Here is a 220,715-nt window from a genome sequence, read left to right as displayed (position 1 = left end):
CACAGTGCTTCAGTGCCCAGAGTGGGGGAGCCCACTCGCATGCTCACTGCAGGGAGGGTTTGGGGAGAGCCTCCACCATCTGAGCGTGGATCTGGGCACAGAGACACCAGGAAAGCCCTGGCAGAGCCTTGCCTCGGCCATGCCTGGCCCTCCCGGCAAGGCAGGCGGCACAGCACCACACGGCATCCCTCGTCCCCCTTTCCCGGCTGCCTGCCATGCTGAAGGTTCTACTCAGAAACAACCAGCATCGCTGCAACGAAAACCAGCTTCTGTCTCTATAGCAACAGCGAGGGATGGTGGGTATGGCGGTGGGGCTGCCTGGCTGGTGTCCCGTGTCCCCTACCTGTCCCTGTCACCCAACAAGCAGGACAGGCTGTGCCTGGGTCACCTATTACCTCCTGGGGGGAGGCAGGAGACCCCTAGCCTGGCCACCCTGGAGATGCAGCTGCGTGGGTGGGGGGGCGCGTGGGGAGCAGTGACAGAACAACCTGGCTCTTTCACTGACAAGGTACAATCTGCGGGGACTGTCATCAGCTTTCAGTCCGAGAAACGCTAACTTGGGCTGTGCTGGGGAGCTGGGAGGCGGCATGGGGAGGGATTTGGCATCCTGTGCTGCACTCACAGACAGCCAGGGCCAGATCCTAATTTGGCTCAGAGGCAAGGAGGGCACAGCAGCACGAGGGAAAAGGCAACCTCCTTGGGCTTTGGGTTTTAGATCTGCGCAGGTGCCATCTGCCTCCCAGCCCTCGGTTGCTGCTCACGAGGAGGAGCATGGATGCAGCATGCCTGTCCCTAAAGCCCTGCAGCCAGAGGAGGGTTTTCTCCCCACTTGGAGGGTGTCAGAGGGACGGGAGCGGGTCTCAGCCCTGGCAGTGCTGCCAGACCGTGGGCTCCTGTGTCATGTGCTGGAGGCATCACCTGGTTGTGCTCTCCACTGGCCTCAGGTTTAGTGGTGGCTGTAACACCAGTGGGTCTTGCAGGTGTGTGTTACTTGTAAGCCAGCGGCTGAGGCCAATAATTTTTGTGCCTCATTCTCCACTCTCCTGGAGCTTGTGCTGATGTTCACACAGAGGTTTGGCCTCGGGTGTCCTGCGTGAGCTGGAGCAGGATGCCAGTGCTGCTCACCACGGCCATGTGGCTGCAGGGAGGCAAAAGGCCAAATGATTTGAGATCCTTCAGGACTGCACAGGAATGTGAGTGTTTTCCCTGAGCCTCCAGACTCCCAAATTGAGCTGTGCAAGGCTCAGCATGAGGCTCGGGGAGGAGTGGTCCTTCCCAAGCCAGGACACCTCTCCATCTTCTGCCTTTCAGTTTATTCTGATTGATGAATTAAGAAAATGCCCCAGTGGAGGCAAGTACAGCCCATGGGTTCGGGGGCTGCTGCCATCAGCACTGCCTGTGTCCATGCAGCCAGGAGAATCCCAGTCTGCAGTGGCAGATATTTCATTTGTGATTCTGCTGTGTATAGTGAAAGGCCCCTCCTCCCCTCACCCTAATGCTGATTATGCTCAGCAGCAAAAAGAGATTTTAATTTATTTAAAAAAAAAAAAAAAAAGGGTGCCAGGGCAAGTACCAAATCTGGATTATATCTTTGAGCATATGTGGGAATCACAGCTGGGGTGTTTAGTTCCTGCCTTCCCAACCTAAGCTTGTGTTTTATTTGAACAAGCTGTTTTGTGCGTTTGTGGCTGGAGCTGTGCTGAAATGAAGGTGGGACAAATTCCTCTGCGCATCGGGGTTGTGTTGCCCTCCCTGCCAATGGGGCTTCTGGGGGGGTCCTCTCTGCTGTCCCCCAGGAAGGGGTGACTCAGGCCCCATGTTCCCCCCAAGATGAGGCAGGAGGGAAGCATGGGTGCTGGCTGGCACCCAGAGAGCAGGTCGGTGAATTTGAGGACTTGGGGGGAATTAGGAAGGTTGTTACACAAGGTGTCCCTCTGTGTGTGGCTCTAGTTCACACCGTGCGGGGTTTTATTGGGCAAATGCACCCTTTTATTCACTCAGGGGTGTTTGTGATGGGGGTGAAGGGTCCCAGGGGCTTAATTGGCTCCCAGCAGCTCGGTGCAGCAGGCACAACCCCAGCACTGCTCCCTGCAGCACCAAGCCATGCAGGATGGCCCCAGCAGCCAAAAACTCCTTTCTGGGGCTCAAAGGTTTCTCCTTAGTTAGGGAGAATCATCTGCATGATTTCCAGTTAAGTTGTTCTATTAAAGCAATAAGTAACCGTGTCATTCCCAGGTTAAAAGTTCAATATATTGGGCAAAGCCTAACGAAATGGGAAGGTTCCTCCCTCTCACACGTGTGTACTGCGGAGGGTGCTGTCAGAGCAGGTGATGCTGCAGATGGAAGATGCGTGAATCCAGCCAATACCTCCTACATCTGTTTGGCCACCTGAAATAGTGCTGTGGCCTGTTCCTGCCTCGGCACGGCGGGCTGTAGGCTGGGGCATGGACACGCTGGCTGCAGGGTGGGAGAAGATGACCAAAGAGATGTTTTTCTCCAGTGTTGCCCCAAGAGTCCCTGGCTGATGTGCCTATGTCTGAATATAGTGCCTGAATTAAGGTGGTGCTGTGGGCTCTGTCCCCCTGGCAGGCAGGGATGGGGTTGCTTCATTCCCTGCCTCGCCGGGACTCAGAGGCAGCAAAGATCTCTGCGTTCATTCCCCAGGATGCAAGAGTCAAAGCGGATTAAGGGTCCGTCCCTTGGCTGATCACATTTATTTCATTATTTGAGTGAAATCCCTTGTAAATACTGCCTCCCCCCTCTCTTCTTTTTATAAAAATAGAAGGCTGGGAAGAATTGGAGATTTAGGAAAAGTTAATCGCAGGAGTCGCTTGAAAACCATTAACCTCTCGCAGCCCAAGCAAGGTGGAGCAGCGCCTGAGCTCCGCTGCAGTGGGGAGATGTGAATGATCCGGGTGGGGGGGGAGAGCAGGGGTTCCCCTGGCTCCCCCAAAACAGAGTTTCCTGTGGAAAATCTGTGGTTCTTAGCAGAGGAGGCCTCTCTGGCTGGGCAGTATTACAGCCACTTTGTTCACAGCTTGGACGTGATGAACTGCTAATTGCGGTGTTGGAACAAATTGGCTCAAGCACCCAGGGGACTCCGGGGCGCTCGGTGAGTGGGGTCACGTCTTGCAGCCAGGAAGCCCTACAGCAAATTCTGCTGGCCCCACGTCGCAGGCTCAGGGCTGTTGGAAATGCCACTGCTCTTCACTTTACTGTGTGGTTCCTCTGAGTCTGTTTAGAGGGTGGGGATGGAGCTGGGGGCCTGGGCATTGCGCAGGAATCTCTCCCGATTTTTCTAACGTATTTCAGACAGGTGGAGCTGGTTTTCACTCCCCAGAAACTTTTGTGTCTTTGCAGAGTCCCCATCCTTTGCCCACGGGACCCTCTCTGACTTTCTCACTTCTCCCAGGACCAGCAGCTTTGTTCAAGACCATCAGTGCTGGAAAGTCAAACCTGCAGAGATTAATTAAAATAAGAGCAATGGGAAGAGAAGCTGAGAGCTACAATGATGGATGTTCACGAAACACTTGCCCAGAGACCAAAGTGCTCTGGGCGTTTGGTGATGTTTGCTTCCAGCCAAGAAGCTGTGCAATAGTTAAACACACTTGATGCAGTGGTGATTAAGGAATCAGCCTCTGACATCTGGGTGCAGGTCCACTGTGAGGAGCTGTGATGTTCCCAGTGCTGATGCCCACTGGGATTTGCATCTTGGAGCTGCCAGCACTGGTTTGTCATGATTTGCTTCCCCTGGCTGCGAGGGGGTTTTTATTTGCTTTAAATCCTAAACCTAAAGTTCTGTATTAATAGCATGGTAATGCATAGCTTCTGTGTCCAGCACAAGCCAGGGTTATATAAAACACAGATTAATGGGAATCAGCAAAATCGAGGAGCATGTGGAGGGATGTGGTGAGGATGTCTTGGGAGGGGAGGCAGGAGGGAGCTGGAAGCTCCAGAGTGGAGAGAAGGTGGCTGAGCGGATTCAGCGCGCTTCCTGGCAGGATTTGCTCCTGTTATTGTTCTGCAGTCCCCAATTCAGGACATTTCCTGAGCCAGTGTTGCTGTGATGTGGGGTCTTTTGTGCCTGGGTGATCACAAGAAGTCAGAAAGGGGGTCTGTGAATTTGCCTGCAAATAGCAGCTTGCTTTTTTTTTTTTTTTTTTTTTTAGATGACATACATTATTTCTGCACCTGCAAACAAGCAAACAAACCACAGGCCGGAAGATAAAATAACAAGCAGCCATCCAAAGGAAAGGCACATTTTTCACTAGGTTGTAAATGAAACCCCACTCAGAATGGCTTGTTTCCCTTCTCTCATCCCAAAAAGCAAGGTGATCCTTTCGTTAGGAAAGGCTGGGGATTGTCAGAAAGTCCTTCCCACTCTTGCTTCTCGGTGATCGGTGGGAGATCAGTGCTGGTTTCCAGGGACCCCAGGCACAACCCAGAACAGTAGTGCCCCAGTTTTGTGCTGAGACTCTTGCAGACTCCTCAGCCCAGAATCATTTAAAATGTGCTGAACGGGCAGCAGGGACACTAAACCAAACTCCTCCTTTTGCAGCTTCCTGAAGCAGGGGCAGGGCAGGAGGGACGAGAGAGAGAGGGAAAGCAACAGGTTTTTGGGCACCTGCCTCGAGTCATGACCTTCCCTGGGAGAGCACGACCATCTCGGCAGCAATCCCCTCCACCATACGGGAAGATGCCTCCCACCCCGGGGGGAAGGCACAGCTGGACTCCAACCATCAATCATATCCCGCCGGGAAGGGCTTGTACGGGCTGTGGGATTCCTGGTGGGGTTACTTTTTTTCAAAGCCTCCTGCAATAACAGCAACTGTTGCTCCGCTTCCTTTCTAGATAACCTTTTTCCTGCTGCCCAACATGCTTATCTGCTGCAGACAGACTGGCAAGATGAACCGGAAAGCTGATACCTTATCTCTCCCTCTCAAGGAGCTTATTTAAGTTCTGGAATGTGTTGCGATGGTAAATGATTTTTAAAATCCAAGTGAGGTACAAGGACAGGTCCCACTGGGAGGGAGCACCTAGTCAAAAAGAAGACTCACGGGACTACAGCCTTTCCAGATGTATCATCTAAAATGTAAAGTGTTCATTTAAAACCAAAAGGCATTGGCTGGGTTTTCTGCTCATCTGTGGGTTAATGCTGCAGGCTGCTCCCAGCTCCACGAGGTTCACTGTGTCCCTTCGATACAACTTTATCTGTGTCTCAGTTTACTCACTGCAGGAAATATAGTGCTGTGGGTCAGCCTTGCAAGGTGTGCAGTGAGGGTTAACAGTCAGCATGTGATATCGTATGGCATGTATTCCTTGCTCACCCTTTAATCTGGACTCAGTGCAGGAAGCAGTAAGATGCTAACACATCCATAAAGGTAAATAGGATTTGAGAGTTATCGGGCTAATTGAAATGAACAGGGCTCGGCTGCTCAGACAGCCTGATATAACAAAATGAGACCTCTCCAGGGACACAGAAGCCGAGCAGAGCTTCAGCACTTCACTTATTTGAGCCACTGCAAGTGGCAGCTACAGCAATAGCAACTGCAGACACCAGGGTTTGAGCTCTGTGACAGCAGAGGGGCCAGGGAAAACCGGCGTGGCCAGGGTGATGTCCGTAACAGCTGCTGAGGAGGGGTGAGACAGGCTTATTTTGGTCCTGTCCTGGATGGAAAAATAGACAGCAGTGCCAAGTGCCAGCCTGGAGCACACTGCCAGCAAAAGCAGGGTTGCTGTCCTTCCCCATAGGCAACTGCATCCCGGAGCACTTGAGGGGTACGATGGGGGAAAGGGGGGCAGTGCCAGGCAAAACCACAGTGGAGCAACCCCATGCCAGTGGGTTGTGTGGCCCTAAAGAGCTCTAGGTGTGAGTGTCCGGATCCCAGCGCACAGACCAGCAAGTGATGGGTGCTCATGTGTGTGAGGGGTCCCTGCACCTCCCCTGACCTGACAGCACCACTGAGGGCCAGGCTCAGATTTGGGGATGGCTCTTGCTGCCCCAGCCGCTCTTGCACGGTAGTTGCTAGAGAAACTGTACGTTGGCAATGCATGCTGCTACCACAGGCTGCTGCATCTGAAAGTTAATCTGTTCCACATCACCGACTACTCTTCCACAGTTATGCATAAGGAATCGTCATCCCAGAGCAGACCTCAGCCTGTCTGTGTGATGATGCTGAGCGCTTCAACAGAAACACAAGTGACCCTGTGGCAGCCAGGATGGGACGAGGCGCTTTCTGGGAGGTCTAATCCAGTCCCACACTAGCTAGAGTTGACCTCTCCCCTGAAGTTTTTCATCCCTTGCAAAACTCTTGCAATTAGACACTGTGAAGTGTGTGTTTGCAAGACCCTCCAAATTCTCTTTGCATTTACTAGGTCTTGGCTCTATCCCTTTGGGTAGCAGCAGGACACCAGCCCCTGTCACAGCCTTTTTGGGGGTTGCAGAGAAGACCCTGCAGGGAAGCAGAACTGGCAGCAAAGTCCATGGTGCTCATTTTTCTCCCCACGATGTGATTTGGTTATGTTGATGCGGAACGGGGCTGGCAGAGCTGCTGCATCCTGACATAGCTGATCAAGGCTGTGTGTCTCTGCCCCAGCCCTCTTCGCTTAACTCCTTTAGGGCAGCTCTTGTATTTTGGGGATGTTGCAGCTCCAGTGCTTGCCCTGCATCCCTGCTGGGAGCGGTGACAATCGGAATGGGGCCAGGCTGCCCTGCGAGGCCTGAAGGCACCCAGCTTCGGCTGCAGCCCCAACCTAGCTTAGCAGTTGTCCCTGTCAATGTAAAAAGTAGGAACGGGGGGATCCATCTGAGCCGTTCGGTGTCTGTGTCTTGTGATCCTGAAACCCAAGAGCCCCCCCTGACTCAGCAGGTTATTAATAACCCCCTGGCTGTGCTCCCGCCGCAGCGCCTGCCAGCCCTGGCATCGCCTGTCCTCCGCGGTGAGGCGAGATGCACACCCCGGGCAAGGTCAGGGGCTCCTTCCCACACCCCATCACCACTCACAGGGCTGGGCAGAAGTGGTGTGAGGCTTGTGGAGGGATCTGGAGGGACTCCAATGCCCCCACACCTGCCAGCACAGGGGAGTGCTGAAATTAGCCTCATCGCACCCTTGTTCCAGGTCTTCTCTTTTCCTGTACCTAAAATCAGCCCTAGTCCAGGCTGTGGGGCAGGTGAGCTGGCCTTCCTGAACTGAGTACTGGTTCCTGTCCCTTCCCTGGGCTGGGACACAGCGGGTGTCCCCAGGCTGCTGCAGACCCCAGTGACTCTTAGCCCCCACGTCCCTTTGGACAGGATGGGGTCTGTCAGCCACCAGGTTTCCATCTGTCACTGCTGAATCTCTTCTTTGGTCACAGCCTTTCCCTTTGCCCATGCTCCTCTTCCCAGGATTGCGAGGGCAAAGCAGAGGAGACGTGGGACCCTCAGACACCCTCTGGGTACATGTGGGGACCTGGAGGGGAGAGAATGGCACATTCAGCAAAATTGAGGCTGAATCTGAGTTTGGACTGTTCCAGGGAGAGCACACAGGCTACAGGCAGCCTTCTGGGGGTCCCTGAGCACTGGGGGTCCCTGCCAGCCCTGGGGCACACAGACTGGAGCTGCCCAGGCCTCCTCCTGCCCCTGGTGGGCTCTAGCACACCCACATCCCCACCACATTGTACAAACAACCCCAGCCCCAGGGGGCTCAGCAAAGCTGCAAGGTGATTTGGTGTGAAGATGAGCCAGGCTGTGTTTACCAGGGCTGGTGCTCATTAGCCAGGTTCATTAGCACTCCCTGGGTGGGTTTTAAATAGGAAAGCAGGGGAGCTGCCTTTCAGGTTTGGGGCAGCCCTGGCTGCACCTGGACCACTGAGTCCTTTTGCTTTTTTCCCCCCTCCTGTTCTACACCTTTTCTTCTTGCAGACCCCCACATGCCGCAGCTATCCCTGCTGGGAACCCACTCTGCAACACCCCACTGACAGAGGCTTTGCTCTCACCATAGTAAATCCCTTTGTGCTGGGAGTAGTGCTCCAAACTCCTCTGACCACCCTATCTTCCCCCAGGAAGGCTGTGTCCCCTGCATCCGTGCAGCTCCTGGGCAGAGCTGGGGCTCTGCTGAGCCCTGGTGAAGCTCCCAGAGCCCTGACAGCTCCATCCATGGTTTATTCCCCTCCTGGTCTCCTCCCTCTCCCTTATCTTTGGCCCTTTTCTCTTGCTCTCCTGCTGAGCCCACCATGCAGACTTGTCCCTGCCCTTGGTGGGGATCAGAGCTGGGGAAAGGGACGGCACCAACTTCCCCACCTGTACCGTGGGCTGCCCCAGCACCTTGGCTCTGCCTCATGTCCCGGGACAGGGCACTTGGGCTCCCATCGTTGACGTGGCTGTTCCCATCCCACCGTGCCCCACTGTGAGACCATGTAGATAGCAAAGGGAAATTTCACCAGTGTGGTCCCTCCCCTTCTCTCCCTGTTGCTCTTTCATCCCCTTCTCCTTCCCCGTTTCCCTCCCAGGGCTCTCCCCTTCTTTTACCATCCCTTCCACCTTTCTCGCCCCCATTTCCCAGCACATCCTCTCCCCCCATGCCCCCCCCCCCCCCCCCCCCCCATCTTGGCCCTGCAGCAGGTGAAGCGTTTCAGCCCACAGCACCAGGCAAAACCCCACTCTCACGCGGTGAAGCATCTACTCGACGCCTTGGCCTCTTCTTTGAGCACCAGTGGGTAAGCTGAACTGGTTTCCCCCCTAACACAGACCTTTTGCTCCCGGGGAGAGACGCAGGGGATGGGGCTGGCTGCCGCCCGTTCCCAGGCTGGATTTGTCGCTCCCTCTAGTGGGGACGCGGGGGGATGTCGCCGGTCCCGGGTGGGCGGCCCGGAGCAGCCCCCGGTAGCCGTGGGGCCGCTGCCCCTTGGCGAGCTGTGCCCCGGGCCGCGTTACACCCTGTGCCCGTGTTACTCCCGTGGGGAGCTGTGCCCTGTGCGTTTTGCCCCCACGCCAAGTGAAAGCCCCACGGGAAGTTACACGCCACGCCTTATCGCTGTTCCCACTGGACACCCCAGCACGGCATCGGGAGTGACGGACCTTCGGTGGCCGGATCTTTGTGGGCTGAGGCTGTGTTTTCCTGAGCAGAGATAGTTAGCATGCACTGAAATATTTAGGAATTGTGTTAATAATTAAAGAAGAGACTGAACTCAAAAGGGACTTTATGTGATCTCATGAGACAGAACGGACAAATCTAGTAATGAGAAAAAACACTAAAGCGTAGCATTATTTCATAAATTCTCCAAGAAAAAGGGAAGGCTGCAACTCTGGAGATGTTCCAAACAAAGGCCTTTGCTTAGCGGCTCTGGAAGTGAATCCTGCAGCCCCTCTTCATCACAAATTAGCATTTCTGAATCTACACGTGTGCAGGATTCACACGCTGGCTGGACTGTGATCATCCCATCGCAGATCAAAGCCACGCTTGTCAGGGACAGCAAGAGTCTGCTTGCTTACAGCAGGGGTTGCAGTTCTACCAAAATCACTTATTCTCATCAGCTTCATCGCATTCGGCAGCAGCTGATAGTTCCCTTTGGTGGGGTGAAGCAAGATATTTTTGAACTGTGAAACAACAGCTGTCTTGCAACACATGGAGCGGAGGAATCAGATGGTTGTGATTGAATGCTGGAACCATGAACCCAAACGTGCCTGTGCACTTACATTCTTGCCACATCTGTGGTCATTACAAGGGCTTCAAGGTAGGAAATAAAATTATGTGTTACTTTAAATCTGGAGTGTATATTAGGCATTGCAAAATCAATTACTTTTACAGTACCTTAAAACTCCTTCAATAAATCTGGGGAAAGGATGAATTCACCTATCCTTGTTTTCAGTTTTGGGGAGGTTTCCCCTTTGTCAGTGCAGGTCTTGTGGCTATCTCCCATCTCAAATATTTGGCTGAATTTGCCCCCAAAGTAAGCTGCAGTTTTCATGACTGGATGTATTAGAGTGAATGACATGGCATTTTTAAAAGAGCGTGGGGTTTGTTGCTAAAATATCCAGATCAGCTCTGAGGAGGTTTGTCTTTGGTGTTGTTTGGGATGTTTGTTGATCTTCAGATTTAGAGTGAAATAAGACTGATTATAGGCAGATCACTGGATTACACAAATACATGAATTGTCATAAATGCCAGACAGGTTGGTCTAACACAGGCATGTGTTGCCTTTCTCAGAAATACTCCTGGTGTTTTGAGATATGCCTTCTAGGACCCTATGTCAAATAACTGGATTCCCTTATTTTTCTTTATTCTTTTTCTAACCTCTTTGAAAAAGTGGGCTTTGACAGAGCAAACAAAGGTGCTAACTACAAAAGCAGATGTTCCTAGGAGTGTTTTTCTGTGTGTCTGGGAGCAAGTGTTGCACTGAAAAAACAGGTCTTCACCTGGCAAAACTTTAGCACTTGCACCTCCATCTCCCTGTTTTATTCTCTTTTCTGAGTGTGCTGAAAACTCAGCATGTCATCAACAATCTCTGGAGTCTCCTGAAGAACATAAACTGTCACGTTGTGAGAAAAAGGCACGGTGCTTCTTGCATTTTTCTTGAACCTCTTGCCATTTAGGCAACCAAGTCTGTGTGAGGGCTTACAAGTGGGTGTAGCAAGAAAGAATTTGGGCTTTGAAAGCTGCCCAAAGAACAGCCTTGTTAGCTTCTGAGCAACACAGCCAAAGGAAAAAATCACCATGCCAGGATGAGCAGAAGCAGTAGTTTTGTCTTGCAGTTACACACAAGGAAAAACTGAAGTCATGGCTGATGCAGTGCCTCCAAAATACTTGCAGAATCAGGCAACTGGTATTTGGTTCTCGTTGCAAGCAAAACTCAGTGCTAAAGCCAGCTGAAAGCAATTCACTTCTCATTGGAAGAATAGTTTCTTCCTTTTAATCAACTCTGTTTTAAATGATTTCCTTTTTTAGTGCCTTAAATAGTCATTTTGGTTTGTCCTTCAGGCAGCCAGCATTTGCTCATGAAGAATGGTGTGGGTCTGCAGACTTTAAAAGGACAAACAATAGTCTGGCAAACTGAAATGTTTCAATGGTATCTTGGTTTTATACAGAGCCTACAACTCCCACGGGCCACACAGGAGTAAAGAAAAGGAACAGCCTCTACCTGATCCAGCAGCTACAAGGAGCAATAACTAACTACTTGAATCTGGTCTCCTCTGGGAAAGTAGGGGGGGTGGGGAGAAGGGGGAAAAATAGCAAATAAGACCACAGCTGGGGGCATTCAGCCTCCTCTGCAGCAGGAAGGAATTGGAGTTGGTGGCTTTGTCTTGCCTTGATGGTGACATTTGGTGGAGAGTGAGAATGGGATCATGTTAACTAAAGCATGTTTTTTCACACCCACCTGTAAAGTAAATCTTTGTACCTACAATGGCTCAGCAATCTCAAAGCCAGAGATGGATTCGATACCCTCTGAACTGGCCAGCTATTCAACAAGTGCTGGGGGAAAAACTAAGAGACTCTACAAACTGACTCTGAAAGCAGAGCTATCATAATTACATTGCAAGACACCAGATACTTAAAGTAGATGCACAGAGGGGACCATGACATGAGTTAGTGTGAGTTGGAGTGAGTGCAGTATTGCAGTCTTTGTTTTCCCTGCTCACATATAACCCAGTTTAGAGTAAAGGCCAAGATTCCTGGGCTTTCATACTCTTTTCCCATTCCCAGTATTTCATACTCTATTTCAGCTTAGTGAGAGGCTCCAGCTTCCTCCCTCATCAGAACACCTCGTTATTCTTCTTAAAAACAAGTTTATGAAAACATCTCTATTAAGTCTTAAATAAGAGGCAAAAAAAAAAAAATAAACCTTTTATATTTGAGACCCAACATCCCTTTGTTCTGAGGTCTATCTTTCAAAGCATTTCCTTATATTTGGATAACAGAGTATCACACATGGGATTACAGAGAACTGCCAGAGCTACTCATCTCCTCTCTCCCACGTCTCATGTATGACAGCTCAACTCTACTGGTGTTCTTGCTGACTGGGTTTTCGGTCCTAAGGCCCTGTTCACTTAGTTGCAGGCTTGAATTTCCCTGTAGCTGTCTCAGATGAGCTAATGAAGTCAGCGCAGGCACGAGACATTCTTGACCTAGACACAACTGTATTTGAAATGGATTTTCATGCTTCAGGGCATAAACCAGCTCTTGTTTCATGGGATTCGAACGCACATTCTCCCGTGGACAGGTTACTCCACAGCTGTCCACCACGTGTTTCTTCTGCAGCAGCGGCTGCCTGAGATAGATGGACACGACAAACTAGAAGGACCGTGACCTGACCTCGTAAGGTACGTGCATACTTTGTGTGTGCTGAATGGCTTCTGGACAGGGAACATAGCACGATAACTTTGCTTTTTCCAAAGGGATTGTGGAGTTTTGTGAATGACTGTGAAGGCAGTAAGGCCCTGTCTGTGCTGCAGGCTGCCATTTACAGCTCAGCGAAGTGATACCAAACTGGCACAGGAGCATTTAGCCTTCAGTTTGCTCTGCTGTAAATCACCTTTCATGATGCAAGCCATGGTGAGGGATTTACAGATTCAGAGCAAATTTTTGTAGAAGCTGAAGAATATAATAGTTACTCTATTGTTTTTAGGAAGCCTTAGACCACAAGACATTTCTGTAGATGCAAATTCTATACTAGGGCTGCAAGCAATGGTTATTTTCTATTTGACAGGATTCTGCATTAGTGGAAGGATGAAACACACAGCAGGGTTTCTGGTCTCACTTGTAATTAATCCTGGGAAGAAGCAGCAGGACTTTTCCTGCTGCAAGAGAATTTGACTCTCTTGTCCAGGGGATAATTTACTAAGCTCTCTGGAACAGGTCAAAAATCAGAGTGGGTGAGCAGTCCTTCCAGAATGGATCCTGCATAGAGTGCTGTGCATTGAAATTAATCCAAGTGAAACCTGTTCATCAGTCTCTTCCCAAATCTCTTCTTGTTGTTGACACTCCTCCCTCATAGTCTGTTGTGAGTCTAACCCCACCAGCTCTCATCTTACAGCAGTTGTTTTGGTTTATACACAGGCAGGTGAAGGATGGCGCAGGTCTTTTGAAGAGCAGCACAGGAATTTATCACCTTATGCCAAGGTCTGATGGTGTTCCCATGGACCAGGAGGTAAGGAGCCACGCTCTTCCCTTTGGTGGTAGGGACAGACTATGTCCTTTCATTATTCGAATCATGCCCAACTTTGAAGAGTGAGGGGAAAAGAAGCCCAGCCTCAGTGAAGTCCTGAGCCATGAGACCTGCAAAGCTCTGGAGAGTTGGCCTCAGCATACTGCTGGGCATAGGTGGAAAAGCCATGAGTGTGTGAGGGTTGCAGTGTACACAGCTGGTAATGAATGTAGAATTGTCTTTCATTTGTTTACTTTGGCCTTTTGATCTCCACAACAGGCTGCATTAGTTTTTTCTTTAATTGGTGCATCTATTCCCTTGGCTTTGGATTGTTGCCTTGGAGATGCACAAGAGACCTTTGGAGAACTGCTTATTACAGAGCAGGTGTGCATAACGCTGACCTGGACAAGCCTGCATGAATCACCTGCTGATGGTGTGGGTTGGAGGTGGCTGCATGAGTCACGGAAAGTGAGGGGATCCCACACTGCCCAATCTCCTGAAGGGCAACATTAATGCCTATGGGCGCTTGTCAGTATTGTGCATCAACAGCACACAGTACAAAATGGTTCACTCCTTTTCCTCGTCAGCTGACATGGGCTGTGAAACAGCATGGTGCTGCAGAGTAGGGTGACTGAATTGTGAAAAGCAGCAGCCCAAATCAGAGCCGCTCTTTGGAAATCTGGCTGACCTGTCGCTTCCCTCATGGAGGAGAGTGAGGTTTGTAAGGGCAGGAAGCGAGCTAGAAGAGCTATTTGTATTCGTGCGTGTATGCACATGTGTACTTGTCTGACCGACGGAGAAAGAGAAACCAAACGCACCAGATTGATGCCCTGGCTGCCTGGTGCGAGTGGGAGTTTGCTAGCATCAGGAAGGAGGGTGGGCTCTTCCCTGCGAGCGGCTGTAAGGAGAGAAGTGGAGGGCATTGGCCTGCTGTCCTTAGACAGGCAAAAACACGCTGCAGGAAAGATGAGACGAGACACCAAAGGGGCAGGAGTAGAGTGTAATACTTTCATATCCAGAAAAGGAGGGGATCTGACAACCAGATAATTGTTTTCAGCAGCTCTGGTGCATCTCTTGGTAGCTCAGTGCCTGGCAACTTCAATAGCAGTACAGATCAACTGTAGGAACATCACATATGGTCCAGAAAGCTGTTCATGCATTTCTTCCCTCTGTGTTACACTTGATGACTGTTTGAGATCAGACACATCTCTCATGAGCAGTGATCCAGGTGCCAGGCCTTACGCTGCTCCTGTAACCTGGGGCTGTTCCTCCCAAGGCACTGCCTGTACCACAGAAATGTGCTGCAAAATCCCTCTAAAGCCACCTTCCCTTCATGGGCAAGGACATGCAGTGGGATAGTACATGACTGGTGATCCATGAATAAACTAAAGAGTGCATTTGCAAGAGGCCAGCAATTGCCCAGGTGCTTGTCGCACATATATATTTTGCATATACACACACTCACATACATATATATATATATATATACACACGTCTGTGTGCAGAATTTTTGCAAACTGCTGAACAGTCCCTAAGAAATAAATGCATGCACACCTGCAGTCTGGCCTTTCATCACAAAATACAAAATGTCACTCCAATGGGCACCCATGTGAGTTTGTTACAGGGAAGGAGAATTAAAGGGAGACTGCTCTGTACTTGTGTGCAAGGAGCCCACATCTCCAAAGCTATAAAAGATCCCCTGGGCAAAGAAACTGCACTTCATAGCCACTTCTACCACAATCTCCTTAGAGCCAATTTCTTGCTAGGAACGCTGCTTGCATCTTTTTGACCTGAAGCTCTTTTGGCCCGAGGAGGGACCGTGTTTGCCTTGTGAGGCTGCTTGTATTTCACAGCTGGGTAGAGTTTTTTGGGATAGAAGTGTCTGCCTTGCCCTACTGCATTCATTCCCGTCATTATTAATGAGAGAAAAAATTAAAAGGTGTTTCTGAACTGAAGTCCTTCCAAGCTGCAGTTCTTCTGAGTTGCCTTTGAACCCGCCACCCATGAAACCAGTGATGAGCACCAAGGTGACTTCACTGATTATTTTACAGCCCTGCTCCGACCGGACAGAAATCCCTTTGGCCCTGCCATTGACACACTGCCCTGACCGGGGTCACCACAGCAAGGAGGTGAAAACTTGAGGGAAAAGGCTCCGGTACTCGCAGCAAGGAGGTGAAAACTTGAGGGAAAAGGCTCCGGTACTCGCAGCAAGGAGGTGAAAACTTGAGGGAAAAGGCTCCGGTACTCGCAGCAAGGAGGTGAAAACTTGAGGGAAAAGGCTCCGGTACTCGCAGCATGGAGGTGAAAACTTGAGGAAAAAGGCTCCGGTACTCGCAGCAAGGAGGTGAAAACTTGAGGGAAAAGGCTCCAGTACTCGCAGCAAGGAGGTGAAAACTTGAGGGAAAAGGCTCCGGTACTCGCAGCAAGGAGGTGAAAACTTGAGGGAAAAGGCTCCGGTGCCCCCTTGGAGGTGGCCTCCCCAGCACAGGTGGTTTGAGCTGGGGTGGCTGTAGACGGGTATGAACTCTGCAGCCATGAGCTCGGGGTCTCCTTCAACCCCAGCACGAGCTGACAGGTGTCGGGGTGCGTCTGGGAGCTTTGCTACCTCCCCCTCTCCCCCTCCAAAATACTGCCTTTGTGAGGGGCCGGGCACCCCGCCATGCCCAGCTCCCTCAGCCCACCCTGGTTGCTCTGAGGGAAGATGTCCTTCGGGGCCGGCTGGGCACCTGCTTCAGGCGTGTGGGGTGAAGAGAGACAGGAGGCAGCCGCTATGGCCGCCCCCCCCCCCGCCTCTTTTCCCCTCAGCATCCCGCCCTCCATCTTGGGCCGCCCCTGCGGCGCCGGCGGGGTCCTGCAGGCGGCGCTGTGCGGAGGGCGGTGGCGGCGCGCGGGATTGACAGGCCTGAGGCCGGGGGAGGAGGAGGAGGAGGAGGGGGGGGGGGGGGGGGCGGAGGAGGGGGAGGAGGAGGAGGGAGCGGCAGCGAGAGCCCGTATCGCCCCGCAGCCCGCCGCCGCCGCGCCATCCGCCGCCATCCGCCGCGCCCCGCGCCCATCGCCCCTCCGCACCCGGCTCCCCAGGCACTCCCGGCTCCCCGCCACCACCACAGGTGGGTATCGGGGGCCGGCGGCGGCGGCGGCCGTGGATATTTGGGGCGGTGAGTGGGGCCGGGGGAGGAGGGGGGGGGGGTGTGTTTGGTGGAGGTGGGGGGGGGGGGGGTGCGGGGAAGGAGGAAGGGGAGGGAAAGGGAAGGTGGGACGAGGCAGCCCTAAAATGGAGCCGGAGCCAGCGGGCTGCGGCACCCCGCGGCCCTCCTGGCTCGGCCCGGCGGCGGCGCAGCCCGTCCCGGGGGCCCGGCGGTGGGACTGTGGGGGCGACACCCCCCACCCCCCCCTCATTTCGGGGTGCTGCAGCCGCCTGTTTATTGCGCGACACCCCCCCCCCCCCCCCCCCCCATACACACACCCCCCCGCGGGGCCTGGCCGCGCCGGCTCCATTCCCGTTGAGGGCCGCGGTGAGGCCCGGGGGGGGCTGCCTGGGCTCTGGGCCCGTTGTCCGGGCTCCTGCCCCGGGGCCGGGGGTGCCCTGAGAACGGGTGACACACACACACCCCCCCCCCCCCCCCCCGTCGCCCAGCCCCACGGAGGGGTGCAGCAGGGGCTGGGGGGCTCGGGAAAGCGGGGTTTGGAGGGAGGAGGTGGGCTCCCCCGCCGCAAAGGCAGGTTGTTTTTCTTCATCGTCTGGAGTGTGGCACAAAGATATTTTTGTCGCGTCGTGTGTGTGTGTGTGTGTCTCAGCAAAACAAGGCGGGGGGGGGGGGGTTGCATCCAGAAGGCTCGGTCGGTTTGTTATTGTGCAGGAGCCTACAAAAGGGTTGCTGGGGCCGAAAGCTGAAATGCGGCTTGGGGCGGGGGGTGTGCGGGGCAGCTGCTGAGCGTGGGGGATCAAGGATGGAGTTTGTGCGCTGTGGTGCTGGGCGAGCTTGTTAGGTAGGTTTGAAAAGATGGTTTGTTGTTTTTTGGTTTTTTGTTTTTTTTTTTTTTTTTTGTTTAAGAAGGAGTTTTTCATCTCTGTGGGAGCAGATGTGCTGCAGGTTGGGGAGACGCTACTGCGGGTCCCGGGACACATGTGCTGTGCATCTTCACCGGCGGGGGGGGGGGTTTAGTTTAGTAGTGTTGATTGTGAACTAGGAGGGGTTTTTTTCATTACGAACAACCCCTTGATCCCCAGAGTCAAAGCTGGCAAAAGGGGTTTGAATGAGCTGAGAGTTGTGGGTTTTGTTGGGAAAGTTGTTTTGTTTCTATCTTCTGAACATGCAAAGGGTGAGGTACTCTTGAGTATCAACTCATCAAATATTTGTGTCTTGATGTTACTGATGTTTGGGGTGATAACATATAATAAACGTAAATGTTTAGGACTTAAGTAATTTTGTTTCTTTCTAGGAACAGGTATTAAGTGTAAGCACATTGCAATGTCTACACCATCTGCTGTAGCCTGCTTAGGGGGAAGGCATCACGCCCCTTCCAGGACTGAGTCAAGGTTTACAGTGGAAGTTTTGTTTGTGTTAAGCCTTGTCTTGCAGATGTACATGGGGCCTCCACTGGAATGGGCACTTTCATGATGTATAAACAGCTGGTCCCTGCCTTGGAGAGCCCAAGTTTGGAGAATTGGCTCCTGTCGAGTGTATTTCCCAGATACCAACTGGCAAGGGTGTTACTTTTGGACCTGCTTTTTCCACATTGAGTTGGCACCGGGCTGGTTAAACCCCAGTGTCCTAAAAGTTAGTGCTTTTAAGTTAGTGGCCAGGGACTGGGGAGTAAAGTCACCTGGAGGAGGTAGGGAGGAGGGAGGCTGAGACCATGTTCTGCAAGTGGAATTTAAAGAGAGGATGGTAAGTGATGGTTTCAGGATGATTTCTGTCTGTAAAGTTGAAATAGCTACCTTCAATTTTCCCTCCAAACGGAGTATTATAGATGGGCCTGGGTTTTATCAGGAGCACATCTGGGACCCCTGAGATCTTTGTGGATTCATCATGGGTAATGCTGCTTCTTTCAGGACTGTGGCCTAAGAGGTTCTTCCTAGTTATCAGCATCTATATTGAGGGTGTGATAAGCGATACCTCTCCCATATGACCTCTTTGAAATGGTCTATTTTTCTTTCTACAGTTAAAAAGTTCAGATTAAAAATCGTACTCGGACAAATCACAAATACTGTTCGAGACTGCTGGTTGGTTTGTTTTTTAAATTACATGTTTCTTTGAGCCACTATGCATATGTCTGCTGTTAGATGTATCTTGGTTTTGTGCTCAATTTGGTATGTACATTGACTATAAGTTGATTCCTTTTTTATTAATTAATTTGTTGGTCTGGTCTGCTTTTCTGCATGGCTTGAGTAGACTATATATCACACATTTTAGAGTGATTTCAGCAGTCTTCCCTGGTAAGAAAATACATTTCTACATGACTTGGGCAGATACCTTTCCTTTCCTTTTTTCTTTTTTTTTTAAAAGACGAAAAAAAAAAAAAGTAGTAAACCATGAGTTTTATATAAGTTTCCAGAGTTGTTATTATATAGTGCATTGGTGTCTTGTTTTATTTTTTTTTAAATTCAGAGAATTTTTATTTGGTCTTACAGTGCATTTTTTTATGAACTGTGGGCTTTTTTTTTTTTTCCTTTTTCTGTGTGTGCATGAGAGCTTAAAAGTGAAACTCAGCCAACTGGCTGAAGCTGGAATAGTAAGTAAATAGTCCATACAAATGCTGGAAAGGAGATGCAGGGTTTAAAAGTATTTTAGTTTTAATAAATATGAGTAATGATCCTAAAGAATTTTTATTAAAATGATTTAACTTCATAGTGACATTTCAATAAAGCCTTTTATTAAAGCTTTGTGTAAAACTGAACTTCAAAGGCTAATTTACTTGAGCAGCCTCCTTATAAAAGGAGGGATGGCATTAAGAGTCTGTATTTGTCTTAATGCCTGACACAGTGTGCTGTGGTATCTGAGTGATGGTATAAAGACAAACAGCCCTCAGCCCTTATGTGTGTGGCACTGGTGCTTTTGCATATCACCCAATTCCCGTATTCCTGGACCACATCCTCCTCGTCCTTCAGGGTATCGCATCCGAGATGTGACTGGCAAAAATCAGGACCGTGGTTTAGGCATGTCTGGTGGTGCCTCCAGTTTGCCCAAGCTGTACAGCACAGAGCCGGCTAGATTATCCATTACAGAATTACCTGCTGACTTAAGATTCAAAAGCGTTGGTGGCTTAAGGCCTTCATTGTACTTACCTGAGTAATTTAAAGTATTTAAGGGCGAGCCAGGCTAACTTTAAGTGCTGCTACATCAAAAATAATAGTAAGCCATTTTATTTTTTCTTTTATGATGATAGTCTATACAAAGAAATTTTGCTGTAGTGGCATTTCCACTTGTGTATTTTCATGTCGTAGGTATAGAAGCAATATGAACAGGAGAAACATTGAATACAGGATGGTAACTTTAGGGGAGAGAGGGAAGGAGAGGGTTCATTCCAAGGGCTGGACATCTCTGGTCATCCCTGCTCCTCTTTACTAGATTCCTCTTATTTTGCAACTTGGCCATGAATGTGTATCAGATCTTGCTCTTCAGCTGATCATGCCTTGTAAGTGAATTTTGTTTTTCCTGTGGCACTGACTCATTTTCCTTATAGGTCGATAATCTCACAGCTCCTTATCACTAGTTTGTCATTTGGAACTGAAGAAGTACAACTCTGAGTCTGTCTGGTATCACACAATGAGGTGAAAGCACAGTGAACAGGTAAACGATGGGGAGGTGCAGCTCTCAAGAAATTTAAGTGACTTTCATAACAAAGTTACGACAGTGTGCTCTTGGAGAGCACCTTCTGAAGGGAGTTATGCAGATACGTGCAAAGCCTGTCTGGTTTGGTTAAAGAGTTGTTCTTTGCCACAGGAGGAAAGGATGGGGCTAACACAGGAGATTGTGTTATAATGTTAAGCCTGACTGAAATGTGGTTTGGGCTCATTTCTAGTTAGTAACTTGTACTAGTATTCAGGATGTTCTCTGTATGCATGTGCTTCCTGCACAGAAGTAACTGAGAAGCTGGAGCTTATGAGCTGTTTATTTCAGAGCAAAGCTGTTCAGATGTGTATAGCTGTAAACCCTGATCTTTTGTTTGTTTGTTTTTGGTCTGGGAGCATTGAAACCATAATTGAAGTGGACTGGAGGCTGATCTAGTAGCTCTGCATTGTGCTGTATTTACCTGTGGCATTGGTTGGTTGTGAAGCTGCTTGACTTGCAGTGCTGTGGGGTGTGTGAGGACGGAAGGTGGTTTTGAGGTGTTAAAAGCGTATGTGCAGTTCTGCAGGGGGTCATTGTACTTGCAGGCAAAATTCAGTGTCAGTATTTTGGTTCTGAACACAAATTTTCAGGAAAGTGCTGGTAAACTGGAAGGGGCAAGAGAGCTCACTGTTACATCTTTAAGAGACTATGGGTGTTAACTTGTGCAGGACTGGTGAAAACAATCATACCTTGAGTGAAGGGGAAGAGGTTATGACCAGATTTGAAACATGCAAAAGTGAAAGAGGAGGTGAAGGTGAGCCAGGCTTAAGTGCAAATAAATACAGGAAAAATACCAGGGAGAAAGTTGGACTTAAAAGAAAAGATCGGGAGGGACTCTTTATCAGGGAGTGTAGTGATAGGACGAGGGTAACAGTTTTAAGCTGGAAGAGGGTAGATTTAGATGAGATGTAGGAAAGAAAATCTTTACTGTGAGGGTGGTGAGGCGCTGGCCCCGGGTGCCCAGAGAAGCTGTGGCTGCCCCCTCCCTGGAAGGGTTCAAGGCCAGGTTGGACGGGGCTGGGAGCACCCTTGGCGGGGGGGTTGGATCTGGATAATCTTTAAGGTCCTTTCCAACCCAAACCATTCTGTGATTCTATGATACGATTCTGTGACTTGCTAACAGCACCCTAGGATCTGGCCAGGAGGACTACTCTGTTGGGCTGTGGTACTTCTAATTGAAGCCCTGTGGATATTTGCTGTTGGGAGCATCCTCAGCAGCCTTTGACTTTCGGGTGAGTAGCACTTAAGAGGAGTAAACTATGTAGTATTTGCAGAGTTATCATCCTGATGGAAAAGATTTGGTGGAGAAATCCTTCCTGGATAGCCATTGAGACATTCTGAGCAGGAATTGTAGTGATGGTGCTGCAAGGAGTGAATAGAGACAGGTTTGAAGAACTTGCATTGGGACTTTGCCTCCCCCAGGCACTTATTGTGTGGGAATATAGTAATTTTTTTTGGAAGAGTTTTGCTGTGGGGTAGGTTCTTCAGCTGTTCCTACCTGTGTGTGGGCTGGGAGCCCATACAAAAGCCTTGAGTGCTCTTGTTTGGAGTTTGGAGTGGGCTGTGAAGCAGGCAGGGGAGTAGAGACATGCTCAAGAAACACTTCTTCATGGTTGGAATAGTGTGAAGGATGGTTTTATCTTTTTCTGAAATAACCAAAGCACCTAGCAATTGAAACATCACAAACTGTCATTTAGGGAGCAGATTCACGAGATCTGAGTGTTATTACGGTGTTAGCGTTCTGCATCTGAGCAAAATGTTGCCTTTAGAGATGCCTCTGATCCTGTTGCAGTGAAAGCAGTATATGGGGTGGCTCATTTAGGAGGTGTTCACAGCGTTCCCCATCCCAGCATGCAGACCTGTTCCTCCAGAACTCCTCTGGAGCAGAATTTCATGGTGCTGCTGGCCCCACAGCGTTACAAAGGCATTGTGTTTCAGTGGGTGGTTTCCAGCCCCAGAAAGTGGGAGATGAAGAGACTGTTTCTAACTTTGCCACTCAGCATAGCTGCAGAGTTCTGTGGTGTCATTTTCCGATCTGGAAAAGAGAAGTGATGATGCTTACACACCTTGTCAGTTATGCACTGCAAATATCTATGTAAATTAGAGCATCTGTGAAATGTTTTCACTTCCTGTCTGACTTGGCTTAGTTCAGATGTCCTGTGCATAGGCTGAGTTGCACAGCTCTCCGGAAAAGCTAGTTACCTAAAGATACCTAAAGCTCCTGTCTCAGAGTACTGGATCACACTGCATGTAACATGGTTTCTTACCACTTCGTACCTGTGTTCTTTTCCTGTCTGATTCCTGTTATATCCTTGGCATTCATTTGTAGTGCAAATGGCTCCTATGAATGGGCTTTCTGTAAGAAGAACTGCTGTGCAATGCTGCATTGCCCTAGTAGTGTTGTTAAAATTGGGAAACCTGGAGGATTACTTCCTTGGAAGCTTCAGCATCTGCAGTGTTTTCGGAACTGCAGACTTGTCTGAACTGCTTGTAATCTTATTAATGGTTTGAACCTGCTACATCAGCCTTGATGGCTGTGGAAATCAGAGAAATCTGATAGAGAAAGATCTATTCAGCTCTTGCCAGGGCAGCTTTGTACCCTGCAGTGTGTGTGTTGGTGCTGGCCTGCCTGGCTGTAAAGGTGCCTGCCAGAGGAGCTCCCATCAGTGCCTTGGGGAGGAACAGGACTGGAGGGATCTGCTCAGCAGGGGTGTACAGGAGCCTTTCCCTTGTGTGTTCGGTGAGGGATTGGCATTTACTGCCTGCTGATGAGTATAATTGGGTTTTGTCTCAAGTCTTCATAAAGATAACCTTTTGTGCATAACCTGAATGGGAGCTGAGGCCCTGAAGTCAGCAGATAGCCTGAGAATGTGGAGAGGTGTTACCAAAGCCCAGATCTGGTAGTGAGGCTCATCTGCACAAGGTAAACACCCACCTCCCTGTTCCAGTGTGATCCTTCCTGAGACTGCAGAGAAAACAGAGCTGCTTGCTCATCAGCTGATGGCATTTTTGTGGAGAGAGCTGTATCTGTTCCTGAAAAAAGAACTGTTAACCCTAAAGACTGCCAGCTTTGCTCTGATTTCACCTTGTAGAGCTGGGACATCTTTGATTTCCTTTGTGCTTGTTCGCTATAAAACCTGTGTTCACTGCTGAGAGATGGAATAAGTTGCTGAGTTTGGGGCCAGGTGAAGGATTTGTGAAATGTTTGTGACTTCATTGGAAGGATTTCTCTGGTCACTCCTCAGAATGCATCTGTTCTCTGGCAGCAGTTGATAGTGGTCCTTTCACTTGTCCTTGCTCTGGCTGTGTAGGGCTCTCTGAGATGAACTACGTCTCAGGATTTGGAGGCTTACATTTGGGTTTTGGAGCTGGCAGCGTGGGTGTTTTGCATATGCTATTCTTGCTGCATCTCACCTGGATTATATGAGTATCATTGCTGTGATGGTTTTTAAAAGTCTGTGGGGCAGAAGTGTCTGGACTAAGGGAATTTCACAACCTTAAAATGCAGTGGTGTTCAGTTTAGTGATAGAAGAGTCTTTGCCTTGAGCTGTCAGTCGTATGACCTGGTGCAATGGCCTGAGAACAGTTTGTGCTTGTGTGGGTGCCTCCAGCCCTTGTGGGCTCCACTGGAGCAGTGGGCAGGATTTGGTCCACTTTCTCTGCCAATGGACAGTCTCTTCCACTGGAAGAGGTTGTTCTAGGCATGACAGGTGCTGCTGCAATGCATTTCTTCCTTGTTTGACTCTTTAAAAGTTGCTATTTTGTGGTCAAGAGCTGCATTTTAACTGAGGGTCTTGACAGTGCAGGTTTGGGTGGCTGGGGCAGAAACCTGAGCTCTGGGACTTCTAACACTGCCTACGGTGTTATTTGAGCAAACTGCTTCTCCACCTTGGTTATCCAGCCTGTAAAATAGGACTGATAGTATTCCCATCTGTTACTCACCAGGAGATCCCTACCAGTTACTCGCAGTCTATTATTGTTGCTCAGATGCCTAAATGCCCAGTTTACCTTATAGTTCAGCTGAATGTTGCCAGGAGCTTTCTGAACAGTTTTTGCCAACAGAGCATTATACTAGGGATTTCTTTTGTGTTTGGATTTAAACTGCTTGCTTGTGATGAGTCTCCTTGCCTTCGCATTGAGGGAACAGGATGTTGTATCTGTGTATTCTCCCTGGACATTCAGATCTCAGAGGAACCTGAGCAGGACAGAGTGGAAGGCAGGATCACTTCGGAGGCTGTAGGTAGTGTGCTTCAGCTCTGGGCCTTGGTTGTGGAGGAACTAGAGCATAAGTACAGCTCTAAGGGTAAAGATTTGCATTTGAATATGAGCCTTCCTTTGTGCAGGCAGCTCGTGGAAGATCACTAGTTCACTTCCCTTTCCTCTTGTACTAAAGCTGTTGGGATCTGGATTTGCTGAGGCCACAGGTGGTTCTTGCTGAACTGACCTGCTCTGTCCTCTCTGGGCCTTGCCTTTGAAATGTGAAACAGCAGAGAAATATGCTTCTTATTTCTATGGTGTCTTGCTGCAGAAGTGCCAAAGGAGGTCACAGCTTCTGAGCCTAGCGAGGTTTATGGATAGATGCATTGGAGGCAATTCATGCTGGGTCTTGTCTCATTTAACATCTTTATGGCCTGGATGGTAGGACAGGTATGATTTTGGTAGTTGGTGCTTCCAGATTGCTCCATGTGAGATACCTTGCTGCCTCTCTGAAGCAATCAGTTCTTGATCTGAGGGGTGCAGAAGCCCTGCCATGCTTCCCCTTGGGTCAGAGATGCAGTTATTCCTTCCTGACAAGCTGGCACTGATGGGTCAGTTTGTTCTTTATGGCATGGTGGGGCAGATGAGCAGAAAGCTGTCTCTGTCTCTCTGGAGGGCTGTGGTAGACAGACATTCATTTCAAGGAAAGAATTAATTTCACATGTTGGGTTTTCTGCTGCCTGAAAAGGAGGGCAAGTTTTGTGAGCACAGGATCTCACAAGTACTTCCTGTGAGCTGTGGACCAGCTTTCTGACTGGATTTCTTTTTTGCACTGTGCAGTAGTCTTGCATCTTCAGGATGAAGTATTTCTTGTCTTTCTCTGCATCCTCAGTTACTGGAGGTCAGGGCTTCTTTCCAGGGTGTGGCATTGTCTGTCCAGCCCTTACAGAAAGGACCACATAACTTGTTAATGTTTTTGTGTAAATACAATCAAGCTCTTCTCCAGACTCTGGTCTGCTTTACATATTTTACAGTAAGTTACAAATGCACCTTTTCTGGCTGCCTTTGCCTGCTTGCCTTCCCAGCACTGGGAAAGCTGTTTAGCAGAGCAGTAGGGCTTCTGCATTTTACAGGCCAAATTTGAGAATACAAAGATCTGTCTTGGCTACAACTGTGCAGTGTTTCAGTAGCAGTAGTTGTTATTCCCCAACCTGTTGATACATTTATAAGAGGGGACAGCAGGTGAACTTGGTGAAGACAGAGCTGAGAAAATGAGGTCAGGTCATTTTACAGGACGTGCCCTTTCTCGTCTGCCCCATTGTCATGTTTTATCTCTGCCTGTAGAGCTCCATGGCACAGAGTTAATGATAGATACGGTATCCAAACGACTCTGCCTCTCTTCTTCATGGGCTTGCTTCATGCCTCAAATCCAGGGTGGCTTGGTTTAGAGGACTGATGATGGGGCTGGCCAGCAGGCAAGTCTTCTGGCAGACAGTCTCCAACAGCATTACTTGGCTAACAGCATACTTCTGCAATAAATCATAGGAAAGGTGATCCTGGTCTCCCATTCCCTGTTTTTACAAGGAGATAAAGTTCATGGAAGATGCAGAGAGAAGCTGGAATTGAGCCGAATTAAAAGAACTGGTACTGCCAAGTACACCTATTCAGCTAAGCAATGAGGGTCCTTGTGAATCAGGAGCTTGGCTGTGGGGTGTCAATCTTTTTGCACTGCAGACTGCTGACTTGCTTCTCCTCATCTGGTGTGATTTGGTGCCACATTCAGGATCTTGGCAGGCCTTTCTCCAGGTGTTCCAACATATCTTGGCAGCTCCCTCTGGAAGCAATGCAATAGAACGACAGCAAGAGGTTTCTTGTGGCCTAGACTCTTGCTATAGCCTCTGCCTACTGCACAGCTCTTCTGCATTATCTTAGTGACTTTGTACTCAGATGCTGATATCCTCCTGTTGCTCCCCTCCTTACTAAGCGGTCTCTGGTCCCTTCCCTGCTAGACTCATGATCCCTGCCTGGCCCAAACAGGGCTTCTGCAGGACCTCAGTGTGCCTGGCACCAAGCCCTGGGGGCAGCTGGTCATGCTGTTTGACCAGAGCTCTTCAAAGGGCAGCCAGAGGTGTCTTTCATCACTGAGGCAGGTGGCGATTGTTTCACAAATAGGTGATTCTTGGTGGGACATGTTTCAGAAGTAGTTGTGGTATCTCCTTGCTGACAGATAAATGTTTAGCTGTAAGAAGTACCAGCAAAATTGACCATGTGTATTTAAAGAGTGAACATTGCTAATCTTCTGTAAAACTATACTATGTTTTTTAAAAGGTTTCATTGCTAGTAACATTAGAAACCACAATAGATTTGAGTTTAACATCAACTCTAAGCACTTCTCTTTTCTAAAAGTACAGTTTAGCTTTTGCAGCCTGTGAGTTTCTGAACAATTTGTATACAATTTCAGGTCAAAAATCTTCCTACTTCTGGAGAAAAGTCTTTTCACTATTAATCTCCATCCTGTTGCTTTGTTTTGAGTTCATGACTGCTGCTGTGAAGTGAGCAAGGAGTGAGGGTCTGCAGTGGTCTCGGGTCCTTTGCCCAAGTGATTGTGCTCAGTGTAGAGCTCAGTGGTGTGAGAGTAGCTGAAGTGATTCCTTTTTGTGTGTGTGTGAGTTACCTTTCATAAATCTGTTTGCCCTGCTCAATTAAAGCTGGCTAACTTCCAGGTATTCAAGCTCCATTGAAGTCTTGTGAATACAACACCAGTAGCCCAGCCTCCTTCATACATAGATTTACAAAGAACTTCGCAGACAATCCCGTTTGTCAGGAGTCTCTCTCTTTCGCTGTGTTTTCAGCTTGAGGGTTTCCAGTTCTTACCAGTGCCAGTAACTCAAGGTTTTCACATCGCTCTTTTTGCAGGATGGGATCCCTATGACTGGTAGGTCCCTGCTGTAGCTCTAAGACTTGCATACTCTGGCACTTAATGTCACTGTTGCTCTCTGGATTAGAACATACCCTTTTAAAAGGCAGTTAGATGGGGTCAATACCCAAACATCAAATTCAGGGCAACATGATGTGGATGTGAAGACTCCTGGAGAGCAGAGCCCTCTGCCCAGGAAAGGATTCTGGTCCAGTTATTTGTATCCTGGGGTCTCTAATGTAGCTGGTTGTACTGCAGTATTTTCTGATTCCTGTGAGACCCTCGGTACTTTGTGCTCTGGTGCTGCCCCTGGATATTGCAGAAGACATTGCTAGTCCTGAGAATGGGAAGATCTAAGCTCCATGATAAAACTGAGAGTGAACTTTCCCCCAAAGACATCTATTAACCCAGAGAGAAACCTTGCAGAAATGCTGGTGATTGATTTTTTTTTGTTTGTTTGTTTGTTTTTCTTTTTTTGTTTGGTTTTTTTTTTTTTTTTTTTTTTAATTGTCCATAACAGGGGATAATGCTTTCTTCAGGGTCAGCAATCTGACACGATTACCCAGAGCACAGGTCAGAGGCTTTGCTGAGGCTGTCAGTTGTCAGCATTGGCATGTGCCTTCTGCTTCTAGCTCACCTAATAATAAGCATGCAGACTGGCAATTCAATTCTTCATGAACTTGGTTTTTATCAGAAATGGCTTTCCTGTGCAAGACTGGAAGGCCTTGACGATCCCTGCCTGGATTCTCTGCTTGACTGTGTGATGGGAAAGTAGTCCAGAGTCTTGACAGCCTTGGAAGGCTCTGTGGCCTCTCTGAAGTGCTGTGGGTGACCTGGGTGGCCAGTGATCCCCTTGGGCAGGAACAGCCATGGACTGGCTCTGCTCTGCAGCTGGCTGCTGTCAGGAGGGACAGGTCTGATCTGGGCCCAGTGCTGCTGCAGCCTCTTTGCACAGTGGCTGTGTGGATATTGCCTCACCTCTCCACAGACCTGTTTCCCCCTTTGGAGCGCAAACGTAACACACAAACAAAGCTGTGTTTCACGTTTTCAGCTTCAAAGCGTTGAAGGAATTCAAAATAAATTTCACTTATCCAGACAGCAGTTGTGGCTGTCCCAGAAAATTTGACAAGGGGCTTTATCCTGGTATGTCCCCAGCTCCTCTGCTGTAACGTGGTTGTTTATCTCTCCTGCATCCTTTTAGTGATATAAGATGTAGTCAAGAGGCAGCTGAAACCCAGCGACATAACTGGTTGTCAGGGTTTCTCTTTGGCAGTGTTACCCTGCATGTTGTTTGTATGCTGACTTTCAGGAACTTGGGGATTTTCTGTTAACCAGCTAACTCCTGAACCTGTTGTGGTAGTTATTTTCTTTCTTTTTTTTTTTTTTTTTTTTTTTTCATAATGCCTAGTAATTTTGTGTGGATTGAATTTTCTAAACCTCAAAGTGGATTTTATTGCTTGGGATTGTGTGAGGCTGGTACAGGATTGACGTGATCTGGATAGACCCTGAGCCAGGCTCCCTCTGCCAGCCCCGTGATACCTGTAAAAGCAGGTGGCTGTGCTCTTGCCAGCGCAGCTGAGGGCTGGCGTGCAGCACCCTCTGCCATTCACTCTGGTCTAGGGCTCCCCACAACTCTGCCAGTTCAAACAGGTCATTGTTTTCAGTCCAGCTTCTACTTCCCTGCCAAGTCTCTGCTAATCAGTGTTTTTTCTCCCTTTCTCTTGTATGTCTGTCCTACTAATAAAATACAGTGGAAATGGGCAAGTGAGGGAGGAGCTATTGTTTTCTTTGGCACACAGTGACCATCTGAGCAAAGATTGAACCAGATAGGAGCTGAAGATCTATTTAGCTACTCTGCAGAAAAAGGTGCCTCAAGAATGCCAGCCATCTCTGTTGCCTCCACAAGCCTTCGTGCTGCAGCCCCATGTGGTGGTCCAGCAAAGGTGGCTGTGAGGGGCTTCTGGTGGAGCCTGTTGTTCTTCCTGAGTGTCCTGTGGATGCTGTTACTGAAGTGACAGAAAACGCTTTTCTTTCTCTATCTCCGACCACGCTGCTTGCTGCCTAGCACACAGACTCCGCGTCTTCTTGCTCCTGCCAGGCCTGATTTAAATCCTGCAATGCAAGAATGAACGCTGCGTGATGCCAGGTTTATTGGTCAGAAACTTACTCCCTGGCAGCAGCCTTTAGATGGGCTTTACTTGGCTAGTTGCAGATTGCAGCACATTCTCAAACTGGCTGTATCCAACACGTTTGTGGGCTGTGCTTTATTTTGTACATAATACATGATGGACTAACCTTTTTACCTGGAAATCATGTTTGATAAGGCATTGCTGATGGAAGGTGTAGGCTCTGGCCAGGTACAGTTTCAGGAAGAGTGATATCTGACTGTGTTTGAAACATGTGTTGAGCTGGATGATTTCCAGAAAGGGTGAAGGGTGGGAAGGTCCGGTTGATATATATATAATTTTGTACTCAAACACAGAGTTGCAACCCTAAGATGGGACCTAGCAGATGGTATAATAAAACTACCAGCAGTTTTAGGCTTGAAGTGGAGGCTTTGCAATAAGAAATCTGGAAATCTAAATTACATGTGCAAAGGTTAGATTAAGCTCTTAGATTTGAGAAAATTTAGAACAGAAAATTATGCTTGAAAAATTGAAAGTAAGTAAAGTTTCTTTTCTGACATAAAAGTTGACCTACAGTGTGTTGTTCCCCATGTTTCAGCTTTGTCCTGGGCTCCAAGAGCCAAAAAGTGAAAGTAAAGAGACTGTCTGCATGAAGGGTGTTAATCACAGCATGTTGTGCCAGCAAAGATCAGAATAAAAAATTGACAAACCACATCCATTGTGAAAAGTATATTTATAGCTAAAAGTAGTGTTGAAAGCACCAGCAACAGAGAAACATAATCTTTCTTTATAAAATGTTTTCAGGATTCGTAGTAGAACTGCTGAACCCACAAGTTAAGGATTCTGAACCTGTTTCATTTGAGCATTTTTTTGGACTCCTTAACTCTCTCTCATGGCCAGCAGATGGGAAAAGGGAATTTGAAGAGTAACTGCCTTCAGGTGATGCTTTCAGAGCATTAATTGCTGACACAAGTCATTAACTGTGGCCAGTGTGGAACCATAAGCCTAAAACATTACTAACCTGGCTACCAGTGCTTCAGTGGGAAAACCGAGTGATAAATTTCACTGTGGTATAAGATGCAGTGCTCTTCTATCAGTTATGTTTAGGAATCCTTGTGCATAGCTGCTTATTGTTAGACTTATTCTTTTAAAGCAAGGACTGTGTTGACCACTGTCTCTTGTATTCTCATACTTGAAAGAAGCTCACCTCTTTCAGCACTGGAGTGGCAGAAAAAAAGATGATGCTGCAAGAAGTGTGTTCCTGCAGTTCTTTTCATTCAGTTTATATTCATAAATCCCACTTAAATCCCATAAGCTTCTTGTCTAAATAGGAGGAGGTTAAAACCTTGTAACTTAGTGTGTCTGTTCACTGAACATGCACTTTTATCAGTTGTGCATGTTTTACTTTTTACTTGTCTGTGGCTAAATAATCTGATGGCATTTTCCTGGTTCTCTTTCATTAAAAGGCAGATCGGGAGCGGCGCAGAGAAATTTCCTTACTAGATGACATTTCATCGCAATGTCCGATCGTTTGGGGCAAATAACCAAGGGAAAGGATGGGAAAAGCAAGTACTCGACTCTCAGCCTGTTTGATAAGTATAAAGGAAAGTCAATAGAAGCTATCAGAACTACAGGTAAGAAATGCCTTCAGAAGCTCCTTTTGGTATCTTCCAAGAGTTGTTGCGGAACTAATTCAAGTTGTTGACCCTGTGGGTAGGATGTCCAGTGGGAAGCAGCTGGGTGGCAGAGCTGTTTGTGCTGCTGTCTAAGGCTATACCAAGACAGGGCAGCTAAGCTGACTGAAGTGCCTTAAGTTGGTCAGACCTTGTGTGAAGTGAGAGCTGAGGACTGAAGGCCTCTGGGGAAGAACCTGAGTTAGTTTTGCAGTGAAGATGTGGCCAAAAGTAGATGATGGGGTCAAAAAAAAAAATGAGAGCATTGCGTGGGCTGGCTCTGGATTTGGTGTGGATGTAGAAAATTCAAAGAAAATAAAATACCATCTTAATAAATGTGATCTGGTGGGTAGAGCTGGGAAATTTAGAACACAGGACTCCTGACTTAGATTACCAGTCTGTCTGTGAAGAGGTGGGCTTGGATGGCCATTTCCTCAAGCTGTGAAAGGGTGATGCTGCTGCTTCTTGGTGAAATGAAAGAGGAGTATCTGCACAGGTAGCTAAAAGACTCTGTGGACATTTTCTCTTAGGGAAGATTATTTCTCGCTCCCTCCCAACTGTTGTAGGAGGCTGCCTGTTAGCCAGCTGCTACAACAGACGGCTGCTTCACCGTGGGCCTGTGGGATGTGACCTGTATATTGACATAGCAGCAGTGGTGCTGTTTGTCGCACAGTTCTGTTGGGACTGCACCCATCCACAGTATGCTAATTATGGTTACTTATCTAGCAGGATATAGCCCTTTATGACCTGCCATTGTTCCTTTCTTACCAGTTATTCCTAGACATGGCTTACAGAGTCTTGGGAAAGTTGCTGCTGCCCGGCGCATGCCACCTCCTGCAAACTTGCCTAGCTTGAAGTCTGAGAACAAAGGAAACGACCCCAACATCATTATAGTACCCAAGGACGGTACAGGATGGGCAAACAAGCAGGATCAGTCAGACCAAAAGAGGTAGGTAGAACTATTCTTTGCTGAAATTTTGTCAGGCAAGCAGCAGCAGTTTTGCACTGCTGTGCTGTGTGTTGGGCCTTACAGTGATCAGTTCTCTCTTGTCCATGCCAGTGTAGAGCCAATGTTACCTTTGTCTTTTAGCAGCTGCTATGTTGCCAGAGTTGGTTGTCTGTCTCCCTGCCTGCCTTCCCCTTTGATCTCACCTCTGCTGTCTTTTTTTCAGTTCCAGTGCGACGGCTGCACAGCTGCAGGAGTCGCTGCCGCAGCAGGGTTTGCAGAAATCTGTCTCCAATTTACAGAAGCCGACACAGTCAATCAGTCAGGAGGTAGGTGCAAGTGGTCTCTGGTTGCTGCCCTGCTTCCCCTGCCCCCCAGACAGCTTGAGGGTTTTCTTTAATTGTCTGTATTGCCTTGCACAAGTAAGAATCAGCAGACTGCAATTTACAGAACAGCTCCTGTGTAATCAATTTGTGTAGTATTGACTCTCCTGACTCCAAGTTACTGTACCCCAGGAATGCTGTGCTGCAATTAGACTGTAATTCTGTGCACGTTACTTCTGTACTTCACATGTGTGCAGAAAGTCTAACTTCAATCTAGAAAAAAAATGGCTGGAATATGGGATGGCTGGTTAGCACTTCTAAATTATTTTCCTTCGGGTCTAATTCAAGTGTCCCTCGGTGACAACAGATCCAGCTCTTGCTCCCAGCCTGATGAGACTTGATAAGAAGAGATCTGGTCATGTGGGAGAAGTAGCCAGTGTCAGGACCTGAAAAAAGCTACTGGCAAGTAAGAAAGCTTCCCCAGAGAGTGCAGGGACCTGGCCCCTCTGTGCTGCAGATTTCACACTTTCAGTTTAAAAAAAATATCCCAGCCTTTGATGTTCAAGGAAATCAGGACAGGAGTTATGTTTTGAAGAGAAGTGGTTAATGCATGAGAAAGTAGGGTAACCTTCAAGCTGAGTTGTAGCATGGAACAAATGTAGAAGATTAAGAAGGACCATTTGGGAAGATGTAATAGAACAAAGGGAAAGCTTGGTTAGAGAGCGGAAAGCAAGAGGAATGTTTTGAGGAAATAGTTGATAAAGATTAGCGGAAGAGAGGTGAGAGGCAGGGCAGAGAAGAGGATTTTTGCTGTAGCATCATAGAACACTGGAGTGGGGAGTAGCTAACATTAGCCCCAAAAAGAAGCTGGGTCGACCTGTGGTATCCAGTGACATCTGGGTGAGCTAGAGGTCTGAACTGTAGCAGGTGCCAGTCAGGAAATGAGAAACAGTCATGAGACTTCACTGATCTGTGGGTATTGTTTTTTTTTTTTTTGTTGTTGTTGGTTTGTTTGTTTTCAGAGTACAAATTCAGTGCCAGGTGGACCAAAGTCATGGGCACAGCTGAATGGAAAGCCAGCAGGACAAGAAGGTGGTGAGTATGATAAACAGGAATGGAGCTGGCTGTGTGCCTGCTCCTCCCACACAGGCATGAGATGGGGTGGACTCCGTTTCTTCCTGCCCTCCTGTCTAGACTGGTGCAGAAGGGGGCATAGCTGTCTTGGTTACAGTGCAGTGAGGCTGTATGAGTCTTGTTTTCAGTCTGTGTAGTGTGTTGTCTGGGTTGATGCAACTGCATCTGTTCGGGTCTGCCAGTGCAAGATATAGCTTGAACAGAATGTGTCCCATTGCCATCTTGAATCAGAATGGTTTATGCACTTGGAGGAAGTGGGAAGTTCTGGAAGGTGAAGGTTTTGAAGGAGAAAGGAAACATTTGCCCCCTCATAAGCATCTTCTGTCAGCCCAGAGCATAATAAAGGTGCAGAGAACGGAGTGGAAGAGGGGAGGGGTTGGTTTAGAAGAAAAGAAGAAAGGAGAGAGCACATCAGGGTCTGAGAATGTAGGCATCTCCATGACTAGGAGCATGGGGAGCTTCACCTAATTAGGTGGTCAAAAGTGAGACTGTAATGATAATATTCAGGGAGGCTGTACATGGCATCCTTGGTCCAAGGATATTATGGTGTCAGTGTGTGCTTACACCTTGGCTGAGGCTTTTCTATTAAGTCTCCCTGAGTAACTGTGCTGCTAATGGCTTCTGCTTGACTGAGGATCCTGAAGCAGTGTTAACATAGATTGGGAGTTCAGCTGCCCTCAGATGCTGAGGTGGCTTTCAGCTGCACAGAGTACTGCCATTAAAACTGCAGTGAGAATAACAGCTCAGTTCCACTGTTTTAATGTGAACAGACCTGGAACCATTTAGTTGTCGACTGAAATTGCAGAGATTTGAAAGAATTGAGGCAGCTGCAGATTGTAGAAATGGAGGGGACAAGCTTATCCTAAATGAAATGAATCCCTTAATGAGAGGTTGTTTCTCAGAGCCTGAATGTTAAAGCAGAGACTTGTGCCTGCCTGAGGTTGGTGGCCAGTGCAAAGACCGTGTCTTGTTTGGTTAATTGGTACTTTTTTGAAGCTGTTGCTATGTGGACCTCCTGTACAGTTATTTTGAGATCTGATCACCTAACTGTGTTCTTAAAGGTTTTTTTGAAAGCTCATTCTAGGTCCCACTTATCAATATAGAGTTCTCAACCCCAAAAAAGAGTTACATATGTGGCTAAGAGCAGCTTAATTAGAAGGCAGTTGAATCACAGAAGCATCAGAAATCTGGCTGAAAGTACTTCTTAGGCCATCCCATCCTTGCACCTTTTCTCCAGTGGCGTTGAACAATTGCTTTTCCTTCTAAGCTAATACAGCAGTTTCTAATGTTACTGACAAAAAGGAAAGTCTTATGCTTTTTGCTTTCTTTTAGATATTACTGCTGTAAAATCTTTTTTGGAGGGCATATCCTGAAGAAACGTGGTCTAGTAAATTAATTATGAACTGCTCCATGCCTGTGTCTTCTGTATAAGGGGCATTTGGTGCATCTTCATTTTTTCTCCAAACCTTTATCAGTGTGATGGTGCCTATGGTTAGAGTCCAAATTGTTAGTTACCTGCACATTGTCCTGGTTTCAACTGGGATAAAGTTATTCTTCTTAGTAGCTGCAATACTGCTGTGTTGGATTCAGTATGGGATTTGCTATGAGAAGGATGCTGATAATACACTGATGTTTTCAGCTGTTGCTGAGAGATCCAGGACTTTCCAACTCCCCACGTCCTGCCTCTGTGCAGGTGCACAAGAAGCTGGGAGGGGGCAGAGCCAGAGCACCGGACCCCAATTGGCCAGTGAAATATTCCATATCATGTAACATCATGCTCAGTATATGAAGGAGGGTCAGCCAGGAAGGGGAGAGGGTTTTCTCTCACTTCCAGGATTATGGTTTTGGGATCTTGGTTGGGTTTGTTTTTTTTGTTGTTTTTTTTTTTTTTTAATATTGTTTTTTTTTCGGGATTGCTAGCCAGGAACAGTCTGGGTATCAGTCGGTGGGTGGTGAGCAATTGCATTGCACATTACCTGTTTGTACTTTCCATGGTTTTATTCTATTTCAATTATTAAACTGTTTTTCTCTTAACCTATGAGTCTCCTTTTACCCCTCCAATTCTCTCCCCTATCCCCCGGGCTGGGGAGTGAGAGTGAGTGGCTCTGTGGTGTTTGGCTGCCAGCTGGGTTTAAACCATGACACACATTAACAGTCATTATACTGTACAGGCTTACTTGGGGGGGTGGAAATTTCCTCTGAAAGATACTTACATGTTGTCAATATTCTCATTGCCATTTTAGTTTAGTAGAATAATGCTGTAGAAATCAGAACTCTTGGCATATCTTGGATAATTTGTGGTGTATTTGAGAAATGTTGTTCTTGTGTATTCTCATCTGTCCAAAATACTTGAAGATGTTACATGCAGCAGTTGCAGTACCTTCCCTGAAAATCTTCAGATAGGAGATCTTGTACAGTGTGCAAGTTCCAGAAAGTGAAAATGACTTAGATGCCAATCCTTCCTGACCCTTTAGGGCAAGGAAGGATAAAGATAGATGAGACTCTTCTGTGAGGCCTTCAGTACTCATTGCTGATACTGTTTTTAAAAAGAGCATTAGCCAAGTAACACGAAGAAGCAGTTCTCAAAAAAGCCATTTTTTTTTTAATGTTAGTAATGCAATAATGCTGACAATTTCCTTCTATTCAGTGTTATCTTGCCAACATGTTTATGTGAATTGCTGTGTTTTGTTTCCCAGTCACTGGCAGATCTTTAGAATGGACAGAAAGCTGTCATTTTAGTGTGGCTGATGACTCGGCAAGACAATCTGCCAATGACAAGAAATGAACCTGGCTTGATGTGTCCAGTGATATGCATCTTAAAAATGCTGTAGCAGGGAGGAGAGTGGGGTATAGCATGTAGCACTCAGTACTTATCTTTTGTCTTTCACTGAGTATATTGCCAGAAATCTTTACAATAGACTTCACCAGTAGAGTGAAATCTGAGCAGAAAGAGTCTGAATAGAAATGTCAAATACTTCATAATAGGATATCATCTATAAATGATCTTGCAGAATTTGTATCTCTGCCTCAGTCTGAGTTTTGTACTTTACAAAAATAATTGGAAGCTGAGAAAGTTCACTCTGACTTCACTGAACGTGAGAATTTAAATGAAGATCCCAAGTTAAAAATGTGGGAGTACTGAGTGAGGACATGTGTTGTTGTGTTGATGAGAGTGTCTGAGAGTGTGTTAGATGTGAGCTGAGGTGCTGGTACAATAGTAATTTGGGTTTAAATTTGCTGGAGGCCCAGATTCTCAGGAAACTTATTTCCAGGCTGATCTAGTAAGGGAATTGAAAGAGTGGAAATATCTTCTCTGAGTCCCACACTTATTTGTCTGACAGGTTCAAGGGCCTCAAGCCGACTGTTATCCTTCTCTCCCGAGGAATTTCCGACGCTGAAAGCAGCTGGCGAGCAGGACAAGGTTGGCAAAGAAAAGGGCGCCTTAGATCCGTCGTATGGGCCAGGACCAAGCCTCCGCCCCCAGAGTAAGTGAATGATTGTGTCTTTCTGCCTTAGCCCAGCTCATAATCTGAAAAACTGTTTTGGGCATGAGGATGCCAGTTCACAGTAGCATCAGATATTCCATCCTTACGTTTCCTTTTATCCTTTCATGAACTCACACATATGAAGCAGCTTAGCAAATGACCACAGATTTGTGTGTAGTGCTGATGTTCACTGACTGAGTTCTGTGGTCTAGACAGCCAAGTATGTATCTATTACGTCGTTCAATAAAAATTGCAGTGTGATGTTGCAAAGCAGCCCCTTTCCCCCGGGGCTAGGGGAGTCACAAGTGAAATGAGAGTGTGGTGTAACGTGGCTTCTCTCTGAGTGTTTGTGCATGATCTAATTGGCCTTAATTCTGCCACAGGGTAAGGACTGTGGAGATGGGGAACACAGCTGGTTGGAATTTAGGCTTATTGACAAATAAAGACACCACTGGTGCTGCAATTACTTAATAATGGCTGATGCTGCTAGTCTCTTAGGAAAATAAACACATTTGGAAATTTTCCTTGGACCCTGATGTTCTTCTACTTGCTTAGTGCAATTAGGGCTTGACCAGAGTATTTGAGTTTTGAGACTTCCTGGCAGAGTGACTGTCAGCATTTACAAATGCTAACATAATTATTACCTCCTTCCCAGATGTCACCAGTTGGAGGGAGGGCGGTGGGAGGAACATAACCTCTGCCACATCTCTGGCCGCCTCCCCTGCTGAGCTGGGCAGCAAGACCTCTAGCACCGGAGACGGAGCCCCCTCCTCAGTGAGTGCCAGCGATCCGAAGGAGCCGTCTCTCCGCCCAGCTCAGCCTGTCCGCAAAGGGGCTTCGCAGTTCATGGGAAATGTCTACCAACCACCTACATACCATGACATGCTACCTGCTTTTGTAAGTGGCCCTTTCCCCACAGCTGTGTAATGTCTTTGCTTCTTATGTGTGTGATTTTTAATTTCCCCTGTTGAGTGTTTACCGTTTCGTGCTAGAATAGTGTAGCACAGCCTTGCTCAGCCCAAGGAGTTTCTGCTTTCCTTGTAGAGCTGGAGAGAGTAGTAACCATTAGCACGTGGCCTGTGAGGCAGCCAGATGTGAAATGTTTGTTTTCTCTTTGTGTGGATGCAGCTACCATGATCATGTTGTAACCTAATCTGGGTAAACCTTCCTGTGGGAAGGAGAAAAAACAGACTATTCTGCTTTGCGTTGTTCCAGATGTGTCCACAACAGCCATCTGAGACCCCTGCATCGCTGGACCGAGGGTCTTTCCCCCTTCCTCAGCTTCGCCTTGAGCCCCGGGTACCTTTCAGACAATACCAGATGAATGACCAGGATGGGTAAGGCTGCCATGACTGTCCCACTTGAGAGGCAGGTTCAGGGTGTGACATGAACATTAAACTATGCAAGAATTGGGGCCAAGGATCCAGCTGTGTGGGTGAAGCTGCAGGCAGCCATGGAGGAAACCTGATTTTTACCCAGAGAAGCAGTGTTTTGCTGCAGATACAGCAGCATCAGAAATGGTGCAAGACTGTAAGCACTGTGTCTGAAGAGCAGGTGGATGTGAGAAGTAGTTGTGTGTGTTCCTGGACTAGAAGTGTTGCAGCTCTGATCTGTAAGCCCTAGGAAGTAGGTACCAGGTAGACAAGAGAAATAAATTTTGTTGGACAGGGAGAGAAACTTGGAGCCATTGTATTTAACTGCATGGTAGAAAAAAACTGATTCACTGTTCCAAACTCATCTCTGCATTCTTTTCTTTACTGTTTGCTGTTTCTAACCATTTCTTTGCATTTCCCTGTAGAAAAGAGAACAGGCTCAGCCTGTCTCGCCCAACACGTCCAGTTCGGCAGCAAGTAGAGCGAGCACCTCGGCCGACCATTATCAATGCAGAGAACCTAAAGGGGCTGGATGAACTAGACACTGATGCGGATGATGGATGGGCAGGTAAAGTGCTTCTGTTCTCAAGCTTCAGGCAAGAACTTAGGAGGTGAAGCAAAGTATTTATTCCTTCCTGATGCATGAAATAGCCAGGAAATTCTGGTGATTCTGTTTCACTGCCATAGAAGGAAGGAGGAGAAGCAAAGAGTGATCTGGGTAGTTGTGAAATTGCTGTTGGTGTACATGATGACACAATGGATCCTTCTGATCCCTCCATCACACTGTACTCAAGGAACCGGATCTGAAGACTCCTAAAATCTGACAACACCAAACAGCAGGAGGATAGCAGCATGGCTGCTGGGAAGAAGTATTAGTCCTACCTTTTCAGTCATGGTGTTCAGTATCCAACTGCCCGGTCTCACGTGGTGGCTGTCTCCTCATTTGCAGCCCCCATTCCCAGACTGCTTGCTTCTCCTCTTCTGAAACCAGACCAGCTGTTCAGCAGTGTGGGTCCACACTACTTGCATCATTTCCAGTACCTGTGGTGGACATTTGACTTTCCAAGTAGTTTATGCCAAGCCTATGCATTCTCTGGTTTAGTGCCAGAGAGGGTATAAGCTTTATCAGGTAAAGGGATCTCTTTCTTTCCTCTCGTATATCCTTTTTCCAATCCTGCTTTTGTAGGCATTCATGATGAAGTGGATTACTCTGAGAAACTAAAGTTTAGTGAAGATGAGGAAGAGGAAGAAACTCTTAAAGATGGACGACAGAAGTGGTAAGAAGTGGCTGTATTCACACCTACAGTTGTTTCAGTAAAAGTAAACAATACCATGATCTCTTTAAAACCTGTTCTAAATATTAAGGCTTGATCCCACTGATTCATACTGTGACTTTGTCGATTCCACTAGTCATTCTTTGAGTGGGCTTCAAGGATGGCTGTAGGTCTTAAAGCTGAATGCCAGGATGCCAGGCTTTTTTCCTCCTCCCCTTTCTGTGTCTCATCTTTATCCTGCCGCCCGATATTGTTGTTAATCCTTATGCACCTTAAAAGTGCATTGCTTGTTCTGTGTGTGGTTCTAGCTTTTTGATCTTTCCTTTCTGTTACAGTTAGTTGCCTTTGCCACTAGGTAAGACTGCAAGTGCTTTTTGAGGCAAGTAGCAAATATAATAGCAAGGCTGTTTATATGACAGGAACAGCTGGGATCCCAGAAGGCAGAGACAGTTGTCCCTGAGCTCTGCAGACAGTGCAGATGTCAAACACACCTTGGAGGAAGGAAAGAATTGGAGCGACTCAGTTGGCTTGTCCCGGTCAGTCCGGAAAGTGCAGGATTCACAGCAGCCTCCAAGGAAGTTGAATGGCTGGAGCTCTGCATCTGAATACCAGGTAGTTTGAACTCATGTGAGTGTGCTTGTGGTGCTGGATGTGATGCATCACTGTCCATAAGAGGCCAGTTTGACATTTTATTGAAAGCAGAATGCTGATGAATTTCTCAATTCTTTGTTTATATCCAGCTGGAGAGAAACCCATCTGCATAGCATTCCCACTAGAGAAAAGAAATTGAAGCTGGTCCAGGGCAGTGGGGTTGTCAGACAGTGAGAAAGTGGAGATACTGAACCAGATAGCAATAACTCCCAACCGAAAGGGCGGTTTGTGTGCATGAATATAGAGGGAATGGAGTCAGCAGGGGATTTTCTCAGCATGGGATGCAAAGCTCAAGATAGGAGTTGTTTGGGTCATGCTTATTGAGGTATGTTTTCCTTTGGCAGAAGCCCACACTGGGAAGTATTCTCAGACAGCAGTCCCTTGAGGATAAAGAAGAAAAAGTGCCACTGAGACAGAAGTTTGTGCACTCTGAGATCTCTGAGGCTGTCGAGAGAGCCAGGAGGCGACGGGAGGAGGAGGAGCGACGAGCCAGGGAGGAGCGTCTGGCAGCCTGCGCTGCAAAATTGAAGCAACTTGATCAGAAATGCAAACTGGCTCAGAAGAGTGGGGAGACCCAGAAACACACAGAGAATGAAGACCTGCGAGCCCCAAGCACAGAGAAAAATGCTGTGCAAGAGAATGGTCATGCTTTCCGTAGAGGTACAGAAACATTGCTTGGCTTGGCTTGTAAAAACTGCTTTTTTGCTATTGTGCCAATTTCTTACCTGAAGTGTGGGGGAGTGTCTGGGAGGTATTGTTCAGAAGGTACTTCAGTTGCACTTGAGATATCAGCTGCCTCGTGTTCTGCAGAGTATTTTGGATTGGTGATGAAGCTTCATTTTACAAAAAACAAACAAACAAACATCCTGTTAAAACACAGACTTCTTTGGTTGCATTTATCTGTGCTCAGTCAGCCATGCTGTCAGACCTTGTTGGAACGGGCCTCTTGATCTTGTCATGATTGGATGATGATATTAAAGTGCTCATGAGCCACAGATCAGAAAACCAGTTATCACTAAGTGCTGGCAGGTTTAAGTAGTAACAGGGGAAATCAGCTTTCCCCCCCCCCCGCCCCCCAGTGCTTAAGCAGAAGGCTGATGGCAGAGGAGGATCTTAGAATTTATCATGAAAACCAGATGGACAAAGCCCTTGAGCTGTCAAGGCAAATCAAGGAGATTGTATGTGAGGTGCTGTGTATGATCATAATAAAGTTCAACCACATAACGTAGTCAGGACATACCCACACCTGTGTGTGTTGTGTGGTGGTACATGCACAAGCCCTGTCATGAGCAGAGCTCATCAAGGCTAATTTTCTTCTCTGCAGCAACCCCTGAGTTTCACACACAGGATGTCTCTGTTGGCTATCTGGAAGAGGAGACTCCTGCCCCAGCAGCAGCAGCAGCCCGAAGCAGCAGTGAGGAGGAGCTCAGAGAAGCTCCCTCCCCAGCACAGGAATTCAGCAAATACCAGAAGTCTCTTCCCCCACGATTCCAGAGGCAGCAGCAGCAACAGCAGCAGGTAATAGGTGTGACACTCCCACCCCTCTTCCCTTGGACCCCCACCAAACCATTGCGTTTGCTTGGTTCTCAGCACAGTCACACAACCAACTAACCAACCGTCTTTGGGCTGAGAGGTGTTAAATGGGAATTTTACTCTGGCTTTTTTCAGTACTTTTGATCACAGATGTATCCTGTCTCACAGGGGTAGAAGGGCTCTGTATAGATTACATGAATTTTATGTGCACCCTGTGGTGCTGGAGCTGTTGTGGCTAGGGCTTTCTGTGGCTAAGGAGAGGCATGGGCAGGCCAGGTTTGTCACTTGCCTGGGAGAAAAGTAGACACTGCTTGTCAGAAATGTTGGCTTGTCTTGCACGGTTGTCTGGGTGTCTCCTGACAATGTGAAATCTTAGGACTGTGTAGTTTGTAGCAGAGCTCTGGTTTGCAAACGTGTGTATGCAGGAGAAGCTGGGGCTGTTCCCATCTCCAGAGTCAAGAGAGCAGAAGTGGCTACCTTGGTGCTTGCTGTAAGCCTGATCCAGGGAAGTCTCTTAATGCCTTTGGCTGGCACTGAACCTGGGGAACATCTGTTTTTATTCCCTGGCACAAGATGAGAGCTGCTCTTCTTCAGCACTGCGGTAGTGATAGGGAGCTGAATATACAGGCCAAGGGAAAGGAAAACCTTTGGGGATCGGCTGCTTCCATTTCACTTTGCACTTGCTGTGCCCTTACCCTGTTAGGTATGGGCAGCCATTTGCTTGCCAAGGGCAAACTGCTGTAGGTTAGCAGGTGGTTGGACTCTGCTTCTGGGCTGAACATGAGGGTTGTGAAGTGGCACACCTCTCATTCCACTCCCTGCCTTTGCAGAGAGGTGGTTCTCTGTATCTGCTCTCATCAACTACCTACCCAACTTTTTTTTCTGTGAGGCTCTTTCAAATCAGTATTTTCTTTGCACCATAAATATGTTTGATCTTAATTGTTTCATTTTTGTCTTTTTTTGAAAAATCTCTACTGGGGCTCTGAGAGACCAGCCTGAATTGCTTTGTATGTCTTGCATCTTGCCTGGCCTTACAGTGCTGTATGTGCTATACATGCTGTTCAGCTCTTCTTCCAGATGCAGTGAGCCTCCTTAGGGTAGCGGAGTCAAAGTAAGGGACAGAATATCCAGGCTTGAGATGATGCAGAGTTAATTGCCATTCTTCATAGAATAACCACTTGAAATGTGGTATCATCAAAGCTGCTGCAAGCCTTAGTGAAGAACTCACATTTGACTTTTGCTTAGAACCTCGGTAATTGCTCTTTCATGGATGTTCTCTGTGCTTGTTACTGGGCAGTTGACATTTTCACGATTCAGATGTATAGCAGCAAACACTGCTAATGTTACTCTTTAAAAGAGATGCTCTTAAACTAAAAATAATTGGATGTCTTTGCTGTCATGCTAATAATACCAGAGGTCATTGCTACTGGAAGAACATGAAATTTTCATTTTATTTTCTCTTATCCTCTGTGTCATTAGTATGTATGAGGCAGTTTGTATTTTGGTTGGCTTGTATTGCTGTTTTGGTAGCAATGGTTCCATGAAAAGAACAAAATATAGAAGTAACATTGGTATCACTAATGAAATATTTTCTCTTAACATACTGAAGCACTAAATAGCTCAGATATAATCTTTACATTTATCTGCATTTCTTTCTTGCTGTAACGGTGTGTCAGGTTCAGATTTAAGGGTGTCTCTCTTGCTCTGCAACAGGAGATTGGCTTTTGTTATAAACAGTTACAGTATCTGACACTGTAAGCCTAGTAAGAAAAGCTGGTAGAAAGTTTGACAAGTAAATAGACATATTTCATGTTAATTGGAGCTATTTACCTTTTGAAAACTTTCTTTGGTACACAAAGCTCCCTTCAAATACAGATTCTTCTTGAACCTTTAGCAAAAGTTAAATGTTAAATCAGATTAACATCATGACAGTCCTCAGGTAAAGGAAGGTGGACTGGCCACGTGGGAGATGGGAACAACCTGAAGGTGTCAGCCCATCTCTGGAGGATGCACAGGAAATACTGTAAAATATTAATAGCTCTCTTAATTGAGTTTAGGATGTTCTTATCTAATCTGTTCAGCTAACATGAGTAGAACTAATATATATGCGCATTAAATAACTTATAATTGCATTTCCTCCAAAGAGCAACATCTTCTAACGTATTTGGTTCCAATTAGGAAATTGTGTTTGACAGGAAGCTGCCCTGTATCTCATATAAATGTTTAGAAAATGCAAACTCTGGTCTTGAAGCCGATCCCCTTGCATTTGGCCACGTAGCATGGCCCACAGTTATATTCTGGCTGCACTTGACAGTGACATTCTGGCTGTTTTGATCATTTGGAGAGTAACAGCTACTGACACATTCCCAGTTGGTAGTGAGTTGCTCTTACCTGCTCGGCCCTCCCATCTGATCTGCTTTTGAGGCTCTAACACATGAAACGTGTTTTTCTTCGGCTGGCCAGTTGGCAAGTGTGATTCCTGGCACCACGACCGTTTGTGTCAAATGGCCCATCCTTCTTCCCTGCAGGAGCAGCTGTACAAGATGCAGCACTGGCAGCAGCAGCAGGTCTATCCTCCCCCATCCCATTCCCATCCCCAACGGACATTCTACCCACCACACCCCCAGATGCTTGGCTTTGATCCTCGCTGGATGATGATGCCCTCTTATATGGACCCTCGCATGGCCCAGAGTCGCACCCCTGTGGATTTCTACCCTTCATCCCTTCACCCTTCAGGTACAGTGTTTTCAGTGTTACCCTTTGTCATAGCTGTTGAGCTGGTCCACATCTGGAAAGTTGCTGTATTTCACCCATCTTACCTCTGTCCAGACTTTGCATCCTGACTGGCTGGGATTGACCTTGTCTAGGGATGGGAAAGAGTCAGTTGAAATGAGAGCTGGTGAGGGAACAGAGGCGGTTGGGAGAGGGGACACCTGCTTGTCCATCCCCTGCAGTGCAGTGGGAGATCTTCCCTAACAGCTTTCGAGCCTTAGTGGGTGTAAAAGTAGATCTTGCCCCTTGGAGGAGGAGGATTGGTTTGGGAGTTACTGTAATCATGTGAAATCTTAATAGACTCCCTTCAATAAGTGTGATGGAGAAATCCTGTAGTTCCTGAGCTGTGTGTTCCTAGCACTTTCCTACCTTGTTATTGATCTTCAGAGGTGTGAATCTAAACATCTGGATGTATAAATCATTCCCTTGAGTTTGTGGTTTGTTTTCACACACCTGCTTGCTTCCAGACCAGTGATGATATGTAGTGTTGTGTGCAGGCTGGGCTCTGAAAGCTGGATCACTTTTTGTATCACTCCAGGTGCACTTCCCAGCTGTGTGTTTCCCAAGCACAGACTCCCCTCTACCAGAAATATTTCCATGGCTGCAGTCACCTGCTGCCCTGGAAGGAAGGAAGGGGTTAAGATAGCTATGGACTGTTAATTCTTTTCTGCTACGAGATCCTAGTGTTAATGGTATGCACTCTGTCATGACCAGGAATTATGAAGCCCATGATTCAGCAGGACTCCATCGGTGGGAGCAGCTGCCGGTCTGAAGATCAGAACTGTCAGGCGGGGCAAGTGGAAAGGAAAACTGCGCCCTTGGACCCTGTGCCAGTGTGGGGCCAGGAGAGCTACACATCTCTGCAGAGCAAAGGGTACTCCCTGTCACATCAAAAACAGTCTGACAACATGACCCTGGAGGGGCTGCATGCCAGGTGAGTGCAGACCACCCCTGTCCTCATGTGTGCTGTGATGGGAGGTACTGACATAAGGTGTTGTCCTGGTTTCAGCTGAGATAGAGTTAATTTTTCTTCTTAGTAGCTGCAGTAGTGCTGTGGTTTAGATTCAGTCTGGGATTTGGTATGAGAAAAATGCAGATAGCAGCAACTGAAAACATGAGTGTATTAAGAGATCAAGGACTTTCCAAGTCCCCATGTCCTGTCTGTGTGTAGGTGCACAAGAAGCTGAGAGGGAGCAGAGCCAGAGCACCAGACCCCAATTGGCCAGTGAAATAGTCCATGTCATGTAACGTCATGCTCACTATATGAAGGAGGGTCAGCCAGGAAGGAGAGGGTTCTCTCTTGTGTCTGGGATTGCAGTTGCGGGAGCACAGTCATACTGTGTATCACCCATTTGTATTTGCTATTATTGTTTTATTCTTTTTCAATTATTAAACTATTTTTCTCTCAACCTATGAGTCTCTCTTTACCCCTCCAATTCTCTCCCCCATCCCTCAGGCTGGGGGGGGGAGGGTGAGCGAGTGGCTGTGTGGTGTTTGGATGCTGGCTGGGTTCGAATCACAGCAGTCCTCATCTACTAAAAAGCAGGTGTAGAGTTGACCCAAAGGATATCCCGGAACAGGTCAGGGTACTGATCTGGTATCACCCTTACACTGTTGAGTGTTTATGTCATGGAGGAGCTTAGACTGAGCTATTCGGAGTTTTTCTGTCTGATGCCAGTCGAGGCTGACCAGCTTAGAGCCTGTTCAGTAGGAGGGAGGTACTTGACACCTACATGGGTGGGTACAGAAAACAATGAGTCAAAAATTCTGATACTTTCTAGTTTGTCTCCTAATTCTTTGGGACTTTCTGAAAGCAATTCCTTCAGATCCCCACATGTGTTGGAGGCTGAATCTCCCTTTTATTTCTTAAGTTTGCTACCCATCATAAGAGCTGCTTTCTTTGTCATCCATTTGACAAACTAGGTGCTAGAGCCTGGGGCCACAGCAAACCTGGCCAGCATTCGTGTGGTTATAGGCTCATTGCCTCATAATTTAGAACAAACACCAATTTACTTACTTGTTTCCACCTCTTGTGCGCAGCCTGGGCCTTTGGAGATGTGCTATGCTTTGCATTAGCTGACCTTATTTTGTTTGTTTCCTTCTCAGGAATGACAGTTACTCTGCTTCTCCTGGAAGGCCAGAGAGTCTGAGCACCCAACGAGATCTCTTTGAGGAGAGAAGGGAGGAGTACTTGAATGCTTTTGACAAGAAGGCCCAAGCAGACTTTGACAGCTGCCTGTCATCTCAGAGGATAGGCCAAGATCTCTTGTTTCAGCATCAGGAGACTGTGCAGGAGACCTGTTCTGCTGGCAACCGCCATGCAAACTTGAGGTGTTCGCCCCTGGAGCCTGATTTTATCCAAGCAGAGAAGAAGCCTGAGTATAATGGCTGGGATATCAGCCACCATCAGAAACCTGGAGAGACTGCAGCAGAAGCTGCTGAAGAAGTGCCCAGGGATGAGCAGGCATTCAGTGCTGATCCATGGAAGAAAGATGGAGCTAATACCAAACAGCCCACTGAAGAGACGACAGAGTGGGCTCCTGAGAACCGGAACACCAGTGGCCAGCACCAGGAGCAAATGGGGAGGACGCGACGATCAGGCCCGATTAAAAAACCAGTCCTGAAAGCTCTCAAGGTGGAAGAGAAGGAGAAGGAAATGGAGAAGGTTAAACTGGAGGGAGAGGACACCTCACGTCCACTGAAGGAGAAGGTGGCTGTTCAGAAAGTAGAAAATGAGTCCGATGATTCTGCAGCCTTACTGAACTCCACACGTTACCTGTTGGATGACAAAGGTTCTTCCCAAGCCAGCCTTGCCCGAGAAGCTGAGAAATCCCAAGAGGAGGAAGAAGAAGAAGAGGAGGAAGAGAAGCCAGAAAGAACCTGGGAGAGCAAACTATCCAGAGAGTCCGGTGATCTCCCTCCCACAAAAAGAAACAACTGGATCTTCATTGATGAGGAACAAGCCTTTGGTGGGAGAGGTCAAGGGCGTGGGCGAGGGAGAGGTTTCAGAGAGTTCACTTTCAGAGGCCGAGGTACTGTTGTGGGCAGCCGGGGCGTCTATAACAACCAGCGGAGCAGCCGAGGGCGAGGACTTCGGGAGTTCAGCCAGCCAGAGGACTTCCCCAGAGGCAAGCCAAGGCGCCGGATTGCAAGCGAGACGCACAGTGAAGGGTCAGAATACGAGGAGCTCCCCAAGCGTCGTCGGCAGAGGGGCTTGGAAAACAGCAATGAAGGCTCTGTGCTGGACAGGGAGGACAGTGATTTGAAAAAGGGAGACTTCAAAGAGTCTTGGAGGTCCAACAAAATCTATTCAGATGATCACAGTAGTTTGGATCCTAAGATGAGAGCTCCGAGAGCTTTTGGGAGATCACTGCCGCCAAGACTGAGTAACTCTGGCTATGGGCGAAGGGGTTTCATGGGTAAGGAGCCTACCCAGTGGCAAGGCAGGAGTGGGGGAGCTGGGTGGCAGGAGTACAGCCACACCTCTCCATCGGACAGTTTTGGGAGCAGGCAGCAGTCTGACAGGGACTACATTCAGGATTCTTATAAACATGTGGATTCCTTCTCCAGCCGAGTTTTTGATGAGAGTCATCTGGATGACAAAAGGCACTTTTTCCAGGAGGATTACTCAGCGGATCAGGAGAACATTGAGAACAGGCCATTCAGGAGGCGGCGTCCCCCCCGCCAAGACAAGCCCCCTCGATTCAGGCGCCTCAGGCAAGAGAGGGAGTCAGTCGGCCAGTGGAACGCTGAGGAGGGAGGCCCCAACCTGCTGCCCAGCCAGTGGCCTGGAAGACCCAAGCTGAGCACTGCAGAGAAGAGCAGCATCTCGGGCAGACGGTCTCCTGAGCTGTCTTACCAGAACTCATCGGACCATGCCAACGAGGAGTGGGAGACAGCATCTGAAAGCAGTGACTTCAGTGAGCGGCGGGAGAGGCGAGATGGAGTTTCAGAGAGCGAAGGCCAGCTGGAGGGTGGCCTCGGGAGTGGGAGCTTGGGAGAGAAGAGGGAGCTAGCAAAGAGGAGCTTCTCAAGCCAAAGGCCTCTTGTTGACAGGCAGAGCCGCAAGGCCGAGCCAGCAGGGTTTGTGGAGCAGTCTGTCAGGACTGGTGTAGGAACATCTTCCAGATACGAGAGCCAGCAGAATGGGACACTAATAAAAAGCAAAAGGTAAAGTTGCATTCTCATGTACAGGTATCTGTCATCTGGTTTGTGGATATTGGAGAGGTGGACAAGGGCTGGACTGTGGGTGCGAAGCTGTTGGCTGTGTGTCTTTTCATCTAGTGCAGGTGACTTCCAGCATGGTTTATCCAACCTTACGACAACCAAGGGTTTCATCATTGTCTGTTTTATAACTGGTTGATACCTTTGCTTCTATGCTGGGAATCTAGGTTTGTGGAAGCTGCTGAGACACTGTGGGCATGACATTTGCTGTTCTTCTTTACCTTAGTTTCAGGCCAAGAGAGCCCACCAGTCTGGACTGCCTCCTGCTAGAGGCATGAAGGATAATGAAGGAAGTCCTAATCCTTAACTCCAAACCTATTGTGTCCTTCCTCTCCTATCATGGGTCCCCAGTGGAGTGTAGCAGAGCACAGAAGAGATGGTTGGGTTTTCCTGGGATAAGTTGCTGTGAGCTGTGCAGGTTGAGCACCTGGATTCCCAGTAGTGTGGTTCTGGCACAGTGTGTGACATTGCCAGTCTTAGCTTTGCCTGAGTAAATATTTTCTTAGACCTTAGTGGATACTGGTGATGAATGACAAACAGTGCTGTGTGTTCCTAGCCTGGTGGGAGGAGTTCCTCCTGAGGATATTTTAAGACAATTCCAACGGTAGGGATTAAGTATTTCTCTGCTAGTGTCTTGTGAAACATCTGATGATTGACAGGATGCTGGGTTAGGTGGACCTTGGTCCTGGGCCAGTTTGACAGCTCTCCTGTTACTCTTTTCCTTTAACAGCCACAGGAGAAAAAAAGTTACGTACAGTTGCATTGTATTGGGTTTAAAGCACCGATAAACAGGCAACTTCTTAATTTTTTTGTCCTCTTGTGACCCATCTCCCTTGACTTCTGGATATAGTAACTAGTTTATATCTCTCTCTATATATATATAGTAGTTTATATAGAAATAAGAGAGAGAAGAGCTGATGTTTGGAAAGATGCATGCAGGTAGAAAGGGAAAGTAAGGGAAGGGAGAAACTTTTTTTCCTTGTCTTCTCCTTTAAGCATGCTTCTTTTGTGAGTTGAATGCTTAGGAATGACGTGTGATGATGGTCAGATGGGCAAAAACATTCTGGGAGAAACAAAATGGGAATTATTTTTTTTCCTCAGTGTCATCAGAGTCTCCCCATCTCCCTTCCCCTCACCTGATGCTTGCCAAGAAATGTGTGTTAATGGCAGAGAGGAGCAGGGGAGCTACTAGTGCAGTGTCATAGGCAGGTAGGAGACACTGTACAGAAGCACAGAGCCCTTCTCATAGTGACAAGCTAGGGTATTAGCTTTGTTGTGTGGGGGCCGTGTATTGGTTGACTTATAAGTACAGATACTGTTTTATTTCCATCCCACTTGCCCAGTAACATCCTTGTAATGGGGCTCTCTGCTTGGAATTTAACGTCTGCTTCAGTTGAGCAAAGGCTGGGGAAGAATGAAGTGTGATTAGAAAACTGGTAAACAAAATATAGCCCCTGTGTTTTCCTGCTACTTTTACTCATCTTCTAGTGACAAATCTGATTCACTTCCCTTCTTCCGTTGTAGGTCTCCAGAAGAAGGAGCGGGCCTTGGCAACACCAGTGGTGGGAGCAGCCACTCCATTTACAGCTTGGATAGGGCCTCCCACGCAAACTCAGAGAGTGCTGAGGGGCCAGGTAAAAAGCCAGAGAAGGAGTCCAAATCCACTGCACAAAGAGCAAGTGAGAAGGGAGAGGCCTTGTCACAGTTTGAACTAAGTTATGGAAGTGAGTGTCTTAATTCATTTGTTTCTTTAAAGGGATAACACATTGTGGCTGACTTCAAGCCAAACTGATTCAATCCAGTGTAATTTTAAATATTGGGTCAGATTTTTTTTCCATTTATTTACACAAACACAAAATTTCTAGTGTATCTGAATAGGGAAAACATGGAAGACAGATGGTTTTAAATTTTAAACCCAAACTTTCAGCCAGATCTGACAGTCTCTCAAATGCTTCTTCTATATAAAGTCTGGTTTTAGGGAGGTTAGTTCCATATCTCCATCTAAGATGTTAAATTTCAAGCCCAAAATGCCTTATGTAGTGCAAAGGAAGTTGAAAGAGCATCCAGAGTGGGGAATTCGCATCTGAGTTGATGGCAGGGAGGCAAGAAATTAGGATCTCTGAAACCATTGGCATTAGGCCATGATTTGCCTTTTTGCTGTTGACAGAACTGAGGGTTTATATCCAGAGGTAATGGGTGGGTTTGCAAAAGTACTTCTGCTGGCTTTGTCCTTTCTAATATTAGGAAAGGTGTGAGGTTTGTTTCAACTGAGTTACCACATGGATCACATTTCCAAAGCTCTCCCAACTGGTGAGTGCTCACCTTGAGGCAGAGGAGAGCAAAACCCTGTAGGGTAGTGACTGGTAGATGTCAACAGGTTACCATGGCTTAGTTCTCAAAGCTTAGCTGCAGTGCTGCTGGCTGAACTTGTTTGCTTGTAGTATGAATCTTACTTGGTATGCACTCTAAATTATTACAATTATTAAGCTTTAAATGCATACACACATGCACTGTTTTTACCCTTGTATATGCTTTGTTCAGGTACCATCATTGATAATCGGGTGTCGAACACAGCAGAAGAGAATGAAGTAGGTTCTATGGCAGGTGAAGGCTTCATTGAGGTTCTTACTAAAAAGCAGCGTCGTTTGCTGGAAGAGGAGCGAAGGAAGAAGGAACAGGCTGCTCAGGTGAGGAATAAGAGGCAAAAAAAGCTTAACCTGATACACCGTTTGGACCACAGGCAGAGGAACAGGGCCCCAAAAAGTGTTTGGATGAGCAGAACAACATGCAGTTGGCCGAGGTAGTACAGATCCTGTATTAAGCCCCAGAAACATATTTTGGCTCTGATGGGTGAGGGCTATTGATCTGAAAAGGATGGTTAGATTTCTGACTGTTCTTGTTTTTTAGCAGAATTGTTTATTGTGAGTTAAGGAGGGTTTTCTAAAGTGATTCTCATCCAAAGCAACTTGGCTTACTAAGCCAGTTGCTGGCTGTATTTGGTGGGATATTGGGCAGCAGTGTGCAGTGGAGGATCTCTACTCTTGCTGTGTCAACAGTGTGCTGTTGCTAGAGCAGGATGTGGTAGCTTCCTCACAGGAGGTGTTGTGTTTGTGACTGGGCATTGGACCAGAAAGAAACTAACACACTGGAAGAAGATTTGACAATTTTGTGTTCATAATAGGGTAAAGGAGTTGATTTACAAGAAGAGGCTTAAGACTACAGTGTGGATAGCTTAGTTACATAATGTTCAGGTGGGAGGCATTTGTCTACATGTACTGGAAGATTGCAGATTCTAGGGGGATAAGAGGATATTTTGATGTGAGAGGAGACTTAGTGAAATCTGGAGGACTAAATGCAAATGAAAAGCATTGATGGGAAATGCTTCCTGACATGGATGGCTTGTGGTAGGTTCAGAGAGTCTTGCAAGCAAAGTTACAAAAGCCTAGTTGCTTGACATCTTTAAAATTAAGCTGACAACAACATGTGAATGTGCAGTGGGAAAGGTCTTGCAGTTGCAGAGATGTGCTTCTCTTTCTATTCAGATCTTGGCTCTGTGAAAGGGCCATCTCTGTATTGTGGAATTATTAATTGATCTTGCTTTAGTGGAGTTTAAGTGAGGAATTAAGCGTAGCATGTCTGTTGTAGTTTTAATTTTGCTTTTCTTTGTATCCTATCCCCCCACCTCCCCAAAAGAAAAAAATCTCATGCTGCTGAAGGCAGCTTTTTTCACTGCCTTGTTAGGCTGGGGGAACCTCCCAGTAGCCACAGGATCCATTTGGGGGGAAAAAAAAAAAAAAAAAAGCGAGGATATAGTCAGAACTACTTCATATGGTTCTGTTACATGAGTCGGGATTTTCACATTGCAGCATTTAGAATTCCAGGCTTTGAACTTGCCAGAAGCAGACTGTGTTAGCTTTAGTGCAGTGAGAGGTCTATGGCCTGTGCCTTTTCTCTCCCAGGCACCAGCTAAGGCCCGCGTCCTTCAGTCTCGCATTCCTCCTCGATTTGCCAAGAAGCAAAACAGCTTGTGCTTGGAGCAAAGTGATGTAACAGTTTCTGGAAACAGCCTGGGCACAGAGATCTGGGAGAGCAACAGCCCAGGTAAGTTTGGGTCTGTCTGTTCACACAACTGGGAAATCCTTTGGTGTGTGCAGAAAGGACAGGGTGTCCATGCTTAAGAGGAGACAGCCTTCTCTTGTCTGGTGCTGGAAGTGGGAGGGCAGCTAGCAGACATCTGGAGTAACATCTGTCCAAAGCTGTACTGTTCAACCATCCTCCTCCCATGTCAGTCTCCTCATATATTTCTTGGATCTTCTTGTAACACTAAGATCCTGCATAGCATTTTCTAGCCTGTTGGGCTAGATCTACTTCAGCCATTTTTTGACTTTCCCTTCCTCTTGTTTTGTCATCCTCTAGCCCTGAATAGCTAGTGCCTCCCTTGTTTCTGTCTTTGCTCTTCCCCCTGTTGTTTTCATGTTCCCTCAGAAATCTATTCCCTATTCTCTACCCTCGCTCTCCATACACTGTCTTCTCTGTGCTCTGTCATCTCAGCTGAATGGACAGCACTGGCTTTCTGAGGTGGTGAAAATATCCTATCTTAGGTCTAGAAATGGAAAGTTAATGGTGTAATACGCATGCTGTACAAGGTGTGCTCACATTTGTGTTTCGAGCAGCTGAACCCTGCCCTCCATTCTCTTCCAGCTCTTTCTGTTCAGTCTCCTGGCAGTGATTCCTGGAGCAAGCCTGTAAATACCTTTAATGGTACTGAATCTAGCACCACTGAGGTAAGTGGCACCTAATGTGCCATTCAGGTATTGTGTATAAAATATTAACGTAGGTGGCTTATGCTTCTCATTGCTCCATCTGTGCTTAGCGACTCTCAGCTCTGCTTGTGCACTTTTAAACTGTCTCTTTGCAGCTCTAATTTGAGCTTGATGCTGCTCAAATCTTGACCTAGAGGGCCAAGTGCTGCTTGGTGTTACGTGTGGGTATAAATCTGGAGTAACTGTCTGGTAGAGCTATACCAGGGTTATGCTCCTAACTGGACACAGTGTGGTCAAGGATGGTGGAACCCCATAGGTCATGTTTGTGTGCCTCACCTGTGAGCAGTGTGTAGCTGTAGCCTTAATGCAGGGAGAGCAGAGGAGGTTCCTGGAGACCAGAGTTCAAATCTGGTTTGGGTCACAAGTGAAATGAGTTTGGCAATCTCAGCCTAGTTGCTATGTGGGACACTTTCCTTATTCTAAAGCCATGGTCCGGTTGGTGCATTGGTTAACCTGTCTCAGGGTTGTGTAGAGCTGAATTAGCAGCCAAGGAATGCTGCAGGTCAGACCCAACTCCTTTGCAGTTAACCAAGAAAGTGATTTGAAAAGGGGACATGGTCTTGCTGTTTTCTGGGTTTATTTTTTTTTTTCCCTCCTTTGTGGAGCTGGGTCAGAGTCTGGGGCTTTTAACACATTTCGTGCTTTGCATAGCAGGGTTTTAAAGGCAGCCAGGGGGATAGTGGCATTGACTTGAGCGCGGAGTCTCGGGAATCCTCCGCTACCTCCTCTCAGCGCAGTTCTCCATATGGCACCCTCAAACCAGAGGAGATGAATGGGGCTGGCCTGGTGGACCCAAAGCCTGACTGCCAGAAGGAGCAAGTGCAGAAGCAATCTGATAAAAAGGTAATCTGGATTTGCAGCCAAGCCAGAGCACATAGTGAGAGACGTTGTGAAGTGGTTGTGTTGTTCTTGATAGCATTTTTAAGGCTTGAGATTGGGTTATTCAGTCTTTGTGTCTCAGCCTCTCTGCTTTCCTGTTAAGGATTCAGATCAAGGCTCAGGACAGAACAAGGAACACAAGCCTGGACCAATCGGCAACGAACGCTCCCTGAAAAACAGAAAGGGTTCGGAGGGAACGGAACGGCTGGAAGGGAATATTCCCCCTGTTAATGGGGTGGAAATTCACGTGGATTCTGTACTTCCTGTGCCACCCATTGAATTTGGAGTAAATCCTAAAGTGAGGATTGAATTTAATTTTATCTTCTTGGTGATTTGAGCTTGTTGAGATATGAAAGGTGGTTTGAGGCAGAAGGATAATTTAGAGAAAGCTTCCAGCTGTAGATTTGCCTTAGATTTCATTACTGACACAAACCAGGTACTCAAGATGTCTTGGCAAACATGTAATATCCTCTTGGAAATACTGTCCCAAGGACGAGCTGGGGTGGTAACAGAGGTGAGGGACAAAATTATTGCCATCTAAGCCTTTGAGTGCTTCTGGGGGTTGCCTGCTGCTGAGTGCTGAGAAGTGTTTTTGTTCTCTTCCAGCAGGGCTTACTGGAGGACAATCTTTAGCTTCTAGTGTCATGATTCAGGCTAAAGTCATTAACCATGAGAAGCAGATGGGTGGCCCTTGGACCTGGATTTGAATTGTGTGTGTTTTGCTATTTCAGGACTCTGATTTCAGCTTGCCACCTGGTTCTGCCTCTGGCACCGCAGCTAACCCTGTCACCAAATTGCAGGATGCTTTGGCCAGTAATGTAAGTTGTGTTTTTCGTTTTATTTGGTTTTGGTTTTTTGTTTGTTTTTTTTTGAGTTTTGGCATTGATGCATTGGAGATACTCCTTAGTTAAACCTCAGATGCTTCCATAGAGAGCAAGCATGTTTCTTTGCAGTTGACTTCACACTTAATGCTTAAGCAGCACACGTAACTAAAATCCATAATGGAAATATGTGCCTTCAAGGTACTTTGATAAAATGAGCATTGCTAGCAACTCCATTATCATTGTGCCTGTGTAAGGCAAGAGGTATTGCAGATCTTTGAGATCAGCGGTCCCCTCCCCTGAGACACAAGAGTGCTGGCAATGGGCGTGATGCAGAGTGGTGCTCTTAGGCCCAGCCTGCCAGCTTCCTCAGGTCTCATCTACCACAGCAGGGCAGAGAACTGTTACTTGTTAGTCAGGCCCTCTTGGAGGTTTCCCAGCTTATTCCAGCCATCTGGGTATTTCATTATTATATGTGGAAGAGCGAGCACACTGAAAGCCCAGCTTGCAGCTTAGCTGCGGACAGCAATGTGAGAAACTCCTTTGAAATGTCTTCAAGTTTGTAGGCTGTTTGATTTTGGAGGTTTGTCTTAAAGGGTGTTTCTTTTCAGAAGCGCTCTTTCAGAAACAGGTTTTGTCTGAAATTTAGGTAGATTCCAAATACAGAACAGGAGGGGGAACTCTACTGCAAATTGAAGTTACTGGATCAAATTGATGTTTAAGTGGAAGCTGGTGTAACTTGACATAGAGGGTGTCACTGCACGTAATTTATTCCAACAGCAGAATGGATCATGGTTGAATGTGGTACTTAACTCCTGCAGTACCACTGAGGATTGAATCCTTTGAGGTGTAGTCACTAGAGCTGCCAGCTGAGGCTCTGTCAGCCTTGGTAGCTCATGACATTCTCCTAAGAGTTCATAAAGTATTCACCATTGACAAATCTCCCCTCAGGCAGGGTTAACGCAGTCCATTCCCATTCTGCGAAGAGATCATCACCTCCAGCGGTGCATTGGTCTGAACCCAATGTCCTTCCCCACTGCAGACCTTACTCTTAAGGTAAGCAAGCTGGCATGTGTGTTTGTCCTAGGTGTGGATACCATGTCTCAAATGGAGAGAATAGTGAGGATGGAGAGAGCTTTCCCAGAGCACTTTGTTAGGCATTACTTTAAAGTTGTGCATATACGCTATTCAGCATGGGCGGTAGGGCGCGTGTTTCAGCAGTCACGGAGGCTGAAGTCCTCGCCAATTGTAGAACAAGTGCAACAGAGCTTTTCTGCTATTTCAGTAGCTGAGTAAGATAGCTGGTCAGGGTCCCTAGGTGCCTGATGATTTAAAGAAGAAAAGACAAACATACAAACAACAACAGAAAAGCCCCAAATAAACCAAAACAAAAACCACCACCCCAAACCCAAAAAGCTCAGCAGATACCGAGGAGGATCAATGGTTTGTGAAGGATGCTTGTCCATTGGAAAATGGTGTGAAACCCCTTGACCTGAGACCTGTCAGCTTTCCACTATGACTAGACTAGACTGAATTTGAACTAATAGGTCACAGATGAGCAACACTAGGCTTCAGTATTGTCCACCCCATTTGAACTGTCTGTAGTTATTGTCCTTCATTTCCGTAGATGGAGTCTGCTCGTAAAGCTTGGGAAAACTCTCCTAGTTTACCAGAACAGAACTCCCCGGGAGGCGCAGGTTCAGGCATCCAGCCTCCTTCCAGTGTTGGAGCTTCCAACGGTGTCAGCTACAGCTCTTTTGGTGGAGTTTCTATGCCTCCTATGCCTGTGGCGTCCGTAGCACCTTCTGCATCTATTCCAGGTACCTGCAAACTGCAGCAGTATTTGCATTGTCTGGTTGGTATCTAGGAATCATTCTCTGATTCTAGTAGATAAGAGCATGGTGAGAAGAGTTTCCATGTAAAGTAACTGGCTATCTGGTATTTAACAGATTCTTAAAAATAATTTGGTAAAGATAGAAAGAGGGACTGTTTCCTTACTTTGAAGAATGCTACTTGGATGTGACTGGTATAAACTTAGCACAAGGCTGACTTTCTCTGTGTAGCGGCAAATCTGTGTTGTCTCAATAGCTCCTGCTTAGCCTTCGCTGTGTGCTCTATAGAATAGAAGGGAAGAAACCTATGGCTGAGAGACTTCCAACAGTTCCAGTATCAATATCAACCATTCTTCTGCTCATTTTGCTATTTAAGTCACAGGTTCTGAGCACCTTCTGATCTTTATACATAATAACAACAACTTGCTTACAGTTTGCAGAACTCTGGGAGGTGGGAAGGTGTTGCTGTCCTTGAGTTAGAGGAAAAGCTTAAGCTCAGTCATGTTAGATAGTGTGTATAATTAGAGAGAGCATCAGGAAAAAGGAAATGTACTTGGGTTCTCCGACTCCTGGGTTCCAAAGGACCTGTCATGCATGCACTTTCCTTCTCATTCTTCATTTCAAGAATGGAGTGGAATATGCTGGGCAGAAGCCATAGCAAGTGGACCACTGTAGTGACTTACTGGCTTCCACTTGGAAAACAGATTGTTCCAAGTCAGGTGATTTCCTTCCCCACCCACCCTAATTTAGTTTGTAAGTCTCATGATTCAGATCTGCACAGACTCAGGGGAGTGGCACAGCACTTTCTAATTAGTGCCACCCTTGGGGTGAATATGGCTTTTAGATCTCTTGTGTGAAGGTCTTGAACACTACGTTTGCCCTTTCTGTCCCTTCTAGCTGCAAAGGTGAGATGATTGCAGAGCAGGTTTCTGTCATTTAGGAGCAGTTTGGAGTGCAGTTAACCAGTTCCTGAACTGTTAGTGTCTCTGGCTTTTTTATGGAGGTGGGAACCATGGGTTTACATTTAGCCTCTTGCAGAAAGGTATGATTAATTCTCAGCAAGCCTGCTACTGTCAGTAGGGTGCTGGCTTTGATATGTGGACTTATGAGCTTTACAGGCTCTTCTGAATGGGTACTTTGTGTTAACTTGCTGAGCTGGTTGGTGAGAGGTAGAAAATAGTCTTGACCTGCAGATGTCTATGGTGTACTGTGCCTGTATCTCCACTGTACCTTGAATTTACAGCCTGCCTTCTCTGATATTAGGTAACCATATTCCACCGCTGTATCTGGATGGCCATGTGTTTGCAAGTCAGCCCCGCCTGGTCCCTCAGACGATACCTCAGCAGCAAAGCTACCAACAGGTAAGGGAGAAATACAACTAGATAGAGGTTTCTCAAGGAGTCTTCAGGGTGGCATTTAAGAAGCAAGGAGTCATTTATTTGTCTCATAGCCTAAAGAAGCTTAAATATGGCTCCCTTTAGGTTCCTTGATTGCTGCTTCCCAGTGGGTGTCACAGGTTAGTGAAGTTGAAGGGCGGGAATTGAGGAATCTTTCCCCTTTGTATCAGTGCCTTTAGACGGGGCTTAACTGAAGCAGATGCTGAGGCATCTGTGTGAGGTAAAGTGGCTTTCAGTAAATTCCACAGCCAGTTAATGAGCAATTTCACTAGCCGTAGTAAACAGGGTGTTGACATGGTTGGGGAGAGCCCCTTCAAGGTAAGAGTGCATGCAAGTGAGAACTGGGATCATCAGTGCCTGTTCTGTGTGTGTAACACATTGGTTACCTCACGTGTCCATCAAATGCTTCTTGCAGGCATCAGTCTTCCCTCTTGGGTGCCTGTGCAGTATCTTCCCCTGACAGTGTGCTGCTGTTTTGTGGAATGATACAAGGGCTGGGTGAAGGCACAGTGTAGGTAATGGTCATGGCAGATTGACTCATGGAGGAAACTGATGGATTTTTGTCTGGGAGAGTTTCTGGCTCCTCTTGTACCTCTCAGTCATCTTAATTTCTTCTGCAGGCTGCTGCTGCTCAACAGATTCCCATTTCCCTCCACACATCCTTACAGGCTCAAGCTCAGCTTGGGCTGAGAGGTGGTCTGCCTGTTTCCCAGTCCCAGGAGATGTACAGCTCCATACAGCCCTTCAGGTAACTGCTTCCCATTTTTCATTTCTTTGTGGCTTGATCTAGTGTTTTCTTGATAGCTATGTACGTTGATCAGATACTCCACAGTCATCTTCTCTTACCTCTCTGTTGAAGTGCTATTTCCTTTCCCTAGTAATACTGTTGGGGTGGAGACCAGGGATATTGAGGCACATAAGGCTCTCTGTAGCATGTTTCTTTGTAGGACAATGGCAAAGACCATCCTTGCAAAGTTATTGAGTTGTACTGCCTGCCCTCTCAAAGGGGGAGGCAAATCTTGGGAAAGATGCAGAAAGAGGAGGTTTGTGGGCTGGCAAGCATACTTAATAGTAAGAAACCCAGAACTTAGAGCTTACTGTATTTGGTTTACTACTAGAGCGAAGACAAAGAGACAGTTTGATCAGAGCTGAGTACCTGGATAGCAAAATCAAGTAACTGTTTTTGTTAGATACAAACTGACAAGAACAGCATAAACGCTTGCAGTTTGTTGGAGAAGAAATTGTGAGATTCAAATTAGAAAATGGAAGGCAAATGTAACAGAATTGAAGGACTGAGACATCCACTTCGAAGTTGAGCTGGCTGTGGGAATCATTCCCTGTAGCCCCTTTCCTGCATGGGATGAGAGTAAATGATCAGAATAGTCCTTCAAGGCTTCAAAAACCTAGACACTGAGGTTTTAAAAAAAGCTTTTTTTGCTACAGCTGTTTGAATCTTTAACTTCTGATTCTTTTCTGCTTTGCAAAACTGCTGCAGACTTCTGGTAACCTGAATCCTCCCTTACTACTAATCCGGAGTTTATTATGCAGGATATTGAAATGTAAACTTTGGATAGGACACAGTGTCATTCTGTTGAATATTCCTGCAATGCAAGGACATGGTTGTAAGGGCTTACAAGTGGAAGTAAAAAAAACCCTGTAACTAAAATGCAAACTGGCATCACACCTTATTTCTAAGCTGTCAGTTCAGTGAAGTCTGAGAACTGCTTGCCGATGGCAGGCCAGATACGGTTTGGCAGTGGGGGTGTGTGTGTGTGTATAGTCTCCAAAGATTTTTCTGTGTAATGACTTGAGCATATTTCTCTTCTCCAGGTCTCAGGTGTATATGCACCCCAGTCTGTCTCAGCCCAGCACCATGGTCCTGACAGGAGGCACTGCTCTGAAGCCTCCATATTCCGCGTTCCCAGGCATGCAGCCCTTGGAGGTGGTGAAAACCCAGTCTGGGTCCCCCTATCAGCCCATGAATGGAAGCCAGACACTGGTCTATGAAGGCCAGATAAACCAGGCGGCTGGTATGGGAGCCTCCCAGATGATGGACTCTCAGCTTACGCAGGTTAGGAGCAGGGCTTGTAAGCCACTCCCTTCTACAGGCTTTTTCATAACCACTTGTTTCTGAGACTAGGTTGAAACTAGTATTTGTGCTGAGTCATGTGTTTATGTGTAGTAAGCTTTTTGTAAAGAGGCAGAAGATTTCCCTGAGAGACTCTGTTCTGTGAACCACTGTTTCAAACATGCAGTGCACCATATTTAATGAGATTCTTGCTAATTACTTGTCTGCCCCTGCTGAGGTGTCATGTTGTAACTTGGAAGTTCTCACCCTCAATATAGATGTTTCACGTAGATCAAACCTTGCAGTGCTTCATGCATAGGAGGCCATGATGCAATAATTGCCCTAAAAGTACCTTTTCTGAGAGCCAGATCTCAATCGTCTCCAGATTTAACTCAGCTTCCAGGATAATTAGGACCTTTTATTAAAAGCTCATCTATTTTCTCAATTCATTTATTATCCGGGTCTCATACACAACTTCTGCTGGTCTGTTTGGCAACATCTTAACAAGAATTTCATCCTGTGAAAATGTTTTTGTAAAGTGTGGTTCAGATATAGTTACTGAATCCAATTGTGAGCACAGCTGTATCTGTGGACACGTGTTCTGGTTCTCCGGAGAAGTTTGATACTGTCATTAAACTCATCTTTTATTTTGTGCAACATGCTAAGATTCATTTTTTGTTTAAAGAAGTACTTTTGTTGTGACTGACATAAAGAGTTAATCCTGAAAGTGACTTAGCTGAGGAAAATACAGAGAATACTGGCCAACTAAATACTTGAATAAATGCTTCATCCATCATAAACTAGTAACTTGGTCTCTTTTGCCAGCCTTAGATTTTTAAATTATTATTTATTTATTTATTACAAAGTATTGTCATAGGACCTCCCAAAGCCATCAGTTGTGAGAACCATAAGATGAATCAGAGGGAACAAGAGGTTCTTGAGTCCTGAGCTTCACTTTTAAAATATTACTCTTACTCATTACCATCATCAGTTTGAAGCTCACTGCAGAGCATGAACTGGGGTCGCCATCACTTTCTCTAGAGGTCCAGTCCTCCAAATGTTTTGGCATGCAATTGTAGCAGACTTTCTGGTTCGCTCTTCAAAGCTGCAAACAAAACACCTGACACTGAGCTATCTAACACTGCCATCATATCAAGAGAAAATACACCCATGCAGTAACCATGAGAGAGACTCAAAAGCTGGGTGAAGGTTCTAGGCAAGGAGGAAAGCTGTGTGAGTGCAGTTATGCTAAATCAATAGCATGTTAAAAGCCTGGCTAATAGGGTGTTGGCAACACTACAAGAACATGTATTTCAGTGTGGAAGTCCCTCTGTTACATTGACTAGCATTTTTCTGTGCTAGACTGCGCCGTTTGTGAGCTTCCTTTTAGCAGTGCTGTGCTTTCAGGGTAATAAGGAGACAGCGTGTCAAACACAAGACTGTACCACCATTAAGTTAACTACATGTCCTTATCACACAGCTAACAATGCCTGTGCCTGGCTCCCAGCTTCCTCTGCCCCGCTATGGCTCTGGCCAGCAGCCCCTGATTCTACCACAGTCCATCCAGCTTCCTCAGGGGCAAAACCTGCCTGTAGGAGCTCCCAGAAGAATCCTCCCTCCTGGATCCCAGCCTTCCGTTCTTGCTACCAGCAGGGAGGTAAGGATTAACTCATGTGTGCTCATCTTGGCATTCATTAACCCTTCCTGCATTGAAGTTTCACTCCTTGATCATGCTCGTTAAATGGGAAACTGGCTTGGTCAGGATCCTTAAATATCAAAGCTAAGGATTGGTGTTAAAATGAAGGAGTCCTTTTCCCCTCATCTCCAAAGCGCAGGCCAGCAGTTTTTCAGGTTTTGCTGTTGGTCATCATTCTGTTTCCAGGGAGCCACATCCTGCCTTGATCCAGTTTGGAGTCTCCAGTTTTATTACATGTTTACACAGGTTTCCCCAGAGTGCTTGAGGGGTGGTGAGCTCCAGACACAGTTGGAATACTGCCCAGATAATTCACACTGTTGTGAAGCTTGTCCATTTGAGTAGGTATATTAATGTCATGTCTGGTTTGATGGATTCGTATCATAAGTTTGTCTATTATAGGGGAGAGAGAGCATAGCAGTTAACTTCCAGGTTCTGTATTTGCTTGTGCTGCTGGCTTGTTGGTTTAATACAAGCGGATTATTTCACTTTCAAGCCTCAGTTTCTTCACCTGAAAAATGTTTTCTTTTAATGGGCACAATGGGTAGAAGGGCAAAGATTTGGCTTAAGTGTTATATGAAGTAATGAGTCATTTGTGAATGCAAAGATGATACTCTCTCACTCGTTTTCCTCTGTAGTCCTCCCAGATGGAAATGAAAGGGTTTCATTTCCCCGATGGTAAACAGAATATGTCCTCTGGAGGGTCTGTACCATCACCACATACATACAGGTAAGTAAAATGTTTACAGAATTTAGCCTCTGTAGTCAGAATGGGGAGGAAGTAGTGTTCCACATTTGCAGTGACATGCTACATACATCCTCCCTGTACAAGATTCGCTTGGGTTTTCACATGTAGAATGTGCTTACTATAGTCCAAATACTTGTATCTAAATGCATGATCATGGCTTTCATTTCCGTGTGTGGTCCAGTGTGTATCTGACTTGGCCCTTTGTGCTGGAGGGAAGTGCATAAAGTTATTTGTTTACTGAGTCTTAAAGACAAATTGGAATTGGTGTGTACTGTACTTCTATGTATTCCTTGTTATAATGTGGAAAATTTGAGGATCATTCAATAAACGTTTTGTTTTCCAGCATGGTCCTCTCAAGATGAGAGGTGCTTATGTCTAGATGTACCAAACCTTCAAGTCAACGAGCCTTTTGGGACATGCAGTTACTTTTTTTTTTTCCTCCTAACCAATCCACGTGTTGTCTTTTGGGCTGGGAAGCTCACTGATCTGCACAGCAGACTCATGTCCTGTCTACTGCTGCTTTCTGCTGTCTTTTTTCTTTCACACATGAATAAGGTTCTCATTCCATTGTAGAATTTACTCCATGAATGTTGTCGACTCTTCGATTTCCAGGCCTAGCTCTGCCAGCCCAAGCGGGAAGCCGTCTGGACCAGCAGTTAGTATGGGCTCTGTGCAAGGACACTATGTACAACAGGTAGTGTACATCAGTACTTTGACCCAACTCTGTACTGTCATGCCTGTGCCTTCGACTTAAGCTGAGTGGCAGAAAGGCCTGTGTACTGAAGCTGTATGTGGGAACTGTTATTGTGAAAGAGTGGGAGAGTGGGTAGGTGGGTGTTACACTGAGTCCAAGGGTAATGCTGTGTGATTTGAAAGTCAGGAGAAATTAGAGGATTATCTGTTTTACAGTGTCCATGTTGTGGTTGAGTTTTTATGGGTTATTTGCATTGCCAGACATGTGAGACACTTCAAGATCCTTACATGTCAGGTGTTGTAGGACAGCAAAGCCTGACAGAATAGAAGAAATACCTGATTTTGGGAGCAAATTTGGTGTCTTGCATAAAGGGTGGTCACAGTTTAGTTTTATATCTGCCTAGAGGTCTCTGTGCTAGCTAATGCTTTGTTTTTTGTATGTCAAAAGGCAAAGCAGCGGGTGGATGAAAATAAAGCCAATCTGGGAGCAGTAAAGCTGCAAGAAACAACCTCCACAAACCAGATGAAGCCAGTGCGCACAGGAGCGATCAAACCTCAGGCAGTCAAAGTGGAGGAAAGCAAGGCCTAGGAGCACCTCTGATGCCCAGCTGGTCGTGCTGCCTGAGAGGCCCTGCAGCTTAGACTGGACCCCACTGGATCTCCTGAAAATCTCACCAGATCTACTCCCTGCCCCACATTGACTGACTACAGCAACATCATCCAAGCCCCTCTCCCAACAAAGCAGTTTGAAACAGTGGATATGACATTGACCTGCTTGCTTTAAAACAAACCAACCATGTGACTTTTAAGTGGCTTGAGCCATTTATTTTTATTTTTTTTTCCCCGCCCCCCCATGCCCCATCCACAGGTAGCTGTGATTGCTCACTTGGCAAAGCCCATCCTTCTCCTTCCCTACTTCTGTCTCAGCAGAGTGGCAACTGAGGGAGAGGGCTTAGTTTGAGGTTTTTCATTTTAAAGGCAGCTGAGGTTTTTACAGAAAAGCTATATCTTTGTTTATAGCAGAACTTTTATATGTTCTCTCATTTTTCCCCCGCTTCTTTCTGCTTTCCTCTTTCCCTCCAGAAAAGAATTCCCTTCAGCTAAAATTATGTTCTGACAGAACTCTGCTTAGTTTTATATATGGTTCTGTGCTATGTTGAGAATCATGACTCTTCTAAATTGAGTTTGTTTGGGTATATATTCCCCAGATGATTTAGCCTTTCAGATTATTTGATTAAAAAAAACCCAGGACGGTTATGGCATTCATTAATTTTTCAGTATTTTTGTTTTAAGCTAGAAGCAGTGCTTGCGTTAGAAGTAAATGTGTACTAAAAGTATATGGTAGATCAGTGCATTAATCTTGAAACTTGCACCACTTTAATTGTAGCTTTGGGGTGCCTTGTGCACAACAAAATGTGGCATTTTCGTTTTAAGGAAAAAAACACCAAATTTCTGTTGCAAGCTCATCTGGATCTAGTTGTTTTGATTTTTTTGTGGGTTTGGGATTTTTTAGTGACTGCCAAACACACAACAAAATGTAAATCATAGATTTACAAAGTGTAAAATCTGTTTAGAAAAAAATCTCACCGCACATGGGTCAGAAGAGTTGGCTAGAGCCAACGGGTCTGTATGGACTACTTTTTGTAGTTGTGATGCTCTCTCTTACGCTCCCTACCTTGGCCACTCTACTTCTTCATGTCTCCCGAGACTTGTTCTATATTGTGTTCATCCCTTGGGGCTGCTCTCCTAAGCTTTGCTCTTCTCTTTTTCCCTAGTTCTTGCTTTCTGTTCCTCTAACTCATGGCCTTTTGTAAAATTTGCATAGAAACACATCGGTAAGGGAGCCCCTCTGCAAGGCAGCCATTTTAGCACACCTGGAACCTCCTTTTTTACGTTGGAAGCGCATGGTTGCAGAGGCAGTTTGGAATCGTCCTTTTACTTTCCTTCCCCAGATGAATAGCAAAGGGTTCTTTACTTTTGATGCAGTTGCATATAGTATGTATGCAGTATTGTCACCTCATACTTTCTCACCAGTATTTGATGATCCATCAAAGGAAGGTCCCAGTGGGAGGGGGTTGGGTTTTAGTTCTTTGGTTGTTTGGTTTTGGTTTATGTGTGTGCGTGCGTGTGTGTGTGCGTGTGTATGTAGATTTTTAGGATGGACTTAAAAGCTCCTGAAAGTGCTTGGAGTCCTTCAGCTGATGGTAGTCTTAAGTAAACTCAACTGCTTTCAGCTAACTTGGTTTGTGTTGTTTAGCTCTTTCAAAATGTAAAGTAGGCTGGTCACTTTGAAGTGAGGGAAAGAAAACTTCATTTCTGCAGTAGATGATAGCTTGCTAACTGGCTGTGCCATCTGCCTCTGCTAGGTGGCAGCAAGTCATTTGTTGGTGGTTCCAAAGAAGATAATTTTGAACAAAGAATGTATTTGGGAAGGGATCTGAAAGGTGTTCTTGTTTCTTTGTTTGCTTTTTTCCCCCTTTCTAGGAAAGATACTTCATAACTTTCTAGGGATGCATTTGAAGTTTTAAGCTAGGTATAAATAAGAATTTTATACAGTAGCTTTAAAGAACTTAGAAACCTAAACTAACTTAGACATAGTAATGTCCCCTCTCCACAGGTGTCCCCATTGACCATGGCAGAGAACCCAAAGAGAAAGGGATAGGATGGTACTTTAAGAAAAATAAAAGCTTTTTTTTTTTTCTTCATGTTTTATGGATTTTTAACTTCAGAGCAGAGTGTGCCAGCATCTCTCTAGCATCCTTCTTAAAGTACAGGGTTTGAGATTTAGCGACAGATATTTCCCCAGCCTTCAGACGTCTCCCAGACCTGCATCCTCATCTGCTAGTCCTGCTCCCAACATTTTCCAAAGATTGCTCCACCAGTGAGTCATCCCACCTCCCTTTCTATTTTCTTCCTTGGAATATCATGAACAACAGAATTGTCTGTTTTTTCCTTCCTTATTATCCTTCTGCCCAGCTGGCCCTAGCTAATATCAGCCCAGAATCTTAACTGTAATGTCTAAAGAGACTTATCTGAGCCCCCCTCTTCTCATCTCTTTCCTACCCTAGACACACTACTTAAGCTTTACAAAGACACTAACCTCTTTCCTCCCACCTGTATGACTTCAAAAATGGTCAAATGTGTTGGAGAAACTGGGTTATTGCTAGATACAAGCTATTGCAGTCCCTCTGGTGTAAATGCCATCAGAACTACAATACTTCCTGTTGAAAAAGGTCACCCTTCTTTCTCTTTTAACCCCTCCATTCCTTCCCCCAACAGAATAAAACACTAGAATTTATTTATACGTATTTGATGTTGTAGGTCTAGGTGAAAAAGTAATTGTTTCACTGCTCTATTTATATATTATGTCTGAATTATTCTGTGCAGGAAAGGCCAAGAAATGCATGTGAGCTTCATTCCATTCCTCACCTTTGTGTGACTGTCAGCTGCAGTAAGCAAGACTCTCTTTCACTTAATGGAGTTTTGTGTGACGGAAAGCAGTTTTAGAGCCCAAATTTCTATGGTGCAATATCCTTCTCTGGCATATATTTTTGTTTGTTTGTTTAAAGCTAGTACAAGGTTAGTGAAGTTTGTGGTGCTCTGGAATCAAAAGGAAAGCCTATGATCCTCAAGATGCAGAAATGCCAAGGGTGCTGGTATGCTGATAGAAATTCAGCTTGGGGAAGAGGAGAATGGAGATGTATGGAATGTCGATATGGTTTATACGGGGATACTCCTGCTTGCAATCTCCACTGCTGAAGGATTGGACCCTAATGATTTATTCCGTTGCAGGTTGCTTTTGCTTTGACTGGAAATCAGCTACCAAATTGCAGGCCCCTTCTGCTAGGAAAGGTGCAGTGTGCAGTGGGAGGGAGAGGTGGAATCCATATTTTCAGCAACAATGGGTAAAGCAGAAATATTCAGAGGCTGACTTTGCTGCTTTTTGTTCAGCTGAAGGTCTGAGGCATTTGTGTAATCGGTTCTCTTATACGCAATGATTCATGGCCTAGCAGCTACATTCAGTGCTGCTTTCCTCTCCAGTTTAGCCTGCTTTTAGCTCTCAATTAAAAAAGAAAAAAAAAAAATTGAAGTTAGGGAAGAAAAAAAGGAAGAGAAGGGAAAAAAAAAAAAAAGGCACTCCAGTATATTTTTAAATGACAAGTGGAAGCAGCACAGTCACTAGTGAAACAGGTATTGTTGTTGATCTTCCATAATTCGCTCCTGGCTCTGCCATGTGACAGCTGTACAGTCGTCAGTAACTCTGAATGTGTTTGCAGCCCATTGAACTCCCATACGTGTTTGTGTTCATGCAGAGGCACTCCATTTAACAGTTTCCTTGCAAGAATGCTGCAAAGCTACAAGCTGCCCTGTGGTTCCTGTGTATTTATGGATATATATTAGAAAATGAGCCTAGCATTTCTGCTATGTCTCACCTTTTGGCAGGCTACTATATTCACTTTCAAGCAAGCACCACTGCATGCCAAGATCTTGTTCTGTTGCATTTTGTTAACCTTCTGTTTTGCTTCTGGCTGGTTAAGCACAGGTTAATTCCTTGTAGCGCAGGTTATTTTTGGTGTACAGCAGCCCAGTTTCCTTGTAAGAAAGATGCATTTGTGAATAAGAATTAATTTACAACAAACAGGCATCAGGATACTTAGTTGTGGCCCAGCGACAGAAAAGGTGTATTTTGCTGAAGCAGTGGAACTGCTGCCTGAAGAGACAGCAGCAGTCCAACTACTATTTTTTGTTGTTTATTTTAATCCAAAGACCACCAGATTTTCCTAGTGGCCATAGGAAAAAACCCTTGGGTTTAATGGCTCATCCTGGCTCCTCAAGATGCCTGCAGCCACAACCTTGACCGTTCCCCGGGGAATCACAGCAGCAGCAGTGAGGCGCTCACGTTTTAGCATGTCTCGAGGCGTTGTCCTTAGCTGGAATCCTTTCTCTGGTTCTGTATAAATTGCATTTGTTGTTTCTCAAGGGGATATTGTACTCCTTTAAAGCTTCTAACCTCATGACCTGTATAGTAAATTTTTTTTGGCCTTTCCTCTCTTTGTCTTTTCATGTAGACCAGATATTTGAAAGGGCAGACGATGGATAATTGTGTAACGTGCAACCTGTTTATATTTTTTGGAAACTTTTACTTGGACCGGAACTCGAATCACGGAATCACCAGGCCAGTTGCGGCATACTCTTTATTGCCCTTTTTCCTCGTTTCAGTACCTATTGTTTCTCCTTTCAAATATGTGATTGTATTAGCTCTTTCCATATGAAAGAATTCTCCTTATTTAAATAAAAAAAAATTAAAAAAATAAAGCAGATTATGCTTTTCTCAAATTCCCCAGTCCCTTGTCTGGTTCTTTTAGTTAAAGACTTGCCTCTGTATGTTTTTGGGTTTTTTTGTTTTTTTTTTTTTTTCCTAGGATGGGGGTGGACATAGCAGCGACGGGGCTGGCAGTGCTAGGGCAGGGACGCAGCTTTTGGGGTGCTCCTGTTCCGGGGGGGGGGGGGGGGCAGGTGTCGGGCGATGGGGGAGCTTCCCCTCAGCGCCGCCATGGCGGAGCGGGCCGCGGGCGTTGCCGTAGCAACACGGCGGAGGCTCCTCCTCTTCCCCGCCCTCCTGGCGCTGCGTGCCCCTGACGTCACATCCGGCGCTGCGTGCTGGGGGATCCCGCCCCCCCCGGGGCGCGGTGGCGTGAGCGGGGGCGGGGGCTGCTGTCTCCTGAGGGGGGGGGTCCCGGTCCCGCGGCCTCCCACGTCCCCCTTCACTTCCCAAAAGGCTCAGAGCGGGGTGAGGCGAGTCCTGTTGCAGGGTTAGGGCCGCCGCAGCCCCCCCGCCGAGGCTTCGGGTGGGGTGCGAGGCCCGGAGGGGGGGGGGTGCCTGGTGGCCCCACTGCCGCCATAACCCTCGAGGAGCAAGTGGGGGGGGAGGTCTGGCGGCAAGTTAGTGGTCCTGTACCGCTCCCCAAAAACGCTCAGGGCGGGGTACGGGGCGGCTGGTGGGCGCTGCTCACCCTGTGAGCCTCAGGGGTGAGGCCTGAGTGTGGGCTCGGTGGTCCCACTGCCCCCCCACAGAGCTCAAAAAGCGGGGACAAGGCCTGGTGGGGAGGTCAGTGGTTACTGCCTCCGTGTAAGTCTTGCAGAAGGGGATGCAAAGCCTGGTATTAATGGCGGGGGAGGTGGTGCTGAGCTCCTGCCCCAGGGCTCAAGGCCTGCCTGTGCTGTGGGGAGCAGCGGGGTCCTCGTTGGGGTCCCAGGGCCTGCGAGGTGATGGTCCGTCCCGGGTCGGGCAGCTGGGGCCGCAGCGCAGTGTCCCCAGTGCCGGTGGAGAGCACGGCGGTGCAAGGGGGCTTCTGAAAAACTCCGTTCCGTGCGGTGCCTGTGTTTTGTTGGTAGTGAGAAACGAGGACGGCGGCACTGCACTCGATGGTGGTGATGCGCTTGCATCTTGCTTTGTTCTCCCCTGATCAAAACCATGCGGATGGGTTTATTCCAGTAACTTTCAGTTGTATTGAGGTGAGGAGATGGAACACTGATTCCCTGCTATTTTCTGACCTAACTTTTTAGCATTTCTGTCTACAGGAGTAAATATTTTAGTCATCCTTTTCTGCAGCGCTCTCCCCTAGGCTGCGCTAGAGCCCTACAGCACCTACACCCGTGCTCCAGTAGCTAGCTTTTTAAGACAGAGGATGTTTACGGTTTCTGCCTCCAGCCCCCCCTAAGAAATACACTCAGTTTGCAAGGAAGTAGCTCTTTTAAAGCTACCTGAGCAGCCTCGTGCCTGAGCATGTGGTTTGCCTGTCACTAGCATCGGAGTTTGAGCTGAGAGGTTTACTTAGTGCAAAGTGGAATATAAGCTTGAATTGACCGGTTGTGTTTCTGCAGAACCAGTGTAAGAATAAACAAAGTTTCTAGCTTATTAACCATGACAGAGGATCATACCTATGTAGAAGCAGGGCAGATGAAAAGTTAAGTGTGTTTAGTAACTTTGTTTCTACAGTTACTACTGTAGGTACAGCAAAACCCACATAAATACAGAAAACAAGACAACTTTGGAATACGAATTACCATGAGCTGCTAGTAGCAGACAGTAGTGGTGCATGCTTTCTGTCAGATGATCTTCACCTAGCTTTGAGCGGAAGGGTGACTGCTGCTCTTCTCTGCTTGCTCTTGGAGGTTTGGACAGACCTTTGACAGGATGTTGGGATTTCTGAAGAAGCCAGTTGTGGTTACTGCAGAGATAAACACGAACCTCGTGGCATTGACTGTAATGGGATTAATAAGCCGTCTTTGGGGGCTTTCCTATCCACGGGCTGTAGTGTGAGTAGAAGTTTATTTTCTACTTGAATGACACAGACTTTTGTTTTTTAAACATTTGTGACACAGAATGCAGGAGCAGAAGAGGAAAGCTTGCCTGATGTCAGCCTCTAAATACATTGATAGTGTTTTCCTAACAAACTCCCGAGGGGAAGGTAAAGGAGCAAAGCCACTGTGCTTCACTGTATCCTTAGCTTTCTGCCAACAAATCAGTGTTTCCTTTCTTAGTATCTCTGTAGCCTGCAGGATACTTCCAGTTAGATTTGACATATTTCTGCCTCCTGTATTTCAGTTTTGATGAAGTTTATTACGGCCAATTTGTTTCACTCTACATGAAGAGGATCTTCTTCGTGGATGACAGCGGCCCACCTTTTGGCCATATGCTGCTAGCTTTGGGAGGTAGGGCATCTCCTGAAATTGGGACGTGTCTATTGCTTGTTGCTGTGGAAGAGAGAAGTGCTGGTTAGAAATGAGTTGTCCGATCCTGTTACTGGGGAAAAGCACAAGGCAGCTGAGAGATTCTGATGCAGAGAGAATTAGAATTTCCCTTATTTAGTGTTGTTAGGGGACTATTGCCTGAGTACTGGGGAAGTGTTGGAGCCATGCATCCATTACCTCATCGTTATCCAGTCTTTTGGATGAAGAGAAACGTAAGATGAGAACTGGTAGTGGCTAGAAATAGTAGGCAACAAGCAGACTTTCAGGTCTGAATTCCTTTCTGTAGCTGAGATATGCACCACATAAAAGTGTCTGTATGGGAAGAAGAGATACACGTAACTTTGTCACTGACAATACGTTGCTCCTAATTTATATTCTTCATGCCTCTGTACTTTATCAAGCACTGCTGTGGGCAAAACAGTATGAAAGAAGACCCTTTTGAAAAAGAGGGGTTTGATGCATGGAAAAACTGTGTGTTTGGGAAATGGTTCCAGGACCAGTTTAGCACCAGTTTTTATACTTGTTTTGAGACTGGAAATTCTGAATTGTTGCTTATGTTGTAGGTTACTTAGGAGGATTTGATGGAAACTTCTTATGGAACAGGATTGGAGCTGGTAAGAGCTGATTTTAACTGTCTCATTCCTTTGAGAAAATAAGCAGTATTTCAGCAGCTGACAGATTCCTTTTGCCTGACTAGTGGAAATAAGGCTTTGTCTGACACCTTCACTTCTCCTCTTAAATAAGTCTTCTGCAGGTCTCTAACAGAAGTTTAAGGCACTATGACTCCATAGCACAGATCTTTTAAATCAGTTAGAACTGTTTAAGCAGTACAAGAGGAACAATAAATTAATAAGAGTAGGGGTTAGATTCAACAACTTGTAGTTGTAAGGAGTTCTGTATTGATCTGTCTTCTCTGCAATTAATAGTTTCCAAATTTGTGTATCACTGTTGTCTCCTATTTCAGAATATAGCATGAACGTTCCCGTCTGGTCCTTGCGACTCCTGCCAGCACTGGCTGGTGCTCTCTGTGTGCCTTTAGCATACCAGATTTTGGTAGAACTGCAGTTCTCCCACTGTGCTGCACTTGGAGCTGCTCTTCTCATTCTCTTAGGTAAGATTATTCCCCTGGGCCCCATTCTTCATACAAGGGGAGAAGGGTCCCTTTTAACCTTTTGAGTTTTTAGGGTGCATAAAAGGCTGGAGTAGCATCTCCCCACAGAATGCTATCAACACCTCAGAGACCACTTTCAGCCCTGGCCTGTATCAGCCTCTGCTGAGCCTCTCTGGTCCCCTCCACCCTTACAGCTCTGCAGCAGGCTGCCGTTCTAGGCTGAGGCTTTATACAATTTCATTTCATTATTAAGCAAAGTGGGCAGCCTCAACAGCCTCGCAGAAAACCATGTTTCTTGCATCCAAGGAGGCCTGTTCTCTCTTCCTCAGAGGTTTACAGCACGAGTTACAACATACTGGTTTTTAACAGCAGGATGACCCTGCTTACAGTCAGAGCTCATCAAATTTCTTCACCTCCAAACTGCAGCAAATCAGTCTGTGTCCTTAGCACCATGACTTAACACTGTTCTGGTGTGTATAACTCAGAGGTTTTTTACTCTGAGGATCTGCTGGCAGCTGTCTGAAGGTGAAGGAGCCTCTTGGCAGCCCTTTAGCAGTCTGTAAAAAGACCCCTCTCCTAGCTACTGACTGCTCTGATTCTGTCTCAGGGAATCCTGCACAAAGTAGCTCATTGAAGCTCCCTTTCTTGAAGATTTGTCATCATGCTCATTGCCAGCTGGGGTCACTGCCTTGACTCTCTTTGCCTTGAGAAACACCTCTCTGGATTTCCCAGCATTGATTTTCTTTGCCTTTGTAGGCAAGCACAGCACCTTTATCTGCCTCCTGCCAGACTTTAAAACTTGCCCACCTCTTTGTCCTTGGAGACAGTTATAGCCATGTACTTTGCTCCTGCTGGAAGGTTTTTGTCTCTTTAAACCCAACACCTCCCTATTACAGCCAGTAAGATTGCAAATGAATTGGCTGTCCTTAAAGGGGCAGGTCCTTCGGTTGGATAATGATGTGATTGTCTGAGGTAGCGCTTGCCTATAGATAAGTTTCTCTGATTTTCTGTCTGTCTCTTTTCCAACAGAGAACTCTTTGATCACTCAGTCAAGGTTCATGCTCCTGGAATCAATATTGATTTTTTTTATCCTACTTGCAGTTTTGTCCTACCTGAAGTTCTACAGTTTGCAAAGACACAGGTAAAGCTGGATTGTCTCCTATCCTTTTGGATATTCCTGTGGTGACTTTTTTTTTCTGTCACAGACTCCATATTTTTTTTTTCTGTAAGTCACTTCACTGTTCTGCAACTCACTTCAACTGTCTGTAAAATCCAATGCATTGACCTGTCATATGGCTGACCCAGAAGTTCTATCTTCTGAGCAGTGTTAAAGACTGTTTTAACTGGTAGCAAGGCTGCCTTTTTTATTTTACAATAAAACCAAAACCCCTCGGGAGCACACCTTTGCCCACCCAGACTTTTTATTGGAAGGTTTCCTTCTGTGCACAGAAACACTGATGATAACAGGTCACTTAACGCTCCTTTGTTACTGTTTACAGGCACTGGATTTAGAGATCTCTGTCTCTTTTCTTGTGACTTCACATGTTTTCTGATCCTTGCAGAGGATAAAGTAATCTTTTGTAAAGTAAATTTATCTTTAAACTGAGCCCAGCAAGTGATTTAATACATTTCTTTTATCTGTCGTATCAGAAGCCAGGTAGCATTCAGTTTTGCTTTTCAGGATACGGAGAAGTATATTTAACAACACTCTGTAGGTCAGGGCTGAGAGTTGGTGGCGTGGGAGGTTCAGAATGAGATGCCTCTGAGTAGAATAAGTAATAGTAGAGTCCTGCAGGGGTTTTTTTTCCAAGTTAAATTGCTTGAATTCAGAATCCTAAGAAGGTGCCCAGATATCACCATAACATCCTTTCCTTTGTCATTTTATTGAAGTTCCTTCTCTGGGAGCTGGTGGTTTTGGCTTCTGTTGACTGGAGTAGCTTGCTCTTGTGCAATTGGGTAAGTGATGACATCTTTCTTTGTTTTACCAAACTGACTTACCTGCCTACCACCTGAGGTATCAGCAGGGCTTTGGATTTTCAAGACCGATTCTTGATGCTGTTCTGGGCAGACATCTCCATTACTTTTTAATGAGTTAGATTGTTTTTATAGAGAGGATGTCAATTTACAGTGGGCAATACTAGGCATTAGAGGGTACTGTCCTGGGAAGAACAAAACTCTTTTCTCAGGGATGGCTTTATGTTATAAATTAGGATCTGCTTTTCACCCCTCCCTCCTAGTTACCTCAAGCTTCAGTAAGTCTGAATTTAGGGACTCTGTGCTTTGTGGTCTGCCACCTTGTTGTCAAGAAGGTTCTCTGTCACTGCAGTTATTTAATATGATTGGCAAACAAATGATATCTTCTGATGTCAAAGCCTTGAAGCTTATTTATGTTGTTGTACCAAACTTGTCATGGATCTAAGTCCTTGGACTTTAATGCATCATGTTCAAGAGAAAGCTTGAATGTGTATGTCTTGTGTTAGGTAATTGTGTAGTTTTTAACTGTATTCATTTTTTGTGCACTTTCTTCTCAGAGTGAAATATATGGGCCTGTTTACCTATGTGCTGCTCTTGGCCATCACAGGACTCCACTTCTGGCACATGATAGGAGACCAGAACTTGTCCAATGTAGGTAGCACAACATGCAAAATATGTGTAACTTTTCAGTACAGGAGCCAGCCCGGAGCCTTGCAAGTCCACAGATAACAATGCCGTCTGTAGCTGGTTTTTGTACTAAAATTCCTTGTCACAGTCTGCAAACCCTCATGTCATAGAACAATTTCCCAGCTTAGTTGCTGGAGAAGATGGAGTTAGATTTAAGATAATCATGTGTGTGTGACTGGATTTTCCACTCTTTTCCATGTCTTGGTGATTTGTGACTCAAAACCTATACTGTTTCACATACCTCCTGCTGGCTCCAGTTCAAATCCATGGTGGAAGTTATGCAGCTGCCCACAAAATTTTAGCTGAATGAGGGTGGTTGGAGAAACTTAAAAAAGACAAACAAAACTAGCCAAGTGCACTGGTATTTTTAATATTTTTAATATCTGGAGCATGAAACCAATGACTTCTCTGTGTTCTTCTAGGTTTCTTTGATGTGCCATTTTCTGGCTAGGGGTCTGGCTCTCATCATCATCCCAATGGCAATGTACCTGTCCTTCTTCTATGTTCACTTGACTTTGCTGTATCGCTCTGGGCCTCATGATCAGATTATGACAAGTGCTTTCCAAGCCAGCTTAGAGGTAAAGGAAATGTGGTTATAAAACTGATTTATTAGGGGAGAAGTGGGGAAAATCTGTCTTGTGTTCACTATGAGAAGAAAGGTGTGCAATCTAGTTCCTTTCATCTTGTGTATTTGTTCCTTTTATGTAATTTAATGACTTTGCTACTGCTTTAAGATGAAGCAATAATGACTGAAATCCTAATAATGAATGAAAAGCTTTTCCTTGTGAACAGGAACAATATATTCACTCTTCAGCTGAAGATTTGCCCCTTCCTACAGGAAACTCCACAGAAGTAGATACAGTACTGAACTCTTCAGTGATGATGTTGTAGACTACAGGATGACGGCATGATTTTCTGTAGAAGAGTGCTTAGTCTGTCTTTTAGAACAGCATGGCTTCAGGGATATTCCCTAAGACCCTGTAGTCTTTCGTGGATTGGTGTATTTACTGTCTGCTGAGTATGGTGCTGCAAGACTTGATTTTTGTAGATACAACCAAATGAGAAGGCATTGAGCTAAGATACTGCTATGTTAAAGTGATAGATGACTCTTAATAGAATTTAAACAGCCTCTGGGTTGTTTCTTCTTCTTTCCACTTATCCTATCATTCTACTTCTCAGGGTGGGCTGGCTCGAATCACTCAGGGTCAGCCCTTAGAGGTGGCCTACGGCTCTCAGATTACTCTGCGCAACGTGTTGGGCAAGCCCATGCAGTGTTGGCTCCATTCTCACACGAATACTTATCCCATCAGGTGAGGGATCAGGTTGGGTCTGTATTGTTAGGCTCAACGTATGCTCTGGTTCTTCACCTGCCAGTCCAAATACCGCAGTTTGGGTCCTCACAATCTCCTCATTAATCCTTCAGAGCACACTGCAGATGTACAGATTCTCTGTGCTCTGTAGGTATGGGGCCAGTGATCTGCTGCTGGTTTGTATTGCTGTGACTCTGTTGAGCACAGAAATACACTGTTACACATCTGTGGGTATTTTTAACCTTCTGCACAGGTATGAGAATGGCCGAGGTAGTTCCCATCAACAGCAGGTGACCTGCTATCCCTTCAAGGATGTGAACAACTGGTGGATTGTCAAAGATCCTGGAATGTGAGTATGCAAGAGATTTAAATGCCAGGCTGCTGTAAGCATAGCTTCTATATGCTTTCAAAACCCAACCAGGACTTGGTTTGGATTGGACATAACTATGCTCTGCTTATAGGCATAGAGGCCATGTGTGATCCTGAGCAAGTAATTTCAGCTGCAGAGTTTGTGAGGGTGGCTCTTTGCACAGTCCTTTTCAATATGGTAAAAGCATTATTGAGGACTCTGAAATTCTGTCTGAACTGCTCCTGCCAGGACGTGGGCTGTGCTATGCCCAAGGGGAACTTTAAAGACTCACGAGACCGGTGGGAACTCTTCAGGTGCTTTGCATGAAAGGAAAGTTCTGCTTTTTGAAGTGTGTACGCTATGGAATTAGAGTGCCTTGATGAGCTTTATCAAACTTGAATGAGACTCAGAAGAGCGTAGAAATCACTTTTGCAGAATGAGTATTTCTTTGTATTTTAAGTCTGGGATGAGCTGTAGAATCTGCCACATCCGGAGGGATTCCAGGTGGGTGCCTGTGCCTGAGAGGTTCGTGCTGAAGTGTTCTGCCATTGTAACTGTCAGTGGAGAGCAGGACTCTTTGTTCTTGTAGTTTTGCCAGTAAAAGCCCTTGTGTGGTATCATTTCATGCTGATCGAAAAGTTGCTTTTGTAGGTTTCTTATGTTGCTCTGGGAACTGTATAAAGAGGAGTACCAGAAGGACTGTGTGCCATTATAAGTTATATCTGTGTTGGGAAAGTTTGTCCACAGTGCAAACCTTTCTAGTAGGGACTCTACCAGAACCACAGAAACCCAGTATCTTCTTAAAATTCTTCAAACTCAAGACTCCTAAAAGCCTTGGAGGATGTGACGTCGCTCTGTAGAACAGTAAAGCACAGACAGCAGTTAGGTGAACTGTAGTGTTCCCCCTTGCCAAAGCATGCCAAAAGCAAGATGAGAGTTTGGTTTTCATGATGGAGATAGATAGCTATTGATCTCTCTTATAATTCTTCCAAAAGTGATATCAGTTATAGTAAGAATTCCTGTTAGACCTCACTGAAGCACTTACTCATTTCACAGAAGCTACCAAACAGCTGTGTGGTGGGAATAATCTGAACTTGCTCCTGACTGACCTGGATTCAGATCACTGACCTAATAGCTGGGGTGTCAGTATCCCATTACTGATCCTCTGAGTCATTCTGCCCTTAACTCACCTTTGCCTTGATGAGCTTTGTTTCCATTCTGGTACGATCTATAGATTGCTTTAATTTCTCATCTTACTGCCCTAGTGTCTGTCCCTGCCTGCAGCTTCTTGACCTCACAGTTTGGTCATGACAAGGCTGCATTATATAGAAAGAAGAATGTAACCACTTCCTCTTGGGTGTCACTCAACTAGGCAGCAGCTGGTGGTGAGTAACCCACCCCGTCCTGTCAGGCACGGGCACATCGTGCAGCTGGTCCATGGCATCACAACTCGGTACCTCAACACGTAAGTCCTTTCCTTGTCCTCTGCTCTGCTGAGCCTCCTCACTCATTCAGCTGTGTTGTCTCTCAGAATAACTGTCAAGGGGTTGAAGCACAGTGACCCTTGCATTTAGATATGCTATAAACTGCCTGTTATTCATGGATTCTTAAAATGGTGGGGCTAGGAGGGACCGCATGCAGTTATTTACATAAACCATCCCTGTGGCCCAGAGAAAGGATGCCATGTGCTTATGTATTTTTTACCGTTGACTTGGCAGAGGGTTTGATACTAATCACAAACTGTTCAGTTGCTGCTAGCTGTTTCTGGTCTTCTCTACTAGTGGCCTTTAGAGGGGCTAGTGGTGGTTTCACCCATGTTCACAATTTATGATAGTTCTGTAGCTTCCTAAATACATAGTCCCCTTGGTGAGGCTTCATCCTTGCCCTGTCACTGCCTCCGCTCCAGGCAGGTGCAGATATTTAGTGTTTTGTGTGACTGTTAACCCAAAGTGAACTCCGCTGACTTTGTTGGCATGCTCCTGCATGAAGGATGTGCTCTGAAAGTTAGGAAGATGGGTTGAAGAATCCGGTGTGCTGTGGCCAGTTGCCATGGATTCTTGCCTGTTTTGCAAAAACGGCCTCCTGACTGCTTCCCAAAGGGCGTCTGCGTGTACTTGAATATCACTTGGATTAGGAAGGGGCTTGTTCTGAGTTTAGGATTTTGCTGTGTCCCTTCCAAACTTAATTTGTTCATTATTGGAAATGCCAGTGAACAACATCTCTGTTTGTCACAATCAGTGCTTGTTCTTCAGCCCGGCATCGCAGGCATCTGTATTGGCTTCCTCTGAGCCTGTTCCTGGCAGCTCTTGGTAGCGTGGAGTGTTCTCTTTCAGAGTAAACAGTGCAATCTGTATAAATGCGTTACTTTTTGCTTTATTACTGAATCTGGTCTAAGCCACTTCAATGCCTTTAGGGGTTTGCTTTCTATATGGATTTGGGAAATGGTGTTGGAGGATCTTACTTCACTTTTCTTCTGCTAGGCATGATGTTGCTGCTCCTCTTAGCCCCCACTCCCAAGAAGTTTCCTGCTATATTGATTATAACATCTCCATGCCAGTACAGAACCTCTGGAGAGTGGTGAGTGGTCAAAGGGAAGGGAGGAGCTTGTCATGTTCCAGCAGAAACAGCTGAGACAACATGATGATCAAAAGACATCTTTCTGTTGCAGGAAATTGTAAATCGGGAGTCTGACACAGATGTGTGGAAGACAATTATGTCAGAAGTGAGATTTGTTCATGTGAACACCTCTGCAGTGCTAAAGGCAAGTGGGTTTATGTTTATTTGCCTATAGCTTTTGCTCCATGCAGGTTTTGTAATCACATAAGATGCTAATCTCTCTGCACAAATGCCTAAACCAATAAAACAACTAACTAACTAACTAAATAAAAGAGTACAATAAACTTGCTCAATATTATAAAAGAGCAGCTTGTGTTTCAGGTGGTCATACTCACACTTCATTCCTTTTCAGCATGTAGAGCTGCCCTGCTTCTCAGGAGGTTGTGGCCACTGTGCACAACTGGGGTGGTGACAGTGGCTGGAATAGTTAAGTTTGGCAGAATCACTGACTTTATGGCATTAGCATTTGTTGAGCAGTATTGCTTGATGACTCTTCACATACCTTCTAGCAGTCCCTTGCTGTCCTCTACTGCTCGGGCAGGGCCTGGGAACTGCCATCCTGAAGTCCAAATTGGCAGGACTGTAAGTTTATAGTTGTCTTTCACTTTCAGCTCAGTGGAGCATCTTTACCCGAGTGGGGGTACCGGCAGCTGGAGGTGGTTGGAGAGAAGCTGTCCAAAGGCTACCACCAGAGCATGGTGTGGAATGTGGAAGAGCACAGATACGGGAAAAGTATATCTTGGCCATGGTCTTGAAGCAGATTTCTGTGGCTGGGGGACTCTTCATGTTGATGGGAGGGTGGTATTGTGTGTATGTGGGTTCAGCAGGCTCTGGCTCTACCACGATGGCAGAATCCTTACAAATCCCCTTAGAGCAGTCTTGCAGTTGGGCTACGTATTAGAGAAAGGCTCCTGGGAGTGTGGAGTGAAGGAACTGTCGCTCGTGCTCTCTCTCCCTTTTCTAGCGTTCTACCTGTTACGTGGTTATTTCTGAGCTATGCTGTTTTCTTCCAGGCCAAGAGCAAAAAGAGAGGGAAGTGGAACTCCACTCTCCCACACAGATGGACATAAGTAAAAACCTCAGCTTCATGGCAAAGTTCACGGAACTGCAGGTGAGTGTGTTGTTACTCCCTTCATTTTTCCTTCTGCTGCAGAACAGGAACCTGAGCACTTCTGCAAACTCTGAGCCTGAGGATTCATTGTTTATTCCTTGCTGATAGTTTGGCTTCCTCACTGAAAAAAAATGTTTCTGCATTAGAGGGCATTAGAGACCTATGCTATTCAGTAACCAATAGCCAAGTGATTGTGTAAAAAAAGAAGGGGGAGTAAGGTCTGAAACTGAACGATAATGTGTTGTGTATGCAGTGAGTAGTGTTGGTGCCCCTTACTGACATTGTGGGAATTCACTAAGGAAAGTGCATTATATAAGAACAAAATAAAACCATTGTATTGATCTGTATTATTATAATATTGATCTGTACTGATCCTGTAGGAGATATGCAAAATCTTTCTCCACTTCCAGGTTCAGAATGTAACATCTTACATCTGGAACTGTTCCCCCATGCCTGCTATCCCACTCATTGTTCCAGTGCTGAAAGCCTTCTGTTTACTTTTTTTTCTAGTGGAAAATACTCACATTAAAAAATGAAGACACAGAACATAAGTACAGCTCCTCTGCTCTTGACTGGATCACAATGGACACAAATATTGCCTACTGGCTCCACCCGACCTCTGGTGTAAGTACAAGAGGTAGAAGTAAATGTGAACCTGGTGAAGAAAGCAGACTTCATTTCAGATGTTAGATCCGTGAGAGCAGGGCTGCAGTGCCAGCCAAGGAGCTGCTCCAGGATAGACTCTTCCTGTATTAAGAATCTATTTCCCTGAGGGTGGGGGGGCTATTTTTGGCATGTGATACAGCTTTGACAGTAGTTGCTTTTAATTAAATGATGTTGTCTTGCACAACTTTTTTTTTTTTTTTGTAAAGGAGAACTGCAGTTTAATAGTTTCCATTATTGATTCCATTTAGAAGATGAGTTCATCTCCAATAGCATCTTTTAAATGCCTTACATTACAAAAGACCCTTAAAGCAGCAAAGTTTATCAACTAGCTTTGTTTCAGGAAAGATCCAGTTACTAGCCAGGCACACACTAACATTTAATTTAGCAAGTATGCGTAGGTAATATTTAAACTAACCTAAAAAAGACCTGCAGCATGTTCCTGCTTCTGGCTTAGCCTATCTTCTATCCTTCAGGCCCAGATCCACCTCCTTGGGAATGTTGTCACCTGGACTTCAGCTAACGTTGCTGCTCTTGTCTACATGTGTCTGTCCCTGTGGTACTTGATACGACGAAGACGAAAGATTTACGACATTCCTGAAGGTCTGATTCCATTGTGCGTGTGTTGAGCTGGGGGGTTGTCGCTTGGTCTGCTGCACTTTGATGACCCTAAAGCCCCATTTTTGCAAATGCGTGCTTGGCTATGATAGCACTTTTTCCTGCCCACAACCCTGAAATTTTTATTAGGGACACATGAACATCTAGAGTAGCCCATGAAGAGACTAATCATGGTTCTCGCAATATGACCATCACCTCATGAGACAACAGAGTAGCCAGCGTATTCATTCGAGTCGTTCCCTGGATGTAAGAAACATCCAGGCCTTTGATTTGGATTCTACTGAGCACTTTTGTGATGATTTAAGAGGTAGATACTGGCTGTGTGGGGAGGGGTTTATTTTAGATGTGTTCATTCCGACCAAGGTACCATCTCCTCCATGTGGCCGGGTGCTTTTATGCTGACGTTTCTGGCAAGATTTTGTTGTCATGCTGTGAAGCTGCTTCATGTTGGCACTGATCAGTCTCGGTGGGTACTTCATAAAGGTGTGACAAAATGGAATCATTTCCCTCAGTTGGGCGTGGTTAAGTTAGAAGTTGTATTAGAGTGTGGGGAAAAAAAAAAAAAAAAACAACCAAACCATGATGGTAGGCAACATCTCAGAGACTTTGGGTTTCCAGGGACTGTGCTTTGAGCCATCTCCTGTCTCCTGCAGATACATGGCAGCTGTGGGTATCAGCCGGGGGGATCTGTGTGGGAGGCTGGGCTGTGAATTACCTGCCCTTCTTCCTGATGGAGAAAACACTTTTCCTGTACCACTACCTGCCAGCCCTCACATTCCAGATTCTCCTGATTCCCATCGTCTTACAGCATCTCAGCGATCATCTCTGCAGGTATTTGGTTTTAACAGATAGATAGACAAGAGAAGTGACACAGTTCTTTTCTCCAGGGTTGTCACCTTGGCAAGCTGCTGCAGGGGAAGCAGCAATTTTTCCAGCAGTGGCCATGCTTTGTCATTTGCCTTTAGAGAAGATAAGCCGTATTTAGGTCTTCCTTTGGGAGGAAGTGTTTGACCAGCCTTGATGTAACTTGACTGCTCTTTCCCCCTCTCATCCCAGATCTCTGCTGCTCAAGAGCATGTTCAGTGCATTGATCGTAGCCTGGTTCTCTTCCGTTTACTTTGTCTACTGCACATTCAGCCCTGTGACCTACGGGCAGCCCTCCCTGTCTGTTACTGAACTGAAGGACTTGCGCTGGAGGGACAGCTGGAACATCCTTATCCGAAAACACTAACAACTACAACCTTGTTACAGGCAAAGGGAAACACCTTTTATGCAAAGCCAAGAATTTATTGTTAGTATAATTGGAATCTTAACAGTCTGATCAGATAACTGATAGTAGTCCAGATCTAATTATTACACAAAAAGAAAATAAAGTAATATTGTTACAGAAAATGTCTCAACAGTAACATATCTGTTATGAGCACAGTTCCCAGTTTCTACCCCTGATACATTCACCCTTCCACTGCCCCTCGGGGTCTGAAGGTTGCTGACTTCAGTCACCAGCATCCCAGGTCTGTTACTGGGAAACACACGCTGCAAGGGTTTCTTCTTCCTTCCTGGGAGTATGATGTTGATGGTTTCTTCCTTCTTGCACTGTGTTGCACTTGGAGCTATTTTATATGGTTTCCAAACACCTCGGTCTGCAATGCCATCTTACAAGTTACTATAAGTGGACACTCTCCAACATACTGGATACTTTCCTTCATTTTCTTTGTTACTCTTAAAAACTGGGTTTTCCCAGCTCCAAAGTTTACACCTCTTCAACTATCAGTAATTGGCCCTCCAGTCTTCAGCATCATCCCATGACTATATGCCTCAATAATGCATTATTTGCCCCCACTGTCAATGCTCAGCTGTCATCCCTAGTTCATTACATTAGAGCATTAAGCTAAATTTATAAATAGTTCATTCTGCATAGGGTAATGACTTGTTCCTGTTATCTATCTATAATCATTTGGCATAACCATCATTTTTGTGAAGCTAAGCAAAAATAAAACAAATGGACATTAAAAAAATTGCTGTTAGAGCTAAACACGCTAAACCAAAGCCTCAGGCAGGCCAGCTCAGCCAAAGCCAGGAGGATCCTTCAGCCTCGTGGCGTTCCTGTGAAGCCTGTGGCCTGCTCCTAGCACTGGCAGTGTTGTATTTACTGGGCTGCAGGGTTACACCTCCCAGCTCACAGCAAGAGAAACTCTGAGCAAGGCAGAAGGGCTCATGCGGACAAGGAAACCTGTTCTAACTTGTACACATGGGTTCGGGGTAAAAACATTGCAGGTAACTAACTCAGCCCGTGCCCTGGCCTGCACCAGCAGAGGAATTCGCTGGGTAGGAGAAGGTGCAAGTGAGGGACTGGGATCACTCAGTGGGGAATTTGTAATAGCTCTGAACAGGTATTCAACAAGGGTTATAGTACCTTGCCACATCTGGTATTTGTTCTCATGTGGCTGCAGCAGCAGGATCTTGCAGTACAGCTCTAAGCTGACCAAGAACAGCAGTCCTAGACAGACCGGGGTGGTTTTTACTGTGGAGTTCCTTACTACTCTAACAAATGCTATTCAAGGCTGCTTTGAGCTCCCACCCCCAGAGGAAGGCATGATCAAACACCACAGTCATTCAAAGTAGGTTTTAGTGACTAATTTGCTCCTACTTAAATCAGCCCTGATAGCTAATGCTTCAGTGCAGTAGCTCATACTCTAAGTCTGTCACCCTGAGCTAAACAGCACCCAGCAGCAGTTAGGAAACAAACTGCTCCTCAGCATTAGAGATGTACCACTGAAGTGTGGTGATCGCTAATAGATAACAAACCTTTACCACTTTCCAGTGTTGCCAAGACTATAGGGATGACAGTAGAGACTGTATTTTTTAAAGTTTTTTTTTCTCTAACATTTCATGACAGAACTAAAGCTAACAATTCTGAGTTAAAGGGAGAAACAAATGTTGAGTATAAGAGCAGCTCCAGAAGTGTTCCTTTCTGTACCTTTGTGCTGCTGTTGTGCAAGTAGCACAAATACCTTTTATATAAAAATGGTCATTTCTGCTCACTGTTCATTTGTTTATTAGCCAAAGTAACACACCCACAACCAACACAGCCAGACCCTGGTTTTAGAAAACTAACAAATATTAAAAAGTTCCTCTTAATAGTATTTCCCCCCACCCCCATTCTTAAAATTACACTGTACGTCCAAGACTTAAGAAGGATACCACAAGGACATTTTTCAAAGGCCCGACCAGCACTTAATTTCAGAATTTTTTTTCCAGAAACTTCCATGTTGCTGCAGTATCGCTTATCTGGGGTAAACAACAGAAACTGGGAAGTCACTGTTTTTACTTCTAGCCTCGTCTGCTCTTTTTGGAAAAAACAGACATTCTTGAGTTTAAACTGCCTGAGTGCAAGGCAAACGCTCCGACCCTGTTTGAGGGTAGAAGCATGTCCAGGGAGCTGTTCGTGCCACCAGAAACAGGGTCTTGCAATTCACAGCTTTCCCCCTGGCTGATCTTACCACTCAGCTGTGGAAGTGGACGGATTCTGCCCAGCAGAATCTGCACCCAGCAGTACAGAAATGCCTTAAAAGACACTAATACTGACAAGGTCAGGTTTGTGTTTCCATGAGCAACTCAATCCAGTTGGAGCTCACACATTCAGTAACTGTGGCAAAGGAGACTATTTGGGTGCAAAAAAAAAAAAAAAAAAAAAAAAAAAAAAAATTCAATCACACAGCATAGCAGTGTTGAGGAGTAAAGGGATAAATTAGGAACCAGAACCCCACAAGTTCTTGGGCCTGTCCCTCCAATGAACTGCAAGCTCCCATTTGTCCCTGACAGTCCTGATTTCATCTCTGTCTCAGGGGAGAGGTTCCTCTACAGGTCAACCCTCCTGCCCCCACATGCTACTACTGGTTAAAAAGGAGGCTGGCCAGCAGGAGAGCAATGCCAGAACTCAAGGTGCCAACAAGGTGGAGAAGAGCAAGGACTCCACTTGCTTCTCAAAATTAACAGGGTGTGAGCTAATCTTGGATAAAGAGACTGTTTTTCCTTTTGAAGACACAGGCAAATGATCCTCCTCAGCAGGAAAATTATCATCAGGGAAATGGGGCATTTTGCTACTCACCCGGTAGCGCTTAATTTTCAGGGGAGACTTCAGCATTAGATCTCATTTTGACAATTAAAAAAAAAAAAAAAAAAAGCAAGTAGCACTGCCTTTAACCAGTTCATCAAGTAACACAATAACTCCAGACATCGTAGGGAGAAAAGGGAGGGGCTGGGGAGGGGAGGACTCCCTCTCCCCTCTGCGAGAGGTTTCACACCAGTATCCCCTCCGCTGCTAGGCTGAGTTAAAGGGCACTTCACCAACCATTCTGTTGAAGTCCTTTCCCAAAGTTGTCTTCAGTGTTGGTCTGGACCAGAGGCAAACCCTCCAGACGCCGGCGGGTCAGTGCGGACGGCTGCTGGACTCCAGGTGGGAGCGTTTGCCGGCCGCTAGCACGCTGCTGCTGCTGCTCTCCGTTTGCTCGGGGAACGGGCGCTTGTAGGTCCGACCGTGCCCGTTCACTGCCCCTCGCTGCCACTTGCAGATGTCTCCATTGAGGATGTCCTGAATGTGCTGCACTATGAGGTTTATAGCAACTGCGGAGAGGAACGGGAAATATAGGACACGTAGAAAACGTGGAGCATCCAGCCCTGCTCGACCCCAGGTTTAACAACAAGCCCTTAAATGAAGCTGTGCCTGCCCTCTGCAGCGAGGGCTGACCTCAGCAGAAACCAGCAATTCCAACACCAGCTTTAACACTGGTGTCCTGCTCTGCATCTCCCATCGCACGTCACTTTTTCCAGCCCTCCACGGGCCGAGCAGCTCCCTCCCCTGAAGCCCTCCAAAGCACAGCAACTTTCCTTAGAAGCACGCAAACAAGGCCGTGGCGTGCCGCTGGCTCTCTGCCCAGCCCCAGAGGTGATCTCCCCAGAGAAATCAGAGAACCCAACTCCACTTTACCCATGTTGTCGACTCCTCGGGGGATGATCACATCTGCGTACTTTTTCGTCTGCAAAACAGCAACAGTGGTGGAGACAGTTAATGGGAAAGGCCAGCTTTTTTCTAGGAAGAAGCTACCGTACACCAGAAAGCTGGGGACAAAGATGGAGAGGTTTCTGTGCTCCGAGGCTGCAAGTTAAAGCTCTCAGTCATGGTAACACCTAAATGAATTGAGAAGTCATGCCGGCTAACTGGATTTAAGGTCAGGGATTGTTCTTGCTGTCCCTTTGCAGTGAGTCACTGGGTAGAAGCACAGAGCAGTTGCTTTGACACCTCTGAAGAGTATGCTGCCTTCAAACGGGTCACCCGCTTCAAGGCTGAGATCTGTTTGCCAAGAGCTGGTTCTAATCAGCATTTCACAAGCCATTGCTAAATCTCTGCTGAGAGCCAAGGTACCCAATGTGTATGCGAAACTCCCTCCTGCCTCTGATGACATTTTATTGATCTTTACCACCACACAGCCCCTGTTTTCCCCCCCTTATAAGAAGGCTAGCATTTCTCATGATTACTTTTACAATCCCAGAATTGCTTTGATTGAGAGCAAGAGGTGCCTGAACTAGCCTTTTCCGTCTTATTTAATCCACATACAGGATTTTGTTCTCAAAGGGGTTTTTGCAAATTAGTTTGATTACGTGAGCACCTAAATCGGCCCTGCATTATATGGCAGAGCAAGCAGACGCTATAATGGTCTGCCCCAGGTTTCTACCAGTGTTCCCTGTTGAGAGAGGATCTGTTGGGAACAAAGCTCTTCGCTCTCCCTGCAAGACTTAAGAATAAATGCAGAGTGGGAGTGTTTCAGTCAAAGGGACCCACGCTAAAGCAGCCATGGCAGCAAGCAGTGAGAAAGTGTCTGCAGCCTTTAAGGTGCTTTTCAGCACAAGGGACCAACCCTTTAGGTTCCTTAAACAAGCAGCTCGTGATGGGGTGTGGGATCGTGAAATACAAATATCAAAAGCCACCACTGCTGCATCTACAGCGCAGCTAATCCCTAGGCAACCCTGCTCCTTCCCTCCCCACCCAGTAAAAACACAAATTAGTGAAACATTCAGTACCGGTAAGCAGAACTCCTCAAAGGCAGGTTTGACGAACGTGGTGTACTGGGTGAGGATCTGCTCAAGGTCCCTCCCACGTTTCATATCTCGCAGAACTGGGATGGGAGGAGGAAACCCATGAGCCACGTGGCCGAGGACGGGTAAGGAAGGCGAGCGGGCGGGCGCTGCCCGTGACAGCAGAACGTTACCTCTGCGGGACAGCCGGACGTCGGAATCCGTGTCGACAAAGAGCCGGAGATGGAACATGTCCCGAATGTCTTGACTGTAGAAAACCAGGATCCCCTCAAAGAGAACGACGTCAGCAGGGTAGACCACGGTCGTCTCTGCCAGCCTGCCAGGAAAAACCACCCAGAGACACGTTGTTAAACGGGTCTCACACCACAGCCAAGCAGCCTGTCCCCGAGGCCAGCTGGGGACATCCACATACACAAAACTGAACCTACCTAGAATGTGTCACGAAGTCGTAGGTTGGCACCTCAACTGTCTTCCCCTCGACAATATTTTTCAGGGTTGTATGCATCAAGTCATTATCAAAAGCATCTGCAGGAGGAAGGTTTAAAGAGGAAGAATCTCAGGTGCTGCTGTATCTAACGTTCTGCTCAGATTTTCTAGACCCGAAGGAAAATCACTCTGTCCAGCATTATACCAGGAAAAAAAAAGGAACTTATGGCTTCTTCTTTCCTATCAGCAGCAGTCCAACACTGCCCGCCCAAGCTAGAATTGCTGTACGTGGTTACAGAGATAAGGAAGAGAGAATTTGCGGTTTATAGGCAACTACAATGGAATTAAGAACCCAAACGTAAAGCTGGTAATTGTAAAATTTTACAGAACCGCTCGGTAATTGTATAATTTCTTGCAACTCTTGGTCTGTTAGTTCAGAGTAATTTAGAAAACCTCAGACATCTTTAATGCTTTTCAAGAGCATTATCCATGCTGGCTAACCTACAGCGGGCTCTCGACTTCAGCCAAGGGCAGGTCACTGTCCCCTTCGCAATCCACAGCACTCCCTCGAGCCAGGGGAGCAGCTCTTAATGTGGACAAGAAATATCAGGGAAGGATTTGGGGAACGATGTCATTTATTACGGAACCTCTCAAGAGCCAAGAATGAGGAGACAGCACCGTGCAAGCCGGGGTGCTCTCTAACTCTCCAGCATCGCTCTCTGCAAAGGTGCGCCAGAACGGCAGCTACCGCCCGCAGCAGCGCGGCTCTCCTGACGGCAACGCGCACACGAGGGAGACACGCGGCTGGTTTCGGGGGGGGAAAGCGCGTTTCTGTTACCCAGCACTTCTCACTTATCTACGAGCCCTTGCAGCGAGCCCCAGCCACTCCCCAACCGCCAACTCCAGCGCGTCAAAGACGGGGAAGGCGGCTGCAGGGCCTGAGCCGCCGCGGGCCGGCGAGCAGCCTCACCCGGGTGGTCGAAGTTGTACTGGCCCTTGAGCGCCTTGGCCTTCTGCTCGGCCGTCAGCACCTTGTAGAAGCTGTCCTGGCTGAGGATCAGGACCTTCCGCTGCCGGCGCTCCACCTCGTTCTGCCCCAGCAGCTCCATGATCTTCTCACACACTGTGGACTGAGCAGGGGAAGGGCTGAGGCAAGGAGGGAAGCAGGGAGGGAAGGAGGGAGGGAAGGGAGGGAAAGGAGTGAGGGAAGGGAAAGAAAGGAGGGAGGGAAGGGAAAGAAAGGAGGGAGGGAAGGGAAAGAAAGGAGGGAGGGAAGGGAAAGAAAGGAGGGAGGGAAGGGAAAGAAAGGAGGGAGGGAAGGGAAGGAGGGAGGGAAGGGAAGGAGGGAGGGAAGGGAAGGAGGGAGGGAAGGGAAGGAGGGAGGGAGGGAAGGGAAGGAGGGAGGGAGGGAGGGACGGAGGGAAGGGAGGGAAGGAAAGGAAGGAGGGAGGGAAGGAAAGGAAGGAGGGAGGGAAGGAAAGGAAGGAGGGAGGGAAGGAAAGGAAGGAGGGAGGGAAGGAAAGGAAGGAGGGAGGGAAGGAAAGGAAGGAGGGAGGGAAGGAAAGGAAGGAGGGAGGGAAGGAAAGGAAGGAGGGAGGGAAGGAAAGGAAGGAGGGAGGGAAGGAGGGAGGGAAGGGAAGAAGGAAAGAGGGAGGGAGCGAAGGAAGGAGAAAAGGAGGAAGGACGCCCCGTCGCGCTCCGCGGCACCGAGCCGGCCCCTTCCCCGCCGGGCAGCCGGCCCCCCCCCGGCCCCCCGCCCGAGCGCCGGCGGGGCCTCACCTTGCCGCTGGCCGTGCCGCCGCTGACGCCGATGAGGAACGGCCTCGGGTGCGGCCGCTCGGGCTCGGCGCTGCCGGCGGAGGCCATGGCGGGGCGGCGGGGCGCCGCCGCGGGGGGCGATGGGAGATGTAGTCCGCGGGGCGGGGCCGCCTGCGCTGAGCTGCGCCCGGCCTCAGCCCCCGCGGCGGCGGCCACGCGTGTGGGTGCGGGCGGCCGTGGGCAGCCGCGGGTGTGTGGGTGGGTGTGTGTGTGTGTGTGTGCGCGCATCCGCAGCTGCGTGCGAACACGCGCCTGTGCGGAAACGCGCGTGGGACGAAACAGGCGGACAGGCGGGCGCGCACACGCAGGGGTGCACGTGCACGGCGCGTACCCGCGGTGCGCGCACAGCGGGGGGGGTTGTGTATGTATGCGTGAACGCAAACAAATACACCCACCGATATCAAACAGTAATAGATACAGCTAAAATACATACATTTCTGCATACACTTTGTATATAACTAGATGGGGCCTGACTATATAGGCAGCGCTTCCTCCGTGTAAACATCATGTTTTAAAATAAGGACAAAGCATACGTTCATATCTCAAAAATAAAATACACGTTTCTCTCTCCGCGCCCCGGGCGGGTCCTGCCGCTGCGGCCGCCGTTTCCCGCCCCGGGGGGGACCCCCCCAGCCCCTCCCGCAGCCCCCACGGGCGGCCGGGCCGGGTGCGGCCCCCGTCCGCGCCGGGCCCCGCGCAAACACCCGGTCAATGATTAACCCGCCCGGGCCGCGGAGCTGAGCTGCTGCTGCGGGGCCGGGGGCCGCGGCGGGGCCGCAGAGGGGGCGGCCGGGCTGGCGGGGACCCCGCGGGCACCGACGTGAGTGGGGGGGGGCGAGGGGGTGGGGGGGTGGGGGGGGGAGAGCTCGAGGCTCCCGCGGTGGCACCGGGGTGGCGAAGGGGGTCGTGTCCCAGCCCTGAACTCGACGCTAATTACAGGGGGGCTTGGGGGGGCAACCGGGCAGCCCACGGCCTCCCTGTCCCCCGCAGGCATCTCCGTGGGATGGAGGGCGACGCACCGGGCGGGCCCGGGGGCCGCGGCCCCGCAGCCGAAGGAGCGGAGCGGGGGGGCAGCGGCGGGGCGGCCGAGGGGCTGCCCGGCCCCGGCACCCGCCGGGACGGCGGGGACGGGCCCGTGGTGGTGGCGGCGGTCACCAACGCGGCCTTCGAGGGGGACCCGCCGCCCTACTCGCCCCCGGACCCCAAGAGCGCTCACCTCCTCTACCCGCCGTTCCCGGCCGGCTTCTCCCAGCCAGTGCCCGTCGTCTACCAGCCGGGACCGGGGCCCTTCCCCCCCCCGGGCACCGCTCCTGCGCCCCTGCCCTACGCCACCGTACGTATCCCCCCGCCCTGACGCTCCGCAGTAGGGTCACCCCTTCTTTCCCCTCCCTGCTCTGGGGGGGGGGGGTGGGAGGGGGGAAGTCCCAAGCAGCGCCCCAAACGCACAACCTGGGGGTACGGGGGTGCAAGGGGAGGGGTGTGGGTGCAGCTCTAACTCCCCGCCGTGCCGCAGTACGACGGGCAGCCGAGCGCAGGGCCAGCGCCCGCGGGCCGCGGGCAGCGCCCGCCCAAGGACTACATGGTGGAGTCAGTGCTGGTGACCATCTTCTGCTGCCTGCTGACCGGCGTCATCGCCCTCGTCTACTCCCACGAGGTAAGGACGGTGTGGTCCTGATTTACACCCAACCCTCCTGGCGCCTCGAATCCCCCTCTCCTGGTGCCGCGGGTCTTGTCTGACTTCTCCTCTTCTCCTCCTGTGCCAGACCCGGGCTGCGCTCGGCCGCGGGGACATGGCCCAGGCAAATGTGGCATCCAAAAAAGCCCAGTCGCTGGTCCTCTTCAGCCTTCTCTTCGGGTTGTTCGCCTCCATCAGCTGGGTCATCTACGTCCTGGTGGCCCTGTACCTGTGACAGGGACCCCGAGCCCCAGGGACATGGTGGGTGCTGGGGGCTCCTCGCAGCTCACCACGGCCCGGGGAAGGGGGGGGACACACTCTGGCCGGAGCTGCCGCAGGAAAACGGGTGACCACAAAGTGTCACCGGGGCCGAGGGGCAGCGCCCGGCCTTCCCGGCGGGGTGAAGAGCCGCTGCGGAGCCACACGGGCCTTCGCCCGCCCGCTCTCAGCCCCGCGAAGCGCGGCGCGGGCAGGACAGACCCGCACCGAGGCGATGCCGGCGCCGGCTCTGGGCACGGAGCCGTGTCGGAGCGGTGGCACCGCGCAGGGGATGGGGCTCTGCTGCGGGATGCGGAATGCCGTGACGGCGGACGGTCACTGGGAGATGCAGAACGGGACCCTGTCGCAGCGGGAGCGTCTCGCAGGCGCGGTGGAGACAGAGCAACCGGCCAAGACTGGACGGAGAGGCCAAGGCGTGCAGCCGCTCCGGGCGCACGATAATTAATAATGTGAGGGGAGCTAAAAAGCTCGTATTTAGCTTCTACGGTAATTTTGCACACACAAACACACACACACACACACACACAGGCTGTATCACCACCTTTGTGCTGCTTCCAGATTGAAATAAAATACAGGTGTAGCCAAAGCTTCTGTTTTCTGTGCACGCCAAGGATCTCCCCCTCCCTGGGGCTTTCATCCACCACAAAAGTCAGGGTCATCGGTCGAATCGGGGGGTTCCTCCAAAAGCAGGGGGGTGTTGGGGCCCCAGCCCAAGCAGGACCCTGGGGAAGGGGAGCCCGCCCGGGGAAGCAGCTGCCGAAAGCTGCACAGCCCCCGCTGCCCCTCACGCTTGGCCGGGCTGGGGGGGGGACACGGGAACAGGGTCCAGCCCTGGCGAGGGAGCTGGGGGGGCCATGCTGGACGTGGGTCTGGGCATCCTCCTCCCGCGCTGGCTGCTGCCGATTGTTTCCAGAGGAATTTTGAACCCCGTCCAGGACTGAAATAGCGCAGGAGCGTGCTCGGCCGCCCAGGCCGCTGCAGGGGTTATTTATAGCCGCTGCACGGGCTGGGCTGCTGCCGGGCACACGCCTGCCAACGTGTGTTTGGGGGAGACAAAACCCCCCCGACACGGGGGACATCAGTGCCTGGAGGCAGGTGACGGGAGCAGCTATCCCCTCCCAAGTGTAGGGCTTGTGCTGGGGCGAGAGCACCTCGACAGAGGTAAGGAAGAAGGGAAAGATAAAAGGGAAAAGGGCAGAGGAAAACCCCAAGGGGCACATGAGAAAACACGAGGCCACACCAGCACCAGAAGTGGATTCGATTGTCACTTTAATCCACAGACTGCTGCATGCACTGTAAACAGGATCGTCAGGCGGGTTCGTTATTGGTGTTTTATTTGTCTTTAATATAAAAGTTACAGGTCTGAAATGTTTGCAGGAAGATGCCGCCATCAGGACTGGGTTAGTGGTAAATATATAATACAACCAAAGAGCTGGGGGAGAGGCCTGGGAGCCGGGCAAGAGGCTGGTGACCAGGGGCAGCGCTTCTCCACCCTCCCTGCCCCACACAGAGAGGGGAGTGAGACCCCTCCCTCCCCCCCCCCAAAAAAGAGGTGAGGGTCTCGGGGACGCTGCCTGCAAGATGCACCAACGCGCTCCTGGCTGGGCCGGGCTGCTGCTCCCCGGGGGGGGGCTGCTCCTGGAGAGAGGGGGGTGTCTCTGGTCAGTGACCCTGAAGCTGCTCGGGGCGAGGGGACCCTTCTCTAGGGTCGCTCTGCCGCCGCGAGCCTGGCACGGGGCCGGGACACGAGCCAGGAAGGGGCACAGAGCAAAGGGGAGAAGAACGTAGGAAAACTGGTGCTGCGGCCGGGCAGATCTGCCGTCCCCACGCCGCGGGCTGAGCCTCTGGCTTTTGGGGGGGGGGGGGGGGGGGGAGGAGGGCTGGTAGGGGGCAGAGAACAAGCCCCCCACTTCGGTGCTAAGAGGGCGCGTGGTTTCAAACACAAGAACCTGGCAACAGCTCCCGCTCGCCCGCGAGAGGAGGGGAGCGTCCCGGCGGGGCGGAAGACAAGGTGCACCCTCCTGTCCCTCCGTGGCATCGAGCCCCGGGCGTGAACCCCGCACCCCCACGGCCCCCGCGCGGGGGGAGCAGCGCCTGTGGCGCTACCACCACGCACGACACTCCCGAAAACAGCCCACGCCACAGCAGGCAGCGCGAGGGAGGTGCTCGGAGCCAGGCGGGGGAAGCCTGCGCCAGACACGGGGTGTATTCGCCTTTTCACAGTCTCATCATGTCAGGGATTTTTTAAAAATCTGATTTACAAAGGAAAACACAAGCACTGCTTCCTGGGTGGGGATTGCAAAGCCTCAGCCGGACACGACACACGGCTCCAAGGCCCTCAGTGCCATAAAAGTTAACTGGTTTTGAAGTGTTCTGACTCAGATGTGTGTTTCAGCACAGGAAGATCCCTGCTCTGAGGTTGCACAAACTGGTGTTGGACCCCACGCTCTCCTCCTGGGCAGGGGGGGCGTTTCTATGCTTCAGCATTTGGCCACTGCGCGAGTCCTGTGCCCGAATCTTCAGGAAAATCATGGAGCTGGGTACAGTCCTGTGAAGGGAGCAACGCCACTGTCGCTCCCTCCTGCCGCCCTTCAGGCAGAGCTGCCGGCTGAGACTTTGCAATCTGCAGAAGGAAGTGCTTGCAACTCTGATTCACCCAGAATAAACAAGAGAGACTTTAGCAAACACGGAGCTGCTGTTGAGAAATAAGTTAAGGATGCTCTGTGAAACACCCTGTCTGTATTCCTTGCGAGCTGCTGCCCTAAAACCACAGGATTTTGTTAGACACGGCTCTGTAAAAACCTGTGACCACGCGACACGGTGCCTGTAAAAGGCCTCACAAGGCTGCTAAAACCTACAACGTACACTCAAACCCACAACCCACACTGTAAACCATCGGCTGGGGACAGAGGAGGGATGTGAAATGGTCTGGCTGGGGCTGCACTGGGGAGGATGCCCCGGGTGGGACGCGGAGAGGGGACAGAGGGGCTGAATAAGGCACACCGAAGGGTCGGGGTTAACGCTGCGTGTGTGGGAGATGAGACCCCCCCCCCCCCCCCCCCGCCCTCACTCCTGCCTGGCCGGGGACCTGCTGGGGCTCCTGCCAAAGCGCCAATCACGAAACACAGCACCAAGGGTCAGCCAGATGGGGACCCCCTGAAAAAACCATTTGGCAACAGTGAGAGGAGAGAGGAGCAGGGAGGAGGGGCCGGGGCAGCTCGGCCGGGCACACGGCTCCTTCCCAGTTCCCACCTCCAAGCCCAGGAACGGGCCCGCTGGCTCCTTCGCCCGGCTCCTGCGCCCGTTCCGCAGCCAGCGCCCAGCCCTGAGCCTCTTTTCTTTCAGCACTTGGAACAACATTGTCACTGGGTGTAAATTTTATACATACTGTTTTGCACTTTTTTTTTTTTTTTTTCCCCCTAGAAACCCATCGGTATTCAGACATGCATCAAAAAAATCCCCAATGGATTCTAAATACTAATATTTACAGTCTTGTATACTACAGCATTTACTGTGCAAAAGCTAGTACCATCACTAAAAGATACAGGTTCACAGGACAAGTGAACCGCAGTACCTCGGGTAGTCGGTGTTTCCAGGGTTTGGAGGGATTACCGTTGCTTAAATAATGAGATCTGAGAGGAGGAGGGGGATAAGATGACTGGAGATGGCGGGTCCCTGCCCACATTTTCAGTGCCTCTTCCATATCTACGACCGGTGCCTTCCTCCCACGAAGAAGGCACCAGAGCTCTGGGGTAAACCGAGGACCCCTGTAAACACAAGCAGCTCTCTGAAAGCAGAGCTCCTCCGGCAGGCAGCCCGAGGCTCTCTCATCCTCATCTCCTCGGGATGAACACGTTTCGAGGCGGCATTGCAGGGGAGACTCAAACCCTTGGCTTCCACAGCTGCTGCCTACCGAACACCACTGCGGAGACAAGTCTGTGGGTGCTGAGCTCTTGCTGACCCTCCTCTGTGGATGAAAACCGAAGCCCGGGTACTCCCGGGTGCAATCAGCCAGCAAACCAGTAACACGCCTGCGTGGGACCCTCCTTCCACAAAGCTCTCTCCCCGGGTTTAAAGCTGATTCATGGCACAGAGGGACGGGAGGAGAAGGAGGGCGAGTGCAGCGAGCACCGGCTGATCTCTGCCCTTCGCGGCCGACGCGCGCGGCCGCTTCTCGCCTGCTGCGAGCGCCCGACATTCGCGCCCCCAGGGATCGCTGCCAGCTGGGAGGGAGGGTGCGTCATCCAGTAACAGGTACAAACATTGAACTCCAGTCTCATAGCTGCCCTCGGTGCGTCTGCGGAGCAATTCTCCTCGCTCGCACAACCTCTCCTCCTAGGTTTTCTCTTCTCGGTCTGTTTTCCGCCTCGTAATGTTCCGAGGTTTGATTTTGAGCGACAGTTCCCACAAGGCCTCCTCAGCCAGGTGGTCGCTGAAATCGTTGAAGAATGACACTATGTCGTCGTTTCTTTTGATGTCGTAATGTCTGGAAAACCAGAGTAGGGCGGCAGTTAAACAAGGGGCTACCCTGGGGACCTCTCCCAAATTCGAGCCACCCTGCTGCCCTGCTCGAAGGGATACCCAGCGCTGGGGGTCTGCATTACCTGAGCCCAATACTCATGACCGTGGAGTGACACCAAAAAGGGGAAAAACCATCATGCCCATCACTGAATTAGGGGGAAAAAAAAAAAAAAGACCCTATCACGCTGAAATGAGCTGTTAGATCTGCTGCCTCTGCTGCAAGACAGCATTGAAGAATGATCTAGAGAACACAGGAACCAGCAACAGCAACACCTGGAGGAAAAACTGTTGTCTGAAAGAGTAGTGACAAAACTTAACGGCACTGGATCTTGAAACTAATATAAGAAAAATGTCTTCACAATTTTTAGTTATAGCTAACCTACAGAGGGAAGGAGCTCTGTCCTTCCCAGGTCTCCTTACATCTCCATCACGATGCTCTGACTTTAGACTCCCTTCCCCTTCCACGGGGGCTGTGCCTCAGCCCCAATCCCGCCGCCATTCCCACCGTGGTGCCTGAAAGCCAGCTCTGCCCGCCCCGTTGCTGCACTTACACTTGTTGGAAGCACCTCATGCTGTCCAGGATGTTAAACTGCTGCCACCGCTTGGAAAAGTTGACTTTGTTGTCAATGTAATCAGGGTTTCCCAGATGAACAAAGGTCAGGTCCTGCAGAATCAGGCCTCTGAAAGACAGAAAGAGGCAGCAGGCCAGGGAGAAGGCAAACAAGTAGAGAGGTTAGTCACCCAGGGGCAGGACAGAAAGCCAAAAGGCAGATCTAGGCAATCTAACGGCCTCCTGCTGCTGCCGCCATCGGCACTGCAACTTTAAACTGGAGGGAAACGTGCCCCCAGCAGCAGATCTGAAGGTGTTTGGGTGGAAGGTGCCCCCCACGCACCGTCAAGGGACCTCTGAGGCGAGGCACTCATGGGCACGCCGAGGTTGCTCTTTCACCCTCCATGGGAAGGAGCACCAGGCTGGAAGAAGGCCTCAGTGGGAAGCGCCTGCCAGGGGTTAAAGCTTCCTTCTGGTTTTGTGCAAGAGGGTTTTCCTCACGCTGAGGTTTCCTTTTCGAGAGGGTTGGTCTGTGCTCCCTTCCTCCCCCTGCCTCCCCTGCTCAGCCATGCCTCTGCACAGCCCTGCTGTGGTTCCCTGCCAGCCGAGATGCCATGTGCAACCTCTTCTTACAGAACTCTTCCCATGGGAGAAAGCAAGACCAGGAGAAAAGTTTTACTGGTGTAAACCCAGAGCAAATCTGGTACCTAGATCAGAAGGCCCTTACAGAGAAGGGCAATGACTTCAACCTTTCATCTATAAATAGGGTGAAGCAGCATGTTTGACAAGGCAGACTCTTCGTTTACCAGCTCTTGCAGTTGGCAGAACTAGAGCTGTCACAGAGCAGCAAGCAGCAGCTTGAAGCTGTGGGATCCATTGTACCTCATGATAAAATCTGTCTTTCTGCGCAAGGACCCCAAAGTAAATACAGTTAAAAAGCGTCAACTGAAGAACCGGGCACTTGATCTTTCCTTTGCCACAGTCAATTCACAAAAGCCTTCTTTACAAAAAGACAGCTGCCACCCTGCCTTCCTATGCTACTGGAGAAATTGCTCCAGAGAGGGCGCGTGGGCTGATGTGGCACGCTGCCGTCTTACTCTAGACGTAGGGCAAAAGGCAAGTGCTGAGGTGAGTGGAAGCTGCTGAGAAATCCTTGAAGGAACCATTTGCACGTGCAGAAGTAATGGGCAGAGGAAAGAAACTACCAACTCACAGGTAAGGTATGCAGGGAGGCTCCACATCAGCCAGAGCTGCTCGGTAGGCGCGGAAGGAGGAGGAGCTGTCGATCAGTGTGCAGTACTCAGCCAGGCCCTGGCAGAACACAAAGCCCACAGTGACACCACTGCTGCAAACTCCTTTTCTCTGTAACCTCGCCCCAGAGAGCCAGGCAGGCCAGGGAGCCAACGCCATCGCACAAACCCCTCCAACCGATTTACTCAGCCTGACCCTGAGTGCGTATACACAGAGCCTGGCTGCCTTCAGCCTCAAACTTTCAACTTGCAGGGCGGAGGAGGCGGCGGCTGTTCTCACCCCTGGCTGTGCTGGCACTCCTGCAGCTCTCAGAACGCCCGGCCACGCCGCAGGCTTCCAGCGCCGTGGCCTGAAACCCTCTGGAGGGCAGTTATCCACCATCCCTCCACCCTGGGACCTTGCTGAGCTGTTAAACCCGCCCGGCTGTTTCACAGTTATCTTTTTCCCCTGAAGAGCCCTCACTGCTCCGCACCTCTGAGGTTTGTTTCTGCCACTCCAGCCTTCGGATGGGTGCAGAATCCAGTGCAGAAAGAATGGCCAGATAGGAATTAAAATTATTCAGCTTTCGTAAGTGCTGTGAAGAGGGAGAATATTCCAGTTACTCCAGAGATCTGAAAAGCATTCTAGCATCAAACAGCTCTACCAACCAGAAGGTCCCACTCCCCTGCTCCTTTAAGGAGCATTGTGTGTGATCCACAGCAAAACCAAAGCTGATACCTTCATAATCTTTATAAATTTAAGGAGCAGCCTCTCTCGGTCTTGGGCTTTCTCTTGTAGCATAATTATTGAACGGACCCTGGAAGAACAGACAGGAAAAAAAAGATAAACCCACTTAAGCAGATCTCAGATTTCTTCTTGTTTCACTTAAAAAAAACTGGTAACTGATAAGGATGGGCCAACAATACTAAAAAGTTCATGTTAGTATCAAGTTATCTCCATCTTAAATGGAGCACTCTAATTCATAACAAAGACAGAATAATTCCAGGGATGACCACGATAACCCTTCACAGAATGCATTTATTTGCAATGGGAATGTTTATTTTGAAGGGCTCAATGGTACTGACAAGAATTCCTGCAAGTTACAGTACCCTCCACACCACTCCCCATTTTCTTTCTCGCGTGCTTTGGGGTCTTTGATGAGTGCCCTGCATGTACTTCCTGGCCAAAAATCCGTTATCCCACTTGTAACAAGGGAACCCAACTCTGCAAGGGATATTTTGAATATCTGTAGGGCACTGGAGGTTAAGCACAACTCACTGCCACAGCTGTTCTGAGCTCCTTACCAGTACGACATGTTATTAAAGTGCTCTGTGAACTGTGTCAGGTTGGGGCTCTTCTCTTCATTTTGCTCCTTTGCCCAAAGCAAAACTTCTGGGATCTGCCAAGGAAGAAGAGGAGAGGGGTGGGAAAATACCACACATTAAAATGGGATTTCTGCCTCAAATTCCCAGTCGCAGTTTGTGGTCAGAGCCGTCTGCTGACACAGGTTCAGCTGTCTCCTACAACCCAGCCGGCACGCTGGGAGAGCTGGCAGGGAATACCAGAGATTGCAGAGAGAATGTGTTCAAATCCCTCCCACCACCCTTACTCTATCCTCATGTCTCTACCTCAATTTTGTAGAAGAGTTCAGCATCTAGGAGGGTCAGCTGCTCGGCTATTTCATGACTGTGGAAATCATGCAGGGTCCCTGGCCTGTAGGAAACAAGGATGAAGTATTAAGGCTAAGAAAATGTGACCTGTTGTTTTTCCTTTGGACTGAGAAAATTCTTGTGTCCACAAGAAAGGGATGCCCTGTCTCTCAAAGGACCAGGATATGGTTACGTGCATCTTTCCTCACCTGGCTGCCACCCCACGGGCTGCAAGAGGTTTGGTGGAATTGGCATTGCTCAGCATTTTCTTCTGATCCACTTTATCAAGGATATTTTTGCGTAACACTCTGGCAAGGCTCAGCTCCCCGTTGCAGACTAGCCGGAAGACCAGGTCCATCAGCAGCTTAAGAATTTCCTCTGTCAACTCCACTAAGCTGAGAGAAAGATGGAAAACACAGGGAAGGCATCAGAGTGATGACTCTGAGCTACAGAGTTTGTATCTGTACTGAGTCTTGTCACTCAATCCTACAAGCAGAACCGAATGACAGAAATTCCTCCTCTTCCCAGCTCTTCCTTTCCCAGAGATTCCCCTTTTACTGGTTATTTTAAAATCACTGACCCAGGTAGGACACACTGAGAACTGCTCTTCCAACAAGAGGGTTCAGCACTGTTGGTGTTTCGCTGATCAGGGCAGGGGATTTCAGCTGTCATCACAGATGGGGTTTAAAAACCACATCATCTTAACTGCCAGACTTCTGTATCGTTACTGACCCCACATCTCCCACCCCAGAATGAAGAAGGCAACTCACCAGAGCTCATCCACCACTCTCACCAGCACGAAGAAGGTGTTCTTACTGACTCGCTTCTTAAACGTGTCTGGGAAGTGGCAAAACTTCTCATACGTTGGTTGCAAATTAAGGAATCAACTTAAACGTGGTCAGACCTGCATCAGCACAATTAACAGCTGCCTTGATGAACATCAGAACAGTGTGCTGTTCTATCTTGACTGAAACCAGTGTTCAATTTCCAGGAGATAAGGGACACCGATATGGCTCTAATTAAGATGGCATTAAGCTGCCACCAGCTGCAGGTAGCAGGGGTGTGAGGAGGTACTTACACCTTGCAGAATTGATGCTGGAAGAGCAGGTGTACCCTGAAATTGTTCTCTCTAAGGTGGAATTTAATGAGCAGCACTCCTCTACTGCGATCTCCCCCACTGGTCTGTGACATCTGGTCTAAACAGATCTCAGATGTCACCTCTACCTTCCACGCCGCCCAATTTGCTGCAAGGAGAATGGTGGCAGGGGAGACAGCACAGGTTGAAAACACTTCTGCCAGGTGGACAAAGGGAAGGAGAAACAGGTTATCGGTAAGTCGAGCATTGACGAGGGCCTGCGGGAATGCCCCAGACAGTATTTTAACCGACCACTGCTGTGCAGTGGGATTTGCTGTGTCCTTGGCCGTGCTGATCCCAGCAGGAGCAAGGGGAGCAGCAGCTCTGCTGCAGATGGCAGTGATGAGCTGCGACACAGGACAGGGTGACGTCAGGCTCCCTTTGACGTCGGTGTACAGGACCAAAGCCCGCGAGGCCGTTGCACTGCCTGAACTGAGACACTGACCTGCTCAGCTGACGGTGAAGGGAGCCACGGGAACAGAGCCAAGGGGAAGACACTGCAGGCAGGGTGCTCAACAAGAAGCCTTCTCCGTACTCTGCCAGAAATGCTCACCCTGCCACCTAAGGGGCCTTTCACCTCGTTAACAATTACAAGCTCTGTTCAGAACTGGGAGGCCAAGAGGACATTATCTTCTGAGCTGCATTTCTTGTAATAAGAGAGAGAAAAGGTCTTGATGGTTTAGTCATCTCTAGTATTGAATTACACCTGCCCAAGCAGGGAATCCCCACGACCCTTCTGGAAGGTGGAAGGCAGTGTGATCCCCATTCTGCAAACGAGACGTCACAAACAAATGAGCAATTCCCCAGTGATGTACAGAAAATCTGAACTGCTCTTCTCCCCTGCCAAGGCCCTCAGAGGAGAGTATTCTCAGGCCCAGAACTCCACCCAGTCTGGACCTGCCCACCAGCATTTCCCATCTGCAGCGTGCAGAGGTGAAGGAAGTCCTGCCTGGGACACCTCCAGGACAAGCACATTGCTGACCACGCTGACTGCAGGCTTTTGACCAAACAACTTGCCACCCACTCCCCCCATGATGGCTGCTCAGTTCTGATTCCTGGTGGGGGGTGAACTGCCACTCATGCCAAAGGATATCTGTACTGCAGCTTCTTGATGAGCTCTTCAGGGGTAATAAATGTCCTGTATGTAGTCAGAAAGGCTTCACAGTACAGCACCAGATCTACAGAGAAAGACAAGAAAGCCTCAGACAACCCTGCTTTCAGAAAAAAGAAGCTTCTTGTAAGGCTGAAGCCAGTCTTACGAGAAAGGAACATGGACACATTTTGACACGAATGGACTTAATAGAAATGCTGTGCTGTTGTTTCTTACCAGCAGATGGACCCTAAAGCACAAGAGCAACAGTGAAACTGCCCTGTCCCCACTGGCCTGGCTCCCATTTGCAGCACTCAGGCTTGCTGTTTTGCTTATGTGACCACCAAAGGGGTCAGTGAAAAACAGCTGTTTGTGAGACAGGAATTTTCAATAATGGGGTCAAGGAAAACTGTGGTTTAGACCTTGGGGATACTTGAAAGAGAAGACCTGAAGGTGAGAGGTGGGTGCCTGTTCTCTGTCTTTACTGCTTAGGCAGCACAGAGCCCTGCAGAAAGCCATGGTCACTCTTTCCTCCTGATCAGGAATGTACATGTTTCGACATGATATGGTGCTGCAGACCCTCTGCCCTTGCTACATTCCAGGAAATCTGCCTCAGGACAGTGTAAATATAAGATTATTTTCAGCCAAAAGAAGAGTAAATTATACTGCAAAAACCGATGCTACCATGACCATGACCCTGCCACAACACAGACTCTGACACGATGCACGCAGACAGCTTTTGTTTATTAATCTGCAGCAGTGGGTGCTACAGGCTCCAGAATTGCAAAGGCTTTGGCCATCACCATGGGCACAAAGGAAGGAATTTGAAAAAAGCAGGAACTGCAAATGGGAAAGCACTTCAGGTCAAGACTGCAGCACACTCGCTGTCCCAGGCAAGGGTTGGTCACTGTGGACAAGGGTGGTCAAAATGGAAACTTATTAGCCCCGGTAGCTAAATGTTAGCCCAGGCAGCACGTGCAGTGGGATGGCACACTGCTCCTGCCCGGGCCTCTGCAACCACTGGCAGAGCCGTGTTAGCACAGACGGGGAGGAAAAGCTCCTGCCCTACCTGCCCAGGCGAGGCTGTACATGTAAACCTTGCTTCAGTCAGGACAGGGATCACCCCACGCCCATGTGCTGTAACATCCACCCATCATGTGTGGAGGGTGGGAAAGAGCAGGGCACGGTGCGCCAGTTGTGCCTCTCCACCTGAGGTGTTTCTCTTGGCTGGAGCCTGAGAGAGGCGCCGCTTCCTCCTGCTCTTAAATCAGAGTGTTCTGCTGCCTTTTGGTTAAAGACAATCAGACATAAGCTCTAAAGCTGGAGGCTGGGTGGTCATGTCAGGGGATGAGTCCTAGGCCCTGTCCAGCTGTAATCCTGCTCTCACAGCAAGCGCGTGTGGCTGTGAGCGCTTAACTGACCATGGATCTTATTCCTGAAGACCACAAGTCTGTCTTTATCCCTTACTCCATTTATCCCTTTTAGAAAACCCAAATGGACAAGAAGCATCATGCAACAGGGCGTGAAGTTACATTTATTCTGGGTTCCCATCTGCCCAAAAGGCAACGTGAGGTAATACAGCTGGTCTGCTCTGGCACTTGAAGCTGCCAAGAAATTCATCTTTAAAGGAAAGCCTCTTAACTATACCCCTCTGCACCGTTTGGCTGATTGATTTACAAGCCCTGAATTCTTCTCATTGTAAGCTTAATTCATTAACCCTCTCAGTCACCCAAACACTGTGTTAGCATAGCACAAATTCCTCCATGCTCCATTCAGCTCAGTGGCTTGGCAGCGCCTGCGAGGCTCAGCTCTGTGCCTATTCTGAGAAACGTGCGGCACAGAGCTCCCTCCACCCAGCCGCTCCCCCCATCTGTACTGCCGGGCGTTTAAAATCCTCCTCTATATTTTCCTAGTCTTGCGAGGTTCTCCACGGCTCTCACCTCACTGCCTGCAGCACCCTCAGAGCTCCCCGTTCAGGAACTGGAGGTCTAGCACATATCCCTTTACCAAGCAGCTGTCTTTCAACGGGAACAGTAGGGAAGTTTTTCCGATGTGATGCTTGTTCCAGAGAACAGCAGGAGTAAATCAGAGCTTCTCTATTCCAGTTTCAGCATTTTCATAAGGGGTATTTCCACCATCTCATTTAGACCAATTTTTTAAAAATATACGTATCTAGCCTTGGCACAATCAATTGCCTCCTCCTCTCTAGTATCCTCCTAACTTTGGTCCTTTCTGCCTGGCTTTGCAGCCCAATGTAAACAGGGAAACATTGATGTCAGGGGAAGTATTTTCTTGCTAGCCCAATGGTGCTGGTAAGTAATTGCAAACACCTTATGCTACAGTAAAACCCTGTCATTTAAAAATGCACATGAAAGATATTTCCCCTTTGACTATCAAACCTCTAAAATATGAATGCTGAGTGGTTCAGCGGGTTAGCGCATTTTGCCTTGCATCCCAGGAGATAAGGAGATCAATTCTGGTTAAGGCCATCAGCACAAATGTGTTTGGCAGGTTCAAAATCACTCTCTGGAAACATTGCAAAGGCTGCCTTTGCCATAGGTCTTGGAAAGGAACTGCTTTGTGTGGGTGGTTTGGGGAGATAAAGTGGGGTTTTAACAGGTCTAGAGCTAAGGGTTGCTAACCTCCCTTTTCATCCCCTGCATCTCCTTTCTTGTACAATGGATTCCCTCTCTGAACTGGTCTGAGTGGCTACCAGCATGCAAGTACACAGAGTGGGGCTAGGAAGTGAAATGGTAAGTTGAAAATAAGGGGTGTCAGCAGACCAGCACCTGGACAGCTTGCCTGACGCCCACAGATACTGCATTAGACCCAAGCCAACGTCCCTCCTCTCCTAATCTGAAGCAACAGTCACTCCAGCAACTCCTACAACACCACTGCCCTCAAGTTCAAAGGGCAAGGAGCACCACTGAAAACAGGATCCATCCCACAACAGGCTGGTCACACCTGCACTCGCAGAAGGCAGTGGCCTACCTCGGCAGGTGCGGAGACACCACCACAGCACTGGCACCGACTCCACTGGTGCGCCTCGCCTCCCAGATCTGGGCGAGGGCTCTGAGGAGTTAATACCATCCCTGCTGCTAAATGGAATGAACAGGCGCTTATCCAGCTTACCTCCATGTCACCAAAGATAAGCACAATCCCCCCCCCCCGCAACTCGGAGGATCACGCACGCAGTCCTCGCCGCCCTGCCCCAGCTGCCTGCAGCCACATCACGACGGCGCGCACCGCAGACACGCAGGGGTCAAGCAGCAAAAGGCCGCACTCCTCAGCTCTGTTTTGGTGCATCCACTGTACCTTTCCTGTCGGTCTCTGTTGCATGCACTAACAAAATGTCTCCGGATCCACCACGAACATCTGGCCCATCATCTCCCTGCAACGAGAACAGAAACACGTCAGGCATGGCCCAAGCTCCCTTCGGCCTGGTTTACCATCTCTGGGGTTCAGGCTCAGCAATAACTGGCAGAGGACACAATGTGCCTGGCACTGCTCACGGCATAAGCTGGGACATGGTCTTCAGTGCTGGGCAAAACCTGGAATTTGAATAAAGCGTTCGGTGCCCCAGATGAGGATCTGCGCCGATCCTCACTCAGGGCCTCTGGCTCCTTAAGGCCAGGCTGTGAAGCTCAGTGAAAGCTGAGCCTTCTGTCCACAGAAGAATGAACAGAAATGTCCCAGACTCCCAAACACTCCCAGAAGACCATTAACAGAGCAGTAACGCTGTGTGAACTGTCTCAAAGTGCGGGATCACGTACCACAGCGGCTGTGGGGTGAGAGGTCATGCATTTAACTTGCATGTTCCTGGAACATCAAAACCTAGCAAGCCAATTCCCTAATCTGGAACTATTTGGCTGGAGGTCACCTGAAGTGATCCAATAACCGGGAGCAGAAAACAGCCCTGCTAACTGCTTGACCCCTGCCTTACCACTCTCTAAAAACATCTTTCCACTACTTACTGCAATTCACAACTAAAAATATGCAAAACTGATCTATCACTCAACCAGCAGTTCCCACACTGCGGGAAATGGCTCGCAGTGGCAGTTCTATATTGTTTTAAATATGTAGACCATAAAGAAAAGAAAAAGAAATAAGGGCTGACACAGATCAGCTAGTCTCAGATGTTCATAAATCACTGATTTTTAATAGTTTTTAAAGGAAATATTCCTGTAAAGGAGACTGGAGTTGTGTCTGACTTCCCTTAGCAGTGTCTTTGCCATTTCAATATGCAAAACACTGGAAAAAAACATGGATTACAGCCATGGAGCAGCTATGTCTAAGATGTGAATTTTTCAGGTGACCCTCTGGCAAGACTCATGAAATACTACTTAAGGAATGAGTAATAGCTTCTCACTCTCTCCTACACATCTCGGCTGACCAAAGAACACTCATAAAGTGCCAGTAAATGATACATTTTCTCTGTTTTTCAGACTAGCCCCCTGACAGTCTGAAAGCTTCAAAAGCCTGCATATTCCCTCAAGCTGCATGTCAGAGACAGCTTGGTTCAAGAGCACAGTGAGCAAAGCTGGCTGGGAGTGCACCCAAGGCTAGAAAGACATTTCTCAAATACAGAAACAGTTACTTTGGCTGCTCTTCCACATCAGTAATGTAACATCCTCCTCGGGAAATCTGCTAAACCTGCCTTCAGACTGAAAAGCCAACACCATAAACCTGCACCTGGATTTACTGTGCTCAGGCTCTCAGGTGTTTCATTTCAGACTGTAGAGGCTGAAGAGGTGGGAAGGAGGAGACTGGGAAAAGGGCACAAGATGAGCTGGTTTTTAGAGACATTTCATGTTTTGTTAAACCCCCACTCAGCACGGATGATCCTTGCCTGTACCAGCATCTCATACTTTCACAAGAGCCTGCACACATAAAGCTGCATACTGCTTCTGCTGCAACCTATTTTTTCCTACCAAATAAAAGCTGATGCCTTGCTTGTGCACACAGAGAATCAGAATTCAATACAGCATAAACCAAAGAGTATAAAAGTAAACCCTGAATGCACCTACCTCTTGCTTCAGCGTTAACCTCGACATAATTTCACTGTGGTCAATAAGGGATAGCTCATCTACCTCTTCCTCCAACTGTGATGATTCTAAAGCATCTGGTGATTGCTGCTGTCTGTAAAAAAAAAAACAAAACAAAACAGGCAAATAGCCATCAGTGTCATTGCCCATCCAGGGGAAGAGATGCTGTGTCCACCCAAGCTCTCAGTGTACAGACCTTCATTAAACGACAGTAAGTAGACAGACAGTCTGGAGGTAAAGCTTTTGCAAACAAGCCCAAATGCCTAGCTTTAATTCCGTTGCTTTGTGCATCTCTTAAAAAAGAAAATGATGAACATTTAGGACCTGAACACTTGTCTGCCTGCATTTCTGGCAGACAGGATTTTACTATGTCCTACATAAGTACACACTTCCATGTCTCCTTAATCCACCAAATTTTTAGTGCACACAAATCTAAGCCCTTCCTCAAATGTGTATGTGCAGAGTATGCTCAGCCTCTATATATCTTAGTCAGCTCATGACCAGTTGTGCTGCTACAAGGGGAGTTGACAGGTTCTCTTTTTGCAGGAAGATAGAACAGAAAGCTCTGACCACTTTTTCAGTGTACAACTACAACTCTAATATTCCTATCCCCAAGGGCTAGTACTCTTGTGCCTGGACATATGCTCTCTCTGCCTGTATTCCTTAAAAAAAAAAAAAAAAAAGTATGCATGTTCTTTACAGCTTTCTCCAGGCACAGGCCAAAATCCTGCGCACCAGTCCATACTTTGAGTAGATAGTGAGCTTTGCAGAGAACTCTTGCATTCTCTCCTTCGCTGCAGGGATTAAAAGCCTCAAACCAACTGCAGGAAAATGGGGGAGGGAAGTTGACTGTCACACACAAAACAATGCTGTTCTCCAATTTTGCTTTAGAAATGCAATTGAAGAGCAATCTCAAGCAGCAGGGAGGCACTCACTCCACTCCTCCTGAAGCCCATCTGTTACAGCTTGCACCTCTTCATTTACATAGACAAATGATAGCTAAGAGCATTAGAAGGGATATAAAGCCTCCTGCTTCAGGGCCTCAGCCTCTAACTAGCAGGGTTAGGAAGAGATTCCCCACTGGAAGACTGTTTCCCAACAATTATACAGACTTTTTTTTTTTCACGTTTCCCTGGAAGCAGGAGGGAGCAGCCAGTGTCAATGCCAGGACTGCCAATGAGATGGACTTAGGATGGCTAACAGGGGCTGCATTAACCCCTGCAGGCTTGCTGAATTAAGTAATAACATCTTGCCAGGATCCTCCTTGTTCAGCAGGATCCCACTGCTCACCAGTTATGCAAAAAAAATAAACGGGCTCAAAGTTTAGAGGACATTGAGAAGGCTGGCAGAGAAAAGGCAGCCAGCCCCAAGGACAGTTTGGAAGAGGGCAGGGCTAACAGGACGTTGGTAAGACTCTACCCTTTGAGGCTGGGAAGCAGGAGCGCCAGGGGAGTCAGGCTCACCTTTCAGCACCATCTTTGCCTTCCTTCCCCATGGCACTGCTGTTGGAAGTGGAGTCTTTGGAGTGGCTGTCTTTGACAGAGGGAGATTCCTGCAAAGAGAAATAAGTTTTTCATTACACGGGGTCCTACATGATAGCTAGTTTTGCATTTACAGTCTACCTGCCTCTAAATGGCCCTTTACTGTAAATTCCTACAGAGCGGTTAAAGATTGATGCAAGTTCATGCCAAATGCCAGGAAAACACAGAAGTTAATTAGACAGGAAATTTGGGACCATCTCTGGAGACTAGTGTAATTAGTACTGTTTGCTTTTAACATTGTGAAATGATGCTGAAAGTTACAACACAAGTCAGCTGTTGTCTTGGGTTTTAACCCTCTCGTGACTTTTTTTTTTCCTCCAGCCCTTACTGTTGAAATACACTTGCCTTCAGCTTTAATCAAAACAGACACAGCCAGATCTAAGCTCTTCGGTTTCAGTTCCCCTCCTAGTCACAGCCCCCCAAAAGCAGCCTGTCTTAGGGGGTGGATGCACACTGCTGTTCTACCTCTCTTCTCTCCCACCAGAAGAGGTTTCTACCTCACAGTGCACAGCTGTGGAAATGAGGTTAGTGCAGAAAAGCAGAACCATCTGAACCTGTGGCCTGGAACAGCAGGCAGAGAGCTCAAAGCAAAGATACAGCATTTTAAATTAGCCATTTCTTAAGGAGACAAATAGCCATGAACAGCAAATGGGAATATTAATCTAACAGTGTTGGAGTTCAGAATTATTTAACATCCTGCAGACTGAAACTTGGAAATTCAACCTACTGAGCAGACCAGACTGAAACCACCTACACGCTATCCATTTGGCCTGGAAAACACACTGGTGAGCTCAGGTTTCTTGGTGTCTGCAGAACTTTTCCAGACTATATCTGTAAAGCCCTTTGCTTCAAAGTTGAGAACCAGCTTGCAGCTGCCTAAAAGGATGGGCCTGCATAGATCTGTCTCCTGAAGGGAAGCGATGGGAGCACTATCTCTATCTCTTGGCATATTTAACAGCAGCATGGATAAAGGTCTTGGAGACATCCTGTAGAAGATGTGCCTTCCAAGATGAGGGCAGGCGAAAAGATCGCCACAGACCTCTGCCGCTGTTTCCTATGATCCAACAGGAAGACGGCACCTCCCTGCAATGGAAAACACCCTGTCTCCTCTAGGAAATATCTAAGATATGAGGCTTGAGTAAAGGAAGAAACAGCGTGTGATTACAATGCTAAATCAATCACTCACTTTGTATCCAAAGGTGAAGGAAAAAAAATAAATTTAGAACGCAAGGCTTTGTGTATTAAAATAGGGAAGCCAAAGCAGTTACAAGAATAGACACAGCCCCAGGACAACGCTGTTCAGAGTGCATCTTTCTGGAAGGGAACCTCACGCAAGCAGCTCCAAACAGACAGCGAAGCGCAAACGAAACAGCGCGGCAGGAAAAGCCGTCCCTACCTCCTGCCAGGGCTCACCACGACCCCGAGAGCATCGCCTGCTCTCCACCTGGCCTGGGAGGCCGCCCAAGCCTGCAAGCCAAGAGTGGGCAAGCCGAGGGACTGCCAGCAAGGGAGCCGGGGCAGCAGGACGGACACGGGAGCTCCACGGTGTGCAGGAGAGGCCGGTGCCAAGCGCGTCAGCCCCGGTGTGAACTCAGCATGCACCAGGCAGCCCCTTCCCGGTGTCCGGCCCTCTCCAGGTTACTTACTCCTTCAGAGCGAGGGAGTTCCCCGTTGCTCTGGCCAGAGGAATACAGATTGACGTATTCACCCTCACCAGCCTCCTCACTGGCGTTTTCACTCTAAGGGAGACAGGATGAAAGGAAATACGTGATGGTGTCCCCTCGCCAGCACTTAATATTAGTGAGAGAACGTACCCACGGGCTGCGAGGAGAAGCGCTCTCAGCAGCTGCTGTCACCTAACTGGGAGCCCTTCCTCCAGCTCAGCGGAAAACACTGAGCACCAAGGCTGTACCTTCCCAGGGGTAATTGTTTTCTGGTTCTTGAGGACTATCCCGAAGGCCCTGAGCTGCAGCACGACAGCAGCAGGCACTGCTTTGCAAGAGCTGCCATGGACTTCATGTGAGACTGCGAAGGTACAATATGCACATGTGGGTTTCAAGGTTACGGATGCTGAGCATTCAGAGCTTGACACACAAGTGCCTGTCCTACCAGCGCTGTAGTCCTGCCACTAAATGCAGATCAGCCCTGCAGCCCAGAGGGTAACCTAAACTATGTTACAAGCACAGACTAGAGCCATCATGTCAGGCTAAACCAAATTCAGGGGCTTCTAGGCTGTAACAAGGACCCAACGCAAGGAAGATGCAACAGCAAGGTCAATTCCAAAGTGTGAAAATCTGATCACTTACTCTGCAGTCAGTGTTCCTCTTCCAAACTTTGTGAAAAGACAGCACTAGCACGCATTGTGCTGACAGCTCTAATCCCACCAACTCTAGGCTTTGCAGCAAACAAAAGAGGAACTGCCTTGAAAATGAGGTGTTTAAAAAAGTATCTGTAATGAACAAACCTGCTCACTGATCTGCAAAACTGATCTGGGACCTCAAACTAGTAGTGCCGTATCAGTGTGAGAACAGCATTAGTCTAACCTCTCCAACACACGACGCTTTGCACTAAGGTGCACTGCCACCAAGCGCACAGCTCGGGCTGCTGGTGACTGGAAAGAGCAGGAGCCTGGAGAGAGCAACAGGTACGTGCACGGGAGAGACAGACCCAGGCTGCACCCACCGCTCCTGAGGCTCTCCAGTGACTTCGGAGGCAGCAGGGCAGCAATCACCAAATCCTGCCATGGCAGCAGCTGCAGGATGTGAACCACTGTCGGGAGTCCGTGTTGAGAAACCACCAACCTCACAAAACACTCCTTTACCTTTCTCAGCTTTGTGTTACAATTGCAGGAAGCTACAGCAACTTCACTCTCCCCTTCACCAGCATTTGACATTTTATGTTTCCTACATATGTGCCAACATTTTCTCAGACCTGTTGAGGTGGTTCATTTTTTCTAGCCATCATTTTTAAATAAAATTACGTCTCTGCAATTCACACACACATTTGGAAACTGGACTAGATCACATTCAGCATGTATTAATACAAGAAACATTTTCTTTTAAAAAAACAAATAAACCCAGCCTTGCGTTAAGGTGCATTATCTCTTTGGATAGTCTCACCGAAGGCGTCTGGAGGGAATCAGTGAAAGAGGTTTCAGAAGGAAGGCAGACAGGAGCATTCCCGTTAAAGCTGCTCTCCTGAGAAGAGGAGTTTGGCACATCCACAGTGCTGGGTGACTGGCTGGCTGCAGCGGGCACCGCTAGGTCAGAGCTCTGAGATGGATGGACGGGCGGAAAAGGTGGGGTGGAGCAGGAGGAGGAGGTAGAAGAGAGGAAAGGAGGTATGGAGACTTGGTTGTGAGGCACAAAGTCCTGGGAGTAGGACCTAAACACAGATTTGTACTACAGGATGCAGAGACGTACAACACAAAAAACAAAGAAGATGGAGAAAGGAAAGAGGCAGACAAAAGAAAAAGTAATTAGATTGGCAGTAGCGTAGCAGTGACAGCACAAGGCATTTCTAACACAGGCACCTCTGTCAAAAGGCCAACCCGAACACAGGCAGCACCATTTTATCATCCACATGCCAGAGGAGGAATTGCTACCTGGGACACGTCAGCCAGTTTTTTCATGGAGAGGCATGTTCTTGCACAAACAGCAGCTCAGCTGCTCATCTCACAGATGGAAAGTGGGCACCAGGGTGTTTATCTGCAGGGATCCAGCCTTTGCCAGGCAGAGGGAAAGCCTGGCTATCTCAGTGGTGCTAATGACAGCGACCCTGAAAACACTGGAGTTGACTGAAAGGATGCGAAGGCATACAGAAACCACAACTGTGAGCATGCTGGAAATATCTAGATAGAGAAAAATACTCTGAGTGCTTATTGCTTTTCTGGGATTTTCCACAAGATCCAAACTTAAGATGCTGTTTGCTCCAGCCCTGTAATTTAACAGCTACTGTGTCAAGTCTGTTCCAGAACACGCAGCTCCCAGGGAGGAGTGGCTGGATACTGTCTTCAAAGTTACACTCAAGGATAAATGAGATTATGCTGCTACTCCTTCCCATTTGAGAAACATAAGGAGCAAAAACGGTAATTGCCCTCAGGAGTGATGAATTCCTTATCAAACCGATCCTTTAATGCAGTGCCTTGAAGAGTCAGCTGAAGAGATCATCTGCGTAAAGCTGTATTTCACTATCTTTCCTAATCATCAGATTACTGTTCAGATAATATTAAACAGGGTGCAGTGGGAATATATTGTGCCAAGAAAAACAAGAGCAACCCTCTGTCTTTTAACATCTGGTGCTAGTAAGATTTGCCATCAGGGTATGTCCAAAACAAAGCTGACATCCATCAAAAAAAAAAAAAAAAGACAATAATGCTAAACCTGGTGGAGAGGAATTTATTTTAAAACCTGTAAAGCTCAACCACTAGTGAGATCTGTGTTGTAGCCAAGTGGACTGAAGAAAGAATCACACCATCCAAAAAACCCCACACTGAAATAAAGCTGTGGCAGCTGCTCATTTGAGTGATCTGCTGCAGAAGGATGGTGTCTTACAGAGCTCTCAAGAAGCACAGACACAACTTGCTCAGATCAGGCTGAAAAGTGACACCGCTGTGATGTAAAAAGGAGAAGGGAAAACAAAGGTGTGAGTTAGAGAATTCAGGCTACATATTCTCAGGAGAGTTGATCGGGTGCTAAAAAGCAAAGCTTAGTCTGTCACCTGAGCTGCGGCAGCAGCATCCAGTTCAGCAGTGGTATTTTTGTTTCTGCCTAGGAAAGATGTGAGTTTAAAAATCTAAACTGAGAACAGCCTCGGGCCAGAAGCCTGGGCAAAAAAGCTTTTCCACTACAAAGGAAAGGAAACGTAAAGGTCAATGGCTAGGCTTTACCTTCCACCACCTTAATCCGAGTGGTTGCCCTCCGAAGTGCGTGGAGTCCGGCAGTGCTCTGGGTGTGTTCTCGGGGCCCAAAACAAATTGCAGGCCATAATGCAGAGGAGCAGAGGGAGATGCTTTGGAAAGAGAGCTTAAAAGACTACTGAAAAATAATTAAAATGCAAATCCCTACCACATGCCTGTGGCTAAAAGGAGACTGGCTCTAGGACAGGCTCCTCTCTCTTCCTGCCCATTTCTTTCCGGATGAGCAGCTCTGGCTGCAGGGACACCGTCAGCTTTTGGTGCTGCCTCAGTAACAATGACAAGTCTAATCTCTGTATTTACTTTCTGCCTGGATAAATGCTCTACATTTATTCATTTTCACTTGCATGGCACAAAACACTAAATCCCTCGTAAGACGCCAGGCTCATGACATCATCTTGGCTCAGCAGATTCATTATGCCTGCTCTGTCTCCCTGGTATTTCATGATCTCACCAGCACTAACATGCCAACTATCACCCTAAGTCCCAGGCTAGACCCCAAAAAAAGAATAGGAGCAAAGCAGGTGGAGAAAGTGTACTTCACCAACCACTGCTGCAACAGCTCAAGAAAGCACTCAACAGTCTGCTGTCCCAATAACAAGATCCTCTGCTCCAGTAAAGGAAATAATTTGCTCAAACAGAATGTATGTGCCAGCACCCCTAGAGCTGGGCTTCCTGCACCCGCATGAGACAGGCGGCATATGCTGTCCTTCACTTTGTAGTTGATGGACATCTTCCACCAAGGAGTGCCAAGGGGTTCTTGTGTCTGACCTGCCAAACCCAGAGAAAAAGCCAGGCTTTTGCAAAGCAGCAGTGGAGCTCACGCAGGGCACAAGTGAAAGACTGTCCTCAACCAAGCCACTCTGGGTCAGGCAGCATCCTGCGAAGCTCTCGCGCTGCACGATGGTGCTGGCAGGGTTAGTTCAGGCCATACGCCGGCCGGGAGGCTCAGCAGCTGAGATGCTGCCTGGTACACTGCCTGCAGGCTGAGCTAGCAGCTCAGCAAGATGAAATATTGCTTCTGGGGCAGGAAAATTTGCACAGATTCTGTCTTGCATAGTTTCAAAGACATTAATCCCGATTAAAAGGCAATTTAGAACTAAATAGAATGTAACATTGCATAAATCTTAGAAGTTTGAACGCAGATATATTACTACTGACAATCACTACATATTCATCTCTCCTCAGCCTTATCAATACACCTTTACAAAACAGTATCTTGGCATAAGATGTGTTGAAAATGCTGGTTTAAACTCCAGGTGCCCAGGAAAATACATTAATCTTCATTATGTGATCCGCGAACAATCATTTAACGACACAGACATGCTCTCAGCATGCTGTTAACAAAGGGAACAGTGCAGAGAACCCTTTGGTGCGCTGGTATTAATTAGCCAGGCTGCTCTTAACTTCCAATCTTGTTGTAAAGTTGCATCTTGTAGAAAGTGAGCCAGGGAGCCCCCTCCTTCCTCCAGAGCCTGCAAGCAGCTCTGGAATTCCAGCTATGCAGCCGTGCTGGGACAAGAGCCAAGAATGAAGCATACTTTTAAAGGGGAAAAAAAACACCCTGCGGTGGAGATGATGTCCATATGTCACCCATTCCTGCTGCTCCCCAGTCCAGCCCAGCCCAGCCCAGCCCAGCCAGCAGCTGCAGCAGAAATTGTGGCAACAGCTTCCACGGGGCTTGGGTGTTGTACATCTCTTGGAAGTCCTGTCACCTTTTAAAAGAGATACTTTTGGGGGGAGGGGACAGTCCATTCAACAGAACTGTCACAAGCAAACTAGTCATCCTCTAGTCCTCCCCCCAAGAAATCACAGGCAACAGTTTATCTTGGAAACAATTCAGTACTTGTTTTAATCTGCTTCCTAGAGGTTTCTTGCAGTCAGTGAGGCCTTGGTTATGGCTGTATTGACACAATCTCCTACACCACAGCTTTGCTTTAAGGGAAGTACTTCAAAACAATCTCTTGGAAAGCTAAAAAGCAGGATGCAACTGGATCCTTTGAGAAAGGATGCTTTCCTCTATTCAAACTCTGGCCAAGCTGCCAGGCTCCCACCACAGGATGGTCTCCCTGCATCAGTGATCCTGACCTATGATGGCAAATAGCCAACAGAAAGAGAGACATCCCTCTCCTCTCACTAGTAAAGTGGATTTTAAAAAAACCCTGACATTTGGAAAGTACTTCCACAAAGCGTGCTTTGAGCTCGGAGCAATCTTGTCTCCTGGGAACAGCCAGGAGCTAACACGCCCGGACCTGAATGTTTACCACACACCGTGACACACAGAGGTCTTCCAGAGATGGCATCTTTCAACGTTTTCAATTTGCTGCCTTTGATTTTTTGCAACGGTCAATATTTTAGAGCAGCTTTCCATCATTAGCAGCAGTGTTACAGGATGTCCCAAAGGTCAATGACATTACGACCGTTTATTTGGATTAGATGGCAGGAGATAAGCAATCTAATAGAAAACTTATTTCAAGAGTGATGCTTCTCTACGTTCACTAGGCATGGCTGACCACAAGTAACAGGAGACAGGGTGTTTATATGCAGGGAGTCACTAGTTGTGAATTACAGCAGTCTCCATCCTAAATTCAAAGTTGAATTCAATTATATGGCTGACAGAGCATCTGCAGCATCAGCAGACACAGTCTTTACCTTTTAAGCACAGTCTTCTCAGTTACCCTACGGACGTGTTCTGCCAAATTATTCTGCGATCCTGCCAGACACTCCCAGATCAGATAGAACATCAGACTTCCAAAACATGAAGCTATCAGAGGAAAGGATCAATCTTTTAGATCTCCTCTGCTAATATTATTAAGAGAGAAATGTGGGCAATGTGCCAGAACTGGATGCCCAAATTCTAACAGTACAGAACTATGTTCACAAAATACTGGGTGTTGCACAAAGCCGTTACACCCTAAGAATATAATTGCATAGACAACTATTGGAAAAGACTTCCTATCTCATGACACAATGCTGGGCTTCCAGGTACTCTTGCTAATGAGGAAGGAAATGCTCCTACAATGAATGGCTGGAAACACAAGCTGCCAAGAGAATGGCTTCAAGCACTGCCACAGGAAAGGCAGCAACTCCTCATGTTTGAATGTTTCTCAGCAAAGCCTCTGCCCTGGCTGCACAGCTGACCTCCCTGGTTTTAAGCGATGGTTCACACAGCAGATGGATGGATAGGGCTTGATGTTCCCTTGAGAAAGGGTCTCCTGGCTTCTGCACAAGAAAATATAAAAATCCAGACTTCTCCTTAAGTGGGAGGGATTCTTGTACATATTTGAAACAAAACAAATAAGGGGGCGGGGGAAAGAAAACATTTGTACCATGTATTAACCACACTACCATGTATCTCTCTTTTGAAACTATCAAGATAATTCCATCTGATTGCACCTACAGCGCCAACTCTGAATTAGCCTGTAGAGAGTAACACCGTATCTAGCAAGCAGATCTTTAAGAGGCAGAGCCTGGAAACAAAGACAAGACTCCTAAAATGTCAGTTACACAAAAAACATAGAGTGTGTGGCCTACGAGGTCAACAGGGGACTGTTCAGAGAGATCTACAGAGACCTGTAGTGCTCCAACTGCAAGAAATAGGTATAAACCACGGGAGGATGGAGTTTTCAGAAGCAGGATTCAGTGATGCCAGCATGCAGCAGCACTATTAATACCACCATCCAGCTCTGCTGTGGGCAGTGGAAATGAACACAAACGCAGAAGGAACGCTGCACAGGAAAGGCAAAACAATACCTAGACCTCAGCAGCTGGTTAAATGGATGCAAATCTTTTTTACCCTCCCTTCCTTCTGCTCCAAACTACAGAGTCAAACCCTGCTTAGGACAGAAACGAGCTCACACACTATGATCTCCCACTCCTGGTTTGACCGTGGCTCCCACCATCAGACCACCATATGAATCAAACCAGCTCAGTCTCTGCTGAGGGCCAGAGCTGCAGCGTGTGCTGCAGACTGGAAGTGAGCAACACGAACCGGGGTGAGGCGGGGAAAACATGCGATGCACATGTCTGCATTGTGCGCATCTTTAAATACTTACCCGACTTTCCTTTTCCTGAGCATACGTTAGCACACACACAAGAAAGAAAAACAGTTGCTGTGAATTTGCTGTGCGCTTGCTCAATTTGCTCAAGATCAGTGGGAACATGTGAGAACAGAAGCGCTGAACCGGAGCTTCCATAAGGAAATCACTTGTGCCTTCCACTGGAATCCAACAGCCAATTTGGTTTCTAGAAAATTACTGGAAATGTTTCTTAATTAAAAAGAAAAACCAGCAGTTTGAGGAAGGCAAGTTTGTTTCTCCATAGTGGAGGGTGCAGCCAAATTTCCCACTAACGGCATGTACATGCCTCAGAGAAACAACCGTGTCCCTTGTTTCAGCAAGGAAAAGCTTCCTAGCTGTAACTGAATGCAAGACCTTCTGCAGTCTTTGGTGGAAAATATGCTGATAGACAGCAGTAGAGCTTGTCACCGGATTGATTTCCTCTATCAGTCCTGAGTTCCCCAGCTGCCAGGAAGTAATGAAATTTCAAGATTTGATTCCTGCTGTTCGTATACCTGTCTACCCATTTCCAGTCAAACAGCACAAGGAGTTAATAATCCAAAGGACAGTACTTCTGTCTTCACCAGAAGGGAGGGAGGCAATCAGCTAGAGAAAAACTACTATCAACGGTCACCAATGATGTTTTCTTACTGCATCCCTCCTTTCTCACTGTTTAGCAACAGAAAGTACTTTCAAGAGAGATAGGAAACCCTGGAATGATTCTTGACAGTACAGTCCAGCTGTCCCACCAATGTGGGATTTAACAGCTGAGCTGTGCATGGGATGGGGAATAAGATGCTGCAGTTCTTTACAGTGTCAGCCCACACTACAAACACGACCCTTTGCTGGCACAGAGGCCAGACACGAATCAGACTCAGTACAAAACAAGCTCAACTTGCCAAACCCATGAGGTTTGATCCAGTTGCTCAAGATCTGCCTCTCTCCAGTAAAAGCTATTACTTCTGACACAATTTCCTGCACAGAAGGGAAAAGCGCGATTAGTGGGTTGACAGACCAGTGCAGTGGTGGCTTCTGGACTGCAGCAGCGTCTGCAGCGCTGATTGGAAAGAAATGAGTTCTAGAAAATAAATTCATACATTAAAAAGAGTAAAGATGCTCTGAACAACTTCACCTCTTTTTTTGCTTCAAAACACTTTCTGAAAACACTCTTTTTCAAGCCCCTTAAACAGGTAGTGAGACACTAGTCCTTCACTTGGAGCACAGATCTAATAGGCTAATATCCGAAACATGGGGTAAGCTCAGCTTTCCTGCTGTCTGCATGTGAACAGATGGGTACAGGGCCAGGTCTTCCCTCCGGGACTGACTCCTGCTGTCCACCCCAGGCCAGTCTCCAGGGAAGGAAAAAAAGCAGAGGGCACTTTCTGAAAATCAGCTACGCTTGGCAAACCTGCAATGCATTGCTCACGTTGGGTCAATGGACAGCCATTTCGTTTATCAGCTCTGACTTCCTGGTATTGATCTAAGGAGGTTTTTGCTTCCTGTACAGAATGGATAATGATTAATGTAGGAGACATATAATTCTAAGAGATTTGATAATCACCACTGATATTTGGGTACACAAGAGGCCAACTCTCCCTAGCATTAACTCTCCTCTCACCCAGGGAGGTGGGCTCTCCCTAGCATTAACTCCCTTGCTGGAGCTAGAGGAAAGCTAACGCTTGTTTTTTAACAGATTTATTGTTCACCACTGTGCTCACTTGAGTGGCCCTGCTCTGGTGAGACAGGAAAAATGAAAACATGAGAATAAGAGGAGCAGAGTGACGTGCTTAAAGTGTTACTGAAGCAGCTCGTGGCATCCCTTGCATGAAACGACACGGTCTTTCCAGTCAGTGCTCAGGAGCAGATTGCAAGAGGGGCTCTGGTCCTTCTTAGTGCCGAAATGCAGGGTGTCGCTCTGGGAATGATCCAAACCTTGACAGCTGTTTCACATCTCTGTCTTATTAGGGATAGGGAAAATGGGATAAACCATGGTTATGGTATTACATGGGTCAACTATGATGCGTGTAAGGACATGGTATTTTGCAGCTCAGAGACAGAGAAGCACTGTCATAGTGAAAATCTCATTTTTGCCTGTGAAAAAATAGACCAGCTAGAGTCATAAGCAACTATAAGATTATCATAATTTAAAGGCATTAATGGAAAAACCACCATTTTAAATTCAGCTTATTTCCTCTGCGCATTTGACAGTGCGCTGTCTAATTGTTCTCATTGTTCTTGATGCTCCAGCCATTTATTTTCCTCATACCAAATCCTTGCAAAAACAAGTAAGGATTTTTTAATGAAGTTTTAACATTTCATAAAATAATATATTCACAATAACGCAGCACAAAGCAAGATGAGAACAGGTCAGAACAATTAAGTAGGTAGTAACCATTTAATCCAGCCAGGATGCTTTTTTAAATGGAAGTGCCCACATATTTTTAGAACATTATAATATGATATTTATAGCCTCTCAATTAAAGTAAAAACAGTCAAGTGCTTTTAGCTAGTTTTGCAGTTTTGTGTTTTGCTTGCAAGGATCACTGTCAAACAAGAGAGCTGTACAACTCAGAACTTTTCCATTATTTCGTATTTTAAAACTGTTTACCACAAATTTATGCAAGCCCTAACTTTTTTGCACCTCAGCCTTTTTATCTGTGCAGCAGAACTATGACACTGCTCTCTCACACGAGCAGAAGACAAAAACTTTAATTCATTGCTTGTGAAGCATTGATACTTGTGGAACACTTGAATGCTTTCTTCTTCTTCGGACACATGGTTATCACTAATTTTTAGAGAAAGAGTAGGTGTTGAAATGGAAAGATAGCAGTGGCACAGTGGAAAGATACCATTTTCAAATATTTAATATTGAACTAATTGAACATTTCTGAATTTTCTCAAGTCTTGTCTGATAACTTCTTTTCCAGAAGAAGTCTAATTTACTAAACATCCAGGTCAGTGTTAAAAAATAGCCTATTCTCAGTTGTCATCACACAGCAATCAGAGCATAACCACAGAGTTTTACATGCAAACGAGCCCCATACTGATGAGCTGGTGGAATCCCATGGTTAGATTTAATTTCATTATATTAACACTTTGTTATTACTACTACTTAATTTAAGCAGCTGATCACAGATTTAAGCAGTGCTCTAATATGATTCTTATTTTGATTTAAATAATTCTCAGCTCCTCCTGCTGTTCTCTCTTCAGACTGCTTACAAGTTCTGTAGAAGAGAAAACCCTATTCATTTGTCAGAAAATCATACAAGCTTGCTGAGCTTGTTTGGGACCACAGAGACATGAAGGGAAGCAGATAAGCAAATATGAGATGAAAGATCTGGTACAGGTCATTTTCTAGAAAAAAAAAAAAAATTAAGGAGTCGCAGCCACTGTTCCATACATTTGACTAAATCCATGTATTTCGGGGACAGCATCTCATTATTTCTCCAAAGGCCAGATTCACACAGCAGCCTTTAATTGACTCATCCACATCGCTGACACTATGCAGCTAGACAAAAAGACTTTGCAGCTCCATCATGCAGCCTGGAGAACATGTAGGTCAAAGGAGTGTGCCCGGGCACACAGGCCAGCTCTCCTTTGCCAGTGCCTCGCCACAAATGCCAATACCAGTGTGTATTATGAAGTAATGAAAGCCACATTGCTTCATTTAGTAAGATTTACACGCAGATTTTCTCACCTGGCTGATTATTACTACATGAGTTCAAAACCCCCCTAAAGAACCTTCACCTTTACCTGCAACTGAGAGTGTAAGCACAGAATTGGCACACAAGCGTTTCACCGACACAAATATGCACATGTGTTAAAGCGCAGAGAGCAACTCACCGAATGCACAGGAAAGGAGCTGTGCCGGTTGAGAAAGGAGTTAGAGACTGACATAGTGAGGCCCTGAGTGGCACCGGTGTCCTCGGGGGTGAAGGGCACTTTAGTTTGCTGGACACAGTAGGAGACAGAAGAGAAAGAAGAGGCAGCATAGGAGGCCTGCTGAAGAAGGGGAAGAAAGCAAGAAACAGAAGACACAAAGAAAGAGAGCACAGAAAAGACTATGAATAAAGGATAAGAAATGCTAACTGTAAAACAATGCATATAATGGCTTGCTAAATAAACAGCTACTCATGCAGTTCATCAGAGCCAGACACACCAATATGCCCTTCTTAAGCTCAAGAGGCATGACAAAAATCACAGTTCAAATCTTCTTTGTTTCACAAATCCCTTAAAAATAAACTACCACCTCCCCCTTCCAGTTCCCCCATGGACAGCTGCTGCGGGGAGAGGCAAGCTGTACCTCGCCGCCCTTTCTTCCCCATGGTGTGGTGGACAGATGCCCAAAGGAGGAACTGGGTCTTGCTTCTGGCTGCTAAGCAGCCAATTCTTGCAGACTACTGCTTTTTGTGGCAACCTGCAGACTGGGAACTTAGTCTCTCCAGTGTGAGCTACGGGCCCTCACTGGCACTGCTGAGATACCAGTAACAGTGATGTTCAGCCATTTTTCAGTCCAATCCAAAATTATATATTGTTTGCACAAGAGGGAGTTAGTATACTAAGTAACAAATGCTATTAAGAAATTTCTCCTAAATTCACCTATAGTAAGGAGCTTGAGGAAGGCTAAGGTATATCTAGGCTTTCTCAGCTCTGACTTGTTGAATAACACACAGTCTTTTATAAATAAGGTCTGCAGAGCACAAGAAAGGACTTCCCAATTATTATTTGAGCAAGGAGTCTATCTAGCCAAACTTGCCCACTGCTATAGCAGCTGATGCTCATGTGATTTGCTATTTCAGAAACTCTCCTGGCAGCAGGGACAGAAGAACAAGAATCCGGTGGCTTCTTATTCAACAGTGCTTGTTGCATAAGCCATAAACAAAGGCAAGGGTGGGAGGCTGCACTTGAAGAAACCTCAGCTTCAGGGGAACTGCAAGCAACACCTTGATGGTATCAGCTTGAAAAAGTATAAGAATGCCTAGCAGGCAAACCAGTGACATCCTGGCTTCCCAGGTAATGATTAAGGGGCAGCAAAGAAATGCTTTGCTTCAGCCAACAAATTCAGAAAAGGAGCAGGATTTCCCTTCTGCACAATGGCTACAGTAAATCTGTGCTTTACACACCCTCTCTCATGACTGCGTAGACCAAGTCACCACTGGGAACTATCACTAGAGTGTAGCTTCTAGGAGGAGGAGTTGGTAGGGCAAGGGACTACAAGGTACAAGTGACAGTGCAAGGATCACACTGACAAGGGGACCACAGACTCTGGAGAACTGCCTGATCCTTCAGAGGAGTCCTGTAAACTCTTCAGTGTCCCTGCAAAGGACATGGGTGTTTAAGATCTCATCCCCACAAAGCAATAATGCATAATACTCAGTTTAGCTTAGCTGGAAATGTTACTTCATATTTTTAGGACTCCTACCTGCATCACAGGAATGTAGTTATGCAAATCCCCAAATTCAGAGTTCTCAGTAGCTTTCCCCATTTGATTAAAAAGTAACACCCTGGGCCAGTCCAACTTTAGCATAGATAACATGAAGAAATATTGTCACAGTCGCCTTCATGTTGGTAAAACCTTGACTCTGTTTCCATATTTCCTCCTGTTTTGTTAAAGCCATGGCCAATTCAAGTTAGCTACATCAGCACAAAATATGCCTTTTTTTTTTTTTTAATAGAGCAAATCAGATCATTAATATAAACAAGACCCCTAAGGTTGGAGTTAAAAACAAAAGGAGAAAAGAAAGGAAGACCCTTAAAAATAAATAGGACAAAATCCCAGCTCCCAGTTGGAAACAAAACTGCTGCTGCCATCACTGAGGCCAGAATTTCATCCCCCACGTGGAAAATGGCACTTGCTGTATAGTGAAACCCACCACCCAACACACATACACATGTGGATGTGCCTTTTTGTGCTGGCAGTCTGGGAGGGCCAGGAGAACACTGAAAACCAGGTAGAACCCTGAATCACACAAGGGGACTAATATGGAGAAAACACGCATGAGTTAAATAATGGCTATACCCGAGTTCTGTGGCTCTGGCAAAAACTGAACCATAAAAGCAGTTATTATGTTTAAACGGTTATTATTAGTGGCATCCCTGACAAAAGTTTCAAAACAGCATTGGGAACAAAAGTGCAGCAATCTCTTGAAAATTGTGTTGCCCAGTGTGTCAAAATCTTCAAAGCAGTTGTCATTACACAAGCCTGTAGTCTGGCACAGATTCAGCCATGCCATGTGGAAGACTAGTGTTTCATTTTTAGGTCATTTTAGGACTTTCAGAGTTTATGGGGAACATTCTGAATGTGAGGTTAGAAAGGAGCTCAAAGCCGATGATGCAAAATGCCTAAAAACATGTTAATAAGATGACAAGGAGCATGATGTGGTGACACCAATGAGACATCCTCCCACCACCGCAGCCTGTCAGAAACAGGAGTAGCAAGAACAGAGCTGTTCCTGGGAGGCCGGTGTGCCCTGCTGGGGAGGGCACTGCAGACATCACTCACCAGCTGCCGCTGCTTGGGTGGGAGAGCAGGAGGAGGTGCCAGATCTTGAGATGGGTCTAAGCTGATAAAGGAGTCATTGAACCCATAGACTTCCATGAGGTGCTTGTTCTTCTGCTGGTAGATGTGCTCGTTCTGAGGGGTCTGGTAGAACATGGATGGCTGTGGCTCTGAGTAGTCTTCCACAAACTGCATATACGCCATCACTGCAATGCAAAGAAAGGTCACACTCGCTGCTTCTGGTCCGCATGCTGCAGCTGCAACAAGCAGGCAGGGTGCTCATTCTCAAAATAAAATAAGAGTAAGGCCACGCCACTCTCAGTTGGGCTTTGCTGCAGGCTGGGAGCAAGGCACCTGCGCTGTGTTCACAGGTAGCTCACACACTCAGTCGCCATCCACCTTGCAGGAAAGGATCCGAATATCCCAACCTGCAAGCCAGCGCACAACAAACATGATCACAGGCCACAAACACATCTGACAACAGTTTAAGGAACCAGTGAAGTCTCCAAACAGCTACTTGAGAAGTCTGATTCACTGATGCTTAGCCCACATCCCTTCCTCATGTAACCCACAGCAATTTTGAGAATATTACTCAACAGCTAATGCACAAAGTCACAAAAAAAAAAAAAAAAACAACCAAACCAGAATAACTTCAGTTTGCTTTCTAGGAGGCACAAATCACCCTGTACAAAGATGAAACCTTGACAATTAATCTATAATAATTCTTGTGTCTATAATAAATCTCCTATCTGTAGTCAGCAAGATTTCTCGAATGAGGAGGCTTACAGCCTTCCTCCATTCTAGCAAGCTGGTAAAACTGCTATCAGAGAACACCCACCTGTGAGACTGGGTGTACCTCTCCCTCAGCTATTTATATGCTACTGCTGGTACAAGATACTTACTTTCTAAAAGTGCCACTGACCATGCCTTCCTAATCCCTTAGCTCAGATCCAACACAACACCCTTTGCTCCCATCTCTTTTTAAAGCATCTTATCATCTCCAATTCTGAAATCCAACTGATTCAAAAGCTTTTTTGAGATGTGGCTCAATGGAAATATTAAATGGTGTCAAATATCATTTAGAGGATCTTTCCATCTGTGCCATATCCTTCCAAAATCTATGAAAAAACCCACACAGGTCTGCCTATGCAGCTATGACAGAGGATTAGTTACTGCTGCAATATTTTAGTTTTGGAGGGGCAGAATGACACCCAGTGTCACAGAAGACTACTGCAAACCCCCCAAATAATTAAGGATAAGAAGTGTACTTAATAAATGTAAAATAAATGAAGAACTCTTTTCTTTATACCTGAGAACAGCAGCAACAGATGTATTTAAGTGACATAAAAAAGGACTAACCAAGGCCTTTTTGTAAATATGCTGTCATGCACAAGATACTTTGTGATCATTCCTGCAATCTTCCCAATAAACTGGCAGTTGTCAGTTTTTGTAAATCTGGTCATTAGGTGGCAATTATTCATCTTCTGCTGGCATTTCAGTTGTACAGATGAAATGAATGGATGACTTCAGTGAAAGCTATAAATACAACGACCACAATGCACATCGTGAAGCTGGTTCCCACACTAGTTGCAAGGCAAAGTCCTCTGTTCACCTGCCAGCGCAGACCTACGGGCCAGCCTATTTCAAACAGGATGCAGCCGTGCAAATGTGTTGCCAGGAAGGAGTCGCTTTGCACCTGTCTTTTGCACCTTTTTTCAGATTTCCTCTAATATTTTAAACTCCATTTAGAAGTGCAGCTAACGCAGCTTCCCCTTCTCACTGAATGATATTCCTCCTCCAAAAAATAGAAAAAGAAAAAAAAAAAAGAAAGGTCATGACAATTGGAATGCAGGAAACCTCAGCTGATGGATTTCAATCCTGACCGGTAACACCTGCTGTTCCCGTCCTGTGACCCCACACGGTCCTGCCAGTGGACAACCTGTTCGTGTCCCACAGCGCTGCCAGCTCCTGCACGGCTCTGCCAAGATTGCTGAAATTCAGACCTCAAACACCCCCAAGTTTTGCTCCTCTTTCTCCCCCAGCTGCCCTCCTGCCTTCCTAGCAAGTCTTCACAGATGCAAGTCGTCACCCTTGCTGGTTCAGACCTCTCTTTCTTGAAGGGTGTGTGACGGAGGTTTCAAACTGCACGCACATGCATGTTGGCGTGCGTTTGTGCTCACTTATCTGCTGGTGTCGGCACTCACGTTAAAGCCAGGATCAAATTTGCTCCTGCATGTGAATTTCAGCCTAAATCCTAACAGTGAAGAGAAGCACATTCTGGCAATATTCTTATTTGAAATCATGGTGAAGAAATCTTGGTGTAGAAAATACAAAACTGCTAAAATACTGTTTTCAAATATCAGCAATTCAGTTGACTAAGGTAGTCCTATTAATACCCATGCCCTGAAAATGCCTTGGTATCATAGATCAACTTCAGAGAATAAGATGTAAAGAAGGCTTATGAAAGATATTTCTCTAGCAGCAAAAGTGAACTAAGGATCAAGACTCCTCGGAGGAGTGTAGAGGTCAAGGGCTTGAGGGAAAAGACCACATTTTGAGAGCTCATCAATTGAGTAGGACGAAAGCCAAGAAGTCAGGCTTGGCAATCCTGGTATAATGCTGCAGACATTGCAAAATTCAGACCAACCTGTTATGTGGAGTTACCTACAAAAACGGTGTTTCACTTAACACCCAGGCCTGAAGACAACATTCACGATCGATAGCTGCAAGTTCCTGGGTTCAGACATCTGTATGACACTATAATTCAGGAAGTGTTGGCGAAAAGGGTATCACATCAGACACTTGTGTAAAATTAAATTACTGTAACTCAAGGTAGTAAGCCTGAATGCTGTTGAGAGCCTTAACTCAATCTGCAAGGGAATAATGAAGAGCTCTTTTATCTCAGCTCTTTATGAGGCTAATGCATCCCATTGTCATGGCAGCTCCCCTGACTTGCTTGTTACAACTAGTCCAGGGCAGGTAAGCATGTCTCTGCTTCTACTCTGTCTTCTGTGTTTTTAGGTGAAGTGAAAAACAGTTGGGATGGTGAAATATAAGCCTGGCTCAGGAGTAGAGACTGCAGAGCGCAAATTAAAATGGGCATCATTAAAATGCTGCCAATCTTGAACAGGAAAATAAAGGAGCAGGACCACTCCTGAGGTTGCTGTTTGCAAATGGTCTTCTTTCCTGCCTCTCCCTCCATCCCTTCCCCTCTCTGCTATGGTTTTTAACAAGACAGAAGTTTAAAAAGCAGATGGGAAATTACATCACCAGCTCAGATCAGGCACATCCCGCAGCGATTCTGTGCAGAGGGAGGGATGGGGGCCGCAACCTCCATGGTGAGCCACCGGGGTGGAGTGACACAGTCTCAAGGCAGCACCCCGGGACAGAAGGGAGGCGTGAGAGAGAAACCTCTCCCACCACATGCCCAGCTTATGTCACTTCTGAACCCAGACAGAAAATATTTGAAACAAAAAAAAAAAACAAAAACCCAAACAAAAACCACGTAAAATCTCAGACTGAGGCTAGGAACACCTTCCTGGTAATCAGCTTGCAGTGCCTTGGCTGTCATTTCTGAAGGAGCGAAAGCAGCCCAGGGATTTCCAGCACACACCAGTTCTGCCCACATGGTAGAAGTCACAGGTAATGCTCAGAGTGCACCAGCAGTGCCCAAGCCAGCTCACCTGCAGCTGGTGCTCTGCAGCTGGGCAGAGCAGCCGCAGGTCCTGGAGGCAGAGCTCAGCTGCAGGAGAGGAGAGAAAGCAGCAAGCGACCTCTGGGCAGGAAAACACCCTCAAGACTAGTGGGTGTTAGAGTCTGCAAGGAATTGCTAGAAGGTTATCAGCAACACAGCACATCTGCAATAGAGGCAAAGCATAGTAGCAGCCGATGCAGAGGACTCACTGTAGGTGTAGCCCAACTCCTGGCACTGTGTCAGCTGCCTGTGTTACAACTGGCCCTGCACAAGCGCAACAGACTTGTGCGCATGGGTAAGAGCCAAAATATTGGAAATTCTTAAACTATACCACACATCAACTCAGTGGAGAAGTCAAGGTCAAATAAGCCAGTGTCTGCTGTCACCTCTGGGAGGAGAGCTGTTTTTCGAAGAGCTCGCATTATCTGCTGGCTAAGCCCAGACTGCCCTCAGCATGGTTCCTGCAGTTAAATACCAGCTGCTTACAGGGCACCAGGCTGCATTTTGTTCCCACTGACAGGGAGGGAAACATGAATAAGTGCCTCACCACTAGGTTCCAAGTTGTTTGGGGGAAGGATCTTGTTATTTCTGACTCTGGCAGAAGCTGCACCATGTCTGTGTCTTATACAGCAGGAGCACAATGTTGGTGCTCAGGCAAAAGTGTGGAGTAATTTGCCCTTAGCACAGCAGCATGTACTCTTACAGCACAGTAAAATAACTAATTCATATCAGACTAAAAGGCTTCTCACTCTTCTGTCTAAATTATACACCAGTCAACTCATGGAAGTCCCTCTGAGCACCGCTCACAGCAATACACATGGTTAACTCAAGCTGGATTTGCTGTATATTACCAATAAAAAGACCATCAAAGTCTCTGCTGCAACATTTCCTGCCACCTACCAAAAGATGATCCACAACAAAGGGACTATAACCAAGTCCCATCTGTGTGAGCTCTAGATCTTTTTAATAAATTCATGCATCTCCTCCGGATCCCAGGAGTTTGCTGGGGATGTGGAAGCAGGACTGCCTCACCTATGTGATTACACAAGAATATCTACATTCATCAGCCTCCAGGCAAAAAAATCCTGGGTGCTACCATACAGCCTGAGTAATGTTTTACTGCCCTTTTAATGTTGAAAATAAAAGTAAAACTAACAACCACAGATCTGCGGTGTGATATACTGTGGAGTAAAGACAATCTAAAACAAGTTCTCAGTGTCACATGAATGCTATTAAAAACTCCACAGCAGTCAGGTATCAGTGCAGATACTACTACAAGCTTTGCAGCAAGCACGCTTTATCAAACCATCAGAGCTGACAACACATTAGGTAGCAGCTTCTACCTTTCCTAACAATGCAATCTGATCAATACTCCAAGAGCTGCTGATAGCGCCAGATGACAGATGACAATTAACTCTATTCTAACATCAAAGAAAATTCACATACAAGGCCTTGGTGTTGACGTTAGAAGCGTGCATGGGCAATAACTGAGAAGATAGCTTTTAAAATTGTTTTTGAGTAACTCCTCGACATCTCATACGATAACAGAAAACAAAGACATGGGGCTTAAAGAGAAAAGCAAACAGCCCGGGTCTCTCTTCCAACTGTCAAATTGCCTGCTACCCAAGATTCACCCAGGCATCTCCCCCTACTAAAGCTGCCTATGTGTACAGAGGTGCATTTCCCTGCATCCATCCCAGTCTGCATAGTGTAAAACCACCCAGACTCAGCCCTCGTTATTAATATGCAGAGCCCACACGGCCCTGATCCTACAGTAAGGAGGCTCTGTATCACATCCCCTCGCAGCTGGTACTGCAGGCCGGTATTTTGAACAGCTCAAGCCATAACAAAAAACCTTGGCTATGCCCTGTGCCAGCATTTATTTCCTTTCTGTTGTCTACAAACATCTCTGCTCCTTTTTAGCTGCTTTTAGTAGCTTTCAACTGCTTGTTTACCAGAGAGGGTCAAAAGTGATTTCCTGCGCGTGGGGACACTGAATGAAAAGACCACTTAAAGGTGGGTCAAGCCTTGTGCTCTGAGTAAAATCCCAGAGGGTTACAAATGTGGACCAGTCACTTAGTGATAATGGAAACGCTTTTAGCCAATGCACTTTTTTTAAAAAAGTGACTGGCTCAGTACACTACCACAGGAAAGGACAGAATACTGACCCTGACACACGACACACCGATCTCACTTCCATCTTATTCTCAGTGAAAAGACTATAAACTGCAGAAATGAGTCAGAAGGCCGACTCAGTACTTTTAAATCAGCTCTCCACTTGGGCTGCCAGCCATACAGCATAGCACTGTTGATCCAAATCTTGTATACGCTACCTCCTCATGCAACATACATCTGCAAAGCAAGCCAGTGACTAGTAAACTAACATCTGCTGGATCCCATTAAGTAGTACACAGCCTTCCTTGGCAGATCAATGTGGCTGCTTTTTTGGCAAGAGGTTTCATATGTTTTCAGCCATGAACATTAAGGAAATCAGAATAAGGTCATGAGCTTGTGTTGCAGTCGGTACTGGTGTGCCAGGAGTCTGGCTGGGGATGGTGAGCCTTCACATTTAGAGGCTGCTCATTTTAACGATGTGGGAAATTCTTAGGCATCCAAAGGAAATGAGATCCCGTAGCAAAACAGCAGTACTGGACACTAGGTTAATAGTGTTGTCTTGCACAGCTATGTGGGTGACTGTGTTCCTGTTGCCAAATAACTGCTCTGGCAATGCTCGGTTTTGGATAGAAGAGCAGTCCTTTGAGCTCTTGGAGAGCACCCAGTTCTTTTCTGCAGTGGGAAAACATACATAAAATGGGGGGCAGGAAGGAAGGAATGGACATAAAAAGGGAGGATAAACCAGGAAGATCTGCAAGGCAGAGTGCCTCAAAGACTCATACTCAGGTAAACAGAGAAGTAAAATGGTCTCATTACAGTAACAAGGATGCCACATGATGCCAGCTCCCCTGAGCCTGAATTGTTCCTGGCTCCAAGTGTCACTCCCTGCCCCCCAAAGGACTGACCTCCCCTCCCATGCCTGTGACACTGCCTGGACAATTCTGACACTTAGCTTCACATAAGCAAGGGCATTACCTTGGGGTGACCATTATCTAGTGGCCATCAGGAGCATGACAACCGCAAGGAAAGGGAACGGTAAAAGTAAACCCCAAATATAAGAACTTGCTTACTGTGTTTGTTTTTCTTCTCTGGCAGAGGTGGTGGCTTCTCTGGGTCACTGTTAGAATCTGGAGCGGCAAAGTCAGCAATGAATTCAACCGGTGCTGAAGAGTTTCCTTGCTGGAAAGGCAAAACAGCAGCAAAGGGTGTGAAGGGTACTGATGGGACTGACGCTGCACTCTGCATGTCATCCTCTGAGATGTTATCGTATTGGGAAGGGTGCCTCTCATAGGACACCCTGCAGCCTGAGTTATCTGAAGTCTGAGAGGCTGCGCTCCTCCTCTTCTTTTCTGGTAAAGCTGGAGGAGTCTCTGTTGGTTGTGCTGCTCCCGAGAGGCTGCAAAATTCCAGTGGAGGAGAGCTGCCCTGCGGGAGCTGGAAAGCATGTCCGTGGAAAGGGGAGCCAGACTCACCCAAGGACTCTGGCAACGGGCTGAGGATACCTGGCACCTGCTGAGGTATCTGGTCAGCGTTGGAGAGGTCCTGCTGCAGGAACTCATAGTCCGGATCATAGTGATCTGATTGATCTGGTTAAACAGAAGGGACAGAACAATGCATTAGCTTCTCTCTTTGACTGTTTAGCCCTTCTCAGTTGTGCCCCTCCCATTCCATCAGTTAATTAGTCAATTCATTTAATCAGAGTGGTAATTCCTTGCAGCAGGGACCATCCTGCTACACCTTCTGTAAAATCCAGCCTTAATAAAACTCTTAGCATTATTTCTTCACACTAGCAAACAAATAAAAAGCCAGTGGGTAGATCATTGCAGAGACTATTTATGTTTCATATTTATATTTTTATTTTCTTTTCTGGTGTGTAGAAACAGTATCACTTTAGTCTACCAGGACTGTCATTTCTGCAACAAGGCTGAAATCAACAAAACATTCCACTTCAGAGCTGAACTGAGTTTGAACACAATCATCAAAAGCTAGGGAAACACATTCCCTTGGGCTTTTTCCCATCCGACAGAATATAATTCTGCACAGAACCGCCTGCAGCAACTGCAAGATGACAGTTGCAAGCGCAATCCATTTACTTCTGCATCACAGCTATGACAGCTCCCAAACAAGAGTGAAGGGGCTACTCCAGCATCCCTGGACAACCCCCTGCTTACCTAACGTTTCACAGCTTGTGTTGCGAGAGCACTGACCGCTGTCGCGGTCCAGAGAGGAGAGTTGCTCGTCAGACTTGCTGAGTTTGCCGATGCTACTGCATGGCGAGAGGCGAGGAGATTCCCCCCCATAGGAGTGGCTTCCACCAGACAACCTTCTCTGGGCATAGCAGTCAACATCAAAATCCTTAAGCAAAAAAACATCAAACCACTGTCATTCTTGGCAGCTCTCTAGCAAGCAAGATGCAGCTCAAGGAGCTAACACCTCACAGCTGCGTTAAGAAAACCAGGAGGGGAGAGGATCAGTGCTGCTAACCCTCTCTAGTTAGATAAGCTTGTCAGGACCACAGAAAACCTCTGATTTCGTAAATAGCCCATGCCTGGAGCTCTGTGTGTTCTTGCTTGCAGGCTGGGTGTGCTGTGACCCACACTGGACTTCACAGATGCTGAGAAGATGACCGAGTTCCTCACTGCTACACACATCTGATGACCACTTGTCAAGACACTGACACTAGGTAACCAGATTGCAAAATTTCTCATTAAGTAACAGGGGTTTTAGCAAATATTTGGTTAGCTTAGATTCATGTAAAGGGAAAATAAGCTACAGAGAGATAAAACTTTCTGTGCCTGTGACTACATTTCTATTTTGGAAATTACCTCAAGTTTACCAACCCGTGAGTGAACCCCTCAAGTATTCTCACTCCTGCAAAACAACCTAATTGTGATAGTAACTGAGGAACTGCCACAGCTTGATCTGGGATGGCCAAAAGACTACAGAGGCTCCCTAAGCCAGAGCTGAGGCTTTGGGGATAAGGACAAGATTTGATTTTGGTGCAGTTGAATATGATCCAGGTCCTCACTGCTGAGTTAGTAAGTTCCTGAATGTGTAAAGAAAACCCAGCAATTTATAACCTTATAAGGCACATACTAGCACAAGCTATGGAATATGATTAACACACATAGTCCCAAGTTTTACATTTTTCTACTAGAAAATTTACAAATTTCCCCAAAGCACCAGCAGTGGTCAGAGCAGTTGCTCAAACTACTGCTTGGCTTAGAAGAATTTTAAAATTGTGACTGAATGAAGAGAGACTTCTGATCTCAATATGCCACATGCTCCCTTATTCTGTAAGTAGACCTTGGTGGGATCTCGGTATGCTCAGCCAGCTGCTGTGTACCCTGATCTGTTTGACACGGCAGTATATAACCACTCACACCATCACACTCTGCCACAGAGCTCAAGGCAACAAAGTCTGTAGCAATCTGTTAATTAAATCCAACAATGTAAAAAAAAAAAAATCAGCTGTTCACATTATTTATTATACTGATGTTCCTGCCACTAAAAGTCCCGCTCCAGAGCTCTCCCTTACAGGGCTGTCTGGAATGAGAAGTGTGCAAGGAACTGCGCGGCTGCAAGTCACAGCATTTCTCCGAGCTTTTGCTACAGTTCACAGCATGTTTCCTTTGGCTCTCACAAAGGGGTTATGCCATTACCTGTCTGTTGATTCCAACAGGTAAACTGGACCCACTGGTGGCTCGACTCATGGGGGCCACAACTGCCACTCTGGTTGGGGAAGGTGCTGACTGCCGTTTTTTAGGGGGCAATGCTGGTGGAGGGCTGCAAGACACAAGAGGCATTGATGCTTCCATTACTTTTCCAGCAAAACGACTTTTTAGAGGCTTCACGAGCTTGTTTCCCAGACACCTTTTGACTTGCCAGGCTCAAAGCTCACAGGTTCTTGTCCAAAGGTTCTTGTCCAGAAGCTATTCAGAAAAGTGTATCCACTAACAAATATCAATTTAAGAATACTCTCACAGGTAAGGTTCTGTTCAGTGAATTATTTCTAAAGTTGGAAAAGAGCTGGTACTTCTCAAACAATAACAACTGTTGTTTTAAAAATTATTTTTAATGGAGCTAATTAGCATGGTAATTATTTCTTAATAAAAGTGGCGAAAATCCAAATTAAATGTTTTGACTCAGATATTGTTTCCATTCATAGAAGTCCCTCCTCCTCAGATCATCCAGTTTTGAAAAATGTTCAAAGTTTCAAAAATTTACATGACAGGAAAATCCTTTTTCTGCCCTTTCACAACATCAGGGAACAAGATAGATAGTGTTGCTCTCACCATGTATACTGTGAGGGCTCATGTTTTGGCATGGATCTGTTTCATATACACACATTAGCAGTAACTAGTGAGATTTTAACCACTGTACTTTCAGTTTTTGCTTCTAATGACACATAATTCTGGTAATCATCAAGCCTGCAAGGTTCCCAAGAGCACACATATTCTGTTCCTGGAACATACCAGGAAATTTTTATATAACCCATGAGAATTTATAAAATACATAGAAATGTGATTCTTTTTGCCAGCCACAGTCCTTGATGCTGCATTTTCAAATTAGCACAACATGTATTTTTCACACCATCCATTAGCACCAGTACTAGAGAAGAAAAACATCCTACACACAGAACAAAAACCTGCAAATTGGGGGTTTTCTCTTCCTTCTCAAAATAGAACATAGAAACTTTCACGTGGTTACTCATAGAACAGGGTAAGAACAACCAAGTAAAAGATTTTCTTCACGCACTATTGGCTCCTTTCACTCTTAAGCTGATAAGCAATGCAGAACACCCTGGATGTGCAGGACAGATTGGTAACTGCCATCTGAGGTTAACAGAACATTTCTCATTGGATACAACAGCACTAGACACTGTTGTATAGTGCAGTATTCATGCAGTTTTAAATAAGGTTCTTGCACATTCATGTCATGCCTCTCATGCATGGATCTCAGGGCATGGCACTATCCTCACATAAAAAGAAGAAAGGAAAGCACCGATAATGAAGGGTGTTGCTCAAAACAAGACAGAGAGAACACAGTCATAAACAGAGTCCAGGAGCAGGGAAGAGCTACTCTGGAGGAATGGAAATGCAGAGGCATCACTAACCCCCTTCATGACCTCTCTTGTGCACATTTTGCAAGATTGTTTAGAAAACAAGAAGCTGGCAAGAGCCACTGGTATTCCTCAGTCAGCTGGTTGGCCAGTATTACCTGTTTTCTGCCACACGAATGCTAGGCAAAGGGGGTTTAGGAGGTGCAACTTCTTCATCCATGGAGTCAGTCAGTAGCTCGTTGGATTGAGTCAGATTAGTTGTTTTGTTGAGGATTTCCATTTCTCGGTCTGTAAGGGGAAGTTCTGATGGGCTGCAACAAGCAAAATGCAGACTGTAGATCATGAAACACAGTTGGAACGCAGCATGCCAACAGATTAATACATATTCTAAATAATATGCAATATCACAGACACCTACAGCAGAAGGCAGAATTTGCATCTGCAGGTAGAATTCCCTGTATATGCAGAATACAATGTGCATGTGTCACACCCAAGTGATGCTTCATTGCCAGATCTTGGTATCTTCCCTATCATAGCATATTCTTTTTAAGTGGTCCCACTGTAATGGATGAGGCAACATAAAGAACACTACACTACCCTCCATGAAGAATAACTGAATGCTTTAATTCAACTATGAGTAGCCAGAAATTATCCCTTTGTATTAGTCCCGCAGGAGAAATCCTTGTCAGTGACCCACCTGTCAGATTTACATGCTGGTAAACTGGGTTTAACTGGGCTTGTGGGAGAGGGATGCTCCTGCTTTTCAATTGTGAGTCTGACCAGCTCCTGATAGATGGAGAGAAGAAAAAAAGAGAACAGTAATTATTTGCTGAATGCTGTACTCAAGCATCCTAGGACAGAAAAGGATGCTACTGCAGTAAACTCTTGGTTACCCAGGCTGTGGATTAACAATGGCATGGACACAGAGCAAGCTGAGCTGGGTGTAAGTCTGGTACAGAGCTGTACAAATGACGCAGCTCTGCTTTTACAGAGCAGCATGCACCCAGCAGTAGTTTAGCATTTGAGTTAAGTTCATAAGCCCTGGTCCTGTGGGGATTCTGCACAAACCCCCATATATGTGTCTTTTTGCTGTGCTTCCTCTTTCCTCTATTGTCATGTGTTCCAGTCCCCATAACACTGTAGGATAATGGCAAATTGACTTTACATATATAAGCATATGTACAGAAAAGTCTTACACAGTGAAGTACTTCACCTAGCCAGTAAAAAAAATAAACAACTGCATTATATTTTATGAACAAGTATGTAATAGTTTCAAAAAGCAAGTAAAAGTAAGATGCCCAACAACAAATTAAATAGTGAACACCTTTACTGAAAGCCCTGCTTCCCCTGAAGCCATCTTTTAACATGCTAGCAATGGAAATCTTAATCATTCAAGGAACGACTGTAGTGTATCTGTTATACGCAGATAAGGCTCTGGATAACGAGATAAGGGCATGATAATCCTGAACTACAAGTCTGCCAGCAGTCAAAACAACAATCATTCATGCCAGAAAGATGGAGAGAATATTTTATGGATGTCTGAGGCCAACAAATAGATCTACTGCTCACAGATACAAATACGTGCCCTCTTACAGGCAGACTGGAAAACTGGCAGTGCTTCCTGACAGTATTTGTTTCCCAGCATATTATGCAAAAGAAACCATATGGGATCAATTTAAAAATTTTTTTTAAAGCAGCCTGAATTACAGTGTCATCATTCCAATATCATCTTCACGTCCATGTCTGTTGAGCTTGGAAACAACTGTCACTGCTCTCTCAATGCAGTAAGTGCAACTGGAATGTTGTTGTCATCATCCTTCCGAGGAAGGGAAATATTCTAGTTCTCATATTTTTATAGAAGGCTCTATTTAAAGCTGAACTTCCATGGGTCAACACATGCACAACAAGAGGGATAAAGTACTGCACTGGATGTGCAAAGGTGGCAAACGTGGTCCAAGTGTCCACCACAGCTGACTTCGGTTTCGATGTTCTACTTATGTTCTCAGTGTGAGCTTGTGTTCAAAAATAATGCATAACGTCAACCAAAAACACAAAAAAACACTCAGCTTTCCAGAAGATGTCCTGGAAATTCCCACACGTGGGGAAGGGAGAGCACAATCAGAGCACATACAGATGTCCATATGGGCTAATGCTATGAAGATGCTCTTGTCTGGAACAGACAGGAAAGAGCCCTGGCAAGGAACAGCATGTTTTGAGAAGTGCCCTGATGAGAAAAAGCACAGCACTAAGCTGACCGCAGCCGACCAGCCTGGCCAGCTCCCACCTCTGAGGAGGGCCATGTCCCCCAGCTGGGAAAACACTCTGCAACAAGGAGCAACAGACTGACAGGGCTTTTGACAACCTATCAGCTCCGCTGGCAAAATATACATTACACAGTATATAGAAAAGTAAAACAATTAAGGCCCTTCAATCACAGAATAACTATGGTGGTAACACCGACACTGAACTGACCTCTGACTTCTCTGCTGCATGTTTCCAGTTACTCAACAGAAACTATTTAAAAAAAAAATTGTACCTTCCTCTGTTTCATCTTTTCTTTCAGGACAAACAATCTTTAATTAAGAACCTGCTATCACTTTTAGACTTCAGAAATTCCCCTGTAAAGTCTACAGAACATCACTAGGAAAAGCAACCATAGGACCTGGAAGCCTAATCCCAAACAAGGCTTTTCTGTAAATCAGACAATTTAGAAATTACAGTGACACTGTTTGACTTTTCCGGGCTGCAGCTGGCAACCACACTCTGAGTTACTGTCAGGAGTGAGTGATGACACAAGGCATTGCCACCTTCCTGCCCTCTGGACAAACTTCCACTGCTGAAAAGGCTTCTGGAGACTCATTCACTTTAAGAGACTCAGAGTCAGACCCTGTGGAGCTATCAGGTACTCGCCAGCAAGAACAGTGACTCCACACAGTGTGTAAGAGCACAGTAAGGGAACTAAAATGTTTGGGCTGGGCATTCAAATCAAAAGCCAAAATACTCCTTAAACATTCCCCTGAAAAGGCTATGGAAGGGAAAACGTAACATCTCCTTTTCCTCACCTTTCTTCACCACGTTTAACACCTTAAACCAAACCAAGGCCAGTGCTGCAGACTGCGGTGGCGGCGGCCGTGCCGCAGCAGTGCTGACAAGCCCCTGCCACTCAGGGCCGAACTGCTCAATTTTCTGGTTTTGCCAGTGATAATGAATACCCGCTTCTCCACCATTTTATGGGAGTGTAGGTTGCAACAGGAGAGAAAAACAATCAAATTTGTCTCAAAAGTATCTGCAGAATGATTCAAGCCATTGTGGACGTGGAAAAAAAAAAAAAAAAAAAACAACCCAAAACACCTCCTACCAGAGACACGAAGACAACATATGATTGCTAATACCTGAGAGGATCATTTCTTTCCTCTAAACTTTGACAAATATCACCAGATTCCCTGGACCCTGACTTTTTCTCTTCTTTAATAACCCCAAAATAAGAATTAGCATTTGAAAATCAAGCCAAGATCTTTAGTGTATACACAGAGGTAATCAGTACGCAACCAAGCCAGATGCACATTATGCTATTCCTTATCAGCAAGTAAAAAGATTCCTGAAGCAGTAATTAGAGATAATTAAAGCCTCTCTACAAACTTATGCTACTTCAGCAATCTGGAAATTCCAAAATGAGATGGATTTTTAAGAAGTTATGTAATCAAAACAGGAAATTTTTTTTCTTTTTATATATGCCTTGCAAGTCACTAAAACCTGAGATCAAAACAAGTAGCACAAGTGAACAAGTGATTCCTTTATGCTCAAATCTGAAAATAAAGGGGGAAGTAAACACTGAAATGTGGAAGTGGATCTTGTGTGATCTGCCAGAAGAATAAAAATGGCTCTCCACAGCAGAGAAGTGTCCAACTTCTCAGTTCTGCTTCCAGACCCGAAGGCTGGCTTTGCCCTTCTAAAATAAACCTCGTTCCTCGCTGCACAGCAGGAGATGAGTGCATGCCGCTTCCAAATGCTGACCTGTTGATGGGCAGACACATTCACTTCTACCCAGACAGCCACACATCTGCTCTAACCATAGTCCAAGCTGACCAGACATAACCCAGCTCCAACTGGAAGGCCAAAATAACTTTTAGCCCAAGAACAAAGCAGAGACTGATATAGCCATGCTGCTCAGCAGGGCTTAATAGCTCAGGCTTAGCACTGTAGGGACATGCCTGCATCGCTTCCAGCCTAGGCTGGCTCCCAGCATGAGCAGAGCCAGCACCTGAGCCCTTCCACCCGTCCACACAGGCACGCTACTTTGGCTGGAAGGCAACAGGTACTGGGGGTTTAAACACTGCTTGAAGTGAAAGGACAGGGGATGTCCAAGTCTCAGGCAGTGAGACTACACAACTCTATCCTGGATCGGGTGATAACACGGCTCTCCAAGGGATTGTACAGATTCATTAAGTGATAACAGAGTGAACTGTCTCGCTATTTGCTGGAGTATTACAGTTCAGATACCCCAGCGCAGATTTTCACGTACTCCAAATTGCTGCTGAATTCCAGCACTAACAGCATATGAGACTTTAGGTTAAACTCTTTTTCTCTATTGTGCTGTACAAATTTAAGACTGGCTTTACTTTTCAAATCTGGAGCTTAAAGTTAAAGGGCATATTGTGCAAAATAATCCTGGAAAATCTGTCTTCTTTAGGTGATGGGACTGTTTTGTTTCAAAGATATTTGTTTCAAAGGCTCAATAAGTAATAGTAGATTTTAGTATCTCTGAGTAACATTAAAGAGATATTCAGAGCACATAAACACTGCACCAAGACTCCCGAAAACATGATAGCCAAAGCTTGGGAGATCCACTTCATTTTTGCATTCAGCTCTAGTTAATAAAAACTTAAGCTGAACCTGAGTACAGTGAAAGATGCCTGTTCCTGATACACTAATCCAGGTGAAACACCTGCTGCAGTTCTTAAAACACTATTCCATCTTTCTTTCTGTACTTGACCTAAATATTCCCCTTCAGATTCAGCTCTGCTGTTGAAAGAGGCTTAACTTTCTCTATGGTTTTCAAAACAAGATTCCCGGGAGCTATGACAGTCTCTCTGCTGGTGCCCTGAGCCCAGGTCAAGGAAACTTTTAACTGCAGTGTAAGGACAGCTGAGTGAACAGCCTCCGTGGCCATCAGCCCAGAGACAAGCCTGGGAAACAGAAATAATGGGTACCAAAAGCTTACCAGGAGGTAGAAGGAAAGCCAACAGCTTTCCCCAGGGTAGGGCAGGGAAGGAATGCTATAAACAGGTCTCACAAAGGATACAAAGGTTTCAGTTAAACGTTTCCATTAGTTATGTAAAATTAATCTCCAGAAAACTAAGTTTAGCTCATCACCTGTTCCACACCCTAATCCAACTGCTGAAAGCAGTGAGGTATCACTGACGAATCCCTTGAAATTTATGTTAAAAGATGGAGCTGGAGTCTTTGATTCTCTGTGGGCATTGACAGGAAGCATTTCCATTCTACTTTGCCTAGACAGAAAATATGCAAACTCTTGTCTTCTAATCTGCATGGGAGACTGAGAGACTGGGAATGACTTGCTGAAAACTTAATATAATGCTCAATAAAGATTTACTGCTTCTTCCAATTCACCCAAATGCCAGTGAGAGAATTTCAAAAGTGCACACTGATAGCCAAACCATTTGTGCTAATCTTTAACCAGCACTTCAAGCAGAATCATTTCACTTAGTTGCTTTAAGAGGTAGTTTACTGAAGGCAAGAATAAGATCTTTACATTTTACCTACACTTGAAAGTCTCTTTCAACTCTTCTAGGATACATTATTATATACTTTATATAATTTACAATATTTGTCTCATGTACCTTGACTCCATCCAGAACAGCTTTTATGACACCCTTCACAGTTGTCACCATCTCCTTGTCTTCTGAATTCACACCTTCCAGCATCACTTGATCAGACCAGCGAATTAGATTGGCCAGACTCTGGTACACACGGCTATAGCAGGACGAGATGGCAGAACTGGACAGCAGGGGAAGAAATAGTTGAGAAAAAAATAATAAAATTAAATTATGGAGATACTATCAAATGTTATGAGGGTGCTTGATTTAAAGTGCATTTCACACTTAAAAATGTCATTGTTCTCCTTTTCTCTCTGGCATTCAGAATTTGTTTTGAGCAGGTGACAAAGCCTGGCCTTCTCCTCTGCTGCAGTTACTCTCCTGTTCTCCAGCACCAAATGGGATGACAGTGCAATCAACAGTTCATTCTCAGTTAACAGAATGAATTATCTGTGCTGCAGGTTAGCAGAGCCACACTAAAAAGAACATGCTTTCCATTTTAATTTACAGCTCCATCCTATGCCTTAACTTCAAAGGTAAATATTTAAGTCCTGTATTTATGTCTAAGTTATATTATTTCAGTATTATCTATGATTTCCTTCTTCCTTATTAACTCTCCCCAAAAATGTCTTAGATAATTGAGAGCTGACTGCATTAATTCCTTTACAAATCATTTCCTCACTGTTTATAATGCCTGAAAACATATAATTAAAACCTGCTTCTTTACAGAAATAGAACTGAATGAATTTCAGGATTGGAAGAGGAAGGGTGTTGCTTTGTTTTGTTTTTAATGAGAAACAGAATTGAAGCTATTGTTCTGAAGGGCAAAAAAAAAAAAATTTGGAAGGATGACAATTCTAAATAAAAGTTAACTGTAACAACAGTGCTCACAGGCATTTTCCTGGCCATTCTGAAAACACTTACTTCATTACTAAAGAAGGTGTGTTAAGAATTCCAAATCTTCCCATTTCAATTTGGTATCCATTTTACACTGGCTTAACTCCAGTAATTTCATTATCTGTGATAAGAGAATCAAGCCCACAAGCTTCAATGAGATTATTTAGGTGAATGAGGTTTGCAGGACTGGGGAAAGAACTATTGTCAAGTTACAACCAGGGAGATACAAACAAGTACTTTTTTGTTTGGTTGTTGGTTTGTTTTTTGTTTTGGTTGTTTGTTTTTTTTTTTTTGTTTTGTTTTTTTTTTTGTTGTTGTTGTTGTTTTTTTAAAAGCATGCTGCTTGCCATTTGTTCTAATTTCAAATGAAATTAGCTTGGTAGGAGATATTTGCTAAATAGGGCCCTGCCCCATCTCTTTCTAGGGCTTTGATTTCTTTGCCATTAATCTTCAGTCTGCTTCCTTCTAAGGAGGCGGTAATTGAAAGCCCATTTTGTGCTAGATTTAATTACTTTTTTCCTTAATGCAAATGCTTCCCCTAAAGCAAAAAGAAGTCCAACAATAATTGTAGGGCTTTCTTCCATGCTGACACAAGTCTTGCTCACTTTCCTTGAGGGGGATTTGCTATCTAAATCACCCCTTTGGGTCCTGCCGCTACTCAAAAAGAAATAAACTGCATAGGGAAGCACGAAAGGACATGACTTTTTGAGGACACCAGATCCCCTTTTTTCTGTGAGGCCAAACAAGGCAGAATATACATATGGGATCTGTGCTGTAATACATACCATTTCCAGAAAGAGAGACTTCTCACTATGTAGAGGACTCCATTGACTACTGACTATGAAAACTCTGCTTCTATGGGTAAATAAGGATATCCAACTGTCAAGGCTGCATTAGTTCACTACTAAGAGAGAGGCTATATTGAATTTGAAGGATAGAACTGTTTGAAATACTGCTGCTGCTGAAGACCACTTAGTTGATATTTATTTCCAAACATACTACTGAAAGGAAAAATCACCCAGCAAACACCCAGTGGATGCACAAATCAAAGCAAGCAACTATAAAGATGACATGTTCTATCCTAAAAATATTTGGTGACATTTTACATGTTCTCCTGGTATAAGGAGATGGATGAATAGCAGCTACATCTCTATGGCTTAAGAACTCCACAAATTCTTATAATCCATGCTAAGCTTTGATTTGGCAAATTTCTACCTTATTTTCTGGCTTCAAATCCACTGTTTAACTGGTTAAAACATAATACACATAATCTCTTAAAACATAAAAACAAATAATCTGTTGAGAGTGCAAAAGAATGAACTTGGACTGGTTAATCTACTGAAGTACATCTGTTTACTTCTGTTCTGTATCCAATCCAGTAAAATCAAAAAAAGAAGTTAAGAGTGCAGGCTCAGACTTCTCTAATATCAGAGTGGATAAACTGAACACAAAAAGGGATTACTCTGAAGATAAATATTTTTTCAGGTAAAAGCTATTGGATTTGTTAGCTTTTAGGATACCATCATGGACTACAGAAACATACAGCAGATTCTCTGAGGAGAATCTCCTGCTAGTAAACAATAAATTTCCAAGTTTATGCTAAGAATCAGCCCTTCCTCCTATCTGAAACCATTCTGACTTGCTTTATCTTTCCACAGCACAGGCTTCTTTGCAGCAAGGAATGTGCTTTTAAATTATGTTTGAAAACTATCACATAATTACTAAAAACAGCAGTCACTTTATTAGCCACTGCAGCATTTCCTGTCTCCTGCATGATGTTATTCTTCAGACACAAGAAGGAAAGAAGCTGGGAGCCTTCTGGTCTGTCATACGCCCAAACCCCAAAAAGGAAATTTACCTTTGCTGGATGCGCGGATCGGTTTGCACCAAGGGTAGGATGGCTTCCAGTACTTTACTTGCTGAGCCTGGCAGCATCTCTAGTACTTTCTTATCAATTGCCATTTTGTCCACAATAGTCTTGAAGTAGCGCAATGCACTGACGACCTCCTTCTCCTTCTCCTCTAGCCATGATACATTCTAAAGGAGTTAAAAAGGAGAAATATATGAAAACCTCAGGATTTTTAAGGGCTAGGTTACTTTAACTTACCTGAAGTGTGGCAACGAGGACCAGAGAAAACCCCTTCTACCGCAAACACTTTTAAATTGAATTAGTACTCTTTCAAAAGAATAGTCAGTGCAAAATTGCACCCACACTTTAACTTTCTGAATTACGTGCATTCCAGACTGAAGGCTAATCTTGATCAGTGTTAGGCCAAGATTAACACTACTGATGATGTGAAGGGCACTGCTTTGAAACCCACACGCCAAACTGGGAGGGTAAAAGAAAAAAAATACACCAAGTGCAGATAGTAATGATAACACAAGAAAGGAATCAACAACTACTGGTTTTAAATACAGTTGCCCCTCTTATGCAAAGTCCTTTTACCTTTATCTCACTATTAAATGGTCTTTTCAATTAGTAAATGCAATGGATCAGCCAAAGGGAAAGAGAAAAAACAAACCTCAAACAGAAAAACTTCCAAACTCCAGAACAATCTAAACAAGATGCCTCCATTTTTGTACCCATCCTTGATAGTTTCAACAACGTATGTAGTGTTCACCCTTATTGTTCTGAGTAATTCTGCTGACTCCAATATGCCTACTTGTATGAAAGTGGGCTACAGTCTTGTCTCTTCATTCACAAATAAAAAATTCCTTTGTGATCAGTCTCCAACCCAAACCATTTTTTGATGCCTCTGGAACAAGGGAACTCGCCTTCCATGGGGACAGACTGTGAAAGCTAAGTTTTGGCATCCATGAATGAATGTTACAGAAGGGAACAATTCATTGGAATAAAGCTGAGTTGTGGTCACCAACTTCCGTACCACCACCAACACTAGAAGAGGAAATTCAGAACTGATACATGATATCTTAATGGCATTCTGGACAGGGATATTTTTAAAAGGTTTACCAAAGTATGCCTGGAGGACTTTTAATGCCACAAGTAGTTCCTAAGTGAGATTTAAATTAACTACTGAACACTGCTAGAAAAGGAGCAGAGAGCTTAGCAGAGTCAGGTTTCATCCATTATCTCCTCAGTAAATTCAGCTTCAAGAATTAATGACCTATGGGCATTGTGTGCTCCCCATACTCTTGTCAGCCGCTAAACTGCTGCTTTTCTGCAAAATCAGGCCAGCAGCCCAAAAGGTTTTAGGAAGAACAATTTATAGGCAGCACTGGTTAGTAATTTGGGGTGAGTTGCATAAAAGGATTAGAGTCCCAGGTTCCATCTAGCTCCAACTTCCTAAGTCTAAATCCCAATCCAAGATCCGCAACTACCCTGTCATTTTCCATCTCATCTGGGAAGTACCCAAACTGTGGTACTGCTTCCACTTTTTGACAATATTGCTTGCCAGGAACCTCAAGTTCTGCTCCACAGCTTACAGCCACCCCAAATTCCCTTGCTGGGGAGCATCCTAGCAACCTGGTGATGTCAAAAATGACATTTTCCATTTCTCAGGCACATGCCTTCACCACTGTAGTTCATTTCAGGGTATGGAGAGGATCAGTCCCTCCCATGAAGGTTTTGTACTTCATCTGAAATGATCATACGTTTCAGAGATGAGAGAGCCTGTATATTCCCCAAGCTAATATGACTATGGCCCAGTGGTCAGAGCCCTCAAACAGAAGTGAAAAAATGTGGATTGCAGTTCCTGCTCTGATGGCTGTTTATGTATTTCATTCAACAACTCTTTGCTTTAGAAAGGTTTGCGACTTAATAGCTTAAAAAAGGGATGGGCTTGACACTGAGGATGACAAGTGGAAATATAAAATCCTTCAGTTGCGTACATCAAGGCATGCAAATCCAGCCACCAGACACTATTTTGGACACAGCCCTTTTTTTGCAGCTTTCCTGCTAGCTCTTTGGGTGACAATCCCTAAGAGCACTTTCTATGAATCCCCTTCTGAGGTCCGAAGGTATCATATGTATGTGTATATACATGTGAACACAAACACACACAAAGAGAGCTTATACATCCCGCACAGGATTGCAGGTTCTGCTACAGAGCGCAGATAGAGAAATGTCAGTTGTTGCTACGAGGCTGAAGTTTCTCATGTTCAATGTTTTACTCACTGAGGCCTGAGAACACCAGCAATAAATCTAGAGAAAGGCGTAATAACCTGGTGGGATGGATGGATATTAATATATTCTAGTGTCTGTACATAACAAGACTAATGATACTAAATTTTTCCAGCAAACATTTTACTGTGTCCTTAAAACCACAGTAAACATGCAGTGGTACACCCCGGGGTTGGCAGAGATGACCTGAACTAATCTCTCATTTCATTTCTCAGTTGAGGTGAACTTGCCCCAGCAGTTACCTTACCCCAGTGAGAGCGCAGACCAGTAACTGTGGGAGCTGCTAAAGCACGCAGACCCCTCAAATTCATCTGTTTGCCCTTTGGGCACTAAATGAGATAAACTTAATATTCAGGCAAAACAGTGTCTCCTCTCCAATCCCTTGCCTGCCCAAAACATAGATATTTTTGCATGATTTCTGAAGTTTTTCCTTAAATAATCCTTACAAATGCATCATGTATGAGACACAGCTGACCCAGAAAGGGTTACAGCGAGCTGTACACTACACACCCAATTACAAAAGCTGGAACAGTCCCCTTTTTTCCTGCATTTTGGCAGTGAAAAACCTATTATAACTTTGCAATAGTGTTGAAGGACACTACTGTTCCTACAATATGCCCTATGATAAGAATCAAAGACATGGTCCATGGGACAAAAAGAGACTCTGAAAAAAACTCCCCGTATGCTCCTCACATCTAAGTATAAAGTGGAAGAGAAGAAGATGTCTGCATGGGTTAAGCATAACCTTCAGGTTACACATAGTGATTTGACATTAATTTTTGGTACTGCCATTTCAGCTCTACAGTGATTATCTACTTCAAGAGTATAAAAATAGCAACTTAAGCACTTAAGAGGGAAGAAAGGATGATATTTCGTTTATCAAGTGTGTCTTCTGACAGAAAATCTCTTGTTTGTCAACTGATGTCTATATTCCAATGAGAGAACCCGGTGACAATCCAGGCATATCCTCTTCCCCACTCCCTTCACACAAAGCTAATGAGCTGACTACATCCAACTAATTGATTAGTTGGACAGCAGCTATTAAAATATATATGCAATGAGCCAGAAATCGACAATATTTTACAGTATAAAAATGTGTACAGCCTAAATAATCATGTATGGTAATAGAAATTATTGCAAGTGTTTTGTTTTCCAGTAGAAAAATCCCAATCTGTACCCTAAAAAAGGTTTTACATGTTCAGCATGTCTTATCAGTAAGTCCTCTTGCATTGTTTTTTAGAGGAAAAAAAGAAAACAAACACTTCACCTATTATTAATATGCTAATACATATTCGCTATAGAATAGCATTTTGAAAAGGGCTCTTAATTTTCTCATTTATTTAATTTGTGGTCACATATCAATTTAAAGGAAGGCCTCTAAATTATCTCACTATACCATCCTGAAACATTGTTGGAATTAAAAGCCTTCACAGAGTACTCTCAGATTTTTTTAATTTTGTTTTTTAATAGCAGTCAGCAACGCAAGGTGCTTGGCTCCGTAGAAAGCATAGCCATAGCCTCCTGAGGAAAAAACCTACAGCCTGGGAAATAACAGCCTCATCATCTTCGACCTGATGGTGCAGAAGAGGGCTAGGAAGCCCTGCAGCAACTTCTCTAGGTGTTAAACACATCACACAGCATAAGATAACTGCAACTTGCTGACTGCTCTCAATAGCACTACAACTATCCTCAGCAGAGATAATTTAAAAAGCTTGCATGTCTGGCGCTGAACATTGGATGAGGCTTTCAACAACTGGGAAAGATTTTGAATTATCATAAATAACCTCAACTGTTCTTAACTTTTGGCTGAGATTTATACTTGAAAACTGACTGCAACAGTATTGTTAGAGAGATAGTCTCCAGTCTCCTTAATCAAGTCACAACAGCAGTGGAGATAATACTTTGCTAGGTTTGTGCTGGGAAAGAGTGGTGACCTCAGCTCTTGGAGGACGTGAGGTATGCTGGGTCTGAGGATCGGTGTGCTGCAGTCAGCAGCTGCTTGAACACATCTGTGCGACTCTCCCTGCTGATGTCAGAGACTGAGCACATCTTTGGACCAACTTCAAGGATTTGCTCGTCTGCATTTTGGGGTTTTTAAAAGGATCACACCCCAAAACCAGGCAGTTATTTGGAAACTGTCAGCTTAGCCATAGGGTGTGCTTGTGGGAAGAATGTGTCAGGCCATACACTACATTCCACAATGAGATATTTAAATGCTTATGGAAGGAGGTCTCATCAGGCTCTCCCAAGGGAAGTACATGCCTTGGTTGACTCTTTAGTTTATACTATACAGTGCAGCTTGTAACTAAACATAAAGTAAACCTGAAAATCCCCCCAAAATACGCAGAATTCTGCGGAGGACAAAGTCACGCACCGGATTTTGATAAACTGAGCACCAGCAAGCAAGAAACCCGCAAGACTAACAGAACGTGTCCTTCATCTGCTTACTTTGTTCGCTGACTTCTCTGGTGTTTTCACTGTCAGGTCAGCTTGCTTTCCTTTCTTTGAAGGGGTTCTCTTTATTTTTGGTGAATGAAACTTGCCCTTCAACTTCATAGTGAACGAGGAGAGATGGGAACGCTCAGAATCTAGAAAGACACAGAAATGCGTTACTGGATTAGGGTAAATTTGTTGAAACCAGGGACACTGTGTTACAGCATTATCTGGAAGACCAGGCTATGAAAAACATTGCAACCATGTAAATTTATTGAGTCGAACAGGATAAAAAAAAAAAAAAAAAAAAAAATTGTGGCTCTCTATTATGTTTCAAACCGCAACATCACCATCATTTCCTGCTTGCCCTCGGAGGCTGCAGTGCTACAGTGCAGGGGCAGGAACAGCAGGATCGCTACTGCTCTGTGCCTTGGAGAGAAAACACCTCTCTTAAAAGCACTTATCTCCAGCAGATCCCAAAGTACTTTACAAAGGAGGTAATCACTGTCCCTCTTTTGCAGACGAGCAACTGAGTCAAGGGGATGAAGTGACCTGTTCACAGTCCCCTGGCAGAGCAGAGCTCCTGCCCATGCCTCAGCTGGTGGCAGCTTCACGAAAGGAAAATACAGTCCGACATAATGCCCTTCCCAGGTTGCTGACCTCTTCCCACTTGGTAGCATCACCTGTGAACATGGCTCCATGGATAATCTGAACCAAAATGCCTGCTCTTACTGTTTGCAATAGATTTCACTTCAAATGTACCAGACAAACCAGAGGACAGAGGAGCATGCTTCTGTACAGGAGCATCCTCAAAGCAGCTTAATTACAGAACTGTTCAACCCTTTTAAAAATTGTATTTTCATAGGTTTTTGAATATCTAAAAGCAGAAGTCTCAAAGGTTTGCAATCATACCACATGCAGACTTACAGTTGAAATATATTTTTATCTGTTTAGCCACAAAGCTAAATAAAACTAAGCTGCCTTGTAGAGAGCAATTTAGAATGTATTTTGAGCAAAGAGCACTTTAATAAATGAAGGTCAGAATTGCTCTCTAGTGACCCAGATAATTCAGCAGAAGATACTGAACTTGTCTTTAACTACATTATCAAGAAAAGTAAGCAGTTTTGCTGTAGGTTTCATTTTTCTTTTAGATTATTTGGGAATTGACTGCACTAGCTGTAATGAGTCAAAACGACACAGTCCCATGCATGCAGCACTGCACCACCTTGTTAGCATGCAGACTGCAAACAGAAAAGGCTGCTGAGTCAAATCTAGCACCCAGTAGCTAAATACCACACTGCAGCGCAAACACTGCTCCTCATACTCAGAAATTATCTAACCACAACTCAAGGGAAGGAACCTGTGCTTGCCTCCCCCTAAGGGCTGTCTTTCTTTAAACTTGGTTTCCTGGTAGCGTGTTAAGACCCTGCTATTAACACCTTCACCAGAGCCAAAACTCCAGTTAGTTATGCCCTTTAGATCACAATTTTGCAGGCATCCTATTAATAGAAGCTGCATCAGCACCAATTCTAATCTAGCCTGGCTGCAGACCTATTCTCCATTTACAGGAGTACATTTTTCAAAGTTTTCTTTGTATCATAAAGTCCTGTTTAATGCACTGAGGAGGGAGGCACTAAAAACCTTGGTCACTGCAGATAAATCCAGACTTACCAGTTGGCCTCTGAAGAATCATTTACAGCAGCTGGCACCCTAATTTAGCAACAATTTACGTCACTGCTTTACATCCACAAGGGGATCTCCAAACCTTTAAAACCTCTCTGGCTCCATGCGGTGCCGAAGGTCACCACTGAAAAGAGTTCATGGCTGCTGTGATAATGCTTTTGCACTCCCACCCCCAAAATAATTTGTATTTATTTAATACACCATTAGAATTTCTATATGTGCATGCATATGCACACTTGCCAAGAGAAGTCATGGCGCTCAATTTATTTTTCAAGAACTGGCAAACAATTACAATAATTAATCTACAGGGAAATAGTGGTAGCAGCAACAAATTGTGTCTGGCTCCTCCACAGTCTGCAGTGAGATCTAAACCGCTAGTCTGAGTAAGAAAATGTTCAATAACTACAAAACCCTTTGTTGCTTATGGTGGTAATTTCGCCTTGTAGGGACAGGAAATTTGGAAGGGATAAAGATTTCAGAAAACTATTTCCTTTTCTCCTTCTCACCAAACATCTCTACCTGCCTTTCTGGGGCAAGCACACGAACGACTGAATCAATGTGTCTACATGGAACTTCCGTGGAGGAACCTCCAAAAGGAGATGTCTTGTCAGCAGAGAAAGTTTCTCTTCTGCTGAGAGCAGATCCCCTTCACCACCACTACAACCAGCCTAACCATTGCCCTTCGCTCTCTTTACCCTTCTGTCACATCAAACACTGAATCATTTGAATGCCTCGCTCTGAGGGGACACAGGCCTACAGAGCAAGGAGAGGAGCAAGTGGCTGGAGCAGAATTGGAACTTCTTAAAACAGTACTAATGAAATAAACCAGCTGACATTTGCAAAAATAATAAACATTATTGTTTTAACAACCCTGCTAAGTCCTGCTTTGAAAATCACAAATCAATGCAGCTTTTTACTACCATGTCTTTTCATCTACGACAAGCATTTTCCAGATCTCATCTGCTCATAAGTTTCTGATGCATTCATAGTTAAACAAATGAGTCACAAACCAATATTCTCTTATGCCCAATTACACCTCGCACTTAAAATAGCACTTTTCTTGTTCCAAGCATGTTACAAACATATCTTTCTCATCCTTAAACAGTAAGGTCTTAACCTTACTCTGCAGATGGGAAGCAGGCACAAAGGTGAAGCAACTTGTCTAAATAGAGCAGAGGGTGAGTCACTGACTCCAGTGCAACATCTCCATCAAACTGCAGGCCCTCGTCCCTCTCCCCAGTTCATGAATCAAGTGGTAGAGCTACTGTGATTATATTCAGTGAATGCCAATAGACGTTATTCGGACTGATGGGCTTTACGGTTTTAAAGCAGATACATCATTCAAGCGTTATAAGCAGAATTTACATTTTAATGAATTTGGATGAAATGGTATAAAAGAGAAGTTACACTTCAATAGGAAGTTATTCTAGCTCAAAGGTGTAAGTTACCTAAGCTTTTCCAGATGAGGACTGAAACTCTCTTGCAAAAAACACAGCTAAGCAAGACTTCCTAGACTGGTTACCATAGCACTCGTATGCTTTGAGAAAGTCACTTTCTTTACACTATATCCTAATTTAAATATCTATCATGTCATATGTCCGTCCACTTAAAAAGTTCAAACAGCATGCACAGCATGCCTTTATAGATCAAATAATTTGATAACGTACATAGAGGAGAAAACAGAGCCATGGCAATGCTCAAACCCCTTCTGTCCCTCTGCTCCTTCCTGCCTGTCTACAGTAACCAAATCCCTTAATGCAGCATTGAAGTTGCTCCTGATCTTGGTAGTCTGCCCGCTGGAAATTGTTCTATCATATTACTCTCGCCTCTTATTGATGAATAACTGGCAGTGTTTAACTTGAGTCTCAGCACCGACTTTCTCAACTTCTCTTTCTCCTTTCTGGTGTGCAGGCGGAGGGTACCCCATACTTACTTTTATGCAGTATCCAAATATTTGTAAGATTAATGGGAAAAGACAGAGTAATAAACTCAATGGAGTGATTTCAACTGGAAGAGGGGAAAAAAGATACTGTTGTATCACAGTGTTTCTGTCTCAGAGGAACCTCGGACTTTCTGTCCTCTCGTATTTCATCTGCCTGGATGCTCTGCTGCTACGCACAACTAGAAAAAAAACCCACAACCTTCAAAATTCCTTTACTATGGATTTGAATTTCTTGATTTCTGACTGGAAGTTTTAATACATCACTTGTTTCATTGCTAATTCTATCCTCCTATTAATGAGGTTCCTGCTCCATTGTGCTTGAACACGCTCCAGCTGTTGAGTCACCGCCCTGCTCAGCTCTCAGCCTCTTTTCCCCCTGGTCGGCACGCGTCTGGGGTCCGACCACACACACAACACGAGAAAGCTCCTGTTATGTGCCTGCTCTGAGCAGCCCTGCTGCCAGGTGTGGCCGGAGGGTTTTTCAGCACCCCTCAACCCTCCCAGAACCGGGGAGGCCATGGCCAGCCGGGAGCCACCTCGTCCCCCGGCAGCTCCACCAGCTCCAGCAAAAGCGGTGCTGCCTGCCAGTTTGCTGACAGAAAGCTAAATCTGGTGAGGAAAGAACTGCAGATTTTAAATGACAGCAGATTAAGAGACACAAGGGAAGGCAGATAAATCATCTTATGTGCTTGTGGGCGAAGAAACTAGGCTGCGTAGGAGAAAGCTGGCAAGTCAAAGCCCAATGTCCACTGCTGCCATAGTCAAAGGGCCACTTTCCACTTAGGTTCAAATGAATGCCAGAAATTATGTCAAAACATGCGTATGCTGGTGAATTCCACCAGTCTAACCCAGCAGCAAATTATTTACTTTAAAGTCAAAGTGAAAGTTCAGCCTTTTACAGAGCTCAGTCATGACAGATTTTCCAGCAGCCGGGTCCTCCTCGCTGGCTGGGCCTAACCAGCACATGGGAGATTCAGAGATTGGAAATAACCCCCCGGCTGCTTCTGGACCTCCTGGTCATGTTTTTGTCACTATGGCACATCAAAATGGCAGAAACTGTTCAACTTGCCTAGTGCTTAGATCGTAACAAACAAACGGATAATTGACTTTTTTTTAATTAAAAAAAACCCCCAAAACAGTAACAAAAAACTTCAGAATACAGTACCTCTTCTTTCCTTCACCTGAAAACCTAAACCCTCCACCTTCTCTCACTCTATATGTGTTCACACACCAAAACGCTGCAGCTTTAGAGGAGACAAAGCCTTAAAAAGGGGTTATAGTTTATTTTCCAGCTTGAACTGACCCTTGCGGCTCGTTAGAAAGAACGAAGTGGATTCTAAAATTCTTATCTCACAAACGGTTCCCTTTTCAAAGGCCATTTGGGTCTCTGCTGGATGCACATATTTTAAAGCTATCAGATTAAAAATAACAGCAGACATCTCTCCACATGTCATAATGAAGCTATTGTGCACATTTTTAATCAACCGCTCCTGCCATTTATGCCACGAGTCCTTTGAAGGCAGAGGTGACTTATGTAATGAGTTACACAACGATGCCCATTAAAATGGCATTTGTTCCCTTGGGCTCAACTCCATCATTTGTGGAAGACAACAGGCAAATTGCAAGGCTTCAGCTACACCCTAGCTGACAGAGACTTTAAGAGTTCTGAAGCAAAAGGAAAAAAATAATGAGCTATAGTTCAAAACGACCTTTCTGCTGAGGATGACTGTCTGGTGCTGCGATGCAGCACCCAGCAAGAGGCCACAGGGCTGGGGCTCTGGCTCCTCTAGACCCAATTCTGCTGTTAAATGCAGGAGGACAGGCGATTCAGGGCAGACAGATGGGCACATGAGGGCTTCCCATGATAATCATGAAACGTGCCACAAAGCATAGGTCTTTCAAGATTTTATATGAATATCGCTAGAATTCCCAACTGTCTGTCTTCCACCCTTAAGGCAAGGGCTGTATCGACTACATAGCCATAAGTACACAGATCTGTGGGGCCTCTGCCCTGGCTAAAGCTTTACGGCTCTCCTGTAATGCAAACTTTAAAATAATAGTGATTGACAGAAAATCGAAGCCTTTGAGCTTTGCAGAAATGTTCCTCTAACCCGAAACTCGGCCTCTCCCAATAGCCAAGTTCTTCTGCAGAAGAGCTGGCAGAGCCAGTGCAGGAGGCACAATGTGAAGGTCACCAGTGGGCTGTGGGCAACAGAAAGCTACTGCAGGGGCATTTCTATGAATAATTTTTAATAATTTTATGGTGGATGGCATCTCTGTCTCTTGTGACAAAACATTCAAGCCTGCCAGTGTGTATCAATGAGGATGGAGAGGAAGCACCAGGCTTTCAAGGAAGGTTGAAGAAAGAGATGAGGAGAAGCCCGGATCAGTTCTCAGCTCTTTCACACCTGCAATGTGTAACTCAGCTCTCCTATTACACAGCAAACAGCCTTCTGCTACATTTCACGCCCTCTTTCTCCAGCAGTCCTGGGGATGTTTAGAAGTCTAAAAATGCTGATATGCAGCACTTGTGCAATGCTGTATGTTCTCAAAAGGATGAACTGGGATCCTGAATACAAAGAAGGCAAAATGTGATAGAAGAGATTTAAAATATCCCTTTTAAACATATAAGCATATCACTGCTGCATCGTGGGCATGCTATGGAAGCCTCAGACCTACCACCTCCATCTCCACGAGTTTACTTTTCTCAACTTTGCCATTACCCCCAGAGACTGAAGCAAAGAGAATTTATTCAGAAACAAAAAAAGACCCGGTACGGGATCCAGAAAAAAAAAAAGGGAGGGTCCGGTGTCAATCAGGAAGTTTGCCCACCCTAACCTTTGTACCTTAGGTGGAGCTGTTTGTAAGCTGCTCCAAGTCCCTCTCCAGGGAATCCGATTATTAGGAGAACGGCCAGGTTTTAGAGGAAAACGGCGGAGGAAGGGCAGCTCGAGAATCAAACAATCGTTCTTGAGTGCTAAAGAAACTTTTCCTTTAACATCACGTCACCTTCGAAGCAGCCAGCTTTTGGGAGCGGAAAGACCAACTGCCTTTTTTCTTTTTTGGCAACATTACAGTGAATGAGCATAAACCAGCGAGCATTAATGATGTGCAATGACAGCACACAAACTTCTATGGAAAAGGGAGGCTCAGTTCCCTCTCAGCTGGCCAGGCAGTGATCACTGACTCACAGGCTTCATTATTTTTTATGACGCCCTCTGGGGCCTCCAGAGGAAGCAAAACATTTTTATTTGTCAGAGAGCACATTTTTATTTTGATTTTTTTTTTTTCTTTCTAAGCAACCATGAATGAGGCATCTCCAGCTGCAGCAACCTCATGTGGGAAGCACTCACAGTGTTTGCGAGGGAATTGGGAGGCACAGAGGGCAACTTATCAATTCAGCCACGTCTCCCGACTGCAGCGAAAAGGATTGGGTCAGTCAACAACATTAATTTTACAGTGCATTAGTACTACAGCTCTTCTTCCTTCCAGCTTCATATTTGGAATCAAATCTTCAGGTTGCGCGGAAGAGAAGATGCACGAGACCAAGCAGCAAGTTCAGAGCAGCTGACCAGGTGCTCTCCTAGTCCTCTTTTAGCCTGAAGTATTTCAGAAGAATTGTCTGTATGCTTGCACACAGACACATAAACCAAGAATCCTTTAGCTGCTGAAAACTGCAGCAATGCCATCCAGCTGATTTAAAAGGGGGGGGGGGAAATTACAACTAATTGAACAAGGAGGGATTTAAGGGAATAGAACTTTGCTACCCAAGTTCAGTTTCTTCCAGCACACCAAAGCTGGCTTTGAGACTTCTTTTTGAAAAAGATACTGTAATTTATTGATAAGCAGCAGACAGGACTTTTGCTCTGTTTTATCTGAAAGAAAGCCACTCCAGCAGATTGGTCTCATATCAACTCACAAGCAGGAATGCTGCCATTTACCAAATCACTAGCAAAGCTTTGTGTGGCATCTGGTGAGTCTCTGGTAATTTCCCATTTAAGTACTGATTTTGCACAGCCCTGCAAGCCGGAGAGAAGTAATGGGATTACAACACTGGTAACATGACTTGTAACTCCCCCTGTGCCAACAACACTAAAACAACAAGAGAGTCAAGTAGCCTCCAACATCAACATGACCGCTGTGGTCCATGCTCGCCCTGCTCTACACATAAAACCCACCAAGGTTGTTAACTAAACATTTAATTTTTCATTAAAAAAAATAAAAAAAAATCCAGCTACAACACATAGCCTCTGCGTTACTTCAGCAAACAGCTCTGAAAACAGAAATTGCAACAGTTGTGAGGGAATCTGTTGAATTTCTCTGTTCACCAAACATGACTTAATATGGGGTCCACGGGCATCCCCACTCATCTAGCAGCTTTATGAGGATATAGTCATGACAGTGATTCAGACATCTAAAAATAAAGCCCTGCAGGCACAAGTATGCGCGCACACTACCTGAGTCACTCGAGGCTGTAGGGAGCATGTGAGCCAAAGCTAATTCATTTCATTCACACTGGTGTCATGGTCAAGCAAAAAGCCTTGTCACTGAGCTCCACTTAAACCCTTTCTCCCCTCCTCTCATTTTACTCGAGCACATTTAGACTCTTTCCACGTTGAAAAACCTTTGCTAGGCTTGGGTTTCAGTCATACGGCTGTCAGCTTTGAAACTCAGACCTGAAAGATTATAACCCGATGTTGCTGAAGCTGTTTATCCATCTCCAAGGTGACAGAATGTCGTCACTGGCACTCTGCAGGACGGCAAGCAGAAACACATTATTTTAGACGCTTTAGGGAAAAGCCTAATTGCTCACAACCTGCCTACAGGTTCAACAGCTGAAAAACAAGGTTGTAAATGAGAGTCTTGACTTTGCATCTGCCCCACAGCATGGGTTTTAAATGGGAAGAACTCAGCCCTCTTTCATCCTTGGAGAGCAACCTCAGCTCTCATTCATTAGGCAATGGAAAAAAAAAAAAAAAGAGAAGCTGGCTCGAATCTGCCTGACACAATTTCCAGTTGCTTTGGACATTACTAATTATAGTCATCTTTATTTTTGACCTCTGATTACAGACTCTTTGCACATTCAGTCTGAATTGCAAAGCTAAGGCCTCTTTTCTAGTAGGCTTGGGAGGAACCTTATACCCTGCCCAAAAGCCACCACCCACACCCATCTGAGCTGAGCACAAGAAATAAGATCAAAACATGGAAAGCATTTGCTTAAACATGCTCAATTTTATTTCCTTCTTTAGCAAGTGCCATAGATTAAGGGCAACAGTCCAGGTGAGACTGTGATGTAAGCTCTTCTCCATGCATGTTAAGAGATGAGCTAACTGCTCTGTAAAGAAGCCTCATTTCTCACTGTTCTGACTAGCACTGTATCCTCAGGGCTCAGATGCTGAAAAGCAGATATTCGGTTTGGTAAGATTAAACATGTCTGCACAACTCCAGTGCACCATGCTGGGGGCTCACATCTCTGCAAGAGAAAGAAAAATGAATTTCGGGAACCAGGCCAGCACTATCTCCTAGAGGCGTTGCAATACCAGTGTAAACTTCCCTAATATTGCTTACTCAATAAAACAAGGCATCACAGGAGGGCTATGCAAATCACGGAACTTTGAAGTACTACTACACTGTTGCCCCAAAGGGCCAGCTCTCTATCTCCACATACACAGACAACCATGTGTGCAAAGTGATACAGCAGCACTGCAGGTGTGAAATTTCTGATGTAATCAGGTCAGAAGCTGCTTTTACGTTATTGTTGTGCTGCTTGCATAAAGGGTTAAGAAGCTGCAGGCCATATCCTCAATTCCATACCCTATTCTATACCTGATAGGATCTGCAACCAAACCACCAGTTTTATTGCCTGCCTACAGGCAGTAGGAAATTTTAGTCTTCTATAAGCACAATTTGAAACATCAGGGCCTCCAGCAAGGGGAAACCAAGATGTTAATTGAACTGAACAGCCCAGGAGGGAGCTACATCTCTGTTACCTGTAGGATTAGCACATCTCTAGACCATCATGGCAGGAAACATGAGGTAGCTTACAGAGTCTGAGTGGGATGTCTATCTTTCACTCTACTGCACATAAACATTATAAGTTACTTTAGAAGTAAACAATGATTTGTGACAACTTTCTATTTTATCCTGTCTCCTCATGCCTGAATTAAAATCTCACAATTACATTGCTCCTACAGACCACAGGTTTCAAGGAGAAGCCATACTGCTACAAACACGGGCAGTTCTTCCCAGTCTTCTCAGTAAATCTCGACTTTAAAACACACAAAAAAAATTCTTTACAAATATATAGAAGAATGAAATTCTACAGAACCAAACCTCAGCAGATCTGTCCAAGTATCAGCAGAAACACAAAAGGAATCCAAAGGAATCCATGACACCTGTAACAACTGAGCCTACTAAAGACTCGAGGCTTCAGTAACATGGAAACAGGCACTAGAATTTTACTTGTTAATTTAATGCTGAAGAAAAATCAGCTATTCCCCAGCTATTTCTTGCAGTGACAAGTTTAGAAACCCACATAAAGGGATAGTGGAGCCTGATTTATTTGAAGCTTAATTCTTTGCTGGCATGAAACATTATTTCTTGTATCACCCTGGCTATCTGTATTTAAACAGTTATTGTTATCTTTAATGGCAATGACCAAAAGTGGGCCTTATTAAGAATCAGTTTCTATTTTTTAATGAGCTTCCACTTTACTGATACAGGAAGCTGGCCTGCATTTCAAGAAGAAACATCTTCAACCCTAACACAGAACAACAAGGCGATAGCTAAAGGGAACAGAGCTGAGTCTGTATTTTACCAAAAACAAAGTTGAACCTTGTCTCAGCATCACTTTGCAATCCTGCTGAAACAAATCTTTTATCACCAAATAAATCTTGGTGAATTAACAGCTACCTGAGTGAGGTTTTTACTGACAGCACATTCCCTTATCATATCACATCCCATCAGGTTTCAAAAGTGAGATCTTGCCCAAGAGCCATACCTGCCAGGGAGGCACAGGGAAACACATGGATGCATTCAAAGACCACGATCCACTCCATGAAAAAAAAAAGCATGTTTTAAAACTCAGTGCCCAGATTTTGTGGCAGAGAGACCTTAGGATTCTATAAATAAGAAATAATTTTGTACAGTATTTATATTTAATTTGGTTTTGAGAAAGCAGCAAAACCACAACTGCCAGAGCTATTTAAGTCTCTGCAACACAATATGTGATTGTGGGGCGATCCTGCCATCCAGCCCTGCAAGGTGAATCAATACTAATTTCAGCTTGTGGTACATTGAGCAATACTTTGGGAGCTTTGGAGGTCTGTTTGGAAAGCAGTAACTAGTCTGTAACGAGAAACTGCAGCTCCACGAAGCCTCAAGATGTGCAGTGCTGGGTCTGGCAGCCCCGGGAGAGCTGCGAGTCGGGTCAGGCTACGCTCCATCACGTCCAGAGAGCACGGCCTCCTCCGTCAGGCTAAGCCCGGTGCTTTGTCAAAGCTTCAGTGTGATTCACTTTATGCTCTTTCACTGTGAAAAACATTCAATAACCTAGTGATTTCTGCAGCATATTTAGTATGTCCTACCAGTTGGGTTCAGAAAGACATAAAGAGATGCTTATAAAAATACCTTTGGTGCCATTGTTAGAAGGGTAAATACCTCCCAGACCTTCTATGCTTAATATCAGCTGGTAATGCACAGCCACCATACACAAGCTTCATCCCTGTCGGATTTTGAGAGTCTTCAGCTGGGTTCAGCCAGTGAGTCAAAAATATTACACTGCAGTAAACCAACAAGAAATGCTGTAAACCACCTTTCAACTAATAAACAGCAACCTATAATGTAGAAAACTCAGATCTGACTTTGTACATACGATCCATGTTTATTAATATTATTTTGCAGTATAAGAAGCATCTAATACTAAGCTTTCTGGCAGCCTGCTTAAAAACCATAGCTTTGTAATTGTTATCTAGTATCACAAGAGCTAAAAAATACTTATGCCTAAGAGAGTATGTGTCTGAGACGGCAATAACAAAAAAAAAAAAAAACAATGGGGGGGCAGTGGGGGAGGCAACTGGTGGCCCTACAGACATTTCTATTTTTTCTACTCTTATCTGAAAACTCATCGGGGGTGGAGGGTGTGGAAGGGAAAGAAAAAAAAAAAAGGAGCAGAAGAGGAGATGAGCTGCTGCTCGGCAGAAATATCTGTGTGTTGTGGCAGAGGGTTGAGAGGAGTTGAACACTGCACCACTGAGTGCAAGACCTCAGCAAACATCTGCTCCCCACAAGGAGACTCCCCCACAACACGCTGCATGACTTCACAAGGAGATTTCCAATCTGAGCTTGGACTTAATTTATTTTAGCATGTGTTTTAGAGAAACTTCTCTTACCTTTCTACCCTGTTTACAAATTTACACAACAAAATCAATTTGCTTCTCTCCCCAAAAAAACAAATAAACATTGCATTTTTTCTCCTCTGTGTACTCTTGAACTCTACTCTGAAGCTCAGCAAATAAAGTCTTAGCTACATCTACATCTAAACTGCTGATTTCTGTAGAAGAATGACAGAGGGAAGGCATCTCGCTTCATTGCTGGCAACTCTGCAGTCAGAAAAATGTGAATAAACTAAATGTGCCATCACTCTTCATTAACCTGAAAACGAGCTATGTATCTATTGCAAAGAGTGCAAAACCGGAAGATGTCTCAAACAAATCTTGGAAAAGGCATTTCATTTGGGAAAACCTGCTTCATTAAAATGTATCGAGAGTCCCCAGTCCCTTTGCAGAAGGCTCCTAGAGTCTATATGACTTTAAACAATACCATTTCCATGTCTATCCTGATATTACACACAAGCCATAGGTACAAAACACCCATAACATCTTGATTGCTGCTATTTCATAAAAACCCAACACTATATATAGCAGTCACAATGTTAAAAGTATGAAACCAAACCCACTCATATGGAAACTTTGAAAGATGCTCCTCATAGAAGACATTTTCATCAGGGATTCAAATCACTTTTAAAAGAGAATTACAAAATATAGAAAACAGAAAATACTTCAATATTTCAAGTACCGTCAAGTTAATTTGCCATTTGTTGGCAGAGAACAGGGCAGGTGAAGAGCTGAGCTGCTTTTCTGGCAGCTGTACAAATCTATACTTTTAGGGAGATCTCTTGAAATTATAGCACACCAGTATTTATCATGATAAAATGTACCAACATGCAAAGCCACAAGAACCTTACAGTTCACACTTTATAATGAGAGGGATTTTCCATCCAGGAAAGTTAATACAAATCAAGATGAAGGTTGGAAACTCACACAGATTATTCCCAATTAACTCCCTACACAGTTTTACTTTGGAGTAAGACTGTCCACTAGCAAAGTGGATTTAGCTAATTAGAAGCCAAACTGGCAATCAAAGGCAGTATTTAGGGATAATTCTCATATATGTGGGAAACTGTTCCTCAAAGATAAAAAGATAAAGTCTAGCTCTGTCAAACAGAAGTAGATGACAAACCTCCAAGCAGATTTTTCTTGTAGTCACTCTCCTTACAATGCAGTGGCCTGTTCTCAAAATTGTTTGTGTATATGTCTTTTTTCCCATTTGGTAGGAGTGATTTTATTTTGTCATTTTCATTTATTTAGAGGACACCCCTGTGGTATTATAAGGAATCAGGAAAACAGAGGAACTAAACCTGTTCCTCCAACAACATAAACCCATTTTCCATGGTAAAGCAGAAATTCCTGTTTTGTGCTCTCCTGTTAAGAATCAGGTCTGCATTTGCAAAACAACCCAACAAAGAAGTGCCAGCTCCACTAAAATACTTTGTTATTCACAACCCAGTGGAAGGGAAGTCAACTGTAGGCCTAGCAGCAAAGCTCTAGGCTTACACTTAGACAATAGTCTAGACAAAGCCTAACCTAGCACCAAACAGGCACCTAGTTTTTGCACATGAATTTGCAGAATGTTTATTTTGCCCCTTTAACGTCAAAACTGCCATCTCTGTGCCTCTGAAATAACTGTGTGATGGTTTTTCATTTTACACAGCCAGAAATTCACGGTACAAATGGGTAAGAGGTGGAGATTCAGAGCAAGTGACACTTACCATCAGTCAGATGAAAAGCTAATGCAGAACAGATTCAAAACCATGTCAGTATTGGCAGAGGATGTACCTGGATGATGGCAGCTCAATTCTTGATGTCACTGTGAGTGGCATTAAAGTACAAAATGGACTAACTGTGATCCCAAAGCCACATAATATTCCTATAATCAGCTTGAAATGCACAGCCAGCAGATAGTAAACAGTTTGGCAAAGCTGTCCAAGCAATAATCAGGCTACTGTGAAAGAAATGACCAATATTCACAGCAAATGACCCAGTATAACCGATCTCACCATCCTTAACAAGCTCTCCAGATGTAACAGTACAAATGCTGACAGTCGCTTTCAACATTTCAAACCAAGAAACCACTCCCTCATATTCTTAATTGCCTCCCACAGCAAGGTATGTGGGGATTTGGAGTCTCCATAAATTCTTACTAGTAGAAGAATCAACCCATTCATTTTCTAACATTAAGTCTATCAGGCTCATTTTATAAAATTACTAGCCAAACCAGAGTCCAATAATGCGATGAACTATTTGCAAATAGCAGTTTGCTTGGAGGACAAAAAGAAACACTGTTTTCATCTATAACACCCATAAATCACTTTATTTACAGACTACAGCTTGGGGACTCAGGGCCAATCTAGTGATAGGATTTCTCTTCTATTTGCACCATGTCAGCATCTGCTCTCTTCATGTGAAAACAGAAAGCTGCCCAAGGACATTATAGCACTCTCACACCCTGAACGACCCATATCCCAAAGAGTCCGCCTAGTTCAGACGCACACTACGTTTTGTATTTCCTACCATTTTAGTGTTGAAAGTGTTTAGCTGCATATATGATAACAATGGCTGGTAGAACAGCTCTTGTTCAACCTCAAACTAATATAAAACACTTCTTTATTTGAAAAGCTAAAGTCAAATGCTCCTCCAAGGCTTCTTTCAAAAAGTGATGATATGGCAAAAGGATGGGCATACAACCAGTATGGTGAACACCAGTAAATACAGTCAAGAGTATGTCCTCCTCTCCCTAGACATGTTCTTACTCTTCAATTATACTGTGGTAGACAGGGTTTGTTAAAGGATTTTCACACGCCTAAGGAGCTAAGTCTGGCAGTGACTTTTTTTTTTTTTAATTTAAATAAACATTTTACTCCTGTATATACATAGTGCTTTTAAAGAGAAGCTCTGATGATGCTGAATTACTGTATCAAGAAATAATCATCTTTGAGGTAAAACATAGCAGCCAAGTATGAGAAAAATCACAACAGGAAGAAATTATATTCCAGATATGAGAGCAAATGACACTGCTTTCAAAGCATGCTAGGGGCTATACAGAGCCCACTTATTGCAGATAAGAATTCAGATTGAATTTTGCAGGTCTAATCTGAAATACAGAGAATCATAATATTCCTGGGGGTAAACAGCTCCAGAGTGTATCAGTGTTACAGGAGGAGGCTTCTTCTACCCAATTACCATCACTCTTACTTGAATTCACATCTCCTGCTTTTGTATTAACAATCTTGTATTATCTTAACCTCGGTCTATCATTTTACCTCCACAGAAGCACAGCCAGAAAGGGAACTCCAGAGTTCAAGCCCATTCTCTTGCTGGATCGTAAAAATCACATCATAACTATCACACAAAAGGTCACCCACTGGGACCTGATGCAAAACAAGCAAAACCAAAACAAGCAAAGACACAAAACAAACAAGGAAAATCCTTATACAAAGAAGGAAAATCTCCGAGACCATCAATCCATTCACTTAAGTGTTGTTAATTCATAATGATCTTGATTCTTATAACTAGTTCTGAGCTTTCAACAAAGTATGTACTGTTTTATTTAAAAAATAGGACCTACACTTGAATTTCTGAGTAAGAGCACAGATGTACACAATGCTTTGCATGTTAAATATGTGGCTTTATAGTGGCTTAAATTTCACACATGCTCATCTTTTCAATGGCAAATCTGTTCTGACACTGCTTATTGTTACAGGATCTAAAAAATAAGGAGACACAAAGAGCTCCTACCATCTGAGTTTTGATAGTAAACAGGCTATCTACAGAGAGGCTCAACAGACAGAGAAGGAAAAAAGAGGCCGATCAGTCATCAGTCAGACTCTTTTTAATCAGGTTGAAATGCTTTTCTGTGGAGGGGGGGGTTCAGTCTCCCCAGTCCAGGTTCCCATCGCTCATGCTGCTTTCTTAATTAGCAGCAAGTGGACAACAGCTGTCAGTAGCCTGGAGGCCAGAAAGTTATCAGGAAAAGGGAGCACGTGTTAAGGAGTGAGCCATGGGGGCTGCCACAGAACAGGTCTGTTAAATGCATGAGTGGTCAATACACGCAAGAGATCCGGTCGCAGCCGAAGTGGCATACTGACACACGGCCTCGTACACTGACACCGAGAGGATGCTCTTCCTGCTGGCTTTAGTCTGGTTGTTTTAACATATGACTAATTTAATTCAATTTTCTTTTTTTTTTTTTTTTAGTATTCCCATAACAGGAAAATTTAGACTGAGAATAGAAGGAAATGGGAAGGCTAGCCTAATGTCTTGATCAAAATACATGGGGGTCAATTCAAAGACGCTACATAATAAAGTCTTCAAGATTGCTGCTGAGGTTTTAAGCATAGAAGTTGAAGCACAGGAGAGAGCATAGAGATGTTTTACTTAAACAGCAAAGAGAAACTTCAGCACAAGGTACAAACTTAATCAGAGGCAACTAGTAGCCATAACCTCAAATAGTACAAGAGAAAAAAACTCTACTCGGTCATTATTATTTGTGTATTAAATCCTACAGGCCCAAGTAATTGGTTATGACCTTATAGTACCACATATTAGACTGATGTGGATCAAAATGAAATTTCTGTCCTAAAGAGGTGATACCCTCCGGTCAAGCCATGTGTTTACCTGACAACACAACTTCCTGACTCTCTGGATGACCACAAGTCTCCAGATGATAAAGTAGTAAAATAATTGCTTCCCTGTTGGATATATTGATTATGTTCATTTGTAGCAGTGGGGGAACTCAATGCAATTGTAAGCAATAAAATGTATTATTAAAATTTCCCACTGCCCATTTGTTAATGAAAGATTGCCGTCACCCTAACTTACATTTCTTCAAAAAGCCAGGCTTCTTTCAAATTTGGCTTTAACCTATGCTGAAAGCACAGATTTGGAGCAAATTTCTGAGGCCTTTCCAGCAGGCTGCAATTCTGCTGGTTCTAAATATACACCAGCTTTATAAGCTTGAATCTACACAAGGGAAGCTGGGCTGAAGATGGAAGCATTTCCCCAAGCTGCCAGTAGACTAGCAACACATTTAAAAACCCTCATCAAATTAAGTGCTTAATTACAACTCAGACTTTGAGACTCTGGAAATTAGGATAATCTTCTGGGAAATTTATTAGTCTCCCACAAAAGAAACTGCAACATACAAGCCAAAAAAAGCACAGAGCTTGGAGAGCGTTAGCCCATCGAATCACACCTTGTACTAGATTCCTCACCCTAATTCTTGGAGAATATGAGGTGAGATCCGCAACTTAATTTCAGATTCTTGAGCTTCTGTGAAAGATTAGGATCGACATAACCAGAAGGCTAAATCATGAACAGTAATCTAATGTAAAAAGTTGAGAAAAGTTTGTTGAGAAGGGTTGGTGGAAAGCTAGATGTGCATGGACCGTCTCACACTTGATTTGTTGAATGTACTAGAGGCAGGGCACAAAGGGCACTGCTTGGAGAAGGTCTCAACATAGCCATTTGCAGAGTCACCTACATTTTCCTGGCAAATCATGGCTACAGCCTTGCTGGCCCACTGTGCTCCTCTAGATGGCATGCTCTGTGCACACAATATTACCTCCATCTTCCCACAAATGGAGAGATGCCGTCACTACACATCACTAGTCTTCCACTCTTACTACCTAATGACATCTCAAATGCCTTAAAAACTTGAACTAAGTACCCACTCACAGGGTATACAGCTCCAGCAATAGACTGAAAAGCCCACAGAAGCTTATGGAGAAGTAGACATTATCTGACCAAAGTAACAAGTTAAATCATACCAGTAAATGAAATAAGGGCAGAAGTTGTACTCACTATTCTCACATCACTACAGAAAGCACTTTCCATCACCACCCATCATGAAGTCAGAAGTACAGGATAAATGCTTGCACTATGCACTAAAAATGTAAATCTCTAGATAAACACTAAGCATTACACATTTTCCTTTTTGATTCATGGAATTATTGCCTCAAAATTGAATCTTGTTCTCAGAATAAGTCAGTACATCCCACATTTCCCACTGCTATCACCCTCATGAGCCATGGCCTGAGAACCACATTCCACAGCAAGAGAAGCTCTACTGCTCGGGCAAGATGTGTATGTATGTTCCTTCACTGTGACATATGTACCACTATTTGCTGGCACATCCCTATACATCTCCAGGACAACTCCGCTGAATCAAAACCTTGTGACACAGGCTTTTAGACAGGATGCACTACAACCAACATGAGTGTGTGCGTCAAAAAAATTGTAAACCAAGAGAAACAAAGGTAACAAAGTGAGAGGTGACAAAGCAGAAATCACATCCTGGTATCAAAGACAACAAGGAACAATACAAAATTAAAATCAATTCAAACACAGAGCTCAAATGTAGAATGAAGGAAGTAACTGCACTTGGGTTGGAAATATCTCAGCAGCTGAGTTAGGAAACTATTACATTGGGCTCACTTGTATTATACATCAGCTATAGGTGAAAGGGTTTTCCCCTTCAGCAGCTTATCTCCGCATACTCAGCTTCCAGACAGGTTCATGTTTGGAGCACAGTACTTCTTACTCTGTTCTTTGTGAGCCAAAGGCCAGCAATTGTGCTCCAGCCACCCATACCCAGGAAGAGCCCACCAGAGCTCAGCGCCTCCTCTGCTGCTCACAGTTGGCACTGTTCAGAGGGTTCTGGACCAAAATAATAATTTATTTTTCCAGAAAATGTCAACTACAGAAATTCATTAAACGTCCATTAATTCAAAACAAACTTTCTGGTAGAAAGCTATGAAAATCTATGTAACAGTCTTGACAAGTCAGCTCTGTGATTAAAAACAGAGACAGACTTTAACAAAGCAGTCCCAACTTACCGATTAGAAAACTCAGGACAAGATGATGACTGTGTTTCAAGTGTGTGCCCTGTCTAATACGGGCCTTGGTAGAAACCCAGACTAAGTAACACTGGTGCTACAATGCTAGGAAATGATAAAAGCCATGAAGCCAGTTGAGATGCCTACTTAGAGACAGAAACTGCTACATTAACACAACATGGAATAAATCAAATAAATTTGTACCCTGAAGCAAAAGTCTGGGGAGTGTCCAGACAAGCCTTTACAAATATTAACTACCCTAAGTTAAATACCTCTCTGTAAACTATCCTACAGGTTTGATACCATAAGAACCAGAAAGTTTTTCCAATATAATACTCCGAGCAAGTGAAAATATGAAAGCAGTTCTTGATACAGCTTAACCACACTTTGGTGCTGATCATTTAAACTCATGTTGCTTCCTACTGATATTAAGGCTTTCAGAAGATTTTTCATATGGCTTACTCATCATGAACAGCTGCTCTGGCAACTGCTGGAATCAGCATGTACTTCCTGCCTTGAAAGAAACTCATCAATATATCTCAGCACAGAAAATCACACTGTCTTTAAAACAATTCATGATAAGGTTTAGATATCAACTGGCTACACGCCACTGACACTCCCTTAAACAATGGTTACACCCTCTATACAGCTAGAAATGAAATAGCTAAAAGGGAAGATGTTTTATACAAGTTCCCAGGGTGAAACACATCTGAGAAGCACCGGTCTGAGACTGACATTGTTCTATTACAAGAATAAATATCTGAGTCCAAATCACGTTTCCTTCACCACCTTCTTAGAGTCGCACAAGAAGAAATCCATCTCAGCTTTCCTTTCACACTTGTGGTGCTCTCTAACAGAATGAAATCCCAGCATTTTATAAAACTGTTAAATAAATTAGAAGTGCTGCCGATCATGATTCACCCTTTTGTTAACATCGCTTGTAGCGCCAGTGAGACCATTTGCCAGCTAAGGAGAGGTCTGAAACTCTTTTCATGTTGACTTTACACTGAATACAAACGTTGAGTGATCTGCCTGTACAGCAAGTCCTCAACCACAGAGATCTCCTCGCGTAGCAATGCTGCTTACAATGCCGGCACAGTGAGGCAGGGTGTCAAGACAAACATCATTGTATTAATTGCATCTGTTGATTAACCAGCCCAAGAACAGCCTTGTTTCAATCATAGGCTTTATAAGACAGTACTGAAATGTTACTGTGAGTGTTGAGATGGATGAGTCAACAGACAAAATACAAAAGCATTTGTAAGGAGACTCTCGCTGGAGTGATTTGATGAGCTGCACAGCTACACAAAATGATGGTCTTTATTGACATAGCTTGCTCATATAGTCCTTAACTTGGTTTTGTGTTTCAGTCTTGTTTTTTACAAGCTTTCCAGTCAAAGCTAGACATACACACATGTACCATTACCTTTGCAAAGGTGAAGGATTGGTAAAGATGCATAAATCTGAAAACACTTTAAAAAGCCATATTAGATATCAATCCTTCTCACTTGGGGAGTTTACAATGGCTCTCCTCTGTATTTTGGAAGCTTTCCTTGACCTTAGGGAGTGAAAGATCTTTCAAATCACCAGGTAAATATAACACTGGGGGCTTAAGGGTCAGACCAACGCAGGAAGCACTGGCCGCATACCACCAGCAAGCCTCTCCTTCCATTCTTACTTGGCTGAAATGATCTCTGCAATGCCACATAAGGTCAGTAGATTCAGGTTACTGAAAGAATGACATTCTAAACCTGATCTCTCTCTCATCCAAAACCATCTGCAATTCATCTTTTAAGGCTGAGATTATTCATTCTGGGGGAATTATCCACTAATCAGTTTTTATCTCCAAACTAGGTCCTCATGTTTGCAGCTAGTCAAGAGCTGTCTGGCAGAGCCTCTGGTTCCCTCTGCTCTCACCAGAGGCCACGGTAACACAGAACAGTCTCACACAGGACAGGCTTTAAAATACCTTTGATGGCAACTACATGACAAAAGGCAGGTCTGTACTAAGGAAGCTGGCACCAATTTACCTGCCCACACTTGATGTAGCCAAGGTACAGAGGCACAAAGCAAGGCTTCAAGCTACGAATCGCCTTTACTGGGCCAGGCCTTCGTTCTTTACATCTTCCTGCGCAGGGAACTGCTGCGTGTGGTTTTGCTCCATCATGATTTTCTGAAGTAGGGTAAAAACTAAGTAAAACCAGAATGCACAAGAGGAAAAGGAGGTAAGGACTCCAATATCCCCCCCAAAATACACATTCACAGAAAGAGGTCAGCACTGACTTCTGGCTCTTAAGCACACTTGCTCACTAGCCTGGCTGATATTCTCTTCAGTATTTGTCACAGTCAAGTGCGAAGCTCAAGAGAAGCATGTGGCCAAGTGAGTCAATACCCTGGGTTCCGCAAGTCCTTCTCCTGTACTTGTTACAGCTCATGCTTTAGATATAGCCCTGCCCTGTTCCAGCAAAGCATTTCGTATCAACTGCTTACTTGCTACAAAAGCAGTTCATTCCATCACTCACCCCTATGTACCAGCAAGAAATTAATTTGCATCTCCAACTCCCAAAGCACATATCCCTGCTCTGCAAGGGCTTCAAAATAAGATGTGCCCTTCACTTGCAATTATCATGGAAAAAAAAAAAACAAATCCAGGGGCAGATAAATTGCCTCCTGCATTTCATCCAGAAGCCAGGGCAATTACTGCAAAACTTTCAGTTTTCATCAGTAAACACAGCAATGTAATAATTTTGGTTTATCTAATTTTCAATTTTGAGGACTGTGTAAAAACAAAACCAAACAAAACAACTGGATTCTTCCCGACAAGCAAATTGTTGAACTGGACAAAAATCATATTCTACCCATTGCAAAAGAGAAATTCTGGAGATTCTTCAGCTGGTATAATTCAGGATAAAGGGCATTTTACAGCTGTACAAGTGAGAATATTTTGGGAAAGAGAGATGTTTTTAATTCCCTCTAGTTCATTTCATAAAATCTAAACATCATAGCCTAAAATAACCCCGACAGACAAAGCCAGCCAGACCTTCCTATCCAATACAGTAAAATCATGTACTGCATCAAAACTATTCTCTACCCTCTCCTTGGGTAAAATAGCAGGGATGGAGAAAAAGAAACCATTTACACAGAAGAGCAGAAACCTCTCCACCCAGACCCATTTGTTTTACTCTGCAAGTATTGACAGATGAGTAATGAAAACTCTGCTGCAGACACAGGCTCTTCTTCAGGGCAGCATCAGTTAATAAACCACAACCACAGCTGCAAAAATATTAAGGAATTTAACTAAATGACTCTTTCAAGGGCACAGGATTGCAGGAGCCAGTTTTTATGCTTTGTTATCATCCCAAAAGTTAAGATCATAGTGTGTAGCATCAACACAAACTGGTGTTACTTTTCTGGATATAAGAGCTTTGAATAACAATTTAATTAAATGTATACTACTAATATTTCTAGAATTATTTTTTTTCCATTATTATAATATTTGAAACTTAGTACACTATGGTGCCAAAGCTTTTAGATGTGATGTACCTCATCTGATAAGTATTAAATGATAAAAACAAATTAAAAGAATAGTAATAATAAAACCCACAGCCTGTTAGCTCTGCCCACAGGACAAGCCACAGCACCGGTAACATTGCCAGGAATGGTGTTTTGAGTTATCAACTTTGGACGCCAGACTCAGATCAAGACGTTGATCAACAGTCATGTTAACAGCACATGCATGCTGGGAACGATTTCAGAATCAGTTATGCTTTCACTTGATGGGGGAATTTTTTTGGATATTGCCAATGGAGCTCCAACAAACTGGATGGCCAATGGCTGTAACCTTAGATGCTATTAGTTATCCCAGCCCTAAGTACTTACAGAATTTGAGAAGCATCAAAACAATGACATAAGTGATCAACAACTTTCTGACATCATTTTTGTTGTTGCTAACACTCTTGCACACCTTGTTGACAGAGAGTCTTAGGATTTAGAGATAGACTTCATCAGCCCAGCTGCCAGAAATAATCCCTCAGATGTTTCCTTAGTTTTCTCTTCTCTATCATGCTAACTTCAGCCAGAACAAAAGATGTAAAATATGCATTCGGGCGGTAACCTTGAACACAGATAATTGTGGTCAACTGCCAGGTAAGCATTTTTTCCTTACGCACATAGTAAAAAGCCACAACAATCCCCACAACCCCAGGCAATGACATGGGTTATACCAGTGTCTGATCTGAATGATGGTTTTGATCTCTTGGACCTTGGCTCTCCCCAGGCTACCAGCCAAATGGCAGCTCAGAGAAGTTCTCCTGTGTATCACTTGCGGTATACCTGATGTCCCCAGGGAGCCCTAGAAGTATTACAGTGAAATGTACACCTCAGATTTGAGGTCTAATGAACAAGGCTGTAATTCAGGATAAAACTGAAGAGTATGAGCTGCCAATGCATATTTAAAGAATTTATACAAGTGCTTTCACCTGAGACAGATAGGAGCAAAACCATCTTTGTTTAAAGACTACCTAGAAATATACACAGACAGGAATGAGAATCGAATTCCTTCTTTGCATTTTTTTTTAAGGTGTTATTTGCCCTGCCATTTTTACCAGGATACTTTGGCTTATAACAGCAACTCACCCTTCACTGCCCTCAATTGGCTCCTCTGAGCTGTCCCCAGAAGACACAATATTTGTTTTTTTCCAAATGATTTTGCTTTTCCTTGGCATTCCCCGTTCCAGGCCAACCAGCTCACAATTCAAGTAGTCTTTGATCTGGCAGCAAAGGAAAACATTTTTTTTATCAGTATTTTTAGCTTTCAGCCCAATGCCAAATCATCGGCTGATGGAACACGATACCTCACGTCTCCCTGGACTATGCAGCACAAGGAAAAGCAAAGAAATTCAACTTTAAAAGGTCTAGTGTCCATTTCATCTTTGAGAACCAACAACAAATTAGATAAAAACGTTGCCAGCTCGCAGACTCGCCACCATTAGCAGAGTTAATATTCAGTGAGCTCTTGTAGGCATCCATTTTGTGGTACATAAGGTTCTTTTGTTAGTTCTCAGCAGTGACTTGCATATGAGATGGATTTTTTCAGAGGCAAAGGGTCTTCTTCTAACCCTGGTTTCCTTCCCAGAGAGCCATGGAGTCTGAGGGTGAACACCACAGCCAAACAGCACGTTTGCCTTAGCACTGCAAGAAACAGGCATGTGAAAGTGAGGGTGGCAGTGAAGAAATGCCTTCCTCAGCTCTGCCTCAAACAAAGATGCAGCAAGCCATTTGCTAAATCAAAGCATTCAGCTTCACATAACTTAGTATCAAGCAATACCTAAAATCACTTTGAACAGCTTCCCAACAGGCCAGAAATCTGCCCAACGCTGGGATTCATCTCCCCCAAAACCAGCTGGGTAAATGCTAGGCGTTAGGGTCTACACTAGTCACATCACCACAGGTTTTTCCTGTAGTTTCTAGTGAAAGATGGGCATTTCCAAACCAATATAACCACTATTAAATCCTTTTAACAACTGCTGGAATTGGTGAGGGACTAGAAATTGTTAGAACAAAAATTATACATAAATAAAAAATATTTTAGACTTCATGTACACAAAATTGTATCTATTTCGGTATAGGTGCAATTTTGAGCCAGCTTCACAAAATTGACTAATTCTAACGAAGATATTCTCAAATAATCATAAATCTCTCTCATGAATTTATCTTACTTTTATAAATTTAGAGGTAAAAGCTTAGATAACACAACCAGTTTTTAACTAATACAAGTGTGCTGGTGCAGGAAGTTTAGTGGAGAAATGGAGAGAAGTTTCTAGGCAATAAAGAATTTATATCTGTTCATTCTTAGATCTTGCCTATACACGAACATTGCATCAATTAATCCAGCTGGGGTTAAACTAGAGTAGCTTACTGCACAATTTTCTCATATTTTTTCAAAATACAGTCAAATTTATCTCATGCCTGTGAATTTGACAGTGCAAGATAAACTAATTTGGGACCAGTTCAGACTGACAAAATGCCTATGCAAAAGAATGAGCATAAGATCATAGCCTTTGTTAAATCATCAAACAGCAAACTACATCATCCAGGTCTTACTTAAAAAAAATAATAATAGTCTTTCTCTATGAGCAGAAAAACTAGTGAAACCCTATCTATTCTTCCAACACAAGAAATATAGTTTCCCCTCATCTCCCTTGGTGCTCCTCTGAAGAAGAAGCGCCATGTGTGTTCGTGATTCTGAAATGACGTGTGTACCAGCTGACACCGGATGGCCAAATGGCATGTGGGACAGCTCCATTCTCCCTTCTGCCCTAGTGAAGGCACTACTTGTGGTCTCTTTGTTTTACTCAGTCTTCTTCAGAAAATGTGCAGAAATTTAAATAACTTTCTATTATTGATTCTTCTGCAAAGTTTGACTGAAATTGGCCAACAGGTCCAAGAGTTTTAACAAAGGATGGATGAGCCATCATTATTTCCTTATGAAAAGATGCTACAGATTAAGTGAGGTAGAGACATAAGAAGCAAGCTTACCTCTGAACAGATGTGCCAAGTTACACATCAAGACTCAGTGGTTCCTCTTTAGAGAGATACTGTACAGCTGAATATCACAAAATTGCTCGTATTTGAGAGCGCCAGCTCCTTGTAAACCATGTACTTTAAATACCATTCATTATATTCATAAGAACATTTTAACAGGGTGGTTCTACAACTTTCCAAAGTGTCCCTCCTGTAAACTACAACAGGCCAGACTGACAGAGCAGGAGACAGAAGTGCCACTGTTTGCAGTGACAAAGAACAAACAGCTATTTGCAGAGCAAACAGAAAAACTAAGCTGAAAACAGAGAAACTCCCCACCTCAGTTTCAGTCAGTTATGTTCTCTTAGGTATTGCTCATAAAGATACAAGTTTTTTTTTAAAAAAAGGTCACGTGACTTTCAGATGCATAATGGTTTTGGGTACTGCAATTTTCTCCCATATAGTAGCCCTGGAGAAGCAATTCCAAGCAGTAAAAGAGTAAACTCAACCCCTGCACCACTCTTCCCATTTTCTGCCAAAAATCTGGCATCAGACTTAACATATGATTTCATGTGACCTTTGCAAGGATATTTATACAAACAAAGCACCTCTTGCACAAACCAGTGCTCTACACTTTCTGTAAGTCCCTGTAAATTCATGGATGAGCTTTATTTAACTAAACCTGCTGGGAGACCTCCCTCATTATTCAAACTTATTATTCTCGTATATAATTCAGTTTAAAGCTTCTTCTAATTAGAAAAGCAGAAAACATACATTTAAAAAAATTAAAATGGAAAAAATATATCCAAATAGGGATATTTAATTTCTTTGTATATGAAGGTTGCAGCACACATCGCTCCCAACAATGAAACGTAAGTTTGCATTTTTAAGCAAAAAGTGGATGAGGACCATCCATACTTTATCTTCCCATTCCCAAATCAACTAATTTAAGTTAATATAGGTAGAGCACAAAATGAAAGGAAACAGTGTTTTAAACAGTATTGTTCTGCTAACCAAAGCCCACCATCGGATGTATGCAATGAGCACTGCTCTCTAGAATTGGTTGGAATGTACTATACAATCAGAATTAAAATATTGATTTCCCTGGGTGCCCTTTATTACATGATATTTAGTTTGTAAAAGAAACTTTCTAAATATGGAATTAATTCCTGAGGCTATTTTACCACCTTCTGGGCAGTATGGACAGGACAGATTGCTAGACTGAGAAGCACAATTAAAACATCCAAAGGTGGGGGATAAAACAACACATGCTGCACACTGTGAACACACTCCTTTTGCTCCCGCTTTAATTATTAAAGACTATCTGCAAACTACAGTTTAACAGGTATAGAACTACATATTCAGTCTCTTGGTAAAATTCTATCAAAGTTTAATCGACTAAGCAAGTTACAGCATCTGCTTACTCCAACTTTACCAGCTATGGGTAACTATTCTTTGATTTTAACCTCTACTGATTTTTTTCCTTGCTTTCCCAAAGCCTAAAAAGAAAATTCTCATCTATTTTCTTTGAAATCCCAAGATCGGAATACATGTGAGAGATGAAATTAAAGATCTTGTTTAGAATATGAATGGGACTGGTTCAGTGAATATGTTAAGTACGCAACAAAGGGCATCCCCACATGAAGCGTTCGGAGAGAAAGAATGATAGCGTGAGAGTACAAGCAAGCTTTAACCTTTCTCCCTCAGCAGAACAATAAATTAATATTTCCTTAGAGGCACTGATGGCCACACCAAGATGTTAACTTAAATCATAAAATGCACAGTATTTTCATGACATCATAAAAGCTCTACACAAAGCAGCAGTGACCATCACCCAGGTAAAGTAAGAAAATGCAAAACATGCATTTGCTTAATTCCAAGAGCCTCAGCCCCACAATTAAGAAATCTCCTCTTTGGGTGCCATCCATGCTCAAACAACCCTCTCAAAGTGGAAACAAAAAAATGAAAGAAACATGAAACCAAAATGCTAGCCAAAGCTTAGAATGTCCATACAGCTTTTGTCAAGTCTCAAATATTTTAGATTACTTTCTTAAATATGATAAAAGAGAAAGCAAATGTAGGAAAACCAATTCTCCCAAATACCACCGATATCGCATTTCCCACAACACTAAGTGAATGCTCTGATACAGACCATCTTTTTAACTGTTTCTGTTCACTTCTTCCTTGCTCTCAACATGAAAACATTATCTTACAAACTCCAGAGAGGGTGCGCTATGGTAGCAATTGAAACTGTAAACATTTAACATCAAGAGACTTTCAAAGCTGAAGCGCTTTAACTGAAATATGCAGCGCAAATAAAAGACCAATAATCTGACCCATCAACTTTCTCAGGTTGCTTCACAGAATATATGGGGACATAATTTCTCTCTCACACAGATTAAACTGTTTGCTTTCTCAGTATCAATGTCACGCACTATAAGAAGAGATCGGAAATGTATTTTTAAGAGTGGACGCTATGGGTCAGGTAATACAGCTGTAAATTTGTCAGACTGCAGTAACGTGAGTAGCAGAACTGCAGAACATTCCTATGGCAGCACGTCCCAACCTGCAGGATTCCTGCAGCTTTTCCGGATTACTGAAATCCATCTTCTGCCTCTTTGCCTTGGAACAGACTCCCGTGAAAGCTGCTGGGAGCCTCCTCCTTGCCCGCTTTCTCTTTTTGTCATCCGTCTGTCTTTTCCTATCTGCTCTACTTGCATGCAGCTTAGCCCCTCATTTCCTCCTCTTCCAACATTAATGGGTTGGGCATCCTCTCGCGTCTTTTCTGGTCTGTCCAATCATTCCATAACATCTCCACTTGTCATGTCCCTTTTCCCTTCTCTGGCCATCTTTTTATACAACTTGTATTTCTGGGGCTGCAAATTCAAACGTCCAAAGGTGAATAAATCTAGCTTCCCTCCCACCAGTTCTTCCTTTTCCTCTGATCTCTACTAAAGCATTGAGAATGACACACTGTTCCCCATCACCATCCCCTCATCCCATTATGTTCTGCAATATTTCTCAACTGTACACCCTGAAAGCCAAAGCCAAGCTTTGGTTATTTAGACAAAGGTGACAAATAACAAAGTTGAAAATCTTGCAATAGCTAGGTGATTTTAATACTCCTTCCACACTGCTTCCACGACAATGGCTGAATCCTATAGTTTGCTAATATTAGTAAAGAAAAAAGACAGATGTTAACACCAAAGCAGAATTCCCAAAATATTCAGGCACTTAGAGCACATTAAATTATCAGTTGTTTTCCGAGAGAAAAGCCTATTCTGTCAGAAATTTGAGAAGCTGAAGGATGCCTCTCCATGCACAGAGTTTTCTCCAGATAATGTAATGTCTCCATAGGAAGAATACAGACTGGAAGGATTCATTTCACTCCTAAGCAACAGTACACAAAGGTCAATAGCTTTGCAAACTCCAGATCTCTAGTTTCAGCAGAAAAATGTTGGGATGATTTGCCTTGGAAAATGGAACAAGTTTTATCTTCTACATGTATCCAAACTATGCAAAATGATGGGTGTGGCGATGATCGGGAGAGAGGAAGAAGGCTATTAAATCACATTACCTGTAGCTCTGACATGTAATTTGTTGTTTTTAATATTCTACATAGTTTCTGGAATTCAATCTGGCACAAACACAGAACATGCTCTCTATCATCTTAATTTCACTGGGGTACAAGAATCTTCCAAATTTGATGCTATGGTAACAAACAAGTCCAGCTATCACCTCTCAGAAGCACAACTGAGAACTGCCTAGACATCTCCTGTAATACACATAATGACTGAGTGCTTGAATTAAGTCTGATTAGCTATCAAATGCCTCTGCCAAGGAAAGGTATTTTAAAGAAACCAGAGAGATATTATAAAGTCTAGAAAGTTAATACTTCACATTCCTCCAATTGCAGTTAAGATGCTGTAAGCATTGAATGCTCTCCTTTCAAAGGATCTGTAAGATTTGATTCAAAGCTCATTTTGTGAATTCTACCCACAAGCTTTCAACTTTGGAATAAATAAGGCATTAATATATATTTTTTTAAAAAGACCCACACATTTGCATCAGAGTCTATCTGCACTTACAGATAGAGTTATTAGAATCTCAGCTGAGGAATCAACTGCAATTCAAAACTTTCAAAAAGATGGACAAAACCCCAAGGAAACCTAAAAAAGCAGTTACAGATTGACTCCCTTTCCCAGAAACAAGTACCTAGGTTTCTTCCACTCATGCAATACACTGCAACAAGTAAAGCCATGCTGACAGCCTACAGGTCACTTACAAATGGGAAACGTTCTCTGCAAGTGAAGCAACAGACCTAAATGAAGGATATTTGTATTACGATCTTGACTGACAGTGAACTTGCACTCATCTCTCCGCTTGCCAGGAGGTCAGCAAGAGCCAGTAAGAGTTACCACCACATAAAAATCACACCAACAGATATATTTAGTCATTGCGGTTCAAGGAAAACGATTGCTTGCACTGAAAATAAATTTAGCAATTGTTTCCAGTTTCTGCTTTTTCACTGACTAAGGCACAACCCAGCTGCTTCACATTCCAGTAGACTTCAGCTGTCTTTTTTCTCCACTCCTTGTCCACCTCCTTCTTACAACTGCTATGACCATCTCAATCTTGCAGCAGTTATACTGCAGGCTACATTTCTGAACTCTCTAGTCTCGAAGCTATGCAACAGAACACCTGTCAAGCCTATGAAGACTTATAAAAAAAAAACCCACAAAATTCTGTTCTTTGTGTCATTTTGTAGCAAACACTAAATAGTGATCATCTTGTACATGTATTTTGCCTCCACACAAAACTAGACTGAGTTGTTGATGCTTTTTAAACAACTTACAATGAAACACACATGCAATGTCACTATCTGAGCAGAATATAGTAAGAAAAGCAGTAGGTGCTAAAAGCCCAAGTAAGGAAGAATTGGAACTGAATTGACTTTAGGGTTGTGAAGTGAGTCTTTAGAAGAATTTAGTTTTCAGATTCCAGGACAAGATATTTCACAGAGAATTTTTACTCCATTTGAAAACCACCAATAGAGCAGCACTTACACTGGTCAACTGCAAAACTTCTAAGTTGAAAGCCCTCATCTATACTGAAAAACATGGTACAGTGGTGAATGCGCAACTGAACTGAGAAAGGGTTCTGCCCAGTAACTCACCTAAGCATAACTCAGACAAAGAAAAACCACACAAAACTGTACAAGTGTAAAAAATATGCAGGATAATTTCCACAGAATGATCCAAGCGATTATGACAGTTCAAAATATATCCTCCTACAAAATAAAATCCCCAGGAAACTTCACATCAATATGGAAACATTCACAGGTGCACAATTCAGAATCACGTAAATTGGCATGGAGGACTCTGGACAAACATTAAGTTCCTATATAGACAGAAATAATCTGGCATCCTGAATTGTTCCTTCTATTTTGCCATTTTTAAGAACAGAGTTCTCCTGGGATTACCCCTAGATGTTTATACCACCAGTACTACAGGATGAGACTTCAGAGGTGAATTTGCTTATCAGGCAAATGCTTATGAGTAAAAGGTAAAGACAACAGCATTTTCAGTCTGCTGGGAATAAATACATACAGTTGAGTCCTGAGCAGAATGGAGATAACTGACTGCGCTCCAGGTAGCTAACACTTGAAAGTTATCTCAAACAACTTTTAGCAGACAGCTGTTGAAAAAACAAGCCTACAAGGAATATGAGAGCCCTGCAAGAAATTACGAGATTATGATTGAAAACATTAAGTAAAATAAACCTTCAAAGTATGGCACACATATGTTATTTGGCTTTAACAAAGGGCATTCTTGAATGGACCTGCTTCGTGAAGAGCTTTTGGTTTAGATTTGATGGTGTCTCACTGCTCCCTTATTCTGTCTGAACGATGCAGAATAGTTAAATTCCCTGAGGCACATAATCCATCAGGTAAATAAATACAGGAATTCATGTATTGCCATGGTAACAGGAAACCTAAGCAGAATCTGCAACCTTCTCCACTCCTTCTTGGTATCCCTATTTTGGATTTTAGATCAAAACTATAAGACTAACAAGGGTGAAGCAAATGTTTTCTGAAAGTGATGACGCAAAGTCACAGTTTTAGAGTGAAGAGGAACCAATGTTGGATGCCATTCCTTCTCTTCAAGTCAATGAGGGTTATGCTTTGAAAAAGTATGTGGAAGTCTCCTGGCTGGAGGCTAACAAAACAGGAGGTCTAATACTAGTGAAAACAAAATATGCCGTCTTATCCTACACTACCAGATGGCTCCCCTTCACTCCAGAGCAGTGCCCTGAATTGCTCTATAGTGACCCTTCTGTTGATGAAACAGCAATACTGAGAGGCTCCAGAGGGAGACTTGTCTGCTCTTCCTTGGTGGACAGGATAGTAGCTGTTATCTCTAATCATTTATTATTGTTTTTTATTAAGTGCCAACAAGGTGTTTCATTTAAAGACCCAAGGAGCAGATGTATGTGAGATCTCTAGGGATCTAACCCTGTAACACAACACTTTCCTTCCCAGCAGCCTGACTAGAGTCAAACCAAAGCCCAAGCCCATTCGGAAGTCTGTCAAGATGTCCTGTAAATAAAATAGGCTGTTGCCTGATAACAACGTCAAGGGGTTTGCATGTATTTTTGTTCCCGTAAAAAAAAAAAAAACAAATTCAAATGTACAAAAATACGCAAACCTTAGACCTCATAACATTTGTTTCATGAGTCTGTATCCTTTGTTCTGCTACTGTATACATTTTGACATATATTATCCCAGAATTACTGCGGTATTACAGATCGTGTTTATTCGGTGACGCTGCTAACCAAACTGTTTGTGTCAATCAGAAGTTCAAACACTCAAAAACAGTGATCAAGACTGTACTGCACTGAAACAGCTGGCTTCCAGCCCTCCTCCTTTCTTTCCCTCCCCTTCCCCGGCTCTTCCCATCCAGTGTATATTTGGACTGGATTATTTTTTTTTTTTTTAATACCCTTCTTAAAGAAATTAAAATACAAGCAGTTGAAAGAAGACAGTTTCCCAAATCAACAGTTTCTCTTGTTCAGCAAATCATCACTACAACACACACCCACGAGAAAGAATGCCTCCGCATCAAGGCTTCACCCACTGTATCTTCAAAACTGGACATTTACAGCACTGACCTGGGGATGGATCCTGCATGATGTCTTGAGTTCTTCACTGGGAGTTCAGTGTGTTGCAAGGTCGGGTCTCTAGGCTGCGCAGCGTGTGATTTTTGTGTGGTATTTTTGGCCTTTCTGTTCTATTGTTTATGGAACCGCACCGCATTTGTGTGTGTCTACAGAGTCATCTTCCCGCGTTTGAACTCTTCACGCTGTTTCGCTGGTGTGGAGTTATATTTACTATTCTCACAGGGTTATTTACTGCACGCGAATAAACAAAACGTGATCACTTATTTATACATCTATAATTACTGTCTACAGCGCTATCAGCATTTACCAAAATCCCAAGCCAAACTCACCTCTAGCATAAACAAGTGGCAATTATTTTAGAGCCGGCCCCAGGTCTATATATGCTGCTACCACCTTCCTCACTCCGTTACCTGCTTCCCGGACAAACAGTTGCAGCGATATACCCGTAAGCATTGAAAGGACATAGCCAGAATCCCAAAGCAAAGCGTTATATTGCGATACAATGTAAGGGATCGTGCATCAGATTAACCTATGATATTTCTGGGATCACATTTGTCCCATGATGTGATGCACACTCGTTAGACAGTAACTTAGTGCTAAGAGCTGAAAACATGCCTACATATTGCACTTACAAGCCGGCTGCCAGTCAGCCTGTCTGCTTATCGCTGGAGGCTGCTCCAGAACCCATACCACAGGAGAACACATTCTTATACAGTGCAGCGCAGAAGCCAGAACAAACCAGGATGGAATGATCAAAACCAGAAAGCACAGCTACCAACTTTACTCCTTCGAAACAGGAATCTTTCCTAAATCGGTGGCTGCTGTCCTGGGAAGCCTGAACGCTGTACCTCACACATCCTGACTCAGACTGCTACCCTACGTCCCCCAGCAGGAAACTGCCTAGCTATTCCTTACAATGAAAAATACAAACTGGCATTGATTTTTCTCTGCTAATTAAATGCAACATAATTAAACTAAATAACTTCACTGCTTGATTTGCAAAACACTAATTGAATCTTTAAACATACTGCTCCCGCTACACAGAAAAACATCTAAAGTGACAACTGAGAACCAGACATGACTCCAGAAGCACAGGGAGACAATATGATCCGTGCTTGAGTGTTTCCTTGTGAGAGCTGAAAAGATCTCAGCAGACTCCCCCGGCTGTGGCTCTAGGCGAGCACCCCAGGCTGAGGGGAGATCTTGGCAAGAAATAGGAAAAAATGAGCGAGTTCCCTCTGACATTTACCCACGGACTCATCTTTTCTGATCTTGCACAAACACCAGAAGAGGAAAGTTGGAGAAGTTGCAATTAATCATTGCGTGTAGGCCCCAAAGCGTTGCAGCGCCCCAGCTTTGCTGATGCTTTGCTACATGGAAAGGACGGCAAGGGTGCGGGAAAATAAAAAATAATAATAATAATTAAAAAAAAAAAAAAAAAGGGAAAACAAGGGGAGGAAAAAGCGGAGGAGAAGACAAAAAGCCGGACCCAAAGGGCGCCCGGGCAGCCCAGGATCAGCCCCTGGCAGCGCGGTGGCGGAGGCGCCGGGCAGAGCATCCCCTCGCCGCCCCGGGCCCGGCCCCGGCCCCGGCCCGCTCCCCGCGCCGCCTTGACAGGAGCCTCCCGCCGGCCGGGGCCGCCGGAACCCGCCGGGCTCAGGGCGGGGGGCGCCCTGCCCGCCGCCCCCCGCCCCTCCGGGCCGCGCCAGGCCCGTGGCCGGCAAACCTCCGCCGGGCCGCGGCGGCGCTGAGGGGAAGGCGGCGAGTACGCGCCGGCCCGGCGGGTTCTCCCCCCACCCCGGGGCCTCCCGCGGCGCAACCCCCCCCCCCCCCCCCGCCCCTCACCTGCTTTCTCGATCTTGCCGGACATGTCGGAACCGGGCTCGGCGCTCAAGGGCCGGGCCGCGCGAGGGAACCGCCGGTGGAGCGCGGCCGCGCGGCTCGCCAGCCGCCGCCCGGCCTAACCTCCCCGGCCGCGATGCCGGGAGCGGCGTTACTGCGGCGGCCTGGCTGGGGCTCGGCGGCGGCGGCGGCGGCGGCGGCGCAGGCAGCGCCCGCCCCCCGCCCGCTCCGCCGGGCCGTGAGGGGGAAGAGGCGGCCCGGGGGCTCCCGCCGCACACGCGCCGCAGCGCCGCCTGCCGGCCGCGCCGGGGAACCGCCGCCACAGCGGCGCGGCGGGCGGGGCCCCGCCTCTCCACCCCCCCCCCCCCCCCCCCCACACACACACACCGGCAGCGCTGAGGGCGCGGGGGAGCGGGGGGGGCGTTCTGTCAGGGACCGGTGGCTTCTTCAAGGGAGGTGGCACCGGGAACAGGCGGTGCCCCCCGGGACAGGCGAGGCGGCGGAGGGTGAGGGCAGGCCCCCCCCTCAGGGAAACCCTCCCCCGGGACGCCGGAGCTGTCAAGACGAGGAGCGGGACAGCGCGGTGCTGCCGTGGGCACAGTTCCGCTCCCCCCCCCCCCCCCCCCCCCCCCCCACGCCTCCACCGAGGGGATGGGGGAAAAAACCCAAAGGAGGCGCCTCTGGGGACGGCCCTGGGATTTTTGGGCTGTTTTCCCCCCCAAAATGCATTCCTCTGCACGCGGGTTTGGGGGAGAGCAGGGACTCGCCATCCTGCGCTGCCCGGGGCACGTCCTCAGAAACTCTCCAGGCCTTGAAGACACGCTGCGTTTTTTGTTTTTTTTTGTTGTTTTTTTTTTTTTCCAAATTTGCTACTACAGCAGAATCTTTCTCTTAGAGGAGGCAGCAGCAAAATTACGATTAACGGAAGGGAAACGCGGGTGGGATTCACGCAAACCCTGATGCGGTTTTTAACTCAGGCTGGACCCGGGTGCTGCTGCTGCAGAGCATCCTCACAGCGTCCTAGAAGCACCCCAAATCCAGCGCACACCACCGCCTCGGCCAACGTGAATCCGGGGGTGCCCAGCACCGCTGCCGGGGGCCCTGCAGCCGCCGCAGCCCAGCACTCCAGCTCCCGGCTGCCTGACACCCACAGCTCCAGCTTCACCACCCTCGTCTACGCCCTTGCTTTAATTTGAGCCCAGGAAGCGGTGGCTGATCTGCTCCCTGGGGTGAAGTGGGTTCCCTCGTGCGGGAAGCAACAGCAGAGATGGTGGGGGATGGCCCCAGGCAACAATAAAAGGATTATGCTCCTGTCTGAAAATTAGCAGTACCTTGACTTGCAGGTAGTGCCCTGTGCTATGGGCCAATAAATCTCTGAAGGCTGGTGAGCCATCAGAGGCTGTTTACTTCCCCCTCTATCAAATAAATCATTCACGAGGCTGCTATTTTTGTAAGCTTTACACACAACTTTTAAAGTGACTTCATCAGCTTGTTTAAACATCTCACACACCTGGGGCTGGGCACAAGCTAGTGGAGGAAATCTCTAAGAGAGGAGTATGCATTTTTCTCTCATTAATCCTTTTTTTTTTTTTTTTTTTTTGAGAAGTTTGTGAAGAGTTCCTCAGTGCATTTGCTTAATAAATCTAAACAAAAATAATTTGGGGACAGATTCTTCTCTCACTTGCACAGGTGTGAAAGGTGGCTGTCTTGTAGCCATGTTGAGCTGTGCTGACTCACTCATTAGTGAGTGATAGTAACTAGGAGCCGTAGCGGGTGATGCTAATGCGAGCAGACCTGACTGTGAGTACACACAGGAAGCAGACAGATGAAGTAAGAAGCTGCTATTCTTACACCCTCCATTTTCAGACTTGGGCAAGTAAGAAGGAGCATGTGTGCAATAATGTGTGATATGAACAGAACAGCTACTAAACTAGAAGGTCTTTTCATAGTCTCTGGTATAAAAAGCCCCGTTCTGCCCATGATGTATTGCCTTCGGAGGATGCTGGAGTTTCTCTTGTGCTTTCTGCATTAAGATGTAACTCACAACTCTGGGAAAACCCAATGCTTCTAAATATCCCATTAAGTTGGCTGGGGGAAAACGCCCCAGAGCTGAATGCATCAGTGTGAATGTGTTGTTATGGACAGAGCCGAGGCCAGGAGAGCAGGAGGAGAGCTGTGAAGAGAGATGAGGCTTTTCATGCTATTACGGAGTAGCATGAGATCCTACAGAGGTGTTTATTGCTGCAAGCTGGGGAGAGAGGAAAAGGGATGACAGTAGCTTGTTACCTTCAAGAGGGAGCAATTCTGAAGCATCCTGAAAAGAGCCAATTTTTCAGGTGCTACAGGAGAATAATATATCAGGTCCTGGTACCGATGTGGATACCTGTTTTGTTATCAGATGAGAGTGCAGTGCTAAAGTTCACCTAGCAGCAAGAATCATGCGAGTGGGGGGCAACAACTGGAGCCTCCTTCTCCAAATGCTTCTTTGCTGGGAGAAACTACCTGGCAGCAAACGGTTCAGCAACGCTCGTCAGGCTGTTGGTCTTCACAGACAAACCCTTTGGCCAGAGTCTACTTCAGCCTTGTCCCCCTGTGCTGACAGCAGCTAGGGAAGGCCAACAGACATACAGGGTCATTTCCTGCAGTGAGTCACCGAACTTTACAACTGACCCACTGAACAGGGGAAATTGTGCAAGAAGTGCCAACAAAACTATTGAGATGTGCAATTAGAAAAGAGCTCTCCTGCCCTCTAGTGCCCTCCCCTCTCCCGGGCCGCTTCTCCCAGCCCAGCCTTTGCTCTCCTGCTCCTCTCGGCTTGCGGGGCTGGGGGGGATGCAGTGTCTGGCCCCGCAGAAATGCCAGGAGACAGCAGCCGTTCACTCCCAAACACTGCTGTCCAAGCGGGTTTCAGTAGCAGGGAATAACCGGTACTACACAGGGAAATGCAATTTAGCCAACTACCTTCTTGCATGGTGGTTTCTGGACCAGCATTGGCCTTGATAACATTGCTGGTCAGTGTGGTTGCAGTTCTGTTAAGACACAGCCAGCTCCCTGTAAAGACCTTATTCAATATGCACAAGGATCCCCAAGTGACGGATACACCACAGTGACCCGATGTGTCCCTGCCACCACACATGCTCAGCACTCAGGGTAGAAAGCTTTGCAACTGGGAAGAGGTGGAAAAAAAATCAGTGGAAGCAAATTAAAGCAAAAGGACAAGATTCTCACCTCCTGTTAATGGATGCAACTCCTCTGAGGCCTTCAGTGGTGGAAAAAATAGTGAGATGCCAGCATATGGGGGAGGAGAGGAGCTGTTCAGGGAAGGAGAAGAAGATAGCATGATTGTAGGGGACAGGATTTGGGTGAGAGACTCAGAGGAGCGATGCAGAAGGGGTCAGGGCTGGGAGCTGAAATAGGCAAGGACAGAGCTTCTGTATCAGTCCCCTGGCAAAATGTGTACATGATGTGGGCTGCATCAAACTTCATATGAGTAAAAAAGCACAAATGGGAGACCTTGATTTTGGGTACATCCCCACTTTCACCTCCTTGAGGCAGCCTCAGTGTTTTGCAGGGCTTTTTTTTTTGGTGCAACAGCTAACAGCACCTGGCTGGTGGGCCTAGCTGCGGGACTGTGCTGGAGTGAGAGACGAGCTATTATTTGGAAAGCCGGTGGTCTGGGCAGGTGGGACAGGCAGAGACACGGTTTCCCCCCGCACTGAGCCCCTCCTCTTCTCGCCGTGGGGGCTGGTCCCCCGTGGGGGGTCTCACCCTGCACCCACACTGCTGAACCCCGGGGTGGGGGGGGGTGGGGATTTTCTCTGGTTCAGCCAACCTGGCACACGATTGGCAGGACCTGCTTTCTACCAGCTTTTTCCTTTAAAAAAAGGGAAGTTTGGGTGTTGACTCTAGAGGGCAGCATATGCCGGCACATGGGGCTGGGGGGGCCGCCGTGCTGACACCCCCTGCGCCCGCCGCTCCCCCCGGTGCGAGCAGGAGGGAAAAATCCCGGCAGCGGTTATCCCGGGGAAGCAGCCGTGGGGATGCTCACACTGTCCTCTGAGCATGTGAGCACAGAAAAGGGGGACCAGGAGGCAGGGAGACACCGGCGTGGGCAGTGAGGGGGTTCATCTCCATCCGCAGCTGGGACATCCCAACCCTGAAACACCTTGGTCCCTTCCCTGCTTGGTCATAGAATTTTGGTTTGATTTTTTTTTTTTTTTTTTTTTTTTTTTTTAATTCTTTTATTCTCCAGACAAATCTTTGAAAGGGATGAGTCGCCAAAACCAAAGATGGAAAATGTCAGCCCAAATCCCCACCTGCTGCCTAACCCCGTCAGCACGCTCCCCGGCCTCGGACCCATCGCTGGCTTCAGGAGCACAAGACCAACAGACCCTTTGGCTGCTTCAGGTGTGTTGCTCGCTGTTTCAGGGCTCCCCATCTGTAAAACACAGCCAGCCATGCAGGCAGGAGGACAGAGCCCCAACAGTGCTTAGGTCACTGGGGCTAGGTACTTCAACTGGAAAAGAAAATAAATAAAAAAATTGCACTTTCTGACCTGTTAAAGTGGCAGCTTAAGGTGAAGCTTTTTGATGTCCCTCTTTTGTGAAAGGAAGTAAATAGGAAAAAAATGTTTTGGCCTCACACTGCCACAGGAAGATGAGCTGGATCGGAAGAAGAAAGGCTGAGAAGAATTCCAGGCCCTGGGATTATTAAAAAGAAAAACAGAGAGAGAGATATTAACAACTTCTGACAAACTCCTTGTACATTTAAAGTAATTAGGAAAGTGAGGGTGGAAGGAGAAAAGGCTATAAAGGTTCTTTCTCTGGCTTAATCTTATCCCCCTTCTGGGAACTATAATTCACAGTGGAAAAATAAACATGTGAATCACCACAAAAATACATATTGGCTAACAGCGAAGGGAGAGGCTAACAAGCTGTCTGGTACCCCAAGGTGTTTCTGTCAGCACTTTCTTAGTGGTCAGACATCTGGCTGTCCTTTCACCTCATCACACGTGGAAGTTCACATCAATAGCTCATCCTCTTGGGGTTTATTGAGATAGTGGCAGGTAATTCAATAAAGATCTTTGCAGTGCATGGTTGGAGCTCAGCCGCTGACTTCTCTGACCAAAACACGTGTCCATCCTTGCTGTCTCTGAGGAGCAAAAGCAGCTCTGGACAGTGACTCTGGAGCCTGTCCTGACTCGTGCGCTGTGGGTTACCTGCTGACCGAGGACAGGAAAAGTGGGAAAATCCCTTTTTGTTTTCATAGCCCAGGGGCCAGTATATCCTCAGCAGCCCTTTCCACTTGCAAATTCTGAGGGCATCTTCCCAGAGACACAGATGGTCCCAAGTCCATCCCCATAGGATAGCTTGAACAGCAGCTAGCACATCACAGAGGCTGTGGACAGGCACTGTAGCTGGAGCTACAGAATTAAATTTAAAAAATAAATAAATAAAAAGGAAAAGAAATTGTGGAGCTTTTTCTCAGACCACCAGCTGCTGCTGTTGCAAAGGGGATGGGATGGGCAACATTTCCCTGTGGTGCAGCCGTCCACTGGCAGCAAAATAGAAAGAGACGTAACTCAACCCGCTGAAAAACAACACCTGTGTGTTTGCCCACAGCCAGCGGCCACAAAGTCATTTTCTGTGGACAAGTGACCCTTCCTGCCTCACACTACAGAGCAAGCAGAAGTTGAAGGTGACCCAGGTCGCTCCCTGCAGGAAAGAGTGAAACCAAAATGAATCAAAAAAGGAAATAAAAATCAATATTCCAAAGTCAAATAATCAAAATTGTGTTATGGCAACAGAGGTCACCCAGAGGAAAATGTAATCTGACATGACAGCCCAGGTCTGATTTCTTCTCTCTGCCAATCCTGGGTGGGGAGACCTTGTGCCCAAGCCAAAGCTTCACCTGCCCACGTTACCGAAGCACCATACGGTTCGTACAGCTGACGGCAGATGCACAGACCTGGAAGGATGGGGGAGAGAAACCCGAGGGAGCTGGGAGGGTTGCAGAGGGTTGTGGTTCGAAATAGCAAAGGCCTTGGAGGGCAGGAACGAACCAGGTTGGCAAACTCAGCTGGGGAGCCCAGCACTGAATAACTGAGGCTGTGGCAGGTCAGGATCGAGACGTGCTGCATCCTGAAGGCTGTGTGAGAGCAAAGGACCCAGGCTTGGGAAATGAGGATGTGCACAGGAGAGAAGGGACATGTTTGCTCGTGGAAGGGCATCACTTCCAGTGCAGGAAGCTAACTTGGGGCAGGCAGGCCTCTTTGTGCCTCAGTTTCCTCTTTTGTAAAAGGGTCTTTTCATCTTCACAATTAGACAAGAAAGGCACAGACTCCTCTGAAGCTTGTGAATGAGAACAGCGGCCGGCTGGGCAGCCGGTATGAAGATGAACCAGCAATTCTCACCCAGGCCCTCCAAGGTCCCTCCCTGAAGTGTGCCGGGTGATGAGCTGCAAAGTCTCGTGCAAGTCTCTGGTTTGGCTCTTCTGTCCCTGGGCCCACTCCTGGGCCGCTTCTGTTACACCACACAGGTCCCAGTTTGCATACATTTCAGACAGCATTGTAAATGTGGGGCACGTAGCCCTGATAATGATACAAACTTCAAACCATTATTTCTCAGCCCAGAGCACTTCTCTTCGTCGTCAAGCTGGCTCTGATGGGTTGTTTAGTGCAGTTTTTTTCCTCCTTCATTTTTTTATAAAAAAAAGAAACAAACTTGACCTCCTGATTCTGCCTGGGAATTTATGTTGGATTCTTTTTATTATTGCATTTTGGTTTGGTTTCTTTTGTGTTTTTTTTTTTTTTTTTTTTTTTTTTTCCACAAAGTTAGCAGCAGGGAGATAAACTTCCCATGAAGTCCATTTGCCAACAAAGCTTTCTTTAGCAGAACAGACAATGGAAAAGCAAAACTAATGCTTTGGCTGGACATGACATTTCCAGCACCATGGTGACCGCGGCGGCTGCTCTCTGTCCCCCCGCAGCTGGCCCAAGGGTGACCTTCAGCTCCATGAAACTCTGATATCCTTGTCAGCGGTGCCTGCCTACATGGCCTGGGGGTCCCACTGCAGGGGCCTGAGAGTCTCAATCCTTTGTCAGCCCCATCTCAGCAACCACCTCTCCAATTGCTGTTACTGGCTTCATTATTTTGTTTTGTTTCTTTTAGTCTTCAGTGCTTCCCTGCAGGCTGGGGTATTTGGGGGATGTCTCCTGTGTGCTTAGGGGTGGCTGAATTTAACCGAGGAATAAGGAGAGAATGTAAAAATTGTGGTGAGATGGAGGGGTTGAAATCTCAGTCTCCATTAACCAAGGAAGCTCCAGGGCACTCAGGAGAAGGTGCAAAGCTCACAAACCTGAATCCTCTCCCCATCTGTCTCTGCACATCTAACTGGAGCACCTCGAAGCAGCCAGTCTGCCTGGGAGCTGTGATCAGCCCCAGGCTCCCAGCTCTCCGGGCTGGCCCATGTCCCCCGTGCTGGAGCCCTGCGTGGGGTGACAGCGTGGCCGGTCGGGGAGGTGCTGGGTGGGCACAGCCGGCCTGGATGCTCCTGCATCTCCTGCCTGGAAGAAGAGGCACAAATGAGCTTCTCAGCAGCTCCTGCTCTCCTGCAGGTCATTCCACCTTCATTACTATTACCATGGGGCCAAATCCTCTTTTCGCCCCAGCTTAAAGGTGGGTGGGGTTTAGCTCCATTTCTGATAAAACTGACACAGCTGCAGTCTGGATGGCATAAAACCTGGCACGCAGCACATTTCAGATGGACTTTAAGACTCATTTCCTTATGGCTGTGACAGGAAGAAAGTAAATCTCTCATTAGCCCCTCTCAGCAAGCTGGAAAAGCAGTAAAAGCCAAACTCCAACTTGAAGGACACCCAAGAGATAAAAACAGGAAATCACAGACCAGTCACCTTCTAATAACAAAAAATAAACTGATTTAAGTAATAAAGTATCCAGGTGAACAGGATGAATGGGGACAATCCCTTTGGCAAAGGGGCTTGCCCCCCTTAAGACACCTCAACAGCAGGACAAAGCACAGGCAGTAGGGAGCACTGGGCTTACAAGATCTCCCCAGGACCCAAATAATTTAGTATAAATTGGGCCACCCCCCCGGATACATGTGACCCTGTGCACTGCCTGCCACTCCCCTGGTGGTCTTGGATTTTCAAACACAAGAAGCTGCTGAGGCTGTGGATGTGCTGGAGCTCAGTGGAGGCCAGGCAGGAGTGAGCTGAGGAGGGGGAACGTGATTGCTCCCCGCTACACAGAAATGCTGCTATGGCTCTGTGTGGAGCAGCAGCATCAATTCTGTGTCCAGAGGGTCCAGAGAGGCTCTGGACCACGCAGCCGCAAGACCTAGGGAGGACTCAAAATAGTTATTGAGTCCCAGCGATGGCTGAGCAATGCTAAGGCAACTCAATAAAAAAAGAGCAGGGGCTGGGCAACACAACTGCAGATCTCAACCACTGTGACAACTCCAGTGCAAACACACAGAGAAAAACACAGATCCTTCGGGCGGTGGATGGGGTCTTACCGAGTGCTAAGCTCTCAGGGAACCAGCCTGGGTATTGCTGTGGGCCAGTCTGGGAACACGCAACACAGTGGGCAGAAGCAGCCCCTTCCCCAAAGCCAGAGCGTTTGTGGAACACAGGGAAAGGTGGCAAACCTGCAAATGTTGCCGTGACTTTATAAACTTCACCTTCATCAGGAGTTGGCTCTTGTCACCCCATCATCGCAGCGAAGATAGAGCAGAAATGGAAAAGATCCAAAGAAGTGCAACAAATAGTATCAATAATCCATGAGAAGGGATTAAAAAGATTTAGGACTATTTAGTTTAAGAAGAGAAGATGGGATAGAGGTGAAGATAAGGAGGGCATGGCAGAGGCATACAAAGCAACGGCTAGTGTAGAGGAGGTTTCTGGGCGCACAAATTTGCCCCCGCAGCACCAAAACAGGAGACATTGAATGTGATTAGAGGACGATACCTTTCAAAGGAAGAGCAGTCCGAACTGCAGGACTCCCTGCCACGAGGTTTCATGGGAATGTAGAGTTCAGCAGGACCCACAACACCAGTGGGCACAAACCAGAACACCACCAGTGTCTGTCAGGAATAAACTGAATAAGATACAAACTGTCCTGTCCAGGATTTTGTCCCTTCGAGGTCTCTGTCATGGTCTCTGCTGAAGACAGGACAGTGGGGTGGGGAAACAAACCTCTGGGGATAACTCCTACACCTCCAACAGCCTCATGTTAAATAACCCGAGCGCTGGCCCACAGCTACTAATGGGGAAATGAGCTGGATTTCAGCATCTGACTGGAATAGATCCTGTAAGTGTCCTTGAGGGACTTGGCCATGAGATGAGAGAAATACATTTCAGGACCTATAAAAAAAGCAACAGTGAATAATAATACTTGGCACCTACATCGTGCCCTTCATCCCTGGATCTCAGAGTGAGCGCCTGTGACTCTCTCATGTGTGCCTCGAGAAACTGAGGCACGATGAAGCATGGGCACACGTATGGCAGCTCAGCTGAGAGTCCACGGCTCCACGGCTTTTCCCTCCCTAGAGCTACACATCTAGTTGGCAGCAAGGTATGTAAATATGAACGCTGCAGAAAAAAGGAAAGCAGTTTATAAATTCAGGGCCAGGTGGCTACTTGAGGAGGGCTCAGGGATGGAGGGAAGGGTGTTGGCATTCTGGGGGGCTCCTGTGGCATCAGCCACACTGTCTCGTCCCACTGCCCTGCAGCGAACAGCATCCCCAGGGTGATGTGGGGGCAGTGGGGTCTGCACCCAAAGCAGCTCAGATGCCTCCTGCATAGCAGGGGATGGTGGCACCGGCGGGAGGGGGGACAGATCATGCCTGGCTCGGGGCAATGGGGTAATGGGAGCCATGGGGACCACCTGCTCCACCTGGTTTGTTCAGAGGGTTTTACTAGTTTGCTGTAAGAGGCCAAAGAAGAGGATTATACAGGAGCCTGCCAGGAGGCCAATGACATTTATAAAGTATTAATCCCTGCAGTGTGTCACTCGCCAGCATATTTGATAGTGGCTCTGTGCTGGCTACCGTGGTCTCTTGCCTCTCTGCTGCTAAGGTGTGGTTTTGATATGCTTCAGGGACTTGTTGGAAATTTTTTTCCCCTAGTCACTTTTTCTACTAGGAATTCCTCCTCCTCCTGTCCCACAGCCGGTCTCTCCTCCTGGATTTATCGCATGGCTTGCTTTGATCATCTGCTCCCTCCCTGCTACCCCAGGCCCCCAACTTCTCTCCTCCCCAGACACAATCCCCAGTGCTGTCTCTGCCAGCTCATCCCTATTTCATCTTTAAATGAGGCTTAAAAGACTCTTTACGGGGGTAATGGGGGAAGAAACAAATATTCTTCCTCCATATGTATGCTGGCACCCCCGCGCCGATTCCCCAGCAGCCCCAGCCCAGCCCGGAGGCACCCGGCTGTGCTGGGCCTCAGCGAGCATCACACCACGGTGACACCGTGGTGACAACTTCTGTTGCTCGGCTGCCCTTGGGGAAGAGAAAATGAGCAACTGTAGCTTTAAAACAAAGATTAGATGCAATTTTTTTCCCCCTCTCTCCCTCCCTTTCTCTCTCCTTTTTTAAAGGGAACTTGTCAAGGTTTCCATCAATAATAGATAATGGTGCATCACTCTGGCAGGTTACACCCTCCGGCTGTTTTGATATTTTCCAGAGAATTTGTCAGCAATCTTACAGCAAAGGAGGGCTGGGGGAGGGGTGTGGGAGGGGGGAGAGGCCTCATTAATTTTTTGTCATTTGCATTCGCGCTGTTAAATAATGTATTGATTGCTCTTTCTCTCTCCCTCTTTAATTCTCTCTCTTCTGCGGCATCTCGCAGCCGATGGCCCTCACTCCGTGACAGATGAGTTTGTCAGAGGCACCAGACAGCTCGCGCTCCCCGGGACGGGGCTGGGAGCGCTCAATGTGACCCCGGTGCCGGCTCCGGCATCGCTGCACAAGTCTCAGCTCTGGTGGCACCAGCTCCTCGCAGGGGGACACTGAGGTCTCCCTCAAACCAGTCGCTAAGACATCCCAGCCCAGTGATTCACCTCCATACCCAGCTCCTGTGGTTCAGGAGGTCAAGGACAACAGCGCACGGGTCCCGACACACTCGGACGTCATCAAAGCAGGAATTGCCAACAAGTTGGAGGAAAGGTAGCGATGCACAGTTGGGGAAACCATCGCCCCTGCCCTCACCCCCGGCCGAGCTCTCTGGGCAGCTGCGGGGCTCTGCAAGGAGGAGGTGCTGGAAAAGCCAACATGGGCAGCTCTTACCTTGAGAGGGCAGGAAAATGGAAACGCTGAGGGGATTTTGCTCCTTCTAACTTGAGCGGGAGTCTCCTTCCCTGGCCCTTCACTAGACCTGAGCCTAAGGCCCTGGGAAGCCAGATACAGGGTCCGCTGAATTGGCAGCTGAGCTAAACAAGAATTTGCACAATTAGGGCTTTGCTCCGCTTAATGTGGCTTGGCTTTCTTTTTAATTAATAAATACTTAATTACATAGTTAATATTTTAATATTTCCTTTTAAAAACGTCTGATTTAATGGAGTTACTGCCAGCTATTTGTTTTGTATGACTTTTATGTTTATCTTCCTCTTTCATTTCTCATTTCCCCCTCCACCCACTGCTCTAATCCCTAAAGATCCCAGTTCATCTTTGCTACTGGAAATTAGCAGCCGGGCTTTTTGCTGAGATGGAATCGGGCCCATGGCGCTGACATCCATCAGCCAAACGTGCTAATGTGAGTTATTAGCACTTGGGTACCTCACTGAAAATATACCAACCCCTGGGGAGGAGAGAAGGGAGGTGAGATAGCACTGGAGCTGGCCGGGGAGGGGAGGTGGGAGAGAAGCTGAGGTGGTGAGCGACCCCCACGGTCATCCCCAAAGACGGGGAGAGCCCTGAGGCTGCGTTTGCCTTCCAGCCAAATCTTACGTGTGTGCACAGCTTGTCTCAGGAGCCCATACCCAGGCGAGGATGGAGAAGGGCCCCAGTAGTGAGGGTGAAGGGGAGATGGATGTCACCTCCTGCAGCTCTGATGGCTCCTCACATCCTCTCCTAAGCCCTTAGCTCCTTGCTCCAGCTCCTCGTGCTCCAGAGTGATGCCCACAATGAGCCCCGCACATGAGGGGGTGGATGCATCAAGAAAGACATTGAATTAAAGCAGCTATGGGTTCCCACACCCCCATCCCTCCTTCCCCCCTTCCCCAGGCAGTCCCCTGCCTTGCAACCAGCCCAGCTTCAAAGTAGTGATCCCACGGCACGGGCAGGCTGAGCCTGGGCCTGTGCCTCACCTGGGGCAGGATATCTCCAGCCTCTCCGGGGAAGCACGCAGTGGGGAAAGTGGGTGTTTTCACAGTAATCTCCATGTGCAGCCTGTTGGGATAATAAAACAAATAAACAGAAGAGTTATAGCCAAGGCACTCGGGGCACCATAAAACAGACTAAAAGCAAATACAGCGTCATTAATCCATCATAAAATAACAGCCTCTTACGATCCTGAATGCATCAGAATGAACGGGAGACCAGTGGGGTCACAATTCAACCAGGGATGTGCTGAATGTGAAGTAGGGCTGCAAAAGGAAACAAACCCCAACCCGCTGGATACTGGCTAAATCAGAACTCCCGGAACTCAAATCTTCCCACCCAGGTGGGTTTAAAACCAGTATCACCAGTTCAGGCCAGGAAGAGAGGTGTGCTACGTGCACCTTTGGACTGTGGTCTCCCTGCCTCCCGTTGCCCAAGAACTGGGATAGTCCAGGGAGGGATGGCACTAGCAGAGGCCGGCCAGCTCAGTGCATGTCTGCTGGTGAGCGATGGGAGCACAGCCCTAACGTGGGGCTGGGGACGTTGGTGGGGTCCCCATGGCTGGGCAGGGGGGGCAGGGGGTGACACAAGTCCCTGGCAGGACATGAGCATCACGGTGCTGGGGGACACTGGGTCCCAAATCCCCGTGGCTGTGGCACGGTCTCGCTCGCTCTGCTGGCAAAACTGGAGATGATGGGGCAGCATGTCAGGAAAGGAGGAGATGAAACAAGTCGGGACGGAAACTTCAGGGGACTCTTAAGTGCTCTGTCTTCCCCACTAATGAGGGTTCTGCATGGGTGAGGGCAAGAGAAAAAAAAACCCCACTGTGCGCTAATACAGTCCTGTGACTTTGCTGACTGGAGGCACTGGTGCTAATGAAGTCACCAGAGAGTTGGGATTCCTTTGGCAGGTCTGACATTGTTCTGTATAACCATTATTTTAATTCCGTCTGAGGAAACAATAATAAAAATAAAGAAGGCACACACCAGTGTGACACGCCTGGGTGGCAGCCGATCCCTACAGTTTGCCCAGTGGCTGCAGAGCCTGGTGGGTGATGGGTTTGGGAATGGGGATGAAATGAGCTCCTCGAGGGACAGGGTGCTCAGGTCACCCCTAGGAGAAGCTCAAATCACCCCAAAACTGGGTCGAGTGCTCATCAGGGAAACCCAAACCCCATCCCAGAGCAAGGAGGTGCCTCAGGGCTGTGCCAGGAGCCCTGGGCACACGTAGGCGGCAGGAGATCAAACGCGTGGCAAGGAGAGCAGGGACAGACAGACAGACACCACATTTCATTTCAAAACATTTCATAAATGCCATAGGCACACTCAGCACAGCTGATGGGGAGCCATCCTTGGAGAAAACGCTCAGCAAGGGCTGGTCAATAATGCTACAGGTTGAAAATTCTTTTCTGAAAGCAATGGCTTTATGTATACAGACATATTTAAATATATACCCTAAACTTATTTATATATTAATATATTTATATTTAACATATTATGTTAATAATATCCTTAAATGCACACACACACACATATATATATATATATTATAAACTCAGGGCCTTAGTCTGGCGTGGACAGCAGTGACTTTGGCAGAGACTATTTTGGACACCTCTCAAATGTCCACCAGACCCCCTGATTTCTCACTGCAGCGTCTTTTATTTGAGCAGAGACCTTAACAACAAGCCACTTCACAGTCCAGGAGCCGCCGGGGCCCGGCTGTCCTCGCTGTCACCTCGGCGGGCCGGGAGGAACGGACGGACGCCCCTTGGGGTCCTCCTGTGCCTCTTCTTAATTAGAAACCTCATCTCTAAATCTTAGGTGCCCTTATGCAGGGTTAGTTGCTCTCACCTGCTTAATCCTGGGAGATTATTTTCTGGTCTCTTTTAAAAAATAACCCAACCACACCAAACCCTTCAGTCTTCTTTCAATTCTTTTCATTTCGCCTCATTTAATTCCTTGCCAGCTTAATGACTTGGTAGCAATGAATAAGATGAAAATTAGGGCTTAATAAGTGTTAAGAAAAGACAGTTTTCTTGCTGATGAAGGGAGCGCGCTGGTGGGAAAGTGAAGCCTGAGGAGAGAACAGAGATAACCCCAAAGCTCTTCCTGACCTTGAGAAGGGTGATGCCAACTCCAGGCTGTGACCGGTGACAACGAGAGGCTGCAGCCAGGACCAGGAACACACCAGTCCCGGGAGAAGGATGCTGGTGTGAACTGGGATGGGGTGGACACAAGGAGGGGCTGGAGCAGGGGCCGTGCTAGGGGGTGCAGGCGAGCCCAGTGGGCTGGGAAGGCTCGAAGGCTGCAACGAGCCCCACGTTTGAGGAACCCTGCGCCCCACCTGGGGAAGTGGCTTTGGCCCATGAGGCTTCTGATGGGGTGGCACCCGTGGGGTCTGCTGTAATGTCACCGTGCAAGTCACCGACCTGCCATCGCCTGCCTGCGGGGCTGGATTCTTGTCTGGTCACCTCCGGGCTGGCGATGGCATCAAACTGGTAGAAATGGAATGTTGCACTCACCGATTCTTTTCACGGGGAGGTGCCTGAGGGAACCGTGCTGACAGCGCCGGTCTTCCCCAGGGCACAGCCCAGCACCGCTGGCTGGGTGGGATGGTGCTTTTTTGCTGACTCAGCCCGAGCAAGGAACCTGCTGACTCAGCAGAGGCAGTGCTGGCAGCAGCCTCTGTGTGACGGTGGCAGACCCGGAGCAGCCGCTGGTTATCGGTACCCAAACACACCAGGCGTGAGCGTGACCCTGGCCCCCACCCCGAGCGTAACTCTCTAATTAACGATCATATTGGGACTGACAGGCAGATCGGGGGAAAAAACGGTGCAGAACTAATTGACCCAGCCCCTCCGTAACACAAACTCCACCCCGCTGCCCCCCAGGCAAACCCGGGGCGAACACCGCCGGTGAGCCCGAGCACCGGGCGCTGGCACGGCCGCACCGTGGGCAATACTGATGACTTCCTAATGGGCCCTGAGAGCCGTCTCCCTCTCTGCTGCTGGCCACGTTATTCGAGCGAGCGGCTCCTCAATCATCTCATTTGCGGGACGCCCTCCCCCAGCCGTCCCCTGCTCCCAATCTCTTTTCGGTGTTGCCAGTGCTTTTTCCTCCCAGAGATTGGTTTGCTCCTTCTGCTCCCAGGTGCTGTCACTTCAGAGATGCTGATCATTTTTTAAGTGCATTTTTTGCTCTTTTGCTCCTTATTTTACTTCCCTTGGAGTAACTGGGCATGACTGAGTGAGAATCCCAAATCCGTGCCCCGGTTAACTTGTCGGCGTGGATCCACAGAGGGCTCTGAGCACAGCCCAGTTTAATTCGGGGCAGGGCTGATTTGGAGAGAGGGTTTTGCCCAAAGCAAAAGCACAAATCCCAATAGCTCTAATTAAGCCAACGAGCCTGCCGAGTGGAAACACCAGCGGTCCTGGCTGGGGCCAAGGAACGGATCTGGTCCTGCCACTGTCCTTGCTTTGCTTGGCTGAGCAGGGCTGTGCCAAGCGCCGCGCATCACTGCGAAGCCATGGAGGAGCGGTCCCAGTTCAGTGTAAGAGCTTTTCCCATTAAAGCTGCATGCTGGAGGACCAGGGTGGATGCACATCCATATGCCCATGCTGGGACCATGCAACATTACACACATGGAACTTTAGTTCCAGCCTCTGCAAATGCAATGAGATGATAAAAACCCCAGCGACTGCGAAGCGTGTGCAGGGCTTGCAGGCAGCGGAGCCGCCCTCCCATTGCTCCCATCCTTTTTGAGGTGCAGAGGGGCAGCTTTGGGCAAGACAGCAGGGTTTTAATTCCCCTTTGCGAGGAAGGGAGGCTTTCCTGGTGCAAGGACTAGAGGCAGTTAAATGGGTTTTCCCATGTAGGGGGTCAGGTGAGCTGTGAAATCCTTACCAAGGGTGAGGGAGGTGGAAAAAAAATGGTAGGCTGAAGAGGAGAGTGGATGAGGAGCTGAAAGAGAGGTGGGCAAACCAATTCAGGCTCAGGAAATTCCCTGAGCCAAAACCAGTTGACACTAAAAAACTATTACAGAGCTTAAATGCAAAATATAAGGGGGGATCAAACACCTTGACCTGCTTCTGCTCACTCTTTTGCATCTGCTTATGGCTACTATGGGAGGCAGGAGACCTAAAAACCACTAAAAAGCCACTCTTTTGTGGTAGGTACCTCCAGCAAACTCCAGTGGGGAGGAGCATGTGGGAAAGCCCAGCCGGGCAGGCCGGGGCGGTGGGAGCTGCACTGGGCTGTGCCACGCTGGTGGGCACCCGCCGCCGCACACCCGGGCTGGGTGATGAGGGGGTGGGCGCATCTATTTCAAGGGAAGTGCGTCGTGCTGGGAAAATAACTGATTTAGATGGGGAAATTTATTCCTGCTGGCACTATGTACTATAGATCCATAAATAATCAGCTCTTAAAAGCAATTGCCTCAACTAAATCAGAGAAGCACATAAACATCCCAAAGCTGCATGACTAATAAGGTGAAATTATACAGTAGAAGAGGCTTCGCTACTCACATTCGTGTCCACGCAGCGGAGCCCGTCCTGGAGAGCCTCTCCCCATGGCTTCCAACGTGGTGGTGCAGACAGTGGGGGTGTGAAACCTCCCCAAAACTTCCTGCTGGCGAAGGTGCCCCCACGGTGGGGAGGACTGGGAGCAAACCCCTGACAGTCCCATTTCACTGGCCATGGAGGAAACAGGAGGGAAGGAGAAAGCAAATTCTGCCCTTCTTGTAGGAAAAAGGCAGTGACCGAGGAGGGGATCAGGGATCTGTCCCACCGATGTTGTCCCTGGGCATCCCCTGGGTGCCGCAGCGGGTGCAGGATGGGCCGTGTCCATCTCTCCACACACAAGCCTCAGCCAGACCTGCAGCAGCAGAGAAACCTCCAGAAACCTTTTACCTTTTCCTGGTTCGGGCTGGACTAGAGTTCCTGTTCGTTTCAGTATCTGGAGGGGTGCTGCAGCACAGAGACCCCAGGGGCTCCCCAGGTCCCAGTGCCCTCACCTGTGCGCGGGGGCGAGGGGAGCACAGCTGGAGGGCTGGGCCCCGATTGGCTGATAGTCCATGTCATGTGACATTACGCTCACCATATAAAGGCAGGAGAGGGCTGGGAGAGGGGCCACTTCTGGGAGTGTGGCTGTGGGGGCTTTGTGGTGGGGATCGCTGGTCGGGAGCAGGCAGGTGGTGGGCAGCTGTATTGTACATTACCTGCTGATACTGCTGTCAGTGTATTATTCTGTTACTGTTATTAAACTGTTTTTATCTCAACCCGTGAGTCTCCCTTTGCCCCTCCGATTCCCTCCCCATTCCCAAGTGGGGGGAGGGTGGGTGAGCGGCTGTGTGGCCTTTAGCTGCTGAGTAGGCTCAAACCACAACAGACCTTTCTAGTGTCCCCTTGGAGAAAGCTTTGCTTGGGCAGCACTGGAATTGTTTTCCCAACATCCTGAGAGATGATGTGCCCCTTGCCAGAGAAAGGGACCTGCATGTGCGACATCTCCTGTGAGGAAGGTGCTGGGGCTGCCACCGGGAGAGATGTGGGTATTGCCAGGGCAGACGTGAGGGTGTGCGTGGGCATTCACGAAATGCTGGCTCTGTGAGACCTTGTTGAAGGCACGAAGCTGAGCAGGGAAGAGCCTTCACCTTCCCCTCGGGTCTGGGTGCTGCAGCATCCCCCCTCCCTGACCTGGACCAGACCCCTGTGTGCACCAACCCACAGCTGCCAACAAGCTTTTACTCATTTCCAGAACCAAAAGCACCACTTGAATCCAAAAGGATGCTCCAATCCCCATCCCTAAAACCTTTTTTTTTTTTTTTTATATATATATATATTTTTTTACTGTAAGCCTTGTAAGTCTCCTCCAAGTCTAGTCCCACCATGACAACTGGCTTCAAAGAGCCCCTCCACATTAAAATAGGATGCTGTTCCCACACAGCCCGAGATCAGAAATAACTGCAGTGGGGATCGATTCCCTGATTAAGGGGTATTGATTGTCCCAGCCTCATTAGCATATCGTTAGTGCTGACCCCATGGCTGGCCCTGCTCGAGGGGGCTGTGACCTGGATGGATTTAAAAGTGCAATGAGCCAAGGAGGGACGGGAAATCAGTAAACAGGAGAGGGAGAGGCGAAACCCCTGGTCGATAACATCCACCTCGTTACCTCACCAAGGCTTTGAGTGCTCAACACCCAGCGACCTCAGGAGCATCGCAGCAGGACGCAGCTCCTGGGGCACAGTCCCCTGCCCACAGCTGGCCCCAAACGGAGCATCCCCTGTGGGGACCGTGGAGGGTTTCTTTGGGAGCTCCAGCCCTTTTGAACGTTGACTAACAGGTTTTTTTTTAGTGCCGTGAGTCAGTAGCCCCATATAGGATTTCCATCTGCGCTGTGCGAGGCCTCGCCAGACTGTGTTTTAGGCCTCCATCCAAATAAGGCTGAAGAACTAGTTGGGTTTGATTTGTTGTTTTTGGGGTGTTTTTTTTTTGTTTGGTTGGTTGGTTTTTTGGTGGTGTTTTTTTTTTTTTCTTTGTAAGTTTTGCACATAAAATAAGGGGAGAGGAGCCCGGGCTGTTCCCAAGACCCACCATGCAAATAACTAAGCCAAGGTCAGGGAGCAACCTGCAGCAACGAGCCTGGTACCAAAGGGGCAGCCGGTCACGCCGAGGGGATGGAGAGTCCCCAGTGACTGGGTTTGCAGAATAATCTGGGTTTGTCCTGAAGACCTGGGCTGTGGCATGTCACAGGTCTGCTATCGGCATCCAAGGGGACACAGAAAGTATTTCAATATAATCAACTGACCAAGGATGAACATCTAGGAGTGGGTGAAAGGAGCAGCTTCATCCAGAGACCTGAGATAGCTGCTGCCCAATGCCCTGGGGTGACATTCACCCCAAGCCAAGCTCCAGCCTCATCTCTGGAAGCACCTCGGTCCCTTCTGAGACTTTCAGACTCTTCTTTGGATTGATTTGCACAGGAGTCCCTGTGCATCCTCTGCTTTCAGGTGGAAAAGTGTTTCCCAGCCCCAGGGAGGGCAGGAGCACTAGAAATGCAATCAAACATGCAGCATCAGTCCTAGTATCTGACTGCAGGCTAATGAAATCCTGGCGTTGGGCAGGAGCAGACCGGGCATTTTTCCAAGTCCCTGTTAAGTGCTCAGGGCTGTTCAGGAGGGGTCAGTGCCAGCAGCCAGCCCGGGGGGCCCAGCCAGGATGGGAGCCCCAGAGAGGTCATGGCCACGTGTGCCAGAGCGGGATTGTCAGGAAAGTCTGTTCTCAGACATCCTTTGAGCATCCAGAATCAGTTCTCTCTTTTTTTTTTTTTTTTTGATTTAAAAATCTGAAGGGCAGTGAGAGTTAGGAGGAGTTGGGATGCTCAAGCACCCACGTGTGCAGCATGAGTGCACAGGGCAGTTGTCCCCAAGAGGTGGCATTCAGGCACGGAGACCTGGTGCCCTCCTCAGGTGACCACACCAGGAACCAGCATGGGCTGGACAACGCCAGGAGCATGTGGGGTCCCCCGCAGCCCCCTGCCCTTGCTGCACGGGGGGGATGTGGAGGTGCCCGTGGCTGACTGACAGCGGCACCACGGGTGTGTGCTAACAACAACTAAATTCTAGTTTCTCAAATAATCAGCACAAATTTGGCAAAAAAAGGGTTTCCTTGCTTCCTCGCTGCTATTTGGGACGTTGCTGCAGTGAAGCTGCTGGCTCCGGCCTTGGATGCTGCCGTGTTCCTGCACGGGATGGAGTCCTCCACGTCAATGCCATCCATCAGCTCTCGTTACGGTTTGTTTCCTACATTGGGTGAATTATTGTGGGAGACTCCTTGCCAGCAGCCCGTGTTCAGCCCTTCGCCGGATACTCTAACGCAGCAAATTAATTAGCAACAATGTGATAACTACCCGCGCATCTCATAACTGTAATTGCACCGCAGTGCTCTAGCGAAGAGCATTTCATCTCCTATCGATTAACGAAACAGGTTTCCTCCCTTTCACAAGATGTCTTGTTTTCTGCTGGCTTTCGTGCCACCACTTCTGAAGAGGAATAACCTGACTGAGGAAGAGCTGGAGCTCAGGAACCGCAGCTGCCTGCGGGATGGATGCAGCAGCCCGTGGTCATCACCCCGGCGCTTGCAGCAGTACTAGGGGGACAGGCGTGCACCCAGGGACTGTGCACATCCTGCAACATCTCTTGGCTCCTACAGGTACCCCGGGAAATGGGGGACAGAGCCCTGCTCCCTCCTGCTTTTTGGCTGTCGAGCCCAGAGGAGGCATCTCCGAGGCCTCCTGGTCACGCAGCTGGCACGGAGGCAGCACAGACCCCGCGGGTACGGCTCCTAGACAAGGCGCTCGCTTCGGCCCCTCTGCAGTGGGACAGAGCAGGGGGCTGCTCTGCTCTTCACCCGATCACCAGGGACCGTATTTCCAGGGAAAAACCTTCCTGAGCTTTCCCTGTGTTTTCCAACTGCAAGAAAGGCGAGTGCCCCCACTCGCCTCCAGCGCCGGAGGAGCCTCGTCCCACCCGGTGCTGGGCTCTACCATCCCTGAAAAGGAAATGATTAAGCAGGATTCATCTGAATTACAGTGACCCTTCCAACCCCAACGCTTTACAGGAATGATTACAGATTATTTCATGAATAAGTAATGTCTCGCCACAGATTTCCACCTGTTCTGAGCATCTCCCTGTGATCTCTGTGGCTTTCAGGAAGACAGTTGGAAACAGAAATCTATTTTGCAGGCAGCAAAGATGTTTGAAGCCTCCTTCATCCCGCGTTTCAAGTGTTTATCTCCTCCTCTCAGCGCAGCTGTGCCTCCATCGTGTCAGGCGGGTGTGACTGAGCAGATCAAGCTCTTGACATAAAGTTTTCGCTGCTGCGGGTCTATCTCCCAGTCCAAAGGGAAAGTTGTCGCAAACATCATTAAGCCACCAAAGAGAGAAATGAAACCTGGCTAAATCGGGTTGGCAGCTGTATCCCAGAGACTCATTACTTATCTAGCTGATTATCCATCCACGTGGCCAACACAGGTGGCTTCTGCGTCGCTTTGCTCGCTGGTGAGGGGATCCCGGGCTCTGCAGCAAGGTGCCAGGATGGCAGACGCGCTCGCCACGCTGCAGAGAGGAAAGCAGAAAAGCCCTTGTGGGCTCAGCACAGTGGAGATAACTTACTGTTCTTTAAGTATCTCCCTTCTCCTCTATGTAACAGGCCAAAAATTAAATAGCAAATATTGCTTTATTGTCCCCTACCACCTCTACCCACCCGGCAAAAGGCAGGGTTATAAAAACTGCCATGGCCATCAGAAAAAAAAATCCCCCCCAGCTTCCTCTTACCTTCCGTTGTCAAAATAAACAAATAAAAAAAAAAATTACTGAAAACATTTCACCACTAAACCTAATGTCTCACACTGTTTAGGTATTCCCTCTATGAAATTAGTGCTGGCCAAATTTAGTTATTTTAACATCATTTCAAAACAAAGAGCCAAGATACTCCATTTTTCGTCTTATGAAGAAACACTATGACACAAAACCCAACCCACCATTCATCAACTCCTCGTCTAATTCAGCACAAGTTCATGAATAATTTCCATCAGCCTGAAACCACTTATCACTGATGAGATGTAGCCCAAAGTGCCCGTACGGATGTGGGCATCCTCGCCCCTCTCGCCCAGGGGCTGAGGACCTGCAGGACTCGCTGGGAAAGGTGAACCCAAAGTCCCCGTGAGTCTTCTCCCAAGTTCAACACAGAACAGACTTCACGCCGACTTCTTGCTCTACAGTGAACAACTGAAAACCTGGATCAGTCTGGTGAAGTGGTGCAAAACCTCTCAACACACCTTCTTCCCCTCCACACGGGAATAGCCTGATAAACATTTTTACACCAGTTTTGCCGTTCTGGTGAAAAAAGAGCTGTCTGGAGCAACAAAGAAAATCCCACCCTGGAGCGAAAGCGACGAAACAGGAGCCTGTGGAGCCACCGAGGGTCCAGCCCCAGCCCCTTCCCGGGGCAGAGCGAGGGGCTCTCCCTGCACCCTGGAAAAGACCTCGGCCGTGCTGAGCGCGAGGGCTGGTGATGGACTCATCTCCAGTCTCAGCTCTGCTCTCTCCACGGGGCTGCAGAATCCCCAGCTCAGCCTTGCCCAGCTGCAAGCCCCACTCCCCAGGAAGGGACCTTCTGGGCTCCAACAGCGGCACTGGGGGTGATCTGGGGGGACAGGAAGGCAAAGAGCTCCTGTCTCACCTCCCTCCTCCTTTCCATGGCAGGTTGATGGCAGCATCAGCGCACGCTGCCCTCATGGGCTTTCAGATGCCTTCACACATACCTCAGCAGTGCAGGGGCTGCCTCTTGTTCTCATTTTCCTAAATAAACTTTGCTACTGCAAAGATTTTTCTGCACTGATTTGTATTAGCATTAGCGGGCATCCCCCTCAGTTTGGGTGCAGCTGCAGGATGCCTCCCTGCACCACCTGCCTCTGCTGTGAACCGACACAGGAATCCGTGTCTACAACTTCTGGCTGACTTGTAGCAGAATATTTTTACCATTAATTTTGCCTTAGGAAATCTTTTGAACCATGTTTTTCTTTCCTGGGATCTCCTGGAGTCAGCACGTGGGTGTTCAGTGCGGTTTTACAGCACCCAGCTTCGCAGCGAGTGTTGATCGGTGGGGTTAAGCTAAAAGCCCTTCTCCTTATGATGTTCGCAGCTTTGCATGATTTTAAGCCACTGGTGAAGATCCAGCCAGGGACCCCAGCTAACCTGGGAAACATTCAATTCTGGTTAAAGCAGTTTTGGCAGCCTGGGCTGGCCCTTTGGGCAGCCGGATAGATGTGGATTTGCAGTCTGGCTTTTCTCGCAACGCGCCACTGCCCTGTGCCCAAACACCACCAAGGAAAGGTCCTCAGCCCCCACTGAGCCTCCCCAGACATTTTTTGCCAACAGCCCCAACCACCCCCTCTCCCATCCGTGCCACCGTGCACAGAGCTGCTCCAACCCTTGTTTTCCAAGAGGATCCATGTGCTGCCCATCAGGAGCAGACAGCAGCGGTGGAGCTGTGCTGCAGCCTCAGTTCCCAGGATGGTGAGGCTGAAACGGAGGTGTTATTCAAACCCCCCTGAACTTCAAGGCTTGGAGCAGCACGAGCTTTGCAGATGCTGGTGGTCAGAGGTGGATCTGAGGTGCTCCACGGGCACACGGAGCCAGGGATGCCGTTGGGAAGCATCTCCCTCCAGGCAGAGGTTACGGTTTCACCCAGTGCTGGGGTGTCAGATCATTCCCTGGCGCAGCACGGCTGGGGGAGCCATCCACTCGCCTCTGCCACAGCCACCTGCTGAGAGCCAGAGGAACAAAACAGGCCTGTGGGGGGAAAAAATTAAAAAAAAAAAAAAAAAGAGATTAGAAATTATAAACGGCAACAGACAACAACAACAACAAAAATACACAGCTTTCTCCTCAAACTGTTCTTTTAGTCCCAACAGCGTCTGCTGCGCAGAGCTTGCGTCTCAAAATTCACAGCTGCTCAAAAAAAAACCCCAAAAAGCTCATGAATTATTTATCCCCGTTCAGATCAATCCTTCAGCGTGCTGTCAGTGAGGAATCAAAGCCCCAACAAGGCAGGCAGGGGAGGAAGCGGCTTCCAACCCCCCCCGAGCGGCCGGCGGGTCTGTCAGCTCACGTGTTGCTTCCCTCCCCGCCGCTGTCCCCAGCCCTGTCCCCATTCCCATCCCCAAATCCCCATCCCCAAATCCCCATCCCCAAATCCCCATCCCCGTCCCCCTGCAGCCACGGTGCCTGTGCCGGCAGGAGCCCCACACACACCCTGTTTCTGAGCTGCTTCCAAGACCCTGCGTGTTAATAATTGATGGCAAAAGATTATTTTAAGGCATGTAAGTCACCTTGTTCCCAGGGAGGCTTCTCTCCCTCGCCCCCAAATCCAGCCTAATTCCACCAGCACAGCACTACTCAAGGGCTCCTTATTCCTGGCTCTGCCTTGTCCACAGTGACTCCATCTCCTGCCTGCAGCCTCTGAAACCCTGAAAACCCTGTACCTCTCGCTGCAGCCAGCACCTGCCTCTCCACTGCCTCTTTCCCCCTGCAAAGTGACAGGGAAGTTGGAAAAGAACAATTGCAGGAGACAAGGGAAGGAACCTGACCTTGTCCCCAGCCGTGTCCCCACCGTCCCCTGTCTCTTCAGGGCTCTGCAGGTGCAGAGGAGCGCAGAGGATGGGGGCACACAGAGACGGGGAAAAAAACCTGCTTGTCCTGTCTGTCTAATACGGAGCAGGGTCGAGGATGGGATGGAGAGAGAGGAAATGTTTCAGCTTATTTTTCTCTTTCCAGATGAAAACTCCAGCCCTACAAAGAGAGATGGGCAACCTCCCTGCACGCACAGGTGCTCCGGGTGTTGAACTGGGACCAGGAGTGCTTCCAGGCTCTTCCCTCGGCGAGAGGGGCTCCCGCAGGAGGGGCCGCGGGGCGAGCGGCCCGAGGCGATGCTGGTGCTGGGACAGTGGGGGCAGGACGGCAGAGCCCACAGCTGTATTCCTTTCCCATGAGTATCTGCACCCAGAACTGCTCCCTTTCCCACGAGGTCCCCAAACCAGCCTTAATTCACTGGAGGGGCCCCAAAATGCTGCCCCATTCCCAGGGTGAAGACCTCTCCTCCTGAAAGCACTGGGTTTGGTCTCTCTGTCTGCCCCGTCCCAAGCCCTGTGCTGTCGGAGCTCTGTTTTCAACCTCCTGCCTACAACACCTCTCCTCCCAGAACATCTCTGTTTCCCAGGTGGAGGCAAAGGCGCTTGGTAAGTCCCTGCAAAGTGCCGGGTCTGTCGTTATCCACCCTCCTGCTCTCAGCCTGGAGCGTGCTTTGCAATGCCGCCGCAGCTCCGCTTCTGCAAAGCCCAACCACAGCTCGGCAGTGAAAGAGAAAAGCAAGAACATGCACGGGAGCTGGCTGCACCCAGACCCCCATCCCCTGCCATGCCCGGGGCCCTGCACGGATTTCCCTTTGCACAAGCCTGTTGGCAGGCAGCTCACTGCCAAAAAAAACTGACAAACTTAATTTTCCGCTGCTTTAACCTGCCTGTACCCCACTGAGCAAGGGGCGGTGGGTGTGCGGGGCTCAGCTCTCCTACCAGATGCTGCCCCGGCTCCCCCCGCTCCACGCTGTCCCCAGCCAACACCCCCGCCGTGCTCCGGGAGAGCATCCAGTGCAGCCCTGAATTCCTGCAGCACCTTCCCTGGTGCAAAGCCATTTATCACCGCATACAAACAGCTCGCTCGCTAAAGGCCACGCCATGACAAAACGCCAATAGGTGTATTTACATTCAATATGTCCCTCTAATCTGGCCTTCAGAAAGCGTCTGCTGAATCTGTCCTTTCGTTACTGGGCATCACCTCTTTAATCAGTCTCTCGTTACTGATCACAGATTGATTTCAGTTCCAGTAGCCAATAGGTTTTCCTTTTAATTTTCAGCATCGCGTTTAATTAAAGCAAGGTGGGTCTGACCCCATCAAATCATATCAAAGTCTGTCTAAGACCCAGGTGAGTGAAAACACCAGCATAAATTATTGATTAATCTTTGTTCAGATTAATCTATCACTGCCTTTCCCTGGGCAGCACAAGGATGGAGCTCGCGAGATGTTTTGTCTCGTGGCAACTGTTTTGTGGCTGCTCAGGATACCACAGTGTCTCCAGCCAGGGAGGAACAGCAAAAACCTGCTCCCCAAAAGCATCGTGTTCCTCACCCCCTTCTCCCAGCAGATCCCAGCCCAGGACACACTGGGTGCAGGCTTCACCCTGGGAGAAGTTGCTAAACTTCCTGAGCTTGTTATCCTCTGGGAGAAAGATGCAAACCGCAGTGGGAAAGTGGGATTATGGAAAAAAAAAAAACAAAAAACAAAAAACCACAAACCTATTTTTGCACAAAACCCAGACTAAAGGCCCTTGGGCTGGAAGAACAAGTGGTTTTCCCCTGCCCGGGAGGCCCTGGTGTTGAAAGGTGAAAGGTTGGTGGGAGCGATTCTCAGGGCACGGAAAACCTTCTCCCCTGCCCAGCCGCTGCCACAGATTTCCAAATGATCAATGGAAACCACCACAAAGCTCGTACCTGAAGGCGGTTTTATGCCAGCGTGCAGAGATGAGGACCGACAAGAAGCGGCTGTGAGGGGGAAAAAAAAAAACAAGCAGAAGGACGTGAAGGGAGGTGCTCGCTGCCACCCAACCGGGTGGTGCCGGCGAGGTTTGTGCTGGGGGAGCACTGCCAGTGCCAGCCCCAAGCCGGGAGGATTTTCTGCCCCTCCTGGGCTGGGCGACAGCCTGAGTACAGAAATGATCCCAAAAATGCTAAAAAGCAGCAGAGCCTCATAGCGCACAAGAGGTCCTCTGCAGCTCGGCCAGAGCTGGCTGCTCCGGCACTGCAGCAACCCAAACCCTGAGAGCAAACAGCCTTTGGGATTATGAATAAAGATCCAGCCGAGGCGTCCCGCCCGCTCCCACCAGCAGCCGGCTCTCCTGCCTGAATACTAATTGCCCGTCTAAACTGAGACCACTTAAACACAGCTTTGGGGCCAGGGTCTGGGAGAGGCAAGGGTGTATTTGCACCATTTGGGGGAAAAACCAGTGGTTCTGCTGGATCCAGAAAACTTTTGTTCTTGGAATAAACTTTGGATGCTGCCAAAATCTGAGAGGGGTGAAGGGCTGGATAGAAATAGCTGGAGACCGGGGAGGGATTGCCAACAGCATCAGATCAGCTTGTGAGTCAGCAGCATTAGCTCTCACCTCAACAAGCAATCTGCAAATTGTGCAAATCTGCTTTTCACAGTTCACCTCACCTACTAAATGGCCTCAGATTTACAGCTTGGGTGTTCATGCTCAAAAACGACTGAGTTAATGAAGAAGCAGAAGGGAGGGGGGGGAATTAAAACACATGTATGAGAGTTTGGGTTTCATTTGAAGAGATGGCTGCAGCCGTCCTGCGCGAGGGTTTGTGCCACACAATGCTCGGTGGAGCTCATTTTGCAATTACATCCCCAGAAACACCCAAGTCCGGTTCCCATCCCTTTTGCTTCCCTGTTTTTCCACCTGCTTGCTGCAGCTGCAGCCCCCGTCTGAAGCCCTTGCCTTGCAGGGGGATTCTTTGATCAGGTAAAGATTTCCAATCCTTCTGGATTAAAACCCTCCCGTCATCAAACGCAAACCGGACAAGGGGATCAGTCTATGCAAGGAGAAGATGAAAGGGGCCGTGTTTCCCCTCCTTTTGTAAAGTGGTGAGATCAATACCACGTTTCCACTGGGATAAAAGAGTCAGCTCAGCTGTGGGGGAAATTGCCTGGGAAGGATGAGGCAGGAGGAGAATAAATTGGTGGAAAGAGCCACGCCAGGGTTTACCTTTAAAGTATTTTTAGCACCAAGCTTGGGAGAAAAAGCTGCAACCGGATAGTTCAGAGCAGGACAAATAGAGGACATCTGCGTCTCGTGGAGTTACCTTTCTGCAAAGGTCCTCAAAGCAGAGCTGGGGAACGAAGAAGGAGTTAAGGAGAAGAGAGAAAGTGGCGCCAAGTTCGGCTGCTTCTTGAAAGCGTGTGAAAGGAGGATGTTGGCTTTGAATCATCTCTTGGGGCCTCACCCCTCGGCTTTTAGATCTTTAAGAGAAAATCTATCAATTCTTCACACAGGGCTGTGTGTGTTAGTCCCACGTGTCTGAAATCTTGGTCTTCAGACCCCCTTGGGTGACGGGCTTGATAACCTTCAGCATTTCACAGAGCTGTGCCACCATTTGGCCCCTTCAGTGCCGTCCTGGCCCCGAGGCTGAGCCACCATCTCTCTGGGCAAAACACAAGTGCCCACGTTTTGCTGCGGGTCAGGTTTAATGCCAGTCCATGCATCAGGGGCTTTTCCACGGGTACAAGAAGTCAGTTACCTTATCCCACAGAAACTAGGAATGTCAATCCTATTACAATCCTTAATTCAAATGGTGTTTGCTCTCTTTCCAGATAATGTCAACTTAATGTTCTCCAACTGGCTACTATTAATCTTGCACCGCAGACGGACAGATCATTATGAATGGGGGAGCGGGGGGAATCTGTAACGCAGATTGATCAAGCACGTTACAAAAAAGTGATGTGATTTATGTCTATATTATACCACATATTAAGATATTTTTTTAAGCCGGTCCCTGAGCAAATACGAGCGCATACCTCCCCCCACCCCCCCAATAGCATTGTTCCTGTAACTAGCTGTGTAAACACAATGTGGAGACATTTAGTGGGATATAATTAAATCCTGGTGGGAGAAACACCTTCCTGCAAGCAGTGGTTGTAAAAGAGGACAGCCCGGTGCAGCTCTAGCCTGTATCTGGGACCTGACACCTCCCCTGCCCCAGTGCAGCACCTGGGGCAATGCGAGGGCTGTCGGGTCTCCCCACAGATTGACCCCTTGCCCCCTCATTCCTCCTCCTGAGGTCTGCACTCCCCCCTTCCCTCTCTTTCTCCCCCAGAAACACCAGGCTTCATTTCCTCTTCTCACCCAATGCAACCGTGAGATGAACATCAAACGGTCCACCCCGTCTCATCCAGCAGCCCTAACCCCAGGCCCCACGGACACCCCTCGGAGCACCCCAGCACCCCGGTGTCCCTGCGCCCCCCCGGGGGTCCCAGGCACCCCCAACCTCCGTTGTGGTTTGGGCCTGGTCAGCAGCCAACCCCCACAGCTGGTCACCCTCCCTTCCCCCTCCCCACCTGGGAATGGGCACAAGGGGATTAGAGGGGTGAAGGGAGACTCGCAGGCTGAGATAAGAACAGTTTAATAATGGCAATAAAACGAGAACAATAACGATGATAGGGGGAAAACAAAAAGCAATATATAAACAGGCAATGTACAGTGTAATTGCTCACCACCCGCTGACCAACACCCAGCCCGTTCCCGGCCAGCGACCCCGAGATACCAAGATCCCACAATCGCAATCCTGGAAGTGAGAGAGAGAGAGATCTCCTTCCCAACCACCCCTCCTTTATATAGTGAGCACGACGTTCCATGATATGGAATATTTCACTGGCCAGTTTGGGTTTGGTGCTGTGGCCGTGCTCCCTCCCTGTGCCCTGGCGCACGGGCAGGACATGGGGAGTCAGAGAGTCCCTGAAGTCTCGGTATCAGCTGAAAACATCAGTGTGCTATCAGCATTCTTCTCCTACCAAACCCAAAGCTCAATCCAAAACACAGCACTCTTCTAGTCCCTGAAAAGGAATATTAACTCTATTTCAGCCCAAACCAAGACACCTCCTGCTGAGCCTCCGTCCTCCAGCACGTCCCGCACTCAGACAGGGACCGCAGGTGACACCTTTGGAGGTGTTTTTAAATCAACAGTGGGATCCAGGCTCTTTGGCCAGACCTGCTTATTGCTTCAGGGGTTCACAGACACCTGCCCATGAGCTACCTCTATTTTATTCAGCATGATAAAGCATCTCCTCTTGTCCTAGAGCATCACCTCATGAGGTTTAACAGCTGCTGCATTCCCTCCCTGAGATTGTTGCATTGCTGCACCCTGGGACCAGTCCAAGATCTATCGAAGGCAGTGGAAAACTCCCATTGACATCAATCAATCCAAGATTAAAAAGGGTTTGTAAAGCCTGTGATACCTCAGGGATGAAAGATAAAAATATAACTATTTTCAAAATTTGCATTTTAAAGAAAGCCAATTTTCCATGGCCAGTAAAAAAGCAGCACTGCCTGTTGTAATGAAAATTAGGAAATTGTTCTCATCCTACAGACACCAAGCACGGGGGAAAGCTGCTGAACTCTAAGTGGAAATTTGGAGGACGGAGTGGAGCCCGTGTGCCAAAACCCACTTCTGAACTCATGTCGAAGAATGCTACAAGCCAAGAGACTCTTCAGCACTGGTGGCCTTAGAGTGTTATCAGAAAGAATAGGAAATAAACCCTATTTTTTGCAGCTTCCTCGAAATAATAGAGGAAGAGGACAAAATGCCAGGTATCCAAGTGTGTAAATTGTTTCTTTGGAATAGGAGCCTAAAAAGGAACAGCTTTATCTAAAGCTGGTAAAACAGCAGAATTAAAATAGCATTAAACCAGACCAAGAGCATGTTACTCTCTGCTGACAGTCTTACAAGAGAAAGTTTTGGTTGGCAGCACCAATTTAAAATGCAGCTTAAAAATCAGTGGCTTAGAGGTGGGAGTTTTTTGTTTCTTTCTTTTTTTTTTTTTTTTTTTTAATTACTTTGCCTTCTGAATGCCCTTTAAAAGCTTCACTTTTTCCATGCTGCATCTCTACCAAGCAGTTTTCACACGGCGCTCATGCAGAGCTCTTACAGCACTATACTTGGGAAAACCAAAGTAAACCCACTTTTAATCTCAAGGGTTGAAGGTGTTGCTTTTTGTTTATATCACCACTATTTAATGATAAATATTTTCAGTGCTTCTGATAAACTGGGTGAGGGCATATCGATTTCTCTACCTTGTGCTATAAGGTGGCTTGTATTAAAAAACAGGTAACTCAGCTCTTTTCTAGTTCAGAGCCTGCTAGGAAAAGGCCTGTGTTTGACTGCTTTTCAAGTAGTAGTGAACAACCCCCCCTCCCCATTCTCAAGAAAACCATTTAAAACTGTTCTTAGATGAAAAATAAATACTAACCTTTCTGCTGAATTTTGCAATGTCAAACATGGGATTATACCCAAGGATTAGCGCTAAATTTGTGAAGAAAATGTACAGTTTCAAAGCCTCTTGAGCAAGCATAAGATTTTTTTTCTTGCAGAGGGCAATATTACCAGTAAAGTTTGCAACTGTGCAGAAATCAGCTGCAATGATATCTGAGAGCTCACCTCTAATTTCCCGATACACTGAACACAGTTGCCACCAGAGTTTGGGCAGAACTTTTCTTCCTTCCTGATCACCCACTGCTCCTTTAAGGACGGAAAAATATCGTATGGCAGTAATTTTAAATGTTTCATAGTACAGCTTCTCCACTCTCTTACATCAGCAATTTGCAGTTTTAATTTCACGGATGTCTGTAATTATGTGAGTATAAGGAGGTGCACAGTGAAAACAAAAAGAAAAGAGCTTAGCAGCTTTACTTTTTGACATGTTTTGTTAAATACTCTCAGTTTAATTTCCTCATGTTTTTCAGTAGGAGAAAAATATTTAATACAAAGGATCTACTTTGGTGGTAATCTTCCACAGCTGTTGCTTCAAAACCACGTACAGTGGTGGAAACTGAGTTGAGCAGGCAGGTAAGATCATGAGCACATCACAGATCAGCATCAATCACTCCTCTCTGTAGTTAGAGGGAGAATTGTCATCCAAAACTCAGAGGCAAATTCACACGGTGCCTGAGCAGAACAGACTCTTACGTGAAGGACCGTTAAGGTTTTGTTCCCTCCCCTTAGCTGGGGGCACATTTTAGTCAGAAAACCAGGTTTTGGGAAATTTAGGAACAAGGGTTTTGGAAGTGCATGAGTGTTTGATCAGAGCAGAGTCACCTCTTAGCTCAGGAGGAATTTGTCACGAGAGCAGTGTTTATACGAGACCTGGCTAAAAACTCAAAGACAGACAATAAAATGTAATTCACCCTCCTGTTAAAGTCCTGTTTTAGTGATTCTTGCTCAGATTTTAAGACCTCCCCTGCCTCCGGCTCAGCGTGACCCCAGGGGCTGGACAGGCTCTTCCATCCCCGCCGGGCACCAGCTTTATTCCCTCCAGCGGGACACAGACAACCACCAGCCCCTCGGCAGAGCTTTCCCAAGTTGCCATTCTCATCTGACATTTCGCTTTCCTTCAAGTCCCCTGGCGGGTTCCAGCCTCTTCAGCTATAGGAACCGATGACCGGCTGGCTTTTTTATCTAGTAGAAAATAAACGGTGTCCACAGGTCACCTCTCCCTGAAGCTGCTCTATAGACTGTTCTGAACCAAGGGGAAGCCACAGCCCCATTGTCATCCCTGAGCCCTGGCTGATGGGACTTCAGCACCTTTAAAAGAAGAAAAAAAAGGCTCCTGCTTTCCTCACGGCATTTTAAAGAGGGATCGTCAACAGTAGCGAGGCTATAAGGAAAGAAAAAGGGCTAAAAATACCTTAATAAAACGAAAACGCATGCAGGAAGTGCAGATGGTGAGAGACAAGGGCATGGCAGCACTGCACAGGCACAGGCTGCTTCTCCCCACTATCAATTTTATTTTTATACCAAGGCTACAGTGAAATTTCCTGCTAATAATTCTTCACCTGCGGATGCCGAATGAGCAGCTTGTTGTGAAAACTCAATAGCTGAAGTGTTGGTACCGTGGGTTAATTGTAATTGGGTGCATAAATCCCAGCCTGTGTTACTGTTTCGTAAGTGTAACTCTTATAATCATGTTCTGGATGCAAGTATTTGTTCTCATGAATTCAAAATTATTTCACCGTGAATATTTTTCACGTTTGTTGTTTTCTGGAAATATTCCTCAGCTGATTTGCAGGAACTTGTTGGAGATGCTGAACAACAACAGACCCGAGCATGGTGCACACAGGCATCTTTAAACCCAGAATAACTGATCTCAGCACCTGAACAACAAAGCATCTCCGTCCTTGATCCCAGCCCTCTGGTTTTCAGAGCAACTTTTTGATCAGCACAAACCCCTCTATTACCAGCTACAAGGACTCTCATTTTAAATTAGCATCATTAACATAAAAAAGTAAATAAAATGAGGAATGCTCAACTGTCCCTGGGTTCTCACAATTCAACGTACAATAAAAGGCCACATTTACATTCCTATGCCATACTCCCTATTTTTTAATCCCCTTTCATTTTTATGACACAAACCTGGTAATCAGGTATTAGTGCTACTGTTGAGCTTTACAGAGGATAAAATGCCAGATGCTAAAACCCCCCTGGTTGGTGCAAAGGGATACACCCCTGACCTCCCAGAGGGGTCATCGCTCTCCCTGTGTTAACAAGGACCACATCTGGAGATGTCTCCTGTTTTGATCACTTGGTTTTAAAAGGGAAGAAAAAAAGACGACCTCAAAAATTGTAACAAGTTCATGACACATACATGTCTTTATAGGAACTAATTATCTGATATTGAAATCAGAGAGGTGACACAAACCCTGACTCTGAGCCAGCTTTGTTCTGGGGCTGTTGCTCACAAAACAGCCGACTCCATCCGCAGCCCGGCTGCTCCAACCAATTAATAACCACGGGCGTAACGGTCAACCTCTGATGCAGAGAAACCCAGTCAAAGCCATCACTTCCCCCGTTTACTTCAGAAAATCTCTTCTGAAGGACACCAGGTGAGTTTAGGAGAACAAGAGCCCTGCCTAGAGGTGGTGTGTTCATGACAAACCGGGGGAACTGGAAACTTTGGCACGGGCTGAGAGGTTCATCCCCCCTGGAGCCAGTTCCCACGCGGAGCTGGGAGAGGGAGTCCAGGACATGGATTAAGGTGCTAAACTCACTGATGAAACCTGCGTCAAGAGCCAGCTTTGAGGTTGATCTGTCACCCTGTTGCATGTATCTGAAGTAGATCCGTAGCACGAATCTGTGCCGGGGTCGCACAGGCAGAGGGGCGGGCAGCAACGGGAGGATCTGAGGTTTCCACGCAGCGGTGGGTAACAGCTCGTGAGCCAGACAGCCGGGCCTGCCGCTGAACCACCCCGCTGTAAGCGCGGGGAGCCACATCACCCACCTCCAGGGCTCGGCTCCTGGCGTGTGGCGGGGCAGGGCAGGGCGCGATCGATCGGTTACAGGGGTGTGGAGGTGCCTGGTGCTGGCACTGCCCTTCTGCAAACCCCCCAGCCACAGCGGCCTGGTTCCTCTGGAAGGTTTTGCTCCTCTTTCTAATTCACAGATCTGGAGAGAGCAGAACAAGCAGTCGAGCCAACGCTCAGAATGAGGATCCTCAACACGTGCCACAGTTCACCGTTTGTGCTCTCACGGCTCTGTGCTAAGGATCAGCACCATCACTGCACAATGCAGAGCTCTAAAGGCTTCCAGGGAGACAAATACCCTGATGTTTAAGCTGCATTTTTACCTTGAAAAGCAATCTGCAAACCCACAGAGCGATTCTGACAAGCCTCACTGAAACCACACGTACTGAGTTTGCAAGAAAGATGCTTTTACCCACCCGCCAGCCCCGGGATTCAGGGCAGATGAATTTCACTTTATCATCATCATGGCTTAAAACTGTTCTACAAGACAACCCGTGTCTTGCGTATACTTGCAGGAACTCTGATGGTTTTCAGAGCAAGCAGGCAGCAGCGTGTGCGACACCTGATGAGCACAGCCTGGTACCCAGAGCCCAAGTGCTGCAGGTATGGGCCGGGGGTGCTGGGCTGCTGCGGTGGGATTCCGCTCTTCTCAGTAAAATTTAAGGCTGTCGGGAGAGATCAAAGAGAAGAGGCAAGCACCCTGAATCTTCTTTAAGCCCTTCTCCAAAAGCTTGGGCAGGAATGATTCTGGCTTTGAATCAGAGGACTGTACTTAGCACTTCCCCTCTCTCTTATTACGTTTCTGGGTTAATATTTTAATGTGGATTACTCTCAGTGGTGCGTAACTCCCAATTAACCTAGGGACTAATTCAAAAAATGCATTTGTTTCCAAGAAGACATTAAAAACTTTGTAAGACGGTAACAAATACACAAGAAAGGGAAGAGAACTAAAAGGCTTTGGTTAGAAAATTAAAGTTGTTTGCCATGGCTTGATGGCTTAATCAGTCGATCAATATTGTTCACAGGGCAGGCAGGGAGGGAGCCATGAGCTGTGATGAAAAATGCATGAGGGGACAAGGGAGACCTGGGAGTAGAAAATTAAAAAGTCAGCCTGTTACATTTGTCCAATATTGGCAGAGAAATTAAAGTGGTTTGGGGAGGGGTGCTGGGAGGGAAGACGGGAGCCAGCTGCAATATGCACTGCATATCTGCTGCGGGTTCCCTTCATGAGAGAAACTTTCACATTAATTAAGTCGCTCTCTTAGCAAAAAGATGGATTTTGTAACCTTTAGCACTTGCAAGCGCCACAAGCACAGTAGGTGGGGTTTGCACATGGGGAAATAAAATGGGATTTCTTCACATCAGGGATGCAATAGAAGTGTGCCTGTTCTGCTGAGGGCGATACAGGATGATACTGAGCAGGGGGAGGCAATGCACTTTTCCTGCAGCATTAGGCAAGATTAACACATCATTGTGCTATAAACAACAGTGCTGGAACGATGCAGCTCTATAACACATACAACTCGAGCCACTAAAAGCAGCATTGCTGTTTTGGCATGTACATTAGTTTATTTTTCTCTCTCTCCGTTAAATTTGGCTGCTACTGATTCTGCAGTGGCGCTTGCCTTGCGGAAATAAGTATCAGGAGAAATGCAGTTCTAGAAGATGCTCCAGAAGAGGCGAGAGCCAACCACTCCTGAGGGATCACAGTCCTCGCTGTTTGCCTTAACGATCTGAGCGGTTTAAAAAGCTGCAAAAAAAAAATCTAATGATACAAAAAAGGAAGGTCACTCATCCTGCAATCAAACTGCTTTTTGCCACCCATCCCTTTTAACTAAGGGTGAAAAGGAAAAATTAATTTCCAGTATCCAAGCTACAAAATGAGAAAGAACACCAAAACGCTGTATTGTGAGTGGCTTTTTGGTTAGAAGCAACGCCCGGTTTCTGTTCCTCACAAAACTCAGAGGAAGCTTCTGCTTGCCTTGGAAATCCACATCTCAGCAATAATCAGGCACTGGCCACCCAGCATTCAGGCGCCAGAACAGTAACGCACGTATCGCATCCAAACTGCTGAAATTCATACACTTTAGAAGAATTTAGACAGTTGAACTCCACTCCCCAAAATGGAAACATTCCAACCTGTTGCACTTAAAGACTTGCAGGGACAGAAATCACCGTTTCTCCCAGGGCCCCTGATTCCCTCCTCCTGCAGTTTTCTGGGGGAAGGAACGTGACAAACAGGTTTGCATTACACTTCTGTAAGACAATTATTTTTTTTACTGAGGTACCTACAGTGAATTTTATGACTCCCCATCAGGCTCGCCAATTACAGGTTTAAAATTTCAGGCTCAATTAACACACAGACTGGCTGTTTTCTGCAACTAATTATCTCCAAGTACCAAGACATGATTCCACATATAATACTTCTGTGAACTTCAGGATTTGCTTTCTACACTATTATTTAAGTATAAACAGAATGGAGCAGACAGCAGCACCTAAAGCAGGTTGGATACCATATTATGACCTTTTTATTAACAAAAAAAAAAATGCTTACACTATTAGAAAGCCAGGCCTTCTAATTAGTACAGTAACAGGATGGATAGCAGGGCCATTTATTTACAAGGCTCTCTCTCATCTAAGATGCACACACTGTTCCATCTTGGGTGATCTGTGTACCGAGAAGGCTACTTGGGTCAACTAATAGCACACAAAGTTTTCATTAAGGTAATTCAACTGCAGCTGGATTTGAAATAGCCATTATCCCACTGCTATGGCAATGTTTCTGTTTGGTGATTGTGAATTAAAAAAAAAAAAAAAAGGGGGGGGGGGGGATCTGATCTAACTTACCAACATTCTCAAACAAATATACGCTCACTCTTCACACACAATGTTGTGCCTCCAAAGCAAGTCATAATCACTTATTTTCTTTCAAGCTTCTCTCTCTTTTATATGAGCCAGTCTTGCATGGATTTCTGTACCTAGAAAGCTGAAATTCCCACATCACACACTGTCCTGGCAGGAAGGAGCTGCTGTCTTTGGGAGCACAGTCTTTCATGTTACCAGCAAACACAGTTAATTTAGTACCACGCAAGTAGAGGGTGATACTCCAGTTTCATCATTTTTCAGTTTCCACAGCCATGAAATGGGCTGTTTCATAAATGCTGTAGGTTCAAATTAAATTAAACAAGTGCTTTAAAATCTCTGAGCCCCTTCTTTCAATTGACTGCAAAAAAAAAAAAAAAAGTCCCTCCCCTTCCTGCCCTGTTTTTGTGTCCCTCCATTCCCTTCTTACTAAATGCGATTAACTTCACTCAGCACTCTTTGCTGAAAACCAAACCAAACTTTGCCACCACCAAAGCCTCTGAGAGGGGTGTCTCTTCTTTCTGCAACAGCTTTTCACACAGGCAGAAGGAACCTCAAAAATGAGTCTGCAGTACTATCCCTAAATGTCAATTTATTTGAAAATTAGCTGAGTGACAAAGCTTCTCCAGAGCTCCCCATACCAGCTCCCAAAAGCAAGCTTATTACTGAAGCCTTTGTGGCTTTCAAAGGAAACAAGGAGGTGCTAGTGGGAATGACAGCAGAATTAATCAAATTGGCTATCAGGAGATGACAAATGAAACGTTTAGTCCTCAAGAAAATACCACAGAAGACACTTAACCTGCTACAGCCCCAGGCCACTGAGCATTTGGCTGGGACAGGACAGGGACCTCCCGGGTCCTCAGGTGAAGGAAAAACAGCTGAGGCTCGTAGGAGCTGAATGCTCCCATCCGTTCTAAGTGCTGTGATGGCTGGGAGGGATCTTACTCTTCGCCGGTGTGTTGCATGCAAATTATAAATAATTTAGGAAACATGCTGTATCT

The 220,715-nt window shown here is 46.5% G+C and overlaps 5 protein-coding genes across 29 annotated transcripts; 3 read left to right on the top strand and 2 right to left on the bottom strand.

Moving 5' to 3' along the window:
- Positions 1 to 16,072: 16,072 nt before the first annotated feature.
- Positions 16,073 to 68,871, top strand: PRRC2B (proline rich coiled-coil 2B). Of its 11 annotated transcripts, none has more exons than XR_006164760.1 (32): positions 16,073 to 16,274; positions 30,659 to 30,826; positions 31,637 to 31,814; positions 32,038 to 32,140; positions 33,157 to 33,229; positions 36,610 to 36,753; positions 37,409 to 37,650; positions 37,969 to 38,090; positions 38,552 to 38,694; positions 39,313 to 39,403; positions 39,820 to 40,012; positions 40,396 to 40,711; positions 41,376 to 41,569; positions 44,113 to 44,320; positions 45,071 to 45,290; positions 46,463 to 48,526; positions 50,105 to 50,304; positions 51,122 to 51,267; positions 52,540 to 52,681; positions 53,282 to 53,364; positions 54,055 to 54,246; positions 54,386 to 54,580; positions 55,014 to 55,100; positions 56,055 to 56,159; positions 56,731 to 56,923; positions 58,199 to 58,296; positions 58,953 to 59,080; positions 60,163 to 60,403; positions 61,881 to 62,057; positions 62,343 to 62,434; positions 62,732 to 62,823; positions 63,454 to 63,535. XR_006164760.1 is itself a non-coding variant. In XM_042786444.1 (32 exons), exons 2-32 carry the CDS (start codon positions 30,712 to 30,714, stop codon positions 64,121 to 64,123), a joined length of 6,747 nt encoding a protein of 2,248 aa, XP_042642378.1. In that variant the 5' UTR covers positions 16,073 to 16,226; positions 30,663 to 30,711; the 3' UTR covers positions 64,124 to 68,871. The 11 variants fall into 11 exon arrangements, 9 of the variants coding, with proteins under 9 accessions (XP_042642378.1, XP_042642375.1, XP_042642376.1 ...); XR_006164759.1 differs by having other exon boundaries at positions 63,415 to 63,527; XM_042786444.1 differs by lacking the exon at positions 62,343 to 62,434 and adding an exon at positions 63,983 to 68,871 and having other exon boundaries at positions 16,073 to 16,226; positions 30,663 to 30,826; positions 63,415 to 63,535.
- Positions 68,872 to 69,150: 279 nt separating this feature from the next.
- On the top strand, positions 69,151 to 83,120 carry POMT1 (protein O-mannosyltransferase 1). 5 transcript variants are annotated; one of them, XM_042786650.1, is made up of 22 exons: positions 69,151 to 69,229; positions 69,931 to 70,050; positions 70,711 to 70,854; positions 71,144 to 71,250; positions 71,853 to 71,903; positions 72,254 to 72,400; positions 73,430 to 73,541; positions 74,291 to 74,356; positions 74,932 to 75,025; positions 75,484 to 75,639; positions 76,241 to 76,371; positions 76,625 to 76,720; positions 78,093 to 78,185; positions 79,201 to 79,297; positions 79,389 to 79,481; positions 79,948 to 80,068; positions 80,350 to 80,447; positions 80,958 to 81,071; positions 81,587 to 81,713; positions 82,092 to 82,194; positions 82,382 to 82,559; positions 82,785 to 83,120. In XM_042786650.1, the coding sequence occupies exons 3-22, from the start codon at positions 70,733 to 70,735 to the stop codon at positions 82,902 to 82,904; spliced, it is 2,226 nt and encodes a 741-aa protein (XP_042642584.1). In that variant the 5' UTR covers positions 69,151 to 69,229; positions 69,931 to 70,050; positions 70,711 to 70,732; the 3' UTR covers positions 82,905 to 83,120. The 5 variants fall into 5 exon arrangements, with proteins under 5 accessions (XP_042642584.1, XP_042642586.1, XP_042642585.1 ...); XM_042786651.1 differs by lacking the exon at positions 69,151 to 69,229 and adding an exon at positions 69,230 to 69,325; XM_042786649.1 differs by lacking the exon at positions 69,151 to 69,229 and adding an exon at positions 69,236 to 69,477.
- A 1,646-nt stretch (positions 83,121 to 84,766) lies between these two features.
- On the bottom strand, positions 84,767 to 90,259 carry UCK1 (uridine-cytidine kinase 1). Of its 4 annotated transcripts, none has more exons than XM_042786654.1 (7): positions 90,027 to 90,259; positions 89,218 to 89,393; positions 88,250 to 88,346; positions 87,995 to 88,137; positions 87,807 to 87,901; positions 86,716 to 86,764; positions 84,767 to 86,351 (listed from the first exon to the last, which is right to left on the bottom strand). In XM_042786654.1, the coding sequence occupies exons 2-7, from the start codon at positions 89,354 to 89,356 to the stop codon at positions 86,158 to 86,160; spliced, it is 717 nt and encodes a 238-aa protein (XP_042642588.1). In that variant the 5' UTR covers positions 89,357 to 89,393; positions 90,027 to 90,259; the 3' UTR covers positions 84,767 to 86,157. The 4 variants fall into 4 exon arrangements, with proteins under 4 accessions (XP_042642588.1, XP_042642587.1, XP_042642589.1 ...); XM_042786653.1 differs by having other exon boundaries at positions 89,218 to 89,377; positions 90,027 to 90,157; XM_042786655.1 differs by having other exon boundaries at positions 89,218 to 89,370; positions 90,027 to 90,153.
- Positions 90,260 to 90,769: 510 nt separating this feature from the next.
- PRRT1B (proline rich transmembrane protein 1B) lies at positions 90,770 to 92,605 on the top strand. Its single transcript, XM_042786845.1, has 4 exons — positions 90,770 to 90,885; positions 91,056 to 91,398; positions 91,579 to 91,719; positions 91,829 to 92,605. Exons 2-4 carry the CDS (start codon positions 91,069 to 91,071, stop codon positions 91,973 to 91,975), a joined length of 618 nt encoding a protein of 205 aa, XP_042642779.1. The 5' UTR covers positions 90,770 to 90,885; positions 91,056 to 91,068; the 3' UTR covers positions 91,976 to 92,605.
- A 666-nt stretch (positions 92,606 to 93,271) lies between these two features.
- RAPGEF1 (Rap guanine nucleotide exchange factor 1) lies at positions 93,272 to 183,041 on the bottom strand. Of its 8 annotated transcripts, none has more exons than XM_033011982.2 (27): positions 182,835 to 183,041; positions 180,981 to 181,220; positions 148,447 to 148,586; positions 143,716 to 143,894; positions 140,985 to 141,141; positions 135,821 to 135,909; positions 135,282 to 135,434; positions 133,724 to 133,847; positions 132,233 to 132,416; positions 131,132 to 131,647; positions 124,256 to 124,458; positions 121,597 to 121,755; positions 111,900 to 112,181; positions 110,427 to 110,519; positions 108,703 to 108,791; positions 107,222 to 107,333; positions 105,510 to 105,585; positions 102,198 to 102,282; positions 100,740 to 100,832; positions 100,179 to 100,364; positions 99,949 to 100,033; positions 99,625 to 99,719; positions 99,059 to 99,137; positions 98,814 to 98,915; positions 98,304 to 98,401; positions 97,092 to 97,220; positions 93,272 to 96,505 (listed from the first exon to the last, which is right to left on the bottom strand). In XM_033011982.2, exons 2-27 carry the CDS (start codon positions 180,997 to 180,999, stop codon positions 96,355 to 96,357), a joined length of 3,678 nt encoding a protein of 1,225 aa, XP_032867873.2. In that variant the 5' UTR covers positions 181,000 to 181,220; positions 182,835 to 183,041; the 3' UTR covers positions 93,272 to 96,354. The 8 variants fall into 8 exon arrangements, with proteins under 8 accessions (XP_032867873.2, XP_032867874.2, XP_032867872.2 ...); XM_033011983.2 differs by lacking the exon at positions 182,835 to 183,041 and adding an exon at positions 181,319 to 181,374; XM_033011981.2 differs by lacking the exon at positions 180,981 to 181,220.
- Positions 183,042 to 220,715: the final 37,674 nt, after the last annotated feature.

Source organism: Tyto alba, unplaced genomic scaffold (genome assembly GCF_018691265.1).
Source record: "Tyto alba isolate M040663 unplaced genomic scaffold, T.alba_DEE_v4.0 Super-Scaffold_11, whole genome shotgun sequence".
Classification (NCBI taxonomy): domain Eukaryota; kingdom Metazoa; phylum Chordata; class Aves; order Strigiformes; family Tytonidae; genus Tyto; species Tyto alba.
Note: the sequence above shows the minus strand (reverse complement) of the source record. Positions and strands in the feature narration are given on the sequence as shown.

Bases quoted from the DNA above. Each gene is read 5' to 3' on its own strand.
- PRRT1B (XM_042786845.1), top strand. From the start codon at position 91,069: ATGGAGGGCGACGCACCGGGCGGGCCCGGGGGCCGCGGCCCCGCAGCC. The intron at 91,399-91,578 runs GTACGTATCCCC...GCCGTGCCGCAG, and splicing joins CGCCCCTGCCCTACGCCACC to TACGACGGGCAGCCGAGCGC. The intron at 91,720-91,828 runs GTAAGGACGGTG...CTCCTGTGCCAG, and splicing joins CCCTCGTCTACTCCCACGAG to ACCCGGGCTGCGCTCGGCCG.
- POMT1 (XM_042786650.1), top strand. From the start codon at position 70,733: ATGTTGGGATTTCTGAAGAAGCCAGTTGTGGTTACTGCAGAGATAAAC. The intron at 80,448-80,957 runs GTGAGTGTGTTG...TTTTTTTTCTAG, and splicing joins CAAAGTTCACGGAACTGCAG to TGGAAAATACTCACATTAAA. The intron at 82,560-82,784 runs GTATTTGGTTTT...CTCTCATCCCAG, and splicing joins CTCAGCGATCATCTCTGCAG to ATCTCTGCTGCTCAAGAGCA.
- PRRC2B (XM_042786444.1), top strand. From the start codon at position 30,712: ATGTCCGATCGTTTGGGGCAAATAACCAAGGGAAAGGATGGGAAAAGC. The intron at 45,291-46,462 runs GTGAGTGCAGAC...TTTCCTTCTCAG, and splicing joins CTGGAGGGGCTGCATGCCAG to GAATGACAGTTACTCTGCTT. The intron at 51,268-52,539 runs GTGAGGAATAAG...TTTCTCTCCCAG, and splicing joins AGAAGGAACAGGCTGCTCAG to GCACCAGCTAAGGCCCGCGT.
- UCK1 (XM_042786653.1), bottom strand. From the start codon at position 90,113: ATGGCCTCCGCCGGCAGCGCCGAGCCCGAGCGGCCGCACCCGAGGCCG. The intron at 89,378-90,026 runs GTGAGGCCCCGC...TCCCCTGCTCAG, and splicing joins GCGGCACGGCCAGCGGCAAG to TCCACAGTGTGTGAGAAGAT. The intron at 87,902-87,994 runs GTAACGTTCTGC...CTCCCATCCCAG, and splicing joins CGTCCGGCTGTCCCGCAGAG to TTCTGCGAGATATGAAACGT.
- RAPGEF1 (XM_033011981.2), bottom strand. From the start codon at position 182,859: ATGTCCGGCAAGATCGAGAAAGCAG. The intron at 131,648-132,232 runs GTAAGCAGGGGG...CTGTTTAACCAG, and splicing joins CACAAGCTGTGAAACGTTAG to ATCAATCAGATCACTATGAT. The intron at 107,334-108,702 runs GTGAGCCTGACT...TTTTTTTTACAG, and splicing joins GGCAAAGATGGTGCTGAAAG to ACAGCAGCAATCACCAGATG.